This window comes from Protomyctophum parallelum (genome assembly GCF_964188405.1).
Source record: "Protomyctophum parallelum genome assembly, chromosome: 7".
In the NCBI taxonomy this organism is placed as follows: domain Eukaryota; kingdom Metazoa; phylum Chordata; class Actinopteri; order Myctophiformes; family Myctophidae; genus Protomyctophum; species Protomyctophum parallelum.
In genome coordinates, this window is record NC_139705.1 from 29,146,184 (window position 1) to 29,368,683 (window position 222,500).

Below are 222,500 nucleotides of genomic sequence, written 5' to 3' on the forward strand. Positions count from 1 at the left end.
TCTAATCCCACTCGTTCCTTATTAAGTTTTATGTCTCTGACCTCGTAGAGGAGAGGATGAGTACACAGATATATTACAGTAATTATCTAATTTTACAGTGCCTTTAAATGTCACTATGAGACCTAAAGTTATGGCATTAATACAATAAAGAGGCTTTGGGCCGGAGGGATGATAACTTAACCCATACTGGGCGGGAACCCCTTTAGGTGTTTTAAACATTATGTTATACAGTACTTTAGCTATTGAAAAATAGCAGATCTACAAGCTCAAGCCGAGTGCCGCTCTACAAGCTTTTAGGTCTGCTATTTTCGAAAAATCGTGAAAATGTGACACAAATCTTTGAATATATTCTTTCGGAGCGAAAGTTTTTAAACTAAAATCTTTGCTTCTGGAAGGTCCCTGGAACTACATATTTTCAGATGGGGGTTGGCGGCCAAATACATATAATTCTGGGGCTCCATGAAATAGTTTGAGAACATTTTTTTCAGAAAACTGTCATGATTTAGAAGGCATTTGTAGAATCTGGTCTCGGTCGAAATGGGTTAATACTGGAACTGGACTGTATAAAACATTTAAAAAAAAGAAAGTCTGCCATGGACAGGAACTAAGTCATATTACATCGTTACTGTCAATGTGCTTCCGAAGGTAGACAGAAGCATTCTCGCACAATGAAGTTATGTGTTCATTATGGTTGTATCACATCAACCACAGCAGAGGAAAAACAAGTAGCCTAGTTTGAATTATTATACTATGTCCCGACAACACCCAAAATGTACCTGAGTGGATAATATTGGTATTCTGACGCAATTACTAAACTAAACTAAACTTTAGGGGGCGGTGCAGGCTCAGGGGTAGAGTGGTAGAGTAGAGTGGCTGGATGGTAACCGCAAGGTTGCCAGTTTGAACCCGGGATCCCCCAGAGGTAAGGGCAGGGCTGAAGCCCCCTTTGATGTCTAAGTGTGCACGTCCCTGCCCTCACCAGTACTGCATTTGCAGTCTGCTACAAATACCCAAACGCGGGTAAATGTAAATCTTTGCTACAGACTAGATAGCAGGGCAACTGGCAGCCCGGGGGCCCAGAATATTGATATCTTATTTATTTCAGCTGTTACAATTCCAAACATGCAAACAAGACCCGCTTTAATTATACTTAGTAGCTTAATGACTATAGTATTAAAATTTATTTTTTGTATATGTACAATGTATTTGCATTTAAGTTAATAAAGTTAACATAAGTAGGCTATAACTAAATGCACTTGAAATTAAATTAAAAATGTTCCAATTACAAGATCAAAACGTGTCGCACTGCGACACCTTTTGAGCTTGTAGAACTACTACAGGCCTATGCAAAGGCTCAACTTATGTAACGTATCTACTGTATATAGACTTACAGTAGATAGCAGTTATGTAGACTCTGACATACAGTATAGCATTTCATGTACTGTAAACATATAGCACTATGTGTTGAAGTGTCCTTGAGCAAGACTCTGAACCCCTAGTTGCTCCCGATGTGCTGGTTGGTGCCTTGCATGGTTTCCACTGCCGTTGGTGTATGAATGGGCGAATGCAATACACATTATATGTAAAGGTGTGTGAATGGGTGAATGTCATGCACAATCTTGTGTGAATGTGTGTGTGAATGGGTGAATGTAATGCACAATCTACAATCTAAATTGGGTTTAGTGTTCTGGGGTTAATGAAGAGCTGGAGAGACATGGAGAGACCCCTGTTGCTGAACCAACAGTCAGGGGAAACTTTAACATTTACAATTTTGACGCTCTTAATCCAGAGCGATTTACAATAAGCAAGAACCAAAAAAACCATGGCAATACATCACATACATACAAAGTAGTTATCATGAATTATACGTAAGCTAAGAACGTAACAGTGGAATATCTATATAATTAAACCATATAGTGCTATGTTTACAGTACATGAGTCTACATAACTGCTATCTACTGTAAGTCTATATAGGTCAAAAAGTGTTGCAGTGCGACACGTTTTGAGCTTGTAGATCAGCAATTTTTTAATTGGATTTTTTTTTAAATTTCAAGTGCATTTAGTTATACTTATGTTAAAACAGTTTCCGTGCCGGGAATGGATTACTCCAGGTTAATGTCGCTGCCGTATCGGACATACCCGCCTTTTGTTTTATGTGTTTAATCCGCCGTAATGTAATGAATCAAAAGAAAATCCGTCTTCGTCGCGGAGTATGAGACTGGATGCCTTCGCTGTGATGACGAAACCGGAAATCGTCACATGCTGTGGGCTGCTAGGGCTTCTGGGAAATTGAGGCCAATGGAAATGCATTGGGTGCAACGCCTCATTGAAACCAATCTTGTGTGCGTCTTCCGGGTGCACCAAGATGGTGGATGCTACACACAGATCATAACAAACCACGGGAGCTTTTTTTGATGGATTTTCGCGGATTAAAAGCCCAAATAATTCAGCGTATGCTCTAAAGGTAATACAACAATCTCGGCAGTGAAGGGGGGTTGATTAAAATGCGGGTTAATCGTAAAAAACAGTCAAACTGTTAACTTTATGAACTTAAATGCAAATACATTGGACATATACAAAAAATACATTTTAATACTATAGTCATTAAGCTACTAAGTATAATTAAAGCGGGTCTTGTTTGCATGTTTGGAATTGTAACAGCTGAAATAAATAATATATCAATATTCTGGGCCCCCGGGCTGCCAGTTGCCCTGCTATATAGTCTGTAGCAAAGATTTACATTTACCCGCGTTTGGGTATTTGTAGCAGACTGCAAATGCAGTACCGGTGGGGGCAGGGACGTGCACACATAGACATCAAAGGGGGCGTCAGCCCTGCCCTTACCTGTCTGTAAAACAACTGCCCTCTCCAGACCACGAATGCAGCATTTACTACGGTGAAAGAAATGCCAAATGCCTCTCCTCCTCCTTTCCATGCCATACCCGAGAATTGCTTTTTTCTGAACTCTCCTGATCTTGAACTTGCATTGCATTGAAAGAGTTTGTTCAAGAAATCCATGTCATCGCCGCATCTCCAGTCGCACCCCGGAAAATCTACAAGCTCTGCGTCGCAGCGTGACGCGTTGAGAGCTTGTAGAATGTAGATCGGCTATTTTCTTCCAAAAGTGCCCTCTTAACGGAATTTCAGCCGCTGCCTGCACGTCTCTGGGTGAGTGACTAGGTGGGTGGGTGGGTGGTCATTTGGGACCCTGAGTGAGTCTGAGTCACATTCCATTCTAGCCTACATATTAATCCATTTTAAACAGTAATGAAAAATCCTGTACTATACAGTACAACCATCCATTAAATAATACATTTTTACATGCACGCAATATTGAATGTGTTCCAGCTGTTTCTGGCCAGGTGTGTATAGTCGTATTGTCTTTGAGGTTGTCTTTGGCAACGTATACAAACAACAAAAAAGCTCCCCCGAGTGGCCAGATTTGGCCTGCGCGCCACCAGTTGAATATCACTGCTCTATTGATAAACCATGACACAGAATGCTCTGATTCAGATTGATATGTGTTTTGTGTCTGTAAAAAAATGCAAACCCTGAATAAATTACTTTTCTATTCAAATCGTTTTCACGCTACTGGAATTTCGGGGGCCAAAACGAGGTCTTATGATTGAAATGGTGTTAGATTTGAAATCCTAATGGTTGACTTGTATGAAAAAGTGTCTTCATGCATGATTCTAGGTCATCGTCATCTGGATCAAAAGTCAATTTTTGGCTATGGCGCTGGGCGCCATTTTGAATTTGGCCCTCTATTGGCCCGACATGGGGGCTACATCTTTTATAAAGGGTCCACAGAGGTCAGCTAGGCACTCCAATGTTGAAGCGCTGGGCCCTAGTGGTAAGAGGAAGGACTGCAGGCGGACCCGTGGATTCTTGACGAGGAAACAACCGAGCGCTCAATGTTAAAGCCCAGCTGCACTTCCGCATTTGGGCACCAAAATTTGGTGCCCAAATGCTGAATCAGCGAAAAAATGCGGAAATAGACGGTCCTTCCGGCAGCCTTCCGGGTGCTTCAAAACGCCACTGAGCAACTTCCACTGACATGAATAGCGGAGGGGGCGGAGCTTCGCACCAGTTAAGTCTCTATCCTTTTAATACTCTATGGTCTCAACGTACTTTACACGTCTTCTACATTTCTGAGGGAAAGAGGTTTTTCTCTGTAGTAGTTGGAATAAAGGAGGATTTTCAAGGGCTAAACTTCAGTGGAACCCCTCAATCCCGCTCAAGTCTATACAGTATGGCTCTGGAATGGCTACTGGGCACTGGCTAGCCTAGCCAAGACCTACACAAGCCTTTCCTGCATGTGTCAGCATGTCTGCATGCACGTCTTCAAGACATCAAGAGTCACAACTTTTGTGGCGTTTGCTGATACCCATGCAGTGTTGTGTTTGGCAGCAATTTTTATTTTAGTTTTAGTCATAGTCTTTTGAATAGTTTTCCTTTAGTTTTAGTCACATTTTAGTCACCAGGAATGTCTTAGTGTTAGTCTAGTTTTAGTCGACTAAATATCATACTGGATCTCTTGTCCACTAGTCCCTTGCTAACATTTTAGTCTAGTTTTTATTTGTTGACAACTATAATTTCGCGGCTCCTTTGCGGCCGCTCATCCCAGAGTTACGTTGCCGCGCACTATGGGAAGAAGGAAATTGCGGGAGTTGACTCCACATGTAGTAACGGATGGGTTATTAGTTATTATTATGTGTCCTTATTAGTGTAGTGTAGTGTAGTCAACACGTTATGGCTCATACACACTGCCCGGTATTTGCTCCGATTATGCTGTTGGGGAGCATTTTTGGCGCTGGCCGACAAAACCCCTGATCTGACGTTAAGCGGTGGCCAAAAGTTATAGATCACAAAGGCTTTGCAGGTATAGAGGCTAGAGCACATGACATGGCCCTAAAAATATATATAATTTTAATATAAAAATATATTTTTGCATCTGCCGCTTGAGATGACCTGAGATGACTTGATTGATTGACATAAAAAAGGGCCTGTCAGCTCAAACACACAATGCAATAGTCGTACAATCATCAGTAGCAAAGTGAAATACCAAAAATAAAAACCCTACCATTTCCATTTCCCCCCCTCTATTTCCCATTCCATGTGCGTTTGTCTTATAGTTTCTCTGGCCTCTGTACTACTGCCATTCATTGTATTACACAGTGGGTGAAAAAAACACACCCCTTAAGACTAAACCCGACCCATCAGAGGTGTGGCTTCCAGAGGTACCTTTGACATGACATTTGTGTGTGTGTGTGTGTGTGTGTGTGTGTGTGTGTGTGTGTGTGTGTGTGTGTGTGTGTGTGTGTGTGTGTGTGTGTGTGTGTGTGTGTGTGTGTGTGTGTGTGTTTCAATGTGCAGGGCGTTGCTGAAAATGAGCACCTGTGCTCAGCTACTTCCCTGGGTAAATAAATTAAAAAAAAAGGAAAAAAAAGAAAGGTACCTTTCAAAACCTATAGAAGTCAGCCTGGTACAGACGAAGGGGACACGACTGTATGTAGCCTCAATTACATTTTGTAACTATTTTCTGCAATGGGATGATAGTTTTATCATGGTCGTTTTGAAAGTAGCTCTGAAGTAAAAAAAAAGTGTGCAGGGCAGCCCTGGTATAGATGAATATATATATATATATATATATATATATATATATATATATATTCATTCCGTGGGTAAATCCCTGTAGGCTACCCACATATTGGTAGCCTATATTAGCCCAATATTGGCGTTATGCATTTCACTTGAATAATGTTGTGTGCGCACGTGCGCGTGCGGAGAAAGACAGAGTTATTTAATGAAGGTGAATATTATAACGTCCTGTATTGGTAGCCTATATTAGCCCAATATTGGCGTTACGCATTTCACTTGAATAATGTTGTGTGCGCACGTGCGCGTGCGGAGAAAGACAGTTATTTAATGAAACTCAAGATTATAACGTCCTGTCTCGCTGCTGCCGTGTATAGGCTGCACGGCTATTCCTGTGTGTGTGTGTGTGTGTGTGTGTGTGTGTGTGTGTGTGTGTGTGTGTGTGTGTGTGTGTGTGTGTGTGCGTGTGAGCGCAATCAAATGTACTCGGCAGTATGGCTGGCAGGCGAAATTGCGAATTCGAACGGTGTAATTGTAATAGTTTGGAACAAACCAAAAACTGTCAAAGAACAATGTTTATGTAACTAAGAGATTCGCTGAGAGAGCGATATTTTATATACAGAGATTTAGAAGGAATAAGCAAAATGGTGAGGCGAAGATTCCTCTCCTCTCCTTCCTTGTTTCTCTTCTCCTGCGGGAGATCAGAATCAGATTCTGAGAGCTAGTGTGGGCCTATTAGAAGACAGGGCAGTGTTGCCAGGTTTGCGAATTATAAGCGAGTCGTAGTGTGTGTTGAATGGCATTTGAATGGCATTTGTGGGCTTGTGAATGAATTTTCTCTCATGTAATTGCCTCCAACAGGCCGAAGGCATGGGGGGAGAGTATGTTTTGCACTCTGTCCGTCCGTCCGTCCGTCCGTGTGTCCGTGTGTCCGTGTGTGTGTCCGTGAGCAGCTAATCTCGGCCACCGTTAACCCGGTCGATGCCAAATTTTGCACTCCCTGGATGCCAACGATGAACCTCTGCCCCAAACTTTCCACAACGGCCTGTTATAGCGCCACAAGGAGGCCGCTTTGTGCAAAACAAGTTTTTGCACAGTACACCTACAGATCTTATCCAAACATCACGCAAATTGGTACACAGTCTCTCTAGAGCCATTCAACGAAACCGGTCTTTCAGATTTCTCAGACTCCATCCTGATTGGTTAAGATTGGCTTCCAAAGTTCACAGGAGTGCTCAGTTTCAAACAAAATGCTGCAAATCATGAACACATCGCGTGATTTCCGTGAAATTGTGCACCCACATTCCCACTAGGCCGAGGACGAAATGCCACATGAACAATTTCAACTCAGCCTCAAGGTGGCGCTATAACTGGCCGAAAAGTGTTTTTACCTCTAACTGCACGGATCTGTGGATAACTTTGTATGCCAACTCCCTAGAGGCCAAGGAAAAACCTTTGCCTGGAATTTTTCACATCTGCTCTTTATAGCGCCACCAGGAGGCCGACATATGTAAAACACATTTTCTATTATTACTCCTTCAGATTTTATCCAAATTTCACGCAAATCGGTACATATGATCTCCATAGTCATGTGATCAAGACAGGTTTGTTTGATTTCTCATATTCCATCCTGATTGGCCACGATTGGCTCCCACTAGGCTGAGGAAGAAATCCTGGTGGAGACCTGTGCCCAGAAGGGCACTTTTTCTAGTTTGTGCTCACTTGCATAGACCTGGCGAATTTAGCGTGGTGAAAGGGCAACAGTGTTCCGGGGGTGTGGGTGCTTCGGGCTATAATGTTTGTAGTAAACAAATGCATTGGCGGCGTGAGTGTGGAAGGGAGGCATTTTTGGTGGCAGTGCCAGTGCCAGTGTTTGGCGGGTGGTGTTGAGTTTTGGCGTTCGGCGCGATAGAAGCAGATATGTCCCGAACACTGCGAAGGTAAGTGTGTGACGTCACTGCCGTGTGAGTGTGTGTGGGTATAGTGTGTAAGATGGTGTTGTGGGTGTTGCAATAGTGACGTAGCTGTTGTGGCTTTGGGTTTCTTGCCATGTGTTGGGTACAAGTTCTCACTTGTTAATATACATATATTTAGTCTTAGTTTTAATCATCATGGCTTAGTTTTCATTTAGGTTTCCGTCAGTGAAAAAAGGTAGTCGACGAACATTTTACGTCTTACAGTAGTTTTAGTCGACGAAAACAACACTACTGATACCCAGGATTCTGTGATTCGAGTCCTTCATCTGGAGAGAATTCTTTTCAGTCAGAGAATAATTTATCAAACAATAATGTCCAAATCTGGGAATAAATCCCTTACCAATACATTTAATCTCCAATGTGTTTGTAAGACGTCATCACAGATGTAGCTGTCCCAGTTATGGGTATGCTGTAATATTTTATTTTGCTTATTTTTCTGAAAATGCATATTGTAAATTGTATTTTTGTTTTGGGCAACAAACTGTCTATTTTGGTATTTGTATGGTGTATGTATGGTGAGATATCTACTGTGCTCTGCATTTGTGGTCTGTTTCATGGGCACTGGCAGGTTGAATTAGGCTCATCTAGGCAGCTAATCACCTCATTTCAATCACCTGTTGGGTTTGGGCATGTTTGGGCAGAACAAACAGAGCAGAGGTGAAGAGAGGAGCTCTTTCATGTCAGAGAGTCTCCACAAAACATAAGAAAGAAAATAATGTAAAAAAGAAGAAGAACTAACTGAACTCCTAAAAGTCTGTGCAGAAGGCGCATACGCCATACGGTATGTTCTCAGTTGTTTTGTTTTGTGTCTGTAAAAGTTAAAAGTTATGTGTATATCGTGTATTTGTTTGTGTTTGTTTGACATGTGGACATTTCATTGTGAGAATATGGACAATTCATGGACATTTAAAAAGACAGCATGACTGACTGACAAGGACATTCATAATTGCATGTGGTAATAATTCATTGTGGTTAAAGAATATTACGTGATTTTATGCAGTTTTTCACGTTGTCGCTTGGGGATAAATAAAACGCCCTCGTGATATCAGTTGGGATGTTGTCTTATTTCTGCACCAGATGAAGATGGTTTAGGAGCAGTCGTGATGATGAGGATCAAAGTGGTGTTTTTAATGTACGTTTTTAATGCAAAGCAAAATAATGTTTGCAATGGATTCTGAATCATGAACCCCTAGTTTGTCTGCCCACACACATTATCAGCTATTTGAAAAGATTATGGATTTTACAATGAACTGCACCTTAATACACCACCACTTGATGCTTGATGGTGTGTCTGTGTTGTAAACAATGGGTATTATGTTTGATGCTTCCGGTGTGGCAGCTACCGCTAGGTCCTTCAGTAGTGGAACAGTGATTTGAAGATGTACAGTACAGTACAGTACAGTACAGGTCAAACTTAACCCAGCCTGGCATCATGGCCAGACTATAGTATCACTAATAATCTGCATAGCGATATTTGTTTTTCCTCCTGTTCTGGCAGATTCCTCACTGGTTTCGAGGCATTAAGATCAGACCATGTCCTCCTCTGAGAGTGAGAGGCTTCTCTACAATATGTACTCATATGCAGCGTCCAGTATCTCTAAGGGCATGTCTGTCTGTCTGGGCTGACCATCCTTCTGCATACATCCTATATGCTTTCTTCTTCAGCGCCGATGTGTTCTTATTGTAGGAGGATCCTGTTTTATTACAGAATATTGAGCCAGGGTTGATTCTGACAGCAGATTTTGACTTTGTTTTGAGTCTTTAAAAATTAATACAATTTCATTTACTTTTAGTCATATTTTAGTCATCTGAAATATTTTAGTGTTAGTCTTGTTTTAGGTATACTTACTCTACTACATATCATAAGATTATAGTCGACTAAATCTACAGTTGATTTAGTCGACTAAAATGTATTTTTTGCCGGCAGTGAAGTGCCTGATGCTGTGTGCCGAAAATAGCAGATATACAAGCTCACAGTCACACTGGCCTCAGTTACATGCACACAATGTATTCAGAATGAATTCATTCATTCCGAACAGAGATTCATACCCAACTGTTTACATGGAACCTGAATACAAGTATTCCTATTCCTCAATTGTTTACATGACCAAAGCATTCATTCGGAATATAACTTGGGACTATAGAGATGGCCAACCCATAACCGTTAATAACCCTCAATGGGGCTTGGGTTTTTGTGCTAATTTGCTTATCTCCATCGAAATAAGTAGTAAAGTGTGCCGCTTGGGATACTATTTACATTATGAAGAGAGGATAACCTATATACAAAAACATTGATTTTTGAGTGATGGAAATAAGCGAATTAGCACCAATTCAATGCAATTCAATTCATTGAGGGCTTATGGTAGGGGAAATAGCCAATAATGCACTTTTGCACAAAATAACACCTGGACCTCTTTGGTGGGGACGTAACAACTACAAATAAAGGTAAGAAAGCCTTCTGCGTGCAATTCTCCCTTAAGCTCATCTATGTGGTTGGGTCTGGTCTCTCATCTCGATTCTATTCCCAATGTCTTGTCACCAGAATCCAGATTTACCAATGTATTATATTATTTTATTTTCCAGAAACCTGGCTGGCAATATAATAGTGTTGTTTACTGTGGAATTGACTGAGGCACATTTGGTTGGCGCATTGTTCACTTTCCAAGTCATGCCAATTCACTCTCCTTTTTTATCGTCCTTCTCTCTCTGTCTCTCTCGCGCACGTGTGCACACACACACACACACACACACACACACACACACACACACACACACACACACACACACACACACACACACAGATACTCATAGTGCAAAGCCTTGTGAGCTTGAAGATCTGCAATTTTCTTTGTACGAATTAAGTACGAATTAGACGCCTCTCTCTCTCTCTCTCTCTCTCTCTCTCTCTCTCTCTCTCCAGTGACTGCTGGGTGTCTCTCTCCCGACAGATAGATAGACGGTGGGAGATGTGTGAAATACTTTAGACAACACTTTGTTGTCATTTTTTTGGGGGGGGACGACGACGACGACAACGCACTCACTCCAACAGATGGGCTGTCCCTATACTACACACACACACACACACACACACACACACACACACACACACACACACACACACACACACACACACACACACACACCAATGTATGCAAATCCTCCCTACAAAGCAGCCCAGGATGTTTTCAATATGACCCAGAGCGCCTGCGGGCCTGTTTTAATCCCCCCGTACCCGCAGCCAGGGCAGCGTTTCATCCCATCGAAACGCCTTGAGCGTTCTGACTACGTGGACATCTGGCCATATCAATGACCCCCCTCCTCTCCCCCGTCCCCCTCCCTCCCCCCTCTCTCAATCTCTCTCCATAAAAAATTAAGCCATATAGACCCTGAGACTATGGCATATTCTTCTAAATCCTGACAGTTTTCTGAAAAACCTATATGTTTCTACAGTATGTCAGTGGTTTCTCAACCTTTTTCATGTCAAGGGCCCCCAGAATTAACTGTATTAATGTGGCTGCGGACTCCCATCTGAAGATATGTTGTTTCAGGGACCACCCCCCCCCCCTCCAGAAGCAAATATTTGAGTTAAAAACGTTTGCTAGAAAATAATATATAGGCTATGCAAAGATTTTCTGCCAACATTTTCACGACTTTTTTCAAAAATCGCAGATCTACAAGCTCGAGCTTGAGGATCTGCTATGTTGCATATATAGCTAAAGCATAACATATACAGTAAGTATAACGTATACTACACATGCTTAAAACACCAAAAGGGGTTCCCGTCCTGAGCGGGTTAAAAAGGCGTGGTGGGTGTTGTGTCGCAGGCTGCCACTATCTATGCTTTTTACTTTGTTCTATAGATCAGTGGTTCTCAAATCTTTTCACGCCAAGGTTCCCCAAATTGACACTTTTTAGCCTGTGGACCCCGCATTCGAAAATAATATGCCAGGGACCCTCATGAGAGAACTTTTTCAAGGACCCCCCCAGTTTGACATGCATTAGGCTACGGACCCCCATTTAATGGAACTTCTATATCGCTGAACCCCAATTTATACCTTGTAGTAAAATCTATGTTAAGTTAACTGAGGGTGTCAATTTGGTTCCGTTTGTGCACAGTTTGTGCACAGTTACAGACCCATTTGGTTCCGTTTGTGCACAGTTTGTGCACAGTTACAGACCCATTTGGTTCCTATACTATCATTTAGCTGGGGACCTCCTGGAACTCCCTCAAGGACCCCTAGGGTCCACTGCAATAGATTGCAATAGATTATGTTTACGAATTAATCATGTTACTTTTTTAATTCTTTGGTTTCCTGCTAAATTAGTGACAATAATTATTAATGGCCGATCTACAACCTTTCACGTACTGTAGGACAGCATATAGGGATTGATTATTAATCGATTGTTTTACCAAATGATTGATCATTTGTATGATTTAATTTATTATTTCCAACCTTCGTATAATTGGTCCACTCCTAGTATTTATATATCTTACAGTGGCTTCTATTTCTGAAAAGTGAGTGGCAAATCAAGTGGGAAATTTAGCATATAGTTTTCTTTATTGTCCTAAACTAGTCTTACATTCATGAATCCACTTGCTGACCGGCTGTCGGTATTGAGCAATTTGTTTTATAGGGGGTTATATGTGACCATACCATAACATAACATCCTATATAATGCAAGATTTTCACATTTTCATTATGCTTTATGTATGTGACATGTCAGACTAGGGGGTTTTCATGATTCTGAATCCATTCTAAGCACTAGTTTTGCACAAAAGAAAAAAATAATAATGACCATAACCACTTAACCCAAAATGTGCCCAATATCTGGTGACCTCATCACATTTGTGATGACGGCTATGGCCGTTTTTAGCGTGTGAGTGAGTTATTTTGTGCAAAACTCATGCTTGGAATGGATTAAATTCAGAATCATGAAACCCCCCTAGTTTGACACGTCACATGCTACTTAAAGCATAATGATTTATTTGTCATTTTGCATTATATAGGATGTTAATGGTATGGTCACATATAAACCCCTATAAAACAAATTGCTCAATGCTGACAGCCGGTCATCAAGCGGATGCATGAATGTATATACAATATTTTAGGCCAATAAAAAAACTATATCAAATTTCCCACTCCACACCCCCAGGTGCCAGTGTTGTTGTTCTCATGGTATATCTTAAAGATAGAGTGCCGTGATTTTTGTATTTTGTCCAGTTTTTCGAGTTTAAGAGGCGACAGTACTTCATTAGACCCCTTGGTGTGGTTGTTGTCTCCACCAGGCCGAAGGCATGGGGAGAGAGTATGTTTTGCACTCCGTCCGTCCGTGTGTCCGTCCGTCCGTCCGTGTGTCCGTGTGTCCGTGAACAGCTAATCTCGGCCACCTTTAACCCGGTCGATGCCAAATTTTGCACACACACTCCCTGGATGCCAACGATGAACCTCTGCCCCAAACTTTCCAGAACGGCCTGTTATAGCGCCACCAGGAGGCCGCTTTGTGCAAAACAAGTTTTTGCACAGTACACCTACAGATTTTGTCCAAACATCGCGCAAATTGGTACACAGTCTCTCTAGTTCACATCTGGCTTTTAGAGCGCCACCAGGAGGCCGACTTTTGTAAAACACATTTTTGGATATTACTCCTCCGGATTTTGTCCAAAAATCCCGCAAATCGTTACACAGTATCTCCATAGTCATGTGCTCAAGACGGATGTGTCTGATATTTCATATTCCATCCTAATTGGCTAACATTGGCTTTCAAATTTTGCAGGATTGGCCTGTTTTGAACAAAAAGCCTCAAATCATGAACGCAGCGTGCAATTTGACGTGAAATCTTTCACGCACTTTCCTACTAGGCTGAGGAATATAGCCCACCCATTTCACATTGGCCTGTTATAGCGCCACCAACAGGTGGATTGTGCATGCGTGCGATCAACACGGATCTGCACCATTTCCCATATTCCATCCTGATTGCCAAAGATTGGAACAAACAAACAAAAAACATGTTTATATTACTCCTAAACATTCCTATCCTCCTGGTGGAGACCTGTGCCCAGAAGGGCACTTTTTCTAGTTATGCCATGTGTTTATGAGGTGACAGTACTTAATTTGGTATGGTTGTTATGTCATGTGTTTATGAGGTGACAGTACTTCATTAGACCCCTTGGTGTGGTTGTTGTCTCCACCAGGCCGAAGGCATGTGGGGAGAGTATGTTTTGCACTCCGTCCGTCCGTGTGTCCGTCCGTCCGTGTGTGTGTCCGTGTGTCCGTGTGTCCGTGAACAGCTAATCTCGGCCACCGTTAACCCGGTCGATGCCATATTTTGCACACACACTCCCTGGATGCCAACGATGAACCTCTGCCCCAAACTTTCCAGAACAGCCTGTTATAGCGCCACCAGGAGGCCGCTTTGTGCAAAACAAGTTTTTGCACAGTACACCTACAGATTTTGTCCAAACATCACGCAAATTGGTACACAGTCTCTCTAGAGCCATTCAACGAAACGGGTCTTTCAGATTTATCAGACTCCATCCTGATTGGTTAAGATTGGCTTCCAAAGTTCACAGGAGTGCTCAGTTTCAAACAAAATGCTGCAAATCATGAACACATCGCGTGATTTCCGTGAAATTGTGCACCCACATTCCCACTAGGCCGAGGACAAAATGCCACATGAACAATTTCAACTCAACCTCAAGGTGGCGCTATAACTGGCCGAAAAGTGTTTTTACCTCTAACTGCACGGATCTGTGGATAACCTGGTGGAGACCTGTGCCCAGAAGGGCACTTTTTCTAGTTATGTCATGTGTTTATGAGGTGACAGTACTTCATTAGAACCCTTGGTGTGGTTGTTATGTCATGTGTTTATGAGGTGACAGTACTTCATTAGAACCCTTGGTGTGGTTGTTATGTCATGTGTTTATGAGGTGACAGTACTTCATTAGAGCCCTTGGTGTGGTTGTTATGTCATGTGTTTATGAGGTGACAGTACTTCATTAGACCCCTTGGTGTGGTTGTTATGTCATGTGTTTATGAGGTGACAGTACTTCATTAGAACCCTTGGTGTGGTTGTTATGTCATGTGTTTATGAGGTGACAGTACTTCATTAGAGCCCTTGGTGTGGTTGTTATGTCATGTGTTTATGAGGTGACAGTACTTCATTAGAGCCCTTGGTGTGGTTGTTATGTCATGTGTTTATGAGGTGACAGTACTTCATTAGAACCCTTGGTGTGGTTGTTATGCCATGTGTTTATGAGGTGACAGTACTTCATTAGACCCCTTGGTGTGGTTGTTATGTCATGTGTTTGAGGTGACAGTACTTCATTAGACCCCTTGGTGTGGTTGTTATGTCATGTGTTTATGAGGTGACAGTACTTCATTAGAACCCTTGGTGTGGTTGTTATGTCATGTGTTTATGAGGTGACAGTACTTCATTAGAACCCTTGGTGTGGTTGTTATGTGCAATGATGTCTTCCCTTTGTATTTAGGGTTTCTTCCTGGAGGCTGACACCTTGACAGTCAAACGTGCCAATGGAAAAAAAACTGATATAGTGACATCACAATATCATCCCCTCCCCTTTATCATACAACAACAGCTGTGGGTGCAGCTTCAGTTCAGATGGATGCACCCACCAGGCAAACCAGCCATACTTAACTCTAGAAATTCCACCTCCTTATATAATAATATTAATACCTGATGATCATGTTTTAGGGTGGAAAAAGATCCCGACATCCCCCATCTTTAAGTCGTTTTGCTTTGTTTTTCTCACCAGGAAGATAACCACACACACCAGTATAGAAGCACATGCACGCACGTGTGCGGGGGCACACACACACACACACACACACACATGCGTGAAGGCGTGCACATGGCACCTTAATGTGCCCGTGCTGCCTGCTGCCTGCAGTCAGACAGTGATTTGTGTCGTAGTGACATCTGAAGGGTGTTGCTACCGCAACGCCAGACACCTGGACACGCATGGCATTGTCCAAGGCGCGCTGTCTGTGTGTGTGCGTGCGTGCGTGCGTGCGTGCGTGCGTGCGTGCGTGCGTGCGTGCGTGCGTGTGTGTGTGTGTGCGCGTGTGGTAGAAGACAGCATATCCTCAGGGTGTCTCATCAGATCTTCTTGGACGGAGCAGAAGTTCAGCAGCTTTGTAGCTCGTGTTGTTTCACAAGTTGTCAGCTTGAAGATATTATAAGCAATTCTCGCATGACTATGACTAAGTACTGAAAATAATAGGGTTTAAGACTTACATGGTTTATCGGTCCAATTGATTTAGTAGTAAACTATAGAATCGATCTATCTACATTCTCGTATATCATCTCAGAAAGAAAGGATTGGTAAAGAACCACATCACAAAATGTCTATATACTGTATGGGGCGGGATTTCCTTCTTGTTGTGTGCATTAGGGCTTTAAGCAACTTGTCGACTATTCAACTATAGTCGACTAGTGAATCCAGTTGACCATGCTGGTACTAGTTGATAAGAACTAAACAAAAATAAGCCCTGTTTTTGTAGGCCTCAAGATCAGCTAGAATGCTCGATTATAGTCGCCAATGTACACAGTTTTTAAATGTACACTTTATTTATATAAACTTTATTGTATTTTTGTTTACATAATAGGTAGTTAAACAACTAGTCGACTAGTAAACTAGGCAACTAGTCAACTAGTAAAAATCACTAGAAGTGAAAGCCCTAGCATGCATACAGGTATAGATATAGATGCCTCATTGGCCGCTGCAGTTTGTTGGTATTATAGTATTATAGAGTGGCGACACTATAGCGTTAACTCCCATTGTAACAATGGAATGCGGAAGTGGAATGCGGAAGTGCTCATTCTATCTCAATGGGAGAGTTCCAGCCATAGGAGCAATGTTTGGAACTATAGCCCATAGGCACCCGCTTTGTCTCAATGGGGTGGTTCCAATGTTTAGAACTATAGCCTATGGGCTATGAGGCGACAACACTATTTGTTTTGTTTTTCTTCTTATAAATTATTTGATCGGCCCAAAACAATGAACACAAGTTCATTGTCATGATTTGTCACGATCCGAGTTGGCTTTGTCCGCGGTGTAACCGTCTTTAAATAAATACTTTTTGAAAAGCCTATGGAGAAAATGAATGGAGAATCATTTCCTGGGCCACTCGTCGTTCTGAAAGGGGGAGGGACTGCGACGCTCTATGCTGCTCTATGATATCGGTCATAATTTCATAATTGTGCACCCCTACTACGTATCTACCCTATCTATCTATACACTTTGCAGATCCTCTATACACTACACTATCTACCCTAGTATCTATCTATATTTACAATTTAGGCATTTAGCAGATGCTCTCTATCTATATATCTATCTATCTACACAAGATAAAATGTGATAATTACTTGTGACCCGTAACAATTGTGTCCGTGACCTAAACATGGGTGCCGACCGTGTGTGTGTGTGTGTGTGTGTGTGTGTGTGTGTGTGTGTGTGTGTGTGTGTGTGTGTGTGTGTGTGTGTGTGTGTGTGTGTGTGTGTGTGTGTGTGTGTGTGTGTGTGTGTGTGTGTGTGTGTGTGTGTGTGTGTGTGTGTGTGTGTGTGTGTGTGTGTGTGTGTGTGTGTGTGTGTGTGTGTATTCCTTTTCAATCTGCGTCTGTAACAAAACACACAGCCTGCAGCCTGTATGATGGTATGTGTGGGTGAGGGGAGCGCATGTGTGTTTAAACCCCAGGCCATGAAGCGCGTGTGTGTGGATCTGTTTGTGCACACAGACGTGTAGACACATATATAAATATATATTTGTTGCTGTCGGGAGGAAACCTCATAACAAAATGTTTGAGGTTTTTGATTTTATTCCATAAATCATTGCTATTGAACACGCTTTATGTCTGTGTTTAGAAAATATTGAACCAATGGAAAGTAGTAAATACATTAGACAAAACACTACAAGTTAGAATATGGAGATAAGGTGTTTCTGAGGGGCAGCGACGGCATTCATTTACCGTGTGTGTGTGTGCGTGCGTTCGTGCATGTGTGCTTGCGGTAGTTGAAAGGCAGAATTCACCTAGCTGTCAATTCCACAGCTGGTTCTCTCTGGCTGGGGGCTCTGACCATTAATTGTGTGTATGTGTGTGTATGTGGGGGGGGGGGGGGGGGGGGCTGGGGGGCTCAGACCACTGGCTAGATGACACTCACTATCACCGTATCACACAGCCTGGGGTACACACACACACGTGCACCTTGGTTGGCCACCTTCACCCGCAAGGCCAGGCGAGCATTGAAACACAGAAAACTGGCCACGTCATTCCATCTCAAAAGATGTTCTATTTTTCTGCTATTTGGCTGATCACGGACCACCAGATTGCCTGGCAAATAAATACTGATCATGCTCTGGTAAGGAAGGTGGGAGTCTGGAAATGTGTGGAAAAAATTAGTGGGGGAAAAAAACGGTATGCAACAAAAAAGATGAACAGTAAAAGAGCAGTAAGAAATGGAGGGTGAGAGTCTGTCGATCCTTCAGCCGAGCAGTTTCTCAAAGCGGGTCTCAAACCTTTTCATGTCAAGGTCCCCCAAAATTATATGAATTTATTTGAGTTGTGACAGAGACCCCCCAGTATAAAATATCATGGTTAAAGTGCATGGTTAAAATGATTGTGATTAACACATTTTTAGGGGTGAACGATTATGAAATTTTGACAGATATCCGATCTCCGATTATTTGCAGGGCCATATCTGCCGATACCGATTCTGACCAATTCCGATATTATACAGTCATTGACGGTCACACTATTATTGCGTCATGAATATCTGTGAAAATAATCTGGATTATTTTGAGACCGATCCGATATGGCATTGTTCTGGCCGATATGGCATTGTTCTGGACGATATGGCATTGTTCTGGACGATATGGCATTGTTCTGGCCGATATGGCATTGTTCTGGACGATATGGTATTGTTCTGGCCGATATGGTATTGTTCTGGCCGATATGGCATTGTTCTGGACGATATGGCATTGTTCTGGACGATATGGTATTGTTCTGGACGATATGGTATTGTTCTGGACGATATGGCATTGTTCTGGACGATATGGCATTGTTCTTGACGATATGGCATTGTTCTGGACGATATGGCATTGTTCTGGACGATATGGTATTGTTCTGGCCAATATGGCATTGTTCTGGACGATATGGCATTGTTCTGGACGATATGGCATTGTTCTGGCCGATATGGCATTGTTCTGGCCGATATGGCATTGTTCTGGCCGATATGGTATTGTTCTGGACGATATGGCATTGTTCTGGACGATATGGCATTGTTCTGGACGATATGGCATTGTTCTGGATGATATGGCATTGTTCTGGACGATATGGCATTGTTATGGTTGATATGGCATTGTTATGGTTGATATGGCATTGTTATGGTTGATATGGCATTATGGTTGATATGGCATTGTTATGGTTGATATGGCATTGTTATGGTTGATATGGCATTGTTATGGTTGATATGGCATTGTTATGGTTGATATGGCATTATGGTTGATATGGCATTGTTATGGCCGATATGGCATTGTTATGGTTGATATGGCATTGTTATGGTTGATATGGCATTATGGCCGATATGGCATTGTTATGGTTGATATGGCATTGTTATGGCCGATATGGCATTGTTATGGCCGATATTACGCTACCGATTGTGTCGTGCACCATTTCTCATTTTGCTGGTATAGAACATAGAGCCAACATCCAACCTTCAACTATTGGAAACATATCAGATCTACAGTACAAGATCACATGTCATGATGTGATGCGTTGTGAGGTTGTAGATCTGCTCATTTCCCCCCCCCACCCCAAATAAAACACCTGTCCGTCCGTGGCCAAAATAGATGTTAGTTTGTGGATAGTTAGAGTTGGTTCCCACCTTGACAAGAAAGTTGTTTGAGAACCCCCCTTCTCTGGTGCTCCGCTGCCACTTAGGGACTTATATCACAGCATGGTGCCCAGGCACTGTGCACCCTGGGCGGGGGACACCGCCTCAGGCACACCGCCTCCATCTCCGCTGGAAGATGGAAGAGACCTATGCATCTCAGATGGCCGTGATGTCTTTGGGGAGGAGGATGGAGGGAGCCTTTTAAGGTCTGCCATGTCTGTTTATTGTAATGAGAAACCATGATACAAATGGTAAATGGTGTATTTATATACGTAGCACCTTTATCCAAGGCGCTTTACAGAGATTGATGGATGGATTTGATTTTGCCCACAATCAATATCAAGGTTCCCCCATGTCACTCATATCCCTAATCCCTAATCATTTGGCCCTGGGGCCTGTTTCACGAAACTTGGATTAACTAATCCAGGATTTAGGCCAAAACCAGGCTTTTTCAATCCTGGTCTTTATAGCCTGGTTTATTCCGTTCCACTAAAGCCAAGCGAGGCTCAGAATTGGCGGATTTGGCGAGCCGGGATCAGCAAGCCTGGCTTAATAGACAGTCTGGCTTTTTGTCTCTAGACCCATTATGTGGATCACAGATTTACTGATCCTTCTTCTTCATGGGGTATTAAGGCAGTTTGCATCCTTAATAGTTGCATTACAGCCCCCTTCTGTATATCTCATTATCTTTACTAATCTATTCAAGACTTACTGATACAAGGACTTAAGCTTCTAAAATAAATACTGCTGCTGTAATTAAAGAGAGAACATACTCTCAATAGTGGATAGACTGAATGATTAACTACCCCAAAAATATAGTTTACATTTTACCACTACTATTAACTTAAAACAGAATTCTTAATATTGTAAGCATAATGATATTGTCGCATTGTGATATTTGGCCATAACTCCCTCCTCTGAGGGAGCTACCTTTGGAGAAGGGGGTTGTGGTCCAGACAGGGCCGGGTCATGGTTCATGTAGCATGCCAAAGTTTGTGCTATTGCCATTGAGAATGCATTGGGCGTTTAAGTTAAATAACTCAGAAACTACAAAACATTTCAAAGTAAAAGGTTCCAGCATGTGTCTCCACAGTAAGCTGAAATTTACAAAGTGTGAATGGAGTTTCTAGGTGAAAGTGATTTTTTTAAGTGCCACTATCTGCCTATAAATGTCTCAAATTTGAAAGCACTATATTTCTAAAACTATGAAACATTTCAAAGATTCCTTTTCAGGCACACATGTCCACCGTAGGATGAACCTAAATAGGTTTGAATGGGGTTTCTAGGTGTAAGTATGTAGGACTAGTAGTGGGTGAAACGTTACAATGGTAATATGTTGTAAAACAATGAGTAATGGTAATATTTAGTGGTTTTCACTTTTACAAAAATAATAATAATAATATAATATAATATAATAATTCTTCTTAACCGTGCACTTGCACGACAGCAAACCTATTCATGGGGAACATTCACCAAAAGCAGCTGATCTACAAGCTCACAAGCTGTCATGATGTTGTGCAGCCTATATATTTTGGTTATTTGATTTTATATAGTGCTTAAATTAGTCCTTTAATGCAGACCGATACAAATAAGGCAACATAAAACCATAATAATTGAATAAATCTGGAAAACATCATTGGTTTGTGATCAGTTTGACTGCTTAATGAACAGTAAAGACATCAGGATTAGGTTAAACCTGGCTGTTAGCCTGGTCCGGAGCAGGCTAAGTCCAAAGCATTAGTTTCCATAGTAACTTATGTAGCATCACTTTCATGAAACCGAATCAAGCCTCAACATATCCAGGTTAACTGGTTAAATTAATCTGGCAAGATCAACCAGCTTTCATGAAACCGGTTAAGCACTGATCCAGGATATATTAAGCCAGGATATGTGTTAAAGCCCGGCTTAATCTCTAATCCAAGTTTCGTGAAATAGGCCCCTGGCCTGTTCCCTGTTTGTTGTTTTGCATTATGTTTGTGACTACAGTGTGTTGTTTTCATCCCATCCCTACTTAATGTCATGCAGTGTTGTTTTCGTCGACTAAAACTAAGACGAAAAATGCTATGATGACTAAAACTAAGACTAAAGTAAATGTACTGAAAATGTTGTCAACAAATGAAAACTACACTAAAATGTTAGGAAGGGACTAGTGGACAAGAGATCCAGTATAAGTCATTTTACACTTGGTTGCATGCTGAAAATAGCCGATATACAAGCTCACAACGCGTCGCAGCCAACTAGCCAATCTACATCTACATGTTGTTAGCTTGTAGATCGGCTGTACTATTTTAAAATGTTTAAAAAAAGGCAAATAAGTTTAGGGATAAGGGTTAAGGGCAAGATATAGGGCTTAGTATAGAATCTGGTGTCAGGTCTTTATATGGCTTAATAATACCCACACCACCCCCTCTTCTCCACCCCTCCGCTCATCTGTTCCACAGTCCTGCCTGGCTTCACACCGCTTTGAGAGCCCCCCCTCCCCTCTCCTCTCCTCTTTACTAAAGTTTGGCTGTCAATCAGCCCAGGCCTGTGTGCCCTCAGGCAAACGGGGCTGCTGGCTGATGAAAAGGGCCCGCCCCCCCGAGAGGGCCGAAGCTAGGAGACCCGAATTAGATTTCAATAAGAGGCCGTTGAATATTCATATCGACCAGAGAGAGAGAGAGAGAGAGAGAAGGACAAACATCTAAAGGTAAATACAAAAAAAAAAACGCCTTTTGATCTCGGGCTATATGCAGGCGAGCGCCGCGCACATATCACTGGTGTTGTGTGTGTGTGTGCGTGCATGTGTGTGCGTGTGTGCGTGCGTGTTGTTCCCCGGGTTCGTGCATGGCATGGCGTTCTCTGGATGCAATGAAATGTTTTTTTTTTGGGTTTTTTTCTACCCATGGCCTTGTCCGGCATTTACAGCCCTGGTTAACCACTCGTCGATCTCTCTCTCTCTCTCTCTCTCTCTCTCTCTCTCTCTCTCTCTCTCTGTCTCTCCCCCCCACCCCCTCGGGGGTGTGTGGAGTAATTATAATGATGATGATGGAAGCTGCAAAGACAGTAAAAAGAGCCCTTAATGAATGTTTATACTGAAGGGACTCAACACAGAAAAGGGCATCGCGGCGGCACTAAGTATTCACTAATTAGTATTTAGCACAAGTTAAACGCAGAGTGCAATGCATCGTACACAGGCGTGCAGTGCCCTGGTTAGTGGCTATAGTGCACAAACAGGTGTGTGCGCTGCAGTGGCCATAGTGCACAAACAGGTGTGTGTGTGGTGTGTGGTGTGTGCGGTTGTAATGCACGTAACTCGAGAACCGTTTGCCCCACCGACTTAGCGTGCATTGTGTTAACTCTGAGCGAGTAAATATGGAACTAAATGGACCGTTTGGTTCCATTTGTACACTCTGTGTCGAGCCCAGGATCACATTAGATAATTGACACGGAGATGAAAAATAGTTTACAAAATCGTGGGATAAAAGAATTATGAAAACAAAAGTCCCAATTACTGAATGTCAATCTCCAGGTTTTCTTCAGTGTATGTATCACACTGATTTACTACGACACTATGCATGGCATATTAGGAGTCCAACTGGTACTAGTGATTCTCAAATTCTTTAACGGGATCGGTGGCGGACATTTACAACCGTCGTTCAGGCTTCCCTGCCTATGAATAAAAAGTTAAAATTAAAGTTAAAGTTACCTTTGAACAGCCACTGCACCGACTGCTGAGTTGGTTAAAGTTACCTTTGAACAGCCACCGACTGCTGAGTTGGTTAAAGTTACCTTTGAACAGCCACCGACTGCTGAGTTGGTTAAAGTTACCTTTGAACAGCCACTGCACCAACCGCTGAGTTGGTTAAAGTTACCTTTGAACAGCCACTGCACCGACCGCTGAGTTGGTTAAAGTTACCTTTGAACAGCCACCGACCGCTGAGTTGGTTAAAGTTACTTTAAAACGGTGTAATCGCTTGTCGTAAAAAAAAGGATTCCAAAGTGGTGATCACAACAAGAGGCCGGACGCGGAAACTGCGCACTGCCCGGCAGCTTCCCCATTGTAATCAATAGGGACTCAATTTCCCATAACCCTTTGCACGACCTTTTTGCGATGACGTCATCAAAAGGGGATCATATCCCATTATGTCCGGTGGATTGCTCGTATGACTTAAAACTGATTACAAACATGGATTAAAGAATGAAAACATAACTCGGGCAACTCGTGAATAGTAGTCAAAATTGCAAGGACCCCCTTTTTTGATTGATTGATTGAAGTATTTATTATCACAGCCATGTGCTACTTCTGCAAACATTGCATGATATTGGCTTTAATAACGTTACTTTAGATTGGTTTCATAACTACTTATTTGATAGATACCAGTCTGTAAAGGCTGGTAATTCTCAATCTGCTTTCCTGCCTGTTTGTTCAGGTGTCCCACAGGGATCGGTTTTAGGACCTGTACTTTTTACATTATATATTAATAATATTGTGTCCACTCTGAAGGATTGTCAATCCCATCTTTACACGGACGAACCAGTTTTATATTGTGTTGCAGATTCAGTTGAGGTTGCCGTTAAGAACCTGCAGCTTGCTTTTATTTCTCTCCAGGATGCCCTGGTTGAGCCAAGACTCGTTTTAAATGCAAGTAAAACAAAAATGTATGCTGTTTTCTAGGGCTATGAATATTGACTTGGATAGTGTACTTCCTCAGATGGACCCACGGTTAAGAGGGTCTCTGAATATAAATATCTTGGCATCTGGCTTGACGATAAACTTTTAAATTTCATATTGTTGATCTTGTCTCCAAACTGTATAGCAATAAATTCTGTTTTCCAAATTCCAGTAAAAAAGCTATTATTGAGTCCACTTTCCTCTCTGTCCTGGACTACGGGACATTATTTATAGGTCTGCTGCTCCTTCACTTTTAAAGTGGCTATAGACACTCATGTCTACCACTCTGCCTTGCGGTGGACTACTAGTGATAGTTATGGTACCCACCACTGTGCACTTTCTGATAAGTTTATCCTCTCTGACTGAGAGGCGAGATAAGCATTGGCACCTATTATTATATAAAGCCAGTGCTGGGATGCTCCCTGACTATATGGGTTCCATGATGGAACTGAACAATAGCACCTATCAGACCCGCTCTAGTGATTTCTTAAGGCTAATTCCTCAGGCCCAGACAGAGGTGGGCAAGACAGCTTTTTCTGTCAATGGCCCAACTTCATGGAATGAACTCCAAAACTCCTTAAAACTGAGCTCCCTGCCATCCTTCGGTCAGTTCAAAGGAATGCTCCAGAATATTTTTCACCGTGATTGCTGAGGGGGAAAGGGGGTGGGGGGATTCAGATTTGACTGGGGCCAGTTTCAAATTGCAGCCGTCCGTAGATGCCCTTTGAGAGCGGTTTGGAAGGAGTCCAGGGATTGGCTTAATGACTGTTGGTAGGGCGTTCCACAGTTTGGGAGCATATAGTCCCTTGATTGGTTGTGCCGAATCTGGGTTGCACATGGTTTGTTGAACTCCCTCTGGTGTTGTGGGTGTGGACGTCGTTGACATTTACGAAGTATTTAGACAGACCTGTGAGTGTTCCAAATGGAACCAAATGGACCCAGGAACTGTAAAGGTCATATAAGGTTATAGCTCTTTGTTTTTTGGTCATATTGTTGTCCACTCATTTTATCCGTGGCAAAATTGGAATGATGACAAAAAAATGTCCATGAGAGAGAGTATATTGTACAGTGTGTGTGTGTGCGTGCGCGTTAATAGTCGTATTATGCGCAAACATGCAACAGTACAGTTGCCTCTGTGACATTGTTGTCTGTGCGTGTGCGTGCGTGCGTGTGTGTTACATTCACAGTTTGCTTCAGAAGAGTCAGATAGTCCTGTGTACGGCGCTTCAAAAACGACCATATGACGACTCGTGGCCACGGGCGTACGGGACATATTGTTCTCTAAAATTACATTCCTAGCATTTGTTCAGAGAGAGAATAATAATGTGTCTTTGCTGCTTTTCTGACTGTATAAGGTCTGGTGAACTCTGGAATTATTAATTTGGCAGATTTTAGAGTTTAGAGGCTGAATGAAACCCTATGGGCTAACGTAGTTGTTTGTTTTCCAGTTTATATGTTTTTTGAAAGCAGCAGCAGGGTGAAAACATGGCACGCTACGTATAAGACATTAAAGTTTGCTGTCAGGCAACAATATGACATTTGGCAATTTTTTTGGAAGCCTGCAGTGAAACTCTACATGTTGTTCTCTTATGCATTGTATGTATCTGCTGAATGACAAAGATATCTATCTATCTATCTATCTATCTAAACCTTCCATTTGGCAATATGATCATGTATTTTATTTTTATTTTTTGTACACGTAAAACCCTACATATATACTACTTCCTCGCGCAAAATCTCAGAATCGCCAGCGAGCTCACAATGTGGCACATTGCGCGCTTGTAGATCTGACAGTTTTACAAATCGTTTGAACTCAAATCTTTTGAGATGTTGGGGGGGGGGGGGGGGGGGGGGGGGTGGCAGCGTTCAAATACATTACATTTTTGGGGGTCCTTGACAAGTATAGCAATACGTGTGTGTAGGTACATGTTGTAGGTACGCACGCACGCACACACACACTCACACATAATTATTTGCACACACCCAAACATACCTCTCATCTGGCCTGCAGTGGGGTTTTGGATGATTTAACCCATTTAGACCTGAGGACGATTCTACAAAAAACCCTATATTTCAAGATCAGTGGTTCTCAAACATTTTCATGTCAAGGACACCCAAAAATATTTGGCCGCCGACCCCCATATGAAAATATGTTGTTCCAGGGACTCCCCAGAAGCAATGATTTGAGTTAAAAACGTTCGCTCTGAAAGAATATATTCAAACATTTGGGCCACATTTTCACGATAAAAAAAAATATATAGCAGACCTATAAGCTCGTATTGCGGCACTTGGTGCCGTTACGAGCTTGTAGATCTGCTATTTTTCAATAGCTAAAGTACAACATAAAGCTTAAAACACCAAAAGGGGTTCCCGCTCAGAATGATTTAATATTCTGAAGCACCAGGTGTGTGGGTCCTGTACTGTCCTGTCCCGTCCCGTCCCGGAGGGGTCCATTAGAATGGTGCCCCTGCTCACTGCCTGATTCTCTGTTTGGTCTTTAGACAGAAACACAGGCCATATGTGGGGCAGGAGCCAGACAGATGATGGCCTTTAATTGGCACAAATCAACATATTTGTGTGGTGCGGTGCGTGCGTGCGTGTGTGCGTGCACGTGTGTTTAGGCAACAGGGAATCCCTTCGAGGGGTTAATCATCAGAAATGGAGAGACGGCTGTGGCTCAGGAGGTACCACTGCTCTTCACAGAGAACCTTTAAACAGCTGACTGCAGACACAATCACACACATCACCACCGACCGGGCCGGCACACAGAACTGATCCACCCACAGCGGGGGAGCCCCGAAGACTGGACTGGAACATTTATTTTGATCAAACATCTGCTTAGCGTGCTTGCCTGGATATACAATACTGTCTTTGTCTAGAGACGGACGTAGTTTAGAATCATGCTTGCACAGAAGTGGGTTTCACACGTATTTGGCCGCAGAAGCACATATTATTTGTTTTTGTGCCAGGGACCGACCCTCCCTTCCAAAAATATATATTTTTCTCAAGATTAACAGTGCCAAACCCAAGAAAACCAAGCTATATGAGTTTGTATTTTTTTAAACCTAAGGTTTTCATTGCATTGCTATACTTTTGTGACTCCAGCACCTCACCCAAATCTTTCAGCAGATGCAGATGAGCGGTGGCTTTTTGTACATTGTCTGAAAACATAAGGGAAAAAAGGGAAGATCTACAAGCTCACAAGTCAAGCTAGTTTAGACTTCATGGTGAACTTTAGTTAAACAACTTTTACACTGCTCTCGTCGTGTGTGTGTGTGTGTGTGTGTGTGTGTGTGTGTGTGTGTGTGTGTGTGTGTGTGTGTGTGTGTGTGTGTGTGTGTGTGTGTGTGTGTGTGTGTGTGTGTGTGTGTGTGTGTGTGTGTGTGTGTGTGTGTGTGTGTGTGTGTGTGTGTGTGTGTGTGTGTGTGTGTGTGTGTGTGTGTGCTTTCTAACTTAAGCTTGTCTTGGAGCCCCATAATCGCTAAATCCACCCCTGTTCCGCTATGATGATGAGCTTACGAACAATCGACGTTTTTGACCAAAAAGTCTCCCCCCCCCCCCCCCATAGTATAGGGACACTACGGTTCGCGTGCTTAAAGAATATTGCCGTTGATACAGCTGTGAAAGAAAGAAATGACATTTTCCTCCTCATGAACTATACAAGTCTCATCATTTTAAAATGAGCCGCAAATCACGGGGGACGCTCCCGACGTTATAGGCTAACAGGCGCAACGCAATTAGCACAGAAAGCGTGTCAATGTGACGTCCATACAAAGGACGCTGGGCCTCGACGGAACGGTTTAGATTCATATAGATCTATTAACGTCCATACAAAGGACGGGCCGCGACGGAACGGTTTAGCCCATTCAGGGCGGGAACCCCTTTTGGTGCAGTTTTAACATGTTATACTTTAGGTATTGAAAAATAGCAGATCTACAAGCACATAGCTTCTTGTATATTCTTTCAGAGAGAATGTTTTTTTTTTACTCAAATCTTTGCTTCTGGTGTGTGTGTGTGTGTGGGGGGGGGGGGGGTCCCTGGAACAACATGTTTTCCGATGGGGGTCGGCGGCCAATTAAATATATTTTTTGGGGATCTTGGGGGTCCTTGACATGAAATAGTTTGAACACCACTGATATAGAAACATGAGGTTTTTCCAGAAAACTAACAAACCGATCCACTCTAGCCCAGGTGCTCATGGACAAATAAATGGCAGTACAGGAGAAAGTAATAGAGTCTGCAACACTCGTATAAGGGACAACTCAGCTCCACTGGCTTATTATTTCAACGTGTCGATCACTGCATGATCTTCTTCAGGAATCAGAAAACTGATCATGATTTAGAAGACATTTTTGTAGAATCTGGTCTCAGTCCTAAATGGGTTAGATTTATAAAACCTCCTGATGTATTTCTTATATCAGCACACTGAGAGGGATTAATCCTTCCTTCCTTCTGCACACAATGGAACCTTGAACTGCAGCCTTGATATCATTACAGTAACAAGACAGTCCTTTGGTTGGCGATGCTAATTAGCATGGGTGGGGAAAAGTAAGTACTAAGTAAATTGTATTTATATAGCACCTTTCACAGAGTACTGGAGTGAAGTATATCAATACTGCCATCCATGTTACGTGTAAAAGTCCCGGGATTTCAAAATTGTACTTTGATTAAAAGTGTTACTATGTCAAAAGTAAAAGTACTCATAGAATGTCCCATTTAAAGTTTTCAAAATGTATGAAAAATCTTTTGAAAATAGCAGATCTACAAGCTCACAATGTGTCGCATTGTGAGAACTTTTCAGTGAGTAAAGTACATATAACTAATTGTAACAGTGTCCGTCGACTACCTTTTTCCACTGACAAAAACTAAATGAAAACTAAGCTATAGACTAAAACTAAGAATCTTCGTCAACAAATACAAACTAGACAAAAATGTTAGGAAGGGACTAGTGGACAAGAGATCCAGTATAAGTCCTTTTACACTCTGTTGCATGCTGAAAATAGACGATTGCAGATCGGCTATTTTCAGCAAGTGTAAATTATGACGGCATCATTACGACGGCATCAAGGCCCGCCGAAATACATTTTAGTCGACTAAATCACCCGTAGATTTAGTATAAAATCTTATATTTAGTCGACTAAAACTAACAGTAAACTAGAATCACTAAAATGTGACTATAACTAAGTGAAAACTTTTCTAGAGTCTATATGACTAAAACTGAAATCAAAATGTTCTGCCAAAAACAACACTGAATTGTACATGCTGTACTTAAATGTAGTAGTAAATTTACTTAAATACTTTTCCACCACTGCTAATTAGCATTCGGCTCAGGGACGGGAGGGGGAGGGAGGGGAGAGGCCACAGAGGAAGGACATGGGGATGAGAGGAGGGCGACACAGTGGAATGTCATTAACTTGATGTTAATTACTAATTAATGGGGGCTATTTCATTTACATGTATCTCTGGCTTTCTAATGGGGGGGGGGGGGCCCTAGCTCGCCTCGCCTCGCCTGGGTTACACTCTGGGTTACACTCTGGTGGCCGTGCAACCGTACGTACGACCCCGATGTATGGGGGGGAGGAGGCAGCGTTGCCAGATTTTACGAGAGAAGTAAGCAACCGTGGTCTATGAAAACAGGCATAAATGAAGCGACTATAACACATGAGCGACCCTAACACATGCAGGGACGTTGTTAGAAAACAGCCGCGGGACACGGCTCTTCTCCCTTCTCTAAAACACCCTGGATAACGCTCCACATGTCCCAGGCTCTTGTCCCTTCTCTAAAACACCCTGGATAATGCACCACACGTCCCAGGCTCTACCAAGATACCCATGTACCTGTCTAAATACTTCCTTAATGTAAACGAAGTCCACACCCACAACACCAGAGGGAGTGCAACAAACCATGTACAACCCAGATTCGGCACAAACAAGGGACTAAATTCTTTTCGCTCCTATGCCACCAAAATGTGGAACGCCCTACCAACAGTCATTAAGACATGTGAATCCCTTGACTCCTTCAAAACCGCTCTCAAAGGGCACCTACGGATGGCTGCAATTCGAAACTGGCCTCTGTAAAATCTGAATCCCCCCCACCCCCCCACCCCATTTTCCCTCACTGTATATTGTATCTTTTCCCTTTTTTGCTTCCCATATGATGAATTTAGCTACATAGAAATGTCTATTTGTATGTCTCTAAATGTTTGTATGTCTTTAAATGTTTTGATGAATTGAACAATGTGGACCCTGTTGTAAACAAGTGTAATGCTTAATTGGGTCGTCCACTCACAGTTGACAGTCTTTGTATTGAGTTTGTGCTTAAAATGTACTGTAAATTCTACAAACTGTTAATAAATATTTCAATCAATCAATCAAAATTCTCCCTTCTCTAAAACAACCTGGATAATGCACCACACGTCCCAGGCTCTTCTCCCTTCTCTAAAACAACCTGGATAACGCTCCACATGTCCCAGACTCTTCTCCCTTCTCTAAAACACCCTGGATAACGCTCCACATGTCCCAGGCTCTTCTCCCTTCTCTAAAACACCCTGGATAATGCACCACACGTCCCAGGCTCTTCTCCCTTCTCTAAAACAACCTGGATAACGCTCCACATGTCCCAGACTCTTCTCCCTTCTCTAAAACACCCTGGATAACGCTCCACATGTCCCAGACTCTTCTCCCTTCTCTAAAACACCATGGATAACGCTCCACACGTCCCAGACTCTTCTCCCTTCTCTAAAACACCCTGACAACGCTCCACGCGTCCCAGACTCTTCTCCCTTCTCTAAAACACCCTGGACAACGCTCCACGTGTCCCAGACTCTTCTCCCTTCTGTAAAACAACCTGGACAACGCTCCACACGTCCCAGACTCTTCTCCCTTCTCTAAAACACCCTGGACAGCGACCGGCCTGCATAGTTCCAGCGAGCCTTCCCGTGTCCGAAACGGTCGAGAAATGACAGACTTATATCACTTTGCAGATTTCCGTGCTCAGACACAGAGACAGACACGTACGTAGACATAGGGACACGCATAGCTGCGTAATGGAGCGGAGGCACCGCTCAACAAGCCAAAAGTGGCTTATGGTAATCAGACTTGGCAACACGGCTCCCAGCCCCCCATCCTCCTCCTCAAAGTGTTTCATCTCCACTAATTAAATAGTGAGGCCGCTCATCATCATTATGTCTTCTTGGTAGATTTTACAACACCATTCTGTCAAACACACTGACTGCCTCGATCCTCCTTTATCCTTATATGGTCGTTTTGAACCTATATCTGACACGCAGGGGTCGAACTAATCCAACCAATCGCTTTGAATCGATTATTATTATTATTATTATTATGAAAGGATTATAAAATACGAAATAATAATAATAATATTATAATACGTTTCCAAACGACAAAAACGAAGGATGTGGCCCGGCCTGGGCTGAACCTGCAGGTTCGAATCCCGATCCCGACGACCATTGCTGCGTGTCACTCCCCATCTCTCTCCCCCCCCCCCCCCCCCCATCATGTTTCCTGTCAGTATCTACTGCCTTGTCAATGAAGGCATAGCCTCGGAAACCCAGACGTTTTTGATTTCTGATCGTCTGCACCTTTGTTAAATTGACGCACTGGCACTGCACACACACACACACACACACACACACACACACACACACACACACACACACACACACACACACACACACTCTTCTCTCTCTCTCTGTCGCTCTAATTAATTAGTCTCATGTTGTGCAGCTGCGTCTAGATTTTCCAGGCGGATCCTGCCGGGAGCTGCCTATACCATAGAAAACATAGGTGGACCCCACGCTAATGAAGGCATAAATGCCCAAAAAATAGACCTTATTCCATTTAGGACTGAAACCAGATTCTACAAAATGTCCCTGGAACAACATATTTTCAGATGGGGGTCGGCAGCCAAATACATATATATTTTGGGGGTCCTCGACATGAAATATAGTTTGAGAACCACTGACATAGAAACATGAGGTTTTGGGGGTCCTTGACATGAAATAGTTTGAGAACCACTGACATAGAAACATGAGGTTTTTCAGAAAACTGTCAGGATGTGGAATCTGGTCTCAGTCCTAATTGGGTGAAGAGCGTCTGATAAATGCCTAAATTGTCAATAATTTGTGTCTGACCCCCGGTGACCCCCCCGCTCCACCGCCCAGGCTATCACCTCCTTTAGGACTGGCTAGTTTCATCCACTCACAATGACCCCTCTTTTTTTCCTCTTCCTCGTCGCTGCTGTGTGTGCGCGTGTGCGTGTGTGTGCGCACACGTGTGCGTGCGTGCCGGCGCGGCTACAAGCCACCGGTAGTCATGGTAACCTGAGCACAATCCCGTCCCACGAGACGAAGAGGGAGAGAGAGAGAGAGAGAGAGGCTGGACTGAGTGACTGGTGTCTGGCCGTTCACACGTGGGCAGTGCCAGCTAGCCAACATGGCACTCAGCATCCTGCCATATGGTGACACCCCATAACGCCCAGAGAGAGAGAGAGGAGCTGTTTAAGGAGGAGAAGCCATTCATTCCAGGAAGATAGTGACGATGGTCACCTGAATGATGTGTTCACCTCCACGTTACACCACGGCTACTTCATCCTCCTTCCTGACATGTAAAAATAATCACACTTGCGTGAAGTGAGGGGCGCCCACTGTATTTAATTATATCGGCCACACAATGACGTCCTACGTCACAATACAAGTGTTCTAAACCGACATTGAAATATCATCAAGGTCCATAGACTTGTCTGGCAAGCGATTTAACATCATAAATGCTCTGAACAAACATTAAAAGTCCATAGACTTGGCCACATGGCCTGTATGACGTCATGGTCACAAAGCCAGACGTCGGCGCTGGGGCCTGTGTCCCTTTTATGCCCATATATGGAGATGCCCATATCTGTATGTCTCTGTGTCCCTAATTCATATATACTGTATGCATGGAGTTCTGTGTCCCTCATTCATATATACTGTATGCATGGAGTTCTGTGTCCCTCATTCATATATACTGTATGCATGGAGTTCTGTGTCCCTCATTCATATATACTGTATGCATGGAGTTCTGTGTCCCTCATTCATATATACTGTATGCATGGAGTTCTGTGTCAGGCATGCTCACATGTGACCAAATTTGACTGACATTGGATTTTTTTTAATTTTCGTTCGTCATGTGAAAGCAGAGAATCATAGCTTCAAAATGTACATATTGGTTGTTCAGTTTGACCCACCAGTTTTGGAGATATCTTTCACAATAATAAATAAAACATGTTCTAGACATTCTAATGATCACAAAAAAAACATATATTAGTTACTTTACTTACTTTTAGCAGGGTTAAAGGTCAAAGGTCATAGGTTCAAAATTGTTCAAAAGTCGCGGGGCACGGTGGCACAGTTGGTAGTGCTGTCGCCTCACAGTAAGTAAGTAAGTAAGTAAATGTTATTTATAAAGCACAACAGTTACAAAGTGCTGTACAACAAGGTAAAAAACAATCAATCAACAATCAACAATCAATCAATTCAAAGCGACAAATCACAGCTCAAAATACAAACGAAATAAATATGTTTTCAGTGACTTCTTAAAAATGTCAACAGACTCTGCATTCTTTATAAAAAAGGAGGAGGGCATTCCACAGTGTGGGAGCAGCTACGGCAAATGCCTGGTCTCCCTTGGTTACACGTTTAGTTGCCGGAATTTTCAGTAGGCCCTTGTCTGAGGAGTGATCTTGTATTTTGTTTTGGAAGCAGAAGGTCTGAGATGTAGGGTGGGGCCAGCCCATGTAACGCCTTATATGTGGTTAAAATTATTTTGAAGTTGATTCTGGATTTGATGGGTAACCAGTGAAGTGAAGCGAGCACCGGTGTGATATGTGATCTGCGTGTTTGTAAGAATCCTGGCGGCTGTGTTCTGAATTAATTAAAGTTGATGAATAGATGACGCGGTGAGGGAAGTATATAGTCCATTATAGTAGTCGAGTCGGGAAGAGATGAAAGCATGAATTCATTTTTCTAAGTCTTGAGTGGAGAGGAGTGGTTTTATTTTTGAGATGTTACGTAGGTGGAAAAAACAGGACTGGGTGACCTTCTTTACATGAAACTTGAAATTCATGTGGCTATCAAAGAAGACACCCAAGTTTCTAGCAGAGTCTTTAATATTAGAAGCCAAAGGGCCCAGGGATAGCCGAATGGCATTAGCGATGCTTTGGGGGCCGATGATGAGGATCTCTGTTTTACTAGGGTTAAGCTGCAGAAAAAAAAAGTACCACAGACGAAAAACAGTCTAAGTCCAAATTTCATTCTGACCCCTCCACGAAAAGGCCTCGTTGTCCTGAACCCGCATCTATCATTTATACATTATGGATCAATAGTGTGGACTTGAACTGTTTTTCGTCTGTGGCATTCAATTGTTAATAGCTGTTAAACAGTCATGCAATACAGTGAGTTTGCTAGAAGGTCCTGGGTTCGATTCCCGCTCGGGACGCTGTGGGTGCTGGCGGCGTGTTTCCTCCTCTGCATCATCAGTGCCCATACCCGAAGGCGGGGTTGGCGAAAGGGCCTTTCTGTGGAGTTTGCATGTTCTCCCCGTGTCCCCTAGGGTAGGTACCCTCACAAAAAACATGCAGTAATCCTGGTCTCTAAACTGCCTCCCCCTGGCCAGCCGGGGCGCCTGATGGAGGGGAAAGGAACTGGTTGGAATAACGTGTTCACGCGCTACGTCCAACCAGGGAAACTCCCGCCTGTCAGGTGTAAAGGAGCAACTGGGACACTCAGGCATGAAGGAAGCATGAGTTCAAGTCCGTTGCTCTCCCCTTGTCCCCCATATATGGGGACTAGGTTGGTGGAGGGTGTGTAGAGCCCAGGATCACATTAGATGATTGACACAGGGGTGAAAAATGGGTTACAAAATCGTGGGATAAAATATATATATATATATATATATATATATATATATATATATATATAAAAAATTAAAAGTTCCAGTATTCCGCTGCCCCCCCAGGCTGGAAGAGGAAGTGTAGCGCCCAGGATTACATTAGATAATTGGCACTGGGTGAAAAAGAAAACTGGGTTACAAAATCGTGGGATAAAAATTTAAGAAAAAAAAAACAGAGATTTTTAATTTGTGTGAATTTCAGCCTCTGGTATTTATATGCAAATATCATGACCAATGGCATTGCAATGAACATCAATGATGACGTTTAGGTGAAAGAATAATAGGGAAAAAAATGATTAATAATTAAAATGTGTATTATTGCAACGCTGGGTGTTACAGGGTTATATAGTAATGTCTTGCAGTGAGTGAAAACAGGCTTGAAAGGTTCACTTCTGTGGTCTCTAACATTACACCTATAGCTACATGTTTAAGCATTTATTTCATATTTACATGTTGATTTCAGCTCTGACACTTATTTCAGACATGCTCTATATGAATGCCTGTGCTATTAACTCATTTTGGAAAAAGAATAAAAGTTTTTCTCCTCTGGTGAAAAGCTGTAATTTGTGTGATGGCAGGCTCTAGTCAAATCTGGTCACATACATGGAGTGTTGTGATGTCAGTACAGTCCAGCTCCATATATGGACACTGCTGGGCAGGGGCCCTGTCCAGAGCCCGGGCAGAGGCCTTTTGTGGCGGTTCTGGACAACCATGGGTGTTTGTGTGTGCCTCGACGGAGCAGGCGGTATAGCTTCTGCTATCTGCGCGCTGGTTGTGGTGGGCGGGTCTGTGCCAAATTCACGCGAAAATGACCGGGCCGAATCTTTGTCCCAGTCCAGCCCTGGGTCCGGCCAACTCGACACCAGGCACTGCACTCCCTGCAGGGGATGTAATGTATGTAACTACTAAATGTAACTCTTGACAGTGTACAATAAATTGCGGGTCCATTTGGTTTCATTGTACACTATCAAGAGTTAAAGATCTATACGGTTTCATTTGATTAACAACTCTCTCTGTGTGTGTGTGTGTGTGTGTGTCACACAATGTATGTGCCCAAAATGCAAGGTTGATGCAGTTTTTCCTGCATTGTGCTGCCACTCTGTGGCCGTACAGAGACATTACAGGGCCAGTCAAACTGCACATGGGATGAAACTGCTTCCACTCAAGACTTGAACCCCTTTAGAGGAATTTAGATTTAGATACATTTTTTATTATAAAGTAAAACTAGTATACCAAAAGTAGTACTTAAGTTTTCCAATTTGATGCAAGACGCTGTTCATTGGTTTTTTGTTTTTAATTTGTACAATTCCTCTGCAAACCTCATGCTTCCTTCTATGCATGAGGAGTTCATGCTGCTTCTTTTCACCCGACAGGAGAGTTTCCCCGGCCGGACGTAGCGCGTGGAAGGAACACGTTATTCCGACCAGTTCCTTTCCCCTCCATCAGGCGCCCCGGCTGGCCAGGGGGAGGTAGTTTAGAGACCAGGATATTCCAAACCTATACAAAGAAACTTGTAACCAGTGTTGGGCAGTAACTATAGTTACTGGTAATAGTTACTGCTAATATATTACTGTATACTTTGATCAAAAGAAACGGGACACACTGACACTCTAAAATTATATATTTTTTTATTGAAATATCCATAAAATATGTCTTTGAAGTTTGAAGCAATAGAATACTGCATTTGTTTTCCTTAACTCATTTTTTTTCTTTTCGTATGATACATATTTTACAGGTTTATCAAAATGATTCATCAAAAAAGCTTTCCGGACCCTAGTAGACATAATCTCTTATTGAGATATGATGGGCTCTATTTTCGCTAAGCCCCTTATCCCCAAACTTCTTTGCCTTTGTTACAATTTTGCAAAACATTTTTGAATAGTTAAAATGGCCAGTATACAAGCTCACAACGTGTCGATGTACATCGGCTAGTTGAACTATAAAAAAAAAAGTAAAAAAAAACTTTAGGGATAAGGGGTTTAGCCGGTGACGAAAATAGAGCCCTGAGGGCTTTTCATTTAATCATTTATACATTATGGATAATTAGTGTGGACGACTGTTATTCGTCTACGTCTATAGTACTCAGGATTTGGTGAGCAAAATAAGGCGCTTCTAAAGCAAAAGAGCTGCTAAGGCAGTCCAGACATTATTTTTTGAAGAATGTTGGGGATTTAAAGGTATATTCAGTGATTTCACTTAATTCAAATATCACTTATTTTTTTGTTTTGTTGTGATAATCCTCCCTACTATAGAGTGTGCTGGCCATATAAGGAGTTCCTCCCTGTCCCCAGTTAACCCCTGGGGGTCAAAAAACCTTAGGTTTCGTTTTTGACTCTCTATCCTGATTGGACGAAAGGCTGGGTCCCACAGCCAAAAACGAAACCTAAGGTTTTTTGAGTGAAATCACTGAATATACCTTTAAATGACCAAAAAAATAATCTCTTTTAATAATAATAAAATAAGACTTTTTAAAGCTGATGAGGATTTTTTTATTTTATTGTTCAGTGTTATTTCAGTGTCTGCCCATTCAAATGATCAGCTTTGAGAGTTCTAATCAGAATAAAGCTTTGTGTCTCCTGGTTAGAAACAGTATAGTTAGAGGTTGCTACATCAGCCAGGGACGTGCAGAGAGTGTTAGAGAGAGGCAGGGCACTTTTGATTACGAAACAAATTTGTTCAACGCAAAATACTGTATTCAAGTTCAGGAGACTTCGGGGGGAAAAAAAGCAATTCTCCTGAATTTTGCCTTGCAGTATGGCAGGAAAGGAAAGGAGTGGCATTTTGCATTTCTTTCACCATAGTAAATAGCTGCATTCGTGGTCTGGAAATTAAGGGCAGTTGTTTTACAGGCGGGTAAAAGAGCAGGGGCTGAAGCCCCATTTGATGTCTATGTGTGCACGTCCCTGCTACAGCCTTGTATTATCTGACGCTCTCTATGAGATAGCTTTCCAAATTGGACGTGCTATTTCTTGTTAAAATAAGTATTAAAAACGGCTATGTATTCTGTTAGCAACCATTGCTCTAGATGGAGGGTTTTTTGTAGTAACATGTGTCTCCCTATATCTCCGGCTCTGGGTATAAACAGGAAATGCATTTTCAGGTCAGGAGGATACCAATTTCATCCAATCACGAGCGAGAACACATATAGGATACAATTGGAAGTGATCAGACAAAATTGGAACAGGACACACATAAAGCTACGACCGATATGTGGCCGAAACATCGGTGCATTCCCTAAGGACGAATATGCACCGAGATCGAGACGTGATCGGAGCACGTCGTCAGTAACAGAAACCAGTTTGCTGTTCCAACTCTGACACTGAAGCAACACAAACCTTCACAACAAATAAAAGGCTTTTCTTTTTTGAAATAACACGGGAATGTATACAATTATAAATAATAAACCCAAACGTACATGTGCGTCTGTCTGTCCTCTCAGTAAACAGTTCCTTGTGCAAGTTAATGTCCCATCTCATGGACTTTTAGGCACAACAACATTTAATAAATACATACATTGTGTATTTAGGCCTATATCGACATATCTCAAGTAAGCAACTATAAGTATAGGTCCCCCTCTGGTGGTAGCTCAGAGTATATAGCAACAATGAGGTCCATGTGAACAAGTCAATAATGATATTCTTTCCTCTGTTCTGCGATATTCATGACATCGGTATGTGTTTTAGGCAATGCATATAATCACTCTAGATTAACCCATTAACCCAGTCTGTTCTAAATCATGACAGTTTTCTGAAAAACCTTATGTTTCTGTGTCAGTGGTTTTCAAACTATTTCATGTCAAGGACCCCAAAACATTTTCAGATGGTGGTCGGCGTCCAAATACGTATCGTTTTGGGGGTCTTTGACAAGACAAAAAGTACCACTGATATGGAAACATAGGTTTTTCAGAAAATACATTTTGTAGAATCTGGTCTCAGGTCTTAATGGGCAAATTAGCAGATAGAGCGAGACTGTTTGGCTGATATGATGCATTTTCATGAATTCAGTATTGACGATTATGCAGCAGAAAAAGTTTTAAACTTTTTATATAACATGAAACTTTTTTTTCCCCCAGAGAAAAGCTGATCTACAAGCTCATAACACGTGTCATTGTGGTGCTTTGTGAGCATTGTAGATCAGCTATGTTGGATCATGTTTTGAATAGGGCTTTAGTCGGTTAAATAAAAAATATATTTTCTTTATCAGATATTTATTTATATCCGAGGTCTCTGCAATGACGGCTTTTATGACAACTTTCTTTTAACTCATATTTGCTTCTGGGAGGTCCCTGAAACAACATATTTTCAGATGGGGGTCGGCGGACAAATACATATACTTTGAGCACCACTGACAAAGAAACATGAGGTTTTTCCAGAAACCCTGATTTAGAAGACACAGTCTTCTAAATCTGGTCTCAGTCCTAAATGGGTTAAGCACTTTGTAACTTTTTCTGTATTCTTAGTCTTAGTGACATTGCATTTCATCTCAGCTACGAGAACTTAATTTACGCATGTACTGTATATTTGTTTCAGTACCAGGTATAACCGTTTATTCTTAAATTAAACAATTCGACTCAAGCTTCCGACGTGACTCATCGAGACGCAAACGGTCGTCACTCCTCCGATATGTTACATTTATCTCTGTCCTTTTGTACAGTCGTATAAATATAGATCGTATTCAATAAACAAAAAATAATAATTTTGTGAGGTATCTTTCTGTACGTCGTGTGATCATGTTGTTTTAAGGGAAAAACAGAACAAATAACTTTGGTCTCGTTTTTTTTTACACAAAACATCGATCAACACCGAGAGTCTTCTCAGCGAAATCGCTCTTCTGACTTTAGCCGTGTTTTAACCCTGCCCTTTTGAGAAAGAAAAAAATAATAATTTATATTATATTTTGTAGAGTGTACAGTATGTGGACCATGCGGTGACATTGATCAATTCTTGATAAAAAAAAGCTTCTAAATTAGCTCTAATATATTATTTATGCCCCAAAATCTATAAATCTCACACTATTAAGGCAACCGGCCGGTTCCACACGCTGCACAAGGTGCCCCCTTTTTTTCACTTGAGCACATACCCCTCTAAATGTCTGTGCACGCCACTGACTGGAACACAACTAGTCGCAACGTGATGCAACCACTGGAAACTAAAGGCTTATTCATAGTCTAATATTTCGGTGACCACCGAACTACAACATGACGTCACTGAGCCGCGGTGAAGAGCAAACCACCGCCACCGCCCTTCTCTCTGTTTTTACTCACCACCGCTCAACGTTATTTCAGCTCCGGTGGTCACCTCACCACTGAAAATCCAGACTATGACTATGAATGAGCCTTAAATAAAAAACAAAAGGACAGCTTTCCACACCCCTCCAGGCACAGAGCAGCGACCGACCGCCTTCCCTTCCCACAGTCACTAACGTCATCAACAACAACAATAGCCCATAACTGGACGACGGTGACTGACACCGTTTGCATAGCACTTCTGGAAACCTCATATATTCAGATTCAAAGAGAGCAAAAAAATAGCAGATCTACAAGCTCCAAAAAGAGAGGGAGAGAGAGAGAGAGAGAGAGCGCCACCGTTTGTCCAACGATACAACATGTGGCATTCATTCTTTGGTGTGACTGTGTCTCGGAGTAGCTCTCGTACATAAACATGATGATCATTCTGCCCAAAAGTCGATACGTAGGTCTTCTTTCCCCTCTTCGTCATCGTTTGGTCGTTTGGTCGACATTGGTTGAACTTTCGACAGCTTCTGCGGCGTGTTGCTTGCGAGTTGACCGAGACCCCCCCCACCCCGGTTGTGCTGCACAATAATCGAACAAAGACACCTATATGTGATGAGCAAGAATGGTGCAGCACTAATTGGCTGTCCAATTCATTTTACTCTTTACTCTTGTGTTTTTGCTACAAGAGAGATACTTTAAGAGAGGTTTTTAAATCGAGCGCTTTGATGTCTGTTTAAAGCCACAGTAGTTATGGCTCCAGGTGACACATTGTGAACATATAACGTTCAGCAACTACAGACTATAAAGACAATACATATTTTCAATCGTGTGATAATCGTGATCATCGCAATTCTTGTGGAGGAAAATCGAGATTCACATTTGAGCAAGAAGAATGGTCGTGCAGCACTACTCACGAGAGTAATAATAATAATTCCCTGGACCTTCGGACAGGTCAGATCATGTGACTTTGTGGTAGCGCGTCTTGCCATGGTCGACCGGTCAGATGGCCTCTTGGCGTGATCGACCAGTCAGATGGCGTCTTGGCGTGATCGACCGGTCAGATGGTGTCTTGGCGGAGTCTACCGGTCAGATAGTGTCTTGGCGTGATCGACCGGTCAGATGGCGTCTTGGCGTGGTCGACCGGTCAGATGGCGTCTTGGCGTGGTCGACCGGTCAGATGGCGTCTTGGCGTGGTCGACCGGTCAGATGGCGTCTTGGCGGAGTCTACCAGTCAGATGGCGTCTTGGCGTGGTCGACCGGTCAGATGGCGTCTTGGCGTGGTCGACCGGTCAGATGGCGTGGACATTGTTGTGGGTCTTGCGCGTCTTGGCGGAGTCGATGTCGACGCGGCGTGCCTCGGCGAAGGCCAGGAAGGTGCAGAGACCCAGCAGGTTGACCACGGTGATGAGGGCGAACACCGACGCCCAGGAGCCCGTGGTCTCGATCAGGTAGCCCGAGAAGTACACCATGAGGACCCCTAAACACACGAGAGGGAACAACAAAGACAGCGCGTGTGCAAATAAGTGAAAACATCAACGCCTGCCGCTGCCTCCCACAAGACCTAGTAGTCCTTTTCTCTCCCTTATTCATATTCATCTGATGACGACCTCTGCTACGACTCCATGATGCAATATGTACGGCTCACGGGAGACACAGCGTGACTGACAGGAGACGCTATACAGCCAGTGGCGTTTCCAGGAATTACATTTTGGGGCAGGCAAGATGTGTCAATTGTTAATTGTTCTTCTTCACAATACTCACCCGAGAACGCTCCGCAGGTATTCATGACGCCTGCAGGAGGGGGAGGGAGGAAAGCACAGGACAGGACATTTCAGTTTGTTGTGCTTGATGAAGGCTGGAACATTCTAAACCAGGGGTGGGCAACTTTGACGATGGATATTTCCATAAACACTCCAGAGGGGCCACATTGCATATACCGGTAATGTTGTAGCAAAAATAGCCGATCTAATAGCTCAAAACGTGTCGCACTTCGACGTTTTTGAGATTGCAGATCGGCTATTTTTACTATATTTGAATTGAAATCCTGAATTATTTTGTAGCTATTTTTTTTATTTAATTTCAAATGCATTTACCAGTAGTTATACTTATGATACGTTTATGAACTTACAGTAAATATAAATACATTGGATACATCAATAACATTTGAATACAAATCATTAAGCTACTAATTTAGACTGAAGTAATTCAAGCGGGTCATGTTATATGTCAGTATATTCTGATATTAACCTAAGGGCCACATTAAGTGAAGGTGGGGGCCGCATGTGGCCCCCGGGCCGCCAGTTTCCCATGTGTGATTTTTCAAAATCTTTTCATACCAAGGCCCATTATTTATTGGGCATTTGCGCCACAAACCACCATTTGATGAAATTTAGCCTCTCGGACCCAAAACTAAAGAATATGTTTGTTGTTGGATAAGATTTTGTCCACAATTCCATGCTGCATTGATGTGGTGGTACCATTAGGAGAGAACTGACAGGTTTAAAATAACAATTCTTCTACATTCTCTAATTATTGTGTAGACTTCTTGTAAATTAAGTAATGCAGATGTTTAACAATAATGTAACTCTTGAGAGCGTAACATGAACCAAATGGACCGGTAAGGGTCCATTTGGTTGTGTTATACGGGTTCATTTGGTTACCAACTCTCCATCATTTAGCTGGGGACCACCTGGAACTCCTCAAGGACCACTGGTTGAAAACCACTGAGCTAAACTAAGAGAAACTTTAAATCGAATTGTTCTGTGAGGAGCTTAATAATATAATCTAGTGTAGTAAGAAACAAAATCAAGATACAAAAATAAATCAAATTTTCTTTCGTTTTAAGCTAAATTGACGAGACATTTACACAATCAGACAGACCAGAGACCTAACAGAAAATAAATGTTTAAACATACCAAACAGCGCTCCAGCGCAGGAGGGAGCCAAGTCCTGGACATTCACAGACACCCCACTGTCAAAGAGACACACCGCAGTTAGTTTGAAAACGCTGTGACGCGTTGTGAGCTTGTAGAACGGCTATTTTCAGCAAGTGTAAAAACAGTCATTACGACGGCATCATGGCCCGCCAAAATGCATTTTAGTCGATGAAATCAACTGTAGATTTAGTAGACTAAAATCCTATGATATTTAGTCGACTAAAACTAGACTAACACTAAGACATTCCAGGTGACTAAAATGTGACTAAAACTAAATGAAAACTATTCAAGAGACTGATGACTAAAACTAAAATAAAAAATTGCTGCCAAAAACAACACTGGTTTGTACATCTTAGGGCCATGGCATGTGTTGGTCTATACTTTAAATCACAACTTAAAACATTTGTATATTCACAAGCCTTTGAATCCCCGACATGATCTTCCTTTCAGATTACTTTGTCCTATTTGCCTGAATTTTACTGTATTGCATTGTATTGTATTGACATTGTATTGTATTGTATTGTATTGTACATTACCTTGTGAAGCACTTTGGTACAATGAGGGTTGTTTTTAAATGTGCTATATAAATACATTTGATTTGATTTGATACTTTGTGATCTACTGGTACTAGCATGTCCATTTTGACTGTTTCTTTTATATATAATTGTATATTATCTTTGCCCATGAAGCTTTCAGAATGTTCCCCTTCCATGACCATCATCATCCATTACCATTCTATCATCTCAGACATTTTCTGAAACATTTTGTAAATATGAATTTAAGCACATGCCACTTCTCATTTTACTTCAGTCATGCTAGTGTTAAAATAACATACCTGTGGCTGAAGGTGGTGAAGCCCATGGTGGCCGAAACGAAGGCCACGGCCCAGGGGAACGTGTGTGTCCCACACAGGAGGAGAGTGAAGATACTGGACACTCCCATGGAGAAGAACTGATGGATGGACACACATCATCATGATCATTTTACCACCGCTGTCCAGATCATGGATTTCACAATGCCCCGAATTTCACTTTCACAATACATCTGGGGTCATTTTAAGGTCTACTCTGGCCCTTCTCTCTCTCTCCCTCTTTCCTGTCCATCTTCACATGAAACTATCAATAAAGGCAAAATCCAACATACCTGCATCAACTTCCTCACAGAGGCTGTGTCAAATCCTGGTGGGATATGAGAGAGAGAGAGAGAGAGAGAATGAATACCGCAAGTTTGTCCAACGATACAACATGTGGCATTCATTCTTTGGAGTGACATTGTCTCGGAGTAGCTCTCGTACATAAACATGATCATTCTGCCATGGATGGATTATATGAGTGAGAATACAATTTACAATTTAGGCATTTAGCAGACGCTCTTAATCCATAGCGACTTACATTAAGCAAGAACAAAAAGCATGGCAATACTTCAAAAAATCACATAAATCACATAAATTAAAAAGTAGTTATTGTGAAACATGCGTAAGCTAAGGACATAACAGTGGAATATCTATACAATGAAACTATACACTATATAATATAATAAATATACGATACCATATACATATACTATAACGTGCTATAACTACATAAAAAGCAATTCTAGTGCTGTCTACGTAACAAGAATAGAACAGCAATCTTTCTACTTAACCAATGCAGGGGTTTACTAATGTCTCAACAGCAGAGGGTGCTGTTGCTTTTCCTTTTCAGCAGTGAGCTTACTGGAACATCTATTTTCAGCTGATGTTCCTCCCAGAATAGACACGGGGTTCACAATGTTAAAAAGGTTTCCTTTCCTTATACCTTGACTGGTGGTCGGACATAGAGGATGTAGACATCAGTGTTGTTTTTGGCAGCACATTTTGAATGTTTTCGTGTTAGTCTAGTTTTAGTCGACTAAATATCCTAAGATTTTAGTCGACTAAATCTACAGTTGATTTAGTCGACTAAAATGTATTTCGGTGGGCCTTGATGCCGTCGTAATGACTGATTTTACACTTGCTGCAAATAGCCGATCTACAAGCTCTGCGACGCGTTGTGAGCTTGTAGATCGTCTATTTTCAGCATTCAACCAAGTGTAAAATGACTTACACTGGATATCTTGTCCACTAGTCCCTTCCTAACATTTTAGTCTAGTTTTTATTTGTCGACGAAATTGTCAGTATATTTAGTTTAATTTTAGTCATCATAGCTTTTCATAGTTTTCATTTAAGTTTCATTTAAGTTTCCATCCAGTTTGTCAGTGAAAAAAGTTAGTCAACGGACATTTTTCGTCTTAGTTTTAGTCGACGAGATCAACACTGGTGGACACTGGACGTTACCTTGGCTGATGAGGTGGTCGGACAGACAGCCACTGAACAGAGAGGATGGGATGGCCACCAGCCAGGGAATGACGTTGAACACCCAGCCCTGGAGGAGGAGGAGGAGAGAATCATTGTCATGCTCGCTGTCAGGCACGTGCAAAGAATGTTAAGAGAGGCAGGGGCTGAAATCCCGTTAAGAGGGCACTTTTGGACAATTTATTTTGGGAAAATAGCAGATCTACAAACTCTCAGCACCATCGCACTGCGTCGCGCTGAGAGCTTGTAGATCAGCTATTTTCGGGGGGGGGGGGGGGGGAAGCAATTCTCCAGAATGCTGCCTTCCGGCATGGCATGGGAGGAAAGGAGTGGCATTTCTTTCACCATAGTAAATAGCTGCATCTGTGGTCTGGAAATGAAGGGCAGTTGTTTTACAGACGGGGAAAAGGGCAGTTGTTTTACAGATGGGTAAAAGGGCAGTTGTTTTACAGATAGGTAAAAGGGCAGTTGTTTTACAGATGGGTAAAAGGGCAGTTGTTTTACAGATGGGTAAAAGGGCAGTTGTTTTACAGATGGGTAAAAGGGCAGTTGTTTTACAGACGGGGAAAAGGGCAGTTGTTTTACAGATGGGTAAAAGGGCAGTTGTTTTACAGATAGGTAAAAGGGCAGTTGTTTTACAGATGGGTAAAAGGGCAGTTGTTTTACAGATGGGTAAAAGGGCAGTTGTTTTACAGATGGGTAAAAGGGCAGTTGTTTTACAGATGGGTAAAAGGGCAGTTGTTTTACAGATGGGTAAAAGGGCAGTTGTTTTACAGATGGGTAAAAGGGCAGTTGTTTTACAGATGGGTAAAAGGGCCGTTGTTTTACAGATGGGTAAAAGGGCAGTTGTTTTACAGATGGGTAAAAGGGCAGTTGTTTTACAGATGGGTAAAAGGGCAGTTGTTTTACAGATGGGTAAAAGGGCAGTTGTTTTACAGATGGGTAAAAGGGCAGTTGTTTTACAGATGGGTAAAAGGGCAGTTGTTTTACAGATGGGTAAAAGGGCAGTTGTTTTACAGATGGGTAAAAGGGCAGTTGTTTTACAGATGGGTAAAAGGGCAGTTGTTTTACAGATAGGTAAAAGGGCAGTTGTTTTACAGATGGGTGTCACTTCCATTAGTCCAGCCAGGTCGGGTTCCGTTGCCATCGGCTACTGATAATGCTTGTAAACGTGCTGTAACTCATTACATCGTTGCTCTCGGATGGAAACCTAATAATATTTCCAAAACTGTTCCTTTTTGTTATTTAAAAAAATATATATATCTACAAGCTCAAAACGTGTCACATCGGGACGCATTTTGAACTTGTAGATCGGCTATATTTTTTGCTGTGAACGTCTTTTGACGTCTTCTGGTCCTTTGCCCCTCATCTATAGACGTTAGTTTATTTTTAATATTTATTGATTACGTTTCCTAACCCTGTTCTGCACGTGTCTGCATCACTCCGGTTGCCGTTCGACGGAAGTAAACAGGAAAAAAAGACGAATGAGTTAATAAAAATAAAAAACAAGACAAATAAAATGGTTAAAAGTTCAAATATGGAGGAATTTGGCAAAAGAAAGTGTGACTGATACTCCGTATCACTTTACGTTTTAGAGGTGGTGAAGGCCCCTAGGGCAGGGGTTCCCAAACTTTTTTGGCGGGACAATTTTTCCAGGTACCCCCTCATCCTCGCAACACTGATAAACATATTTGTAACCTTCAAGCGTCAACGACCATCAGCTGGTCACAGTCACAGACACTCAGCCTCTGCAGCACTCTAACTGAAAGTGACTGCATGGAGTCTGTTTCATTTCTATCCAAAGGCCCTTGAATGACGGAATATGATTAAGGATTACTGTGATTATGGTAAGCTTATATCACGCATACCATAATTCACTGGCAAAAAAAATAATTAAATAAAATACATAAAAGAAAAAGAAAATCTGAATTATTTCTTGGACCCCCTGGCTATGTGTCGCGGACCCATAGGGGTCCGCAGACCCGACTTTGGGAACCACTGCCCTAGGGGACGATAGTGGAGTGAAGTTACCTTGGCGTCAGGGAAAGTGTCCTTGAAGAAGGTTGGCAGCCACGACAGCAGTGTGAAGAACGTGCTCGCTGTGCATAGGTGTGTAATGATCACTGCACTGGACGAGAGAGAGAGAGAGAGCATGTATACCTCACACTTTTATTTCTACATAAAAATGACATCACTACTATGCATTTTGCTGCATTCACACATGGCAGATGCAAAAGATGCAAAGCTGCACCGTGCAGCTTTGCATCTGTATTTGTATTTGTAGCTGTTGTCTACAAGAGACAGATTTGCTTCGTACCCGAGTTAATAGCACAGAAACACTAGACAATAGAGGGTATGCGCATGCATAAAGTGAATGGCAAAACGAGTGGCAAAGTGACAGGCAAAGTGAGTTTAATGTTTACGGTCATTTAAACCCTTGGACTGCCAATCCCAAATTTTTTGTTTGGGTAACAAAGTGGCATATTTTTAATTCATCGTTTTAACATACAAGAAAGATCTGGTGGTTTGAACAGATGGTTTTTTTTTTTTTCATTGCTAGTGTATTCTCTCGAATTGCCACCAGATGGCGGGAACGCACCATTATGCTGATTTTGGCCAAAATAGACTAATCTTCCTAAGTCACTTCCGGTTCAACGATCAACAACATCCGGCAGTATTTTGACCCTAGTCACTAGCTTGGCTGGTCCGGATTGCTAAGCTAATGCTATATTTTTCATATCTAAGTCAAATTAACCTCAAATCAACCCCAAAACATCGCAAAATATCAATTTATTTATAGCGACGCACATAGAGACGGCGCGCGTGCACGATAGCGCACGATAGCGCACGATCACGCGGATTTCGGCCGTTTTTTGGTAAATTACATCCAACATTAGTGATATTAGCGAAAAAATATTAATTTTTGCTCTGTTGAACCCCCGATAACTGATATTGATTGTCATTCCGTTTTTTTCGTGAACGGGAGGTTTAGATTTTTAGATTAATTCAGTTTTTTCCGTTAATTGTAGGCCAGGGGTTAATGCAATCAGATAGGAACAGAAAGTAGTTTTTTGCCACTCAGTGGGCGTTGATGCATAACTTCCAGGTATGATGATGATGTCACTCGCATACTCTCTATTGACAAAAGTTCCAGAGCTTAAATGGACATCGAATATGAAATAAAAGCTTAAACATAGCTGTGAGTTATAAGAACAGAGCCAGCTGTGTTCAAATGGTTTGAAATTTCTCTGCTTAAGGATTTTAAACTTGACTTCAGTCCTATAAGCTGTATACGTTCAAAACTGTTCACTCAATCTAATGAACCAATATCTCATTATTCCGATATGATTTTATGCTTTCATATGAAATAAAAAAATAAACAAAATAGCCTACAAACCGTTTTTCAATGCCTAGCAAGCTGTGAGCTTGTAGATTGGCTATTTTCAGCAAGTGTAAAAACAGTCATTATGACGGCATCAAGGCCCGCCAAAACACATTTTAGTCGACTAAATCACCTGTCGATTTAGTCGACTAAAATCTCATGACATTTAGTCGACTAAAACTAGACTAACACTAAAACATTCCAGGTGACTAAGATGTGACTAAAAACTAAGTGAAAACTATTCAAAGGGGCATGACTAAAACTAAAATATAAATGTGCTGCCAAAAACAACTGTCTGTTTACCCTACTGTTTGTTGACTATAGACTAGAGAGTTAATACTTACTCTCACACTTGAGTCACCCTGGGCGAGAGTGTGTGACTGTGAAGCACAGCCATAGAGTGACAAGCTGGAGTTGGAAATACATTGTTTTCAACGAGTGTTAAGGATGACCTAACGTTGAACTAACCGTTACGTAATTCTCCTTTCTTTATAAGGCTACACCCAGCCAGAATCACCTTGTCGGAAAATAAACTTGCAAAGGTAACTCAATTCTAAATCTACCTCCTTAACTTCACGACTTGGTTCAAATCCTTAATTAGTCAAGACAGACCGGACTTCCCTGTCAGACTCCCAGCTTCGATCTAAAAGGCATCCAAACCAAACCTTAACAGTATTTAACGACCACCTCAGGTCGTTAAATGAGGCATGTGTGCACACATGCCTCAGCAATTTTAGGCATGTGTGCAACATGAAGACAGTACAGTGACAACTAAAGTCTCTGTAATGTGTATACAGTATGTTGTACTATTACTAAAAAAAACGATTTTAAATAAAGCTGGGCTGTTGCCCTGAGTCCTGTGCATTCTGCCAACTTCCGGTCCTAGGACTTTGTCACTATTCCGCAATAGAAGTCTTATGTAGAAGAGCCGCCATTGGACTGGCCCTGTGAAGTGACCAATAGAAGTCTTATGTAGAAGAGCCGCCATTGGACTGGCCCTGTGAAGTGACCAATAGAAGTCTTATGTAGAAGAGCCGCCATTGGACTGGCCAATAAGAAGTGAACGGAGTTGTCGTAAGACTCGTAACTCTATGACTCTGGTGTGAAGTATGAATGGAGGCTGAAGGTAAAGGGTGACCTATGAAACCACAGAGAGGAGCGTGATCCAAACAGGCCAGATAATGGCACACCACGTCGTCACACGCAACGACCATACGCTTCTATAAATAACCCCCCTAACGCCACAGGAAGCGTCTGAGAGGAGATTAATGAAGTCATTCTGCGACACAACACAGGCCTGCTGTTCAAAAAGTGTCTGATGCAAATTAATAGATGCTTCTATTTATAGACGGAAGGAAGGTGCATCATTTACCTCCGGCAGCCTGGGAGGCAGAGATCAGATTTTCAACTTGTCTCTCAGTCAGTCAGTGAGTCAGTCAGTCAGTCAGTCAGTCAGTCAGCCAGCCAGCCAGCCAGCCAGCCAGCCAGCCAGTCAGTCAGCCAGCCAGCCAGCCAGTCTGCCAGACAGCCAGCCAGCCAGCAAGTCAATCAGTCAGTCTGCCAGCCAGCCAGCCAGCCTACCTGCCTGCCAGCCAGCCAGCCAGCCAGCCAGCAGCCTCGGAAACCCAGACATTTCAGTCCACTTCAATTCAGCATACAGTAGCGCAAGCTCCAGGGGGTCATAAATACGGCACAGAAGATCGTTGGCTGCCCTCTCCCCACACTGGAAGAACTACACAGAGACCGCTGTCATAAAAAAAACTCTGAACATTATAAAAGACACATCCCACCCCGCTCACTCACTGTTTGAACTGTTGCCATCAGGCAGACGGTACAGAGTGATCAAGTCCAAGACCAACAGATTCAGTAACAGCTTCTATCCCACAGCGGTAGTTGCACTCAATGCTGCTAAAAAATGATCTGTTGCTGCGACACTTTTTAGTTTCTCTGCTATCTTAAGTACAATAAGGGTTTGTTGTGCGATAACAGCTGAAATTACATGTTTGTGCATTAGTGCTGGGGTTGTGCAATAACAAGAAGTCATGTGTGTTTTTGTTTTAGCTTGTACAGTATGTTGTTTTGTGATATGATCCACTGATTGGTTGGCACTTTTAATTTCGTTGTACACGTTGCAATGACAAATAAAGATCTATCTATCAAACGTTGCTCACTCTCTGCTGATTTCTGATCGTCTGCACAGTTGCACCTTTGTTAAATTGATGCACACACGCACACATACACTCGTACACACACACTCCTCTTTCTCGTCGCTCTAATTAATTAGTCTCATGTCACGCAGCTGTGTGTAGTTTCTCCCAGCGGATCCTGCCGGGAGCTGCCTACGCCATGAAAAAGCATAGGTGAGTTCCAGTCTAGTCAATCAGTGGCTGTGCGTGTTTGGGTTTTCAACAAGTACGGCAGGTTGTATTGGGGTTCAAATACGTTATATTGGGTTCTAAACAGGCTGTATTGGGTTCAAACAGGTATTATTGGGTTCTAAACAGGCTGTATTGGGTTCAAACAGGTATTATTGGGTTCTAAACCGGCTGTATTGGGTTCAAACAGGTATTATTGGGTTCTAAACAGGCTGTATTGGGTTCAAACAGGTATTATTGGGTACTAAACAGGCTGTATTGGGGTTCAAACACGTTATATTGGGTTCTAAACAGGCTGTATTGGGTTCAAACAGGTTATATTGGGTTCTAAACAGGCTGTATTGGGTTCAAACGGGTTATATTGGGTTCTAAACAGGCTGTATTGGTTTCAAACAGGTATTATTGGGTTCTAAACAGGCTGTATTGGTTTCAAACAGGTATTATTGGGTTCTAAACAGGCTGCATTGGGTTTTCAAACTCACTACACGGCAGGCTGCTTGAAGAGGCGCAGCCAGTGTCTCTTGGACAGCTTGGACTGAGGCCCGCTGCTCCCCAGAGACTCCAGGGTAATGATGGGCCCTGGAAGAAGCAGAGAAAGACCCAAATAAGAGAGATTATACAACGGGTCGTTTCGAGGAAGCAATCTCAATCTCAATTCTAGCCGTGGACGGTTCAAACGAGCACCACTCCACACCTAATCAAAACAAAAAAAATCAGCTGCTCTGTTAGCCAGTTTCTTGGGACATTTGTGGTCGTAGTGACTATGGTCCAAATTCACCTTCCTCAAATACGCCACCGTTAAACAGATATCGTATTTATCCGTCCGATCAAGCTACGAATTTTTGCCGTGCAATTCAAAGAGTGGTGTGTACCACAGGTGCGCAGGCGTATCACAGGTGTATGTCATACTGAATGCAGCGGGTGCAAAGTGATCTGAAAAGCACCCGACAACCTCATCTGCATTGATCCACGCCCCATATCGCACCATAAAAGGTTTCAAGCATGACTCGTACTCAGCAGACAGCAGTTTGTCTGACAAAAAAAGGAAAAAGGCTTTGCAGCCGCAGACTATAGCAGCTTCACAAATTACAATAAAATGGATTGCTGGAAAGAAATCACAGCCGCGGTCACTGCTATGAATATAGCCCGCACTCTATTAATTTAATAATTCTACACATGTAGGAGCAGGACGGTTAGGGCTTTTATGTTAAGTCGTTTTTGCACCATAGTATATTACCACTGTAGGCTACTATATATGTACAAACTGACATCAATCCATCAAATGACACCAAAGGAAATTAAAAGATTTCCAAGCTTACAACGGTGCGTGCTCTGCTGAAGCAATATAATTATAATTTATTTAATTAAGTTCGGGACCAAGGCGGGTGCTCACTCACACCTTTGCAGAGGTAAAACATATCCGATATTTAAAATATCGGATATATGTCAATGCAAAAGTCGTCTTTTGAGAGAGAGCTAGAGAGAGAGAGAGAGGGAGGGGGGCATGGGCCCTCGACACTGTCGGTTTGCGCGATAAAGAACAGTAGCCTATGTATACATTCATAAGTGAATAATTATAGGCCTACCTCGTAGGCCTGGGATCCTCTTGTCTGAAGAAATTATAATCCAGTGAGTTTATCCAGTGAGTTAAACTATTCTGTGTGTGGCATCCATGTGATCAATATCAATATACATTATTATAAATTCTGTCTGTCTGCCTGTCATGTTTGGCCGACTTTCAAACTCGCTGATGCCATTCATTAGGCTAATGTGGTCTTCTATTTTTTATATAGGGCTAATTAGCCCTATTCATTTTCCAATGTGAATCGGATCGGCAGCACGCTGCTGTCTGCCACCCCCCCCCCCCCCTCCCCCACACACACACACACACACACACACCACACACACACACACACACACACACACACACACACACACACACACCGACAGTCAACTGACTCAAGGAGCTCCGTAACAAAACAATTTCAATAGTTCTGCCGCCTACTGCAGGCATTACTACACTAAACAATGTTGGATTCGTACAGTGCAGAATGCAGATAAGCCTATGTTCTGAGTTTGTTTTTTAACATGCAGCGCGAGTCCGCGAGAGCCGATCTACAAGCTCACAACCGTTGCACTTCGAGTAGAAGGCTGCCGAGTGAGCAGCCCCAATTGCGCATGATAGAAATAGCCTAATAAATAAATAAAAAGGTGTCGTGCTTGCAGGGCAGTTTCTGTATGGGACTCTAGGCTAACTTGCATAGAATGCATGCATTTAGGCATACAAGTGCACTCGGCTTTTATATATATATATAGGCTATAATTTTTTTATGTGCTGATCGACCAATATGTTGGGGACACATGCCTACATATTTTATCTGAGATTTGGGAACAATTTATTGATTCAGCATGAAGACTAAAGCCTTCTGAATAAATCTATACGCAAGTGTATGCTTGCGTAGATTTCTCCGCCACCTAAAGAGGTCCCGTAGGATTTGGCGGAGTTTCCGACCAACCTACGTGAGCGTCAAGTTCACGGCCATTTCCATGAATTCCAAATGAATGTGGGAAATCCACGTAAATGCCTTTCCGCTAGCGTTACGTAACGTTATGAGCGTAAACGCCGTTGTGAATGAGGACCATTATCATTAAAAATATATGTTTTTTCAGCGATTTTCTTAGTTTTAAAGGTTAAGGTCATTACACACTGGCGAATTGGCGACGCGATTTATTCGTGCGAATAATTCGCATTTTTTAAAAACCAATTGAAATCAATGCAAGCTTCCACATCAGTGGCGAATGTGCGAATGTGCGAAAATGCGACATCGCTCTGGTGTCGAATTTTGCAGACATTCGCAGGCGAACTGCAGCACCTCTGCCGTGGACATGGCACATGGGTGTGCAACAGAGCAGCCGTCGGTCCGGCTACGCAGGTCGGGATAGCGCAGCAGCACACACTGTTGCACACCTCCCCTCCTACAACTCTGTTGGGTGTGTGTGCGCTCGCGTGTGCGTGCGTGCGTGCCGTGGACATGGCACATGGGTGTGCAGCTGACCGGCCGTCGATCCCAAATGACTGTGGTCACCACATCACGGTAGTGAAGAAGACAAGAAGTGGTGGAAAGGATAGTAGGATATAGGCTACCAATACAAACAAAAGAGGTATTAGCGCACGCTGCACACCAATAGTGAAGATCGACGTGCATGCTGAGTGCTGACCACGGGACGGGAGACAAACTTGTAAAGGAAGGATCGGTTGCACAGCTCGTAGTCACGAATCACGATACAAAACACTTTTATTAAAGACCAACGTTTCGGCACCTTGCCTTCTCTTCAGGGTATGAAAGAAAGGATACCAATAATGACATAACGCAGGAGAACAAGAGTGGAGTGGAGTGGAGGAGGAGAGGAGAGGAGGAGGGGGAGAGGAGAGGAGATTGGAGTGGAGGGCTGGCGAATATAATCGCACAATACGCGTCGCATTTATATGTGTACAGACGCGACTAAATTCGCCGGGCAAATATTTCGCATTTTTTGGATCGCTTATTCGCATCGCGTCGCTAATTCGCCAGTGTGTAATGACCTTAACTGTTGTATAATTGGTACTCGAGGGTGTGGTTTAACGTGATTATTGCCACTTCAGTGATGCGGTCAGGAACGAGACGTAGTTTAATCACGTTAAACCACACCCTCTCGTGTAATATTGCTGAATTAGACGTCTGCGAGCTTGTAGATTTGCTATTTTTGAAAAGTCTTTGACTATATAGCGAACGTTTTTAACTCAAATATTTGCTTCTGAGGTGGTCCCTGGAACTACATATATTCAGATGGGGGTCGGCGGCCAAATACAGATAATTCTGGGGCTCCTTGACGTGAAATTATTGAGCACCACTGACACAGAAACATAGGTTTTTTTTTTTTTTAGACAACTTTCAGGATTTAGAAGACATTTTGTAGAATCTAGTGTCAGGTCTAAAATGTGTGTAATTACCTTCCCCTTTGAGCAGATACTTCCACATACAGTGAGCCCACAGCACCGACAGCACTCCAGACACGTAGAACACACTCTCCCAGCCATACAGGTCCAACATGAGAGAGCCAGCCCCGCCGATCACTAGTGTTCTGAGGAGAGAGAGAGAGAGAGAGAGAGAGAGAGAGAGAGAGAGAGAGAGAGAGAGAGAGAGAGAGAGAGAGAGAGAGAGAGAGAGAGAGAGAGAGAGAGAGAGAGAGAGAGAGAGAGAGAGAGAGGGAGAGAGAGGGAGAGAAAGAGAGAGAAAACACGAGGTTTCAAACCCATTGAGACCCGAGGACGATTCTACTTCTAAAAACTTTTCTGAAAAACCCTGTTTCTATGTCAGTGGTTCTCAAACATTTTCATGCCAAGGACCCCCAAAAATATATGTATTTGGCAGCCGACCCCCCATATGAGAATATGTAGTTCCAGTACAGGACAACTCACCCCAGGTAGGATCCACTGCCCACGGTGCTCATGAGGAAGCCTCTCTCGCTCTCCACCACCTTCTGAGAGCACAGACTGGCCAGGGACGGGTAGTGGACTCCTATAGACCAGAAGAGACACAGAGTTAGTATAGGGACTGGTAGTGGACTCCTATAGACCAGAAGAGACACAGAGTTAGTACAGGGACGGGTAGTGGACTCCTATAGACCAGAAGAGACACAGAGTTAGTATAGGGACAGGTAGTGGACTCCTATAGACCAGAAGAGACACAGAGTTAGTATAGGGACGGGTAGTGGACTCCTATAGACCAGAAGAGACACAGAGTTAGTATAGGGACAGGTAGTGGACTCCTATAGACCAGAAGAGACACAGAGTTAGTATAGGGACGGGTAGTGGACTCCTATAGACCAGAAGAGACACAGAGTTAGTATAGGGACGGGTAGTGGACTCCTATAGACCAGAAGAGACACAGAGTTAGTATAGGGACGGGTAGTGGACTCCTATAGACCAGAAGAGACACAGAGTTAGTACAGGGACGGGTAGTGGACTCCTATAGACCAGAAGAGACACAGAGTTAGTATAGGGACGGGTAGTGGACTCCTATAGACCAGAAGAGACACAGAGTTAGTATAGGGACGGGTAGTGGACTCCTATAGACCAGAAGAGACACAGAGTTAGTATAGGACTGGTAGTGGACTCCTATAGACCAGAAGAGACACAGAGTTAGTACAGGACTGGTAGTGGACTCCTATAGACCAGAAGAGACACAGAGTTAGTATAGGGACGGGTAGTGGACTCCTATAGACCAGAAGAGACACAGAGTTAGTATAGGACTGGTAGTGGACTCCTATAGACCAGAAGAGACACAGAGTTAGTACAGGGACAGGTAGTGGACTCCTATAGACCAGAAGAGACACAGAGTTAGTATAGGACTGGTAGTGGACTCCTATAGACCAGAAGAGACACAGAGTTAGTACAGGGACAGGTAGTGGACTCCTATAGACCAGAAGAGACACAGAGTTAGTACAGGGACAGGTAGTGGACTCCTATAGACCAGAAGAGACACAGAGTTAGTATAGGGACGGGTAGTGGACTCCTATAGACCAGAAGAGACACAGAGTTAGTACAGGGACAGGTAGTGGACTCCTATAGACCAGAAGAGACACAGAGTTAGTATAGGGACGGGTAGTGGACTCCTATAGACCAGAAGAGACACAGAGTTAGTATAGGGACGGGTAGTGGACTCCTATAGACCAGAAGAGACACAGAGTTAGTATAGGACTGGTAGTGGACTCCTATAGACCAGAAGAGACACAGAGTTAGTATAGGGACGGGTAGTGGACTCCTATAGACCAGAAGAGACACAGAGTTAGTATAGGGACGGGTAGTGGACTCCTATAGACCAGAAGAGACACAGAGTTAGTATAGGGACGGGTAGTGGACTCCTATAGACCAGAAGAGACACAGAGTTAGTACAGGGACAGGTAGTGGACTCCTATAGACCAGAAGAGACACAGAGTTAGTATAGGGACGGGTAGTGGACTCCTATAGACCAGAAGAGACACAGAGTTAGTACAGGACTGGTAGTGGACTCCTATAGACCAGAAGAGACACAGAGTTAGTATAGGGACGGGTAGTGGACTCCTATAGACCAGAAGAGACACAGAGTTAGTATAGGACTGGTAGTGGACTCCTATAGACCAGAAGAGACACAGAGTTAGTACAGGGACAGGTAGTGGACTCCTATAGACCAGAAGAGACACAGAGTTAGTATAGGGACGGGTAGTGGACTCCTATAGACCAGAAGAGACACAGAGTTAGTATAGGACTGGTAGTGGACTCCTATAGACCAGAAGAGACACAGAGTTAGTATAGGGACGGGTAGTGGACTCCTATAGACCAGAAGAGACACAGAGTTAGTATAGGGACGGGTAGTGGACTCCTATAGACCAGAAGAGACACAGAGTTAGTATAGGGACGGGTAGTGGACTCCTATAGACCAGAAGAGACACAGAGTTAGTACAGGGACGGGTAGTGGACTCCTATAGACCAGAAGAGACACAGAGTTAGTATAGGGACGGGTAGTGGACTCCTATAGACCAGAAGAGACACAGAGTTAGTATAGGGACGGGTAGTGGACTCCTATAGACCAGAAGAGACACAGAGTTAGTATAGGACTGGTAGTGGACTCCTATAGACCAGAAGAGACACAGAGTTAGTACAGGACTGGTAGTGGACTCCTATAGACCAGAAGAGACACAGAGTTAGTATAGGGACGGGTAGTGGACTCCTATAGACCAGAAGAGACACAGAGTTAGTATAGGACTGGTAGTGGACTCCTATAGACCAGAAGAGACACAGAGTTAGTATAGGGACGGGTAGTGGACTCCTATAGACCAGAAGAGACACAGAGTTAGTATAGGACTGGTAGTGGACTCCTATAGACCAGAAGAGACACAGAGTTAGTATAGGGACGGGTAGTGGACTCCTATAGACCAGAAGAGACACAGAGTTAGTATAGGGACGGGTAGTGGACTCCTATAGACCAGAAGAGACACAGAGTTAGTATAGGGACGGGTAGTGGACTCCTATAGACCAGAAGAGACACAGAGTTAGTATAGGACTGGTAGTGGACTCCTATAGACCAGAAGAGACACAGAGTTAGTATAGGGACGGGTAGTGGACTCCTATAGACCAGAAGAGACACAGAGTTAGTATAGGACTGGTAGTGGACTCCTATAGACCAGAAGAGACACAGAGTTAGTACAGGGACAGGTAGTGGACTCCTATAGACCAGAAGAGACACAGAGTTAGTATAGGGACTGGTAGTGGACTCCTATAGACCAGAAGAGACACAGAGTTAGTATAGGGACGGGTAGTGGACTCCTATAGACCAGAAGAGACACAGAGTTAGTATAGGGACGGGTAGTGGACTCCTATAGACCAGAAGAGACACAGAGTTAGTATAGGACTGGTAGTGGACTCCTATAGACCAGAAGAGACACAGAGTTAGTACAGGACTGGTAGTGGACTCCTATAGACCAGAAGAGACACAGAGTTAGTATAGGGACGGGTAGTGGACTCCTATAGACCAGAAGAGACACAGAGTTAGTACAGGGACAGGTAGTGGACTCCTATAGACCAGAAGAGACACAGAGTTAGTATAGGGACGGGTAGTGGACTCCTATAGACCAGAAGAGACACAGAGTTAGTATAGGGACAGGTAGTGGACTCCTATAGACCAGAAGAGACACAGAGTTAGTACAGGGACAGGTAGTGGACTCCTATAGAAGACCAGAAGAGACACAGTGGTTAGTGGTTACCACACTTTTTCATGTGAAGGACCCCCAATTATTTTAGCAAAAGGCCTATGCACACCTCAGAAGGCTAGTGACAGGTGCGTAGGGCAATAGAGAATACATTAAAAAGGGTATCTTTGAAAAACAAAGAAGAGGTCCCGCACACTGTCAAAAACTTGCTCTTAAAAAGCAATATTTTGGCAATACGTTTTTGACAGTGTGCGGGACCTCTTCTTTGTTTTTCAAAGATACCCTTTTAAGGACCCCCAAATTTACCCCCATTTGAAAATATATGCCAGGGACCCCTCATAAGAGAAGATTGTTTTACGGCTCTAGCAGTGATTCTCAACCCATTTAATTTCAAGGACCCCCATTTTTTTGAGTGGTGCAACCACTCCCTTACGGAGCTGTGGGTGGGTGGGTGGCTGGGTGGGTCAGAGCACGAAAACAGCATGGTTGTTTTTCACCACCTGTGCGCAACCTAACACAAACACAAACACACACGCACATATGAACTGTATATATATGATGATTTTGGGTGTGCCAGTAGTCTGCCTTTCTATGTCTAATGGTCTCACCTTGGAGCAGGCCCATGAGGAACCTTTCTATGTCTAATGGTCTCACCTTGGAGCAGGCCCATGAGGAACCTTTCTATGTCTAATGGTCTTACCTTGCAGCAGGCCCAGGAGGAACCTTTCTATGTCTAATGGTCTCACCTTGGAGCAGGCCCATGAGGAACCTTTCTATGTCTAATGGTCTCACCTTGCAGCAGGCCCAGGAGGAACCTTTCTATGTCTAATGGTCTCACCTTGGAGCAGGCCCATGAGGAACCTTTCTATGTCTAATGGTCTCACCTTGCAGCAGGCCCAGGAGGAACCTTTCTATGTCTAATGGTCTCACCTTGGAGCAGGCCCATGAGGAACCTTTCTATGTCTAATGGTCTCACCTTGCAGCAGGCCCAGGAGGAACCTTTCTATGTCTAATGGTCTCACCTTGCAGCAGGCCCATGAGGAACCTTTCTATGTCTAATGGTCTCACCTTGGAGCAGGCCCATGAGCAACCTTTCTATGTCTAATGGTCTCACCTTGGAGCAGGCCCATGAGCAACCTTTCTATGTCTAATGGTCTCACCTTGGAGCAGGCCCATGAGCAACCTTTCTATGTCTAATGGTCTCACCTTGGAGCAGGCCCATGAGCAACCTTTCTATGTCTAATGGTCTCACCTTGGAGCAGGCCCAGGAGGAACCTTTCTATGTCTAATGGTCTCACCTTGGAGCAGGCCCATGAGGAACCTTTCTATGTCTAATGGTCTCACCTTGGAGCAGGCCCAGGAGGAACCATTCTATGTCTAATGGTCTCACCTTGGAGCAGGCCCATGAGGAACCTTTCTATGTCTAATGGTCTCACCTTGCAGCAGGCCCATGAGGAACCTTTCTATGTCTAATGGTCTCACCTTGGAGCAGGCCCATGAGGAACCGGGACAGCGTCATGGAGAAGATGGGCTGGGAGCAGAAGTGTGCTAGGACGGGGGTGAAGGCCGTCATCGCCCCCCAGGCTGCAGCGGACAGCAGGAGCACCTTCTCCCCTCCCACCCTGGATGATTGAGGACGACAGCAACAGTTAATGTTGACGGCAACTTAGTTTTCACCCGCTTCAAATGTCATCAACCAATAAGATAAAGATTGTATTGTCCATTAAATTGACATAAAATGTCCCCCAAAACAAAACTTAAAAAATAAAAATAAATTACATAAAATGGAAATTTGTCTTTGGCACACCGGCAGTCAGTTAAAACAATAAAAGTTATAAAACATTACATAAAATACACAGATGCATTCAAATACTATAAAAAATACATTCACATAAACACAGCAAAAGTGATCATGAACAGTGGGGGTTAGGTGAACTATTTAAACATTGTCTTATTTAAAATGTCCACAGCCTTCTTTTTAGCTAATTTTGCCCTAAGCCTCCTGCCCGATGGCGAGTCAAATTCAGTGCGAAGAGGGTGGGTAAAATCATTGTAAATCTGAATTGCTTTAATCACCAGGTTACTTATCAAGACGACGCAATCGACCTACCTGCACCGCCAGCTGCCATTAGGAAACGACCTACTGCATGTATACTGGAGCCTGCCGGCTGCCATTAGGAAACGACCTACTGCATGAATACTGGAGCCTGCCGGCTGCCATTAGGAAACGACCTACTGCATGAATACTGGAGCCTGCCGGCTGCTATTAGGAAACGACCTACTGCATGAATACTGGAGCCTGCCGGCTGCCATTAGGAAACGACCTACTGCATGAATACTGGAGCCTGTTGCCTGCTATTAGGAAACGACCTACTGCATGTATACTGGAGCCTGTTGGCTGCCATTAGGAAACGACCTACTGCATGAATACTGGAGCCTGTTGGCTGCCATTAGGAAACGACCTACTGCATGAATACTGGAGCCTGTTGGCTGCCATTAGGAAACGACCTACTGCATGAATACTGGAGCCTGTTGGCTGCCATTAGGAAACGACCTACTGCATGTATACTGGAGCCTGTTGGCTGCCATTAGGAAACGACCTACTGCATGTATCCTGGAGCCTGTTGGCTGCCATTAGGAAACGACCTACTGCATGTATACTGGAGCCTGCCGGCTGCTATTAGGAAACGACCTACTGCATGAATACTGGAGCCTGCCGGCTGCTATTAGGAAACGACCTACTGCATGTATACTGGAACCTGCCGGCTGCCATTAGGAAACGACCTACTGCATGAATACTGGAGGCTGCCGGCTGCCATTAGGAAATGCAACTGCTGCCACCGAAGATAAAACATCAGGAAACTGACTTACGTGGCCGGTTAAGACTGATATGAGGTTAGGGGACTTACGTGGCCGGTTAAGACTGATATGAGGTTAGAAGACTTACGTGGCCAGTTAAGACTGATATGAGGTTAGGGGACTTACGTGGCCGGTTAAGACTGATATGAGGTTAGGGGACTTACGTGGCCGGTTAAGACTGATATGAGGTTAGGGGACTTACGTGGCCGGTTAAGACTGATATGAGGTTAGGTTAGGGGACTTACGTGGCCGGTTAAGACTGATATGAGGTTAAGGGACTTACGTGGCCGGTTAAGACTGATATGAGGTTAGGGGACTTACCTGGCCGGTTAAGACTGATATGAGGTTAGGGGACTTACGTATTTGTAATACAATAAATCATTGTCTTTGTGTAAGTTCCCGTTGTGAACCAACCAGTGGACAAGGGGCCTCTGTGGGAAAGGGGGTGAGGGGGATTCAGAATTGACGGTGTTCCCCATGGATCTATACTTGGCCCCCCATCCCTTTCCCCTCCATTCCAAAGCTCACAGTACATCCTGTTGTTGTTGAGCTGGTAGTATTATGGTCTGCTTTGTGACAAATGTTGGCCTCACAAACATGGGCAACTGGCGCCCATCCCTGCCTTACATGCCCGCAATAGCCAGTTCACGTCGTCAAAATGAGACATGCTTTGTATTTTTTCCCTTGAAATGTCCATTCAGACCAAAGTACTGACTATTCAACCTGTTCTGTTGTATGTTATTATTGTCATGCATGTTTCTACACCATACTGTCCAGTGGCCATGCAGTGTTGATTTCGTCGACTAAAACTAAGATGAAAAATGTTCGTCTACTACCTTTTTCCACTGACGAAAACTAAATGGAAACTACATGAAAACTAAGCCATGATGACTAAAAGTAAGACTAAATATACTGACAATTTTGTCCTCAAATAAAAACTAGACTAACATCTTAGTGAGGGACTAGTGGACAAGAGATCCAGTTATAAGTCATTTTTAACACGTGGTTGCATGCCGAAAATAGTCACAACGCGTCACGAGCTTCATGTACATCTGCTATAGTTTAGTTGAATAAATCACCTGTAGATTTAGTCAACTAAAATCTTATGACATTTAGTAGACTACAACTAAACATTCCAGGTGACTAAAATGAGACTAAAACTAAGTGAAAACTATTCAAGAGACTATGACTAAAACTAAATCGAAATAGGCTGCCAAAAACAACACTGGTTGTGAGCTTGTATAGCTGCTGTTTTGGCCCAATGTTTGCCTATTATGACATGCCAAATAGGAATAGGGACACTAGATGAGACTAAACGACACATTCTAAATTCATATTTAGTACTCTGTTTGCAAAAAAAATAATATATATATTATATATATATTTAAAAGGCCGTGATGATGCTGATGACAATCGATCACCCATGGGACATCTGGACGACATGCTAACATAACAAACACATCCAGCCCTCGTTAGATTAGGATATCTTATTACTTGTATTGTACTTTCTTATTTACATTAGATTAGGATATCTTATTACTTTGCATGTAAAATAGAACTGAACAAACAAAGCTGAGTGGTGACGCACAAGGTAGGCAGGCAGCATTGTGCAAGCACGATCAATGACCATGTCAAACAAACCAGACATCTGCTTGTGAGGGTGGGACTGGGACACACTCTTATTTACTCACCATGCATAATATCACCTCATTGACATTATAAATTTCTACATTTTTATCCAACGATATTGTAACATATTTTCACCCAGTGACAAGTATCTAATTCTAATGCAATCCTGGGCTCTAACCCTCCCTCTGCCAAACTGGGGAGAGCAACAGATTGACCTCATGCTTCATTCTATGCATGAGGAGTCCAAGCCGGACGGGGGTACACTCTGAGAGTGTAAGAATGGAACCTTATGGGTCTGTAACGCTAAGTGTACAAATGGAACCTTATGGGTCTGTAACTCTGAGTGTACAAATGGAACCAAATGGACCCTTACGTGTCTAACTCTGAGAGTGTACAAAATATGGAACCTTATGGGTCTGTAACTCTGAGAGTGTATTTAAATGGACCCTTGGGCCTACATGTATGCAACTCCGAGAGGGTACAAAATGGAAGCAAATGGACCCTTACATGTCTAACTCTGAGAGTGCATGCACAAATGGAACCTTATGGGTCTATAACTCTGTAACCTCGCCTCACCAGGCTTTCCACCTCGGAGGAAAGCCCGGTCTCTGTTCCAAAAGTGCCGTGTGATACGGTTCTGGAGCGGATGATATCGTTACGTCATGTTGTAGTATATTGTTCTGTAGTCATCAGGATGATATCGTTACGTCATGTTGTAGTATTGTTCTGTAGTCATCAGGATGATATTGTTACGTCATGTTGTAGTATATTGTTCTGTAGTCATCAGGATGATATTGTTACGTCATGTTGTAGTATATTGTTCTGTAGTCATCAGGATGATATCGTTACGTCATGTTGTAGTATTGTTCTGTAGTCATCAGGATGATATCGTTACGTCATGTTGTAGTATATTGTTCTGTAGTCATCAGGATGATATCGTTACGTCATGTTGTAGTATTGTTCTGTAATCATCAGGATGATATTGTTACGTCATGTTGTAGTATTGTTTTGTAGTCATCAGGATGATATCGTTACGTCATGTTGTAGTATTGTTCTGTAGTCATCAGGATATCGTTACGTCATGTTGTAGTATTGTTCTGTAGTCATCAGGATGATATCGTTACGTCATGTTGTAGTATTGTTCTGTAGTCATCAGGATGATAACGTTACGTCATGTTGTAGTATTGTTCTGTAGTCATCAGGATGATATCGTTACGTCATGTTGTAGTATTGTTCTGTAGTCATCAGGATGATATCGTTACGTCATGATGTAGTATTGTTCTGTAGTCATCAGGATGATATCGTTACGTCATGTTGTAGTATTGTTCTGTAGTCATCAGGATGATATCGTTACGTCATGTTGTAGTATTGTTCTGTAGTCATCAGGATGATATCGTTACGTCATGTTCATGTTGTAGTATTGTTTTGTAGTCATCAGGATGATATCGTTACGTCATGTTGTAGTATTGTTTTGTAGTCATCAGGATGATATCGTTACGTCATGTTGTAGTATTGTTTTGTAGTCATCAGGATGATATTGTTACATCATGTTGTAGTATTGTTCTGTAGTAATCAGGATGATATCGTTACGTCATGTTGTAGTATTGTTCTGTAGTCATCAGGATGATATCGTTACGTCATGTTGTAGTATTGTTCTGTAGTCATCAGGATGATATCGTTACGTCATGTTGTAGTATTGTTTTGTAGTCATCAGGATGATATCGTTACGTCATGTTGTAGTATTGTTTTGTAGTCATCAGGTTGATATCGTTACGTCATGTTGTAGTATTGTTCTGTAGTCATCAGGATGATATCGTTACGTCATGTTGTAGTATTGTTTTGTAGTCATCAGGATGATATAGTTACGTCATGTTGTAGTATTGTTTTGTAGTCATCAGGATGATATCGTTACGTCATGTTGTAGTATTGTTTTGTAGTCATCAGGATGATATCGTTACGTCATGTTATAGTATTGTTTTGTAGTCATCAGGCAGGAACAATCAGACGAAACTTCCTTTTCCCTCAAACTGGAAGAACAACAATAAAAGCTCTCGTAGTCTGTAGCTTTTATTGGGAAAAATCAGTTTTAGGGAAAAGGAAGTTCGGGAAGATTGCCGACTACAAAACAATACTACAACATGACGTAGCGATATCATCCGCTCCCGACCGGTTCATGAACCCGAAATGGAATGGTGCCCAGGCTAATAATTCTGGAACCAAATGGACCATTACATGTCTGTAACTCTGAGTGTACAAATGGAACCAAATGGACCCTTACTTGCCTGTAACTCTGAGAATGTACAAATGGAACCAAATGGACCCTTACATGTATGTAACTGAGAGTGTACAAATGTAACTAAATGGACCCTTGCATGTATGTAACTGAGAGTGTACAAATGTAACCAAATGGACCCTTACATGTCTGTAACTCTAAGAGTGTACAAATGGAACCAAATGGACCCTTGCATGTATGTAACTGAGAGTGTACAAATGGAACCAAATGGACCCTTACATGTCTGTAACTCTAAGAGTGTACAAATTTAACCAAATGGACCCATGAGGGTCCATTTAGTTCCATTTGTACACTCTCAGAGAGAGTTATTGTGGTCCTTGAAATAGAAAATCCGGTTTAGTAATTGTATATCAGACGTGACAGTCCACATACCAGCTCAGCTTTGACACTGTAGATAAAACCGGATCCAGAAACTATTTCAAATATTATGATTGTGACAAAGCAGCCTCTGGCAGATTAATTGTTTAATGTTCAGCAACACACATTCATTGTTTTTATGCAGTATTGTCTGTATGCTAACATATTCTCATGCAGTGACACAGAAGGTGCACATTCTGACATGGGATCTGATCTAATATACGTATTGGCATTTTTCACATTTTGCAGTTTGCACTCGAGCTATTTGAACTTTTTGTAGTTTTAGAGATTATTAGATTGGTATTTAAGAAGCTTATTTTTTTTTAACCCATTTAGGACTGAGACCAGATTATATTCTACAAATGTCTTTCTAAATCAAGACAGTTTTCAGAAAAACCTTATGTTTCTATATCATTGGTGCTCAAACTATTGCATGTCAAGGACCCCCAAAATTATATGTAATTGGCCGCGACCCCATTTGAAAATATGATGTTCCAGGGACCTCCCAGAAGGAAAGATTTTAGTTAAAAACTTTTGCTGGGGAAAGAACATAATATATATATATAACGCTATTTAAGATTTGCGCCACATTTTCACGATTAAAAAAAATAGCTAAAGCTTAAAAAGAATGGTCAAAGTGGTTAAAAGCTATAAGGCGACACTGAGGCGACCTCATGTCTAAAAGGGGTTAATACATAGATCACTGTCTTGACGCTATTAACGTGGTATTCTTGAGACTGTTGTGTTGGTTTTTTTAGCACACGATGCATTTTTCCCCTGCCTTGTAACTTAAAGGAGAATTCCATGCTAGAAGGCTTTCTTACCTTTATTTGTAGTTGTAACGTCCCCACCAAAGAGGTCCAGGTGTTATTTTGTGCAAAAGTGCTTTATTGGCTATTATCCCTATTATAAGCCCTCAATGGGGGTTGGGTTTTTTGTGCTAATTTGCTTATTTCCATCGAAATAAGTAGTAAAGTGTTCCACTTGGGATACTATTTACATTATGAAGAGAGTATATATACATTGATTTTTGAGCGATGGATATAAGCGAATTAGCACCCCAATGCCCCATTCAATTAAATGCAACTCAATGCAATTCACTGAGGGCTTATGGTAAGGGAAATAGACAATAATGCGCTTTTGCACAAAATAACACCTGGACCTCTTTGGTGGGGACGTAACCAACTACAAATACAGGTAAGAAAGCCTTCTAGTATGAATTTCTCCTTTAACTTACTTGTAATTTGGTATTGTTGTCCATACAGTTATGAACCTTGATTCGTACAGATGCTGGTATGTGGAAGCCTAGCTATGGAATGGGGGTGTGGTGTCTTTAAGATCTGATGAATCCACAGGGAGCAGCATGGGTGGATTGATAATGCACTGTGGTTGGTTGATTAGACAGCCAGGGGGTGGAGTCTGTAGACTATATTAGGGGGCCAGCAGCTCAGTTCAGTGCTCAGTTCCACTGCTGTGGAGAAAGGCTGTGACACTTTTTTAAACCTCTGTTGTTGTTTGACTTGCTTTTTTACTTTAGTCGCCAAATGTTTACAATTTATGTTATCACAGGCCTGGATGTCTGAAGGTTGTCTAAGGACCGAAAGCTTGCTATTCCAAAAAAAGGAAAATACAAATATACGATTTTTGCATAGTTTTGAGTGTGCGGAGCCTGCCTTTATACTCCTTTGTGACTCCAGCACCTCACCCAAGCTCACCTTTTTCACTTCATCCAGGCCTGATTTAAATTAAAAACGAGTTTTTTCTTTTTCTTCCTGCAACAAGCCTGCCTCCTGGTCCATTTCCTGACATTTTTAAATGTTTTTTTCAGTTTGGCTGACACTGAAGCCGAACCAGAAATCTCCACTTGGTAACAATGATGATGGAGCCGATTCTGGTTCATCCCTGTTGGTTCCGGTTTCCTCCGGTTCCAGGCTGGAAGTGGAAGGTTATTTCCCCCCATAAGAAAGGCTAGATGGCACAAGGCGGAGTCCACAGTGCAGTTCACCGGTGGACATCTTGCAACAGAAGCAGTCAACTTTTCTGGTACGTTCTATCATGGTAGCTGGTGATTAATCTGCTCAAACAAGTATATACTCCTAAAACACCAAAAGGGGTTCCCTTAAAGAACTCCATGTAAGTTGTGTGAAGTCCACAAGATGGCCACATATCTCGGCAGGTCACCAATTTCACCATGGATTTTTTTTGTTTGTTTGTCCCTTACCTGTCAGCGACGTAGCCCCCCAGGACCTGGTGAAGCAGTGTTTGTCCCTACCTGTCAGCGACGTAGCCCCCCAGGACCTGCATGAAGCAGTGTTTGTCCCCTACCTGTCAGCGACGTAGCCCCCCAGGACCTGGTGAAGCAGTGTTTGTCCCTACCTGTCAGCGACGTAGCCCCCCAGGACCTGCGTTAAGCAGTGTTTGTCCCCTACCTGTCAGCGACGTAGCCCCCCAGGAACTGCCTGAAGCAGTGTTTGTCCTTACCTGTCAGCGACGTAGCCCCCCAGGACCTGCATGAAGCAGTGTTTGTCCCCTACCTGTCAGCGACGTAGCCCCCCAGGACCTGGTGAAGCAGTGTTTGTCCCTACCTGTCAGCGACGTAGCCCCCCAGGACCTGCGTTAAGCAGTGTTTGTCCCCTACCTGTCAGCGACGTAGCCCCCCAGGACCTGGTGAAGCAGTGTTTGTCCCTACCTGTCAGCGACGTAGCCCCCCAGGACCTGCATGAAGCAGTGTTTGTCCCCTACCTGTCAGCGACGTAGCCCCCCAGGACCTGGTGAAGCAGTGTTTGTCCCTACCTGTCAGCGACGTAGCCCCCCAGGACCTGCGTTAAGCAGTGTTTGTCCCCTACCTGTCAGCGACGTAGCCCCCCAGGAACTGCCTGAAGCAGTGTTTGTCCTTACCTGTCAGCGACGTAGCCCCCCAGGACCTGTGTGAAGCAGTGTTTGTCCCTACCTGTCAGCGACATAGCCCCCCAGGACCTGTGTGAAGCAGTGTTTGTCCCTTACCTGTCAGCGACATAGCCCCCCAGGACCTGCGTTAAGCAGTGTTTGTCCCTTACCTGTCAGCAACATAGCCCCCCAGGACCTGTGTGAAGCAGTGTTTGTCCCTTACCTGTCAGCGACATAGCCCCCCAGGACCTGTGTGAAGCAGTGTTTGTCCCTTACCTGTCAGCGACATAGCCCCCCAGGACCTGCGTTAAGCAGTGTTTGTCCCTTACCTGTCAGCGACATAGCCCCCCAGGACCTGTGTGAAGCAGTGTTTGTCCCTTACCTGTCAGCGACATAGCCCCCCAGGACCTGTGTGAAGCAGTGTTTGTCCCTTACCTGTCAGCGACATAGCCCCCCAGGACCTGCGTTAAGCAGTGTTTGTCCCTTACCTGTCAGCGACATAGCCCCCCAGGACCTGTGTGAAGCAGTGTTTGTCCCTTACCTGTCAGCGACATAGCCCCCCAGGACCTGTGTGAAGCAGTAGCCCCAGAAGAAGCTGCCCAGCACCATGCCTTGCTCCCTCTTGGTCCAGTTGAACTGCTGTGCCATGCTGACGGCGCAGATGGGCATGGCCACGCGGGCGCAGTACAGCAGACAGGTGCCCAGCAGCAGCACGGCCGTCCAGATCCGAGCCACGGGTCTACAGCACACCACAGTCACGTTATATTGATCACATTACTGTTATTACAAGTAAGATGAACGAAGCTTGTAAATTGCAATAACAACAATTAGAATGAATTTTTTTCACACCTAGCCGCAATTTGCAACTCTAGATTTGTTTTTATAATGGGATGAATCTAGAGTTGCAATACCCACCATTGACTCCCCACTCATCCAATTTGCTTTTGCGATCTGCTTGTATTAAACCAACGTTAAACTCACCAACATTGCAGCTCTAGGCCAAGCTTGAATTATCCTCTTTCAATCTGCCGAGCTTTTATTTCATTAAAAAACACTGTAGACATGTTATGAGCTACTTTCTGTCAAGAAATTGTGTGTGTGTGTGTGTGTGTGTGTGTGTGTGTGTGTGTGTGTGTGTGTGTGTGTGTGTGTGTGTGTGTGTGTGTGTGTGTGTGTGTGTGTGTGTGTGTGTGTGTGTGTGTGTGTGTGTGTGTGTGTGTGTGTGTGTGTGTGTGTGTGTGTGTGTGTGTGTGTGTGTGTGTGTGTGTGTGTGAGATCAACTGATCATGGTGAACCTGAACTTTTTCCTTAGCATTCATATGACACTTTGATGTATTTCTCTCATTACTAACCAGTAAAGACATGCCAGCTAAATTGAGTAGAGACATTCCGCGTTGATCAGTTTAAGACTCCAAACGTTCAGGCGCCAGGCGATGTAACCGCTGGGAAATGGTGCTACTTTCACTACTTCTACGTAAACGTTGCAATAACGCTATGTGAAAATGCTCTGTTACAAGTAACATGTATTCAGGCAAACACAATTTTAAAGGACCAAAGTAAAGTACATTTAAAGTTTAATTTGGAACTATAGCCCATAGGCGCACACGCTTTGCGGCTACTCTGCTACTCTACACTCTGGTTAGGGTTTGAGGTAGGTTGTCGTTAGTCGGACGAATGACTGGTCGGAACTTAGCACTGCACCCCTCATTACAGGTTTCAAATAATTGTAGTGGAGCAAAAAATATATCTATATTTGCCTCTGAGATGTAGTGTAGTAGAATCATAAAGCATTGAAATGGCCATATATACTCAAGCAAAGTGAAACCTCAGAATTATGCTAGGCTATATATACTTGAATAAAAGCTTGAGTAATAGGCCAGTGATTCCCAAATATTTTCATGTCAAGGACCCCCAAATTGACACTAATTAGCCCGCGGGCCCCCATTTTGAAGAGATAATGCCAGGGACCCCCATAAGAGATTATTCTCAACCATTTTAATTTGAACGACCCCCATGCAGTTTGACATGCATTAGTCTACGGACGGACCCCCATTTAATGGCATTTCTATCTCTGCGACCCTCAATTTATATTGTGAAATCAATGTTAATTTAACTCTGAGAGTACAAATGGAACCGAATGGACCCGTTAGGGTCTGTTTGGTTCCATGTTTACACTCAGAGTTACAGACCCATAAGGGTCCATTTGGATTAGACTATAGAGCTATACAGCTATGCATTCCACCGCAACAGTTCAATTTCAGATCACCAAAGTTACGGAATATGCTGTATTTCACCAACTGTTTTAACATTAAGCCAAGTTTGATCGATTGATTGACATTTTTATTTCACAGTAGGCCTATGTAGAATGGATACGTTTCAAACGAAAGCACAAGCCAATATGATTATTTTCCCTTTGTACCTCCTTACATGATTTATTTTTATATAGAAGTTTATATTTGTACGTCTCTGTATATGTTCTGATGAATTGAACAAGTATTACACCATAGCATCGTCCAAAGTTAACAGTTTTTGTATTGAGCTGTGCTTGAAATGTACCTATATAGGTACATTCTGCATACTGTTAATAAATACTTCAATCAATCAATACCATTTTCAATTAATCAGAACATTTAAAAGACATGAAAATATACACACTTCTATGGAGAAAAAAAAAACAGGAAATCATCAAAAGAACGTTAAAGACAAAAATGGGAAAAAACATGTACAGTATGGGAAGGGAAAAGGGTGTGGGGGACTCTCTAAAGTTGAAACAAAGTATCAGCAATAACACTTCCTGTACAGTATGAAGTCTGTCATGATGACGTTACAATAGTCAATGTTTACACCATAGGGTTTAAACACATAATTAGCCTACTGTGAAGTGTTTCAGATGTCAAAAATGCCTGGGCTGATAGAATGGTGATGGATGATGGTCATGGAAGGGGAACATTCTGAAAGCTTCATGGGCAAAGATAATCAACTTCGAAATCTTAAAAAAAAAACCTGTCAAAATGACCTCCTATAGTAGTAACAACATTATGGACTATAACATAAAACAAAGATGTTTAATAATGCCAACCTGGGCCAGGTGGTGTTCTGCTCGGTCCACTTCTTGTTCGGACATCCAGGAGGGGGTCCGGGGACCTTGTTCTTATTGATCTTATTGTCCGGGGGTCCGTGGAGGTTCTCATTGTGACAGACCAGGTCGGGACTATAGGAGTTCTTTCCATGTTTTTGAAGAATTGCCATTCAACGTCGTTGAGGTTTTTAAGCAGTCGTATTTTCACCCCCACCTTTCTCTCCTATAGTCCTATAGATAATAACGCTTTTTATATAAACCTAGAGTTGTTATTCACAACAGTCTCTGATCACAACAGGCTGATCGGATGTCTTCGGTCGATGAAAAATAAAGTGAACCAGCGCCGTGTCGTTTCGAAACACAAACCCCCTGTTTCTTAACGTTGCTCAGACCGCAGCGAAAACACGGCAGCAAACACAACATCTTCTGTTTTCGGATGATGCTGATCTTGGATCCATTAAACCGTTTAAAAAAAACCGTTGGGGGTGAAATAAGCGTAAACGGAGGGGGGGAAGGAAAGGGGAACCGATCCGAAACGACGCTAATATCGTCCAGATCAGAGCAGACTATAGTGGCTCAGAGAGAGGGCTGTGTGTGTTTTCCTGATGCTCTCAGAGGAGGAGTAATCCACGTGTCAGTTCTCCTCTCAGACACAGTTCTCCTGACCAGCGATAGAGGACGCTTCAGGACCAGGACACACTCACAGTCTCACACACACAGACAAGATCGTCAGGAAATCGACACAAAACTATAGTGACTTTTTTTTTCTTTTTCTGAAGTCATCGTCAATGGCTTTAAAATACTACTAATAATAATGTCTTAATAAACCGCAGTTATCTTTATCAGAAGAACGCCGGAAACCCAGGCGTTTTGTATTGGATGTAGGCAGTAGCCGCCAGCCATCATTATGATGATGACTGTGCAATCTGTATCTTTTATTATTATTATTTCTTATTCTTATTATGGGTGTGCAGGATAGATAGGATGCAGTGACTCTGTCTTCCCTATATCGAATTACACAACACTGTCTGTCAGACAGAGAGAGATACAGTAACATATCATCATTGCTTCACTGACTATAAGTAGTCTCTCTCTCTCTCTCTCTCTCTCTCTGTCTCTCTGTCTCTCTGTCTCTCTCTCTCATAGAGTATATATCTCTAAGCTCTCTCTCCCCTCCTGCTCTTGGCTTAATTGGCATATCAGGCACGTGCACACATAGACATCAAAGGGGGCTACAGCCCCTGCCCTTTTACCCGTCTGTAAAATAAAAACTGCCCTTTCCAGACCACGAATGCAGCATTTACCATGGTGGAAGAAATGCAATAATGCCACTCGTTCCCAGCTTTTTTTCCGAAGACTCCTGAACTTGAGTACAGCATTTTGCACACTTTTTCCGGCACTTTTTCGAAATCCATGTCGTTTACTTACACTGCATCTCCAGTAGATGAAGAGTCATGGTTGCGCCCCGTCGTGTGCAGCGACACGTTGAGAGCTTGCAGCTATGTTCGCTATTTTTGTCCAAAAGTGCCCTCTTACGGGATTTTGCCCTTCCCCGGCCCCAGGGCCAGGCTGCCTGACACGGTGGTGGTCCCCTGGACCCCTGCTGTAGGCCTACTGCTGAGGTGTTGCTGCTGCTGCTGTTTGTTTGTCCTTTTGTCAAAACTCCTGGCTGTGCAAATAGTCCATTTACTGGTTCCCAAACACTTAAAAAAATATGTTGTACATTTTCTTCTTATGTAGTTTTTTTTAGATTTTCTGAGGTCATTGCACCCAAAAAACCCTTATCCCAAACCCAATCTTGAAATCAATTTTGTCCCTGACTTTACTGTCCCCGCTGATGCAAATCCACCTGTAAATGTCCCCTGATTATTTCTCTGTCTAGCCAAATGACTTCAGAAAGTATGCTACCATATATTTTTGATAGGAAATCTGGCCTACACAAGAATAAGTCACTGTTTTACTTGCATACTTGGAACGATGCAAATTGGAAATGCCCCTTTATGCCCATATATGGAGTTCTTTGTCAGCCATTCCCAAATATGGAGTCTATGCAGATATCAGAACATCATTGTGATGTCAGAACATTCATTCCCATATATGGATTATTTGTCAGGCATGCCCAAATATGGAGCCTATGCAGATGTCATGTTGTGAATGTGATGTCAGAACAGGCCTCCTAGCTGTTGGGCTTGGGCTAAATTCGGCCATAGCCACTTGCCCAAATGTAGTGACCTCATCGCATGTGTGGACTGCTATGGCCGTTTTTAGCCGAAGGATTGTTTTTCGTGCAAAAAAATGCTTGCAATTGATTCGGAATCATGAATAACCCCTAGTTTGACATGCCACATGCTACTTAAAAAGCATAATTTTAATTTGAAATTGTTGCCTTTATATAGGTTTTCAATGGCCCCGGCCCAACTTTCAACCCCTGAATTTACCATGATCCATAATTTAATTAACTTTTAATGTTATTTGGATCATAAAAAACCTTGAACGATTACTATTTCTATTTATTTTTTGTCAAATCTTAGATTTAATGGCCTGCCCTATAGTCTGCTTGCAACCACACCAATAAATACCACAGACAAAAATATGAATTGCCCGTTTTTGAAAATCATTTTTATTGCAAAATAATCAGTAAAGCACATCAAATCTTTCCCAAAAAATAGCTACTTATTCCATTACACGTAAATAAAACCATCTGTATTGTAACTGTCCTCGTCCCATAGCCTGTAAATTAACCATCTGTATAGTGCCCTCGATCGTCCCATAGCCGGCGTGGTGTCTGTATTCACATCTTGTTTCACCATATTATTAACATTAACAGTATGAATCGTTCACAACGTAAACTGAAATGCTGAACGTTTCTTCATAAAAATGTAGATTTTTATGGCAGTGCACATTGAGACGGACAAAACAAAAACAAAGCCGGACAGCAAAGCTCCATTGACGATATGCACACGGCTGCCATCTTGTCAGCAAGGTGCTAACTAGGTGCAACTTCCCGTAGACAGCACATTCATCTAATAAGAAAAGTCCTATTTAATTATATTAAATGACGTCAAACTCACCAACATTGCAGCTGTCCGGAAAAGCACTGTTTGTTTCATAAAAAAAAGTGTCAAGAGTTTGGAAGCACTTGTTATCAGTAAAGCAACCTCCTGCATTATGTACAAATTTTAAACGGGTGGTACACATGGGCTGTTGAGTGATAGTCAACGAGTACTTCCAAACTCCAAAAAAATCATCTGCAAGGAATTTCTTGACGGGAAGTAGCTCTTGTATTAAACAAACACATTGCAGATAAGAGGATAATTCAAGCTTTCTCTACAGCTGCAATGTTGGTAAGTTTGACATTATGTAATACAATTAGATAGGACTAGGCATGTAACGATATATCGTATATCGATATATCCCGACGATATGTATCGATTTATTCAAAATTAATATCTATTTTCAAAAAAGGGGGGCTAGGCTAGTGTGTGATATGAAATGTGAGCTGTAATCATATTCACGTGCTTTTGGAGAGAAATGAGACACTCCATGCAGTCACTTTCAGTAGTAGAGGCCTGCAGAGGCGAGCTGTACGTATGTGTCTGTGACACAGGTGATGGTCGTTATTGATGCTCATTAATACATCAAGGAAGGCAATTATGTTTCTGCACTGTCAAATAGGTCTACATCTATCCTAAGATGCCATCAAAGAAAAGAAGAAATGTTAACTCGAGCTAGGTTTAAACTTGAAAGCATGTTTACAGTTCTTACACAGAAATTAAGTAATTTTACATGACAAGTAATGCTACTTTTGCAATGTAGTTAAATAGGGGGGGGAAGATAAATCATTAAGAAAATATTAATATATCGTGAAAAATTGTATCGTGAACCTCATATCGTGACACGTATCGTATCGTGAGTTGAGTGTATCGTTACATGCCTAGATAGGACTGTTCTGTTTGGATGAATGGGCTGTCTATTGGAAGTTGCACCTAACTGGCAAGATGGCAGTGGTGTGCATATCATCAATAAGTGTACACCAGTGGTTCTCAACCAGTAGTCCTTGAGGGGGTTCCAGGTCGTCCCCATGCAGTGAAACGATGGAGAGTTGGTAACCAAATGGACCCTTATAGATATTTAACTCTTGAGAGAGCGTAACATTCATTTTACACTCAAGAGTTGCATTATTGTTAAACATCTGCATTACTTAATTTAGTCTACACAATTAAGAATGTAGAAGACATATTTTTGATCAACGTTGTGCCTGTTATCTCTCCTATCGGTACCAACATCAATGCAGCATGAAATTGATGACAAAATCTTATCCGACGACAACAAAATATTCTAAGATCTTGGGCTAAATGTCATCCAATGGTGGTCCGTGGCTCAAATGTCGAATACATAGACCTCGATAAGAAAAGGGTTGAACGCCACTGGTGTACAAGGTCAAACTCCTCGGCGTTCGGTCGATAGTGTACAGATATACTCTTGAGTGTGTACAAAATACCAGTAATTTGTACAGATATACTCTCGAGTGTGTACAAATACCAGTAATTTGTACAGATATACTCTCGAGCGTGTACAGATACCAGTAATTTGTGCACGCTCTCGAGCGAAGCGGTTTTAACACTCCGGGGGTTTTACGGCGCACGCAAGCTACATAAAAGTGAGAGCCTAATTTAGGCCTTATTCACAGCTTCCCATGTCTACTTTCCCTGCCAAGTGGACAAGAAAAAATGTATAGTGACTGAAATATGCAAAAGAGTAACATTTTCTTTTTTAATCCTAATATAATCCCAGCCCCAAACCACACCAAAGGGTCGGTTCGGGCCAAAATGGTTTATAAGGTCAACTACACCAATGCAACTCAACTCATTGAGTTGTAATAAGTTGCATTGGTGTAGTTGACCTTAAAAAACGTTTTGTCCCGACCCGACCCTTTGGTGTGGTTTGGGCTTTAAAAGGTGGTGTACAGTATCATGTTTTCTTTTTTTAAATGTCGTTTGCTAAAAGGTTAAGGGCTCCATTTTCGTCACCGCTAAACCCCTTATCCCTAAACTTCTTTGCCATTTTTGTACCATTTTGAAAAACATTTTTGAATAGTTCAACTAGCCAATCTACATTGACACGTTGTGAGCTTGTAGAATGGCCATTTTAACTGTTCAAAAATGTTTAGCAAAATAGTAAAAAAGGCAAAGAAGTTTAGGGATAAGGGTTTAGCGGTGACGAAAATAGAGCTCTATATTCTGATAGTAATCACTGCTGTTTGTTCAGTAACAGTGGTCTCCATCTCTTTACAACCACAAATATGATATTATCAACTTGTGTTCCACTTCTGACCGCTCATTCATCATGTTTCATTACATCCGATTTCAAATCTGTATTATGAGTTCTCCCGACCTGAAAATGCATTTTTGTTTACTGAAGAGCTGGGGAGAGTCCTACTGCGTTTAGTACCGAACAAACAAACTCAAAAGCGATGATTACTAAGGGAATATAGAATTAGTATTTAACACTTATTTAACAAAATTATACCAACAATACATCACCTTTAAACGTTAAACTGTATCGTAATAAACATAAAACAAATGTCTCACTCAAAAAATTATAATAATAATCCCAATGTTTTGTATATGGTTGTCTTTGTTTCAGGGCCGGAGTTTGAACATATTTGGAAGGGTGGGTGAACAATCCGTTTTGCACATTCTCTACGTTATCAAAGAAGAAAAAGAAAAAAGCAACCCTTACCAAAAAAAGAAAAGGTTGTAAATAATGTTATGAGTCTGTGTAGATAAATGAAGAAGTGTGTCCCATGCCTGCTCTGTGCAGTGGTTCTCAAAGTGGGGTTCGGGAGGGGCGTTCCATGGGGGTCCCCCAGCTAAATGAGTTAATAGAGCATCACAATCACTTAGTTTATGCATTTACACCGTTGGCTGTTCCAAAAAACAGCAGATCTACAAGCTCACAGAGCGTCACTTTGTGCCGTGCTGCAAGCTTGTACATCTGCTATTTTGGGGGGAAAATGTTGATGGGGGGGCGGGGGGGGTGGCTGGCACACAACCTTTTCAGGGGGGGGGGGGGTCCCACGGCCAATATCAATTAGGGTGGTCCTTGACGTCGTGGAGAAAAGTTTTGAGAACCAATGCCGTGGCAGCAGATATCGTAGCCCCACTCCTTGTCTGTTCACTTGGGGTCCTCGATGGTCCCTTTGCTGAGGTCGGTCATTTTGGGGTACTTGACCTTCTTCTGGTCCAGCTCGTTCTGCGCCCACAGCAGCAGCTTCAGCAGCTTGGCCAGCTTGGGGGTGGACTCCCTGTTCTCGTAGTCCAGCACCGACTGGTTCACCTCACTCCACACCTGAGGAGGACCACAGGCAACAAATACATTTAGACCTGAGGACCATTCAAAAAATGTGGCCAAATTTGACTGAGGGACTACCATTGGATTATTTTTTAATTTCCTTTTTTTTCATATCATGTGAAAGCAGGGAATTATAGCTTCAAATTGACATTGGTTGTTCAGTTTGACCCACCAGTTTTGGAGACATGGCTTATAGAGTAATTAATGTCTTGCAGAAAACAGCGAGTTGAGAAAACAGGCTTGAAAGGTTCACTTCTGTGGTATCTTACATTAGATGGCTACATGTTTAAGCATTTATCAGCTCTGACATTTATTATTATTTATGTTCTTGTTAGTATGTGAAGAGTCTGCCTGTGATATTAACTAATTTCTTGAACAGTTGGAGTCTTGCCGCCATGACTGTCTCTGTATCAAAAAGAGTCACATATCACAATCCGTCGTTCGTCGCTCCTTCCAGAGGACATTAACCAATTTAGACCTGAGGACGATTCTTAAAAAATGTCTTCTAAATCCTTTTCTGAAAAACCCATGTTTCTATGTCAGTGGTACTCAACTTTTCATGTCAAGGGCCCCCAGAATTATCTGTATTTGGCAATTTTGGCCGCAGACCCCGATCTGACAATATGTTGTTCCAGGGACCTCCCAGAAGCAAAGATTTTAGTTAAAAATGTTCGCTCTGAAAGAATATATAATCAAAGATTTGCGAAAATTAAAAAATAGCAGACCAACAAATTCATAGCGCGGCACTCGGTGCCACGCTATGAGCTTGTAGATCTGCTATTTTACAACAGCTAAAGCATAACATAATGCTTAAAACCCCAAAAGGGGTTCCCGCCCCAAAATGTGTTAAACAAACCTTCTGTCTCTGCATCATGTTGAGCAGGTCTCCGAACGGTGAGTCCTCGGGGTTGTCGAAGGCCAGCAGCGCCAACGTTCTCTCCATCTCCGTCAGACACTCGCGGCTCTCCTCGCCCTGCTCCGCCAGCTGCGACTGGGCGAACTCCAGCGCCGCCTCCGTCTCCCGAAGGCGAATCAGCTCGATCAGGTGCTGTTGCTGTTGGACCGTGGTGGAAAAGAACGTTGAGGGTATTTGTACCTAGGCCAGGGCATTAAGCAACTAGTCGACTATTCAACTAGTCGACCTTGTTGGTACTTGGTATTTTGACTAGTTGATAAATAAAAAACTAGTCGACTAGTAAAAATGAGTGAATGCCCTACTTCACTACGTCTCGGATCAAAATGTTGCACTTTCACTCACATTGAAAATGTTAGTTACTTTGTAGATTTAGATGATTATTACAAAACATACAGTAACCACTTCAGCTCTATATACTGTAGATTTCGGCCATTTGAAAATAGCCGATCTACAGCCCGGACGGCTGGTGTAGCTGTCTGGGCACCTATAGGCTGGCAATCCTGCCTGACAGCGTGTTTATGAATAAAATAAATACCTTTATTGATAGGGTACAGTAATTAGACAGGAAAGGGGGAGAGAGATGGGGGGAGACATGCTGCAATGGTCGACGGGCTCAGGGCTCGAACCCGTGACACGCAGCCAGGCTGGATTACCGGCCTAGGTGCCTGGCCAGCTCAGCCACGGCCCAGGCCAATAAATAAATAAAAATTGCTGGGAGAGAGAAGGCCTCCTGCCGTGAGTTACCTGCAGGTGGAAGTAGAGGTAGCGGTTGGTGTCCAGCAGCTCGGGGTGCAGGCTGTTGATGAGGGCGATGGCCTCCTGGATCTGACCCTTCAGGATCATCTCTCGGATCTTTATCCTCTCGTCCAGGGAGTCCAGGTCCACGCTGGGCTCGATGCCCGACTCCATGCAGAACTTCTCCGCTGCTTCCTTGAAGCCCTCTGGGGGTTTTTATCAAATTAAATTAAGGCAGTCGTTAAGCCATTTTGACCTTGAGGACGATTCTACAAAATGTCTTCTGAATCTTGACAGTTTTCAAACTATTCTCAAACTATTTCATGTCAAAGACCCCCAAAATTATATCCAATATATCTGAAAATATGTTGTTCCGGGGACCCCCCAGAAGCAAAGATTTGAGTTAAAAACATTTGCACTGACATTTGTGGCACAAACATGTGTGCCTTATTTTCACAACTGGACTAGTATGATATTAAATAAACTTTACATTTATCTACATTTAATTTGTGTACTCATCTAGTTGTGAAAACAGGAAAAGAGTATATACTGTAGGCTATTTCTTGGCTGACTTAATATTTTATTAACAGGCTTTGGGCCAAGCCCCTATAGGGCCTAGGCTTGTTTCCATTGTGGTCCTCTGTATAATATCAAAGTCGGTCAGAATCGGTATCGGCAGATATGACGTGCAAATAATCTGAGATTTTATGAGTCCTACTACTTCAACGACGTACAGTACTGAGTACAGTATTGCATCCCAGGAGGACCCCCGGAGCGTGACACGATTGCGTCCTTTCCTCAATTTAGTGATAAGGACGCAGGATGCAGGCTCTTTGCGTCACTGCATCAGGAGACCACAATGGAAACAAATCCCAGGACTTTTGTGCCTTATCCTTTTCGCATAAACGTCGTGCTGTGCCGTTTAAATTTAAGAAAACAATCATTCAGTCAATCAATCACTGCACCTGTCACCAGGTAGTTCATGATGAGCCGGTTCATGTCCGCTCTCTGGATGTGGACATTGTTCAGCTTGTCCATCCACTCCTCCCTGGTTATGTCCTCCGGCTTGTCCGCATAACTCATTCTGGAGGTGTCCTGTGGACAGACAGACAGACATAACTCATTCTGGAGGTGTCCTGTGGACAGACAGACATAACTCATTCTGGAGGTGTCCTGTGGACAGACAGACAGACATAACTCATTCTGGAGGTGTCCTGTGGACAGACAGACAGACAGACATAACTCATTCTGGAGGTGTCCTGTGGACAGACATAACTCATTCTGGAGGTGTCCTGTGGACAGACAGTCAGACATAACTCATTCTGGAGGTGTCCTGTGGACAGACAGACAGACAGACATAACTCATTCTGGAGGTGTCCTGTGGACATACAGACATAACTCATTCTGGAGGTGTCCTGTGGACAGACAGACAGACATAACTCATTCTGGAGGTGTCCTGTGGACAGACAGACAGACATAACTCATTCTGGAGGTGTCCTGTGGACATACAGACATAACTCATTCTGGAGGTGCCCTGTGGACGGACAGACAGACATAACTCATTCTGGAGGTGCCCTGTGGACGGACAGACAGACATAACTCATTCTGGAGGTGTCCTAGTGCAGTGGTTCCCAAACCTTTTTCATGTCAAGGACCCCCAAATTGACACTAATTAGCCCGCGGATCCCCCTTTGAAAACATACGCCAAGGACCCCCATAAGAGAAGATTGTTACGGCTCTAGCAGTGATTCTCAACCCTTTTAATTTCAATGACCCCCAGGTTTGACATGCATTAGTCATTTAATGGCATTTCTATCTCTGGGACCCCCAATTTATATTGTAAAAATCAATGTTAATTTAACAGTGTACAAATGTACAAACTATCATTTAGCTGGGGACCCTGTGGAACTCCCTCAAGGACCCCTAGGGGTCCTCGGACCCCACTTTGGGAACCACTGCTATAGAGAGACAATGAGACAACTCATTCTGATTTTTTTTTATTATATATATATCTTTTTTTTTTTTGCGGCTTACGCCTTTTATAGATTTTTTTTTGAAGGGACAGACAGTAGGCTGACAGGAAACGGGAGAGAGATGGGGGGGTGACATGCAGTAAAGGCCGTGTCGGGTCCGGGAGTCGAACCCGCGGCACACTGCGACTGGATCACCAGTCCGGTGCCCAGACCGTTACGCTACGGCCTGGGCCATTAAGCGTGTTTGAGTGTGATTGAAAGAGGATAATTCAAGGATTCCGTTGTTGGCGCGTTTAATGTAATTTAATACAATCAGTTCTGACTTTTTTATTTGGATCATTGGGCTGGGCTGGTGTTTGCATCTCTAGATTCAACCCATTATAAAAACTAGTGTAGTAGTGTTGCAAATTCCGGCTAGTGTACAACATGCGTGTGTAATCGGACAGATAATGCTACACGTTACTGATGACAAATGGAACATGTAATATTTCAGTTGACAGTGTGTGAGGGCAGATGTGTTATTAATCATAATTAGTGATGCACCGAATATTCGGCCGCAGAAAATATTCGGCAGAAAATGGCTAAAAATGCATTTTCGGCCTATTCGGTTTTGGCCCAAATAGGCAGAAAATATATCACCGAATAGTGTATGCAATTAATGCATTCAAAGAGCTGAATAAATGTTTTATGGACCCAATAGTGATTATTATTTAAGTTAAGTTTTGCCATAACCATAATATAACATTTGTAGAATCAAACTCAGGTTAATGGGTTAAGTGAGGATACTAAAACAGCGATATTCAGTTACACTTCATACCAATGATACTGTGTGGGTGTAGGTATGTTAAGTGGTAACCACTTTCAACATGGCATTACAGGCAAAAGCTTTCTAAATCTTTCAAATTTTCCAAACATCTACAAGCTTGTAGGTCAACAATCTTTGCTATTTGTTGTACAACAAAGTATTTATAGTGCTTAAGTGGCATTCTGGACTAGACCTGTCTGGCTGGAAACATTGTGGTTGCAAGGACTGCATTTCTGACCTTTCAGATACAGAATATTCAGCCGCAGAAAATGTTCGGTTTCGGCCCGAATAGGCAGAAAATATAGTTTTGCCATAATCATTTATTTTAAATAAATCAGGTAGCTTTAAGGTACGGCCATGACAGCAATGGTAGGAAAAAAGATGTATAATATTAATCATATTCAGATATTCGGTATTCGGCCAACTGTTTCCTATATTCGGTATTCGGCCAAGAATTTCAATTTCGGTGCATCCCTAATCATAATATATCAGCGGCTCGTGGTGAATTCTGAGCAGCTGATCGATGTAAAGAATATTTGCCTGGGGAATCTGGATGCTTGGTACTTTGGAGAGATCACTTGACTAGCAAGTATATGCTGCGTTTTGATGACATCATGTTGGTACTTTGGAGAGATCACTTGACTAGCAAGTATATGCTGCGTTTTGATGACATCATGTTGGTACTTTGGAGAGATCACTTGACTAGCAAGTATATGCTGCGTTTTGATGACTTCATATTGGTACTTTGGAGAGATCACTTGACTAGCAAGTACCGGTATATGCTGCGTTTTGATGACTTCATGTCGTCAAAGCGCAATCTAGTGTTGCAAATTGCGGCTAGTGTAAAACATGTGTTTGTAATCGGAGTCGGACAGATAATTACATGTTACTGATGACAAACATGTAATATTTCAGTTGACTGTGTGTGAGGGAAGATGTGTTATTAATCATATATTAATTAAATGAATAATATATAGTGTGATGAATGATGAGACCTTTTATCTGCTTGACCCAGTAGTACAGTACACACACACACACATTGATACCCTCGATACGGTCAGTGACCAGCATCGACTACTTTATCAGACAGGCAGACTGTCTGTCTGTCTCTGTGCACAACACGATTATACGAGATGCATGGCCTGTTCCTAATCCTATCCATTCTGTTCTTGTCTCATATCTTATGAACACGACACTGCCCAATACACTGTGTGTGTGTGTGTGTGTGTGTGTGTGTGTGTTAAACTTCTGAACTTGTTGTGTGACAGTGACAGACGCCTGGGTGTCATCTAGTTGAAACATCACTCGTCATTATCGCCCTTAGTTTTGTCAACCGAAATCACAACATATTATACTCTCCAAAGACCCTTATTCAATTGAAATTGGGTTTAAATATGGCAAAAAATAGATTATCTACAAGCTTATGTGTTGCAATTATGTGACATATTGTGAGCTTGTAGATCTGCTACTTTAGACAATTTCAGAGCGCACAGAACAGAACATGCACAAAAACACCTACACTACAGAACGCAAGCGCTCAAAACAAGACTGACAAACCAAGCATGTTTAACTGATTTAAAAAAAGGCATTTACTTACTTCTATACTGATAACAAATGTATAACAATGCAGTGACATAACAAAACACACCCAGAACAGAAACTCAACTATTTAGAAGACAATGACAAGACGAGGACCCTGATGTAAACAAGCCTTTTCATGCTTTCGTCCTCAAAGTAGCAGTTTTTGTATTGACTTAATTGTGCTTTCGTATTGAAATGTGAAATACTATTTTCATTTATCAAATCAAAAATGACAGTATGTCTTGTGTCTATAGCAGACAAATCAATGCTTGAAATATGTATTAACAGTTTGCAGAATTGCAGTACAGTTCAAGCACAACTCAATACAAAGATGATTGGACTGTGACTGGACGACCCAATAAAGCATTACACTTGTTTACAAGAGGGTCCACGTTGTTCAAATCATCAAAACATTTAGAGACGTACAAAAGCCAAAAAAACTGAACAGGAATTCATCATAAAGGGGGTAAAAAAGGGAAAGGAAACATATACAGTGAAAGGGGGAAAGGGGTGGGTGGGTTAGTTTACTCATCAGAAACGCAGCGTTTTGGTTGACACACACACACACACACACACACACACACACACACACACACAGTGTGTTATTAATTATTATAACATGATGATGATGATCAGCCGGTCATTTCAACAACACACACACACACCGGAACTTCAGTGCTGCTGTGTGTGTGTGTGTGTGTGTGTGTGTGTGTGTGTGTGTGTGTGTGAGTGTGTGTGGCCTTCAGATAAAAACACAACAGTGCAGCCTGCTCTTTCCTGACCAAAACAAAGACTGCTAACATTACCTTCCACCTCTCCTCTTAGACGCTATTTACATTAAACACACACACTCTTGGACGTTTAATGAACACATATTAACGTCTGTTAACGTGTGTGTTTGTTAATTAGTTTAATTACGGTTACCTGATATTTAAATGTCTTCTTTTCTGTTGCTCCTCAACAGTTAGCTGGTTAGCTAAAGCTAGCACTGAGAGAGAACACACACACATACAGGGAGATCTCGCGTTATCTCGGACAACATGGCCGAGCGAGATTTCGTTTTTTTGTGGCTCCTTCGAGTCGATTGGTCGAAAACCCCGGCGTGACGTCACGACCCGGTGTCTTGCGTCACCATGGTTTCTATTGGCTGTGGCCCCAGTGTTCATATCCGGTCTAGGGCCCGCCTACTGACTGATTTCCAGTCTGTTTCCAGTTTATAGACCGATTCCGTACCGGTTTCATGGTCGCAGCCTACGTATTTCCTGTAGGCGGACTCGACATAGCTGCGGGAGTAAAACCCTCACCAGACGCACCTCTTCCACTACAGTGAACGGCAGAGTGACATGATGTTAGTTTGCCTCAAACTTTACTCCTTTACCTGCTTTTTTACTAACACTAACATTACAAAGATGCCCAGAACATCGAGATGAACCTGTGTAGTTTATGGCTGCTCCAACAGTAGTGGCAACATAACAAATAAAATAAAACGGAATGTCTAATATCCACCGCGATGGCTGAGACCAGAGCCATTGAGTAATGGTTGAGACAAAGCAGTGAAGAATCCTGCAAGATACATAATTTCAGTCTTACCCAATACCCAATCTTTCTGTTTTATGAACACAAGGCTGCTGTATTTTATACCTCATACTAAGCATTTAAAGTATGAGGTATAAAGTACAGCAGCCTTGTGTTAATAAAACAGAAATATTTGGTATTGGGTAAGACTGGCGTTATGTATCTTTCACTGCTTTGTCTCAACCATTGCTCAATGGCTCTGGTCCCCGCCAACGCGGTGGATATTAGACATTCCGTTTTTATTTTATTTGTTATGTTGCCACTACTGTTGGAGCAGCCATAAACTACACAGGTTCATCTCGATGTTCTGGGCATCTTTGTAATGTTAGTGTTAGTAAAAAAGCAGGTAAAGGAGTAAGGTTTGAGGCAAACTAACATCAGTCACTCTGCCGTTCACTGTAGTGGAAGAGGTGCGCCTGGTGAGGGTTTTACCCCCGCAGCTACGTCGAGTCCGCCTACAGGAAATACGTGGGCTGCGACCATGAAACCGGTACGGAATCGGTCTATAACGTAGCTTTCATTTAATGTATGGTTTTACATGATTATATTCATTTTACCCTTTACTTTTTTACATATTCCATAAAAAGAAAAGGGGAGAGAGAGGAGTTGGAAGACAAAAATTACCTGCCACACAAAACACAAAACTAAGAAAACAAAGATGAGAGAAGGAAAGAAAAATGAAATGTATCCCTCTAATAATTCATATTTCATAGATATGTGGTTTTGACTATAAATGACATTTCACACACTTTATACAGGTTTATATATACACACACACACACACACACACACACACAGTCACACACACACACACACACACACACACACACACACACACACACACACACACACACACACACACACACACACACACACACACACACACACACACACACACACAAGTTGAACATTATTAGCTTACTTCAACTTCTTCATCGGATTCAGAGAGGCAGGCCAGCCAGGCCAACATGGCATTCCTCCTCTGCCTTCTCCACCTCATCCTGGCTCTCTCCTCCTGTTCGGCCTCTAAATACAGCATGGCCACGGCAGCCACCACAACACGACGTTTCTGCGGCTCCATGTTTGTTCGTCCACAGGTTGGTCCAAATGAATTAATAATAATCAGTGAATCATCATCATGACTGTTCATGTATGTTTGTTTACACATGATGCAGCACTTGGGAAGAACTGACTTCTTGGTTGATCTGTTTGTTGTTCAACGGTCTTTTGTCGTCCTCGTGTGGGCAAAACGAGTAAATACAAGATGCCCACAATAATAATATGTTAACTGCTTTTTAGATTGCTTATACGTTTGTCTTGGTTTTTATGTGTAAATGTAAACCGTATATATTTTTACTATATTAATGGCAACTTGGAAAGTATTTCCTACAACTTTAAGTCCAAAAACCTGAACTAACCCTTTTAATCATGTATTTGTTATAATATTAATCGAAATCCACAAAGTAACTAAAAAGTGTTCAAATAAATGTAGTGGAATAAAAGTACAATATTTAGATCTGAGTGAGATGTAGTTGATTTTAATTAAAAGCAGTATAGAAATTGTAAACACTCAAATAAAGTATACAAATACCATATAACATGGTATACTTTCCACCCCTGGCGTGGCAGTACTCAGTCTGTTAAAGCCAGGTGCTGTCCTGCAGTGTTGTTTTTGGCAGCACATTTCTATTTGAGTTTTAGTCTTTGGAATGAAACTTAAATTTGTTTTACTCGTATTTTAGTCACCTGAAATGTTTTTAGTCTAGTTTTAGTCGACTAAATATACGATTTTAGTCGACTAAATCTGCAGTTCATTTAGTCGACTAAAATGTATTTTGGTGGGCCTTGATGCCATCATAATGACAGATTTTACACTTGCTGAAAATAGCAGATCTACAAGCTCACAACGCGTCGCAGAGTGAAAGTCCTTTCCTAACATTTTAGTTTAGTTTGTTGACAAAATTGTCAATATATTTAGTCTTATATTTTTAGTCATGGCTTAGTTTTCAGTGAAAAATGGTAGTTAATGAAATAAAAAAAATTGTCATAGTATTAGTCGAGGAAATCAACACAGCTGCTCTCCTGAATGCATAGGCGATTTTAGGGGGGTTCCCAGGGGGCAAGTGCCCCCCCCCCCCCTGATGGCCAAAGAAAAAAGTTATTGTCAATTGTAACTTCATACTCATTTATACGCATTTATATTTTTCATTCCATTCATGCTTTGTAATGAACAGTTTTGCAACATTACATGATTGACATTGACATGACTTCACATGCTGATTGGCTATAGTGTGCTCCAAAATGACTAAATAAATCATAGTGTCTAGAAAAATACGTACTTGTCTTCCATATTTAGTTGTTTTATATTCTATAACTTAGCCATTGAGTTCTCACAGATGTATACCCAGATATTGTAGGCTAAAATCGCCTATATGCCTGAATGCCATGGCCCCATGACATGACGTGACCACACACACACAGACATTTATAGCAGGCCAGGTATATAAATAGACATGTTTGGGAGCTGGAGAGCTACACGTTGGATCTCTAGTATACCGTTTGGAGGAACTCTGAAGGCACACGTACCGTTAGCTAGCCCACTGACTGACCCCAAGAAGGTAAACACCCAAAATTAAGTCCAAATTAAAAAGCCTGTACAGAGAAAATAGAGGCGAACCGTGTTGTGTTGTGCACGAATAACTCGAAATATGTGAGAACTTTGTTTTGTATACTTTTGATAAATGAATGGTTAGTAGTGGGCTGTTGTTGTGAATTTCACTATATTCATGTACACTTTGTACAACACACACCAACACATCCCATTTAGGACTGAGACCAAATTCTACATTAATGTCTTCTAAATCATGACAGTTTTCAGAAAAACCGCATGTTTCTATATCAGTGATTCTCAAAGTTGTTTTCACGTCAAAGACCCCAGAAACTATTATGTATTTGGCCGCCGACCCCCATCTGAAAATATATTGTTCCAGTGACCCACAGAAGCAAAGATTTGAGTTAAAAACTTTGTTTCAAAAATAGCAGATCTACAAGCTTTAGCTGCACTTTGCAGCTAAAGTATAACATAATGCACACCATCCTGAATGGGTTTAAAAGGTGCAGCAAGTAATATTTGTTTGCTAATAAGTGTAAAATAGCTCTATATTCTGTTTGCGTAGTAGAGCATTGGACCCTTATAAACCAAATGGACCCTTACAAGAACATTTGGTTTCAATTTACACTCTCAAGAGTTACATTTTTGTTAAACATCTGCATTGTTTTAAAAAAAAGTCTTCACATTTAGAGAATGTAAAATTATTGTTATGTCGATCTACGTTTTGCCTCTTAACTCTCCTAATGGTACCAACCAATCTGAGAGCCTATAAGGGCTATCTTGCCTTACCCCTTATCCCTAAACTTATTTGCCATTTTTTCACTATTTTGAAAAACAAAAAAAAAACAATTCAAAATATTTCAAATAGCCGATCTACAATTGATTGGTAATTTTAACTATTCAAAAATGTCGATCTACATCAACACATTGTGAGCTTGTAGATCGGCTATTTGAACTATTCAAAAATGTTTTTTTTTCTTCAAAATAGTATAAGGGGGGTTTAGCACTGACGGAAATAACAAATGGGGCCCTAAATCTTGTCAAATGGTGGACCGACCGTGGATCAAAATGGCAAATAAATAATGAGCCTTGATATGAAAAAGGTTGAAAATCACTGAATTGGATGTGATGGAACAAAGATGTGAGCAGGCGAAAGCGGAACTGTGACACTAGAAGCTGATGTATCAGTGGTTTTCAACCGTGTGTGTGTGTGTGTGTGTGTGTGTGTGTGTGTGTGTGCGCGCGTGCGTGTGCGTGTGCGCGCCCCAGACCTCCAGATGAACACAGAAACGGGGGAGAATGTATTTTCTCAGTCGGAGGACTCAGAGGACGAGGATGAAGCCACACAGTACATCATCGAGCAGAGTCTCATTCAGTATCGCAAACTCAAAGGTTTGAACCCCAGGTGAACTTCTTCTTTAATGATGAAACAAACTCAGAGGTTTTCATTGTTGTTTTTGGCAGAAATTTTCTATTTTAACTCCATTTAGTTTTAGTCATATTTTAGTTACCCGGAATGTTTTAGTGTTAGTCTAGTTTTAGTGGACTAAATGTCATAAGATTTTAGTCGACTAAATCTGCAGTTGATTTAGTCAACTGAAATGTGTTTTGGCGGGCCTTGATGCCGTCATAATGGCTCATTTTACACTTGTTGAAAATAGCCGATCTACAAGCTCTGTGACGCGTTGTGAGCTTGTAGATCGTCTATTTTCAGCATGCAACCAAGTGTAAAATGACTTGTACTGGATCTCTTGTCCACTAGTCCCTTCCTATCATTTTTAGTCTAGTTTTTATCTGTTGACGAAATTGTCAATACATTTAGTCTTAGTTTTAGTCATCATAGGTAGCTTAGTTTTCATTTAGTTTCCGTTTAGTTTTCGTCAGTGAAAAAGGTAGTCGACGAACATTTTTCGTCTTGGTTTTAGTCGACAAAAACAACACTGGAGGTTTGAACGCCAGGTGAACTTCTGCTTCTGACTAAGCTTGAGCTTGTAGATCTGCTATTAAGAAGAAATACCGGTAAACATTTCAACCCCCCCCCCCCCATATGTATAATGTTTTATTTACAGTAAATCAATTATCTTTTATAATGGATGAGTTCAGTGGTTCTCAACTAGTGCTGCTTAAATGAGAGAGAGTTTGTATCCAAATTCGTATAGATCTTGAACTCTTGCGAGCGTAAAATGATTAATTCTACACTCAAGAGTTACATTATTATATCTGCATTACGTTTGCCTGTTATCTCTCCTAATGGTACCAACATCAATACAGTATGGAACAAAATGGACAAAATCTTATCCAATGACAACAAAATATTCTTTAGTTCCGGGTCTGAGGGGCTAAAACTCATCGAATGGTGGTCCGTGTCTCAAATAGTTAAAAAACCACTGAATTAAATTGATTAGTCCAATGTACTATTTTTTTAATGCTCAATGCTACATTTTTATTTATTAAATTTTTTTGAGGGGCGCTAGCCCCTGCTATATTCTGCTATTAGTGTAGATTTCCGTCATGTGGACGAGCAAATCGACATGTTACGTCATGATGATGTACGATGACAAGAGCGCCCCTCACTTCACATGGGTGTGATTTTCTTTCTTCTCCACAGCGATCTCCTGGTCAGTCAAGATCCCGATGAGATTTTCACCTCCATTAAAGAAGGTGAGTGGAAGGCATTATTTTCACCTCCATTAAAGAAGGTGAGTGGAAGACATTGTTTTCACCTCCATTAAGGAAGGTGAGTGGAAGACATTCTCTGTCCGTTTTCCCAGTTCAATAAAAACAGTTTAGTCTGTCTTTCTGGGAGCTCCATTATCACACGACTCTCCTCTCCTATCCTCGCATCATCATCCCCACCAGTGGTCGACAGGAACAGGAACAGGAATGTACTCGAGTATGTTGTTAACTTAAGCCATTTAGACCGCTAAGCCCTACGTAACTACACCTTTCAATTTGGGAACCCCTATGCAAAGTTCTACAGAAAACTTCTGGTCAGAAGGTTTTAGAATCGGCCTCAGGTCTAGATGGGTTAAGTATGCACTTCACTTGAGTATTTTATTTTTATTTTATTCAAATATAATTGTTTTGACTCAAATATACATTACTAGGAACTTACTGAAATGATTTTTGAATTAACCACTTAACACGTCAGCTCCTGTACTTTTGAATACTTATAATAGGGACTTAACAGAAACCTCTCTAAAATAGAAAACCAGCAATCACAGAACTCTCGTTTAAGACGTCATGGTAACCATTCAATGAATTAAAAGTGCCTTCAAACGAGAGTTCTGTGAGTGCTTGTGTTTTCTCTTTTAGAGATTTTTCTGTCATGTTACTTACACGACTGCACAACGGGTAAAACTTCTCAGAGAGTTTGAGACGATTTGATTTGAAGCTGTGCGGGTCAAAGGCAAGTACTCCTGTTAACTCAAGTAATGTATATGGTCTCGCATTGCCAGGCTGTTTTCTCTCGCAGTGTTCAAATGCTTCCGTCAAACAGTCTGGAGCAACGGAAGCTCTGATCATGAGTCAAAACGCTTCCGTCATACAGTCTGGAGCAACGGAAGCTCTGATCATGAGTCAAAACGCTTCCGTCATACAGTCTGGAGCAACAGAAGCTCTGATCATGAGTAGAATATAAATGCTTCCATCATACAGTCTGGAGCAAGCTCTGACCATAAGTAGAATATAAATGCTTCCGTCATACAGTCTGGAGCAACGGAAGCTCTGATCATGAGTACAATATAAATGCTTCCATCATACAGCCTGGAGCAACGGAAGCTCTGATCATGAGTAAAATATAAATGCTTCCATCATACAGCCTGGAGCAACGGAAGCTCTGATCATGAGTACAATATAAATGCTTCCATCATACAGTCTGGAGCAACGGAAGCTCTGTAACCAGCACAGGACACCATTTTGACACAACCCCTTTGAAGTTCAAAGGGATCAATTTAGAGCTCCTGGGAAGCTCCAGGAATGAACTAAAAAGCTGCAATGATAATTATAATGTAGTGACAATAGGGAAATTACCCGCCAGTACAATTTAGAAATGTAGCAGTGGCTCGCAACTTCAACCTGATGGCCTAAAAGTCAAACATCTCCCCCAAATAAGAGGGAATTCCCTGTGGCTTAGTGGTTAAGATGTTGGCTCTCCACATAGGAGGCCCGGGTTCAAATCCTGGGTTACATGTACTGACTGGCAATTCCCCGTGTGAGGTCAAAAAGGAGGTGAGTGTGTCTTCAGAGTGGCTCACAACCTGAGCCTGATGGCCTGAAAGTCTAATATCTCCCCCGAGTCACAGGGAATTCCCTTTGGCCTATTGATTAAAGGGTTAGTTTAGATTTTTTGATCTTAAAGGGATACAACAAATGTAAACCCCGTGCAGCTCAAGAACACTTCGACACTGACTCTGGGGGAGCCCGGGTTCGAACTGGCAACCTTGCAGTTGTCATCCAGCCACTCTACCCTTGAGCCACCGCCACTGGGGGAAAGAGTGGACAAATACATCTGGGTCCTTCACCAGGTGCAAAGGTATTAATTGATTGCCTGAGTCCCTTGGTGGGAGCTCTGGTCTGGTTTTGGTGAATATTAAGTAGTTCTGGTCATTTGTAGCCTCGCAGTGATTAGCCAGACACAAATCTGGCGGTGCAAAAAAAAAGAAAAAAAGAAATGCCAGTAAGTCCAAGTTAGGCTAGGTCATTTGGTGGGGGGTCACAAAGGATACACTTGTTAAAAGGGAATTCCCTGTGACTCGGGGGAGATATTAGACTTTCAGGTCATCAGGCTGAGGTTGTGAGCCACTCTGACACACTCGCCTCCCTTTTGACCTCACGGGAACAGTGCCATATAACCCAAGATTTGAACCCGGGTCTCCCGTGTGGAAAGCCAACATCTTAACCACTAATCCAAAGGGAATTCCCTCTGATTCTCAGGAGATGTTAGACTTTTAAACCATTCATTGGAACTACTTAACATTCACCAAAACCAGACCAGAACTCCCACCACGGGACTCAGGCAACCAATTAATACCTTCTTTGCAACCACTATATTAAGTATTTCCTACAGCTTTAAATCAAAAAATTGGAACTAATACCCTTTAAGATGTTGGCTAACCACGGCTTAAAGGGTTAGTTCAGATTGTCTGACTTACAGTAAAGCTGTAGGAAATAGCCTAGGTATTTCCCATTAATATAGTGGGTTGCTGTAGTCCTCGGCCAAGACAGCCCTGCTGCATGGGCTCAGCCCTGTTGGCACGACAAGTTGTGCATCGGTCTGGAAAGTAGGAGACTGGGGTTCAATCCCTGCTCCTGCACATCACTACACAAAGGTGTTCTGTCAGCTAACACAGGAGGCTGACAGAACCTATACTAAAACATCCCGGAATATTTGTTCTAGGGATGTAGTGATGTGGAAATTCTTTGCCGATACCGATGTATACGATAACAATTTAGCAGATACTGATGTTTGTTTAGTTTTTGTTGTTTTCTGAATCTACAGCTTGGCACAGGCTGCAGATAGCCAACACACCAACATAGCGGATACAAAATATATGCTTATTAACAGATAAACATCGGCTACTGCCATCGGTTAATGTCAGTTTTATTTGCCGATACCAATATTGATCGATAACAGCAATATCGGCCGATGGCGATTATGTGGCCGATACATCGGTGCATCACTAGTTTGTTCAACTTTGACCCCTCTGTCACATGGAACTATGGTTTTGTGCTGCAGTGCTGGAGTAGTGATACTGGACACAAAAAATAGTTCCATGTGACAGAGGGGTCAAAGTTGAAGGGGTTATATATGGTGTGCTATATGGTAGAAATAGGTCAACAATACAAATGACACTAGTTTTGTGGATTAATTTATTTGTAATGATCCCAGGCCCCACCAAATGACCGGAACTACTTAATATCCACCAAAAGTATTTAATTAATTTCATTTTTATTTCACACATATTAGTTTATCACAGTAGAGTACAAATTATAGCAGAATAATAATTAATTTATAATTTATAATACATTTGTCTGATACACCCATGGGCGAAAAGGAGCAGGATTTCACACAGCTTTAACTCCAAAAATCTGAACTAACCCTTTAAGATGTTGTCTTTCCCACACGGGAGACCTGGGTTAGAATCCCAGGTGGTGCCGTGACCGGATCAGGTTTCCCTGTGGGAGGAACGTAGCAGTGGATCATAACCTCAGCCTGATGGCCTAAAAGTCCTGGTTTGTGTGGGTGCAAAATGTGTGGCTGCAAAATTCAAGCTCTGATCATGAGTAAAATATAAATCCTTCCATCATACAGTCTGGAGCAATGGACCAGCACAGAACACAATTTTGACACAACCCCTTTGAAGTTCAAAGGGATCAATTTAGAGCTCCTGGGATGCTCCAGGAATTAACTAAAAAGCTGCAATGATAATTATAATGTAGTGACCAACAGAGAAACTACCCACCAGTACAATTTAGAAATGTAGCAGTGGCTCGCAACTTCAACCTGATGGCCTAAAAGTCTAACATGTCCCCCAAATAAGAGGGAATTCCCTGTGGCTTAGTGGTTAAGATGTTGGCTCTCCACATGGGAGGCCCGGGTTCAAATCCTGGCTGACTGCTGATTCCCCATGTGAGGTCAAAAGGGAGGTCAGTGTGTCAGAGTGGCTCACAACCTGAGCCTGATGGCCTGAAAGTCTAATATCTCCCCCGAGTCACAGGGAATTCCCTTTGGCCTATTGATTAAAGGGTTAGTTTCGATTTTTGGATCTTAAAGGGATACAAAAAATGTAAACCCCGTGCAGCTCAAGAACACTTCGACACTGACTCTGGGGGAGCCCGGGTTCGAACTGGCAACCTTGAGGTTGTCATCCAGCCACTCTACCCTTGAGCCACCGCCGCCGGGGGAAAGAGTGGACAAATACATCTGGGTCCTTCACCAGCCTTGTGAAGCCATACTAATATTCAAATGGACTAAAGCCTAACATCTCCCCCAAATCAGAGGGAATTCTCTGTGGCTTAGTGGTTAAGATGTTGGCTTCTCACACGGGAGGCCGGGGTTCAAATCCTGGGTTTACATAGGTGGTCGGCGAAATTCCCTATGTGAGGTCAAAAGGGAGGTGAGTGTGGCAGTCACAACCTCATCCTGATGACCTGAAAGTCTAATATCTCCCCCGAGCTACAAGGAATTCCCTTTGGCTTATATTAGATGTTAAAGGCTTAGTTCAGATTTTTGGACTTCAAGGACCACTACACCACTTTTCAACCTATACCTTCATATAATTGGACCTCACTAATGTTCATGATAAAATGCCACAAATTGTTTCTACTCGGTCTGTGTCTCATAGGAGGGCTGTGGGCAGTTCAGAAACCCGTCCACCAGTGACATCATCGATGGGGAGCTAATATAAACTGCGGCTTTCTTTTCCTGAAATGTTGCAATGCAAATAATATTTGCATTGCAACATTTTTATTATCTTGAGAACGATTGCTTCCATATTATGGAAGCAATCGTTCTCAAGATAATAAAAATCTAAATATAAAAACTGGTAAAAAAAACCATCTGACCATCGATGAGGTCACTGGTGGAGTCCTCCTATGAGACACATAGGAGATTTTACCATGAACATTAATTAGTGAGGACCAAATACCAAATATATGAAGATGGGTTGAAAAGGGGCGAAGTGGTTAAAGGTGTATGAAATAGCCTACTTGCCATTAATATAGTGGTTGCAAAGGTCAGAGCTCCCTGTGTCCGCTAACACAGGAGGCTGACAGAACCTTCACTAAAACATCCTGGATAACGTTTGTTCAACTTTGACCCCTCTGTCACATGGAACTATGGTTTTGTGCTGCTGCTGGTGTGATACTGAGAAAATAGTTCCATGATGTGACAGAGGGGTCAAAGTTGAACGAAAGTCGTGCTATATGGTAGAAATATGCCTGAACTAACTCTTTAAACAGTAATATAATATAAGCCAAAGGGAATTCCCTGTGACTCGGGGGAGATATTAGACTTTCAGGTCACCAGGCTGAGGTTGTGAGCCACTCTGACACACTCACCTCACTTTTGACCTCACGCAGGGAATACTTGTCCCCATATAACCCGGTCCCAAGATTTTAACCCAGGTCTCCCATGTGGAAAGCCAACATTTTAACCACTAACCACAAAGCCAGAGGGAATTCCCTCTGATTCTAGACTTTTAAGGCAATGATCGAAACTACTCAATATTCACCAAACCCAGACCAGAACTCCCATCAAGGCACTCAGGCAACCAATTAAAGGTATATTCAGTGATTTCACTTAATTCAAATATCACTTATTTTTTTGTTTTGTTGTGATAATCCTCCCTACTATAGAGTGTGCTGGCCATATAAGGAGTTCCTCCCTGTCCCCAGTTAACCCCTGGGGGTCAAAAAACCTTAGGTTTCGTTTTTGACTCTCTATCCTGATTGGACGAAAGGCTGGGTCCCCCAGCCAAAAACGAAACCTAAGGTTTTTTGAGTGAAATCACTGAATATACCTTTAATACCTTTGCAACCACTACTGAATGGCAAGTATTTCCTACAGCTTTAAGTCCAAAAATCTGAACTAATACCCTTTAAGATGTTTGCTTTCGACAGGTTATAGGCTTTCCCACACAGGATACCTGGGTTCGAATCCCAGGTGGTGCCGTGACCGGATCAGGTTTCCCCGTGGTAGGAATGTAGCAGTCGATCACAACCTCAGCCCGATGGCCTAAAAGTCTAATATCTCCCCTGATTCAGAGGGAATTCCCTGTGGCTTAGTGGTTAAGATGTTGGCTTTCCACACAGGAGACTGGGGTTCAAATCCTGGTTTGTGTGGGTGCAAAATGTGGGGGTACAAGTATTCCCTGTGTGAGGTCAAAAGGGAGGTGAGTGTGTCAGAGTGGCTCAGAACCTCAGCCTGATGACCTCAAAGTCTAATATCTCCCCCAAGTCACAGGGAATTCCCTTTATGTTTTTGTTCAGATTTTTGGACTTAAAGCTGTACAGAAATACTTGCCATTAATATAGTGGTTTATGCAAAGGTATTAATTGATTGCCTGGGTCCTGTGGTGGGAGGTCTGGTTTTGTTCCTGTCATTGGCTTAAAAGTCTAACCACGTCTCCCCAAATCAGAGGGAATTCCCTGTGGCTTAGTGTTTAAGATGTTGGCTTTCCACATGTGAGACAGGGGTTCAAATCCTGGTTTAATATGTGTGTGGCCGTGTAAATAATCCCTGTGTGAGGTCAAAAGGGAGGTCAGAGTGGCACACATTGAATTCTCAGCCTGATGACCTGAAAGTCTAATATCTCCCCCGAGTCACAGGGAATTCCCTTTTTGTTTTTGTTCAGATTTTTGGACTTAAAACTGTACAGAAATGCTTGCCATTAATATAGTGGTTGCAAAGGTATTAATTGATTGCCTGAGTCCTGTGGTGGGAGGTCTGGTTTTGTTCCTGTCATTGGCTTAAAGGTCTAACGTCTCCCCCATATCAGAGGTTGCAAAGGTATTTATTGATTGCCTGAGTCCTGTGGCCAGACACAAATCTGGCGATGCAAAAAAGAAAACAAATTGCCAGTATGTCCAAGCCAGGCTAGGTCATTTGGTGGGGGGTCACTGAGGATACATTTGTTAAAAAGGAATTCCCTGTGACTCGGGGGAGCTACAGCTTGGTAAACTACAGATAACCAACACACCAACATAGCGCAAAATGTATGCTTATTATTGTACAACTTTAGTACAACTTTGTACTTGAGCAACTTTTACCAACAGTAAAGTAGTGGTGTAATATTTGACTGGGAGTATGCCTCTAGTACTGTATTGTGTCTGCTGCTGCCCCCTATAGGTGACGAGGATGCTCTGAACAGACTGCTGGTGCATCCCGAGACTCTGTCCAGGGTGGACGAGAGAGGCTGGATCCCACTGCACGAGGCTGCAGTCCAGAAGCACAGGAACATCTTGGAGGTTATCTTCTCAGGTCTCTGTACAGCATAGGTTGTTGTTGTCGACTAAAACTAAGACGAAAATTGTCCGTCGACTACCATTTTCCACTGACGAAAACTAAATGGAAACTAAGCTAGACTAAAATGTTAGGAAGGGACTAGTGGAGAAGAGATCCAGTATAAGTCATTTTACACTTGGTTGCATGCTGAAAATAGCTGTTCTACAAGCTCACAGCGCTGCGATGCGATGTGAGTTTGTAGATCGGCTATTTTCAGCAAGTGTAAGTCATTACGACGGCATCAAGGCCCGCCAAAATACATTTTAGTCGACTAAAACTATAGACTAACACTAAAACATTCCAGGTGACTAAAATGTGACTAAAACTAAATGAAAACTATTCAAAAGACTATGACTAAAACTAAAATAAAAAAAATACTGCCAAAAACAACACTGCTGTACAGAAGCACAGTAACATTGTGGAGATTATCTTCTCAGTTATTAAGATCTCTGTACAGAAGCATACACATACTCATACTGGAAATAATTCTCTCATGTAAGGCAAGGCAGGACAGCACAGATCTATTTGTTTGTAACATTACCGCAAGGCAATTCAATGTGCTTATTTACATTAAGACGCTGGTTATTCAACGTTTTGATTTATTTCAAAGACCCCTATAACTCTGAGAGTGTACAAATGGAACCAAATGGACCTGTAAATGTACATAAAACGTCTCTCTTCTGTATTGACAGCGTGTGTCTCTATAGCGTTGGCCTCTGGGTGCCGACATTTGTTGCGACGTGCTTGCGGTTATGTTTAGGTTTGGGGTTTGGGGTAGGGTTATTAAAACGACCGGATTAAGGTTGGTGAGGGGCCGTTAAAACGACCGGATTAAGGTTGGTGAGGGGTCTGTTAAAACGACCGGATTAAGGTTGGTGAGGGGCCGTTAAAACGACCGGATTAAGGTTGGTGAGGGGTCTGTTAAAACGACCGGATTAAGGTTGGTGAGGGGTCTGTTAAAACGACCGGATTAAGGTTGGTGAGGGGTCTGTTAAAACGACCGGATTAAGGTTGGTGAGGGGTCTGTTAAAACGACCGGATTAAGGTTGGTGAGGGGTCCGTTAAAACGACCGGATTAAGGTTGGTGAGGGGTCTGTTAAAACGACCGGATTAATGTTAGTGAGGGGTCCGTTAAAACGACCGGATTAAGGTTGGTGAGGGGTCTGTTAAAATGACCGGATTAATGTTGGTGAGGGGTCCGTTAAAACGACCGGATTAAGGTTGGTGAGGGGCCGTTAAAACGACCGGATTAAGGTTGGTGAGGGGTCCGTTAAAACGACCGGATTAGGTTGGTGAGGGGTCCGTTAAAACGACCGGATTAAGGTTGGTGAGGGTTCCGTTAAAACGACCGGATTAAGGTTGGTGAGGGGTCCGTTAAAACGACCGGATTAAGGTTGGTGAGGGGTCTGTTATAACGACCGGATTAAGGTTGGTGAGGGGTCCGTTAAAACGACCGGATTAATGTTGGTGAGGGGTCCGTTAAAACGACCGGATTAAGGTTGGTGAGGGGTCTGTTAAAGCGACCGGATTAAGGTTGGTGAGGGGTCCGTTAAAGCGACCAGATTAAGGTTGGTGAGGGGTCCGTTAAAACGACTGGATTAAGGTTGTTGAGGGGTCCGTTAAAACGACCGGATTAAGGTTGGTGAGGAGTCTGATAAAACGACCAGATTAAGGTTGGTGAGGGGTCCGTTAAAATGACCGGATTAAGGTTGGTGAGGGGTCCGTTTGTGGCTTTGTGTGGTGCCACTCAAAGTGACTAGTGGGTTGGGCTTGCTGGATGCATGTTCCAACCCCTGAGCATACTTAGCATACTAATCATTTAAAGTATGAGGTATAAAGTACAGCAGCCTTGTGTTTATAAAACAGAAAGGTATTGGGTAAGACTGACGTTATGTATCTTTCAGGACCTTTCACTGCTTCTTCTCAACCATTACTCTATGGCTCTGCTCTCAGCCACCACGGTGGATATTTTGACATTCCGTTTTTTTTTTTTTTTTAATGTTGCCACTACTGTTGGAGCAGCCATAAACAACACAGGTTCATCCCGATACAGGAAATACGTAAGCTGCGACCATGAGACCCGTTTCTGGATTCGTATATAAAAGCTCAGTTGAACTTGGACTTCACCGGGGGACGACAGCATATTTCGCAGCAGAGACTCTATCCCTCTAGTCCTCCGCTTGTTTGCCTGCATTTTCATTCTGTTTGTTTAGTTCTGTTATTTATAAGTTGTTTATTTCATTCTGCAGTAAGTGATGCCTTAGATATATTTTGTTTTGTTTGTTGCCCAGTTCTTTAAGTTAAAGCCTTCAGTTATTTAACTTAAAAGCCTCAGTTCATTCCTATATATAAATTGTTATTCTTATTAAGTATGTACATTCTTAATTTCCAATGAGAAGCCCGGTTCCTACTCTCACCATGTAGGGGTGCCAGGTCTTTTCTTTTTCCCTCATTTATTGTAATTTTGGTTAGTTAGGTTAGGGCCTTAGTTAGGGGTTTTAGAACCGATTTCTTAGTGTATAACCTGCACCTTGAAGCCAATACTATACAGTTTGTGAACCGAAGAACAAGAATATGTAAACTAAAGAAAAAAAATAGCTATAACAATAAACTAAAGTTATTTTTCAACCCTGTCTCCTCCTGAGTTATGTTGTGTTCCTTCACCCTAGACGAAGGTGCATAAAACATAGAAACATGGGTTTGTCAGGATTTAGAAGGCATTTGTAGAATCGTCCTCAGGTCTAAATGGGTTAATGTGTCTCTACGCTCTACTAGCGTCCACCGTGGGTGCAGTGCAGTGTCGCAGCCTGAAGGGGGAGACACCTCTCTTCCTGGCGGTGCTCCACGGCCTCAGACACAACGCTACGTTCCTGCTGCAGAACGGAGCCGACCCAGACCTCCACAACGACGAGCACGACTCCCCCCTAGTGGCAGGTTGGTGAACAGCAGGACTCTCCCCTAGTGGCAGTTTGTTGAACAGCAGGACTCCCCCCTAGTGGCAGGTTGGTGAACAGCAGGACTCCCCCTAGTGGCAGGTTGGTGAACAGCAGGACTCCCCCCCCTAGTGGCAGTTTGTTGAACAGCAGGACTCCCCCCCTAGTGGCAGGTTGGTGAACAGCAGGACTCCCCCCCCCTAGTGGCAGTTTGGTGAACAGCAGGACTCTCCCCCATAGTGGCAGGTTGGTGAACAGCAGGACTCCCCCCTAGTGGCAGGTTGGTGAACAGCAGGACTCCTCCCCTAGTGGCAGTTTGTTGAACAGCAGGACTCCTCCCCTAGTGGCAGGTTGTTGAACAGCAGGACTCTCCCCTAGTGGCAGGTTGGTGAACAGCAGGACGCTCCCCTAGTGGCAGGTTGGTGAACAGCAGGACTCCCCCTAGTGGCAGGTTGGTGAACAGCAGGACTTCCCCCCCCCCCCTAGTGGCAGGTTGTTGAACAGCAGGACTCTCCCCTAGTGGCAGGTTGGTGAACAGCAGGACTTCCCCCCCCCCCTAGTGGCAGGTTGTTGAACAGCAGGACTCTCCCCTAGTGGCAGGTTGGTGAACAGCAGGACTTCCCCCCCTAGTGGCAGGTTGGTGAACAGCAGGACTTCCCCCCCCCTAGTGGCAGGTTGTTGAACAGCAGGACTCTCCCCTAGTGGCAGGTTGGTGAACAGCAGGACTCCCCCCCCTAGTGGCAGGTTGGTGAACAGCAGGACTCTCCCCTAGTGGCAGGTTGGTGAACAGCAGGACTCTCCCCTAGTGGCAGGTTGGTGAACAGCAGGACTTGATTTGACTGCAATGTTAATTAAGCAATATTACACTCGAGAGGGGTGGTTTAACGTCATTAATGCACGCCTGCGTTGCTTTCGGATTTCGCCCTGTGGGCGAGTTACTGCGGCATCCCAGGCGTGCATTAATGACGTTAAACCACCCCCTTGAGTGTAAGATTACAATTATATAACTGTTACCCTTAAAACTAAGATAATCGCTGAAAAGTCATACTTTTTAATGACAGATGTAGCCACTACCACCACAAATGTCCCAAGAAACTAGCTAGCCTAGCCACCGAGTCTGCTGCGCTCTGGGAGAACAGAGCAGTTGAATTATTTGTTTTGATTAGCCGTTCCATGATGCTGGTTTGATTGGGGGGTCAGTCCCTGTGACATACTACCGTCATGTGACTCATGTCCAGGAGGTGTACTTCATGGCTACAGAAACAGGAGATTGATTGGTTCCTGCCCCTATGGGCCTCATGGCTACAGAAACAGGAGATTGGTTCCTGCCCCTATGGGCCTCATGGCTACAGAAACAGGAGATTGGTTCCTGCCCCTATGGGCCTCATCATCCCTCATGGCTACAGAAACAGGAGATTGGTTCCTGCCCCTATGGGCCACATGGCTCTGCAAGGCTACTTACACAGCTCCAGTCAAATATGATGTCAGGTACATCTAAATATGGAGTTCCACACAGCTCCAGACTATTTTTTGGGGGACCGCAGTTCAAAAATGATTATTTTGGGGAGGCCGTGAATAGATTGAGAAGCACTGGTTCAATTCAAAGTATGGCTGTACATCTCACCATGAGGATGTCTCACATGATCTATGACAGGCTGTGAGCTCTACCGGCTCGGACGGCCAGATTCCAGATTCCTTAATTTCCATCCACCAGCTGTCTAAAAAAACAGAAAAGAAGCTGGCCGACAGAGAAAACGTCCGCAGCTCTTTGGTAGATGTGGCTACATCTGTGGTCTGTCTGCAGCTCTGAGGAAGAGACACCGTTGAGATGCATGGAATCTGACCTCATCAGATATGATGTCAGGGGCCCAGGCCGTAGCGTAATGGTCTGGGCACCGGACTGGTGATCCAGTCGCGGTGTGCCGCGGGTTCGACTCCCGGACCCGACACTGCCTTTACCGCATGTCATCCCCCCATCTCTCTCCCGTTTCCTGTCAGCCTACTTTCTATCCCTTAAAAAATCAATAAAGGCGTAAGCCGCAAAAAAATATCTTAAAAAAAAAAAAAAAGATATGATGTCAGGTTCATCCAAATAGGAGTTCCACACAGCTCCAACCAGCTCAGTGGCCTTGTGGTTAGTGTCCGCCCTGAGACTGGGAGGTCCGATCCCTGACCAAAACCAGAGCCTTAGATATAGACAAATCCACAGAGGGGTGCCCTGGGCGCGGCCATTACTGAGGTGTAATCCATGGAAGAGGTGCTCCGTAGGCCAGGTGTGGCTAATCAGTGCTGCTGTGCTTAATGGTACACCTCAGTAATGGCCGCACCCAGGAAACCCTCTGTGGATTTGTCTATAGACAGAGTTACGCAAACTGTGTTCACTTCATGGGGCCAGTCCAATGGCAGCTCTTCTACATAGACTTCTATGGAGAATGGGGACAACCAACTGGGACTAGTCCTGAAGTAGACAGAAATGCATTGGACTCAGGCAACAGCCCAGATTTAATGATCTTAAATCCCTTTATTTTAGATTGTTTTGTAGTAATAGTACAACATAAACATTAAAGAGACTTTAGTTGTTAGCGTTACAATACAGGCTACAATATTTTAAAACAGTTGTCATGTTGCACACATGCTTAAAATAGCTCTTATTTGTGCCGCCCTCGTTGAAACCAATGTATTCCAGCTTGTCTCAGTTCAGGCTGCATGAAAAGTGCTCGAGCGCTTGGTTTCCGTCCCTTCAATATCGTAACTCTTCTATTTATTTTCCTTTAACTTGTTTACCCCCCCACTTATCGCTCCCCGTTTGCAAGGTCCTTAAAGCCTTTGCATTTTTCTTTTTTTGGGGGGGGGTATGTTTGCATTTCAATACATATTATGAAAAAAATATGTCATTCATGTGTGTGGGTGCTCTCTCTCTCTCTCTCTCTCTCTCTCTCTCTCTCACTCTCTCTCTCCCCAGCCATCCTAAATGACCAGTATGACCTGGCCACTCTGCTGCTGCGATACCGTGCAGCAGTGGACCAGAGGGGACCCCTGGAGCGTACTGCCCTGCATGAGGCAGCGTTCCTGGGCCTGGACAACTTCGTCTACCTGCTCCTGGAGGCCGGCGCCGACCCCGACGCCCGGGACGCCCGCAGGAAAACGCCGCTGGCGCTGGCGGCGCAGAACGGACATCTGAATGTGGTGGAGACCCTGTTACAGAAAGGTTCTGTCTGTCTGTCTGTCTGAGGGGTTGGCCTCTCCTTCTGCACCATACTCCTTGCTGTTCGCGCATGAGTGTTGTTGTCCACTTCCATGTTTATGGCTCAGAAAGAATGCCTCGTATCTGCTAGCCCCTCTCGGAACCCTCCATAAAGTTTTTCTGAAATTTTGATGTCGCTTTGTGTAGGGTCCCTGTTCATATTTATATTTTCGTATGGGAATTTTGGAACGCGGACATAAATCTGCTCGCTAACATCGTATCTGCGGCGTTTGACGGCCTTTTTTTGTTTGAGTTATTCTGAATTCGTGAACTATAAGTACCTATACATCCCGCTGCGAATATCTCCTGTGGCACGGAAGCCGTTAAGTATTTTTAATCTTTGTTTGACCGATTTGGTCGCTTTGATTCTTCTTGTTTGTTTAACGTTTATTGTACCGCCTCCCGGTGTGCGGCTTGCTTGTGCGGCTACGTCCCTGCCTCTGATCTGCTCTGTCATAGCTATAGCGCCACTAGCTAGCCAGATAGGCGGTACAATGAGGTGTCAATAAACAAGGAAGGAAGAGAAGAATCAAAGCGACCAAATCAGTCAAACAAAGTACTTAACGGCTTCCGCGCCACAGGAGATATTCGCAGCGGCATGTATGGGTACTTATAGTTCACAGATTCAGAAGCCCTCAAAGGAAAAAAAGTCGTCAAAGAGCGCAGTGTTTATGTTTTATTCATGTCCGCGTACCAGGTGGCAGGGTACTGCTGGAACAGGACCCCATGGTCTGGGTCGTCAAAAATGTCAGAAACTTCAGTACCTTTGGGTTCTGCTTGGAGGGCTACGTATCTGCTAATCTAGGGAGCTCTCCATTTTGACCAAATATGAACGCAAGGGATTATCTAGCCACTTTATCGTAATAGCGAGGTAAGAAAGCAACATTATGCCTCCCGGTTTTTTGTACGGAACGGAAGAGTAAAGGCTGCCATATCTGCGCGGCACCCCGAGCTGCTATTTTGAAAGAAATCCCAGTGCTGATTGTGTTAAGGACTGGAACCTTATAACATTTAACCATTGTTTTAAACTTTAGCCGTTGAAAAACATTTTTTTTTTTTTATTGTGAAATTGTGTGCAAATCTTTGAATATATATTCTTCCACTGCAAACGTTTTTAACTAAATATTTGCATCTGGAACAACATATTGTCAGATGGGGGTCGGCGGTCGAATACAGATAATGCTGTGGGTCCTTGACATGAACTAGTTTGAGAACCACTGACATAGAAACATGAGGTTTTTCAGAAAAGTGTCAGGATTTAGAAGACATTTTGTAGAATCTGGTGTCAGTCCCTAAATGGGATAATATATATCTCTGCTGTCTGGAAGAAACCACATAACTCCAAAATGTTCATTTTTCAGAAAAAGAAAAAAAAAGACTATACAGCTCAAGTGCTTTTCAATACTTTTCATTGTTTAGTTTTTTTAAACCAACACACAGACTTAAAGGGTGTTCAATAGCAAAAGAAAGATGGCTAAACAGCGGCAGTGGAGTTAGCTGGTTTGGCAGATAGTTTGAGGATCCAATGGAGTTAGGATGTTTTTACCAAAGCACTTTTTTAATACTTCCCATTGGTTCAATATATATTTTTTTTAACCAACACACATTTAGACTCTTGCTCATGGACACTTCGACACAACTCTGGGGGAGCCCACAGGGATCGAACTGCATGCAGCCGCTCTACCGGCCACTCTACCCCTGACCCACTGCCGCCCTGGTTTAACACTGGGGTGTAGGGGTGCACAATTATGAAATTATGACCGATATCTGATCTCCAATTATTTGCAGGTTCATATCTGCCGATACCTATTCTGACCGATTCCGGTATCACAGGTCCTGGGCCTGGTGAGAGCAGGAGTGGACCTGGTGAGACGTAGGAGGAGCCCGGACAGGAGTCAACCCACAGAGCCTAGTCCTTCCACGCGCCAGAATCTGGTTTCCCCAGTCCTGGTAGAGTAGTTCCGGAGCAACGGATTGTGTGGCCCTGGTTTTTTCCCTAATGGGACTGATTGAGGGTAGCTACTGGGACGTAAGTCGGGACTTGATCACCCCGGCTGGGTCACCTGAGTGAGGGGTATGATGTTCGAGAGACATGAAACCCCGATGACCTGGGATACATCTTGATAGAGTGCATTTCTAGTTCTATATTGCCGTTCCCTGTGTAGGAGCCAGCGTATCGTGTGTGTATTTACTATCGTTCCCTGTGTAGGAGCCAGCGTATCGTGTGTGTATTTATTATCGTTCCCTGTGTAGGAGCCAGCGTATCGTGTGTGTATTTATTATCGTTCCCTGTGTAGGAGCCAGCGTATCGTGTGTGTATTTACTATCGTTCCCTGTGTAGGAGCCAGCGTATCGTGTGTGTATTTACTATCGTTCCCTGTGTAGGAGCCAGCGTATCGTGTGTGTATTTACTATCGTTCCCTGTGTAGGAGCCAGCGTATCGTGTGTGTATTTACTATCGTTCCCTGTGTAGGAGCCAGCGTATCGTGTGTGTATTTACTATCGTTCCCTGTGTAGGAGCCAGCGTATCGTGTGTGTATTTACTATCGTTCCCTGTGTAGGAGCCAGCGTATCGTGTGTGTATTTATTATCGTTCCCTGTGTAGGAGCCAGCGTATCGTGCCAGTCGGAGGAGGAGGAGCACGGCGGCAGCGTCCTGTTCGAGGCCGCTCTGTCGGGAAACCCGGACGTCATTGCCGCTCTCCTGGAGCACGGGGCCGACGCCAACACTGCCATCTACGGCGGGCACCTGCCCATCCACCGCCTGGCGTACCACGGGCACATACTGTGAGCAATGAATGTAATCAATGTATGAGTAAAAAGTACAATATTTGCCTCTGAGATGTAATGGAGTAGAAGTATAAAGTATAAACAATATTGGTACAGTGTACATTGAAATTGTACATTATACGTACAGTACTTGAGTGTGTACATGAGTACAGTACTTGAGAGTAAATGTAATGTAATCCCCAGAGCCCTGGAGCATGTGATCCCAGTGAGAGTAAATGCAGTGTACTCACTACTCCCCAGAGCCCTGGAGCATGTGATCCCAGTGAGAGTAAATGCAGTGTACTCACTACTCCCCAGAGCCCTGGAGTATGTGATCCCAGTGAGAGTAAATGCAGTGTATACTCACTACTCCCCAGAGCCCTGGAGTATGTGATCCCAGTGAGAGTAAATGCAGTGTATACTCACTACTCCCCAGAGCATGTGATCCCAGTGAGAGTAAATGCAGTGTACTCACTACTCCCCAGAGCCCTGGAGCATTTGATCCCAGTGACACGTGCGGAGGCGGTGAAGCAGAGCGGGATGAGCCCGCTGCACTCGGCCGCGGCCGGAGGCCACGCCCACTGCCTGGAGCTCCTCCTCCAGGCCGGGTACGACCCCAACTTCATGCTCCACCCCCGGATACGACGCAACTACGACGACGATCGCAGGTCAGTGGTTGCCATGGAGACGATGACGGTGCTATGACGTCTTTAATGTCTGTTCCCACGAACCAAGTCTTTTTGAGGTTGAACAATCATTTCTACATAACCCTAGTCTTGCGTTGCCAGACTGTTGCCTCTCGCAATTTCCAAATGCTTCCGTCATACAGTCTGGAGCAACGGAAGCTCTGATCACGAGTAAAATATAAATGCTTCCGTCATACAGTCTGGAGCAACGGAAGCTCTGATCGTGAGTAGAATATAAATGCTTCCGTCATACAGTCTGGAGCAACGGAAGCTCTGATCATGAGTAAAATATAAATGCTTCCGTCATACAGTCTGGAGCAACGGAAGCTCTGATCGTGAGTAAAATATAAATGCTTCCGTCAAGAAAGAAAATATATTTTCGTGAACGGAAATTGCTGTACTATTGGGAGATTGTGGAATAGTTGTCTGGCTATGCGAGACTAACATAACCCAAGTATGGAACAGACTGCCCTGCTGATGCATGCCCTCAACCTCCAACAGATCACACAGGGCTTGATCCAGGTTCTGCTTGTAAAAGGACATTCGACTTTGGAACTGTGTGGTTACTTGAGACTGAGAACCGGTATCCAGAAGACTGTTACAATACCAGCAATGTTGACTATACCGCTGTGCATCTGGAACCAACGAATCCCTTTGGCAACTTAGTGACTGAGTTCTTTGCACGTGACATGCTGAGTTTAGCACGCTGTTTGCGTTTAGGTTTAGGACGTCCTTGAGCCGTTACGGTCCCCGTTCGTCAGGAACTGTTTCTAGTTTAATCTGTTCTGGGTGGGAACCCCTTTTGTTTTTTTAAGCATTATTTTATGCTTTAGCTATTGAAAAATAGCAGATCTACAAGCTCATAGTGCGTAATCTTTGAATATCGGAGCCAACGTTTTTAATTCAAATCTTTGCTTCTGTGGGGGGACGGGGGACGGGGGGACGGACGGACAGGCAGACCGGCAGATACAGAGATCTCCATGTGGGACACAGACAGATAGTTAAAACGGGTGCTAGTTGACGGGTATTATTATTAGGTTCCCAAGTTGCATCGTTCTCAAGTAGGCTGATGGCCGATGGGCACGTACAGGTCTAGTATTCTATCTAAATGAGATGCATGGTGAAGTCAGAACATCTGCGTTATGATCAATCTGCACGGAGGCAGCATAGTTTCAGAGTAAATAAGGTTTGTCGGCCCGTAAACCAGGAAGTGATTCGGGTCCGGGACGGGCTGAGCAAGGCATTGCCAAAGCAATGGGCGCTATAAAAAAAAAACAATTCTGCAGGAGCGTTTTATATCGATAAAAAAACCTTAAGACGTGTCCACAGTCAAGTCCCATGCAGACACCCCACGGTTTTATTAGATAGAACGTGTATGTACGTCCTAGGCCTCATAAGTGTTAAAATAGCCGATCTACAAGCTCACAGCGTATAAAGTAGTAGTACCTCAAAGCTGTACTGGGACACATGCACTGACTCACAGTTGCTTTCCACCACTCCAGGTCTGCTCTGTACTTCGCCGTGTCCAACAATGACATGCAGTGTACGCGCCTGCTGTTGAAGGCTGGAGCCATGGTGAACCAGGACCCCATTAACTGTCTGCAGGTAGGTCGGTCGGTCGGTCGGTCAGTCAAAGTACACCCCCTGGACATGACACTGAGGCCCCTTTTCCACCAAAATAACTTTGGTTCTAGAACTGGTTCCTTTTCCACCTAAATAACATTGATTCTAGAACTTTGGTTCCATTCTTTATTTTTTATGATGGTTTATTTTTGAGGTGGTCACAAGACTATACCTGGTTGTCACATAGTCTATTCCTATGAGTCACTATAAATAGAAAACTATAACTAAAAATGCATTGCATGGGTGCACCTGGGACGTATCCTCAGTGATGTATCCTGAGGTCAACAGGGTTTCGGGTCTTCCAACATCATACCCCTCACTCAGGCGACTGGAGCATGCCATCTTGAACTGTGCACACACCCACGCCCGTTCTATCTGTTGCTTTCAATCGCCTTTATCTCCATTTCCTGCTTCCAGATGGCACTTTTGGTCAAAACTAGGTTTATTCCACGGCAGATTGCCGATGCTGTGATGGTCACGGTTAGCCGTTCTCATCGCCCAGCGAGAGATCAACATCCGATCGAGACAACACACACTATTGTGTCAACATAACATCCGGTCACGCCGTTTTCGGCCTTCAAAATAAGGGCTGAACGGGGGGAAATCCTGGCAATATAATAACAATTCTTAAAAGGGATTTATTTCTGTGGTTTCTGTGGTCTGGGGTTTTCTGGCTCAAACAAGTGCCCTGATTTGCCTGTGGACTGTGATGTAAGAATTCCATTATATGACATAACAACTTGCCAGCAGATGTCACTGTTGAGGCCTGTTTGCCTGTTTTCATTGCAGCTGAAAGGGGTTCAGAACACACAGAGAAAACCCCAGACCACAGAAAACCCACTGAATGTTAAAAGTTAAGGTTGTGTGGGTGTAATTGAGGTCATGAATCCTAAAAGAAAAACGAAAAAGAATTAATGTCATTATTTTATATGTTTCATTCATTTTTGAGTGGTGCAACCACTCCAAGGAACAGCAATGTCCGTGTTCACCTATGTGTTGGTTCACCTATGTGACGTTAATGAGCACCAGTATGAGGAGTACCAGTAGGGGCGCTGTTGTGCCAGAAACAGAGAGAGAGAGAGAGACAGTGCTGCACTGTTGCCTGCTAATGAGAGAGAGAGAGAGAGAGAGGAGGGGGGGGGGGGAGGGGAGTTGCAACGCTCAGGTGTTGCACCAAATCAGGTGTGATTTTTATTCAACTTTGAACATTCAGTGGCTTTTCTGTGGTCTGGAGTTTTGCTGGCAAATCCCATTGACATACAGTATATCGTTGCTGTCGGGAGGAAACCTCATAACTCAATTTTTTTGGTTTTATATTTTTGTGTTGTTTCGAAAATATTGAACCAATGGAAAGTAGTAAAACGTGCTTTGGACAAAACCTCTTAACTCCATTGGACCCTCTGCTAAAGCAACTAACTCCACCACCTATCTCCCTCTCATGGAAGTAATTGACAATATATAAAGTTACAACACCAACTTTGATGAGGCTGTATTGCTTTGTTTTAAAAATATAAGGTTTTCTTAATTTCCTGAAACTCTTACATTTTGGAGTTATGAGGTTTCCTCCCGACAGCAGAGATATGGGATTTGCAGGCTGTGACCAGACCACAGAAAATATATACTGAATGTTAAAAGTTTGTTGGGTGCATGAGCTCAGAAAACCTAATTTTTTTTAGAAAACGTAATTAATCGTGGCGGGTCAATTAGGGTTGTTATTACAAGCTCACAAGGAGTCTGTGCTTGTCATTGGTCTAGGTGGCTCTGCGGCAGGGCAACTATGAGCTGGTCAACACCCTGCTTAAGTCCGGCGCCAACGTCAACTACTACTCTCGCGTGAACACCACGCACTTCCCGTCGGCGCTGCAGCACGCTCTGAGAGACGAGGTGATGCTCCGGATCATCCTGAACAACGGCTTCGACGCGAGACGCTGCTTCGACTGTCCCTACGGAGACGGAGCCCACCGCCACCACGGGACTTTGACCGCCACCGCCGGCGTCATCACAGACATGGTGGTGAGTTGGTATAGGGTCGCGACTCAAAATCACACCCGGGTTGAGGTACAGTGTTGTTTTTGGCAGGAAAGTTAGATTTTTAGTTTAGTCATAGTTTTAGTCACATTTTAGTCATCTGAAACTTTAGTGTGTTAATGTTAAGTCGTACCTCTGGTAGGGTTTATCAATTGTCTGGGTGAGTTTAGTAAATGATAAGGGGACGTTGCAGGACAACAGCAGTAGCTGTGTGGGGTGAGTTAACTAAAATTAATGATAAGGGGACGTTGTAGGACAACAGCAGTATAGCTGTGTGTGGTGAGTTTAGTGAATGATAAGGGGACGTTGCAGGACAACAGCAGTAGCTGTGTGTGTGGTTTGAGTTTAGTGTATGATAAGGGGACGTTGCAGGACAACAGCAGTAGCTGTGTGTGGTGAGTTTAGTGAATGATAAGGGGACGTTGCAGGACAACAGCAGTAGCTGTGTGGGGTGAGTTTAGTGAATAAGGGGACGTTGCAGGACAACAGCAGTAGCTGTGTGTGGTGAGTTTAGTGAATAAGGGGGCGTTGCAGGACAACAGCAGTAGCTGTGCGGGGTGAGTTTAGTGAATAAGGGGGCGTTGCAGGACAACAGCAGTAGCTGTGCGGGGTGAGTTTAGTGAATAAGGGGGCGTTGCAGGACAACAGCAGTAGCTGTGTGGGGTGAGTTTAGTGAATAAGGGGGCGTTGCAGGACAACAGCAGTAGCTGTGTGTGGTGAGTTTAGTGAATAAGGGGACGTTGCAGGACAACAGCAGTAGCTGCACAGTGCGCATTGGTCAAACTGGTGTTTTTCCTCAACCCGCATCACAGACCAATCAGAAGCCACAGTTCCATTTCAACCTTCATATCTCCCGCCTACCTGTGGAGAACAGGAGACTGTCCAGACTGTGACATTTGTGACATTTTCAGATCCGCAGAACACAGCGATTCAGGTTGGAACCCAGGCTAGCTACTGTGGCCAACGCGGCAGTGGTGCAGTTACAAACCCATTTGGTTGCCAAGTATCATTTAGCTGGGGACCCCCTGGAACTCCCTCCAGGACCCCTGGGTGTCCCCGGAAACCACTTTGAGAACCACTCATTTACATATTGTGTTAATTGTTTAGGAAATTGCACTAGTAGTAGTGTGGGCCGCCGGGGCACAATGTTTCAGCCGTGACATTTCATTTTTGCTTTAATCCATGTCTCTGTTTCCCTGTTAGTTCTGTGAGGTCAAAGATGCAAAGATCACAGGCTATTTGTCACTTTGTCTGTTGCTCACATCAAGCGTGAGTCCGTAGTGACGTTATTGTCACTGCAGCTACAGCTGTAGCATCAGCTTCAATTTGCAGATTTGTAACTTTTGCAGCAGCCACACACGTCGGATGCATCTTCACATCGCTGGCTTCCATTGACAATGAATGGTAGACTGTATCTTTGTATCCTCATGTCGCTGTGCTTCCATTGACATTGAATGGTAGACTGTATCTTTGTATCCTCATGTCGCTGTGCTTCCATTGACATTGAATGGTAGACTTTATCTTTGTATCTCCATGTGGCTGGCTTCCTTTGACAATGAATGGTACACTGTATCTTTGTATGTTCATGTTGCAGGCTTCCATTGACATTGAATGGTGGACTGTATCTTTGTACGTTCATGTCGCAGGCTTCCATTGACATTGAATGGTAGGCTGTATCTTTGTATCTCCATGTGGCTGGCTTCCATTGACAATGCATGGTAGGCTGTATCTTTGTACGTTCATGTTGCAGGCTTCCATTGACAATGCATGGTAGGCTGTATCTTTGTACGTTCATGTTGCAGGCTTCCATTGACAATGAATGGTGGACTGTATCTTTGCATCTGTTTCCCTGTGTAGTTCTGTGAGGTGATCACGGTGTCCTGGCTCAAGCACCTGTCTGCCCAGGTGGTTCGCATCATGCTGGACTACACTGACAACGTCACCTTCTGCTCCAAGCTGCAGGATGCTCTGCAGGAGCAGAAACAGTGGGAGGAAATCTGTCACATCCAGAGTGAGTGAGAGAGAGACATCTGTCACATTCAGAGTGAGAGAGAGAGATACATCTGTCACATTCAGAGTGAGTGAGACATCTGTCACAGAGAGAGAGAGAGAGAGAGAGAGACATCTGTCACAGAGAGAGAGAGAGAGAGAGATACATCTGTCACATTCAGAGTGAGAGAGAGAGATACATCTGTCACATTCAGAGTGAGTGAGACATCTGTCACAGAGAGAGAGAGAGAGAGAGAGAGAGAGAGAGAGAGACATCTGTCACAGAGAGAGAGAGAGAGAGAGATACATCTGTCACATCCAGAGTGAGTGAGACATCTGCCACAGAGAGAGAGAGAGAGAGAGAGAGAGAGAGAGAGAGAGAGAAAGAGAGAGAGACATCTGTCACAGAGAGAGAGAGAGAGAGAGAGAGAGAGAGAGAGAGAGAGAGAGAGAGAGATACATCTGTCACATCCAGAGTGAGAGAGAGACATGTCACATCCAGAGTGAGTGAGCGAGAGACATCTGTCACAGAGAGAGAGAGAGAGAGAGAGAGAGAGAGAGACCTGTCACATTCAGAGTGAGAGAGAGAAAGAAAGAGAGAGATTTGTTTCGCATATCATCTAATGTGGATGGATGGTAGTCATTATTACTCTTTGTTTTTGTTTTATTTTGGGCTTACTGTTTGTATTCTTTTCTTGCATCTTTGTTTATTCAGTTGTTGCTAGTCATGGCTCTCAGTTCCCACCTGATGTTGTGTGGGAGTTCAGACTGATCCAGACCGTACTGAATAACTGCTAGCTTACATAAGGTCTTCAGGCTAGGACTCAAGTCTAGGACATACAGGTCATCAGCTGTTTCTGTTCCTCCAAAGAGGAAGACATGATCTCCCAATGTTTGGTCTCTGTGTCAAACACTCTGATGGTGGTGTTGTACTGACCCATCTCACAGCCCCCAAATACAAACATCTTTGTCCCGATGATGGTAGCAGAGTGATGTGATGCAGCAGGTCGTGGAGTTCCTCTGGTGTTGATTAAAGTCCAGACCATCGTGTTGGTGTCCAACTTGTAGGTGTCATTAGTCCATCCATTCAGCTGGGTGTGTCCTCCATGTATAAACATGACCTTCCCCAAGACACAGGCTGAGTGGGAGATCTTCGCATTTGGAACATTCCCAGAAACCTGTGGTTTGAACCATGTGTGGGCGTCCACATCAAATGCATAAAGCACGCTGTAGAACTCATAATACCATGGATACATATACATACCCTCCCCAGAAGTAGATGACATTTTCAACCAGCACAGCTGTGTGGCGGTAGCACAAGGATGGAACCTTGAGGTGAGGTTCTCCTCTTCCAGCGGTCACTGGGGTCAACTTCCTCCGGAGTAAAGTCAGTGTGTTGAAGACCTGCACACCAATCTGATCCTCATTCTCATCACTCTTCTCTCCAAAGTAGTACAGCTCGTGTCTCACCGCTACAGAAGCATGACTACCTTCCTTTGGTGATCCGTTCTGATGCAACGTCCAGGAAAACATGTTTTAACAAACAACAGTTAATGGTGAGTTGAAGTAAACCTGTTGGTTTCCTGCTCTGTAGAAGAATAAAGAGCTAAAGAGCCAAAGAAAAGCAGATCCAAATAAGTACGCATCTAGATTTTAGAGCTGTCTTGAAGATAACAGTCTTGAGGAGATTACGTGATGAAGAGTTGAGTCTTGCTTTGGATAACAGGATCAGTTTGGAGATGATTTACATCTGTCTTTGGGAGTGTTGATTTAACGTGACTCTCTCTGAGGCTGTAGTGCATTTTATCATGATGGACAGAAGTGTTGACGTTATCCCGTTGAGCTATATATCCATATGGCCTCCCAGCATGTCTGCTGTGCCCAAATATGGGCTAAATGGTGCATTTATATGGCGCCTTTATCCAAGGCACTTAACATATGTTGTGCATTACATTCACGCAGACATTCACACACCGATGACAGGGGAAACCATGTAAGGCACCAACCTGCACATCAGGAGCAATTAGGGGTTCAGAGTCTTGCTCAAGGACACTTTGACACTAACTCTGGGTGAGCCCGGGGTTTGAACTGGGAACCTCATGGTTCCCATTCGGCCACTCTACCCCTGAGCCGCCCTCAGAGGTCAGAGTCACCTCGGGTCACCTGATGATGACCCCCAGGGACAGTCGGTCGGTGAGGGTGGTTGTCCAGGAACACATTGTAGCGCTGTTCGCTAACATACGAGTCATGGTGACGGCGGTTGTCCAGGAACACATTGTAGTGCTGTTCGCTAACATACGAGTCATGGTGACGGCGGTTGTCCAGGAACACATTGTAGTGCTGTTCGCTAACATACGAGTCACGGTGACGGCGGTTGTCCAGGAACACATTGTAGTGCTGTTCGCTAACATACGAGTCATGGTGACGGCGGTTGTCCAGGAACACATTGTAGTGCTGTTCGCTAACATACGAGTCATGGTGACGGCGGTTGTCCAGGAACACATTGTAGCGCTGTTCGCTATTGTATAGCGCTTTACAAACACAACACAACTAAGGGCATGCTTTGTCTATAATTTCAGTTCGTTTTAGTTTGTTTTGTGCAAAATGCAGTTTCAGTTGGTTATCGTTTTATTTATTTTTATTGTAGTTTTAATCTAGTTCAGTTAACGCAAATGTGTTTTCAATTTTAGTTTTCGTTATTTCATTAGTTGTAGTTAAAATAACCTTGGACTCGACGCTCACGGTCTTGCCTTTCTTTCAGGAAACACACGCAGCCTGAAGCACCTGTGTCGCCTGCAGATCCGACAGCACCTGAACCGGCTGCGGCTGAGAGCACCCATGTTCATCAACTACCTCCCTCTGCCCCCCACATTGAAAGATTACCTACGATACAGAGAGTACGATTTATACAGCCGGGGGATAGTCAGCCCATAGCAACTACCTCCCTCTGCCCCCCAGCCTGTAGCAAAGATTACCTATGATTAGGGTTGAACCCGATCGGATCGGGAGATTGGAAATCTAATGTAAATCTCAAAGTTGATGTAAAAAAAACTCATAGAAATCATGGAATCGTGAATTATACTGTTATTCGTCTCAACTGCTCAATTGAAAGGCAACACAACAGACTACACTAGAGTGACATACATTAGGATATTTGCTATTGTGATATGGCATAAGTGTTATATAAAAATATAAAGATTGGATCGGGAAAGATCGGTATCGGTATGTCTCAAAATCAAACTATCGGAATCGGATCGGGACCAAAACAACGTGATCAGGACCTACGATACATCCCTTCCTACAATACAAAGAATCCGATTTATACAGCTGGGGGATAGTCAACCCGTAGCAAAGATTACCTATACCTATATATACAGAGAGTATGATATCTACAGCAGAGGTAGCCTGGAACAGACCTCTATGCTTTCTATGTCATAGGCAGCTCCTGGCAGGATCCGCCGGCATGAACGCGCACGCGTGCGTCAATTGAATAAGCAGATAGAAAGAGACCGATCGGAAATCAGGGCCGATCACGCCATTTTCAAAAGATCAGAATCGGATGGGGAGCCAAAACAATCGTGATCGGGATGCAATTAAAATTGATATCTGGAAGCTCTTTAAACAGGCACGTGTGCCGTGTTTAAACCTTTACATGGTTTATGCACACCAGTGTTGTTTTTGGCAGCACATTTTGATTTTAGTTTAGTCATAGTCTTTGGAATAAAAGTTTGTTTTAGTCATATTTTAGTCACCTGGAATGTTTTACTGTTAGTTTTTTTTACTCTAGTTTTTGTCGACTAAATATCATACAATTTTAGTCGACTAAATATACAGTTGATTTAGTCGACTAAAATGTATAGATCGTAGATCGGCTATTTTCAGCATGCAACTAAGTGTAAAATGACTTCTACCAGATCTCTTGTCCACTAGTCCCTTCCTAACATTTTAGTTTAGTTTGTATTTGTTGACAAAATTGTCACTATATTTAGTCATAGTTTTAGTCATCTTAGCTTAGTTTTCATTTAGTTTCCATTTAGTTTTCCTCTGTGAAAAAAGATAGTCGACGAACATTTTTCGTCATAGTTTTAGTCGACAAAATCAACACTGATGCACGCCTCCTGTGGAGGGATTTATAAAACGGAAGCCCGGCACAGGCGGTCTTGACTAGACCAGGGACGTGCACACATAGACATCAAAGGGGGGCTTCAGCCCCTGCCCTTTTACCAGTCTGTAAAGCAACTGCCCTTTCCAGACCACAAATGCAGCATTTAAGAAAGAAATGCAAATGCAACTCCTTTCCATGCCACGCTGGAATGCTGCATTCAGAATAATTGCTTCCCTTCCCCCCCATTAAAAATAATGGTAATATCCCAACCTGTTTTTGGATACTCTTGTTTTTGGAGACTGCTGCATTCCTATAGGAAGGGAAAAGGTACATTATGAACTAACCACTGTGATATTTGTGGAACTTTCTGGACAATTTTTTATTCTTTTTGAAAATGTGTACATTTTAATACAGCAATGCATTCATGTAATAAATAAAAAAAGTATTTGTTTTCTAAAATGTGAAAAAAATAAAGAATAAATGTTTGCTGTGGAAAACAATGGAAAGTTTACATGAATTGAACATGCACGGTACATGCAAACCTAAAGTGTCCCTTTGTCTTGTTTCTGCTCAAAATGGCTGGCAATCCACAGGCTTGATTGATTGTTCGATTGATTCATTGATTGATTGACTACTTTCGCCCCCTCAGACTTGGTCTTGACTTGGACTTGCTTTATTTAGGTGGACTTGACTACAACACTATATAATATCACACAATGTGCTGGAAGACAGTAGTAATACAAATATTTTAAAATACATTGAATGAGGTAGATCACATTGTATTCTGGCGACGGCCAGATCCCGGAAACGCTTGACCCAGTGGCATTCTGCCGCGTGGGTGGAGCTTCATTTCCACCAGCTTTCTAAAAACCCGGAAATGACGCAAAAGACAGCTTCCTTTGGCTGCGCATGGAAGTTCAAGTGTGCCCAGGCTGCCTGTCAGCCTCTTGTGTTAGCGGACACAGGGAGCACTGACCTTTGCAACCACTATATTATTGGCAAGTAGACTATTTCCTACAGTTTTGCTTTGCCACTTTTCAACTTCATATAATTGGTCCTCAGACTCCTCACTAATGTTCATGGTAAAATAACACACATTTTTCAGGGTTTCTTTTGGAATTCTTGGCTTTTTTGGCTTTTTCCTTTATTTTATATTTTTTATGGAGGGACAGACAGTATAGGCTGACAGGAAATGAGGAGAGAGATGGGGGGGTGACATGCAGTAAAAGGCCGTCGGGATCGGGAGTCGAACCCGCGGCACACTGCCAGACTGGATTACCAGCCAAGGTGCCTGGACCGCTGAGCCACGGCCTAGACTGACCTCATCGATTTTTTTAACAGTTTTTATATTTATATTTTATTACGAGAATGATGGCTTCCATTTTCACATTGCAAGTTGTACCACTACCAATACCATTTCCTTCAGTCCGAGTATTTAATGTTTAGTACTCGCCGATACCGAGTATCAATATGAGTATAGGCCTACAGCACTCCCAGACACAGACTGAGTAGAAAATTAATTGTGGGATTTTATCATGATTAGTGAGGACCAATTATATGAAGAAGATAGATTGATAAATTGTTCTTTAACAACAGAAATCTGAACTAACCACTAATATAAGCCAAAGGGAATTCCCTGTGACTCGGGGGAGATATTAGACTTTCAGGCCATCAGGAGTTTGTGACACACTTACCTCCCTTTTGACCTCACACAGGGATTTCTCAAACCCAGGATTTGAGACCGGGGCTCCCGTGTGGAAAACCAACATTTTAACCACTATTAAAGCCACAGGGAATTCCCTCTGATTTGGGGGAGAAGTTAGGCTTTTAGGCCATCAAACTGAGTTTGTCAGCCACTTCTGCTACATTTCTAAATTGTGGTACTAATTGTGGTAAATCTGAGATCTTCTCCCACCACTGCCATGAAAATAAATCACTGATCAATCACACATTATCATGATTGATTGATTCACTGATCCTGATAATAAATAAATAAAACATCTAAGGCCAAACCAGGGCCCAACATGTGTGTAGGTCTAAATAATAGTATGGCTTCACAAGGCTAGTCAAGGACCCCCATGTATTTGTCCACTCATTCCCCCATCTGAAAAATGTTTTGGTCCAATTAACACCAAACCCCGCTTTTGACCTCCACCCACAGGTGGTCACGGCACCATTGTAACACCCGGGATTCGAAAGCCAACATCTTAAAAGGTTAGTTCAGATTTCTAGACTTAAAGCTGTAGGAAATATACATATAGTGGTTGCAAAGGTATTAATTTAATGCCTGAGTCCCGTGGTGGGAGTTCTGGTCTGGTTTATTGAGTAGTTCCGATCATTGGGTTAAAAGTCTAACTTCTCCCCTAAATCAAGCCACAAACGGACCCCTCACCAACCAATAGTTGCTCATTTGGGAGTTTCCTAAATGTTGTATAAACAAGCGGTTTTCAAACATTTTCATGTCAAGGACCCCCATGTAGGTTATTTGTCCACACAGACCCCTATCTGAAGAAAATAAATTGTGTTATAGGGACCTAAATACCAGATTTTTGGAAATTAGGAGATCCACAAGCTCACGAGTTGCATCGTGATGCTTTGTGAGCTTGTAGATCTCACAAAGTGTGGAGTGACTTATTTTGGGCTTGTTTTCACTTTTCATAGACGGACGGATGGACGGATGGATGGATGGATGAATCCCCACCCACCCCTTTTCTCCCCTAAACTTTATTCTTTTCCCTTTTTGCCTCCTTTATGATGAATTCCTGTTCTGTTCCTTGGCTATATAGAAGTGTCTATTTGTACGTCTCTAAATGTTTTGATGAATTGAACAAGGTGGACCCTCTTGTAAACAAGTGTAATGCTTTATGGCGTCGTCCACTCACAGTTAACAGTCTTTGCATTGAGTTGTGCTTGAAATGTACTGTTAATACATATTTCAATCAATCAAAAAATAATGAATGAATGAATGAATGAATGAATGAATGAATGAATCAATCAATCAATCAATCAATCAATCAATCAATCAATCAATCAATCAATCAATCAATCAATCAATCAATCAGGGTACCCAGATCTGTCCAAGGTATTGGTGCCCAGTGCCCACTAACTTGACATGGCTGTTACCAAATAACCACCACTAGGTGTCGCTGATTTCCCTCCTTGTCTGTATACAGAGAGTGACGGCAGCGTTTTGCAGTGGTGGTGGTGGAAGAAGAAAAAAAAAAAAAAACGGTCCGCCCGGGCTGTCTCTACGTCATTATTCACAATGGCGGAGGTTGGGTGAGGAGCTCGAGCTCTATTAGCAGCAACAGTACAGTGTGTGTGGAGCACAGCACAGCTAGCCTAGCAGCGGCACCTCAATAATAATAAGACTCTTTAGACAGGAGCAAAGAAACAACAATATTATAAATAAAGCCCCGAAGGGTGGTGGTAGGGTGGTCGTGTGTTCTTCTCCCCCAAAACATGGCCCTGAACCCCGGCGGCGGCGAGGGGAAGAAGAGCCACCGGGAGCCAGTGGAGGAGGAGGAGGAGGAGTGTGGTGGTACCGAGGCGGCGGACAGCAGCAGGGCCGTGGCGGCCAGCAGCAACAGCAACCAAAATGGCGACCAGCAGCAGGCTAGCGGTGGTGGAGGAGGAGGAGGAGGATGCGGGGAAGACACGTTAATGTCCGAGCAAGGAGGAGACCCTGACCGGCGGAGGAAGGAGGGCCAGGGCCCGGGCCAGCGGGAGCAGGGCCTCCACCAGGCGGCGGAGAGAGAGTCAGTCCCCCCGCCGGGCCGGAGCTCCATGAGCCCGGCGGCGGCGGGCAGCGGCCACGGCCACGGCAGGCCACCGGGAGAGGAGCTCCCTCTGCCGCGGAGAAGCTCGTTCCAGATCCCCAGGAAGACTAAAGGGGGGAAAGGTGTGCTTGTTGTCGTGGGCGGTTAATATAAGTGGATTTTGCTTGTTGTTGTTGTTTTTAGACTTTAGATAAAGATGTATTTTTGTTGATCGATTTTGACGTGGGGAATGTCCCCAAGTCGATCAAATAAATATACACCCCAAGACAGTCATGTTAATCTAAGGCTAGTTGTTGCTGCCACCACACTTTAGGTTTAGCTTATTTTGAGACACACGCATAAACACACGCCTTTCATTTTAGCCTTGGATAAAGATGCATTTTTGATCGATTTTGACATTTTAAAATGTAAAAAACCTATCAAATATACACCTGGGAGAGTCTTAAATCGAAGGCTATAGCTGTTGTACTTTTGGCTTTTACTGCTTACTTTGAAGACAGACCTGCCTTTCATAATGCTGCATGTAGCCAAGTTAGCTCCCACCTTTTCCCCTTCTTTTTTTCTCTTCCTAGCTAGTCAGCCCCTGTTGCTGTGTATGTGTGCGCGCGCGCGTGTGTAAGTGTGTGTTTTATATATACACACACACACACACACACACACACACACACACACGTACGTTTACTTAATATTAGCATGAATACTAGGTTGGTAACATAATCCTTTTGACACACGCACTCTTCTTAGCTAGTGTGCCTGCCTGGCTTGGCTGTTGTCTTTAGCCCTGGCTGGCCTGAACAACACATGAATGGATTGAAGGAACGTGCACTGCACGGGGGTGTTCTGCAGCACATTGTTGCCTGCTGTACAGTGTACACGGAGACCGAGACCCCCAGACAGCCATGGAAGCTTGCATGTACAGCCCTCCCTGCCACTTTTGGAAGTACCAGAGAGAGAGAGAGGGACAGAGTGTGATGTGATGTGAAGGAAGGCCAGGTCTGGCTAGTGCCTATAGCCCCCTTTCGGGACCATTATATTTTCTGTATTTGGGACGCTCAGAGTTCAAGGAGAATTCCATGCTAGAAGGCTTTCTTACCTTTTATTTGTAGTTATGTCCCCACCAAAGAGGCCCAGGTGTTATTTTGTGCAAAAGTACATTATTGGCTATTTCCCCTAATATAAGCCCTCAGTGGTGGTTGGGTTTTTGTGCTAATTTGCTTATTTCCATCGAAATAAGTAGTAAAGTGTGCCACTTGGGATACTATTTACATTATGAAGAGCGGATTTATATATAAAAATATATTTATTTTTGAGCGATGGAAATACGGTAAGTGAATTAGCACAACACCCCAATGCCCCATTCAATGCAATTCAATTCATTGAGGGCTTATGGTAGGGGAAATGGCCAATAATGCGCTTTTGCACAAAATAACACCTGGACCTCTTTGGTGGGGACGTAACGACTACAAAGAAAGGTAAGAAAGCCTTCTAGCATGGAATGGGTCCTTGCAAATAAAACATTTGAGAACCACTAGTAGGCCTACTAGTTGGACTCCTAAATGTGCCATACGTAGTGTCGTAGTATCAAAATCAGACTTGACATTCAGTAATTGGGTCTTATGATCAAAATAAGATCATCATAATGCTTATGGCGTAAAGTTTTCTATACCACCACCACCACAAGCTTCTCGTACACAGTAAAAGATCGTAACATTTGTAACCTTTTTTTTAGGTTACAAATGGATACAATGATGCTTTTTACTGTGTGTAGAATGGATCAGTCAACGACCCTGCAAATGGATACAATGTGATGCTTTTAGTTTTCACTGTGTAGATCAGTCGAAGGGTGGCGGGCGGAAGTGATAACATATTTTATTTGGCCGTGGTGGACCACCATTTGAAAAGGTTTTGTGGTGGTCCGCGGGGACCTTCTCAATAAGAGCAGATATGTCTTGTCCAGGCGGTTAATATCAACGTGTCCGTACATGGACGACATGGGCTCCATTTTCTATGGCATATTAGGAGTCACTGCTGCAAATAGCCTGCATCCTGCGTCAATTGAGAAAGGACACCATCGTGTCACCCTGCGGGGGTCCTGGGATGCAATACTGTACTCGTTACGGTACTCTTAACGTCATTGAAGTAGGACTCATGAAATGTCCCTGGGACCCATCTAAAAGACCACCCCTGGGTCCCGGGACCCATCTAAAAGGCTTCCCCTGGGTCCCGGGGCTGGGACCCATCTAAAAGACCACCCCTGGGTCCCGTGACCCATCTAAAAGACCACCCCTGGGTCCTGGGACCCATCTAAAAGACCACCCCTGGGTCCTGACTCCTGGGACCCAAAAGACCACCCCTGGGTCCTGACTCCTGGGACCCAAAAGACCACCCCTGGGTCCTGGGACCCATCTAAAAGACCACCCCTGGGTCCTGGGACCCATCTAAAAGACCACCCCTGGGTCCTGGGACCCATCTAAAAGACCACCCCTGGGTCCTGGGACCCATCTAAAAGACCACCCCTGGGTCCTGGGACCCATCTAAAAGACCACCCCTGGGTCCTGGGACCCAAAAGACCACCCCTGGGTCCCGTGACCCATCTAAAAGACCACCCCTGGGGTCCCGGTGACCCAATACATTGACATCACTGTAGGAGTCCAACTAGTGGTACTGATGGTTCTCAAATGTTTTACTTGCAAGGACCCCCTTTACGGGTCCACTTGGTTCCATGTTGTACACGCTCGGACAGTTACAGATCTGTTATGGTCATTCAGGGGAATGGGGAATCAGCTCTTTATGCGTTTTTGGTAATATTATTATCCAGTCGTTTTGTATGTCCGTGGCAAAAACTAAATATACAGATATATTTTGACAAATGTCCACCACAAGCTAGCACGACGATGACCCCATAGTAACTCAATACATTGTTTTTTTCTGCTCATAAATAGCAGATCTACAACTTAAGCTCACAGCGCAGGTTGTGAGCTTGATGTATGCACATTGGTTATTTCTGTATAGCTGAAATGTGAAATGAGGCTGTTGCTCATTTCGCTGGGGACCCCATAACACAGTGCTGGGGAGTCGGGACCCCAAAGTGACTCACAGTGGTGTGGATGGTCTTTGCACAAAGTACCACTACCATTTGAGTGAACCCCTGCACCCCTCCCCAAAACATTGACTGTTGCCACCGTCCGTCCGCACCCCATGCAGATGTTTTTTAAGGATATTTAGTGTGGAAACGGTTGCCTATAAGCACACTATTGTTATTGCACTACTCCGGCGCTTAAATCATTGGAAACGTTAAAATTGTTAAAAAAATAATATATGCAATAACTATTCTTTTGAATTACTGTTCAATTTAACTATAAATGTCACCTCAATTTGCCTCATAGCTATGAATATGACTATGTTCGCCCAGATAAACAGTGCTCTTATTTTTTATTCCATAGAACACAGAAGACGGTGCGCTCTGGCCACGTTCAGCTGTTTAGACAGATCTGCTGTTGTGTTTATAGACGGTTGTGTCCCCCTCCCAAACGAGCACTTTCCCAGTCCGGCAACCTGAAAGTAAACTCCACCTGCCTTAATGTTTTATTTACCTGCCAGGTGGGCAAGCCTTTTTTTTTTTTTTACCTGTCAGAGGCAGGTGGGCAACCCTTAGTGTTTTATTTAGCTGCCAGGGGGCAGGTGGGCAACCCTTAGTGTTTTATTTAGCTGCCAGGGGGCAGGTGGGCAACCCTTAGTGTTTTATTTAGCTGCCAGGGGGCAGGTGGGCAACCCTTAGTGTTTTATTTAGCTGCCAGGGGCAGGTGGGGAACCCTTAGTGTCTTATTTAGCTGCCAGGGGGCAGGTGGGCCTGAATAGAGATGGGTAAACACACTCGCAATTCTGCAGGATAGTTAGATAATGTATTAATCCCAAAGGACATTTGTTTGGTCAAACAGCTCCAGTGCAATACATGCATACAGAATAAAAAGCATGATGAACATAAAAAATACATGTTCATCATGCTCTTTTTATTGCATATTTTTTTCTAGTTCTCTTCTGTGCTCATATGTCCCTGCCTGGTACAAAACTACTTTTTAGTCCCTCTCGCAGTAACTAGTAACTAGTCCAAAGTTAAAGATCTGTCCAGTCTTTTGCAGTTCCCGGCCGAGCCGCCCGCCTGCACCGACGCACCGTACCGACATGGCACTTATTTTTTTTTGGAGACAGTGAGTGGACTCCACTCCACTGGGATGAGCAGCAGCAGCAATGGTTGTAATTTGTAAAGCTGTTTGGCGTCGTGTCACGTGATTTGTTTATATGCAAAGATAGGCAGGCAGATGTTTATTAGCTGGGTCTGTGTTGAGCCCAACCCCGCGTCATGTGAACTTTATACCGGCTGATTGAGTGAGTGTGTCGATCCGACGTGTAGTAACTTTAACCCATTTTTGTGCGGGAATTTTTGAAAGATCTTGAAAATGTGGCGCAAATCTTTTAATATATATACTTTCAGAGTGAACGTTTTTAACTCAAATCTTTGCTTCTGGGGGGGCTCCCTGGAACAACATATTTTCAGATGGGGGGTCGGCGGCCAAATATAGATCATTCTGGGAGTTCTTGACATGAAAACGGTTGAGTACCACTGACATAGAAACATAGGTTTTTCAGAATCCTCCTCAGGGCTAAACGTAATCATTTGGAGGATTCAAATACTATACAACCTGGCCTTGTGTGACTTCACCTCATCGATGACCAGTCCTAGAGAGCGCTGCAACATTTGTTTCCATTTGTACATTCAGAGTTAGACCTGTAAGGGTCCATTTGGTTCCATTCTCAGAGTTATATGTATGTCAGCGCAAAAACATAATTTTGACCAAAACAAGTCCACTACAAGCCAGCATGGCGATATGACCTCTGATTTAGTGATAATCCAGTGATGATGATTTTATGTGGACAAAGATGATTTATAATCTAAATAGTTTAAATCTTGATCTGCGCCGTGTCTTTGGTCAAAATAATGATGTGCAGAAAAAGGGCTTCAGTCTTTGATTTTTATTGTGGTGACTGAGATAGCTTGTCCATGTTGTTAGTACTAACCCTTGATGTAATGGAGAGGGCAAGGTGCAACGGCTAACCAAATAAGAATTTGAATTCATTACTACTTTGTTTCACATTCACATCATTATGAAACATGGATAACATCATGATTTAGTCGTCGAGGTAGGAGGAGTAACGTCACTCCATATCCGTTTGGGTTGAAATGAGGTTTTCTATATTTAGCTCATCTGTCTGTAGGCAGCAGCGACATTAGTGTCGATTTGTGACCGCAAATTAAATTTTTTGTCAGTCTTTTGAACACATTCTCATTTAGTGTTAAACTGGGACACTTCAACCTTTTTGTCCGTGACATCATGGACACTGCTAAAATCCTAAATATTCTAAACGTCATTAACACACGTCATTTAGCTAAAAGGGTGAAGTGTCCCTTTTAGGTCACATTTTTGTTAACGGAAATGTTTCAGTGTTAGGGCCGATTCATACTCCTATTTTAGAGCCGAATAAAAGTCGGTTCGGCACTGTAGAGCCTACAATTTGACGTCATTTGAGGTTCGGGGGGGCGGGTACCGTCCTAAAGTCGGCTCTTCGGTGCAACTGAAAAATTCTGACTAAAATGTATTCTGGCTGGCCTATTGCAGAGCACACAGTACATACATCTCTTTCTTGGGGCTACTGAAAAAAAAAAGCCAGGTTTATGAAAGAAATTATTATGAAAAAGAGCAGCCATTCATTCAGATATTCATCGGTTCAGAGGTTCATCGATAATTCTATCGTCCCATGACTTGACGGACGCCACTGTCAGCATTATGTTATACTTTAGCTGTTGAAAAATAGCAGAGCTTGTAGGTCTGTTTTTTTTTTAATAGTGAAAATATGGCACAAATCTTTGAATATATATATTGTCACAGTGAATGTTTTAAACTCATATCTTTGCTTCTGGGGGGGGGGGGGGGGCCCTGGAACAACATATTTTCAGATGGGGTTGCGTGGCCAAATACAGATAATTTTGGGGGCCCTTGACATGAAAAAGGTTGAGCAGCACCACTGACATAGAAACAGGTTTTTCAGTCAGGATTTAGAAGCAGTTTTTCTTTTTTTAGAATCGGCCTCGGGTCTAAATGGGTTAAGGGAATTGACATCCTTCTGTTGATCTCATGTCTATTGCTAGCCTAGTGGAAACACAAAGGATAATGTTCTCAAGTCTAGTGGTGCAACTATCGATTACAGCTTCTAAATCCTGACAGTTTTCTCAAATACCTATGTTTTTATATCGGTGGTGCTCAATGTTTCATGTCAAGGACCCCAAAAATCATATGTAATCGGCGACCGACCCACATCTGAAAATTGGGAACCCCTCGGAAGCAAAGATTTGAGTTAAAAATGTTCGCTGTGAAATTATTTTTTCAAAGAATTGCGACACATTTTCACGATAAAAAATAAATAAATCTACAAGCACTGAGTGCCACGCTACGAGCTTGTAGATCTGCTATTTTTCCATCACTAAAGTATAACACCAAAGGGTTTTCCCGTCCATATAGATATATATAGAAGATAGCTGGTCTACTAGCCTACAACGCGTCACAAAGCATAATTGAGTGATATACATTTGTAAAACATAAAATACCCCCCCTTCCCGCCATAGCTTTGTGTAGGTTCAATATTTAAAGCATTTCAAGCGGGGGTTGACACGACATTCTCAGGCCCAAAGGCTTGCCCGGAAAAAAAATCCATCATAAAGATCAGGTCAAATTGCGTTCTGTAGAACTATTAGTGTTGAATCCAATGGATAACTGCGGAGGAGTGGTGACAGGACAGGACAGCCACTTAAAAAAGCTGCTGTAAAAAATTTAGCATTGCTCTTCATAGCCTATAGTAGTGAATAAAGATGGAATGCACCGACTTGCCCGTCGGGCAACCGTCCTGAAAGCAAACTCCACTCTCACTCACCACAGACTGTAACTCTGATAGTGTACAGATGGAACCATGGTTCTTCTCACTTGTATGCCCCCCCAGTTATGGGGGGGCCTTGAAATTCAAAATTTTGCGAACCAGTGTTATATGCTAATCCTCTCTCTCTCTGTCTCTCTATCTCTCTCCCTCCAGCTACAGGTATGTATGACTTCCTCCCCCCAGACAGCCGAGGCTTTGAGGACCTGAAGCAGATCCTGTCTCGGTTCTACCTGGACCAGTCGTCGCGGGGGACCTTCACCTACTGCAAAGCCAGACTCATCCACAACGAGCTGCTGGAGAAAGAGGTAGAACGCTATTCATACTATCTATTCTACACTAAAGTATGTCCACATTTTGATTTTAGTCTTAGTCGTGGTCTTTTGAGTAAGTTTCATTTAGTTTCGGTCACATTTTAGTCACCTCAAATGTTTTACTGTTTTGACCAGTTTCAGTCGACTAAGTGTCATAAGATTTTAGTCGACTGAATATACAGTTGATTTAGTCGACTAAAATGTGTTTTGACAGGCCTTGATGTCGTCGTAATGGCAGATTTTACCCTTTGGTTGCATGCTGAAAATAGCTGATCTACAACGCGTCGCAGTGCGACGCATTATTTTCAGCATAAAACTGACAAATTGTCAGTATATTTAGTCTCTGTTTTAGTCATCACTCGCCGCGCTACGAGCTTGTAGATCTGCTATTTTTCAATAGTTAAAGTATAAAATAATGCTTAAAACACCAAAAGGTGTTCCCGTCCAGAATGGGTTAATAAATTAAGCTTGTAGGTCTGCTATTTTTGAAAAATCGTGAAAATGTGACGCAAATCTTTGAATATATATTCTTTCAGAGCGAACGTTTTTAACTCAAATCTTTGCTTCTGGGGGGGGGGGGTCCCTGGAACAACATATTTTGAGATTGGGGTTCACGGGCAAATACATATAAGTCTAGGGGTCCTACACATGAAATAGTTTGAGAACCACTGACATAGGTCCAAATGGGTTAAAAGCGGATACAGTCCTCCTCAGCTTTCATGGCTGTGCAATTAGTGACATCGTAGATTGTGGTCCTAAACGGACATCGGAGCTATAAGTGAAAAGTGTCCTGATATGGAGCGTTGGTCATTGCGTTGCGACGTAGCCTGAACCAATCAAATGACCAATAAACAGCAGCTTGTGTAGATCTCAAGTGTTTTGGGGTCGAGACACCTCGCTCAAATTTCATCGTTGGAATAACGTCTTAATATTACAGACCACCAACTGACGGCCATGTTTTTTTCCTGTCTGTCCTCTTTCATGTTTCCAACAATTAAATAAGGTTAGGAAGCGAAGAGCGTATCGTGGACTCCATGTTGCTCCCTGGAAGGAAAGAAACATGCGCAATGGGATATATGCAGCCAACACTTCCGCGTTCAGCTTCCTTGGTCTCAATTGCGCATGTTTCTTTCCTTCCAGGGAGCAACATGGAGTCCACCATGTACGGTCTTCGCTTCCTAACCTTATTTAATTAACCTTGGTTTCCAGTTCATAGAGAAGACTTGACGGCCATGTTTTTTTCCTGTCTGTCCTCTTTCATGTTTCCAGTTCATAGAGAAGCGCAGAGCCATGAAGCAGGAGGGACGGACCGAGGCGGAGCTGGCCGAGTCTTACTGCTTCCTGTTCCCCGACAAAGCCAGGGTAGGTCTGTCTTACTGCTTCCTGTTCCCCGACAAAGCCAGGGTAGGTCTGTCTTACTGCTTCCTGTTCCCCGACAAAGCCAGGGTAGGTCTGTCTTACTGCTTCCTGTTCCCCGACAAATCCAGGGTAGGTTTTTTTGTACTGCTTCCTGTTCCCCGACAAAGCCATGGTAGGTTTTTCTTACTGCTTCCTGTTCCCCGACAAAGCCAGGGTAGGTCTGCCCATAGACATATAAGTGTAGACGCCTCTTCCGGCGTCTGGTATCTCAACAATATGCACACATGGCATCAACGCATGGTGTTGTGTGCAGGCGCCCCACACTTTGTCTTTCTTTTATCTGTTGTACTGTATTTTTGTATGGACGTGGTGGTGGGTGCCTGCACATATGCACACATGGCATCAACGCATGGTGTTGTGTGCAGGCGCCCTACACTCTGTCTTTATTTTATCACTTACTTTTTAAGAGCCTGCCCAGGGACTACAGATGAAATTTTGCTTTGGCTAACTCTGGCCCATTTACATTGATGTGAAAACTGACATGTTGATTAATGAGTGCTGTCCCTGTCAAATAAATAAATAAATAACAGAAGGAACATGGAGGCGATATCTTTCCCAAGATTCCTTGCGAAGCATAGTGGAAGCAAAACGGAAGAACGGAAGGGGAACATTCGTTAGGCCATTCAGAGGCGCGGCTCCCTCTCCTTATAAACGGAAGATCCCTGAAAAGACGTGATTTGATTGGTCAGTAGGCACTTGAGTGGCAGCGACCGGCAGCGACGCAGCTTTACTTCCTCCTCTCTTTGCAGACGGGTCGCTCCAATGAACTGCAGCGACCAATGAGGCATCTATTTCTTTAAATATCTATGGGTTTGCCTGCCGAGTGGGTGCATGTGTTTGGTCCGACGTACTAACAGTCCAACAGGCATTTTGTCCGACACCCTACCCAAAGCGCAACCCTAATAGAGCATCGCAGGCCCGCCCCCTTTCATGACGATGCCAGGCCCAGGAAATAGTTCCCAATGCATTTTTCCCATAGACATATCAAAACGTATTTATTTAAAGACCTTATAAGCGTCGTACAAAGCCAACTCTTGTCGTGACAAATCATGACAACAAACACAATACTGCGACGCTCTATAACCCAACCTCACAGGAAGCCACAGGTTAGTTGCTACCTGCCGCGCCTGTCGGGAGCCACAGATTAGTTGTAACCTGCTACAGGTTAGTTTTAACCTGCTACGGGTTAGTTGTAACCTGCTACAGGTTAGTTGTAACCTGCTACAGGTTAGTTGTAACCTGCTACGGGTTAGTTGTAACCTGCTACAGGTTAGTTGTAACCTTCTACAGGTTAGTTGTAACCTGCTACAGGTTAGTTGTAACCTGCTACGGGTTAGTTGTAACCTGCTACGGGTTAGTTGTAACCTGCTACGGGTTAGTTGTAACCTTCTACAGGTTACTTGTAACCTTCTACAGGTTACTTGTAACCTGCTACGGGTTAGTTGTAACCTGCTACGGGTTAGTTGTAACCTTCTACGGGTTAGTTGTAACCTGCGACATGCACTATGGCAGTGCATGTCGGGAGAGACGGTGTTGTGGGACTAATGCCTGTCAGACTGATAGGATGTCTAACCAAAGTATGCTTTCACACACCGGAGAGACCGTGACTGAAGGATGTGGCTCTCAAAGTGGTACATTTATATAGCGCTTTTATCCAAGGCTCTTTACATTCACACACCTTTACATAGATTGTGCATTACATTCACCCATTCACACACACACACACACACACACACACACACACACACGCATACACCTTTACATAGATTGTGCATTACATTCTCTCACACGCACGCACATACATTCATACACCTTTACATATACTGTACATTACATTACATTCACACATACACATTCACACACCGATGACGGAGGAAACCATACAAGGCACCAACCTGCACATCGGGAGTCTTTGTCCTCGAGCAGAGTCTTGCTCAAGGGCACTTCGACACTAACTCTGGGGGAGCCCACAGGGATAGGACTGTGAGCCACTGCCCCCCAGTGGTCAGTGGTTCTCAAAGTTATTTTTTGAGTGGTGCAACCACTCCTACATCCAGCATGCAATGTCCATGTACCTGTGTGTGTGTGTGTGTGTGTACCTATGAGCACGAGTATGTTACTTATTTATACTAGGGGGCACCAGAGTACAGAGAAGAAATTGGAACGATACAGAAGAAATTGGACGATACAAATTGGAATGATACAGAGAACCAATAGACGGGAGTTGTACCACTCGGTTCACACTGGTGTGATTTTTTTTTATTCAAGGACCGCCACAACTCGGAAGAGTCTACACACGGATGCATTGGTACTCAAGTATCAAAACTTGCAGATCGATAAGCTCAAACTAAAATACGAGTCGCTTCATGCTGTGTTTGCAGCTTCTAGACCTTGACCTTTGACCGTCTGTCTCCCTGATGACAGTGATATGCTTTTCATGTGATTGTGAACAGCACCTCTCTGTGTTCTTCTCGTCTGTCTGTCTGTCTGTCTGTCTGCAGCTCCAGTGGATCTGTGAGAAGGGTCTCAGTGTGGGACACTCGAGGAACAACATCTTAGGAAACCCCGCATCGGGTGAGTCTGTCAGTCCTTGATTGATTTGATGAGATTTTGCACAGTATGAAAACGATGCAATAGAAGGCACACAATATAAAAGGGAAAGTGCTAGGCGTATACTACTATATAAATAAAAATCTATTACATGATTGGAATACAGTTTGATCATCTAATAAGCCATGATTAGGGAAGAGATTATAATTAAAATACAAATCATTTAAGTGATCAGGTCAATCAGAACATCCTTCAATTTGCTCTTATACAAGTTCAGAGAAGAAAGTTGTAAACCAGTCGAGTATTTGTATTTAATAATGTGAGTCTGTATTTAATGGAAAACTGACCACAACTAGTATGATGGGGGGGGGGACCTCAGATGTTTAGCCTGTCTAGTGTTGTATTTGTGTATTTGACGATTTGTTTGAAAGTAATTACTAAAAAGGTTTGGGAAATGGAGGGGGGGGGGGGGGGGGATGCAATGCATGCACACTCGCAGTTCTCGCATCTGTTGTTTGCTACACAAGTATTGTTCATGTTTCGGTTATTTCTATGCTAAAGCTCAGTCTCTGAATGTCTGAGTGTCTATTTAGAGGGAATTTGCTTTAAAATGTTTCAGTAGCATTTTTGTTAGTGCAAAGTTTGCAGTGTAAAGTTTGCCTCAAGACACTTTACACAGAGCGGCCATCTGCCTTGACCGTGTCAGAGAGGGGGGGGAGAGAGAGAGACAACAATAGCAACAACAACCTAGAATGATAACAATAATGGCACGTAGTATAATAAGTAAGCCTGGCCGAGCCATGACGGCCGAGCTACACCAGGCTTTTAGCGCAGGTGTTTACTGGCACACGCGAGCCCCGCATACGCACACTTAAAATAGGACTGGACCTATAAATGTGTGTGTGCGTAAACGCGGGCTGAAAAGCCTGGTGAAGCTCGGCCGTCAAGCCCAGACGGCAAAATGGCAAAATAGATCTGCTATTTCTGCTATTTTTGAAACTGTACAGACTTTTCGACATGTATTGTTCGACATGGAAACAGTTGACAATTATGCAAATGAATAATTGTGATTATCTCAAATAGTTGCGATTAGGCGATGATGTAATACTGTAGGTGTGACATGCCTATTCTTAGCGCTGTCACATCTATTGAACTTATGCACACCGCAGCCATCTTGCCAGCAAGGTGCTAAGTAGGTGCACTTTCCAGCCCATTCATCCAAACAGAAAAGTCCTATCTGATTGTATTAAACAATGTCAAACTCGCCAACATTGCAGCTGTGAGAAAAGCCTGAATTGTCCTCTTTCTATCTGCAAAGTGTTTGTTTCATAACAATCCACCGTAGACATATGTGACCAAATTTGACATAGGATTTTTTAGATTTTTGTTTTTTTCATGTTGTATGAAAGCGGGGGAATCATAGCTTCAAATGAACGTATGACCCTCCAAAACAGCGAGTTGAGAAAACAGGCTTGAAAGGTTTACACGTAGCTACATGTTTAAGCATTTATTTCATGTTTACATGTCGATTTCAGCTCTGACACTTATTTCAGACATGCTCTAGTATGTGAAGAGTCTGCCTGTGCTATTAACTCATTTTGGAAGAAAAAAAAAGTTTTTCTCCCCTGGTGAAAAGCTGGAATTTGCGCCGTGGCAGGCTCTCAGTCAAAAGTCTGGTCACATATGGTGTGAGCTACTTCATGTCAAGCAATTCCTTGCAGTTGATTTTTTTCCCTAAGTGATGGAGTTTGGAAGCACTACATAGTTTTTAACTCATCTTGGGCGGGAACCACCTTTGGTGTTTTAAACATTATGTTATAATTTAGCTATTAGAAAAATAGCAGATCTACAAGCTCATAGCTTGTAGGTCTGCTATTTTTTTTAAATCGTGAAAATGCGGCACAAATCTTTGATTATATATATTCTTTCAGAAGACTTTATTTTATTTTATTTCAACGTCAGGTCTAAATGGGTTAATAAAGCAACGTCCTTCTGCCTCCTGCATTATATGCATATTCAAAACGGGTGGCATGCAGGGCTGTTGAGTGGTATCCAACGAGCACTCCCAAACTCTGACACTTCGAAAAAACATTTCCGCAGAATGTCTTGACAGGAAGTAGCTCATAACATTGTCTGCGGTGGATTTTTATGACACAAAAACATTACAGATTGAAAGAGGATCATTCAAGCTTTCAAGCTGCAATGTTGGTGAGTTTGACATTGTTTAATACAATCAGATAGGACTTTTCTGCTTGGATGAACGGGCTGTCAGTGGGAAATTGCACCTAGTAGTACCTTGCTGCATGGCAAGATGACAGCCGTGTGAATAAGGTCAATGATGCCTAATAATTCCCCAGTGGTTCTCAACCAGTGGTCCTTGAGGGGGTTCCAGGTGATCCACAGCTAAATGATGGGGAGTTCGTAAACCAAATGGACCCATATTAGATCTTGAGAGCGTAACATGAGACACATTTTACGCTCTCAAGAGTTAAATTATTGTTAAACATCTGCATTACTTAATTTACAAGTCTACACAATTAGAGAATGTAGGAGAATTGTTAATCGCTGGCCTGTTATCGCTCCTAATGGTACCAACATCAATACAGCATGGATGGAATTGTGGACAAAGTTTTATCCAAAGACAACAAAATGTTCTTTCATTTTGGGGTGGGTCTGAGAGGAATGTCATCAAATGGTGCTCTGTGGCTCACATGCAGAATAAATAATGGACCTTGATATGAAAAAAGGTTTGAAAACCACTGTTCTATTCGTATTCTGTCCTCTGGAGTGGCATGCCTCTCTGCACTTGGACCTGATAAGGTTACAGTGAAGGATACCTAATACTCAACTCCAGCAGCAACAGCTGAGAATGGCCTATACAAACCGTCCTCGTCCTGTGCGCTCTCGTGTGATTGGCCTTGTATCTAGGGCTGTCACTAGGGAGGTTAATAGTTAATCGATTAATCACCGTTAAGAGATTAATCAATTCAGCTTGACAGTTAAAGGACCACTTCACCACTTTTCAATCTATCTTCATATACTAGGTCCTCACTAATAATCATGATAAAATGGCACCATTTTTTTCCTACTCAGTCTGCGTCTCATTAGAGGGCTGTGGGCACTTTTTAAAGATTTTGATTTACAAAAAGGTTTTGATTTTTATTATCGTGAGAACGATGGCTTCCATTTTCGCATTGCAACTTTTCAGGACTAGAAAGCCTGCAGTTTCTATTAGCTTGAATTCCCCATCGATGATGTCACTGGTGGACGGGTTTCTGAACTGCCCACAGCAGTCCTGTGAGACACAGACCGAGTAGGAAACAATGGCTGGTGTTTTATCAAGAGTTGTTGAAAAGTGGTGAAGTGGTCATTTAATAATTAATCGTAATTAATAGAAACTTATGCAGTTCTAGCATTGGGCGGTTTCTGTGAATGTAATGCTGTCTGCACGCGTGTGGCCGAGGAACGCACATACAAGATCCTGTATATCAGCAAAATGTAGATTGACCTGTATCTCCAAATCGGTGCAATGAATGTCGTTTCTGGTGAAAACAAGGTTTTTCAACGGCCGACAGCAGACGCTGATATACTCTCGGTCGGGTCTTTTGTGAACCGAGCGAGAGAACAACAACCGGTCAAGACACCACACACAGCATTATGACATCGTAACATCCGGTTACGGATATTTGGCTCTTCAAAATAAGGGTTGAAAGAGGGAAAAACCTTGGCAATGCGCAATAAATACATTAATTAATCCTGGCGGCAGTGGGTTAAATATACAAAGAAATCAATGACACATTTAATAAGTAATTAAAAAAAATCTTTAGAAATGCACTCTGTCGAGGTGCCAACTTGCGCTTTGCACACAAGTAGGCCATGAATGGCCCCATGAATGGCCTACTTGTGTGCAAGTAGAGCACGCCATGAGATGCGCTCATGGCGCAATGCTATTAACCAATGTCCACTACAATTGCTGTTCTAAATGTTTATACCCTTTAAATACAACTTTGAAATGTACATTAGTTACGTCACCAAGAATGGTGGCCCCCTATTGGCCCAGGTCGAGGACACCAACATACATACCCAGCCGATTCATACCATACCAATTTTGAAACGTACGTGGTCCTTCATTGGCCGGCGGAATGTTCCGACATACTGTACATACTCAGCCAATCACCAAATGTACCATAGTTACGTCATCAAGAATAGTTGTCCCTTATTGGCCGGTGGACAACACAACATACCTACATACATACCCATTGGCTGGTGGAGGACACCAACATACATACTCATTGGCCGGTGGACAACACAGACATACATACCCAGCCGATCGCAGTACTTGTGCACTCTGCTTGCGCAAGTAAAAATGTACAAAATAGCGGAAGTAGTTGATGAAACCACATTACTTCTGGTGTTCTTCATCCATCCATCCATCTTCAACCGCTTATCCGTAGTCGGGTCGCGGGGCTGACAACTCCACCAGAGCGTTCCAGACTTCCCTCTCCAGGGCAACAATAGTGACTTCCTCCTAGTCCTGGGGGATTCCAGAGGCGTTCTTGGCCATCTTGGATATATAACAATCCCTCTATCTGATCCTTGGTCCTCCATCTGAACCATTATGGCCGAACCCACCTAATCTGGCTCCTTTCCAAGCGATAAGAAGCAGCGACTCTACTCCTCTCCCTATCTCTAAGATGCCAGCCACCCGCCTGAGAAAACCAATTTCGGATGCTTGTATCTTGTACCTTATTCTTTCGGTCATGACCCACACTTGAAGTATAGGGACATAAATGTCTTAACACAGACTCCTTCTCTGTCTTCCTAGGGACATAAATGTCTTAACGCAGACTCCTTCTCTGTCTTCCTAGGGACATAAATGTCTTAACGCAGACTCCTTCTCTGTCTTCCTAGGGACATAAATGTCTTAACGCAGACTCCTTTCTGTCTTCCTAGGTGTGTATCTCTCCAGAAACTCAGATCTGCTGCAAATCAATCCCTTCGAAGCGGGTTCCTACGGCGACATGATCATATTTAAGGTTATGAGGGTAAGGAACGCCAACGTTCACTCAGGATAAATAAGTACATCATTTCACTAGTTCACAACATGCATGTCAATGCTCAGTGGTGGAAGAAGTACTCAAATGTTTTACTTAAGTAAAAAGTATCAATACTGCAATGTAGAAATGCTCGGTTACAAGTAAAATGCCAGAATTCGTAGTTCACTTGAGTAAAAGTACAAAAGTATTGACATACAAATGTACTTAAAGTACCAAAAGTAAAAATACTCATTATGCAGAATGTCCCATTTCGAGTTTTCAAAATCTTTTGAAAATGGCCGATCTACAAGCTCACAATGCGTTGCATCGTGATGCATTGTGAAGCTTGTAGGTCGGCTATTTTCAAATGGAAATGGATATGCAATAATCATCAAAATCTACATCTACAAAGTAACTAGTAACCCAAGTATTCAAATAATAGCATTTGGATCCGAGATGTAGTGGAGTAGAAGTTAAAAAACATTGAAATTGGAAATACTCATGAAGTACAAATACCTCACAATTGTGCTTATGTACAGTACTTAAGTAAAATGTACTTAGTTAGTTTCCACCACTGTTAATACCTGACATAACAGCTGATGTCAAAGCGCTGATTGGTTGTCGTCCCCCCTCCCCCCCAGGGCCGAGTAAAGTATATATTCGACAGCATGCCCAAGAATGCGGTGGAGCCCACGCAGAAGTTCGACTGTCACATGTCCAAAAACGCCAACAGGGTTTCGTCTTTGCTGTCCTACAGAGCGTTCGAGCTCACACAGGTGAGACAATGGCTTCCGTCTTGATTCTAGCTTGAAATTGGATCTACCGCAGTCGTTTTCAACCTTTTTTCCACGTCAAGGCAACATTATTTATTTGGTATTTGAGCCACACGGACCACCATTTGAGACTTAGCCTCTCGAGACGCAATACTTTGAATATTTTGTAGTCATTGCATTATGATTTTGTCCACAATTCCATTGCTGTATTGATGTTTGTACCATCAGGAGAGATAACGGGCGCAAACGATCAAACTTAACAATTATTCAGCCTGGGCCGTGGCTCAGCGGTCCAGGCACTTTGGCTGGGTTCGACTCCCCATCTCAACGGCCTTTACTGCATGTCACCCCCCCCATCTCTCTACCCCATTTCCTGTCAGCCTGTCATCTATACAAAATATAAAATAAAGGCGAAAGCCACAAAAACAAACAAGAAAAAAATAAGATATATATATAGATATCAATTCTTCTACATTCTCTAACTGTGTAGAGTTTGAGAGAGTGAAATGAAACCAAATGGTCCATTTGGTTTCATCACAAGAATCATAAAACACAAGGATCACTAATAATATCTCTTGACAGTGTACACAGTGTTCAATTACACTCTAGAACAGTGTGACGGTTGAGCAGTATTCTTTATCATATACCTTTTTTTTCGTTATTTTCTTCCAGCAATACTTTTTCGAGTTTGCGTTTGAGGAGATCAAGGCGCGGCCCCGCCACGTGTGTCCGTACGCCGTGCTCTCCTTCACGTACAAAGGCAAGGACGCTGCGTCGCTGGCTCCCTTGACTCCACACAGGTACGCATGGTTTTCAGGCCTGAGATCGAAAGAAATAAGAAAAAGTCTTCTAAATCATGGCAGTTTTCTATATCAGTGGTGCTCAATATTTTATGTCAAAGACCCCAAAGATTATATGTACCATAATTTACCACCGAGCCCCATCTGAAAATATGTTGTTGCACGGGGTACTCCCCCAGAAGCAAAGATTTGAGTTAAAAATGTTATATATAAAAGAATATATATTCAAAGATTTGCGCCACATTTTCACGATTTTTCAAAAAAATAGCAGATCTGCAAACTCGTAGATCTGCTATTGTAGATCTGTAGATCTGCTTTTTTTCAATAGCTGAAGCATAACATAATGCTTAAAACACCAAAAGGGGTTCCCGTCCAGAATGGGTTAATAATATGCAGGCAACCAGCATGTATTTCAGACGCAAAAGAACAATGAAACGCCTAGATTGTTGCACGCACACCAACAACAAATTTTACAAATGACACAAATTGGCCAAGTCAAGTTTATTTTTTATAGCACATTTAATAACTACAGCAGATGACCTAAAGTGCTTCCCAAGAGACAATAGTAACGTATAGTCGCAACTCGCAAGACTCGCAACGCAATAATAAAAGCCTCTAATGTAATCATAAAATGTTAACAAAACGCAAACGATGTCTTTGTTTACTGGCTGAATATAACATTGTTTCCTTCCATCAACAGGTTCAACATCCCTCCTCAATCAACCAGAGGTACATACCTATCAACCTACTGTACATGTTTAATTTATTCAATCAACCAGAGGTACATACCTATCAACCTACTGTACATGTTTAATTTATTCAATCAACCAGAGGTACGTACCTATCATCCTACTGTACATGTTTAATTTATTCAATCAACCAGAGGTACATACCTATCAACCTACTGTACATGTTTAATTTATTCAATCAACCAGAGGTACGTACCTATCAACCTACTGTACATGTTTAATTTATTCAATCAACCAGAGGTACGTACCTATCAACCTACTGTACATGTTTAATGTATTCAATCAACCAGAGGTACATACCTATCAACCTACTGTACATGTTTAATTTATTCAATCAACCAGAGGTACATACCTATCAACCTTCTGTGATACGTGTAACCTGTGATAATAAGTGACCTGTCATACATGTGACATCATACGTGACCTGTCATACGTGTAACCTGTCATAAGTGACCTGTCTTACGTGACCTGTGATTCCGCTGTCCTCCAGGGAAGTGCTGCTACACGGTGTGGAGCGGTCCCCTGATGAACAAAGGCCAGGAGATGTTCCATGTGTGTGTCCGCTCCTCCACCCGTCCTTATCTGCCTTTCAAACTGTAAGTAAACTTTACTCCACCCACTCCTATACCTACCTATTTATTCCACCTATAGATCCTTATTTAGCAAACCTCAAAGTCTAACATCTTCCCCAAGTCAGAGGGAACTCCCTTTGTCTTAGTGGTTAAGATGTTGACTTTCCACACGGGAGGCCCGGTTATGAATCCTGGATGTTACACTTACACACGGAGGCCTTGTTTTCATGCGATTAATTTGCCCAATTTCTTTTTTTCCAGTCTTTTGTGACAATAAACAAGGTTGATTGTCATTTATTTTACCACCAATAAAAGCATGATGAACCTGTATGAATGAGGTATCGACTACTAGGGCTGGGCGATATGACAAAATCTCATATCACGATATAGAATTTATTTTATCACGATAACGATATACTCACGATATAGCATATTTTTTACGATACCTATTTTTTTATCTAAAAGAATTGATTTTTGTTCAGGTCGAGTACTTTACTGTACTTGGGCTGTACTGTACTGTACTGTACTGTACTGTACAAGCTCTCCTCCCTGGCCTCTGTCTGTGTTAGGCTGCACAACAGTGACACTTGGTGGTGACAATAGTTATGCTATTTCGTGCTCGGATACAGGGACAGGGACACACATAGCTGTCTATAATGGTTGCACCACTCAAAAAACAATTAAATTCACATTATCCAGTCTACTTATATGAATATAATACTGATGCCCTTCCCATGCACAGACAGGCCCAAAGCAAGTACAAAAATATTACAAAATAAAATGTATATAATAATAATTAGAGGCTGAACTCAATTGTTCAGCCTCTGTAGACATTTTTAAAGCACAGCTCAAGACCCACTTCTACAACATTGCTTTTAATTGATCTTTTATTTTTTGTTATTCATGTCCTCACTGTATTGCATCACTGCTTGTTTTTTAATGTCGTTGCCTTGCTTTTCTTTTTTTCTCCATTGCTCTGTAAAGCACTTTGAGAGCTGCATTTCATGTCATGAAAGGTGCTATACAAATAAAGTTTTATTAGTATTATTAATAATAATTATTATTATGACAATTAAAAGGAAAAAAGAAAGAAATAAGACGTTGCCATTCAGACACATAAGTACAGGCCTGTGTCTGCATTAAATTGGCTTAAGGAAAAAATTAATATCTCATGTCACAGTTTGTCACTACAGTTGTTTCAGTTCATTTAAGCTCTGTATAGGGAATCAACATGTTCTGTTGTAGTTATAGTTTAGTTTGTTAAAGACGTTGGGCAGCTTAACGATGTTTAATTGACTACAGGCGATAGAGTGAGAGAGAGTGAGAGAGAACGCGATCTTGTCGTCAACTCTCCATGCCCACAGCTGTGCGTAAATGGGAGTCTGGGACGAGTGGGGCTTTTTCTTTTCCTTTTTTTTTGATGATCACAACAAAGTCAGCGTCTTGTGTTGTTGTTGTAAGCTGTTGCTGAATTAAGGACTTTTCAAATGGAATAATTTATTTGGAACAATAAAACAAGACAGACGCAGCAGGAGGACTGCACAGGTAAGAGGAACGTCTTCGTCTTGGAAGAAGTTTGCAGTGCACCCCCGACGACGGACAAGCTTATTGTTCAACTGTGTAAAACATGCGTGGCTCACGCAATTTATCAATTTGACCCAACATGAAACCTGCATTTATAACAGTGAATGACCGGTTACTTTAGGGCGCGTTCGGAAATAGCGCACTAGGCGCACTGTGCAATGCAAACTGATAGATGAGTTCTCTCCGGTGTGGTATTTCCGAACGTGCCCCTTACACCGCTCTGAATCTCGTCAGCCATCATCATCATCTCCCTCTTTTAGGTGCAAGCACCACCTCGGCTTGTGTTGTGGTCGTGTTGGCCTTAGAGTATATAATAGAGAAGACATCCGAAAGGTGTTGGCTCACTGTTTTCAGTGCGCGCGGTGGGCTGCTGGGCATGCCGTATATAAGCGCTGTGACGTAAAATACTGCCGTAAAGCGAAACGGCGATATAAGCGATATAGCTTTTTTTTCGTGATAGACATTTTCTATCGAAAATACGATATATATCGTCATATCGCCCAGCCCTATCGACTACATGAATAATTTGATGTGAAACCTTTCAGGCCCGAGAGGCTGGACCTAAGTCGGGGCATGCAGCTGGACCAGGCCAAGAGGAAGATTCCTGCTGTGCTGTTCAGCTGGGATACGTACAGCATCACACGGGAAGGTATGGTACCTCGTTCACATCTAAAACATAATGTTCATCACACGGGAAGGTACGGTACCTCGTTCTCATCTAAAACATAATGTTCAGCTTCACACGGGAAGGTATGGTACCCTGTTCTCATCTAAAACATAATGTTCAGCTTCACACGGGAAGGTATGGTACCCTGTTCACATCTAAAACATAATGTTCAGCTTCACACGGGAAGGTATGGTACCCTGTTCACATCTAAAACATAATGTTCAGCTTCACACGGGAAGGTATTGTACCCTGTTCACATCTAAAACATAATGTTCAGCTTCACACGGGAAGGTACGGTACCTCGTTCTCATCTAAAACATAATGTTCAGCTTCACACGGGAAGGTACGGTACCTCGTTCTCATCTAAAACATAATGTTCAGCTTCACACGGGAAGGTACGGTACCTCGTTCACATCTAAAACATAATGTTCAGCTTCACACGGGAAGGTATGGTACCTCGTTCACATCTAAAACATAATGTTCAGCTTCACACGGGAAGGTATGGTACCCTGTTCTCATCTAAAACATAATGTTCAGCTTCACACGGGAAGGTACGGTACCTCGTTCACATCTAAAACATAATGTTCAGCTTCACACGGGAAGGTACGGTACCTCGTTCTCATCTAAAACATAATGTTCAGCTTCACACGGGAAGGTACGTTCCCCTTTAACCCATTTAGACCTGAGGTCGATTCTACAAATGTCTTCTAAATCCTGACAGTTTTCTGGCTGTTCTCAAACATTTTCATGTCAAGGACCCCCAAAATGTTACGTTCTTGGCCCCCGACTCACTCTGAAAGAATATATATATTCAAAGATTTGCGCCACATTTTCACGCAAAAAAAAGGCAGATCTACAAGCTCGTAGAGCTTGTAGATCTGCTCCAGGGCTGCTCATGAGGGGCACGGCAACATAAGCGTGAAAAAGGCTTAACATAATCCAGGTCTGGTGAGTCATGGGCGTGTGCACGAAACCAGCACGGTCGTGACAATTTCACGGGGGCCTTGCTCACGTAAATACGCTTGCGTTGTTGTCGTCCCGTGACTTCTCCGTGTGTACAGAAAAATAAAACACAGGTCTCATTTAAAATGAAGATACTAGGCTCATTCATCGCTGCCCTGTTTGAAAGAACCTTTCAGACATGCAAAAGTGTAGCTTTTCGGCGAAGATCGCAGTTTTTATTCCAAATGTGGCACCTGCGTGATTTGCAAATCCGTAAAGAAAATGTTTGGGGAGGGGGGGGGGGGTCTGTGGGTGGGGGTGGGGGGTGGAGCCGGAGCCCGCTGCCCGGGGCATTTTCTGACGGACTCACGAGACACGAACTATAATGATTCTGAACGATATTCTGCTTGCATCTGGGCGGCATCATGATGTGTGTTGTCGCTGGCCTCTCCGCATAAAAAACCCCCTTCCGTTTGTGTGGACGTGGGACTCGGCGGGAGTAGGGATAGACGATCCAATTTTGACACACTGTGACTCGCCAGTCAATCCCATAGTATAGCTGCAGCGGCCAGTGGAACAAGCTTGTTCACTGTCTTGAAGGAACTGCATTAGCTGAGTGAGTGGAGTACGAACAAACTTTTGTCTCCCATTACTGGATAAATACATAGATAAATGAATGTAGAACTCCTTACTGGATTAATAAATAGATGAATGTAGAGCCGTTGTATAATTAAAGCAATGACACACCAGAGACTGCATGGTGTACTGTAAATGAGCACAGCTGTGATTAATGTTAATCAATGCTTAAATCACAACGATGCTGTTAAACAACAGCAGAACTCTGGTCTCAGAGGATATTGCTCACATAAAGACATCAGTGGCGGGAACATTATAATTTGTAAAATATGAACCAGTGTTTTCCAACGTAAAACTCGAGTCTCTTCCTTACGTGATTGAAATATGAGTCAAAGAAGACCCCCAGGACAGATTGGCAGGGACAACGCTAAAACCGTCTTGACCCTTTGGTGTGGTTAGGGCTTTAGTGATAAATGATAGTTTTGAACCAAAAGGACCCTTACGGGTCTGTAACTCTGAGAGTACTAATGTAACCAAATGGACCCGTTAGGGTACACACTCAGAATTAAATTAACATTGATATTACAATATAAATGGGGGGGGGGGGGTGTCCCAGAGATAGAAATGCCATTAAATAGGGGTCTGTAGACTAATGCATGTCAAACTGGGGATCCTTGAAATTAAACAGGTTGAGAATCACTGCTAGAAGCGTAAAAATCTTCTCTTATGGGGGTCCCTGGCATATCTTTTCAAATGGGGGTCCGCGGGCTGATTAATTTGGGGGTCCGTCCTTGACATGAAAACTTTTGGGAAAAAAGTTTTCATGTTTTCATGTCGCACTATACTGTGCGTCACACTACTGACGCACAGTATAGTCACTAAACACATGCATAAGGCTTCATGTGAGCTCTGCCAGAACCCTGCATGTCCAAAAAGGTTAACCTTTTCTCTCGTTCTCTCTCTCACAGTGATGAAGTGTGGGATGTTCTGCAGCCTGTTCGAGGTGGTGGACGGGAAGGGAAAGCCCACCAACGGCAGCTTGGCAGGACTGGTGCACAAACTGGAGAGAGACAGGATGGTGAGATATACCAATCACACATTCGTCAAACCACCCAGAACACATCGGCCACTGGCCTAACCCTAACGGCCATTTATAATCGTGTTTGGCCTGTCGTATACTGATGTTTGGCCGATCAATAGGTGCTTTATTTCTCTACTTATAGTAGTGCTGCACGTTTCTTGCTCAAATGTGAATCTCCACAAGAATTGATTCTCACATGATTCTCATTTTTTCCATGAAGATATTCAGTGTCTTTAGTCGTGTAGTTGCTGAACATTACTACATTCAAAACGTGTCACCTGGAGCTGTTGTAGAATAACATAGGGGTGTATATTCTATTAACCCTTTGACCTATGTATGCTTTAATTGACCCTCTGACCGAGGGTATTCATGTGTTATTGCTCTCTCTGAACCAGTACAGTGTTCTAGCACCACCGAATGTTCTGATTACTCCACTGAATGTTTTCCCAGAGGAGAGCTGGTATTATGGTCTGGTGGTTTGTTGTTCCTGTATTTCTGTATATTCCTTAAAGATGTGTAAATGTGTCCAAAATGAAAATCGATTTGTATAATTCAATATTAACGATTAATCGATTAATCGTTTTTTGTTTTGTTTATTGGATTATTATTATTATTTGGATTATCGATTATTAATTTTCATAATCGATTTCGGGTCCTATCAACGATAATCGATTAATCGATTAATCTGACCCATCCCTAATATTCCTCTGAAGTGTGTTACTATGTGAAATCATCCGTACATCCAGCCAGGTCACTCTGAACTCTTCTGGCAGAACTCAATTGTTCTGGGACGTTCGGTGCTGTGGGATATGACTTATGTGTTTTGCGGGAAGAACTTGGAGAGTGCCAATGAACTTTCATGTAGACCGAGGGCTGACTCTGGTGCGATCCACATGCTATAAAAACTGAGGTAACACCATGATGAGGCAGCTAATATGCCAGACTAAACCCAGAGGAACAAGTGCAACTCTGCTCCTGTACGGTTCATCGGCTGCTTGCACAGCTAGCCTTTTATGACTCTTGTACTTTTCTTTTTGGATCCATCGTTGTTACTTTACTTTCTAACTCATTCTCTTGTAATATCTCTTTTACTTTTTGACTTATCCTTTTTATGTATTATCTTCTCTTCAAATAAAACTTTTCGATCAGACCTAATCATCAATAGAGCCATAACTACTGTGGCTTTAAACAGACAACATCAACGCGCTCGACTTAAAACCTCTCAAAGTCTCTCGCTTGTAGCAAAAACATAAGGGTAACTAAAATTAATTGGAGAGTCTACAATGCAATCTTTTTTCAATTCATTGTGCAGCACTACTAGCTGTGCAGTGTCAGTGGTGTGGGTGTGTGTTCAGGGACTTCTTCCCATTCAGGTGCTGGTACAGCCCTTATTCATTGTGTTGTCTTCCCATTCAGGTGCTGGTACAGCCCTTATTCAATGTGTTAACTTGTCTTCCCATTCAGGTGCTGGTACAGCCCTTATTCGACAAAGGCTTCCTCTTCCTCCTCACTTCGACACAGATGGTCAATCCCAACGGTACGTTAAAAACATTTTTTTGTTGCTTATGCTTTCTATTAAATAGTTAAATAAATTGTGTGAATGATCTTACCTGTGAACGTCTGTCAAGCCCCCCTGACTGAGAAGTCTTCTCTGTGTGTGCGTTTGATTTGACTCCCAGAGCGGTGGGGGCGGGTGGAGAAGAGTCTGCAGGCGCTGTTCATCTTTCAGGAGGCCAGGACGGTCGGCAAGTATCGTGAGTATTATTCTATATCGATATCCACAAAGTATAGAACGATGTGCAATGCATGGCGCATTCAGGGGCATGAACCCCTTTTGGTGTTTTAACCCATTTAAAGGAGGATGATTCTACAAATGCCTTCTAAATCCTGACAGTTTCCTGAAAAATGTTTCTATCAGTGGTTGTCAAACTATTTCATGTCAAGGACCCCCAGCATTATGTAATTGGCCGTGGACCCCAATCTCAAAATATGTTGTTCCAGGGATCCGGCCAGAAGCAAAGATTTGAGTCAAAGATTTGCGCCACATTTCCAGGATTAAAAAAAAATAGCAGATCTACAAGCTGGATGTATGGGCTGTCCTCCACACTTCTGTGTGTCAGACAGGATTTTTCTGTGTGGATGTATGGGCTGTCAATCAGACAGGACTTTTCTGTGTGGATGTATGGGCTGTCAATCAGACAGGACTTTTCTGTGTGGATGTATGGGCTGTCAAGGCCAGAAAGCAGTGTTTTGCCACTCTGTAGGCGTTCCCACATAACTTCCGGGTATGAGGATGATGTCATACCCGGACATGCAAAAGGCTCCAGGCTTGTCAAACTCTTCTGCTGCCATAACAAATAGTCCCACCAGAGGGCAGCAGTGTTACATCAACGCAGTGTTAATCTCTTCAAGTGGTCATACCATTTGCTCTGAGCAGGGCAATATTAATCCATTCAATCCATCATTGTGTCATGCTTTAGCTTTTACAAAATAGCAGATCTACAAGCTCATAGCGCGACACTCGGAGCTTGTAGGTCTGCTATTGTTTTTTAATTGTGAAAATGTGGCGCACATCTTTGAACATATATCAGAATGTTTTTAACTAAAATCTTTGATTCTGGGCGGGTCCCTAGAACAACATATTTTCAGATGGGGGTCGGCGGCCTATTACATGATTGGAGGTCCTTGACATGAAAATGTATGAGAACCACTGACATAGAAACATGAGGTTTTTCAGTAAACTGTCGGGATTTAGAAGACATACATGTATACATGTATTATGTGTAGTGTTTTTTTGAGTGGTGCAACCACTCCAAGGAACAGCAATGTGTCACCTATGTATGTATGTGACTATGAATACCAGTAGGGGCAAAAGTGGTGCTGTTGTGCCAGGAAGAGAGATAGTGGCAGTGCTGCACTGTTGCCTGCTAATATATGAGAGAGACAGAGAGAGAGAGAGAGAGAGAGAGAGAGAGATGCACCACTCGATTCACACAGGTGTGATATTTTTTATAAGCAGTGGTTTTCAACCCTTTTCAGATCAAGGTCTATTATTTATTGGCCATTGGCCACCACTTGATGACATTTAGCCTCGGAGCCAAAACTGAAGAATATTTTGTCCTCCCTGTCCCTGCAGCCACCTCGTCCTAAATGTCCACTGTCCTCTGTCTCCACAGCCCTGTCCTAAATGTCCACTGTCCTCTGTCTCCACAGCCCTGTCCTAAATGTTCACTGTCCTCTGTCTCCACAGCCCTGTCCTAAATGTCCACTGTCCTCTGTCTCCACAGCCCTGTCCTAAATGTCCACTGTCCTCTCTGTCTCCACAGCCCTGTCCTAAATGTCCACTGTCCTCTCTGTCTCCACAGCCCTGTCCTAAATGTCCACTGTCCTCTGTCTCCACAGCCCTGTCCTAAATGTCCACTGTCCTCTCTGTCTCCACAGCCCTGTCCTAAATGTCCACTGTCCTCTGTCTCCACAGCCCTGTCCTAAATGTCCACTGTCCTCTGTCTCCACAGCCCTGTCCTAAATGTCCACTGTCCTCTGTCTCCACAGCCCTGTCCTAAATGTCCACTGTCCTCTGTCTCCACAGCCCTGTCCTAAATGTCCACTGTCCTCTGTCTCCACAGCCCTGTCCTAAATGTCCACTGTCCTCTCTGTCTCCACAGCCCTGTCCTAAATGTCCACTGTCCTCTGTCTCCACAGCCCTGTCCTAAATGTCCACTGTCCTCTGTCTCCACAGCCCTGTCCTAAATGTCCACTGTCCTCTGTCTCCACAGCCCTGTCCTAAATGTCCACTGTCCTCTGTCTCCACAGCCCTGTCCTAAATGTCCACTGTCCTCTGTCTCCACAGCCCTGTCCTAAATGTCCTCTGTCTCCCACACAGCCCCCAGAGGGTTCGACCCGGTGGAGCCCCTGTACTAAATGTCCTCTCTCTCCCCCAAACAGCCCCCAGAGGGTTCGACCCGGTGGAGCCCCTGTACTAAATGTCCTCTCTCTCCCCCAAACAGCCCCCAGAGGGTTCGACCCGGTGGAGCCCCTGTACTAAATGTCCTCTCTCTCCCCCAAACAGCCCCCAGAGGGTTCGACCCGGTGGAGCCCCTGTACTAAATGTCCTCTCTCTCCCCCACACAGCCCCCAGAGGGTTCGACCCGGTGGAGCCCCTGTACTAAATGTCCTCTCTCTCCCCCAAACAGCCCCCAGAGGGTTCGACCCGGTGGAGCCCCTGTACTAAATGTCCTCTCTCTCCCCCAAACAGCCCCCAGAGGGTTCGACCCGGTGGAGCCCCTGTACTAAATGTCCTCTCTCTCCCCCAAACAGCCCCCAGAGGGTTCGACCCGGTGGAGCCCCTGTACTAAATGTCCTCTCTCTCCCCCACACAGCCCCCAGAGGGTTCAACCTGGTGGAGCCCCTGTACTAAATGTCCTCACTCTCCCCCACACAGCCCCCAGAGGGTTCGACCCGGTGGAGCCTCTGCTTCCTCCGGACCTGCAGCCCCCCGCCCTGCAGCCCCACGTGGAGCCTTTCCTCCCGGCGCTGCACTACGCTCTGTTCAAGCTGCGCACCAACCCGGCCAAGGACCTGAGCTCCGGCGTGGAGCACCGCGCCCACGAGTACCTGCTGCGCCTGGAGGGGGGCACGGTGCGCCCCTTCACCGTGCCCATCTACAACCAGAACCTGGACGAACGGGGCAACAACTACCCCGCGCCCAGGTAAGGCATGGGACGACACGGGATGTCGGTGGTTTTCAACTTGGGGACGATAATGGTTTTGAGGAGAATTCCATGCTAGAAGGCTTTCTTACCTTTTATTTGTATTACTTTTAAAGAGGTCCAGGTGTTATTTTGTGCAAAAGCGCATTATTGGCTATTTCCCCTAATATAAGCCCTCAATGAATTGAATTGAATTGCATTGAATTGAATGGGGCTTTTTGTTTTGTATATCCTCTCTCCATAATGTAAATAGTATCCCAAGCGGCACACTTTACTACTTATTTAACCCCCATTGAGGGCTTATGGTAGGGAAAATAGCCAATAATGCACTTTTGCACAAAATAACACCTGGACCACTACAAATAAAGGTAAGAAAGCCTTCGAGTATGGAATTCTCCTTTAATCGTTATTCGATTGATCTGCTATTTTCGCAGAATGTTCCCCTGAGAATAGGGATGCTGGCCGGCATTTTAAGTTTTAAGCTTGTGTTGATTGTCGTTAATCACAATCATTTGTGCCACAATAATCGTGACATGTATGTGATTTTTTCGATATCCCCCCCTCCCCCAACAGGGCCAAGCACAACATCGAGGGCCAGCTGCGCACGTACGTGCACAACCCCAGCCACTACATGTTCGCACTGGCCAAGGTCCGGAGCATGATCGACAAGATCCATAACACGGCGCCCATGTCCATACCCGTGCACGTGCCCAGCAGCATGAACATGGTGCAGTCGTCCGGCGCCGTGGGGCCCCCCCTGCCCCCCCCCGCCCCCGCCGGCCCCCCAGAGTACAGCCCCGTGTCGGACTGGGGCGGTTCGGACATGGGGTCCTCGGACCGGGCTGCCGCCGCGGTGACGACGGAGAGGCCGGCCGCCGAACGGCTTCTACTGGCGGAGAGGCTGCTCCTCCCGGACGGAGCCGGTGGAGGAAGTGGAAGCAGCAGCAGCAGACGGAGCAGGTCGGCGAGGTTATTATGGCTTTGGATCTTTTACTTTTATTGTAGACATAGCATTATAAAGTATACATGCATAGTTCCATTATATTGATATTCTACTAATATGTTCTTAGCTTGCATATGATTTGATTAACTACTTTTTATGTATGTGATGCATTGCCATGCTTTTTGTTCTTGCTTGATTGTGTTAACTGTGATAACCTTCCAGGTCGGGGCTGTCCAATTCCAATGCTAACTGTGATAACCTTCCTTCCAGGTCGTGGCTGTCCCATTCCAATGCTAACTGTGATAACCTTCCTTCCAGGTCGGGGCTGTCCCATTCCAATGTTAACTGTTATAACCTTCCAGGTCGGGGCTGTCCCATTCCAATGCTAACTGTGATAACCTTCCTTCCAGGTCGGGGCTGTCCCATTCCAATGTTAACTGTTATAACCTTCCAGGTCGGGGCTGTCCCATTCCAATGCTAACTGTGATAACCTTCCTTCCAGGTCGGGGCTGTCCCATTCCAATGCTAACTGTGATAACCTTCCAGGTCGGGGCTGTCCCATTCCAATGCTAACTGTGATAACCTTCCTTCCAGGTCGGGGCTGTCCCATTCCAATGCTAACTGTGATAACCTTCCAGGTCGCGGCTGTCCCATTCCAATGCTAACTGTGATAACCTTCCTTCCAGGTCGGGGCTGTCCCATTCCAATGCTAACTGTGATAACCTTCCTTCCAGGTCGGGGCTGTCCCATTCCAACGGGTCGCAGGCTGAATCGTACGCGGCGATGACGCAGGGACAGAAAGACAAGGAGAAGTACGACAAGGACAAGATGAAGGAGCTGCTGAAGCTCATCCACCAGCACAAGAAGAACATCACGCCTGAAACGGGACAGGACCAGAGGAGGCCCGGAGGTGGCGAGGACGCCTGGGACCCTCACAGCTTGTTGTTGTCGGAACAGGAGCGCAGGGCCGGCGAGGACCCCTGGGACCCTCAAAGCCTGAAGAGGAAGATGGAGGCCGACGGGGAGTGGGGCGGTCGCAGCAGCGGCAGCAGCAAACACCCCCGCCTCGACCCCATGAGCAACGGAGAGCCCAGCAGAGGTGAGCACAGGGCTTAGTGTGGTTTTTGTCCACTACAACTGAGGCGAAGAATGTTCGTCGGCTACCTTTTTTCACTGACAAAAACAAAATGGAAAGTAAATGTATTGACAATTTCGTCAATAGATAGAAACTAGACTAAAATGTTAGGAAGGAAATAGTGGTCAAGAGATCCAGTATAAGTAATTTTACACTTGGTTGCATGCTGAAAATAGCAGATCTACAAGCAAAGCGTTGTGAGCTTGTAGATCGGCTATTTTCAACAAGTGTAAAATGAGCCATTACGATCAAGGCCCGCCAGAATACATTTTAGTCGACTAAATGAACTTTGGTCGACTAAAGCTAGACTAACACTAAAACATTCCAGGTACTAAAAAATATGACTAAAACTAAATGAAGTTTCATTCCAAAGACTATGACTAAAACTAAAATGCCAAAAACAACACTGACAGAGGCCCTCCCGTACATGTCCGCATCGCGATTAATCTATGAACCCATTTTATTTTCCCACAAACGGGCACAAACTATGACAATTGTTTGAAACAATCGCACAACAATCAACACTTAAGTCCAAACCACACCAACGATTCGCTGTGCAACTCCTTGCAACCAATCGGTTTGCGAGTAGACGAGTAGATAAGAGGTTGAAAATGGATGGATGAATGGAGACGGGGGTCCCAGTCCAGAGATGAAAATCATAAAGAAATGGCCTAGGCTACTTTCTATTTAATTTGTGTGTGTGTGTGTGTGTGTGTGTGTGTGTGTGTGTGTGTGTGTGTGTGTGTGTGTGTGTGTGTGTGTGTGTGTGTGTGTGTGTGTGTGTGTGTGTGTGTGTGTGTGTGTGTGTGTGTGTGTGTGTGTGTGTGTGTGTGTGTGTGTGTGTGTGTGTGTGTGTGTGTGTGTGTGTGTGTGTGTGTGTGTGTGTGTGTGTGTGTGTGTGTGCGTGCGTGCAGAGGAGGGAGGAAAACTGGACGAGGCGTGCGCGTGTGTGTGTGTGACTGTGCAGTGTAGCCTAATGGGGCTTTGCTAGGCAGACAAAGTAACACAACAGTTACAGAATCAAACCACTTGTCAACCCAACTACAATACACAAGCTATTCTCTGGTGTTGTTCAATCATGACTGTGTGCTACACAGTGACAGATTTGTTATTCTCTGGACGTTCCTGAGCCGCGGCGCATGTTAGGGGGAACACTAACATGCGTTAATTGCGTTAAATATTATAACAATAACGCAATGAATTAACGCCATTAACGTGTTATTTTTGACAGCCTTAGTTTAGACCAAAAGGTTTTGGCTTTACATGGTTGGTTGAACCGAGTGTGTGCTTTTCTCTCTCGCCCCGGCAGTCCCTCCGACGGACGAATCGTCTGCGATGGACGCGATGGACGGCGGCGCCAACTTTAACCTGGCGGCGGTGCTGAAGGGCATGGACATGTACGACACGGACCTGAGGGCCGCCGCGGGGGGCGGGGCCAACAACGACAACTCCTCGGTCAACGAGACACAGCGGCTGCTCAAGATCCTGCTGGCCACGCTCAACAAGGCCATGACGCACAGCGGCATCGAGCCGCCCAGCCTGGACCTGGAGCTGCCCGGGTCGTCCTCCTCGGGGGGGGCGAGGTCCGTCCCCGACGCGGACCTCAGGAAACCCCGGGAGGAGCTGCTTCCTGCCGCCACCGCGCCCACCGCCAACTACGCAGCGGTGAGTAAGGGAAATAATTGCGATTAGGAGATTATGTAATAGTTGTGACAGGCCTGATTGTGAGGCTGTGGAACGAAACCTTTTATCTGAATATTTTATCAAAAGGTTATTTATTTATTTAAAAGGCTGTGGTCACCAACCTTTTTTTGTATTTATTACTTTTAGCTGTTTTGCTACACCAATAATTCCCCCTCACTCAATTCAAACAAGCTTTATTTACCGGCATGAGAAAACATACGTTTACATTGTCAAAAAATAAAATAAAAAACATGATCATCAGGTCTTATTGTTATGTAAGGAGGTATAATAAAAAAAAAAAAGTGTACAGTATTTGTTAAAATGTTTTTTTATGTGGACACGCCCACCAGTTCATTAATTAACCATGCCTGGTTTGCCTGATGGGTGGTGATCCACCTGAACTGAAGCCGCACCCACAGCTGTTGTATGATAAAGGGGGGGGGCTGATGGTGTGATGTCAATTTACAATTTACAATTTAGGCATTTAGCAGACGCTCTTAATCCAGAGCGATTTACAATAATCAAGAACAAAAGCATGGGAATACATCACAAAAGCATTTATCATAAAACATGCGTAAGCTAAGAAAGTACCAGTGGAATATCTATATTATGAGACTATACATATAAACTATATATATATATATACTACTATGCTATACATATGTACTATGGCGTGCTATGACTATATACAATGCAATTATAGTGCCGTCTACATAACATGCTATAAGTCTGTATCAGATGCTATCTAAGTCTACAGAAATGCTATCTAAGGGGGTAGGGTAAGTGCTATGGGCCATGATGGAGTCTAAAAAGGTGGGTTTTCAGACTACGGCGGAAGATTGGGAGTGATGCTGCAGTTCTGACTGCAATGGGAAGTGCATTCCACAGTTTTGGAGCCAGAAGGGAGAAGAGTTTGGGACGTGTGGAGCGTTGTCCCGGCGTTTTTAGTGGGGGTACTTCCAGCTTCCCTGCCACTATATCACTATCACTCTATCACTATATTACTGTTTATTTCATTGGCCCGTTTGACTGTCAAGGTTTCAGCCTCCAGGAAGAAACCCTAAATACAAAGTTAATACACCATTGCACATAAAAACCACTCCAGGGTGTCTGTCTAATGAAGTACTGTCACCTCATAAACACATGAAAAACTGGGAAAATACAACAAATGTGGCACTCCATCTTGGGAACGTAGGCACAGCATTGTGTAAACAGAGCAAACAAATAGCAGCAGTCTTTTGCAGTCACATTAGGACAAAATGGCAGCAGTTGTTTTGTAAAAAACCTCTTCAAATAGTATTTAAAAAAAAGCCTCAGATTTAAAATGTGTTTTAATGTCCAAATACCTATCAATTTGGGGAGGTCCCTCCCTGACGTGAATTGAAAACGTTTTGAAAAGCATTTGTGTGTTCCCATCACCCAGGAGGACATGGACTGTAGCCCTGCTATAACGTACTGAGTAACTGTGATACTGTGTGTTCCCATCACCCAGGAGGACAGGGACTGTAGCCCTGCTATAACGTACTGAGTAACTGTGATACTGTGTGTTCCCATCTCCCAGCAGGACAGGGACTGTAGCCCTGCTATAACGTACTGAGTAACAACTGTGATACTGTGTGTGTGTTCCCATCACCCAGGAGGACATGGACTGTAGCCCAGCCAGTCCCTTCAGCCCAGGATCCCCAGTGGAACCATCCCATACCTCGGACACCCCATCCTGGGTCATCCCCGTCCCTATACACCAAGGTACTGCAGTGAAAAACCAACAAAAAAATGCACACTCCATATTATCCCATACTGGGCGGGGACCCCTTTTGGTGTTTTAAACATTGTTATACTTTAGCTATTGAAAAATAGCAGATCTACAAGCTCATAGCGTGCCACCGAGTGGCGCGCTACGAGCTTGTTGGTCAATATATATATGTAATTGTCCTCCATCTGAAAATATGTTGTTCCAGGGCCCCCCCAAGAAGCAAAGATTTGAGTTAAAAACGTTCGCTCTGAAAGCATATGCATTCAAAGATTTGCGCCACATTTTTGCGCTATGAGCTTGTAGATCTGCTATTGTTCAATAGCTAAAGTATAACATAATGCTTAAAACACCAAAAGGGGTTCCCCCCCAGAATGGATTAAGTGAAGGTGGGGGGCCATGTATAATCATCCAGAGGTTGTCCCTCTCCCTCCAGAAGCGGTCCAGACGGCGGCGCCTACGGAGCCCGTAGCCACTGTGGACGGCCTGGCCTCGCCCAAACCCGTCACCTCGGAGGTGAAGAAGGTGCCTCCCCCCATGGCCGACGTGAAGACGGAGGTACTGTTTCTTGTACCGCAATGTTCCTCTCCTCTTCAGGACGGAGATTTATTGATATCAAAAACCTACTTTAGCTACACCCTGGAATAGTGCCTGGTGCGTCGCTAAATGTGCTCCGTTGCTATAAATCGCTGGGCGCTCTGATTGTATGGATTAAATGACCCCAGGCATTCGGGTGTTAACCTGCAACATATTTATTTTATTTGTATCCCCTTTTAATTATATAAGTTATTTGCATTCATTCATAGTAGTATTCCATGTGTTTTACTATTGATTGAAACCATTATTTATTCTCGAAACAAGCATTGAGGTTTACCTCAAGGTTTACCTCCTCTGCGTAGGGGGGGGGGGGGGGGGGTCTCGTAACAGAGGTTGAGAACCACTGTTCTCAAACTATTTCACCAAATGGACACGACGTGCGGGTCCATTTGGTTTCCCTTCCGGGTTAAACGTTAAACTCAACAACATTGCAGCTGTACGGAAAGCTTGGAATCCCTCTTTCTATATCTGCAAAGTATTTGTTTGAAGAAATTCCGTGCAGATGACTATTTGCGTCAGCTTTTTGGAAGCGCTCAATTTTTATTAACCTTTATATTTATTCAGAGAAGACCATTGAGAGCATGCTCTCTTTTTCAAGGACGACCTGAGTCACAAAGTACCAAACAAAACAATGTGAAAATGATGCATGCATGTGCATACTCTTTTATTGTAGGTGAAGAAGGCGTCTCCTGTAGCTGAAGTAATGAAGGCAGCTCCAGAGGTGAAGAAGACGTCTCAGGCCACTGCGTCACCGGCGGAGGTGAAGAAGCCTGCGTCCCCGCCCCCACCCAGGTAAGGAGGATATCTGGACCAGTGTTGTTTTTGTTAGCAAATTTAGATTTTAGTTTTAGTCTCTTGAATAGTTTTCATTTAGTTTTAGTCACATTTTAGTCACCTGGAATGTCTTAGTGTTGATCTAGTTTTAGTCGACTAAATATCATGAGATTTTAGTTGACTAAATCTACTGTTGATTTAGTCGACTAAAATCTATTTTGGCAGGCCTTGATCCCGTCGTAATTACTTTTACACTTGCTGAAAATAGCTACAAGCTCTACAAGAACCCCCCAACATCCCTATTCCTGGGGTGAACGTTAGCCAAAAATAGCGAATATAAAAGCTTACTAGATCTGCTATTTTTAGCGAATCGATTTTTCTTTTTTTTTTGTAGAGTGAAATAGGAGTGAATCTTTACAGGTCCGTTTTTATCACCTATAGAGTGTATGACGGAGGATATCCACAATACGATTATTGTGTATTGTGTATCCTGTGGCTCAGGAGGTAGAGCAGGTCGTCCACTGATCCACATGTCAATGTGTCCTTGGGCAAGACACTGAACCCTACATTGCCTCCAGTGAGTCGGTCGGTGTGAGCTCGCCACCGTCTGTGTGGGAAGTGAGGATGCTGGCGTCGACTGTTCGCCGCTTCACCTCCCAATGTATGAATGAATGAACTAGGGCTTTCACTTCTAGTGATTCTTACTACGGTAGTTGCCTAGTTTACTAGTCGACTAGTTGTTCAATTACCTATTATGTCTAGCTGATCTTGAGGCCTACAACTAGTCAACTAGTAGGTCGACTAGTGTATTTACTAGTCGACTAGTCGCATAGTCGACTAGTTCATTAAAGCCCTAGAATGAACCATTGTAAAGCGCACTGCTGAGCACTTGGAAAAGCGCTATAAAAAATGTCATAAACACAATGTATGAGTAATCCCCACCCTCCCTCCCCTCCCACCCCCCCAGGATCCTCAGCATGGTGGAGGAGCCCCAGCAGAGGCCCTCCATCAGCCTGGACACCATCCTCAACCAGGAGGTGTACAGCCTGACGTCAGACATCCGCAGCCTCATGCACACCCAGCGCGTCTACTACACCTCCCAGCTGCCCCAGCGGCTGCCGCCGCAGCGCCACGCCTGGCTGCCCAACCGCACCTTCTCGGGCTTCGTGGCGCCCTACGTGACGCCGGCGGCCGGCCTGGTGGGCGCGCACGTCCTGGCGCTGTCCGAGAGGATGGGGCCGCTGCTCCCCCCGCCGCCTCCCAAGGCCCTGCCGCCTCCTACGTCTGTCGCTGCTGATCCTAAGGTAGGTGTTTATTCACACTGGCTTTTAGTTGATTTATACATTACCAGTAAGACGCCCTGAGAGCGAGAAGGTGTTAGCTCTCACACCTCACGCAGGTGGATGCCTGTCACCCAGTCGCCTGTGTGACAGCAGACTGCTGGGAGAGCGCTGGCGCTTTGGCATGGGCCATATGGAATGAACAACATATTTTTAGATGGGCCTCGGCGGCCAAATCATCATCAGCATCTATCTGTCTGAAACACTGTCGTAGCTCCTCACTGCCTGCACCAATCGTTCCGACTTTATACACACCTATCCCATTAAAACACCACAGACAGAATTTTCATAGTCATCATTCGGCTGGAATCGACTTCCAAAGTTAGTGGGAGGGGCCTGTTTCACACAAAATGACACAAATCACAAACGGAATGTCCAATCCACCCCAAACTTTAGTCACATTTCAAGGGTGGTTTAATCAATGGAGAGCCCAAAGCAATTCCATTTTCATCCATAGGGGGTTCCACAAATGCGGAATTAAAAAAAGTTTATTGCAAAAAACATGCTTTTTGGGGGATAAATCAGCTATGTTTGCGATAGCGTAGCCTACGTGCGCTATAGCGAGACAGGATAATTCCCTCCCAATCAGTAATGTGATCTTTTTCATCGCATTACCCTCACTGTACATAATTGGTGTTCATATATTCAGAACAGGTAAGGTCTAGTATATATAATTCTGGGGGTCCTTGACATGAAAAAAGTTGATAACCATGAGGTTTTTCAGAAAACTGTTATGATTTAGAAGATTGTAGGTCTAAATCAATCTTTAATCCGAGATTGCGGGCAGTATAGAACTGTTTATATTGAAAGATCACCCGTCCGAGTGCAAGTGGAAATGGAGGGCCACTGCTTCCGGGGCAAAAACACATAGTATTTTCTTTAAATTTGTAATCGTGTCACAGCCCTAGTTTTATGCTTTGTTAAGCGCTTTGTGCGTGCATTTCATGTCATGAACGGTGCTATAATAAATAAAGTTGTATTATTATTATTATCATTTACTGTAGGTCACGTCCCCACCTGCCCACGCGCAGACGGGCTCCGACCTCACATCGCCAAACCCACCCCCCGTCGCAACAACGACGACCACGCCCAAGACCAAATCGGAACCCTCGCAGTCGAAAAGCGTCCGGCGGCCCGGCGGCACCGCCAGAGACCACCACCGCGGCGGCGGCTCCTCCTCCTCCAAAGCCAAAACGGAGAGCGCCCTGACTGAGGCCACGGCGGCCGGCGTGTCCTCCGAGATGTACTCCCCGTCCCGCGTCACCCCCGGGTCCCCCGAGCAGCAGCAGCAGGCGGTAGGTGGCGGAGTGGAGTGATGAGAAGAGGCCTTTTCCCATTTAGACCTGAGGACCATTCTACAAAATGTCTTCTAAATCCTGACAGTTTTCTGAAAAACCTTATGTTTCTGTGTCAGTGGTTCTCAAACTATTTCATGTCAAGGACCCCCAGAATTATATGTAATTGGCCGCGGACCACAATCTCAAATTATGTTGTTCCAGGGACCCCCCCCCAGAAGCAAAGATTTGAGTAAAAAAAATCGCTCTGAAAGAATATATATTCCAAATTTGCACCACATTTAAAAAAATAGCAGACCTACAAGCGAGTGTCGCGCTACGAGCTTGTAGATCTTCTATTTTTCAATAGCTGTATAATACTTAGAACACCAAAAGGGGTTCCCGTATCCCGTCCAAAATGGATTAATGTTGTTTTGGCTGAAAGTGAAACTACTCAGGCTCTGCGGAGGCCCAACTAGGCCTACTAGCGATGCGATCAGTGTTTTGATCAGCGGGAGCTTGAATTAATGTTTTATTAGGCTCGTATCATGCCTATTTCATCTCATTATGAGCCATAATGTCAATAAAGACGGCGTGCGCAGTTGCGCTCTGAGATTTTCAACAGAGATAAAAAGAATAAAAAAGATTGCTCAATTAACACTCATTTATCAAGTCTTGTTATCTTGGGCATGGCTACCTGTGCAAAGGTATATTAATCTCGTTATCAGTTAGCAGTTTAGTTAACTTGAAAAATAACCATTATAAAAAACATGATATATCGTGATATGGTGTATTACACAACAGGTCGTTTCGAGTAAGCAATCTGATTGGTTGAAACAGCCTTCTAGCCGTGCTTCAAACCAGCATCATGGAACGGCTAATAAAAACAAAGGAATTCAGCTTCTCTGTTCTCCCAGAGTGCAGCAGACTCAGTGCCTAGGCTAGCTAGTTTCTTTGGACATTTGTGGTCGTAGTGGCTACATCTGTCATTAAAACACATCCCATCCATAGGACGTCTGGAAACGTCATAGGGAATCCAACCGACGCATACATAGGACGTGTGTACGCGCGCTGGGTTTTCAGAGTAAAAGCGGAAATGTCTTTCCGGCACCCCAGAGCTCATATTTTAAAGGAATCCCGGAAAAAACTTTACTTAGTTGTAAGATTAACTCGAGGGGGTGGTTTAACGTCATTAATGCACCCCTGGGATGCTGTTCCGAAAGCAACACATACGTTGCTCTCGTGTAATATTGCTTAATTGTGATACTGCTTGAAAACAAATCCAGTGATATTATATTTTTCCATTCCCCTCCCCTCCCCTCCCCCAGCAGATAGCTCTGCCCCCCAGCGGCTCCACCCTGCTGGCCAACAGCCTGATTGGCCAGCTGAAGCCGGAGGTGTTCAGCAGCCTGATGGAGGTCTTCAAGGACGTCACCAAGAACACGGTCAAGTTCTACATCCACTCTGAGCAGGAGGGGAACGGCTCCAAGTCCATCTGCACCGAGATCCAGGTACTGATGCAGTGGCCATTTTGACAAGCAACAATTTAGATTTTTAGTTTTTAGTCTCTTGAATAGTCGCTGAAAATAGCCGATCTACAAGCTCACAACGCGTCGCAGCGCGCATATCGGCTATTTTCAGCATGTAACAAGTGTAAAATGACTTTTACTTGATCTCTTGTCCACTAGTCCCTTCCTAACATTTTAGTGTGGATTTTATTTGTTGACGAAATTGTCAGTATATTTATTCATATTTTTTAGTCATCATAGCTTAGTTTAAAAAAAAATCCCTTTAGTTTTCGTCAGTGGAAAAAGGTCGACGAACATTTATCGTCTTAGTTTTAGTCGACGGAAACGACACCAGGTACGGAGTATGTTGTTTAATCCTGATCCAAATGACTGAACATCTTTTAAAAAGCCTCCTTGTAATATTTGGTTGAATGTGTGTGTAATGAATCAAAAAAATGGTGTGACATTCAAAATTGTAATATGTACTGTACAGTATAATATTCTATTATCTATACAGTACTAAAAAGCCCTCATTGGACACGCTGGAGCGCTGTTCTTTATCGCCTGTGATCACGGCACGTTGTGTTATTATTTCACTATCTGCAGTTCCTCTATTAGAGAGTGTAATCTCCTGCTGCCGCGGCCTCCGTTTTATTGCGATGGGGACAGTCCTGCACAGCTGTCACAGATTATAAATTGTTCTGCAGTAAAAAAGTGAACAAGGGCAGTGTGTTGGAGCGCCCTTCGCGTTTCACTGTATATCTGCTTCCCCACTGCGGAACCCGTCCGATGTCTCAGTATGAGAGAGAAACATTTATTAACACCAAGAACGCCCGGGGGTATTTAGGACCATTAAATCAGAGTGCCCAGCGATTTGCAGCTACAGAGCGCATTTCAAGGTGCACCAGGTGCCATCCCAGATGTAGCTGAAGTAGCTAGATGAAGCCAAAACACCCCCGAGGCGATCGACAACAACGGGAGGTATGATTAAAGGCTCATGCCTCATTCATAGTCTGGATTTTCGGTGGTGAGGTGACCACCGAACTACAACATGACGTCACTGAGCCGCGGTGAAGAGCAAACCACCGCCACCGCCCCAGCCCTTCTCTCTGCTTTTACTCACCACCGCTCAACGTTATTTCAGCTCCGGTGGTCACCTCACCACCGAAAATCCAGACTATGAATGAGCCTTAATTCCAACGCGACTAGCGACGGGACGGTGATGGGCCGCCGAAAACATAATCTTTGGTTAGAATTGGACGGATTAATTTAGATCAAGAGTTATTCGAGTTTTAAGATTTTCAATCTCATCCGCTAAAATGGAGGGGCACCACTTTGGATGACGTCCCAACCGGAAATGACATTGAATGTTGCCCAACAGGCGCTCCCAGCCTGTGGAGCGGTGCGCTCTGTTATGATATCATTTATGTTCCGCCCTGTGATTAATCTCCGTCCTGAGCGCTCAGCATAACTATAGGACGGAGAACTCCGTTTATAACGCTCAGGCTGTTAACTAACCACTTTGAACATGGCAGCCTTGTTCTGGTGCATGTCGTTATAAGTGGAAAATGTAAAACGGTTTTGAAACGTTCGCGGAAATGGCAACATCTAACCAGCTCGGTGCCACGCACTGTGAGCTTGTGTTAACGACCGAGATTTGAACCCAGGTTTAAGAGGGAATCAAAACCCTAAATAGCTCGCTAGGCCCATCCCTGTGAGTCACGACACGCAGCAATGTGTTCACAGGATTGTGTTGAACACACACACACACACACACACACACACACACACACACACACACACACACACACAGGCATGGGAGTTGAGAAGATCAGCTGATGGGGTGGAGACAGACTAGGGAACAGGGTTAATGGTTCTAACTGAATACGTTGCATATATTTATGCAAATCCAACAATCACTACATTATAAAAACACTTAAAGGGTAAGACCACTTTTTTTGAGGTTTGGGTTGTGTAGTTACTTTGCCATGATGCAACTCCAAATGTTGACAAGAAATAAAAATTAACTGCTCCAGTGATTAGAAATTGATAATTCAAAATATGCTCCTCATTGACTTAAACATTGTAGCTAAAACAGCTAAAACAGCAAACACAAACAATGTTGATTCAGACAATATAGAGCATCACCAAAACTCATGTGGTTTTATTTTTTCATAAAAATGTTATCTTCCTGTTGATTTGTCCATTTTATTGGGAAGAAAACCCGGACTGGATCCGTGGACCCGGATCCAGATCTTCAAATAGTAAAATCAACAGGAATCTAAAAAAGATATGAAAAAATAAAACCACATGAGTTTTGGTGATGCTCTATATTGTCTGAATCAACTTTGTTTGTGTTTGTTTACGTACTAAAAGAGTGACTTTAAGAGCTGTTTTAGCTACAATGTAAGTCAATGAGGAGCATATTTTGAATTATCAATTTCTAATCACTGGAGCAGTATTTTTTTATTTCTTGTCCACATTTGGAGTTTCATCATGGCAAAGTAACTACACAGCCCAAACCTCAAAAAAAGTGGTCTTACCCTTTAACAACACTCCTCTGAAACAGGTTGATGACTACAAGTATTTGGGTTCATATATATCTTCTTGCCAAAAGGACTTTCAAACTAGGAAGGGTATGGCCTGGTCAGCCTACAATGACATGCATAAGATCTGGTCATTCCAGCTTAGTAAGAAGTTAAAAGTAAAAATATTTACGACCGTCGAGCCGATTCTACTCTATGGACACTTTCAAAGATGGTTCTGGGGGTGTCTCTCTCTCTCGCTCTCGCTCTCTCTCTCTCTCTCGCTCTCTCAAGAGTACATCCAGTCTCTAGGGAGCAGGTGTAATGGTTGTGGGTGTCTCTCTCTCTCTCAGGAGTACCTCCAGTCTCTAGGGAACAGGGAGTGTGTCCCCCAGGCCTTCCTAGAGAACAGTAGCCAGATGGACAAGCTGCTCATCATCATCCAGAACACGGACATCGCAGCGCACGTCCACAAGGTAAGGAGAATTAGTCCTGGGGAACGCACAGTGGTGGAGAAAGTACTCCATTTTAGAACTACTTCGCTACAAGTAAAAGTACGGAATGGAACATGTACTTAAAGTACTCATTGTACAGAATGTGACATTTCACAAGTTCAAAATGTGTACAAAATCTATTGAAAATGGCAGATCTACAAGATCTACAAGCTCACAATGCATATATATATATATATATATATATATATATAATTATTTCCACACTCACTCCAGAGGGCCACAGTGCATATTACTGTCATAGCAAAAAATTGCCGATCTAAGCTCAAGATTGTAGATCAGTTATTTTTGCTATATTTGAATTGAAAACCTGAATAATTTCTTTGCTATTTTTTAATTGGAATCCTGAAAAGTAACTTTAAAAAAAATTGCATTTAGTTACAGTTATGTTAACTTAACTTTATGAACTAAATACAAATACAGTACATTGGACATAAAAAAACCTAACATTTTAACCCATTCTGACCTGAGATCAGATTCATACGAAGGTTTCCACTGGACACACACTGGTCTGATGAACCCATTCTGACCTGAGATCAGATTCTAAAAATGTCAGTCGCTCTTCGATTTTTCAAAAATAGCAGACCTACAAGCTCGTATCGCGCCACTCGGTGGCGCGATATGAGCTTGTAGATCTGCTATTTTTCAATAGCTAAAGCATAACATGATGCTGACACCAAAATGGGTGCCCGGTCAGAATGGGTTAATACTAGTAATTAAATCAATAATATATCAATGTGCAAACTGAACAACCAATATGTTAATTTGAAGCTATGATTCCCTGCTTTCACTTGACATGAAAAACAAAGAAATCTAATGGCAGTCCCTCAGCCAAATTTGGTATTTGGTCACAAATGATACAGTTTATAGAGTGCTTTTCTAGATACTGGAAGTTGCTTTACAGAGAACGGAAACAAACGACGCCATTATCTGATGACCTATAAAGTAATGGCTAATTGGATTCGGTGAGACATAATGCTTGTTGTTCTTCTGTCAGATCCCAGCCCTGGTGTCTCTAAAGGGTTTTATAATACTAATAATATTAATGCTTGTTGTTCTTCCGTCAGATCCCAGCCCTGGTGTCTCTGAAGAAGCTGTCGTCGGTGAGTTTCGCCGGCGTTGACTCTCTGGACGACGTGAAGAACCACACGTACAACGAGCTGTTTGTGTCGGGAGGATTCATCGTGTCCGACGAGTTCGTGCTCAACCCGGACCTCATCTCACAGGGTGAGTCCCCCAATAGTCAAAGTCAAAAGTCGTACGATTTGTCACACACACGTTACCGCAGTGAAATGTGTTCTCCGCATTTGGTTAAAGTTACCTTTGAACAGCCACTGCACCGACCGCTGAGTTGCTTGTCATGTAAAGCCACTTTAAAATGGTGTAATCGCTTGTTGTAGTCTTGAAAAATATTCCAAAGTGGCGATCACAACAGTGGACGAGGAAGCTTCCCCATTGTAAACAATAGGGACTCAATTTCGCGTCTCATAACCCATTCTGTCCGGTGGATTGCCCATATGACTTAAAACTGATAAAAAAAACGTGGATTAAACAATGAAAACATAACTCGGGCAACTCGCGAACCGCGGGGGAAGTGTTCTACAATGAATTAACTCGAGTAACTGGGGTTCTGTAGTCAAAGTGTTAACGGAGCATGTGTTTGGTTATGTTTTTCAGAACGGTTACAGGCTCTGCTGAGCTTCCTGGAGCAGCAGAGCACTCCAGAACACCCCTGGCAGTGGAAGGTCCACTGCAAGTCCCAGAAGAAGCTCAAAGAGCTGGCCAGGTATTTCTTATTTATTTTTATTTTTATGGGCAGAGGCCCAGAATGTCTCAGATTGTGGTGGTAATGAGGAGTTACCCTTTTAACATTTTCATGTCAAGGGACTCCCAAGTTAATATATTTGACTGTGGAGTGTGGACCCCAATCTGAAATTATTGTGTGCCAGGCCAAAACGGTTACATTTCCTAAAATTACCAAAACTAGTCCTTACCCGTTCTGAATATATGAACAGCAAATTATGTTCAGTGTGGGTAATGTGTTGTAATAGATCACATTACTGATAGGGGGGAACGGGGAATTGTTTACAGATGGTCTTGGGAAGTTAGGTTGGGCACAAAAGTAGGCTTATTAGTAGGCTACTGTAGTTTCTTTTGCAAGAAAATGCTGCAGTACAATCATAAGTACACCATTGATAGCTTGGTATTGTGGCTGCTTTGGAGAGGTTATCCTTTAAGTTGGATAAATACAGGGGCGGCCTTAAGGATCGGGAGGCCCCGTTCATGATGTCATAAGTTTAATAATTAATAATAAAAAATAAAAATAAAACTTTTTTTTTTTTTTGTCAGTGTGTATTATCGGACTTCAAAGCATGAACAGCATACACAGCCAAGTAGAAAATACACAAAAGCAGCTTGCTTGATTAAACTTTTTTTTACTTTAAGGTATAACTGGAAGGCAGCATTGGCTATACAATGATGCAATCACAACTGTCAGCGCTGCTAGTGCAGTGAGTGCACACACTGGGAAGTAGGAACAATTACAACTAGAGATGCAACCGATCCGATATTATATCGGTATCGGCCTCCGATCCAGCTTAATTAATGTATCGGAGATCGGATTTGATGCCACCGATACACGCTCCGATACAGGAGGGGGACACGTGTTTAATGTTTACAGTCCGTCCTGCACAGACAGTGCAGTGAGCGAATCCAACCTCCAGTATGTACAGACTGCAAACAGAGACTATAGAAAAAAGCCCCACTAAGGTGCAATATGCAAGAGAATGGAATCACTTACAGACTTAACAGTATTAAAAGTATAACGTTTACCCGTCGTCGCACAGATCAGTCAAGTGCTTTCGCAGTTCAGTTGTGTGGTGGAGCCTGATCATCTAGCTGCGTTCTGACATTGTTGATGAGATTGCTCTTGTAATCCATTCTTGTGCTATATATTTACTGCACACACGTGCTGTTTAGCGCTATGTGATTCAATCTTTGTAACTTTATTATTGCCATTGAAAAAAATCCTGCTGTGACGTGATGATGATGAATAATAAGCGCGCGTCATCGTTGCGGTAAAATCCGTCTTTATATAATTGGCTCAGTTATCAAACCATGACATTGTTGTCAGAAGCTCAAACACTGATTCAGATTGTAAGTGTAGTGCAATTCTTAAGACAAAGACAGAGTTTGCAAACTAAAGTAGCATTAACACAACACCAGCGCCAAAACAAACGTCCTGAGGTATTATTTTTCTCCCGAGTTCTGTCGGTAAGGCTCAAGGCTTTTGTCTCATGATAGCGCAGCTGCTTCCCGGCATCGCATTAGGGGTAAAAAGGTACCACGTGTATATAGCAATAATAATAATTACTATTATTATTATTAATAATAATAAACCATAGAATGAATTAACAGGTTACATGCAGGCATAGCTTTAGGGGTAAAAATGTACCTTTGCACATAATAATCCATAGTATTAATTAACAGGTTGCCATTCCCTTAAGGTTTACAGGTTAAACAATTCATATTCTTATTTTTACAGGTTAAACACTTAACCATAAACATCCCCTCTTTGAATTTTTTTGTATTTATTTGTTTTGCTATGTAGCCTACAGCAAATATCGGATCGGCAAATATCGGATATCGGGAAATTTCAAAATTAATATATCGGATCGGATCGGAATTGAAAAATCAGTATCGTTGCATCTCTAATTACAACCAAACAACACACTATACTTATTACTACTACTACTATTTCTTAAAAAAAAAAATAATAATAATTTTTTTCTTTTCTTTTTTTGGGGGGAGGCCCCTGGAGACTCGAGGCCCGTTTCAATTGAAACGATTGAAACATATATAAGGCCGCCACTGGATAAATATGATTTGAAGTGGAACGTGTTCCTCAGTCATGTTGCAGGTCCTTTGGTGTGATCCATGGTCAGGCAATGCCCTTTTGCTTGTTTATTGTATTAATATACATAGTCCTTACCCGTTGTATGGACTATTGCCCCCCATAAATATATTTAGAGTAAGTGAACGGTCGTGCTTTGTGTAAATGGCCGTCGTGAGGTTCAAAGAGTAGCCTACTGTTCCTTTTTAGATTCCACGGCACCAGCGCCATGGGGGAGGGAGGGCACACACACACACACACAAACACTGGGCCCAGCGTGTAGGCATACTGTAGTAAATAACTGTAGTAAATATAGGCGAATAATAATGTGCATGAGATGAGATTAGTGCGTGAGTGTGCGTTCAGCGCACACTCGCAATTGCAGCTGGAGGGCGACGCGACACACATACACACACACACACAGCGATGTATGAAAAATCACAGAGTTGGGAAATGTGCACGCAAGCACATAAAGAAGCAATGATACATGGGCGTGCAAACGATTAAATGTGTTCAGATATGCAGCTGCTTAATATCTGCTTCGGTTTCGTTTGCGCGACTGGCTCGCAAATGTTTGGCGTCACGTGTGCGTTCAGAAAGTGCGGTGCGTTTTCTTTTTGGCATGATGCGTCTACATGATGCGTCTACAGACAGTGCAGAGTAGTTCACAGGTCACATCACACACAGGAGCAGTGAAAGGGGGAGGATCCTTCGGATGGCTGGCCTCTGTGCTGGTGGAGAAGTGTGACGATTATGACGTCACAGCAACTTTGCCCGTGGGATCGTGTGGTGATGTAAAAACAATATCTGTACAGTAAATATGACAGTTGCGTCGGTAAAATGTAGCCTAGCCGGATTCTGGGAGCGTGCAGATTTTTTTTTGGCATGGAGAGATGTGTGCTAATAGTGTGGCTCGGTCGGAGATAGACCACGGACAAATAAACGGGTTTTTATTCACTAATAAATTCATTATTAATCTTATTGAAAAAATGGCTTCGTTAAGACCTCCATATTATTATGGTCAATGCCTGTGGGAGCGATTGGTGCAGGGATACGGTGGTGTTTCTGACATTCATTCATTGACTGAATTATAGTATGATATGATATGATTATAGTATGATGAGCAGAACATTTATAGACGGCAACGACAACGTTTTGAAATTCCATCGTCCTGTCACGTACACACAGGTTGAACTCCAACGCCATGGGTCTGCTGAACCTGCTGACTGTCTACCAGAAGAAGCACCTGGTGGAGTTTCTGCCTTACCACGAGTGTGACACGGCGTCCCGCCAGGCGCCCGACCTGGACTGTCTGGTCAAGCTCCAAGCACAGCACACGCAGCAACGACACCTCATCTTCCTCACAGGTAGGTCTGTCTGATCACAGCACACGCAGCGACACCTCATCTTCCTCACAGGTAGGTCTGTCTGATCACAGCACACGCAGCAACGACACCATCTTCCTCAAGGGGTAGGTCTAGTCTCACGTTGCCAGACTGTTGCCTCTCGCAATGTTCAAATGCTTCCGTCATACAGTCTGGAGCAACGGAAGCTCTGATCACGAGTAAAATATAAATACTTCCGTCATACAGTCTGGAGCAACGGAAGCTCTGATCACGAGTAAAATATAAATGCTTCCGTCATACAGTCTGGAGAAACGGAAGCTCTGATCACGAGTAAAATATAAATGCTTCCGTCATACAGTCTGGAGCAACGGAAGCTCTGGTCACGAGTAAAATATAAATGCTTCCGTCATACAGTCTGGAGCAACGGAAGCTCTGATCACGTGTAAAATATAAATGCTTCCGTCATACAGTCTGGAGCAACGAAATCTCTGATCACGAGTAAAATATAAATGCTTCCGTCATACAGTCTGAAGCAACGGAAGCTCGGATCATGAGTAAAATATAAATGCTTCCGTCATACAGTCTGAAGCAACGGAAGCTCTGATCATGAGCAAGTGCCACAGCGGAAGTGGAGCCTCCTCCCCACTTCCGTTTTACAGTTGCGCAAATGTATCCTAATATAAATAGAAATCATTAAGCATATGTAGCTTGCAGCTTAGCAGAAATGGAAATAAAAAAAATCAAATGTAAAAATATTTTGTAGGTGTAGTTCCAGACTCTGTATAGCATTCGGAGATTGTGGAATAGTTGTCTGGCTACGCGAGACTTAAGATAGGTCTGATCAAGCTCCAAGCACCGCACACCCAGCAATGCCACCCCATCTTCCTCACAGGTTGCACCATCACCAGTGTTTAAAAGTAACTAAGCACATTGTACGGCCCCTACACACTGCAAGATATTTTTGCTCCAATCTGGGAGCTTTTTTGGCACCCAATCTGACGCAAGATTAGGCTTCGATCGCAGAGGTTTTGCTTGCTGTGAGATGATCTGGCCCAGTCAGAAAGTCTGTGTCTGTATCGATAGATGGATGACAATATAATTAATTTAATTTTATAGCGTTTTTCCAAGTGCTCAAAGTGCTTTACAATGTTTCATTCATTCATACATTGGGAGCTATAAGCTACCTTTATTCCGTGGGTAAATTCAGGTGTCATACATATTGGTAGCTATATTAATATCTACAATCCCGTAGATCAGCTAGTATTTGACGTGATCAAACTAGCAATAGTCTACACGTTCAGAAGCATCTTCCATAAACACGAACGGTGTCAGAAATCTCTTTAAAATTAAAACTTAACGCCTTAAATCTGTGATTTCTGCCCAACATGGGTTCCCAAAATGGGTTCATTATTCCATGTTGTGCTTTTTTTCCCTCTTCCTCCTTGGCTTTGCGTCCGTCCGTCTGTCAGAGAGGCCATTCGAGATGTTCCTCCAGTACTCCAGGAACGGCATCGTGATCGCCAGCATCGACGACATCATGACCAGCTTCCACAGTCTGATCGGCTCCATCGACCAGAACGACCTGCCCACGCCGCCCTCTACAGGTGGGTGATGGTAACTTAACTGAACGCCGAGGGGTTATAATTGTTGGAAGACTTCTCGTTGCCTTTGGTTTATTTCATAAGGCAGCGAAGTTAGTGCGCTAAACTCGACGCTTTACCAAACGCCAGGTGGCAGCGATATGGAAAAATATAATATCATATTTATTTCAAGCATTATCACGATACATGTCACAATATTTTGTCATGCCGTTTTCAGGGTTAGTGTTCAAGTTACTTAACAGTACAACCACCTAAATTAAACAACAGTATAAATTCATGTATATAACTGCAAATCATAGAATGCCACTTTCACTTTATCATGATATCTCTGAAAAGGCACACTGTGGAGACATTTTATCACGATACGTTATGTATCACCATATCGCCCACCCCTTGTGAGAGGCACGCATTAACAGTTTAACTGCGGAATAAATTAATCGCAATGCCCTGTTGACTGCCCAGATTTCTGGCTGGATTAATGATTTATTACGTGCCTATCATGCCTGTTTCATCTCATTTTGAGCCATTATGTCCATAAAGACGGCGTGCGTGCGCACACGGGGGGATTTTGGCCGATATGACGTGGACGCTAGCGGTGGTTAGCTAAAAATGCTAAAGAAACACTCATGGCTATGGCCCTTGTAGTGATTTTCGGCCTCACGAGAGATCTGGCGTACCCCCGGTCGTGGGTACAATGGGAACACTTCACCCCCTACCCTGAAAATCCGGGAAGGTGGACTGCTGGGATATCTCACAATCATCGTGGGCACTCTGCTATCTCATCGGACAATGCAACACCCAGACACATCGGGATCATTGGAAGTTCATTCCAAAACGCTGAGAACGGTGGTCGGCACCCCTTTGGGAGGATCGACCCGCCACCTCAGTGTTCTCCCCATGACACTGACGTCGACTGTCAAGCCCCCTGCGTTCTGCAACTCACACCTCACGTGGTCTGAGCTCACAGCGCAAAGGGAGGGAGCAGTTCAGGGACTGTTGTCACACAAATTGTGTGGGGACACCGGGCCACTTAATGCCTGTCTGACTGTGATTACGCACTTCCGCTACGAAGGGGACCCCCAGTGGGAACCCTGGGAGGAAGTGCCCAATTGTTCTATGACCCAGGTCAACAAGACCAAGAGTTGGTGAACAGTCGGACAATTGTGTCCGTGGTAACACCTGAATTTGCCCGAATGGTGCCCACCGTTCCTAAGTGGCCCATCAGTGAGGTACAGAGCTGCGTTCTTTCTTCACACCTCATGGCAGTAGAGGCCTCCCAAGAGCCTCCCAAGAGCCCTCAAAGGAAATGCCGTGCGCGTTACCACTGACCACTGCACCAATTGAGTCACCTGGTACCGTGCAATTAGCTCGCGAATGGTTAGCCGCCCGGATCCGTGAATGGTTTCTTTGGGTCCTGAGATTGACCCCGTTCTCCCTGGCATGTTGCGGGTGTCCCTGGGCAAGATGGCCACGGACATAATTCCCCCAACCAAGGTGAGGGGGGGAGGTTCCGGGTTGTACCCCAAAACCTCCTATTGATATCCTGGTAAACAGTACAGCACAAACACTTAGTATTAGCTAAAGATGTTTTTCCTTCAGACCCATGTGGACGAGGCCATGATTCGGCCACCGCTAGGAGAATCACTCACGTCGACAACCGGACTTGGGTGACACGGGGAACAATGCCTCTTAAGTTTGGCCATGACATGGACAAATCTCGCGTAGCCCACACCCCTGCACTGCTACGATGCTCCAGTGGCCGCCACCCCTTTAGACGATAAGCGGTGACGCGCCGTTCAATGGTGCACCGCCATGGAATACTTTGATCCTTGCTACCCCTGGGACATAGGGGGCGCCAATGGTCATGCTTTAACTGTCCTCGTGACTCGCCCTTCAGTGCGATCGGTTAGCGCCAGGCCACGACGACATAAAAGTGTGCTGAAGTGTGGAACGGCCGTTAACTGTAATGAGCCGTTTTACATCGAGGGCCATTCTTGACTGCTTTCCGCCCTCTGCATACCTCTGAAACCGTTGGAGCTATGTGAGTGCTCGCTTCTGCAAGGAGGATCGGCAAGAACTTTGATTATCATTCCCCCTCGCGAAGGGCCCTTCTTACAGGGAAGGATGGACCAGCGAGAGCGTTCACTCTTGAGGGCGGTCTGGCCTGTAACTCATGGCTGTAATCTCTTCTGAGGGAAACTGCTCGCAGAATCGAAGCCTGTGGCCGCAATGGAACACTAGCGACTTCAAAGCTACTGTGTTGGTGTTAAATTTCGCCATAGCTGCCAGAGACCTTGGTGAGCCACCAAGATTTACAAACGGCAATCCACCTGGCATTATGCTACGTGGAATGCTCTAACGGGCTCTCCCTGTGCTGATGATCTTGGGCCTCGTTATTCTTATCGCAGTGCTTCACAAGATAGGATTCATGCAGCTGTCGGGCAGAGCTGTGAAAGCAGCTAGCCTGGTCTTAATCGGCGCGGTCCGGCGAAGGGGGGGACGAGACGTATATGCTGTGAGTCCTACAAGGGGCTTCCCTGGAGAGTAGTCGCACACGCGAGCGGGCAGCAGGGAGACCGGTTACGCAATCCGCTCTAACAACACTCTATAGCCCAGGGGTCAGCATGGGACATGCTTGCAGACATTGATTTGACAGTTTGCCTGATGATGCTATGACACAGGTACTGACTATCCGTCTTCCTAGATGAGGTTGCCGTCCAGTATGAGCCAGCGGCGGGCACCCGGGAGCCACCTTCCGGGGGCTCGGCAGGAAACGCTCCCCAGCCTCCTCCTCCCGGTTGCCAGACCGAGACAAAGCCCATCGTCGAGTCCTCCTGGATCCCCTGCCAGAAAGGCTGTGTCTCTGGAGCCAAGGGCGAGAAGGATATGCAGCACACGGTCGCCGTGATGGGCCCCTGTGGCGAGCCCGGAGCCATGCTGTACAAGCAAGGGGTCAGTGAATGCAGGAAGACGGATGGGGAGACGGGGGCCAGAGGAGGAGGGGTTGTTAGGGGCAGGCAGCAGCACCGGTCGCCAACCCCAGCTGCCCGCAAAAAGAAGAAGAAGCAGAACCGCCGGGCTGCCGCCCCTCATCGTTTGACCAGGTCAGGTACCCAGTGGAACCCCCGGGTGCAACCGCAGCCATCTCATCACCGGTCCTACGAGATATACGAGAGATACGCCTCATATGGGCGACACGTTCCTGGTGGGTACCCTGGCGTGGAGATGTACGACCGTGCAGCTGAAGAATACCCTCCTGTCCCTTGGCCAGCCCAGCGTGGCGTGGAGATGTACGACCGTACAGCTGAAGAATACCCTCCTGTCCCTTGGCCAGCCCAGCATGGCGTGGAGATGTACGACCGTACAGCTGAAGAATACCCTCCTGTCCCTTGGCCAGCCCAGCGTGGCGTGGAGATGTACGACTGTGCTGCTGAAGAATACCCTCCTGTCCCTTGGCCAGCCCAGCGTGGCGTGGAGATGTACGACTGTGCTGCTGAAGAATACCCTCCTGTCCCTTGGCCAGCCCAGCGTGGCATGGAGATGTACGACCGTGCAGCTGAAGCATACCCTCCTCCGCTCCTCTCCCTCCAAGCCCAGCCGGCCTACTATGGCCACCGTCGGCCAGCACGTGGTCTGTCATCCCAGCTCGTTCCACGAGGCCACCAGTAAACGGAGATGTGTTCTGATGATGACCACAGTGTGACACAATGTAAACGTGTTAATGGCACCGAATGCAATCTTCGTCTTTATGCTACCGTGTTACTCTTTGTGCAACATGTGCTATAGCTCGACTGTGCAGTCTCACATGTGTGTAGCTGCTATAAGCAATATGTCAACATTTTAATGACGCTTTTTTTTTCTTTTTTTTTGTTATGGTAAACGGTGCATTTATGTAGCATAAAGGCGCTTTGCATAGATTGTGCATTACATTCACCAAATTCACGCACCAATGGCGGAGGAAACCATGCAAGGCGCCAACGTGCACATCGGGAGCAATTAGGGCTTCAGTGTCTTGCTCAAGGACACTTTTACGCCAACTCTGGGGGAGCCCACAGGGATCGAACCGGGAACCTCACATTCCCATCCAGCTGTTCTACCGGCCACTCTACGCCTGAGCCCACTGCCGCCCCCAATGTTGTTTTGGGTAAGTAAGCACTAGTAAAGGTAAGTAAAGCACTAGGTTTACTTTAAAATAACAGCCCTATCAATCTCCGGAAAGGAGAGGGGCAGGGACAGACCCGCGACCAGTGCCGGTCTATGGGTTTCAATGCTGACCGTACATCACTGCCTCTCTAGAGCCACTGGTACGGTCTATGGGTTTCAATGCTGACCGTACATCACTGCCTCTCTAGAGCCACTGGTATGGTCTAACCTCGCCTCACCAGGCTTTCCACCACCTCGGAGGAAAGCCTGGTCTCAGTTTCAAAAGTCTGTATGACAACTTCCTTTTCCCTCTCAATAAAAGCTCTCGTAGTCTGTAGCTTTTATTGAGAGGGTAAAGGAAGTTGCCGCCGCCTGTTGTTCCTGTCTGGCACCTACAAAACAATACTACAACATGACGTAACCATATCATCCGCTCCCTCCCGGATCATATACCGAAATGAAATGGTGCCCAGGCTAGGTATGGTCTATGGGTTTCAATGCTGACCGTACATCACTGCCTCTCTAGAGCCACTGGTACGGTCTATGGGTTTCAACGCTGACCGTACATCACTGCCTCTCTAGAGCCACTGGTACGGTCTATGGGTTTCAACGCTGACCGTACATCACTGCCTCTCTAGAGCCACTGGTATGGTCTATGGGTTTCAATGCTGACCGTACATCACTGCCTCTCTAGAGCCACTGGTACGGTCTATGGGTTTCAACGCTAACCGTACATCACTGCCTCTCTAGAGCCACTGGTACGGGCTGCTCGCAGAGAAACACATTTTCCCTCACATCCTGGGGCTCCGTAGAAGTGTGTCCTGGGCGAGCGGTTCTACCGAGGAAGGGCTTTGTGTTCTCTATACCACTCCATTACGGAGCTATGTGCGTCTATCCCTGGCTGGCTGGCTGTGTCCGTCTGAGCACGGAAATAGCGTTTGGTTGTTTTTCAAGTGTCACTGTTGCGCAGCCTAACACACACACACACACACACACACACACACACATATTAACTATATATGGTTTTCGGGTGTGACAGTACAGTAGAGGGACCCCCACTCTGTCATTTCTCAATTTCTCATCCGTTTCGGATGTTGGGCGGCTCACCGCAATCAGCCCGGCCCCCTGGGTGCATTTCTGGGGCTCTGGATGTTGCAGCCCCCCCTTCCCAGGGACTCCACATGGTAACTCATTTCTCTAGAGTTTCGGACGCGGGGCGGCTCACCGGAACCCAGGCCGGCACCCTGTGTGCGTTCCTGTGGGTCTGGAACCTTCGGGAACTCCCCGGGGACCCCCACACAGAGTTGCACCAATCACTCACTCATTTTTCTTTTACGATACTGTTTGTTTTCAATACTGCAGCAAATGACAGGAAAAGACAATACCCTCTTTTCATTCCTGAGGTAGTTAACCAATTCTGGCTAAATCACTTTAGCTATCGAAAAATTTCAGATCTACAAGCTCATAGCTTGTAGGTCTGCTATTTTTGAAAAATCATGAAAATGTGGCTCAAATCCTGGAATATATATTCTTTCAAAGCGAACATTTTTTAGCTCAAATCTTTGCTTTGCTTCTGGAACATATTTTCAGATGGGGGTCCGGAGCCAAATACAGATAATTCTGGGCGTCCATGACATGAAAAAGGTTGAGCACCACTGACATAGAAAACTGTCAGGATTTAGAAGACATTTTGTAGAATCCATCTCAGGTCTAAATGGGTTAAGCCAACTCTACTATCCCTCAGTCTTTTCAATGCTGTGTAGCAACAGGCATGCAAATGACGGGAAAACTTTTTACATACGTTTTAACTCGATGGCCCGACCCTCTGCTGTTTGGATCGCAATACCTGTTTATGTTAACATTGTTATCATGTTATCATTGTGTGCCTATTATCTGTGATCAATCGGATTAAACATTGTAACAGTTTCATAACCCTAGGTTAACCCATTAAGACCTGAGATCTAAAAAAAATGTCTTCTAAATCCTGACAGTTAATGAAAGCCTACAGCATTTTTCTATATCAGTGGTTCTCAATTTTCTTCATGACAAGGACCCCCAAAATGATATGCAGACCCTAGGGGTTTTAATTTCAAGAATCGAAGTATATCAAAATGAAAACGGCAACATTGACTATGTATCGTATCATTTGCAATGCAAATGATCGATTGTATTAATCTACTACATTTCTGTGCAGTTATTTAGCAATTTTTAGAAGAAAAATAAAAAGAGGGGTTTAATATTAGTTTAAAATAATGTCAATGTAATTTAAATAGTTACTGTATCGAAAATCATTGAATCGTATGCTATCGGATCGCCATAATGAACCAATATCGTCCATGTATCGTATCGCCAACCATGTATTGTATCATCAACCATGTATCGTGATACATATCGTATCGCTGTTAAAATGTATCGTTACACCCCTAGCAGACCCCCATTTGAAAATATGTTTCAGATGGGGATAATGTTTCAGATGCCCATAAGCAACATTTTTCAACAGATAACCTTTAAAATCATGGTTAAAAGTGGTTAAAAGGCTACGAGGCGACACCCGAGACACAGATGCGTCCTCATGTCTAAATGGGTTCAACGTTTCAACAGTTTGACAGCCCTATAGTGTAAATGCTAAACGGCGTGATAATAATAGCCTTGCCTCTCTCTCTCTCTCTCTCTCTCTCTCCCTCTCACTCAGCAGTGAATGACGAGTGTGTGGAGGCCGAGGACATGTCCCTGGACTCTGACGACGGTGCCGAACCCACCCCCCACCCCGCCGCTGCAGTGGCGCCTATTCCCCCCGAGCCCCCCTCCTCCTCCTCCGAGCAGCAGCAGCTGAACCAGGTATAGTAGGACTGTGTGATATGATATGGTGCAGTGTTGTTTTTGGCAGCATATTTTGATTTTAGTTTTAGTCATAGTCTCTTGAATAGTTTGCATTTAGTTTTTAGTCACATTTTATAGTCACCTGGAATGTTTTAGTGTTTTGTCTAGTTTTAGTTGACTAAATGTCATGCGATTTTAAAATGTATTTTGGCGGGCCTTGATGCCGTCGTAATGGCGGATTTTACACTTGCTGAAAAGTGAAAATAGCCAATCTACAAACTCGCACTGCGACGCGTTGTGAGCTTTTAGATCTGCTATTTTCAGCATGCAACCAAGTGTAAAATGACTTATAGTGGATCTCGTCCACTAGTCCCTTTCCTAACATTTTAGTCTAATTGTTATTTTTTTACGAAATGGGGGCCTATTTTTAGTGCACGCGTAGGATGGCCCGCGGTATCCGTGCATCTGGTGTAGCTGGTATCATTGACATGTATTGGTCCTATCCAAACGCACTGTACGCGCGCAGTAAACGTGCGCAGTAAACGCATACGCACGCGCGCAAAATTGCCTGGTGTAGCTTGAAAAAAGGTACCGGTAGTCGACGAACATTTTTCATCTTAGTTTTAGTCGACAAAATCAACACTGATATGGTGACATGGGATGAGATGGGAACTATGCACAAAAAACGGAATATTATCCACCTTTTTACTTGTAAAACTGTGATGTGACAATATTAGTGCTGTACAATTAATCGAAAAATATTTGACACCTATGCAATCTCATTTTGTGAAGAATCGTGAAAAATAGTGTGCAGTGTGATTAATTCTAGTTACTCTTGTGTTTTTGCTACAAGAGTCAAACACTTGGATGTCTGTTTAAAGCCACAGTTCCAGGCTCCACAGGCTCCAGGTGACACATTTTGAATGTAGCAATGTTCAGCGACTACAGACTACAGACTAAAGACAAGAAAAATGTTGAATCGTGATTCTTGTGGAGGAAAATCGAGATTTGAGCAAGAATCGTACAGCACTAGTGACAATAACTATGATTCTGATAAAAATGTCTCCACACGGTATGCCTTGCGTATATGATTTGCAGTTCTATACCTTAATTTATACTTTTGTAGTATAAAGTATTTTGGTCCAAATGTTCTGCAACTTTTAGGTTTTGTTACGTTGTAGGTGGTTGTACCGGTATGTAACTTGAACAGTCAAATAAGCCCTAAAAAAACCACATGAAAAACTATCGTGATAATATCATGTATCGTAGTTGTAAAGTTGTTGTACGTTTCCGAAAAAAATAAAGTACTTTGAAGTCGTTTGGTGATACTGCTTGAAACAAAATATGGTGATATTACATAATATTTTTTCCATATCGCCCCCACACCTCTAGAAGCAGGGACCCTCCTCCGCTGTGGCGCCGCCCCCCTTCGCCCCGCCGGCTGAGAAACAACCCCTTCCTCAGCCCCCGCCTCCCGAAAACGAGGAGTTCCGCCCGCCGCTCCCAGGGGGGGACACCGCGGCGACGACGCAGCAGCAGAGCAGCAGCACCCCGGGGAGCACCCCTCTAAACCCCAGCCTGTCGGTCGCCCTCAGCACGGCGCTCTCCCAGTTCAACCTTCAGTTGGCCGGGACGTCCGAGGTGGGGGTGGTGGGGGGGGGGATGTCTCCGGGGGGCTTTGCCGTCAACCCCCACCAGAGCTTCCTGTGTCCCACCGCCTCGTGGGGGGCCAGCTACCTTGCGGCTGCGGCGGCGGGCGGAGGCGCTTACACCTCCGCCGTCGCTTCCCCCGTGGCCTACCCTGCATCGCCCCCGCAGCCCCCCCCTCCTCCGGTCCCGGCGACGACCGTCCCCCAGGAGTACCCCCCCAGACCCCCGGTGCCCCCTCCTCTCCCAGCGACGACCATCGGCCCCCAACAACCAACGGCCCCCCCTACGACGACGCTCCAAACACCGGCGCCCTCGCTCCTAACCTCGGCCCCGTCGCTTCTCACGGCGGCCCCCAGCCTCCTCACGGCGGCCCCCAGCCTCCTCACGGCGGCCCCCAGCCTCCTGACCGGAGGGGTGGGACCCCTGGGGTCCAACCACCTGGCCGGAGTGGGACCCCTGGGGTCCAACCTGGCCTCGCTGCCCATGGAGGTCAAGCCTCCGCCGCCGCCCCACCTCATGATGCTGGGCCACGTGTACGGCTCGGACCCCCCTCCCTCGACCCCGCCCCATGGGGCCTCTCCGGGCGGCCTCACCTCCTCCTCCTCCGCCTATGGAGCGGACATGAGCGGCCTGCACCACAACAGCAGCCCGGGAGGGGGAGACAACAACAACAGGACAGGGGCTTCTGACGCTTCCACAATGCCTGGTGGTGCACTGGCCCATAGTGGGCTGCTCCAGGCCGGGGGAGGGTTAGGGGAGTGGTCGTCCCGCCAAGCGTCCCCTGGCAGCCAGGGAGCCAGGACTCCCGCGGACTGTTCGGACAGCCTGGGAGGATCATGTGTGGGTATCCCCACAGCGGGCCCCAGGGGCCCAGGAGGAGGAGGGACGCTCCTCCTCAGACCTCAGCTGCACCACCCCAGCCCACATCCACTCCACACGGGCGGGCCTTACGGCTGCATGGGTGCTCTTCCCGGACAGATGGACCCCCACCACCACCACAGGGGGGCCCTCATGGGTGGTCCCGGTTCGTCGTTAGGGGGCGGCTACCGGGGGAGAGGTGTCGTCCCGCCAGCACTGCAGTGGCCCCGGCCAGGACTAGGGGAAGGCGGCGGTGGCCCCTGCAACCCCTGGGGCTATCCCATGGGCAGGGGACGCGGACAGGATTACTACACATACTCTCACAATTACTCCCCCTGAAGTGAACACATTACACACACACAGACAATCATGGTGACCTGAAAACAACAAAAAGGGGGAACACGCCATACTCCAGAGACTTATTATTATTATTAGAGCTGGCTGAATGTATATAAGTACTTGTCATAAAATAAAACACAACTTGATTTAAGAAATAATAATAATAGGAAAAAATGGAGAAAAAAAAACAACAAAAGCAAAGAAGGATCCTGTTTTTTCTACATTAATAAATAAGAACGTGGATGCAGGCAGTGCCGAGTGTCCTCCTGGTCTGTCGCGTTATTATTCTCGTCTGCTCTTTCCATGTGAGCCGTTTTAGAATCCCTGTCTCCAAACCACTATATTTATATTTGCCAAGAAACGCAACGATGGCCTTTTCCAAAAAAAAAAGCTTCTATGGATGGAATTTGTCATGATGTAATTTTCTGTTTTGTCCTTTTTCTTTTTTTTTCAGAGAAAAAACTAAAAGGTTTGTGAACAAGGGGAGGGGACGAAGGCTGATATTTTTTTAAGGAATGACACTTTTGCTGTTGGTTTTCTTTTTTTTTTCCTTTTTTTTTTTTTTTTTTTTACATCCTTGGTTCAGAGAAGTCTAATCTGTAAAATAAAACATGTTTCAGACCTTTGTGTGTGCGATGGACATGGTTTTGATGACTGTGTCAAATGAACCATTAAAATTATAAACAACACCCGTCTTCATGTCTCTCTCTCACTCGGACTCAGAGCCCAGTTGCTGTCAGATTTTAGGTGAAACTGTCACAACCATATAAATGTCGGAGAAAGAGACAAATGACAATGATATGAGTCGGGAGAAGTATGGTGACGTCAAAAGGGATGGAGCTCGTTACCCGACAAAATCCAATAAGCTTATTGAGTACCCGACCCGTTATCAATATGCTTTGGGCTTATCAAGCTACCTGTTATCGAGCATAGTGGGATTAGTGGCCCATGACGTCATGTTTACACAATCAACACAAGAGGCGATCAAGATATAAATGTAATCATCCACGCTGGCACAAACCCATCGCTCTAAAAGTGTATTGATACCTGCCAACCAGTGCTGTCCAGGTAAACAAAATTGCACTTTTAACAGGTTCCGTCCACACGTCATAAGCAATCCAACCGATGGGTTGCAATGACGTGTGTACACGTCCTAGCGCATCTTCAATGATATCAAACGAGAGAAGAATATTCAGATTCTTTTTATTTTTGAGTTGTACTTAGCTTTTCGTTCATGCCCGGTCCGGTCTGTTTACCGCTGCAGAAAGAATGCCTCGTCTCTCCTAATCCAGGGCGCTCTCCGTGGTTTTGATCTGATAAATATACTAAGCTCCTCATTTCTGAATTCTCACCTGCCTCTCGTTCAAAAATATGAACGTGAGGGATCATCAATGTCTTTTATCGGATCATTAGCGAGGTAAGCAAGCAAAAAAATAAAAGCGGCCATGTCTTCCCGGCACCCCAAAGCTCCTATTTTGAATGAATCACGGGGCTGTTTGTGTTAAAGTGACGGTAGTACACATATTAACCAGTTAACAGTTTCTTTAGTATTTTATTGGTAAAAAGTAGGGATGCACCGAAATTGAAATTCTTGGCCGAAACCGAATAACGAATATAGGAAACAGTTGGCCGAATATCTGAATATGATTAATATTATACATCTTTTTTCCTACCATTGCTGTCATGGCCGTACCTTAAAGCTACCTGATTTATTTAAAATAAATGATTATGGCAAAACTTAACTTAAATAATAATCACTATTATGGGTCCATAAAACATTTATTCAGCCCTTTTGAATGCATTAATTGCATACACTATTCGGTGATATATTTTCTGCCTATTCGGGCCGAAACCGAACATTTTCTGCGGCTGAATATTCGGGGCATCACTAGTTAAAATAGTATGTTTATACAGAGTAAGTACAGAATAAATAATCTCTCAATCACCGGGTAATGACTGTGACACAGTCCTGTATCTGAAAGGTCAGAAATGCAGTCCTTTCAACCACAATGTTTCCAGCCAGACAGGTCTAGTCCAGAATGCCACTTAAGCACTATAAATACTTTGTTGTACAACAAATAGCAAAGATTGTTGACCTACAAGCTTGTAGATGTTTGGAAAATTTGAAAGATTTAGAAAGCTTTTGCCTGTAATGCCATGTTGAAAGTGTTTACCACTTAACATACCTACACCCACACAGTATCATTGGTATGAAGTGTAACTGAATATCGCTGTTTTAGTATCCTCACTTAACCCATTAACCTGAGTTTGATTCTACAAATGTTATATTATGGTTATGGCAAAACTTAACTTAAATAATAATCACTATTGGGTCCATAAAACATTTATTCAGCTCTTTGAATGCATTAATTGCATACACTATTCGGTGATATATTTTCTGCCTATTTGGGCCGAAACCGAATAGGCCGAAAATGCATTTTTAGCCATTTTCTGCCGAATATTTTCTGCTGCCGAATATTCGGTGCATCACTAGTAAAAAGGGCAATTTCCTTCCGTCTGTTAGAAAAGTAGGCTACTCTAGTTGAAGGTCCTATAGTAAAAGACACTGGTTCTGTTTAGAATGTACTGTCTCCCGTCTTTTCACAAAATAATAGAATTTAGAAAATGCATGAAAGTGGGCTCGATAAGAACCCGGCTGGATAAGCCTGATCACTAAGGTGCTTGTTATCAACAATTTATTAACGAGCTCCATCCCTAGTCACAACCATATACATGTCAGAGAAAGAGAGAAGTCTGATTAAGTTATAGGAGCAGGGGTCATCAACATGTCGGTAAACGTGCGCGTGCCGTAGGGCTTTCACTTCTAGTGATTTTTACTAGTTGCCTAGTTTACTAGTTGACTAGTTGTTTAACTAGGCCTACCTGTGTCATTTATTTTTAAAATATTTGTACTTTTAAAAACGTGTACATTGGTGACTAACTATAATCTAGCTGATCTTGAGGCCTCTTTGTCCAGGTAGATATCTAAGTAGAAATCTATCTAGATCAGTGGTTTCCAAAGTGGGGTCTGGGGACCCCCTGGGAGTTCCAGGGGGGACCCAGCTAAATTATAATTTGGAACCAAATGGACCTCTCTGGTCTGTAACTCAGAGTGTACAAATGGACCCTAGCGGGTCCATTTGGTTCCATTTGTACGCTCTAGTTAAATTAGATTGATTTTTACAATATAAATTGGGGGTCCCAGAGATAGAAATGCTATGAATTGGGGGTCCGTAGACTAATGCATGTCAAACTGGGGGTCCTTGAAATTAAACGGGTTGAGGATCACTGCTAGAGCCATAAAATCTTCTCTTATGGGGGTCCCTGGCATATCTTTACAAATGGGGGGCTATAATAAATGTAAATTTTGGGGTCCTTGACATGAAAAAGTCTACCAGGTAGATATAGACATGGTAGATTCTACCTTGATTATTCTATTTAAAATAAATACAGTATAATAACTACAAATGCAAATTCTAACAAAAAAAGTGTGTTGCAATTATTTGCAACAGCAGTATTCATGTCAAGGCATTTCTGATGTAGCTGCAGCATAGAAAATGAACGGTAGAGGCCGCTGTTTCCCGTGGGATATTGAGTGTCTCAGTGTGATAACATCAGCCTGGACCAAACACTGGAAGATATTAGCTTGACAGTTGACACAGTGACACTTGACAGGTTTTTTTTTATTCGTCTTTTTTTAATGTAAGGTAAGCTTGTTTAATACGAGAAGAAAGTTATCCTCAATCACGCGCCCACGCAGGTGTTGCCAATACACGTTAATTGGCACTTCCTGAATGTTTTGCTGCTCCACTCACTCGCTGCGTCGTTGACTTGTCAAACATTTCCACGTCTCTTGAATTCTTTCTGCGTGTTTGTTTATCATTGACACAAACACCTAATGCTGCTGTAGTGAAGTGTCCAGATAGTGTCCGATATAAGTGGTGAAATAAATCCTAAAATATTCTACAACTTGAGCTCATGCAGCCATGGTGAGAAGTCAGGAGAAAAGCACCCCAGAGAGATAGACAAGAGAACGAGGTATAGGCTTGAATGTGTAATGATACTGGTTGTTTTCAACCTTTTTAATGTCACTGCTGCCCATTATTTATTTGGCATTTTGAGCCACCATTTGATGAGATTTAGCCTTGACTGTCTCAGACCCAAAACAAAATAATATTTTGGGTTGGAAATGATGTTGCCTACAATTCCATTCTGTATTAATGTTGGTAGCCTACCATTAGGACCACTCTTTGAAAACCTCTGGTCTACCGTCTTAACATCTCAGAGAACGGATGTATAGTTGAACGTGGAGTAACGGAGGTAAAAAATAATACCGTCCACCATAGACTTTAACACACTTGGACATTAGCCTCCTAGCTATTACTTATCCGTATAAATGTTTAAAGTATAAATATTATATGGATATGTTTTATTAATGTGTTCATATGTGTATTGGCCTGGTGAGACAGTTTGGATTTGACAGTACTCAATGTGTGGGAGGTCCTTGAGGGGGTCCCGGGGGTCCCCAGCCTAAATTAATAATGGTTAATCTACACTATACATGTACCCCAACCCCTTTTCCCCCTCACTGTATGTTTCTTTTCCCTTTTTACCTCCTTTTATGATGAATTCCTGTTCTGTTCTTTGGCTATATAAGTGTCTATGTAGGCTACGTCTCTAAACGTTTTGATGAATTGAACAAGGTGGACCCTCTTGTAAACAAGTGTAATGCTTTATTGGGTCGTCCACTCACAGTTAACAGTCTTTGTATTGAGTTGTGCTTTAAATGTACTGTGATTCTGCAAACTGTTCAATCAATCAATCAAAGCTACCACCACCAGCACAGCTAGAGTGTAGGCTTTAGGCTACCAAAGAATGACTGTTATTAGGAGTTCACTGTTATCATCTATTCTAGACTAAAGTAAAGGAATTCTGAAACAAATGACAGGCCACATAATGAGACGATGGGGTCCATTAGCCGCAAATTGCAACTCTAGATTTCTTTTGAGTGGTGCAACCACTCCCTTACGGAGCTGTGTGTGGCTGGCTGGGTGGGTGGGTGCGTCTGAGCACGAAAACAGCATGGCTGTTTTTCACCACCTGTGCACAACCATAACACACACAAACGCACACGCACATATCAACTGTATATATGGTGATTTTGGGTGTGCCAGTACAGTGACAGTACAGTACAGAGGGACCCCCACACGGTAACTGTCATTTCTCAACCGTTTCGGACGCGGGGCAGCTCGCCGGAATCGGGCCGGGCACCCTGGGTGCGTTCCTGTGGGTCTGGAGCTTCCACCCCACAAAAATTATGAAACTAAAAGCTTGGCAGATTGAAAGAGGATAATTCAAGCTTGGCCTAGAACTGCAATGTTGGTGAGTTTAATGTTGTTTAATACAAGCAGATCGCAAAAAATCTAGAGTTTCAAATTGCGGCTAGGGGTCCATAGACTTGGCTGCTACCGCACATGATGAGGTGGACTTAAAGGGACATTTCACTGCTGCAAGAAACTGCAGTCACTCAATGTTAATAGTATTTGTAGTAGATAACAGTAGCACAATTTGAAATTTGCATAAAAATATTATAACTATAATGAAGTCTGTGTGTTTGACTATAGGGTATGACTGGATTGCTCAATTCCTACAATACCCATAATACTTCAGTGCACTTCCCCTCCTTGTGGAGAGGGATGAGGCTGCATGCAGGTGTGACTTTGTAGTCCAGGAAGGAAGTTAGCCCATTTTCATGACCTCATGAACATGGCTTCATAAAAAAAAGAAGAAAGCTCTGGTTGCAAAAGGAGTGAAGTGGCTTGTTTTCTGCCCACCTGGGTCGTCGTTTGTGTTTGATTTCAGTTGTACTGTGTCTTTCCTTTATCCATCCTGGCAAGTTTCCTTTCCTTTATCCATCCTGGCGTGTTTCCTTTCCTTTATCCATCCTGGCGTGTTTCCTGTATGCAACGAAATGAGTCACACAACAAGATGTCAGCCAGATGACGTCTCACATTGTCATAGTGCCCCCTAAACAAACAATTAAAGTCCATAGCATAGACTATTCGACTTGGCACACAATTTACAATTTACATCTGACATACTGTAGGACAATGGAGGAACGGAGAGGGGAAGAAGAAACTAAAGGCCCTCCCTCCATCATCACACCTGACCTGGAGTAACCTACACCTGGAAGGCCATCACACCTGACCTGGAGTAACCCACACCTGGAAGGCCATCACACCTGACCTGGGTTAGCCTGCTGAAGACATGGTGGTCCTCCACAGACATGACTACTGTACGTGTATGTCAGCCGGCATAAAGGTAAGGTGTGTGTTGATGAGGACAGTAGGGAGGTGACATTTAGGAAGTGCCATGTGCATTTGACCACAGTCTGGAAGAGGCAATTAAGGATGCTATTATACAGCTTGGTTACAAATGTAAACTGCTTGTGTGTCACAGCTAATACACCAGACCAGATATTGTTGTTGATGAGGACAGTATTAGAGAGGTGGCCATTTAGTAGCCTACCAGACATTTGACCACGGTTTGGAAGAGGCAAGGATGCTATAATTATACAGCTTGGTTACCAAATTAGTGTAAACTGCTTCTGTTCATAAGTTTGGAATCCTCTGTAATGTCCACAAATCAGTTGTGAGCCTGCGTGCGTGCGTGCACAACAGGCCCTAGAGTTTTAATAGGCCTACCTTTTTTTTAAAATTAACCTTGAATACATATTATAAATAAGGTGTCTTGTTAGAATGAGATGGGGCTTTTCTCTGACAGTGGACCGTGACGGCCGGACCCGATATGCGTGTCATCATAATTGTGTCTGAGAGTGGCCTGGCTGGCTGCGAGGCTGCTGCTCATTTCCCCTGATGACTGTTTTGACAGTTCAATAATAGCCTTGTTTGCCAGTGAGGTGCCGACGTAACCCCTAGAGAAGTGAATGCAATTCCACATCGGTTATTTCACAATATAAAAAATAATATATATATAATATATATATATATATATATATATATATATATATATATATTTATTCCCTCCTTCCACATTCTCCCTCCTTCCACATTCGCGGTAATTAGATTCTTGAGTCAAAATCCTTTTGTTCAGTTTGCCCCTTCTTGGATCCCGGCCCAAACACTAGACTATAGTGTAGAAAACTAAATGACCCCGAGAAGAGTTGGCGCTGTGCTTTAATCGAAGCGGAGGACAGAAGACCAGTCGATCTGCCGACCGACGCGGCGGTCGGGTCTTTTGGATTGGTTTTAGTTGGCAGAAAGGGCACCGATGATGCTAGATGTGTTTTTGGTTTCCGATCAAGATATGTGAGAGAGTTTGACTGATTTGGATTTGGCCTATATTGGACAACGATTTTCTGTTTTTACACACCATTAAACACTGATTTACTACGTCACTATATAATGTATGCACATTAGGAGTCCAACTATTTGTATTACAATAGATTAAATCGACGGCGGACATTACGTCATTCATTGCGTCCATATCATTAGTTTCAGATTAAAAAAGGCATCATGACATAATTTATATGCAGCGCGCTAATCCTAATTTAGAAATGCTGTTAACATGAAAAAAAGGCTGATCTCCAAAGTCAACCGTTGGCTTACGTAAGCAGCTGGACACACAACTAAGAGGTGCTTTGAGTAACGACATCAGACCCCTCTGAAGTGAGTGGTGTTGTGCTGTGCTGTGCTGTGCTGGGGACAGACCCAGGGACGCAGCCACACACATACAGTAGCTGTCTATAGGAGTGGTTGCACCACTCAAAAGTCTACAGTAGCCTACAGTATGTACTTTTACTTTAGCCTACTTTAGTATTTCCAAGTGTCAGTACTTTTACTTCTACTGAATCTATACTCCACTACATCTCAGAGGCAAATATTGTACTTTTTTACTCCACTGCAATTATTTGAAAACTTTAGTTAATAGTTACTTTGTAGATTTGAATGATTATTACAAAACGCACACTAACCACTTCAGCCCTATTGTTGTGAGCTTGTAGATCTGTTATTTTCAAAACATTTGAATATATTTTTTTACACAATGATACAATGATGAAATGGGACATTCTGCATAATGAGTTTTTACTTGAAATTAACACTTGACCACCAATGTTCATGATAAAATACAGCCATTCTTTTCTACTCAGTCTGTGTCTCATATGAGGGCTGTGGGAAGTTTAGAAACCCACCAGTGATGTCATCGATAGGGAATCCAAGCTAATAGAAACATGCATACTTTCTATTCCTTAAATAGTTGCAATGTGATCATGGAAGTCATCATTCTCACGAAAAAAAAAAAAGTAAAAAAAAAAAGAAATCTGCCTAACGATGAATGACTGGTTTCAGAACTGCCCACAGCCCTCCTATGAGACGCAGACAGAGACATGAACATTAGTGAGGACCAGACCAGTTATACTGTAGGAAGATAAGTTGAGAAGTGATCCTTTAAGTTCATATTGAAATACCGACTTTCTAAAAATTTACATTTCGGAGTTAGGTGTTTCTTCCCAACAGCAGAGATATACAGCTCATATTTACTGGTATCCACATATATGTTAATCATATGTGGCATATAAAAACATAGCCTATGTTCATATATTTTAGTTTTTTTTTTTAGTGTGGGATGTCTGTATTCCTCTCTAAATCTGGTAAAACCTGGTAAAAAAAGGCCAAATCGACATTAAAAAGGCCACATTTTCATGACACTAAAGTCTCACTCTTGGCCTTTTCCTGAAACTTTGCAGCTCTGCATAAAATTACGTGTATTTTAGTTCTATTGGATCGCACCTGGAATGGCTTAGTGTTAGTCTAGTTTTACTTGATCAAGTATCATAAGATTTTAGTGGACTAAATCTACAGTTGATTTAGTCTACTAAAATGTGTTTTGGCAGGCCTTGATGCCGTCGTAATGACTGATTTTACACTTGCTGAAAATAGCAGATCTACAAGCTCACAGCGACGCGTTGTGAGCTTGTAGATCAGCTATTTTTAGCATGCAACCAAAGTGTAAAATCTGCCGTTAGAACGACATCAAGGCCTGTCTAAACACATTTTAGTCGACTAAATCAACTGTAGATTTAGTCGACTAAAATCTTATGACACTTAGTCGACTAAAACATTAGAACATTTCAGGTGACTAAAATGTAACTAAAAACAACACTGCGGTGCAGCGGTGTGCTGCTCCCGTGCTTGCGGTTAGGTTTAGGTTGGGGTTTGGGGCATAGGTTGTCGGTCTAATGACAGTGGGACCAATAGTCATGTCTAAACTAAAGTCTGTACCCGCGTACCCCACCCATCCATCTGTCTTCCTGCTGTGTGTCACAATGGGTTGAAACAGCTTTAGAGAGATTAAACAAAAACAACGGCGTAGAAATCAGAGCACCTGATGGTTTTATCCTCACAGTAATCTCCTAATACCATCCTAGACCTCATCCCGTCCCTCAGTGCATTATTGTCTACTCTCCTACAGCTCTGCTGCCACTGGAACACAAAGACTCATGCAGCATGTTAGCTGTTCCCTGCAGACCAGTCCTCCAGGGACGTGCACACATGGACATCAAAGGGGGCTTCGACAGCCCCTGCCCTTTTACCCGTCTGTAAAACAACCGCCCTTTCCAGACCACGAATAGCATTTACTATACATGGTGAAAGAAATGCAAATGCCACTCCTTTCCATGCCATGCCAGAAGGCAGCATTCAGGAGAATTGCTTTAGAAATCCAATGTCGGGTTTGGGTTTGCGCCCCGGAAATTGCTGATCTTCAAGCTCTCAACGTGTCGCAGCGAGATGCGTTGTGACCTTGTAGGTCTGCGATTTTTGCTATTTTTGTCCAAAAGTGCCCTCTTAACGGGAGTTTAGCCCCTGCCCCTCTAACACTCTCTGCACGTCCCTGCAGCCCTCTCTAGGTGGTCCTCAGGCGAGACTCTCCATGTCATTGTCGCTTCCATGCAGTCACCCCGTTTCTCCATGCTGTACATCTGGCATCTGCTCGTTGGTGCTTTGCGCTCCTGCGTCGTTCTTGAGTACATCCACACATGTTAATGTGGGGATATCCGGAGAACTCTGCAGTTTACCAACTCGCCACGATTTTGTGCATTTTGGTTTTACTTCACTTTCATTTAAATTGCATTGAATTGAGAGAGAGAGAAAGGATGTTTAGAGTTAACACTAGATAAAGTAGGACTGCTAAAAGTTTAAACACCAAAGTACAGAAACAATGTAATTCATTAGTAAACAATATACTGAAATGGTAGGCCTACTTATCATTGGTATTCACATACTTTTTATCATCATCTAGCTGACCATTTAATTGCACAAAATAATTTGATCACTTTTGAAATGAACTTTAACATCTGTGAGTTTGATATACTACACTGATGAAGACATTGATGAAGAATTTTCGCTGTGGCGACTTAAACTGGCGATAAAACCGACGGCAAACTGGCGAGTGCTCCGGTGTCCAATGTGGGACGTCCTCTTGATCGGTGCCCGTGTGTTGGTTCCCACAGCACTAATGTTGCACTGGCAGCTCTTGGTGTCTTAATTTGGCAGTGTCCTGCTATAGTCTCATTCTCCTGGCTGCTATTGTCTGGCTCATCCTTGGCATTCCATCATACAGATTAATTTTGGTAACATGTCTAGGCTACTCTTGCTGATGTTAAGTACTGCATTCTGGTGTAGCACCCGTCTAGAGACTTCTGCTGGATTGGCTTCAAGGTCCAGCATTCACTGCCATATAGGAGAACAGACTATACTGTTGCATTGAAGAAAGTTGCACATGGCTAATGGACGTAATACTTGAACTGAACTTGTAACTGTTTTCATGCGGCTTGGTTACCAGGGTTATATTTGCATGTCGAAAAATGTTCATACAATTTCAACCTTTTTCCCCCAAAAATAGCAGATCTACAATAACATCAAGCAATGTTGTAAGCTTGTAGATCAGCTGTTGTATTCATATCCTCCAATGTGCAATGCCAAAAATGCAATTAAATTGTTAATTATTTGTGTGGAAAATTAATCGCCGATTTAATTGTGTCATCGTGGCTAATTCGCTAATATGCTATTTCCATTCAGTGAAGAGTTCCCATGTAGGGAAAGGGAAGCTATACGGCCATGTGGCTTTATTAATATTATGGCATTCTTGTTGTTTTTCGTGTCTTTGAAGCTTGTGTGATGCTTTAACCCGTTAAGGACTGGAACACATTTGTTTCACCTAAACATTATTTAACCACTATTTTAAACTTTAGCTGAAAAAAGTGAAAATGTGTGAAAATCTTTGAATAAATGTGTTCTTTCACAGTTTTTAACTTGTAGCTTTGCTTCTGGGGAGGTCCCTCAACATATTTTCAGATGGGTGTCGCCGGCCACATACATTGCTGGGGGTCCTTGACATAATAATTCAGAAAACTTTAGAAGACATTTTGTAGAATGTGGTCTCAGTCCTAAACGGGTTAAAGGCTGAGTATCCTTTCTTAGCTGCCAAGAAACCGAAGGGCACAAAAATAATCTATAAAAGATCAAGTCTTCTCAGCAAACCGGTGCAACCGAGCGGGAAAAAAGAGCTGTTGGCCAAAGTTGAAAGCTTGGCCGAGATAAAAAAAACACCAGCCTGAAGTTAAGTATGATAAGCCGGTCATCACACCCAGGGCTGGACAAAGTCAATCAGCAGCTTAGCGTGCTGCCTGGAAGGTTCAATTTAACCTGAGCTCGATTCTACAAAATGGCTTCTAAATCCTGACAGTTTCCTGAAAAACCCATGTTTCTATGTCGGTGGTGTTCAAACTTTTTCATGTCAAAGACCCCCAGAATTATCTTTATTTGGCCGTGGACCACTGGACCCCCATCTGAAAATATGTTGTTCCAGACCCCCCCCCCCCACCACCAGAAGTGTAGTCATCAGGCAGGAACAATCAAACGGAACTTCCTTTTCCCTCAATCCGGAAGAATAACAACAAAAGCTCTCGTAGCCTGTAGCTTTTATTGAGGAAAATCGGTTTGAGGGAAAAGGAAGTTCCGGAAGATTGATGACCACAAAACAATACTACAACATGACGTAGCCATATCATCCACTCCCGACCGGTTCATGAACCCGAAATGGAATGGTGCCCAGGCTACTGTGGTGGTGGTCCACCCATGCCACGGGCCCATCCACAGCTTCTGCCCTGTTCCGCAGGTATCTGGGCAGCCATGCCCACTTCTGTCCCTCGTGAGAGGCTTTTCTGACTGGCAAGTAGAACAGGCTAGTTTGTCTCAGAAACTGGCTGAGAAGTAAGCGGAAGTAAGCTTAGATAGGTATACTGAGGCCAATGTTGAACAATAATTGGCCTGTCGCTGTCCATCTGCACTGGTGCTGGATCAGTCTCTGTCGCTGTCCATCTGCGCTGGTGCTGAACTAGACTCTGTCTGTCGCTGTCCATCTGCGGTGGTGCTGAACCAGACTCATCTGTGGTGGTGCGGAAATACAGTATATATGTTTTTGTTTTGTTCACAGTATTGAGTTTACTTTACTTTAAGTTTAACTTTTGGCAATACGCTGCCAACAAAAGCTTTTTGACGTAGTTTAATAGAATTGTTGCATTTGTAGTAACTGTTCTGGTCCGAAGGTACTGTATTGCAGGAGATCGATGTAGTCTGAGGTATTTGCATAGATTATTTTCCACAGCTGACACCCTTGGCATAAACCCTAGCACACTTGTTCTGGACATGTCATACGTTTGTAAAGATTTTTTTATTATTATTATAATTTGGGGAAAAAGGAATTTTCAATTTAGGCATTTAGAGGAAATGGCTCTTAACTCCAGAGCGATTTACAGTAAGCAAGAACAACACATAATACATCAAATACATTTAAATAGTACATCTAGGATCATATGTAAACCGAGAAATTAATGTTTCGGAAACACTGCTAGAGCTGTACAATTCCTCCCTTATTGGGTGTCCGTTCGCACACACCCACATGCACGCGCACACACGCACGCACACGCATGCACGCACGCACATGCACACACGCACAGCGAATCCAACCGTGATGTACCAGGACTTAAGGGTGCAGGTCAGGTCAAGAGATTGATATCCAGTCTGCAGCCTTTGTTGTATTTGAGATCAGATCCCTCTTGGTTTCAGTCACCAGCTGTATATTTAAGACTTCCAGAAAGGATTACACAGATAGATGGACGAGGCAGATTGGTCTCTCTGGTGTCCGTGACCTAATGTTCTAGTATACTCCTCTCACTGAGAAATGTGACCTCACACTGTCCTTACCCCATTTAGGCCTGACGTCGACGTTTACAAAATGTCTTCTAAATCCTGACAGTTTTCTGCAATAACTATGTTTCTATGTCAGCGGTGCTCAATATTTCATGTCAAGGACCCCAAAAATATATGTAATTTTCATCATTCACTCATCATTCAAATCATTCACCATATTATTTGCCTTCTTTAAACTTTTGATAGAACACTTTTGTTCTAGGGTGAATGTTGAATTCCGGATTTGTTTTACTTAGTATTTCAACATTCCAGTGGTGACTTACTCCACCGCTGGTTCACTTTGTGTTTGTATATTTCCCCCAAATTGGTCATCAAAAAGATTGTGACTCAGTACAACATGTGCTTGCTTTTGACTCCTCTAGTATAGACGCTCAAATCCTTGTTTGCTCTTTCTTTGCTCGACTAAATACCATAAGATTTCAGTCATATTTAGCACAAATTGTTTGCTTGCTTGTTTGCAGTACATATTATGTGCTTGCTTTTGGCACCTCTACTAGACGTGTGCAGTCTATTTTCTAGATAAGCAGCACATTACATCTAATCGAGGCTGGCCATTGTTTGTTGTCACCAGATGAATGTGTCAGGTCTGTGAGAGATTATAGTAAAAATGGAGCACCTCGGGATGTGTTCCTGTTTTCTGACAGATAAGATGTTTAAAAAAAAAACTTGTCCTGAATGAATTCCCAGACTTGAGGGCAGAACAAATTATTTATTTTCCTCACTACATATTATTCATTCCACTGCCGAGTTCACGCTACGTTCAAGCTACACAGAATATATGTGTAGCTTTGTATAGCTGAAGTTCAAACCGGCTCAACTTATTGTTTCTTTAGTTTTGTAGCTGTTGTAGCTTTTGTAGCAAGACATCGGATGTGTCTCCTTTGTATATTCATGTTGCTGGCTTCCATTGACAATGAATGGTAGACTGTATCTCTGTATCTTCATGTTGCTGGCTTCCATTGACAATGTATGGTAGACTGTATCTTTGTATCTTCATGTCCCTGTGCTTTCATTGACAATGAATGGTAGACTTTATCTTTGTATCTTCATATCGCTGGCTTCCATTGACAATGAATGGTAGACTGTATCTTTGTATCTTCATGTCGCTGGGCTTCCGCTGAAAAATGTCAGCCTGTGTATTTGCAGATGCCGTTGTGAACACAGAATGAGTCCAGTGACTAATGGTCGTAGTGGATATAAATTCCCCACACCTTATTTGCATTCATTGTTGGGTGAAAAAGTTAATTGTACATTTATTGCAGTTATTTCAAACTATAGCAACAATAACCAACCATCAAATATGTACATAGATGTTTATTGAGAAATTGGGCAGTATGAGATTCAAAAGGAATTTAGACGGAACTGTCAGAACCTGCATGTCAAAAACACATTTCAGAGAATGAGGGCGCAGTCAACTGAAGATTGACCTTTTGACCTCTACAACAGTGGTTCTCAAACTGTGACCCCCCACAGTGGTCCAGGGTGGTCCTAGAATGATTTTTGTACAGTGATGTAAATAGGTTTTCAATGTAATGAGTCCAGGGATGCAGGGATGGTCTTTTAGTTGAGTCACACTTCAACCACGTTAGCAGTCATATTTTGCCATTTTTACAAATTGCAGCATTTAACTCCCATTTAATTTTATATGGTTGCGATTGCGAAGGCAGTGAGCACTAACTATGAAATATCACATTTTATTTTACATGTATTATTTTTACTGTACATGGCATGCAGAGTATAGTAGTGCATCCCGTGGGTGCAGAGGTTGTTGTTTTATTGCGTCCCTTAACTATAATATAGTTAAGGGACGCAGTTAATTTTGCATTTATATTATAAATGCAAAATGCACCCTATTTTAATCTCTGTAATGTGCAGCATAGTTTTCTCACTCAGCATACAGTCCTAATTGCAGAGTAGACATGTTTGTTTTGTTTTAAATTACTAAAAATCAGAAAAATGCAGCCGTGTGCAGCCAGGGACCTTAACTGTATACAGGTGATCCCATTTAGGCCTTACGTCGACATTTAAAAAAAAATCTTTTAAATCATGACAGTTTTCTGTCATGATTTATTTTTACGATTAAAAAAAATAAATAGCAGACCTACAAGCTTGTAGCGTGCCACTCGGTGGCGCGCTATGAGCTTGTAGATCTGCTATTTTTCAATAGCTAAAGTATAACATAATGATTAGTTAAAACACCAAAAGGGGTTCCCGTCCAGAATGGGTTAAAGACCTTTGTAATGCCTCTAAAACGTAATAGTCAGTAATCAACAAACTACAGTATTAAAAAAAAAAATCAAACATTGGCCAAAATGTACAATATCACTTAAAGGACAATTTTATTCTACTCGCTCTGTGTCTCATAGGAGGGCTGTGAAATCTGTCCACCAGTGACATCATAGTTAGGCAGATTTTATTTTTATACAAGATTCTTTTTGAATATTTATTTAGATTTTTATTATACAGTTATTATAGAGTTTTAGTCTATAGTTTATATTTGTTGATGAAATTGTCAATATATTTAGTCTTATAGTTTTAGTCAACGTAGTCATTTCATTCCATTTCCATTTAGTTTTCGTCAGTGAAAATAGGTATAGTCAACCCAGTATAGTTACTTGGCACATGCATTACGTCGGGGCATGGAAACTAGAGGGGGGGAACAAATATTTACTATTCTGTGCCTCTCGAATGGTGTTAAGTCCAGGCTCTGGTGGCCATTGCAACGCTCGGCTCGGTGAGTCGCTTGGCGGTGCCTCATGTGGCTCAAGGCCACCAGAGACGGCGCTCCTCCGTCATGGACACAAAACTTTACCTTTATCTGCAAAAAAAAAGTTGTTTGGTGGACACAAAAAGAATGGACGTAAGTGGGATTCGAACCCAGGAGGTATGGATTGAAAGTCTATTGCCACTGAACCAGTCTCTGTCTGCCGCTGTCCATCTGCGCTGCGGTGCTGCAGTCTTTGTCTGTCGCTGTCCATGTGTGGTGGTGCTGAAATACGGTATATCGTTTTGTTCACAGTATTGAGTTCCCTGTAAGTTTTACTTTTGGCTAAGCTGCCAACAACAGCCTATTGACGTATTTAAATAGAATTGTTGCAATGCAATGCATTTGTAGTGACTTTGTACTGGTCCGAAGGTACTGTATAGCAGGAGATATTTCTGACAGATGTAGCTGAGGGCTGATTCCACCCAACACCGAGCACTCCCTTTTCTGACTAATCAGTCCGCTCAGCTCATACGCTGTACACAACTGACCTCATTTATTAAACGGCAGCTTAACGCCAGATTTTTTGTGCTTGCACGCCATGTCTACAAGCTCATTATGTGACGCAAAACCTGCTATTTTCCTGGGGAGTATAAATCAGGCTTTATTTATAGTCCCATCATGAAGAGAGATGACGTTCGTATCCATTTACAGTCCATTTAGAACATCATGTACATTTTCTACCGCAGTTAAGTTCATGGATTTCACAACACCACGCCCAGACTTCCCGGTCTTTCATTGCCATCCCAGTTCCTGCTCACTGATGCATGCGTCCCTAAAGATGACATCAGGGAACGGTTTTCTATACCTCTGGTCTGCTTTGAGGCAGGATTCCAGAGAAGAAGATATATTACCTCATGATCAGCTCTGGTCCCCAGGTCCCCAGCGAAATTAGTTCAAGTAGCATCTAAATATGTTCAGCCACGAATATATACAACACCATAAACCGTGTACATTTGAAAAAAAACAATCTACACTGTTTTTAAAAATGAGCTCGGGGAAGGAAAATAAATACATAGTTTTAACAACACATCTTTTACGGGGGGTCCTTGGCACAGCATCCTTTCTGATGAGGGTCCACAGTCAGATTATATTATATTTTGGGGGTCCATTAACATATTGATTGCCAGGTATAAAATAATGAATTCTTCCAATCTTCAAGTGTTACAAGTGTTTTTTATTTATTATTACTATTTTGTCGACGCGTGTCCAGGATGTAAACAAAGGCTGTTTGGCGGGGCGGACAATAAAACTTTGCACCCGGAAAATAAATGTTGTAAATGCGATCATCTAGGAGAAAAGAAAATCCAAGATAAATGTGGAGGTGGCTGGATGGACGGAGTAAAAAAGAATATCGCACCCGTGTGAAGCGAGTGGCGCTCTTATCATCATACGCCGTCATCATGCATCATCTCATTCTGGCCAATCACAAACCCTCAAAGCTGGACATAGGAGGGGCCAGCCAGCCATGTGTCGTGCAGAGAGGGCACTTTTGGTCGACGGCCATCTTTCGTCATAGTATATTAGTCGACGACAACACTGCGGGTGTTCATATCTCGACGATGTGTAGGCTGTGTAGGGAGTGGGAGTGGGTCTCCCACTCCCACTCACACAATTAACACAATTGATTTTGATTTAGCTGCTATAAGCAATAATATGTCAAAATTCTTATAACCTTTTTTTTGGTATTCAGACAGACAGCAATGAGTGAAATGCTCCCACAAATGTTTTGTCTCTGTGACACATCTAGGGGCTACAATCTGCATTCAAAGATGTTCCTAGAAGCTTTGTCATTAATCTAAAGAAAACCCTGATCGAAATGACTAACCGATCAGGAAGTAGACAGGCAAATCGACCAATGACAAAGCTTCTAGAAACATCTTTGAATGCAGATTGTGGCCCCTAGATGTGTCACAGAGACTACATTTCTTTGGGAGCGTTCTAGCCATTGTGGGCTGCTGAACAAAAAAAATTTCATTAAAATGTTGACATAATATTGCTTATAGCAGCTTTAATTGCCTTATTTCTTTTTTACATTGGACATTGGAAACATTACAATTAGTTTGTTGTTGTTTAGACTCTTAGGTTTCGTAATCACAAATTTCACAGGAGCAGATATTTTATCAAGGTATAGCTCGCACAACTCCAAACAGTCTCAAACTTATTGAGCATTCTTACCGGGTGCGCGCTCAGGTAAATAACGAACAGAAATGTCTCTAAAAGAGGAAACCAGCACTCACGGAACTCATGTTTTAAGGCACTCTTAATTTACGAACACGTTTCGGCGTTCAAGCCTTCATCAACGCTGATGAAGGCTTGAACGCCGAAACGCGTTCGTTGCTGCTGCTCTGCAGCATACCATGTCAACATTTAAATAAATTAAGAGTGCCTTAAAACATGAGTTCTGTGAGTGCTGGTTTTCTCTTTTAGAGAAATTTCTGTTACAGGAGCAGATATGACACATAACACATAACATAATGTACAATAATATAATATAATATTTATATCATGATTGACTGGACATCGTCTGTGATTTTGGATATTGTACTATTGTGATATGGCACAAGTGTTCTATAAAAATATAAATATCAGATCGGGAAAATTCGGTATCGGCAGATACTCAAAATCAAATGATCGGAATCGGATCGGGAGCAAAAACAAAACATCCCTAGTTGTAAGCTTGTAGATCTGCTATGGTTTTGAAAAAAACATTTGAAAAATGTACAGACATTTATCAACGTGGAAACGATAATTTGACGATCATGCAATATATATTATATAAAAAAACTATTGCGATTATCTCAAATAATTGCGATTATTAGGAGGATGTTATGTAATTAATTGCGACATCAGGCGACCCCTACCGTTATGTATGTCAGCATCAATGAACGCCACGTGGTGTCGACCCAAACCCAAACCCTCGGGCGAGGAGGGAGATTTGACCCTGGTGGTGGAGACGGAGGAGGGGGCTGAGAACACCGAGTAGAGGGAGCTGGGTTCGTAGCCCATCATGGGAGGGGGTCTGACCCTGGTGGAGAACAAAGGTTATTATAGTTAAAGCCGGATACTTCACCCTTTTTGCAATAGAAATTATATGTTGACACGCCGAACGCCCAGGGTTATTTAATCCATTAAATGAAAGAGCCCGGCGATGTATAGCATCGAGCACTTTTACCGACGGACCGGATGTTATCCCGGATGTAGCTATAGATGTAGCCAAAACACTCTCGAGTAAAGTTCTCAAACTCTGCCCGACCCGACCAGGCCCGGGCCGAACCGCGGGCTCTGTGATTTTCCGCAAATTTGAAAAGAGTGTTATTATAATAAAAATAGCAATTCTGTTGTTATTGATTGTGTAATGTGATTCTGTATACATGTATGCATTTATTATGAAGAGGGCTGCGCTAGGCGATTCACTTGTGACAGGAGGAGACGGGGTTCGCATCGCACTGGCATTTCAGACTCGGAGGCCTCGTACACACATGTCAAACCACGTGACTTCCATTGGAAAAGCATTGAGCCTGAGGCGGCCATGAAACACAGACAGAACAGATCATGTCCGTCCGGCATATGTGTACGAGGCCAGAGCAGCATACAGCCTGTCCTGCACTGCACGCAGGCAGTGCAGTAGAGAGAACAGTGAACGGTGTGAGACTTGCTTGCTTGCCTTGCTACCGCTGGTTTCCCTCTGGTTTGCGCACCAAACAAGCTACTAACCACCAGTTAACTTGCCAAGTTGCCATATGCTTAGATATTTTATAAAATCAATCGGATTATCACAGCTGAAGAAGTGTCAGGTTTTCGTCATGTTGCACTGAGTCTCGTTAACTCAGCTGGCTGCGATGAATAAAACCTAATTATTCACCAAACGATCCAAGGTGATATATAACTTAAAAACTACACTTAAAGCAACTTCACTTCAGAGGAAACTAAGGGAGGGAGCTGAAGCAGCTATTCGTGTTTACTCACCAGTCGTCCACCACTGTATGGAATCCATTCGAATGATTGGAAATGGAAGTTATGGAACATTAATAGCCTATTCTAACGTGAGTTACATACATCCTTTATTTCGATAAATCCGTTGATCTCCGTTCTCACTTTCACACTGAAACACGGCACCGCCGCGCCGCAATTTAGTGCTGCTTTGGTTTTTTCTCTCTTTTTTTCTGTCAGGCTTTTGTCGGGCTTCGGGCTTAACATTATGGTAATTATTTGGGTCGGGCCGAGCCTCGGGCCTCGGGCCATCGGTTTTGATATCAATCTCCATCCTAATCGATCTCAGTCTAGGTCTGTACTAATTAATAGGACGGAGACCTCGGTCTGGGGCCCTTAAACTGTTAACTAGTCAACTAGTACCAACGAGGTCAACTAGTCGATTTACTAGTCGACTATTCAACTAGTCACTAGTTGAATAGTCGACTAGTTGCTTAAAGCCCTAGAGTGGACCTGCAAAAAAGGCCGCAAGGCAGCTCCTCGCTGTCCTTTTTGAACAGCCTATACAACAAAGCCTGCAACACTCACCTCGTGGAGAACTGTTGGGAGAACACGGGGCACAGGGAGTTGGGCTCGTAGCCCACCACCACGGTGGTGGGGAGGGATTGTTTCCCCCCACCTCCCCCCCCTGCCCCGGGGGGCTTGCAGCAGCGGCAGCGGCAGGGCGTGAGGTAGAGGTAGACCAGGATGAGCACCATGGTGACGGCGCAGCCCAGCAGCGTGGTGTAGCCCTCGCTGAACGGCTCGGCGGCCGGACGTGTCACCGTCACGTTCACCTTCATGAAAACCAGACACGGACCATGTCACACCCAGAGTGTAGAGTAGGAGAAGAGCGACACGCTTTGATCTCGCCGCAAAGCGGGTGCCTATGGGCTATAGATCCAAACATTGCTCCTATGGCTGGAACTATCCCATTGAGATAGAATGAGCACTTCCGCATTTCATTGTTACAATGGGAGTCAACACTAGTGTCGCCACTCTCTTACTATAGGCTATTACTCTGGTCACACCTAACAGTATATACTGGCCTCGGACACCGCGTGCATTTTCTTTTCAAAAGAAAAGGAAAACCCTGGGCAAGAGCCATAGACATGCGTAAAGATCACATAAAGATCTATTGAGTGGCTCCCTCTTGTTGCCTAAAAGAGTTCTAGATTACTTTATTCCTCTCTTTGGGAATTTTGTCCAGCTGCCACATACTGTACTGCTTTACTGTAAATGTAGTAAACACAAGTAACTTCATGGAATAAATTATGGCCTATACTTGCAGTGTTGCAATATTATTGTAGTTTTACTCCACTACATTTATTTGAAAACTATAGTTACTAGTTACTTTAGATTATTATTGTAAAACATACACTAAACAACATCAGTCCTATATTGCAGGCTTCTAAATCCTAAAAGCTTTCTGAAAAACCTGTTTCTGTCAGTGGTTTTCAAAATATGATTCGCTGCGGATCTGAAAATGTCACTGTGCTACTCAGTCTGAAGAGTCTACTATTCTCCACGGGACATAGATACACAGCTGGTCTGTTCTGACATCACAATGTGTTCTGACATCTGCATAGACTCCATAGTTGGGCATGGCTGACAAATAACTCCATATATGAGCATTGGCTGCGGTACGTCGTGCCCCCAACAAAATATGAGGCTGGGAAAAAAAACTTGCTTTTTTCGGACCCTGGTTTTGGAATGACCTACAGACCAGACTCAAACTGGCTTCTATGATTCCCCTAGTGAGCTTTAAAAGGATTGCCATGGGTACACTTCCCACACACTGCTCTTGCTTTGACGTATAGCAAATGTTGGTTCTCTTGCTTTCTAGTTTACTAGCAAATTTCGTTGCTTAGTTTTTATTTATTAGTCTTTATTGGTTGCGTTACTAGACTGTATTTAGGATCTTCTTCGGTAGTGGGTACTGTATTTAGGATCTTCTTCGGTAGTGGGTACTGTATTTAGGATCTTCTTCGGTAGTGGGTACTGTATTTAGGAACTTCTTCGGTAGTGGGTACTGTATTTAGGATCTTCTTCGGTAGTGGGTACTGTATTTAGGATCTTCTTCGGTAGTGGGTACTGTATTTAGGATCTTCTTCGGTAGTGGGTACTGTATTTAGGAACTTCTTCGGTAGTGGGTACTGTATTTAGGATCTTCTTCGGTAGTGGGTACTGTATTTAGGATCTTCTTCGGTAGTGGGTACTGTATTTATGATCCTCTTCGGTAGTGGGTACTGTATTTATGATCCTCTTCGGTAGTGGGTACTGTATTTATGATCCTCTTCGGTAGTGGGTACTGTATTTATGATCCTCTTCGGTAGTGGGTACTGTATTTATGAGCGTTGCATGTTTGTCCTGTTATTGTTTTGTATTTATTGTTACTGGCAGAGCTGTGTAACTTATTTTGCCTCTTCTCTTGGCCAGTTCACACTTGTAAAAGAGACTTCAGTCTCAATGTGGTTTTTATGGGTTAAATAAATAAAAATAAATAAAAAATAAAATAATAAAAGGACACAGACAAAATAACTGGGTGTATGGGGCATGCATTTCCGAGTTGCATCGTTCCAAGTAGGTCAGTGCACACCGGGCACTAGTAAATAAAGTAACATTATCGTTACCTCGCGGGTGGCGTTCCTGGCCGAGTCCACCACGGAGGAGGCCGTGCACACGTACAGCCCCGAGTCGTTGAGTGTGGCCGCCGGCACCTCCAGGGTGCCGTTGGCGAACAGGCTCATCACGGCGGCGGCTTCGTGGTGGTGGTCGCTGCTGTCGTTGAGGCTTGCCGTGGTGACGTAGCCCTGGCCGGGTGTCTGCCACGCATACCAGAGGTCGGAGGTCGCGCTGCCGCCCACACTCAGCGACGTCTGGCAGTCCAGCTGTATGCGCTCGCCCTCGAACACCCACAGGCTGCAGAGGAGAGGAGGAGGGGGGAGGAGGGCAGGGGAAGTTGTTTTAGTTAGCGGAAAGTAACGAAATAACTAACCAAAACTAAATTTGAAAATAATCTTTTTAAACTGATCTAAATAAAAACTACAATAGGTTTTAGTCATAGGCTGGGTTTCCCAAACACATATGGTGTAAGACTTGTAGTGCTGCACATGCTCAGATGCCTTCTAGGCATCACACACAGAAGCCTGTGAACGTAGACATTCCGTGCAGATGTGCCACGCAATGGTAGGCCTCAGGCCTGAGGCCTGGTATGGTAGGCCTCTGGTCTACTATTCTGACATTTTATTTAATAATATTTGGACTGCTGGACAGCTGACAGTAGGCTCTCTTTACTCTTAAAAAAGTATACATAAATATAATAATTATATTTATTATAGCATTATCTAGGTATATATATATATATATATTAGTCGACTAAATCTACAGTTCATTTAGTCGACTAAAATGTATTTTGGCCTTGATGCCGTCGTTGAAAATAGCCAATCTACAAGCTCACAACACGTCGCAGCGTGACGCGTTGAGCTTGTAGATCGGCTATTTTCAGCATGCAACCAAGTGTAAAATGACTCGTACTGCATCTCATGTCCACTAGTCCCCTTCCTAGCATTTTAGTCTAGTTTCTTTGCTGTTGACGAAATTGTCAATACATTTAGTCTTAGTTTTAGTCATCGTAGCTTGTAGTTTTCATTTAGTTTCCATTTAGTTTTCGTCAGTGTAAAAAGGTAGTCTTCATTTTAGTCGACGAAAACAACACTGCTCCCGGACTATTGGTACTGTATAACCTTGAGACGGTGACGGGCAGCTCCCCGGCGGTGGCAGCGGTGATTCCCCCAGCGCTGCAGTTCCTGAAGAAGAACCGCGGGTGCTGGAGGAAGCGTACGGCGCTGGTGTGCGGCTCCCCGTAGACGGTGCAGGTGTACTGGTCCCCAAAGTCCTGCAGAGACTGGAAACCCCGCGCCTCCCAGTGCCAGAACACGCTGTGCAATTTAAACACATTTACAACGTTTAGCAGAACGCTCTTAATCCAGAACGATTTACAGTAAGCAAGAACAACACATGCATACATTACATACATAGAATAGTCATGTATAGGATCATAAGTAAACCAAGAACATCCGTCTGTATGTTAGGATATATACGTACATTGAAACTATAAACCAGGGGTCCTCAATAGGCGGACCGCGGTTCATAAACTTGTGCCTCAACACAATACCTCTCATTTGCTGTGCATTTTTGGAGGGGAATATTTGTGAAACATTTTATTTCCATACACCCCAGTATTGATTGGTTGGGAAGGGATCCAATTTGTATAAGCTTGCCTTGGTTTGACTGTACTAAACAGGCATAGAGCCCCGCTCTCCGCTGGCCGCTGCGTCGCGCTGCGACACGTTTTGAGCTTGTAGATCGGCTATTTTTTCTACGACAGTAATATATGGCCCTAGGGAGTGAGTGTGGAAATATAGTGGCCCTCTCCATCGTCAAAGTTGCCCACCCCTGCCGTACATGGTGAGTTTGGTGACGACCTGAACCAGTGTTGTTTTCATCGACTAAGACGAAAAATGTTCGTCTACTGCCTTTTCTCACTGACTAACTAAGCTATGATGACTAAAACTAAGACTAAATAGAGCGTCGCAGTCCCGCCCCCTACCAGGGCCCAGGAAATGATTATCCGTCCATTTCCCTCATAGACATTTCAAAAAGTATTTATTTAAAGACCTTTTAAGCCTCGTAGAAAGAAACTCTTGTTGTGACAAATCATGACAACAAACACAATTTTTTGGGCCTTAGTAGCCTTACAAATAATTAGAAGAAAAAAAACGGCAGGTTACCACACTATTTTGATGTTTTTCTCCTTTGTAATTATTTGTTTGGTCCAAGATTTTGTGTTTGTTGTCATGAGTTGTCACAACTAGAGTTGGCTTTGTCCGCGGTGTAACCGTCTTTAAATAAATACTTTTTGAAATGTCTATGGGAAAAATGCATTGGGAATCATTTCCTGGGCCTGGCGTTGTCATTAAAGGGAGCGGGACTGTGACGCTCTATAGCCTATGTTGACAATTTCGTCAACAAATAAAAGTAAACAAAAATGTTAGGAAGGGACTAGTGGACAAGAGATCCAGTATAAATAAAAGACAAGTCATTTTACACTTGCTGAAAATAGACAATCTACAAGCACACAACGCGTCGCAGTTTAAGGATAAGGGGTTTAGCGGTGACGAAAATGGAGCCCCTGGTCAACTAAAACTAAACTAAACTAAAACATTCCGGGTGACTAAAATGTGCCTAAAACTAAATGAAAGTTTAATTCCAAAGACTATAATAGGACTAGACCAAAACGGTACCTGTACATGTGGCAGTCGCAGGCCAGCAGAGAGTTGTTGTGCAGGTGCAGGCCCCTCTGCACCAGGCCTGGCAGAGCCTTCACGTCGTCCCAGGGCAGCGCGGGGCCCAGCCGGTTGGACGACAGGTCCAGCGTGGACAGGAACGGGTGGCTGTGGTCGCGAACGGAGAAGAAGGGGAAGTGCGCGAGGTGGTTGAGGCTGAAGTAGGCCTTCCTCAGGCTGCCGAGGCCGCTCAGCGCGCCCCCCTCCACCTGGGAGAGGCGGTTGTTGAACAGGAGCAGCTCTTCTAACCTCCACAGGCCCTGTCACAGGGTGAAAGTAGGAAAAACGGGCATTCGTGCCATTTTCCCAGTTAATTGCCTGATTGCTGGATGTCATTGGACCTCTGTTGACATTTACAGGAAACACAATAGAACGTAGTAGTGATGGGAGATTAATCGGCAAACACATCGGTATATATCGGCTGATTCTATAGTTGTGTTTAGATTAATCGGCATCGGTTTGAATAATCAATCGGACCGGTCTGATCGGTCTGTCTTTACAGATAAACAAGCCCAAAGTAACAGCTTGAACAGATCTACAAGCTCACAGTATTAAATATAAAGGTATTAAAAGTTAAATCTGACTTGCCTAAGCCTGCAGTGTATTTTTCAGAATGGACAAAATTATTATATATTTGTATAGGCCTACATGATGAGATCATATCGACATCGGTAATATCGGTTATCAGCCATAACAGCAATTAATTATATCGGATATCGCAAATTATTCATTCATTCATGAATTCATGAATTCATTGAGTGGTTGTCAAGCCATTTCATTTCAAGGCCCGTCCAGTATTTATTTGGCATTTGAGCCACGGACCACCATTTGAGTAGATTTAGCCTCTCAGACCCAATACTTTTTGTTGTGTTTGGACAAGATTCTGTCCACAATTCCACGCTGTATTGACGTTGGTACCATTATAGGACAGATAACAGGCTGTATTGATGTTGGTAGCATTAGGACAGATAACAGGCTGTATTGACGTTGGTACCATTAGGACAGATAACAGGCAAACGCTGATCAAAATAACAATTATTCTATATTCTGTAACTGTGTAGACTTCTTGTAAATTAAGTAATACACACACACACACACACACACACACACACACACACACACACACACACACACACAACCTCCCATCTGCAGTGCTTTATGTCTGCATAATTTGTAACCAAAAGCCCTCAAATATGATGGAATATGATTAAATAATTACTATGATTATTGTAAGCTCACAATATCAAACAAAAATACATTTAATTTTCAATTAATTGAAAAATGATGATAAATGCAATCACGTAAATTCTTAACGACAAAGAATCGATAGATGAATAATTGTTAACGTCCCTAATACCTGGAAGTAGTGCGTCTCCACGGTGCGTAGCTGGTTGGAGGACAGGTCCAGGTGTCGGAGTGTAGCCGACACGTTGCCGAAGACACCCGGGGCCAGGCTGGCCAGCTGGTTGTGGGCCAGGCGCAGGGCCTCCAGGCGGGGCACGCCCGCGATGGTGCCGGGCGCCAGCCACGCCAGCTGGTTGTATCCGAGGTCCAGGGTGACGCAGGAGGCGGGCAGCCCCTCCAGGGGCGGGCGGGTCAGCCCCACGGAGCCGCAGCTCACCGTGTCGGAGGTACACAGGCAGACGGACGGGCAGGACGACCCTGACGAGATGCGCAGGAGGAGGAGGAGGGAACGGAGCAGTAGCGCCAGAACCACGGGACCTCCTTGATACGTGCCAGAGGGCATTTTGGGTATTTGTTTTTGCACTTTGGGTTCCTTTAAAAAGGAACCAAGGATCAGATGGAGGGATTATATCGCCAAACTGGCCTTTAAACGCCTCGGGATTGGAAGTCTGGAGGTCTCTGCTCGAGCTGTTGCCCCCCGCGGCCTGACTACGGATAAGCGGTTGAAGATGGATGGATGGGTACCTTAAAAAGATTCCGTATCTTTCTGGTACATTCCGACTAACGTCTCTTCCGCGTGTGGTTAGGGTTAGGGGACAGCGTTAGCATTGAGCACGTCAGAATGGCAGTGCGTTGGTATAACTGGTTTCCGAATGCCAGTGGTGTGTTAAATACACACAAAAAAAATATGATATTCTTGGCTTAATTAATAATTAGTGCGCTGTTCTTTGTGATCGGCACATGCTCTGTGTAGGCCTATTCGTCGGTCGGTGAATGAAAGTCCTCTTGCGAACAAACACGAGCAGATTTGTTTGTCAACATATCCAACCTCTAAATCCCTCACTCTAATCCTCTTAACCCTGAAATAATTTAATTTCACATCATTTAATTCACCAAAAATAAATAAATTAGGGTTCAAAAAAGCTAAGCCAGTTGGACATAGTTGTAGTGGAGAGTATAGTATCCAGTGAGGGAGCATTTCTCACTCACTCAATCTTCTGCCAGGGAGCAAAAAGCACATACAAAATACAACTACATCTTGAGAACTTGATGTGATGCTGTTGTGGTCAAAACTAAATACTATATACTTCACCATAATAAGATGATCTTTACCAGTAGATTACAGACGATTCATGCAAATAAAATCCTGAAATTGGTGTGAGGAGGGAGGGAAACACACACATGCGCGCCTGCACATCCCGGACAGGTAGATATGATGTATTCGTTATCCCTCCGATCTCATTCCACAAAGTCCGTGAACGACGTCGGAGCAGCGTGCGTGCAGTACACTTTGACTCGGCTCGTTGATTCCGTTCAAAGTTGTCGTTCCGCTCCGCTGTCAAACTCAAACATCTGGACGTCTGATTCTTCTCGTCTGCGTGTCGTCAGATCCTCCTCCGCCGCCTCCAAGGCATTCCAGGGACATCGACAGCCTCTTCTTTAGCCTGGGTGTATAGAGCGCCGAAGTCCTGACGTCACTCGCTCATCCCATGGTTCTGCCTGGTTCACGGAAGTAATTTCTCTATGGAAAATAACATGGGGTCATCTTAGAATCGTTTCATATAAGCATTGTGGTCCAAAAATAAACAAGTTGTCTCTGCGTTATTGTCAGGGAGGTGTCTCTGTATCGTTTACGACAGTCAGTCTGTATGATACAGTCTGTTTCTAGCGAAAATGTAACTAATTCTGCAGCAGTAACAATAGCGTTTTCTCTGTCAGGTGATTCTTCATATCCATACGAGTGAAACGGCCCGGGATGACATGTTTATTCTTCTATACAAAGTTCTTATATGAGGCGATCTAAAATCCCCCTATGGATGCAAATACAAATTAAATGCAAATAAAATGCAAATAAAAAGTACATGAATCTGTGGATTTGCGCCCTCTACCGATATTGACGTCAGACTTGGGTGCTCTATACGCCTGTCACCATTACACATTTAAAGCCTAAGACCACTTTTGTAGAGGTTTTTGGTTGTGTAGTGTTACCGTACCATGATGTAACTCCAAATGTGGACATGAAATAAAAACAATAATTGCTCCAGTGTTTTAGAAATTGATAATTCAAAATATGTTCTTCATTGATTTACATTGTACTCTGAAACAGCTCTCAAAGTCACTCTTTTAGTACGTAAACAAATGATTCAGACAATATAGAGCATCACCAAAACTCATGTGGTTTTATTTAAGTTCCTTGTTGATTTGTCAATTTTTATTTGGAAGATTTTAATTATCAATTTCTATGGAGCAATTATTTTGATAGGAACCCAACCCTCTAGGAAAGTCGTCTTGCACTTTACGCTGAGGATTAATTGTCACATTAACGATTAGCGATTTCATTGTTTTGTTTTGAACAATGGAACGTTAACGATTTGTCTCCGTTTGGCTTCATAATCACACATTGCACACGCAGGGCAGATATGTTTGACACAACTTAAATACACAAAGAAATCAGTGTTTAATAATTTCTAATATTGTTTTCTTTCCAAAATAATTTACACAATAGCTGATAGTTGATCTACAAGCTTACAACACGTCTTGCAAGCTTGTGGATCTGCTATTTTTGGAGGGTTTTCTTTAATGTGTGGATATTTTTCAACAATTGTGATTAGGAGATTATGTAATATTTGTCTATTTTGCTGTAGAATATATATTCTACAGCAAGCAACTGATTCCTCTCCTAACGTCATGCGCTGGGCCTGGGTGATACAATGAATCAGATTAGTAATACTATTGCAAATCAATTGTTTTATTATAAATAAAATAAAACAATTGCAAATATAAATGCACAGATCATTTGTCTCGATCTGTAGCTATAGAGGGAAAACTAACGTTTAAAAAGTGTTGATTTATTTAGCTGGTTCAACTTCTGCCTCTTCTGAGTTGGAGCACAATGAGTGCATGCATGCAGAAGCAGCGCACGTGCGCAAATGCATGCATGTGCGCTCAAGAGCGAGCTTGCGCAATGCATTATGGGGCAGATTTGCTTCGCTGTGTTTTTGTAGTGACCATCGGATGGTCCCTATACAATTCCCGGTTGTGGGATACTTCAGTCCACTACATTAGGGTGCAAAAATGCTCACTACATATTATTCGGACACTAGTAGTGCACTATATGGAGCATAGGGAATGAATTCGAACACAGCCATACTGTAGTTCCTACCTGGGCTCAGCATAATGACATCATACTGTCAGTCTGTATACCAAAATATATTTCCTACCTGGGCTTAGATGGAGCGTTTTGTGCTGTCTTCCTAGTTCCTGTAGTTCCTGTAGTTCCAATAGTTCCTGTAGTTCCAATAGTTCCTATTGTTCCTATAGTTCCTACCTGGGCTCAGATGTAGCGTTCAGCGTGGTGACACATTCTGGCAGTCTGTAACAAACGCCAGCAAGCTTCAGATCAGAACAGATCAGAGCTGTGCCTTAATCTCCCACAAATAATCCCCTCCTCTCCTTCTGTCTGTCATTTAGAGACTATAGCTACACGTGTGTGTGTGTCATCATGATTAAGTAATGAGAACGTTGCTCTCTCTCTCTCTCTCTCTCTCTCTCTCTCTCTCCCCCTCCATCTGCCCATCTCTCATAACATCACTATTAACGTTGTCCATGTCATGATTCAGAAACTAGTTGGCTGAAGCTCTCATTGTGAATATTTGTTTCGTCTTGTATTATTAATATTCAAATTCAATTCAAATGGGTTTTTTTGGCATGAGAAAACATTATGTTTGTATTGCCAACGCAAATGTTAAAAACGGAACAAAAACAATCAAGAGAAACACATAATTAAAATGGAATAAAGATATTATGTGTAAACAGAGCTGTCACAAAGCCAGGAGAATTGTGCATTTGCTGTGAGGCAAATGGCCTTGGTAATGTGCTGATTGACAAGATGTAGGCTACTATTGCCCCAAGCTTAAAGCTATACAGTATGTCAACTAGTATCTGTAGCCGTCATATTTGGCTCCATGTGTGCGCTGTAGGTTTCCATATTACTGCCAATTACACCAGCATTGTGTTCTCTCTCGCTCTCTCTCTCTCTCTGTGTCTGTGTCTCTGTCTCTGTATCTCTCTCTCATTTAATCCCTCTGTGCCTTTCTTTTTACATCCTCCTTTGGCCTGGTTATATAGATGCTGCCTACACTCCACTCGGTCACAGTGGGTTTCTGTGACGGCTCTTGGTTTCTGTCACGGTGAATTAGCTCCTTCTCCCTCTTCAACCATCAACCGCCTCACTGTTCTGGTAGCATCCTTCCATAACCAGCGCTCTGGGGCTCCCCCTCCCTCCCTCCCTCCCTGGGACAAGCCAACATGGATCCCCAGGCTCGAGGGGGACCAGCAAGGGCCCGTTTTGGGTCGATTTGCATGGGGCGATTTGTACGCGGCGGTGTCGCTCACTGAAAACAGCCGATTTACAGAGGTGGAAAGTAGTACTTTACGTACATTTTGATGCCGATACGTTTGTACTTTCACTCGAGTACATTTTCAATTCCGTACTTTTACTTGTAACGAAGTATAGTTCTAAATTGCAGTATTGGTACTTTTACTCACAACGTGCAGCACTGCCTGGGCCGTGCTCTGTGCGTTCCTAAATAAATAAATACATTTTCGCTGCACGCCTCCCGCGGCACGCAATCCCAAGTACACACATAGCAGGGTGAAATTGGATAACATAGATGTGTCTATAGTGTGTAGGTGACGCCGTCGCCATATCCCATCAACACCTTGAGGACCATAATTCCACATGCGTTTTCACAAACGGTTTTCTGAAAAATCTGTTTCTGATTAGTACATTTTGGTTCATTTTCTTTTTAAGGACCTCCAAATTTATTTATTTGGCCGCCGACCCCCATCTGAAAATATGTTGTTCCAGAGACCCTCCCAGAAGCAAAGATATGAGTTAAAAACATTCACTGGGAAGTTTGGGAACCCTATATATTCAGCGATTTTCACAGTGTTTTAAAAAAAAAAGTCCGAGTACCACGTTATGAGCTTGTAGATCTGCTATTTTTACCACAGCTAAAGTGTAAACTAATGGTTACAGTGGTTAAAAGCTATGAGGCATTCCAGGTCTTAAAGGGATATGTAATCTGTGAGACAGAGAGCGGGACGATTGAAAAGACGTGTGTGTGTGTTCAGGGACCGTCTTTTATGCATTACACACCCCACATCTCGCCTCCCCGATCCCCTAGGCTGAGACACAGAGACAGCGGTCTTGGCATGGTGGAGGGAGCATAACATATACACTCTACGGACACCCACGCGTTGCACACATGACATGAGATATGCTCTATTCTGAAAAGAGACTACACAGTTCGGTCTTAGTATTGTGTGTGTGTGTGTGTGTGTGTGTGTGTGTGTGTGTGTGTGTGTGTGTGTGTGTGTGTGTGTGTGTGTGTGTGTGTGTGTGTGTGTGTGTGTGTGTGTGTGTGTGTGTGTGTGTGTGTGTGTGTGTGTGTGTGTGTGTGTGTGTGTGTGTGTGTGTGTGTGTGTGTGTGTGTGTGTGTGTGTGAACTTTGAGTTATGAGATCAACAAATAGTAGTTTTGGCATTTCAACAAACTACAGCCATGTTCAATTCATTGGCTTATCCTGCTTAAAATTATGTTTTTTTTTACGTACATGTGTGTTGAATGGACGGCTCTGACATATTGAATGCATATATACAGTAAGTAATTGAAATTAACCACGGCACATGGTGGTACAGCCTACTGTGTATATCCATCTTCTAGATGAGCATGAGCTGCTGACGATTCTTTGTCCTCCTGATGTTATGTTATGTATATACATTATGTTCACATGAATGTCAGACTATACAGCGTTTAATGTGTGACTGACATCCACCGAATCACACAAGATCTTTTTGTCTTTGACAATATCGTGTACTTCACGTCAGCGAGAGTGAACACGTATGACGGTACCGATACAGATCTTTGTGAGGGGAAAACCGAGGGAGGGAGGGAGGGAGGGTGAGGAGTGAGGAGAAAATAGCACCCAGGAGAACGAGCCTATAGTTTTGACAGTGTCAAAGACAACAAGAGCAAGAGTACACATGATGTTACCAACAAAGAACCTGCATGATTGAATGCCAAGGGTGAGCCAGAAAATAGCAGCCAGGAGAATGAGACTAGCAGTAGCAGGACACTGCCAAAGACACCAAGAGCTGCCAGCCAGCAACATGGCCCCTTTTCCAATGGGAACCGGTTCAGTTATGTTTGGTTCTTAGTCCATGAGCCAGAGCTCCACAATTGGAACGTTAATTATGAATTGAGTGGGCAAAACTATACATTAGATTGTTATCACCATGAAACTCCCCCAGTTGATTACTTACACGAAGACAATGATTTATTGTATTACAACTTTTACATTTTTAAATGCAAATGCAAATTAGGCATTATATAGGAAAATATGCAAAAAAATATATAATATAACAAAGCTACTACTGTGGAAGTCTCATTATATTAATTTACTTACTGTATATTGATCATATAAGCAATTTAATATAGGTATAGTTTAGCCCACTCAATTCATAATTAACGTTCCGATTTTGGAGCTCTGGCTCATGGACTAAGAACCAAAAAGAACTGAACCGGTTCCCATTGGGAACCAACCGGTGGAAAGGGGGTCTCACATTGGAAAATAGTAGATCTACAAGCTCACAGTGCGTATTGTGAGCTCTGCTATTTTCAAAATATTTTATACATTTGAAAAAAAAAACTTTTTTTGATGCTGAACATTTTGTACATTTAGAATTCTGGACTTCCCACTTAACAGAGTATTTCTATATTGCCATATTTGATACTTTTACTTCAATGACTTCCACCACACGGCGTTGTGAGCTTGCAGATCTGCTATTTTCCGGTGCAAACCCACCAGTCTTTATTTACTGGAGATAACGGGGTAACGACATTGATTTTGAAACAAATTAGTTAAAAAAAATAAGCCGGTATGGCATGGAAATGAGTGGAATTTCTTTCACCATAGCAAATGCTGCATTCATGGTCTAGAGAGGGCAGTTGTTTTACAGACGGGTAAAAGGGGCAAGGGGATGAAGCCCCCTTTGATGTCTTATGTGTGCCTGTGCCTGGAGGATATGTGTGTGTCTGTAGTGGCACTGCACAGACTGGACTGTGTTTTACTTCTCTCTCCCACATCACTCCATGAATCGTGGATGTGTGTGTGTGTGTGTTTGTTTGTGTTTGTGTGTGTCTTTAGTGGCACTGCAGTATTGACGTCCATTCTGTGCAACATCGACCACCTCCAGGAGCAGTCGTCTGTTGTGCTCACGGAGACAGCAGCCTTTGTGTAACCTTTACCTCTCGCTCTCTCGCTCTCTCTCTCTCTGTACGTTCACATGGCCAATGCAAAACATGGAACAACAATAAACATTAAACAATGTATGTACGAATAAATATAAAATAAAGGTGTAAACAGTAATACTATCTTGTGAAACGATAAAAAAGATTATGCATTTTCTGTCAGAGATAGTTATACATCCATATAGGAGACTTCTGAAAGTTGACAGCAGTATTTCAATGTTTTTGCATTCAAATCTCTCTCTCTCTCTCTCTCTCTCTCTCTCTCTCTCTCTCTCGCCCTGTAAATCCCATGTTCATCAATGATATCGCTGAGCCCATGCCATGCGTCCTCGTTCGAATACATTAGCTCTATTTGATTAGATTTAGTGCATGCAAAGTACGTAGGGCATGTCTGTCTTCTCAAACATTTTCTGAAAAACGTATCTTTCTACTTCAGCGGTTTGCTGAAAAAATATATGTATATTTGACTCAAAGATTTGCACACATTTTCACGATTACTTTTTTTCAACAAAAAAAAAGTAGCAAAAATAGCAGATCTACAAGCTTGTAGATCTGCTATTTTTGAATTGCCAAAAGTATCAAATAACGCTTTAAATTGTTTAACATCTAAAAATGAATCTTTCCCGAGGTTTATTGCCTTAACCTCCCCCCGACCCTGCCGTGCCCTCCTGGCCTCCGGGTGGCAGCAAAGTGTTTTTCATTTTTTCCTGAGTCTAAACCATCTGCTGCTGAGGAGGAGAACACTCCGCTCAGCACCGCGGGGAGAGACCATGATGATGCTACACTTTGGTCCTGTCCTTGAGCTGGGCTGACCACACCGAGAGAGAGAGAGAGAGACCATGATGATGCTACACTTTGACCCTGTCCTTGAGCTGGGCTGACCACACTCAGAGAGAGAGAGAGAGAGAGAGAGAGAGAGAGAGAGACCATGATGATGCTACGCTGTGATCCTGTCCTTGAGCTGGGCTGACCACACTCAGAGAGAGAGAGAGACCATGATGATGCTACACTGTGATCCTGTCCCTGAGCTGGGCTGACCACACTCAGAGAGAGAGAGACGATGAGCTGTTGGGTTGACCCAGAGCCTTAGATATAGACAGAGTTACGCAAAATGCGTTCAATTCATGGGGCCAGTCCAATGCCCCCTCTATATCGTAACTCTTCAATTAGATGACTCTGGGTTGACCACACTCAGACAGAGAGAGAGAGAGAGAGAGAGAGACAGAGAGAGAGACCTTGAGCTGTTGGGTTGACTACCAAGAGCTGAGTGTGTGAATGAATGAAATTAATCTTTCCCGAGTTTTATTGCCTTAACCTCCCCCCGACCCTGCCGTGCCCTCCTGGCCTCCGGGTGGCAGCAAAGTGTTTTTCATTTTTTCCTGAGTCTAAACCATCTGCTGCTGAGGAGGAGAACACTCCGCTCAGCACTGCGGGGAGAGACCATGATGATGCTACACTTTGGTCCTGTCCTTGAGCTGGGCTGACCACACTGAGAGAGAGAGAGAGAGACCATGATGATGCTACACTTTGACCCTGTCCTTGAGCTGGGCTGACCACACTCAGAGAGAGAGAGAGACCATGATGATGCTACACTGTGATCCTGTCCCTGAGCTGGGCTGACCACACTCAGAGAGAGAGAGACGATGAGCTGTTGGGTTGACACAGAGCCTTAGATATAGACAGAGTTACGCAAAATGCGTTCAATTCATGGGGCCAGTCCAATGCCCCCTCTATATCGTAACTCTTCAATTAGATGACTCTGGGTTGACCACACTCAGACAGAGAGAGAGAGAGAGAGAGAGAGAGAGAGAGAGAGAGAGAGAGAGAGAGAGAGAGAGGAGACAGAGAGAGAGACCTTGAGCTGTTGGGTTGACTACCAAGAGCTGAGTGTGTGAAAACCCAGCAGAAATATTGTGTTATTAGAAATAACCGTGTCATTGGTTGTCTGGGCAGCTTATCTCCATGTTTGAACTTTTTATAGAGAAAAAAGGACCATTCCTGCCATTTGATTATTTTAACCAGTCCACTTTTGGACAGTCAGTTTGCACTCTTCAGACACAGGCAGTCAGACAGATACAGACTGAGAACTCCATATATGGTCACAAAAGGCACACAAGACAGAGGGTCATAAACGGCTGCTATGACAACGGGTATTTCATACTATAGGTTCCCAACTTGCATCGTTCCCAACTAGGCCGGTGGGTCGAGGACCACAGGTCTAGTATATATATATTTTTTTAAACTGTAAAAAAGTACCAGTTTTGGACATACAGTATATCAGGTTTAGTTAGCACCCGGCAGAGACGAGGAGCTGAGTGTGTGACAGTGTTGTTTTTGGCAGCAAATTTTATTTTAGTTTTAGTCAGTCTCTTGAATAGTTTTCATTTAGTATTAGTCTTTTTAGTCACCCGGAATGCTTTAGTGTTAGTCTAGTTTTAGTCGACTAAATATCATAAGATTTTAGTCGACTAAATCAACTGTAGATTTAGTAAAATGTATTTTGCCGGGCCTTGATGCCGTCAAAATTACTGATTTTACACTTGCTGAAAATAGGTGATCTACAAGCTTGTAGATCAGCTATTTTCAGCATTCAACCAATTGTAAAATGACTTCTACAGGATCCCTTCTCCACTATTCCCTTCCTAACATTTCAGTCTAGTTTTTATTTGTCGACAAAATGGACAGTATATTTAGTCATAGTTTTCGTCATCATGGCTTAGTTTTTATTTAGTTTTCATGTGGTTTTTGTCAGTGAAAAAAGGTAGTTGACGAACATTCTTTGTCATAGTTTTAGTCGACAAAAACAACACTGGTGTGTGAAGCCTCACAGACATGTTCCCGTTTGGACCAGATCCTTCTCCAGGGAGTTGAGAATCCTAATGTTGTATTTTAACATTTTCCTTTGAACTTCCTTTGAAGTCCTTTGAACTTTTATCGAGTGTTAATGGCACACAAGGAAACAACATGGCTTTGTGTAACTTATACCTACTGTGATAAATGCTGTCATTTTTTGTATTTAATCAGACCAGTGTGTGTCCAGTGGAAACCTCGTATGAATCTGATCTCAGGTCAGAATGAGTTAACTAAATTCTGATAGAGAGAGAAAGAGAGAGCATTTCTATTGGAACATAACTTTACATGGTTTCTCCTGCCTGCCTGCTGCGCGTGTATGTATATATATATATATATATATATAGTATAAAGTGTTGTTTTCGTCGAAAAATGTTCGTCAACTAACTTTTTTCACTGCGGAAAACTAAATGAAAGCTAAGCTATGGTGGCAAAGACTAAATATATTGACAAAACAACAAATAAAAACTAGACTAAAATGTAAGTGAAGGACTAGTGGACAAGAGATCCAGTCATTTTACACTTGGTTGCATGCTGAAAATAGCCGATCTGCAAGCTTGTAGATCGCCTATTTTCAGCAAGTGTAAAATCTATACCATTACGACAGCATCAAGGCCTGCCAAAATACATTTTTGTCGACTAAATCAACTGTACATTTTGTTGACTAAAATCTTATGACATTTAGTCGACTAAAACTAGAGTAACACTAAAACATTCCAGGTTACTAAAATGTGACTAAAACTAAATGAAAACTATTCAAGAGACTACGACTAAAACTAAAATCAACTAAAATCACTAAAACCTTGTAATCCAGGTATTCCGGGCTAAAGGGAGACAATAGCCCCGTCTAGTGACTGGATAGTCCTTGCATCCTCTTCAAGCCTGGAAGAGCCTCCCATCTCTTCTCATCAGCCTCGTATACAAACCTCAAAATTTTGATTTAGTTTTAGTCAGTCTTTGAATTAAATCAAATTTAGTTTTAGTCATAGTCATCTGAAATATTTTGTTGTTTAAAAGTCGACTAAGACTAAAACATATTTTGATTTGTGTGAGCTTGTAGATCTTCTATTTTCAGCAAATGTAAAATGAGTCGGAACCGCCAAAATACATTTTAGTCGACTAAATCAACTGTAGATTTAGTCGACTAAAATCTTATATTTAGTCGACTAAAACTAACATTAAAACATTCCAGGTGACTAAAATTAAATGAACTATTCAAAAGACTAACTAAAACTAAAATCAAAATGTGCTGTCAAAAACAACAGTGCTATAGCATGCAAACTGCGGGTGGGGTCTACCTACCGCCGCTATACACTTCCACCACCAGCTGTGGTGATTGGTCATTTACGGCTTTTCAATTAGAACTCACAGGAGTTTAATGGCGTTGTCTTTTCTGTTTTAACCTCTCGATGGATGTGTGTGTGTGTGTGTGTGTGTGTGTGTGTGTGTAATTATGCATACCGGTAGGTTGTAGGATCGTTGTGTGTGTGTCTTTGTGTTCACATTAGTGAAGGATATGGCTTGTGAAATGAACTCCAGCACTGACTCTCTGAATACCGTGCTGCTGCTTGATTGTGTCCATAAAGCATCTCTCTCTCTCTCTCTCTCTCTCTCTCTCTCTCTCTCTCTCTCTCTCTCTCTCTCTCTCTCTCTGTCCATAAAGCATGATGGAGCAGAACGGAGGAGATTGTGTGACATGATGACTGCAGTGTGGCAGCCTGTGTCCTCTCTCTCGCTCTCTCTGTGTTTGTGTGTGTGTGTACTCTCTCTCTGTGTGTGCACTCTTTGCATCGCCTCACTGCGCCTCACAGTCTCTACATAATGTAGTTTTCTCTCGAGGTCGTCCTCAAACTTAGTTTTTCCTCTCCTCTCCTCTCCTCTCCTCTCCTCTCCTCTCCTCTCCTCTCCTCTCCTCTCCTCTCCTCTCCTCTCCTCTCCTCTCCTCTCCCCCCTCTCCCCTCCCTTCATCATTATATTCTCATCTGTCATCTCTTCACGTCTCTAATCGACACCATTACTCTCCTCCTCTGTCGTCGGAACGTGGGTTGACTTTCTCGCCTCTCTCGACCTTTCCACGCCGCTTATGCGGTGGATTGACGCGCGCAGAGAATCAATCCATCAGCGACGTGTGATCGATAAGGATTATATGAGGTCCGTTATGTTGGGATTTCAAGTAATCGCGGCTGTGAAAATGAATCATTATTTCATTACTGGGGAGAGGAATGTATTGCTCATAATATAATGTGTAGAGTGTGATTTGACACGCGGGAGTGTGATTTAATTAAACTCTGCTCACTACTCTGCTGTGTGTGTGTGTGTGTGTGTGTGTGTGTGTGTGTGTGTGTGTGTGTGTGTGTGTGTGTGTGCGAGCGCGTTTGTGTGTGTGTGTGTGCGAGCGCGTTAATGTTATATTTATTAACTGAATAGACACATGCATGACACGATTAATATCTATCCACTGTATCTATCTCTATGTTAATATTACCCCTCAATGCATTCAACATGTGAGCGGTCCTCCATATTATGTGGATTACGTGACATTCGCTGCACATATTAGATATTCAAGCCCCTAGATTGTAGATCTGCTGTTTATGAATGGCCGACATATTTACAATTCAGGCATTTAGCAGACGGGCCGTATAAGAGTCCATTTGGTTCAAGGACCACTGGTGGTGGTCCCTGGACCACTGGTTGAGAACCACTGTTCTATCTACAAGGGTCCTGACTGAGGTCCACTGACCGGTCCACTTCTTAACACAATCCAAGACAAGAACGCGGTACCTCGTTTTTCTCTCCACGGCCCGCCTCTGACAGGACGATTACACTTGTCTTTCTGTAATCTCATTTAATCCAGTAATTAAAACTGATATATTAATTTACATGTTAGACAGCCTATACATACGGATCCGACATTAAAGCACACACACTTATTTGTCCTTTTTCTGCTCCAAATGAGACCACCTGGGATCTATAATTAGGACCTTATTAAACCTGAAAACAAGCTAAGCTAACGCTGATGCTACCGCCGAGCGCTGCTGCCCCTCCATGCCTAACAACGTCATCAATGGTAATTTTCCATTGCAGCCCCCACACTACATGGAACAATCTTCCACCTCATGTTAGAGGCACTCAAACCTTGCCTGTGTTTAAATCACGTCTGAAAACTCACTTGTACTCCCATGGTGTTCCAACATGCTGATTAAGAGTTGCTGCATTTTCCACTGTTCTTGGTATTTTTGTATTTTTCTTCCTTTGTTTTTTGTGTGTACAGCACTTGTGGTTCAACACTAAAATAAATGTACTTTCTAATCCAAATGGATTGGATTGGAGTACTATAAAGAGACATAAGAGTAAATCAATGGCTTTACTGCTGGTGGGTATAGTCTCTTGAATAGTTTTCATTTAGTTCCAGTCACATTTTAGTCACCTGGAAAGAGGCAGAGAGAGACAGACGGGGAGAGAGAGAGAGAGAGAGAGAGAGAGAGAGGGAAATGGACGCAGCAGGCCGCCCGGCACAATGTTTAGTCATATAGTTCTCTTGGACAGTGTTCTTGAGTTTGAAAACCGGCCTGTTGGATCCCCTCAGCCAGCTGAGTGGTGCCGCTCGCTTACGCTGGGGGGGGGCTGCCACGACTGTCGCTGTGCTCTCTGCCGAGACGATGTGGCTTTGCCGTGCGCCGTGTGTGTGCGTGCGCGTGGGCGTGCGCGTGCGCGCGTGTGTGTGCGTGTGCGTGACTGTGAGGTGATGAGTGGTTGGAGAGACTTCCATCAGAGGATCTCCGGGGCCATCCCATCCTATATACAGAAAATGAAACCATCTCGGAGGCGAGGTAACTCAATTTAACTCCTGGCCGCCTTCCTTTATTCTCTCCGGCGCTACAAGCACAAATGCTCTCCCAGCTGATTGTAGGGAAGGTAACGGAGCACATCCAGAGAGAGAGAGAGAGAGAGTGTCAACCGCAGTATAGCAACAGGAGGAGAAGCCCTTCTCGCTCTGCCCCAAATTGCTTGGACACGACAGACAGAGGGGCTTATATACAGACACCCATATAGATGGAGGAGTTTAGACAGAGACAGAGGGGCTTATATACAGACACCCTATATAGATGGAGGAGTTTAGACAGAGACAGAGGGGCTTATATACAGACACCCTATATAGATGGAGGAGTTTAGACAGAGACAGAGGAGCTTATATACAGACACCCTATATAGATGGAGGAGTTTAG

General features: G+C 43.5%; 5 protein-coding genes across 14 annotated transcripts; 2 read left to right on the forward strand and 3 right to left on the reverse strand.

The window, feature by feature from the left end:
• Positions 1–41,605: 41,605 nt before the first annotated feature.
• Positions 41,606–72,733, reverse strand: slc17a9b (solute carrier family 17 member 9b; the record flags this gene model as incomplete). Of its 2 annotated transcripts, XM_083768564.1 has the most annotated exons (15): positions 72,173–72,733; positions 69,661–69,832; positions 68,689–68,714; positions 60,575–60,691; positions 59,770–59,792; positions 55,801–55,900; positions 55,333–55,463; positions 51,824–51,920; positions 47,616–47,712; positions 45,567–45,654; positions 44,396–44,430; positions 44,088–44,203; positions 43,232–43,287; positions 42,078–42,107; positions 41,606–41,793 (listed from the first exon to the last, which is right to left on the reverse strand). In XM_083768564.1, the coding sequence occupies exons 1-15, from the start codon at positions 72,340–72,342 to the stop codon at positions 41,606–41,608; spliced, it is 1,446 nt and encodes a 481-aa protein (XP_083624690.1). In that variant the 5' UTR covers positions 72,343–72,733. The 2 variants fall into 2 exon arrangements, with proteins under 2 accessions (XP_083624690.1, XP_083624689.1); XM_083768563.1 differs by lacking the exon at positions 59,770–59,792 and having other exon boundaries at positions 60,552–60,691.
• Positions 72,734–77,053: 4,320 nt separating this feature from the next.
• LOC310861770 (glucose-induced degradation protein 8-B homolog) lies at positions 77,054–87,111 on the reverse strand (the record flags this gene model as incomplete). Of its 2 annotated transcripts, none has more annotated exons than XM_083769395.1 (5): positions 77,054–78,523; positions 79,383–79,580; positions 80,187–80,383; positions 81,143–81,272; positions 87,034–87,111. In XM_083769395.1, 5 exons carry the CDS (start codon positions 87,109–87,111, stop codon positions 78,350–78,352), a joined length of 777 nt encoding a protein of 258 aa, XP_083625521.1. In that variant the 3' UTR covers positions 77,054–78,349. The 2 variants fall into 2 exon arrangements, with proteins under 2 accessions (XP_083625521.1, XP_083625522.1); XM_083769396.1 differs by lacking the exon at positions 87,034–87,111 and adding an exon at positions 85,461–85,590 and having other exon boundaries at positions 79,383–79,622.
• Positions 87,112–87,126: 15 nt separating this feature from the next.
• asb14b (ankyrin repeat and SOCS box containing 14b) lies at positions 87,127–118,580 on the forward strand. Of its 3 annotated transcripts, XR_014569520.1 has the most exons (13): positions 88,669–88,729; positions 89,992–90,127; positions 91,331–91,383; positions 98,573–98,704; positions 101,504–101,662; positions 104,624–104,869; positions 107,511–107,691; positions 108,159–108,341; positions 109,862–109,964; positions 111,738–111,995; positions 113,868–114,021; positions 116,761–117,336; positions 117,379–118,580. XR_014569520.1 is itself a non-coding variant. In XM_083769398.1 (12 exons), the coding sequence occupies exons 2-12, from the start codon at positions 90,000–90,002 to the stop codon at positions 116,931–116,933; spliced, it is 1,770 nt and encodes a 589-aa protein (XP_083625524.1). In that variant the 5' UTR covers positions 87,127–87,208; positions 89,992–89,999; the 3' UTR covers positions 116,934–118,580. The 3 variants fall into 3 exon arrangements, 2 of the variants coding, with proteins under 2 accessions (XP_083625524.1, XP_083625523.1); XM_083769398.1 differs by lacking the exon at positions 88,669–88,729 and adding an exon at positions 87,127–87,208 and having other exon boundaries at positions 116,761–118,580; XM_083769397.1 differs by having other exon boundaries at positions 116,761–118,580.
• Positions 118,581–121,377: 2,797 nt separating this feature from the next.
• tasorb (transcription activation suppressor b) lies at positions 121,378–182,012 on the forward strand. 6 transcript variants are annotated; one of them, XM_083769000.1, is made up of 30 exons: positions 121,378–122,005; positions 129,024–129,175; positions 130,451–130,543; positions 133,102–133,174; positions 138,104–138,195; positions 138,828–138,962; positions 139,632–139,759; positions 140,460–140,488; positions 140,999–141,104; positions 143,210–143,313; positions 145,818–145,927; positions 147,395–147,467; positions 147,610–147,684; positions 150,372–150,639; positions 151,213–151,608; positions 152,317–152,681; positions 154,027–154,382; positions 156,038–156,146; positions 156,587–156,708; positions 157,421–157,539; positions 158,489–158,825; positions 159,866–160,156; positions 161,464–161,646; positions 164,522–164,644; positions 165,748–165,907; positions 166,358–166,466; positions 169,761–169,939; positions 171,388–171,522; positions 178,355–178,500; positions 179,875–182,012. In XM_083769000.1, exons 1-30 carry the CDS (start codon positions 121,567–121,569, stop codon positions 181,327–181,329), a joined length of 6,462 nt encoding a protein of 2,153 aa, XP_083625126.1. In that variant the 5' UTR covers positions 121,378–121,566; the 3' UTR covers positions 181,330–182,012. The 6 variants fall into 6 exon arrangements, with proteins under 6 accessions (XP_083625126.1, XP_083625128.1, XP_083625130.1 ...); XM_083769002.1 differs by having other exon boundaries at positions 179,878–182,012; XM_083769004.1 differs by having other exon boundaries at positions 179,881–182,012.
• A 17,641-nt stretch (positions 182,013–199,653) lies between these two features.
• On the reverse strand, positions 199,654–208,452 carry LOC310862008 (amphoterin-induced protein 3-like; the record flags this gene model as incomplete). Its single annotated transcript, XM_083769744.1, has 7 exons — positions 199,654–199,733; positions 200,250–200,413; positions 201,907–202,154; positions 203,991–204,279; positions 205,104–205,298; positions 206,664–206,965; positions 208,063–208,452. The coding sequence occupies 7 exons, from the start codon at positions 208,450–208,452 to the stop codon at positions 199,654–199,656; spliced, it is 1,668 nt and encodes a 555-aa protein (XP_083625870.1).
• Positions 208,453–222,500: the final 14,048 nt, after the last annotated feature.

Excerpts from the sequence above, each read along its gene's own strand:
- tasorb (XM_083769000.1), top strand. The coding sequence starts at position 121,567 with ATGGCCCTGAACCCCGGCGGCGGCGAGGGGAAGAAGAGCCACCGGGAG. Across the intron at positions 156,147-156,586 it reads CCCCGTCCCTATACACCAAG|AAGCGGTCCAGACGGCGGCG; the intron begins GTACTGCAGTGA and ends CTCTCCCTCCAG. Across the intron at positions 156,709-157,420 it reads TGGCCGACGTGAAGACGGAG|GTGAAGAAGGCGTCTCCTGT; the intron begins GTACTGTTTCTT and ends CTTTTATTGTAG.
- asb14b (XM_083769398.1), top strand. The coding sequence starts at position 90,000 with ATGAACACAGAAACGGGGGAGAATGTATTTTCTCAGTCGGAGGACTCA. Across the intron at positions 101,663-104,623 it reads CGACTCCCCCCTAGTGGCAG|CCATCCTAAATGACCAGTAT; the intron begins GTTGGTGAACAG and ends CTCTCTCCCCAG. Across the intron at positions 109,965-111,737 it reads ACCCCATTAACTGTCTGCAG|GTGGCTCTGCGGCAGGGCAA; the intron begins GTAGGTCGGTCG and ends TCATTGGTCTAG.